The 241,970-nt window shown below is 41.4% G+C and overlaps 4 protein-coding genes and 1 long non-coding RNA gene across 13 annotated transcripts; 3 read left to right on the forward strand and 2 right to left on the reverse strand.

Annotated features, from left to right (window-relative positions):
• The first annotated feature begins 1,681 nt into the window (after nt 1-1,681).
• LAYN (layilin) lies at nt 1,682-26,086 on the forward strand. 3 transcript variants are annotated; one of them, XM_008020803.3, is made up of 8 exons: nt 1,739-1,961; nt 2,605-2,628; nt 4,965-5,262; nt 10,700-10,857; nt 15,947-15,979; nt 16,580-16,663; nt 18,960-19,062; nt 21,496-26,086. In XM_008020803.3, the coding sequence occupies exons 1-8, from the start codon at nt 1,877-1,879 to the stop codon at nt 21,857-21,859; spliced, it is 1,149 nt and encodes a 382-aa protein (XP_008018994.3). In that variant the 5' UTR covers nt 1,739-1,876; the 3' UTR covers nt 21,860-26,086. The 3 variants fall into 3 exon arrangements, with proteins under 3 accessions (XP_008018993.3, XP_008018994.3, XP_008018995.3); XM_008020804.3 differs by lacking the exon at nt 2,605-2,628; XM_008020802.3 differs by lacking the exons at nt 2,605-2,628; nt 4,965-5,262 and having other exon boundaries at nt 1,682-1,961; nt 21,496-22,931.
• An 11,697-nt stretch (nt 26,087-37,783) lies between these two features.
• On the reverse strand, nt 37,784-63,311 carry LOC119626580 (uncharacterized). 2 transcript variants are annotated; one of them, XR_005242734.2, is made up of 3 exons: nt 62,642-63,311; nt 60,612-60,694; nt 37,784-41,784 (listed from the first exon to the last, which is right to left on the reverse strand). It is a non-coding gene; the product is annotated as an uncharacterized lncRNA (long non-coding RNA). The 2 variants fall into 2 exon arrangements; XR_012094539.1 differs by having other exon boundaries at nt 37,784-41,951.
• A 149-nt stretch (nt 63,312-63,460) lies between these two features.
• On the forward strand, nt 63,461-193,176 carry SIK2 (salt inducible kinase 2). Of its 2 annotated transcripts, XM_008020819.3 has the most exons (16): nt 63,461-63,743; nt 67,748-67,798; nt 77,570-77,686; nt 82,203-82,266; nt 149,791-149,952; nt 162,535-162,659; nt 163,097-163,220; nt 164,861-165,081; nt 166,964-167,116; nt 174,225-174,389; nt 182,190-182,418; nt 182,897-183,181; nt 183,318-183,481; nt 184,252-184,362; nt 185,058-185,149; nt 185,894-193,176. In XM_008020819.3, exons 1-16 carry the CDS (start codon nt 63,609-63,611, stop codon nt 186,525-186,527), a joined length of 2,832 nt encoding a protein of 943 aa, XP_008019010.3. In that variant the 5' UTR covers nt 63,461-63,608; the 3' UTR covers nt 186,528-193,176. The 2 variants fall into 2 exon arrangements, with proteins under 2 accessions (XP_008019010.3, XP_008019011.3); XM_008020820.3 differs by lacking the exon at nt 67,748-67,798 and having other exon boundaries at nt 63,462-63,743.
• LOC119626579 (large ribosomal subunit protein eL39-like) lies at nt 179,096-180,044 on the forward strand. Its single transcript, XM_038005234.2, has one exon. The coding sequence runs from the start codon at nt 179,556-179,558 to the stop codon at nt 179,802-179,804; it is 249 nt and encodes an 82-aa protein (XP_037861162.1). The 5' UTR covers nt 179,096-179,555; the 3' UTR covers nt 179,805-180,044.
• Nucleotides 189,292-228,226, reverse strand: PPP2R1B (protein phosphatase 2 scaffold subunit Abeta). Of its 5 annotated transcripts, XM_008020813.3 has the most exons (16): nt 228,080-228,226; nt 227,135-227,225; nt 226,635-226,735; nt 222,655-222,887; nt 221,630-221,777; nt 217,922-218,077; nt 217,611-217,725; nt 217,133-217,203; nt 216,074-216,208; nt 215,080-215,253; nt 210,913-210,973; nt 205,994-206,148; nt 205,147-205,289; nt 204,359-204,450; nt 199,774-199,895; nt 189,292-189,437 (listed from the first exon to the last, which is right to left on the reverse strand). In XM_008020813.3, exons 1-16 carry the CDS (start codon nt 228,191-228,193, stop codon nt 189,345-189,347), a joined length of 2,004 nt encoding a protein of 667 aa, XP_008019004.3. In that variant the 5' UTR covers nt 228,194-228,226; the 3' UTR covers nt 189,292-189,344. The 5 variants fall into 5 exon arrangements, with proteins under 5 accessions (XP_008019004.3, XP_008019007.2, XP_072877063.1 ...); XM_008020816.3 differs by lacking the exon at nt 199,774-199,895 and having other exon boundaries at nt 228,080-228,225; XM_008020817.3 differs by lacking the exons at nt 189,292-189,437; nt 199,774-199,895 and adding an exon at nt 201,462-203,918 and having other exon boundaries at nt 228,080-228,225.
• Between the last annotated feature and the right edge of the window lie 13,744 nt (nt 228,227-241,970).

The raw sequence follows: 241,970 nt of genomic DNA on the forward strand, positions 1-241,970 counted from the left end.
AACTTAGGCAAAGGGACTCGCCAAAGGCCACAGAGACATTAAATGAAGAAGAGCAGGATCTGAAACAGAACCTCAAATGCCAACTCAAGTGCTTCTTTTCACTTTAACAGTTCTTTCTGGTTGTTTTGATAACCAAGAATTTCTAAGAAGAATGTGTGTTGGATGTGACATTGACATATTCTAACTGGGACATAAGGAAGGACTATAAATGATCTTGCCATAAAGGTCAGGCCTCATCCTGCCACAATAGCTGTTAACGTGCCACAGCAGAGCTCCCCCATATTCTCAGGTGATACTGAAATTTATCCCACTCCCCTCTCACCGCCAGCCTGTATTCAGGTGGTTTGTCCAGACTTGCAGTGGCTAGAGGCCTTAGAAGCATCACTGCTTTCTTGGCTGTTTGAAAAGCAGAAAGAGTACCTAAGAAACAGCAAGCTGGAACCAAAATCCAGAGGTCGCGGCCCAGATGGGGCTTCTGCTATGCTTCACAGCAGCATCGTGTGGCAGACAAGGCAGAAAGTCAGATTCACCGTGTGCTACTGAGTGCCTTCATCTTTGGACAGACGGCTCATTCTATTACTTGACTCCATATATATATATATATATTATTGTTGTTGTTGTTGTTGTTGTTGTTTTTTGAGACGGAGTCTCGCTCTGTCGCCCAGGCTGGATTGCAGTGGCCGGATCTCAGCTCACTGCAAGCTCCGCCTCCCGGGTTTACGCCATTCTCCTGCCTCAGCCTCCCGAGTAGCTGGGACTACAGGCGCCCGCCACCTCGCCCGGCTAGTTTTTGTATTTTTAGTAGAGACGGGGTTTCACCGTGTTCGCCAGGATGGTCTCGATCTCCTGACCTCGTGATCCGCCCGTCTTGGCCTCCCAAAGTGCTGGGATTACAGGCTTGAGCCACCGCGCCCGGCCTTGACTATATTTAAAAGCATTACGTTTACGAAACCGAAGTGAAACACACCTACTTTGGGAGTTTACAAGAGGAAGCACACATTGAGGGCTAGGTTAGGAAAGCTTTTCCTGAGATTGTAGTTTTATTCTTTCCTGGGGGGCGAGGGGCCAAAGCTGAACTCCCTAACTATGACCCCCACCTCCCAACCCGTTCCCTACCAAAACAAAACAAAACAAAACAGAATCATTTCCTTTCTGGGATCTGGGACATCTTTTGGCTTCTGGTAGAAGCCGCTCTCCTTTCAGCCGGGAAGTCTCCAACTCAGCCACGTTCTTTGGACGCCATCGGCGCGGTGTCCCGTAACTTTCCTGGCCGGTGGGCACACTGCCTGCGTGAGTGTTTGTTCTCTGCATCGACCTTTCCTTGCTCAGATGTCGCCCTTCGTGCCGGGACTGCGGCCTGCTGAGCCCCAGGTAGGAATCCACGCCTCGCCTCTCCCTCCGGCTGCACCCGCACAACTGGCGAACTTGGCTAAGGTCCGGCGGAGAGGGGTGAGATGTGGTGCTAGTTTTAGGCACACTGTGCTCGTCATCAGATTGCAGAGGGGCCCGACTGCAGTATTCCTCCGCCCAGCATCTCGGGCAAACGCGGGATCTCCCAAGGAAGCTCGGAGTGGGGCGGGGAGCTGGCCCCGCTCTGCGACGCGCTCTCCTCTGGCTGGCCGAGTGTCTGGCGCCATCCTCGCTGGAGGAGGTTGTCGGGGGCGGGCCGGCCAGCGGGGCTGCCCTCCCCGCAGTGACGTCCCAGTGGGCGGAGGGGCGACCAACTGTCTCCGCGCCCTCCCCCCTCCTCCCGTGCGGTCCGTCGGTCCCCAGGAGATGCTGCTGCCGCGGTTGCAGTGGTCGCGCACGCCGCCGCCCGCCAGCCCGCTCCACCGCCGTAGCGCCCGGGTGTCGGAAGGCGCACCTGAGTCGGGCCATGAGGCCGGGAACCGCGCTGCAGGCCGTGGTGCTGGCCGTGCTGCTGGTGGGGCTGCGGGCCGCGACGGGTCGCCTGCTGAGCGGTGAGTGCGCGCGCTGGGGCGGAGGCTGGTGCTGGGGTGGGCTCGGCAGAGGTACTCACTGCACCCCAGCTGCTGACCCTTTTCTGGGCCGCCACGCATGGGACTAGGGGGGCGTTCCATGCCCCACTCCCAGACGCGGCCCTTCGGAGTCTCCTGCTTCCAGGGAGCAGTCGCACGGCGTCTGAGACCCGCGCCAGTTCCCGGAGCCGTGCACTTCCCTGTGCGTCCTGGAACGCTCGAAGCCCGTTGCCAGTCCAGAGTTATGGGGGTGGGTTGGAGGATTTAGGAGAGGTGGGGCAGTGGACAAACCTGCCCCAGTGGGTGCCCCTTCGGCCAGCTCCTTTACACACATCGAGTCAGTCCTTGGGACCACCCCCGCGGGTCAGGCTTGCCAGCTGGCCCCCGCCTACCGCCCGCTCGGGGAGGTGACTGCAGAGACAGCGGGGTAGGGATGCTGGATCCGCGGTGCCGTGGGAATCCTCCCTGTTACTCCTCGTCTTTTCTGGAGGGTTGCATGGCTGGGTCCAGCGCCTGGAATGAGAGCGCTTAGAGAGCGGGAAAGAACTCCAGTTAGTGTGGGACGAGCCCCGCCTGACTCCGGGGAATGACTGTCTGCTTCCTTCCTCCTGTTGTGTCACTGCAGCCTCGGATTTGGACCTCAGAGGAGGTACAGTGCTCTGGCTTCTGGCCTCTTTCAGCTGTTCTGCATGTCGGGGGGAGAACATCCGTGCCCTTTTCTCAGATCCCCTTTGCGGGTGCCAACAGCTTGACCAAATGGGACAGAGGAGACTGGAAACCTTCTCCACTCCGGCATCCCGGCTTGCGAAACTAATTTAAAGAATGTAAAGTTGGTTTCAGGATGGGGGCGGGGCGCGGGGCGGCAAAAGAGGTGGGAAGCTGAATTGAGCTGCTTGAGTTAGGGCTGCGTGGGCTCGGTTCTTGGTCGCGGGGAACAGAAGGCCCTCCCACCCTTCCCCTTCCTGCAAATGAGAAGAGGAGGACACTTCCTGAAGGCAGGAGAACCAGACAGGTCAGCAGGCCTCCTTCCAGGTCTGACTGTCTCTGGCAGTCACCCGCAGACTTGGGATGTGTGGCCAGGCTAGACCATACAGAAACTCGCTTAAGGTGTTCTGTTTCCCTTGACAAGCCAACGTGGAAAGTGGGGGTTGTCAGGAAATTCAACTCCAGCTTATGTTATGCCGGTGGCCAGGTTAGATAAGTTCTTGGGGGTTCATTTGCCCTCCCTCTGCTGCCCAATTTGCAGCCAGCTTTGAGGAATCGCAAAAGCGTGGCTGGCCCAGCCTCCTTCCTGGGGGCATCCCTGCCTCAGCCTCTCTGAATGCCTTCTTGTAAGCAGGTCTGACTTTTGAGCCCTCCTAATGTGCTGCTGGACCAGTCTAGTTAGAGTTTCTCTATTATCAGCAATAGCCAAATAATGACAGGAAAAGGGAGAAGATGTGGAACTCTTATAACTTGTTGCTTATTGAGAATTCCTTTATGAAAGTGGTGAGAGAAGAAATAGAAAATGAAGACTCACCGGAGCTTTCTGGATAATCTGTATGTGCTCTTTCTCATTTAGCACTAATAATAGAGTTATGTGTCTGTGACCCCTTGCCCTATATGCTGGCCAGTGTTGGGAATAATGAATGCTCTCTGGCTCCCTACGCAGCTGCAAAACAAGTTGGGAAAATGAGAACATGCCAGAAGTTCTGGGAGGAGGTTCCCAAACCAAAATCTTTTACCCCCCAGCACTGTAGCAGCAGTTCGCACCCACAGCCCAGTTTGGCTTTCTCTTTGCAGGGTGACTACTCCCCGCGTTGATACATGGTTTTCACTTTGAACATTTGAATCCGGAAACATATGCTGTGTGCTCCTGTGAGCTAGGAAGTAGCTTTTGTTCCTGTATTCCCAGCACCTCACACAGTGCCAGGCACAGAGTGTACACTCAATAAATGGTGATTGAATAAAAGGAGTGATGAGGCTAGTGTCTCCGTTACAGCAAGGCTTCAGTCACACAGACACAAGCTAGAGCAGTGTGTACTGTGAGCGATTTGTTATTGACTCCTCGTAAAATCCCATCTGTTTGTCTGAGATGATCTTCAGCCCTTCGGGGGACAGTCTGATAAGATACATTACATGGGCTCCCAGTAAAACACGAGCTTGGAGTGCAGCGGGGAGCTAGCGTTTTAGTTCACTGGTACCAGCATGATTTTGTAATTAGATCTGGGCTCTAACTCCAGTGATGCTGCTGATCACTGTGTGATCTTGGCCAAATTACTTAGCTTCTCTGAGCCCCAGTTTTCTCATTTGTAAAATGAGCCATAAACAGTATCTGCATCATGGGACTATTATGAAGGTTACATGAGATAAAGTATGTAAGTAAATGTTAAGCCCTTACCATAGTTTGTGGCACATAATAAGAGTTCAGTAAACCTTAACTGTTGTCTTTAGGTTAGGGGGCTGATTGTCAGTAGCAGAAAACCCTGTGGATCTGATGCTCTTAGCTTCTGCTTACACCAGAGACTGGGCAAATTCTCAGTCCTGCTGCACAGGCAGAGGGTTCCAGAATAGAGGAGCCCAGCCTGACTTCAGGAGGCCTCTCTTACCTTAAAGAACCACCAGAGACACCCTCTTTAAGCCACATTATCCCCTGAGACTCCCTAATGAAAGTGTTATTTGTGTGCCTTTCAGTGAAACCATAAATCTTCATCTACTTCTCTTCTAAAGGATAGTCAAAATAAAACATTTGCTTTTTAATATTCTGTAATGGAACAAACAAACACGATGTCCCTACACAATATAGGCATCAGAGTTTAAATCACTACATCTCCATGCTGGAAGGAGTATTAATTTGCTCTGAGAACACCAGCTGACATGATAACAGTCTACTGATGAGTAACCAAAATTCCTACCCAGGGATACCTTCCTTCAGATGCCTCCACACATCCCTGCCCCAGTATACTTTTTGAGACACTGAAATAGGTTGGCTTTTTTTTTCTCTAGGGCAGCCAGTCTGCCGGGGAGGGACACAGAGGCCTTGTTATAAAGTCATTTACTTCCATGATACTTCTCGAAGACTAAACTTTGAGGAAGCCAAAGAAGCCTGCAGGAGGGATGGAGGCCAGCTAGTCAGCATCGAGTCTGAAGATGAACAGAACCTAATAGAAAAGTTCATTGAAAACCTCTTGCCATCTGATGGTGACTTCTGGATTGGGCTCAGGAGGCGTGAGGAGAAACAAAGCAATAGCACAGCCTGCCAGGACCTTTATGCTTGGACTGATGGCAGCATATCACAATTTAGGTAAGTGTGTGGAACCCACAGCAGCTGACTCACTTGTCACAACTCAAAAAAGAGGCAGGCTGGATCCACAGTGTCAGATCAGTGGGGAAGAGAAGACCAACCAGACAGATCTCTGAAGGGGAAGTAGCACCAGAATAGCTGCTGACCTAAGCAGTGCAGTTGGTGAACTCAGCCTTGATTTAGGTCCAGCCGATGTCCAAGGAGCTCTGTTCAGGTGACTGCAGCCCAGCAGCCTTGTTTCAACAGCATACAATGCTTGAAGCCAGTTGTTCTGGCTCTCTGGCCTTTTGGACCAGAACCTCATTGAGAGACTGAAGATCCATAGGGCTATGACTCAGGATAGGACTCCGGTCCACAGGGAATTGTAATAATTGGCAAGAAATCAGAGCCAAGATCTAACTCTGTGGATTGGCCAAGACCTCAGGAAGCCTGCAGTGTATAGGGCCCTGCTAAACCCACGGCATCAAGACTCACTCATCCCCCCACCCTGGCAGCATGACATCGCCATCATCCCTCCCTGAGAAATGTGAGAAATGCAGTGACATAGACAAACATTTAAAAAATATCAAAATTAAGAGACAGACATGAGACTAGGAGAATGCGTGTCACAAATCCAACAAAGAGTTAATATCTTTTTATGATAAAGAGTTTATGTCAATAAAATACTAAGACCCCAAAATATAAAGAGACAAAATACCGAGCAGGCAGTTTATAAAATAAAAAATCTAATCATGAACAATCATAGGGGAAAGGTCTAAACTCATCAAAAGAATGAAGATTTTAAAATATATTCTTTAATATATACCTACTATGTACCCCCCAAAAAATTTAACAACTAAGTGTGTGTGTGTGTGTGTGTGTGTGTGTGTGTGTGTGTGTGTATTTACCATTACATTTAAGGCAGCACATCAGCATCTATCTTAGTCCACCCATTAGACTGATCAGGTGCACATCTTCTTATAAGTTCTGGGAGTAGCTCCTCCAGGATTCTCATGAGCCTGCCTTCCTGGGAGAAACTTTAGAAAGGAGGGTTAGTAGGATGAACTACACTTCCCATCACTGCAGCTGGTCCCAGGGCCACAGATGGTACTTATTGACCTCCTTCCTCTAGTAGCCAGTCCAGATTCCCTCTCCCTTTGCTGGTCTCAATGGTTGACCTTGTGGCATGATCCACATCCTCATGTCTGAAGAATCTGAGGCACTAGTCACCTTGCCCTTATCATGCTGGAGTTTGTGCACTTTTCCACTGACCATCAAAATTGGGCAAGCGAATTCCAAGAGGTACCCAAATAGATAACTTCTTGCCCATAATACGTAACAGCAGGCCTATCTCCTCCTGATGGTTAGGGTCACTTACCTCCTACCAAAATAATGTCTTCTCTTTTTCCCTGCTGGTCCCTGGACACAAGGATCCCAGAGTGTCCAAATGACAGTGATAACTCATAGTTTAATAAGATTCTTGTATCTTCTGACAGTCTCCTGTGGGAACCAGGACCTCTAAGCTTCCGGATCTCAGTGTTGCAGAGACAAGAAGCACAGATTCCTAAGTGGGTCACTGCCAGTGATGCTAAAGCGAGGCTACTCCTGCTTCCACCCCTCGGCTCCCAAACCCATGTATTCTTATTCTTGGGAACATAGGACTGTATAAAAGGCACGTGAATTATTGCCCCTTTTGGAAGTCCCATGTAGTCAACTTGCCACAAGTGCCACGTTGGTGTCCTCAAGTGTTGGTGCTGTGTCAGACACTTAGCATTGGTTTCTGTTGCTGGAAGTTGAACATTCGGCAGTAGCAATAGCTAGATTAGCCCTAGTGAATGAGAGTCAATCTGTTGAGCCCATCTATAGATTTCATCTCTCCCACTATCTATTAGTATCTATTGTACTAGCACTGGGGTGGCTAATAACAGGCTGGCTGGCATTACCTAGTTTTGTCTCCCTTGTTCAGTGCCTCTTCTATAGTAGATGTACCCTGGTGGTCTTTAATATCTGATGGAAAGAGTTGCATATTTTATGTTCACTCCTCTGTGTATAGTCACATCCCTCTATCCAAAACTTCCTAGTCCCCAGTCTTCCAGTCTATTTCCATTTAGACTCTTGATCAGCTGGGCATGCTATTGACCTTACCCCTAGTTCTTATATATTCTAATCTCCAATACTTTCCCTTTCCTTACAAAGTGGTTAACTAGATGTACCAACTAAAGCTCTGGCCATTGGGAAGATGTTCCCTTACTGGTGTCTTTCAAGGCCACCTCAGTGGGACTGCAGTGCAGCTGCTGTCCATTTCACTCTGTACTCCCATACTTAGCTGACCTACCCTTGAACCAGGCTCAGGCTGCCAGTATCAGCTAGTCACAAGGGATTCCTCAATGCAGTCGCAGGTGTGAGCTAAGGAAGAGGCTCTGGTACAACAGTGGCAGATGTCATGGAAGTCTGCTTTACCTGCTCATGCAGTGCTCTTTGGTCCTGGATATACCTCTTCCATCTTACAATGGATTGATTCCAGGCCTGCCTAATCTCTGATTAGGTGTGTCTGACAGTTCCTCGCTCATGATGGGCAGGTTGTACTACATGGTCTCTGGTGCTCCTTGCCTAGTAGCCAGCCAGGAACTGTTTCTCAAAAGGTGAGTAATTTTCAGCTACAGATGGTATGGCCTTGCTTCAAAATCCTAAGGGTCTGCATTGTGATTCTCTCATTGAGGCTTGTCACAAGCTTTATATGGCATTATTTTTCCTGCCACTGACATCTCTAATAATAGGAGCTGCTGCATCATATGGCCCAAGTGGCAAATCTGCTTGCACACAGCCTAGATCTACTTCAGAGTTCTTTTCTGCTATGAATACTACTCAGAATGGCTGGATTTCATGTCACCTGGTTTATGGGCCAGAGCAGTATTTCCAGGTGTGAAATATGCTGCCTCTAGAGCCCAAGAGACCTACCATGTGCTATGCTTCTCTCTTCAAATTACTGCAAGATGCAATAGTTTGTTTTTTAATTTGAAAGGGATGTTCTGGTATTCCCTAGATCACTAGACACTCACATATTTTATTGAAGTGGTAGGCTCCTGAATCTTCATAAGATTTATCTCCAACCCTCTGGAGTACATAAGTCTTACCAAGGCATCCAGTATACTAACCACTTCTTGCTCATCTGTTCCAATTAGCATGATGTCAGCAATATAGTAGGCCAGTGTGATTTTCTGCAAAATGTCTAGGAAATCCAGATCTCTTTACACCGTATTATGACAGAGGACGGGAAAAATTAATGTAGCCTTGAGTCAAGACCATAAGTATATACTATTGTCCATCCCAACGAACTGTTTCAGATTATCTTTCTGATACAGAAGGAAAAGAATGTATTCCCCAGATCTGCATACTAGATACCCAAGGGCATGTTAACCTGCTTTAGCAAAGACACCACCTATGGCACAGGCAGCCACGATTGGGCTTCCACTTGGTTGAGTTTGTGCTACTCTATTACGACCTTCAGGATCTGCCTGGTGTTTTCAGGAGTCAGACTAGTGAATTAAGTAGAGATACGATGGGGAACACCACTCTTAGATTCTCTTGGCCTTTAAGGGTGACACATGGTCTTTAAGGGTGACATTGCTTCCTGCCATCTTTCCCTGGATAAGATATTGTTGTTGATTTATTATCATGGCAGGGGTGGGGAGGAGTGCAGTTTCAAAGGCTTCCCCACTTGACATTCTCCACCGTGATAGCTCCTGCCGCACAGGTAAGTAGACCAAGAGACGACGCAGCTCATCCTGCCCATCATAGGCCAAGGAACCAATGTGGAACTGTACCAACTAACAAATACGTCTATTCAATTCATATATTTGGGGACTGGGGAATGATGACTATTTGGGTGCCACTCTGAGCTGATCCTGGGCCAGACCTCTATTTAATACCTGTCCCCAGTATGCTCCCACTCTAATGGGTAGCTTTGATGACACTTTAAGTCTGAGTATTAATGTGAACTTGCAGCCTGTGTCCAACAGCCCTTGTAATATTTGGATATTCCTTCTTTTCCCCAGTGTATGGTTACTGGAGGAAATAGCCATGGGTCCCTTTAAGGGAAAAACGGGAAGTTATTACCATGTGCACCTGCCATGGTGTTGCAAGGTCCTTCTTACTGGAAACCTGGCCTCTCTATCAGTGAGTTCTGGGTCTGAAAATTGGCTCAAGTACAGAAATTATATGCCAGACATAATATTCAACCTATAAGACAAAATTATGTAAAGCCATAAGGCCAGTGGAGAGGGGAACAAGGCAAGTCAGGGTAGGGGGCCCAACAGGCTGGAATCTGGACTGAAGATAACTAATGAGGTGCCCCCAGCTGTCCAGACATAGTATCCAAGGAGTGTTTATTGTAAGCTAAGCTATTTTCCAGGAAATTCAATCCAGTGAGTGCAGCAAAGGATTTTCCTTTTAGTAGACAGCAACACAGGACTCAAGCCGAGCCTTACTGTGGTGCTACAGGGACGAGAGCTGTCTCTTAGCTGTCTCTTTCCTGGAGAGGGCTCTGACAAGAGCTAAGCAGAGCAGCATTGCCTGCTCTGAGCATCAGGGCAAGATCTGAGCCCTAGAAGGAAACAGCTCAGGCGACTAACCAGGCAGGTTACAAAGCCCAGCCCTGAGTCAGCATATGGGGTGGGTAATCACAGATGTAAACGCTCCATAAGATCCAAGCACATTCCCTGGCACCCACATATCCAACTGGGTGGCAGCACCATTTAATTTCAGGTGCCACTGGATAGTAGTGTAAGGTTGCTAATGCACCCCTCTAGGGGGCTAAGGAGACAAAGACAAGACATCTGGAGGTGGAGGCTGAGGGGCATCAGCCTTATCAAGTGGAAACAACTTAAAAACTGAAAAAGACCAAATGGTCCTCCTGCTTTTGTCCCCACCCCTTCACCTGTTTTGACAGCCTCTGTGTTTTGGAATGTCTTGCTCATGTGCTTGAATTTCTTACCTACTTCCCAGGGCTGAAAAGGCAGTTGGTGGCTGTTGAAAAGCATGGAGAGATGAGAGCAGGGCAAGCTCTGGATGAGATAAGCCATGTCTCTTCTCAGTGCATCTGAGATCTAAAAAAAGACAAATAAACCCAATAAGCAAAAAGCAAGAAAGAAATAAGATCGTCCAGACTAGCCCTGCTAGCTGCTTTTTCTCATAATTACTTTGCAGACATCATATGGTGGCATGTTCCTCCCTGCAAAGAGATTGTGGCAAATGTCAGATGATTGATTGTGATGTCCATAGGAGAATGCGTGTGGTTCTGCTTACTGGCAGTACTTCAATTCCTCCCTCTCTCTCTGTATCATGTTCTGAGGCAGAATCTTATGTTTATGGTTCAGTGGGACTTGATGGGAAAACAAAGGCTTTGAAGTCTCAGGGGATCCTTCTCCAGTTGCTCCACTGCTGATCCCTTTTCCTACAGGAACTGGTATGTGGATGAGCCGTCCTGCGGCAGCGAGGTCTGCGTGGTCATGTACCATCAGCCATCGGCACCCGCCGGCATCGGAGGCCCCTACATGTTCCAGTGGAATGATGACCGGTGCAACGTGAAGAACAATTTCATTTGCAAATATTCTGATGGTAATGAATCCTCTCCCAAGCTATGCGGCTGAATTCTCAACCTCCCTTATTTCATGAGCAGCTGCTAGTACCAAGAATGTGTCATGTGGTCTCTGAGAAAGCTTGTTGCAAATGCCAGCAACATAAAACCTTAGGAATTCTTGTAAAGGGCAATGTAATGACAGTTCTCACTGAGGAGTAATCCTAGCAAAGGAAAGGTTATCTGATGTTAAAAGAAGGGATGATGGAAAGGTTTAATTTATGTGTGATAAAGCAAGTCTTACAAGAACATCAGGAAATTTAAAAAGCCCTTTAAGTGGACAGCCACAAATTATTACTCTTTCCACATGTGAGGTTGGCTGTAGGGGCTTAGAATAAGCTGGCCATTGATCTTACAAGTCTTCTAACAGCTCAGTGAGATGATTTTCTGGGGCTTTAAGGAAGCATGATACATACGTAAATGAGAAGTACACCAACTGCACTTTCACTGGGGAGAGAGAGCAGGTACTTTGATGAGCAGATTTAAACTCTCAACTCTCAGTTGCAAATTCAACTTACATTTGCTTCCAGATCTGTTAGGGTTTTAAACTGGCTACAAGCCTGTAGTTTCACTGTACTTGGGTCTCCCAGACTTCTCCATTACAACTGACATATTTGAACTTGAACTGATTCTTAATCTGCCTTTGAAGTTTCTCACCTCCCTAAAGCCAACTGCTTAGCCCTAATTCTGCATTCTTTCTTGATAGGAGTAGAGTGACTTGTTAATTCTATCTAGTTTGGGACTAAGTAATCCTGTCATTTCAAAACTGTTTGAACTGGACTATGGTTTGGTGGCAATTTTTGCTGCTAAAAGATGTTTTCCTCTCTTTATCCTCTCTGATGAATTCTTCTGTCCAGTGACCTGGCCCTCCCCACCGTACAGTGTTGTCTCAGGTAGAGATTGCAAAGACCTAGACTGACTTAGCAAGTCACCTTTATAAAGCAGTGAAAGCAAGGCACTTGTTACAAACTGGCTTTTCATCACTTTTGTGAATTATATTGTATTATTAATAGCTCCATGGTTTAAATTTTTGCACTTCCTTTAACAGTTTTTGAAATGTGAGATTTTTTTTTTTTTTTTTTTTTTTTTTTTTTTTTTTTTTTTTTGAGACGGAGTCTCGCTCTGTTGCCCAGGCTGGAGTGCAGTGGCCGGATCTCTGCTCACTGCAAGCTCCGCCTCCCGGGTTTACGCCATTCTCCTGCCTCAGCCTCCCGAGTAGCTGGGACTACAGGCGCCCGCCACCTCGCCCGGCTAGTTTTTTGTATTTTTTTAGTAGAGACGGGGTTTCACCGGGTTAGCCAGGATGGTCTCGATCTCCTGACCTCGTGATCCACCCGTCTCGGCCTCCCAAAGTGCTGGGATTACAGGCTTGAGCCACCGCGCCCGGCCGAAATGTGAGATTTTGAAATTTGCTTTAATATCCTTTTATTTTTGGACTTGGTACTTTTTTAAAAAATCATATTCTTCATTACTTTTGTTATTGCCTATATTAGTTACACTAAGTCCTGGCAGGAAAAAGATGGCACACACAAAGGATTTAATGAGGAAAGTGTAATAAAAAGGACATTTGCTGAGGTGTAGGCAAAGAGCAAGAGATGGTAAAATATCCAGGGACTAGCTACAATGGGAAACTGTTACTCCCAGGACGGAAGGAGTAAAAGAAGGGAGTGATTTTAGTAGAACCAAGGAAAAGCTTGGGGTCATGAAAGAGGACCCGCCCAACAGGAGCTATTACCACGAAATGCAGCTACTATCAAACCATGCTGATGTGGGATGGGGGCATGGGGAATAAATACCGAGACCTCTCTTTCCGCCTATCCTCTGACCTTCTGCCTTTGCCTCTCATTGGCTAAGTCCAATCAGAGACCAAAGAACAAGGGAACAAGGAAGCCCCATTGAAACAGTTTATAGGCCTCAACCTCCCAAGGCACAAAGAAGGACAGAGAATGGATCCAACAGAGGGAGGTGGGCACATGAAGAAAAACTAACACACTGTCTGTTTTTGGCCACGCATGCCCAGAATAGTTTACACACCTTAGCATGCCAGAAGAGATCAGCACGACCAGACCCTTGCTGACCTGTCTAGCTGAATTCTCACCGCTCTAACTCCTCTCCCCGTCCTATTCCAACACCTTTGTACCAAATGGAATTCCCCAAGAGCTCTTAATTGCTGTTTCCTGTGCTTGAAACACCCCTTTCCCAGCCAACTCATTCTCACCCTTTGGCTTCAGATTAGACAACACCTTCTTTCCTAACAGCTAAGTGCAACCGGTGATCCTGGGTTGGATCCTGGACCATGATGTGATGATTTCCTATAAATGGCATTAGTAGGAAAATTGGTAGACTCTGAATGAGATCAGTAGATTTGAAAATAGTATTACATCAATGTTAATTTCTTGGTTTTGATCATTGTACTGTGGTTATATATGAAAAGGCCCCTTTCCCTTTGTAAATATGAACAAAAGTCTTTAGGAGTAAAGGGGCACCATGTTGGCAACTTGTTTGCAGGAACAAAGTTATGTATGTGTATGTATGTGTGTGCATATATATATATGCATGTATGCACACACACATAAACATGTGTATGTGATACAAAAACAGAGAGAAAGAGGAGAGATAAGAGAGAGGGAGAATAATTAAGTAAATGAAATGTGATAAAATGATAAGGTGAAGAATATGGGATAATTCTTTGTACCATTCTTGCAAATTTTTGTAAATCTGAAAATATTTTGAAATAAGAAGTTAAAAAAAATAACTTCCTTTGGAAAGCCTTCCAGAGCCCCTCAAAGCTAGGTTTGGTGTCCCTCCTATAAGGATTGTAGCACCTCACACATACAGTACTTTAACTGCCTATTTATAAGGCTGTCCTCTCCACTAATGATTGGCATGAAGTCTGGAAACTTACCTGTTTAACCACTTGATGGGCTGGGGAAGCTCACTCCTGTGGTTCCGGCAGGGGAGGACATCATCCCATTATGCCAGAGTGGCAAGGAACTGGGTGAATGATAATATATAAAACTAGATTTGAGAATGTAATCATGTAGAGTAGGTGGCATGCTAGCCATAGCTGAACACTTGCTTACTTCTGGGGTGTGCTAAAGGCACAGGCATATTCAGCGAATATCAGAAACAAATTATGAGGCAACACAGATGCAGGTGCAGGGATTGATGGGAATGCTGCATTGATGTGCCATGTTTAACTTTGCACCGTGGATTGAAGTATGAAGGGACAACAATATGAATAGATCATGTATTGAATAAATCATGTTATTACATATTCCAGTGTAATATCCCAAAATCAATGTTCATTAATATTTTCCTGTATTTCCAGATTTTATGGCCATCCTGTAGAATATAAGCTCCTTAGAGGGCTGAGATTCTTTCTTATTTGCTGTTTTATCTCTGCTACCTAGCACAATTATGTCTCCTGACTATTTTAATTTTCATTAGAATGTATTTGGTTGAAATCCCTTTAAAGCTACTTATCAGCTGTGAGATTTGGGCAAGTTACTTAATCTCCCTGAATCTCAGTTTCCTCATGTACAAAACCAGAATAATAATAAGGCCACCTCCCATCCTGGCTAACACGGTGAAACACCGTCTCTACTAAAAAATACCAAAAATTAGGTGGGCATGGTAGTGGGCGCCTGTAGTCCCAGCTACTCAGGGGGCTGAGGCAGGAGAATGGCGTAAACCCAGTAGGCAGAGCTTGCAGTGAGCAGAGATCGCGCCACTGCACTCCAGCCCGGGTGACAGAACTAGACTCCATCTCAATAAATAAATAAATAAATAATAAGGCCACCTCACAAGGCTGTTATCAGGATTAATTGAGTTTGATTTTATAAAACACTTAGAACAGGCCAGGCACGGTGGCTCACGCCTGTAATCCAACATTTTGGTTAGCTGAGGCAGGATCACTTGAGGTCAGGAGTTTGAGACCAGCATGACCAACATGGTGAAACCCCATCTCTACTAAAAAAAAAAAAAATGTACAAAATTAGCCAGGCATGGTGGCACACGCCTGTAATCCCAGCTACTTCGGAGGCTGAGGCAGGAGAATCACTTGAACCTGGGAGGCGGAGGTTGCAGTGAGCCAAGATTATGCCAGTGCACTCCAGCCTGGGTGACAGAGCAAGACTCTGTCGCCAAAAAAAAAAAACTTAGAACAGTTTCTCTCATATAGTAGGCATTGTGTAAGCGGGTTTTTAAAAATAAATGGATTTACATCACCTATACACACACACACACACACACACACACTTAAGGGAAGATGACTAAAAGTTTGTGTCCTTTCTGAGTGAAACTTCAGAATGGGCTTGACATCCTGGCCTTAGGACTGTGATTTTTAAGGTCTTTGCCTTAAAGACCCTGTCCCTACGAACACCAGAGCATCTGATTGGCATAAGAAACTCACTGCCAATACAACAGGTGGACACACTCCCAGTCAAAAGCAAACACATTTGATGTCAATTGTCTGTACAACCTGATATTCTCGAGACACTTTGAAATATGTGCAATAGCTCAGAGCTCTAGATCACCAACCTCTGCCTTGGTGCTGGCCAGTGGTCTACTCAGCCCCTAAACCACTTTCACAACTTGGAGATCAGTGTTTGTTGCCCTCTAAAACATCCCCATTATGAACTGATAAAATGTCTTAGATGGCTTTAAAATAATCCAGGCCAGAAGTGCAGGGGAGAGGAGTAGGGATTATGGTTGAAACTAGATGAGCTATACAATGATAGGAGTTGAAGCTGCATGACGGTACACAGGGTACATTATACCAGTCTTTCTACTTTTTTGTATATTTGGAAATGATCATATTTAAAGGTTTTTAAATATTTTTTTAAAAAATAAAAAAAGCACTGAAATAAAGCTGGGGTAGGTTAGTCTTTGTGCAAAAGCAATTCTTTGGATTTACTAGCCCAGTTCCTGATATCTGATAACAACAAATAAAGTTTATCGGAGGGCTGAATCAGCAAATAAATGGATGCCATGAGGCTGTGGCTGATTTCATTCAGATGCCATGAAAATTTACTTATTATTTTTGTTTTTTGTTTCTTTCTACTACAGAGAAACCAGCAGTTCCTTCTAGAGAACCTGAAGGTAAGCCTGTCACTTGAGATTTGGGTTAACTGGGACTGTTTCATAGCCCCTGTTCACAGTTTTAAAGCCCTGTGCCCTTTGGACCAGATTATTCAACAGAAAAACTACTGGTATTAGCTCAGGCATTTGGGACAGGTATATGCCACACCCAGCCATGACAGCTAGTTTAGTCATGTCATTTTTTAGTGTTGTCTGTTTCTCTCACGGCTGAAAAGCAACAGTTAAAAATTCTGTTTGGTGTGTTACTTGTCATCATTAACAATATGAAAGGAATAATTTAAAGAGACAAAAAAAAATGAGCCAAACTGATAGTTTATGGCCCTAGAAGTGAGTCCTTGACCCTTCCGCTTGACACCTTGGTATTTTATGTACCTTGATGTCAGCTGCTTGTTGATTGTTTTGGTACTGGATTCTTGACAGCAAGGGTCTCGCCAAAAAGACAAAGACAATGTAAACACTCTAGGGAAGCAAATTCAACCCTTTACTTTTCTATGTTTATAGATGGTGCTGGCCAAATTGCTACAGCTTTTTTGCATCCCAATTTGAACATGGTAGGACCTCAAAGAATTATCATGCCTTTCTCCATGTGTCTCTCTCCAGGTGAGGAAACAGAGCCAACAACACCTGTACTTCTAGAAGAAACACAGGAGGAAGATGCCAGAAAAATATTTAAAGAAAGTAGAGGTATGTACAAAACTCCCCTAGGAAAGATGAATAATGAGGCTCCCTTGATCACAAATTACCCAAGGTTGAATTCCCTACTTTGTTCTTTCCCATAGCTACCTAAAAATAGAACTAGACAGGGCATGTGTGGCTTTGCAGAAGCTGAACTAAATGCTAGGTTTCATCAATGAAATATGCAAATGGAACTATCCTAAGATGACTGGGGAAATCAGACAGCAGGTGGAAAATTTGCATGAAGACGGAGCTTTGGGAGCCACTGAGAGGTCATGCGGGGTAAGGTGGAGTGAGGACTGAGAGAGAAAATGTAGAGAAATAAGAGCAGAAAGACCCAAGCTGTGATGCATAACATGTATGGTTAATATTCATCTGCAAAACAAAGAGACGAAATAGACAAAAACATTTAAAAGGTTAAATCATAAAAGGTAAAAGAAAATGGGATAATACATTGGAGTGCTAATGGATTTCAAACTCACTCTCACCCTGAAATTCAATAAGGACATCTGAGTTTTTGTCACTGGGCAACTTTTAAAAACCACTTTACTTATCTGTGCTTCAGTTTAATGATTTGCATCATGGAAGTAATAATATTTTTCTTACCTACCTGAGAGCACAACTGTGTCCATAAAATGAAATAGGATGTTGCAATAGCGCAGTTCAGTTCTGAAACTAAATTCCAGAGTTAGCGCAGACACTCCAGCTCATGAGCACAGCTCATAACAAGACTGCCCTCACTGCAGACATCGACTGTGAGTTTGGGGGTCCCCAGGCCACCTGCATTTCTGACCAACTGGCTACAAACCCAGGAGTGTCCATGACCCCCACCTCTTAGGTTTGATAATTCACTAGAACAACCTACAGAACTCAGGAAAATACTATACTTATGACTAGATTGATTGTATGTGATACAAATCAGGGTCAGCCTAATGAAGAGACACACAGCAGGACGTCTGGGAGGAGTTTCCATGTCACCCCCGACCCCATGGAATCAGGATGCGTTAGCATCCTGGCACATCAGTGCATTCACCAACCAGGAAGCTCCACAGAGCTTTCATGTCCAGAGGTTTTATTGGGGTTTCACTACATAGGCATGATTGATTTTATCATTGGTCATGTGGTGGAGCTCAGTCTCCAAAAGAGGTCAGGCTGATATCACTAGGCTCAAAGCCCCAACCCTATCATCACATGGTTGATCTTTCTGGCATGGCCAGCCCCCATCCTGAGTCATCTCCTTATAAACTCTCTTATGGTTCTAGGGGCTCATGAATAACAAATTCACTCCTGTTACTTGGGAGAGTCCAAGGATTTAGAGCCTCTCTCCCAGGAACCAGGGACAAAGGCCCATCAAATTCTTTATTATATGACAGATATGTGAGAAAGGTACAAAGTGCTCTGCAAAGGTGGGTGGCATCTCTATTGCTCATTGTTATTATGGTGGTATTTAAAGTGAGTTTTGAGGGTTTGGGGTTTTTAGTGGTTGTCAGGTTTGCAGTCTCACAGAGAAAAAGAGCCAACAGCCTCTGGATAGTCAGGAAGCTTGGGTCAGTGGGAGTAGGAAGAGGGTTAGCCTCCAATCCTTGCTTCCTCCCAAAGCCACTTGAGGGGAACATCTTTGGTTCTAAATCTTAAAAGACTAGAAAGTTCAGAAAAGCAAGCCTCTAAGTGCTCTTCACAGTCATGGCTCATGGACCCAACTGAATCCAATTGGTCTTAGAAATATTGGAAAGGTTTTACACTGTAATTTACTTGCTTTCTGTGACCTCTTTCCTGGTAATGACACTGAGACTTCTGGCTCGCCCCTTTTTCCCTCTTTCCCCCATCCCATCTTGGGAACTTGGTGACTGTCCTTAGAGGCAAAGGCATCAACACTGCCCCAACAGCCCCTGCTTTACTAAGGGAAGACAAGAAAAGAGGGACTCTCTTTTCTCTGGAAAAAAAAAAAAAAAAAAAAAGCTTAATTAACCAAAGTGCCCTTCTGATATTTGGAAGACCCACAAATTTAAACCGATTTTCATCATCACTTAGGGTACTAGGACAGGTAGAAAATGCTCATTCATCAAAACCAGAAGACTCTTTGCTAACTGGCTAGATGTGTCTCAGTCACCTAGGAATGAGCTCTTTGGAATACTCTGTGTTTATTAGGCTTTTTTGTTTGTTTTGTTTTTTAATTTCTTAATTTCAATAGATTTGGGAGTACAAGTGGTTTTTGATGATTATGCGTTTTTTAAGCCTGGTTTGAAGCACAGAAAAACAAAACAAAAAACAGCCAACGCTGATCATGTGCTTTCTTTCTTTTCAGAAGCTGCCTTGAATCTTGCCTACATCCTAATCCCCGGCATTCCCCTTCTCCTCCTCTTTGTAGTCTCCACAGTTGTATGTTGGGTTTGGATCTGTAGAAGAAGGCAAGTAAAACCTTCATTGTACAAACCTTTGCATCTTCTGCTCTCTTTGAGATTTGGATATTGCCCCGTTTACTTCACTAAAACCCATGGCAGCACCAAGAGTATCACCATTGCAGATTGGAGAGCAGCTTCTCTGACAGGCCAGGGCATTCAGAAGCACTAGGCATTTGTGCTTAGTTGTGATTAACAGAATGATCTTACATGCTTTACTGTGTGTGTGTGGAAGATTTTTAAACAACTTGAAGGGTGAAATTGCATTATTCACCTCCCGTGCACTCACACGTCACCCAGCAAAAATGCTCTCATGCATGTGTGCCCTCACTCTGAAAATGTTTGTGGACTGAGTGAAGGAATGGATAGTGAGCCGTATGAAAAATGACTGTTGCAAAGCATTCTGGTACACATCTGAAACTAAACCACCTAATTCAAAATGAAAGAGCCAAATTCCTTTTAATTGACTTTTCTTTTAATTCAATACACAAGTATAGAGTGCTATAAAATAGCTACACTAGGTAGCATCAACAATTTCTGCATATGGTCAGGATCATGTGCCACCATTTTTTTTTTTTTTTTTTAGTACTGAAAGCTCTTCTCAGTTACCTTTTTATTCTCCATCATCATGGTGTACAGAGAAGATGTCTAGTATTCCCATTTTACAATGGGGAAACTAAGGCCCAATTTAAGATTTGACTCCCTTTAAAGACCAATTTGAGATGAATTAGTAAGATTCCAATGTAAAAATCTATTTCAGTTAATTGTAACTTCCTTATAGGATTACTATAAGGATTCAGGCAGTTAATACTTGCAGAATAGGTATATACTAAGCACTTAAAAATGTTACCTCTTATTAGGATTATTTTATTAGTTTTTTCCTTTGAATCTGAAAGTAGAATTTAGCTCAAAAAATTACAAGCATATTTTCCAGCTGCCTACTCTGCAGTTGGTTCTTGATTTCCTTTCCTGACTACCAGGATTTGGGAATTGTGACTCTAAAGCTGGGGTGTCTGTCTATCCCAAGGGTTTTTAATCTTTTTTGTGCCCTGCAGCAGTCTGGTGAAGCCTATGGACTCCTTCCAGAACAATATTTTATTTTGTTTTGTTTTATTAATTTATTAATTTATTTATTTATGTTATTTATTTATTTTATATATATATATTTGAGACAGAGTCTTGCTCTGTCACCCAGGCTGGAGTGCAATGGCACAGTCTCGGCTCACTGCAACCTCTGCCTCCCTGGTTCAAGTGATTCTTGTGACTCAGCCTCCCGAGCAGCCGCGATTACAGGCACATGCCACCACGCCTGGCTAATTTTGTATTTGTAGTAGAGATGGGTTTCACCATGTTGGCCAGGCTGGTCTCACACTTCTGACCTCAGGTGATCTGCCCACCTCAGCTGCCCTAAACCCTAGGATTACAGGCATGAGCCACCACACCCGGCCCAGAGCAATATTTTAAATGCATAAAATAAAATACATTGGGTTGCAAAGGAAGCAATCATACTGTTATATAGTTTAGCAAAATGTTTCCAAAAATGAATATGTGATTACTAATACATGTACTCCTTTATTAATGCTTCTTTATTTGGTGCTGAGTATAATTATTATAATTTTGAAGTAGAGATGAGGGTAAAATATTTCAAGGCATCTATAACTGTGATATGAAAACATCTATAACTTCTAGTAATGATCAAATCAAAGATATTATTAATCCTGCTCTCTTTAATTGCTTACACTCATAATGGAAGGACATGCTAAATTTCACTTATGGATGAGTTGTATTTTTTGTTGTTTTGGTTTTGTTTTTTGTTTTGTTTTTTGAGACAGGGTCTCACTCTGTCGCCCAAGCTGGAGTACAGTGGTACCATCACAGCTAACTGCAGCCTTGACCTCCCAGGTTATCCTCCCACCTCAGCCTCCCAAGTAGCTGGGACTACAGGTGTGCGCCACCATGGCTGGTTAATTTTTATATCTTTTATAGGAACAGGGTTTTACCATGTTGCCCAGGCTGGTCTCAAACTCCTGGGCTCAAGTGATCCGCCTGCCTCAGTCTCCCAAAGTGTTAGGATTACAGGCATGGGCCACTGTGCCCAGCTGAGTTGTTGTTTTTGTTTTGTTTTGTTTTGTTGTTTGTAATGTGGTATTTTTTTTCCCTATTCAGTTCTATCCCTGGACCCTCCAGGGACTCTGGGGACCCCAGGATAATAACCCTGCCCACACTTGGGCAGCCGTGAATGACAGATACACAGTCACTTTGAACATAACATCTCCCTGTTTGGTTCCCTCCCACCCCGAAGCCCTGGCCTGTAAGTTACGTAGATGAGACATGCAGCTGGGTGACCGCCCAGGGCTGCTTCCTCTGGTCTCAACAGGAAGCACAAGGATATTCTCAATCACCTGGTCTGAAACACCCAGCCCTGGTTTTCTTTCTCTCTAGAAAACGGGAGCAACCAGACCCTAGCACAAAGCAGCAGCACACCATCTGGCCCTCTCCTCACCGAGGAAACAGCCCGGAACTAGAGGTCTACAATGTCATAAGAAAACAAAGCGAGGCTGACTTAGCTGAGACCCGGCCAGACCTGAAGAATATTTCATTCCGAGTGTGTTCGGGAGAAGCCACTCCCGATGACGTGTCTTGTGACTATGACAACATGGCTGTGAACCCATCAGAAAGTGGGTTTGTGACTCTGGTGAGCGTGGAGAGTGGATTTGTGACCAATGACATTTATGAGTTCTCCCCAGACCAAATAGGGAGGAGCAAGGAGTCTGGATGGGTGGAAAATGAAATATATGGTTATTAGGACATGTAAAAAACTGAAACTGACAATAATGGAAAAGAAATGATGAGCAAAATTCTCTTATTTTCTATAAGGAAAATATGCAGAAGGTCTATGAACAAGCTTAGATCAGGTTCTGTGGATGAGCATGTGGTCCCCACGACCTCCTGTTGGACCCCCACGTTTTGGCTGTATCCTTTATCCCAGCCAGTCATCCAGCTCGACCTCATGAGAAGGTAACTTGCCCAGGTCTGGCACATAGTAGAGTCTCAATTAATGTCACTTGGTTGGTTGTATCTAACTTTTAAGGGACAGTGCTTTACCTGGCCATGATAAAGATGGGCTGTGGAGCTTGGAAAACCACCTCTAAGTTCTGTTTTCCTTGCTCTATACAGCAGCACATATCATCACACAGACAGACAATCCAGAATCTTTTCAAAGCCCACGTATGGTAGCACAGGCTGGCCTGTGCATCGGCAATTCTCATATCTGTTTTTTTCAAAGAATAAAATCAAATAAAGAGCAGGAAATGGAGTATTAGTCTGTGTCTACAGCCCTTCCTCTGCATGTGGACACAGGGGACCTTTTTTTCTTTCTCCTGACATCCAAACTTGGAAATATCTAACTACTTTGAAAACTAAAAATGAGGCCAGGCGCAGTGGCTGACGCCTGTAATCCCAAAACTCTGGGAGACCAAGGTTGGAGGACAGCTTGAGTTCAGGAGTTCGAGACCTTCTTGGGCAACATAGTGAGACTCTGAGTCTACAAAAAATTTAAAAATTAGCAGAGCATGGTGGGATGCACCTGCAGTCCCAGCTACTCAGGAAGCCGAGGTGGGGGGATTGCTTGAGCCCAGGAGGTTGAGGCTGCAGTGAGCTAGGATCACGCCACTGCTCTCCTGCGTGGGCAACAGAATGAGATCCTGTCTCTAAACAAAAAGATTTTTTAAAGAAACTAAAAATGAAATTTGAGTCTCAGCTTCTAGGTTTATTTGTACTCCCATCCCTGTTACTACAGGTTGTTCTGTTTGCGTGTTTCTTACTGCAGCATCAACATAACATGACTAATAATGATGACAGTTCTACCTTTTGTTGACGGACTTTGTCGTTTCAATTGTTTGGCCTCAAATTCAGAGAAAAGTTTCTCAGCCCAGCATCAATCATATACACATTGGAGGTCTGAAAGCCATTATTTAAATCACCAGCAACTTCCCTCAATCAGCTTCATAATCTCATATTTTAACCTTTCCTCATATGTCTTATTTTTTAATAGCTCAGCAACTTTGCTTCACCTATGGAGCCCCAGCCTCTGGAGTTAACAGTCTGGGTCAAAGCAGTATCGAATGTAGTGGATTGGAATCCCTGCCAAATTATCTGCCCTACTGGGGAAGTGAATATACCAGGAAACAAAACTCCCTGCTTCGGGAAGTGTGTTTTGTGGTTGCATTTCAAGCAAAAACTGAGCACATGGTCCTGAAGGACTGATTCGCTGCTCTAAAATGCCCAAGGTTCCATTCTTGCTTTAGATAGCCTCGCTCTATCGTCTGCCCTGTGTCCTGCACTGGGCCCCACAACTCTGGCCCTCATGACGCTGCAAGCTGCGCGTGTAAGAATCCTATCTGCCGGTCAGCATCGCACCTCCTGCAACCATGGCAGCACCTTGCAGGGTAGGCAATCAATGTCTATTGAATGGATGAACAATGCATCTTTTCAGACTGATGTCAAACAGTTTGAGTATTTCAGCTTAAAAGTTTGTTTTTCACAGTCCCCCTGAGTGGAGGAGGTAACTGAGTCATTGTAATTGGAATGCCTCCCAAGAAGGAAGCATAGTAACAAGTAAACAGATGCTGGTGAATTGTGCTAACAACTTACTTTAATTATGTCACTCATGCTTGAACTGAGGACCCACTGTGAATCTGTAAAGGGAGTAAGGTTGTAATCAGAGCAGACCCTCAGCCTCTTCCTTTCCCTTTTTTCATTAATGTGTTGTCTCTTCTGGGACCTCCGGATCTCTTCTGTGTTTGTACACAGCCAGTCTTACCCCTCATTTTAGTTATTCACTTTCTTTTTTCCTCCTCAGGTTTACTAGCCTGAGTTTACCCAACTCCACTTCTATCTCTAATAATTGCACTTCACTTATGTAACAAACATTTGCTAAATGTTAAGGGTTTGCTATGTTCCCATTGAGCTTGATTCATTAAGCTAGTATCATATGGAAATGTAGTAAGTTTGTTTCATCGTTGCTATGATTTGAATGTTTTCCCCCTTCAAAACTCAGGTTGGCCAGGCATAGTGGCTCATGCCTGTAATCCCAGCACTTTGGGAGACTGAGGTAGGAGAATTGCTTGAGCCCAAGAGTTTGAGACCAGGCTGGGCAACATAGTGAGACCCTGTCTCTACAAAAAATAAGAAAATTAGCTGGGCGTGGTAGTGCATGCCTATAGTCCCAGCTATGCAGGAGCTGAGGTGAAAGGATGACTTGCGCCCAGAGGTCAAGGTTACAGTGAGCTCTGATCATGCCACTGTGCTCCAGCCGGAGTGACAAGTGAGATCCTGTTTCAAAAACAAACCGACCAAGAAAAAAAGACAATAAAACCTCATGTAGAAACTTACTCCCCAGTGTGGCAGTATTGAGAGGTGGGGTCTTTAAGAGATGATTGGGTCATGAGGGCTTTGCCCTCATGAATTCATCGAGCCATTCCTGGATTAATGAGTTTTCACAGGAGTAGGCCTTGCGGCTTGATGATAAGAGGAACACAGATCTGAGCTAGCACCCCCAGGCCCCTCACCATGTTTTGCCCTGCACTGCCTCAGGACTCTAGAGAGTCCCTACCAGCAAGAAGACACTCCCACATGCAGCCCCTCAACCTCGGACTTCTCAGTCTCCAGAACTATGAGAAATACATTTTGTTTCTTTATAAATTACCCAGTTTTAGGTATTCTGTTATAAGAAACAGGAAATGGACCAAGACAACCATTTAAAACCATGTTTCCCAACCTTTTTTTCTACTGTGACACACATGACAGATAAAATGTATGTATCAGACAACCACTTGAGTCTCTTCACTTGACAGACATTTCTGTTTGTTTGTTTGTTTGTTTTTTGAGACAGAGTCTCGCTCTGTTCCCCAAGCTGGAGTGCAGGGTCATGCGATCTCGGCTCACTGCAGCCTCCACCTCCTGTATATGCTGCCTGAGCTCCGCTTCCTGTGAGATCAGCGGCGACATTAGATTCTCATAGGAGTGGGAACCCTATTGTGAACTGTGCATGCGAGGGATCTAGGTTGTGTGCTCCTTATGAGAATCTGACTAATGCCTGATGATCTGAGGTGGAACAGTTTCACCCTGAAATCCTCCACCCCCATGGAAAAACTGTACGGAACCTGTCCCTGGTGCCAAAAAGCTTAGGGACTGCTGATGTATACGGTTTTAGCAACATTTATATCCCTTCAGGGGATCAAAGTTTGTGCTGCTCTCTTCTCTTTTCATCTGCCCTGTGTTTGGCTTAAAGGAGGATCAAGGCCAGACACGGTGGCTCACGCCTGTAATTCCAGCACTTTGGGAGGCCAAGGCAGGCAGATCGCCTGAGGTCAGGAGTTCGAGACCAGCCTGGTCAACATGGTGAAACCCCGTCTCTACCAAAAATACAAAAATCATCTGGGCACAGTGGCTCATGCCTGTAATCCCAGCTACTTGGGAGGCTGAGGCAGGAGAATCGCTTGAACCAGGGAGGCGGAGGTTGCAGTGAGCCAAGATCGCGCCACTACATTCCAGCCTGGGGGACAGAGCGAGACTCCATCTCAAAAAAATAAAAATAAAAATAAAGTAGGATCAAGCAGAATTCACCATTGCTTGACAGCATTGGTGTATTAGGGAAAAGGTCTGTCAGCATTTTTGCGTGATGCAATTTTACCAGGAAGTTTGAGGCTGCTTTATTTTCACCACCAGGTGGCAGTATTAGGCTGTCATAGAAACTTTACCTAATGACCAATTTCTGGCAAGCAACTGCAAAGAGAAGGGGAGATAAGGATATATAGAGAAATAAGAAAATACAATGCAGGTTAAAAATCCTGGGTTCTAGAATCAGGTTGTTGAGTTTCTAAGACCTATTACTGCTACTTACTGGCTGTGCAATCTTGAACAAACTACTTCATTATTTAACCTCGGTTTCCTCATCTCTAACATGAGGATAACATTACCTACCTGGAAATGTTGCTATAATAAAAGTCACAAAATATGCATAAGGCACCTGATGCATTTTGTGGGTTGAGTTTTGTCCATCACCACCATCCCCCTCAGAAAAAGTATTGAACTCCTAACCCCAAATCCCTCAAAATGTGACCTTTTTGGATATACTTACTTAAGATGAAGTCATTAGCACGGAACCCTGTTCCAATGACTGCTGTCCTCAAAAAAAGAGGAAATTTGGACACAAACATATACGGGGGAGCGCCACATGAAGACGAAGGCAGAGATCATGGTGATGCTTCTACAAGCCAAAGAATGCCAAAGATTGTTGGCAAACCACCAGAAACTAGGCAAGAGGTGCACAATGCATTTTCTCTTATCACCCTCAGAAGGAACCGACCCTGCTGACATCTTGATCTTGGACTTGTAGCCTCTAGAATGATGAGAAAACATTTCTGTTGTTTAAGCCACCCAGTTTCTGGTACTTTGTTATGGCAGCCCAAGCTAACTAATAAAGCAGGTAAGCCCTCATTAAATATTAGCTAGTATTAGTCCTGTACTCTTTTAATCTAATTGTACTGAGACAACAATACTGTTTTTACTGTAAATTCAAGCTCACTTTCCAGCTATCATGGGTTTATATATTATTTGCCCTCCGCCATATAAATCATGCCTTTCTGTGGAGTGACAGAGAGCAAAACTAGGGCAGACATGAAAGTCACAGGGAGGGGGACTTCCATGACACACAGGAGGATGCCTGCTTACAACAAACACTGTAAGGCCTTCACCCCTCCAGAGGCTCATGGACAGACCACATGAGCCCTTGGGAGAGGGGAGGAGTCCAAGCCCCAGTTTTCGCTGATCAGTGTGCTATACGGAGTGATATAGGTGTCGGCTGTTATTGCCAGAGGGCTCTTATTCCACCTACTGGTGGAAAACAGGTTGGATGTCATAATCTTTAAGACCCCTTCATCTCATTTCAACGCACACATTTCAGCCACTTTCCTTTGAACATATAGAAGCTGGGAAAAGTAAGTGGGCAGAACAGGTTGGTGGTAGTTTGTTTCTTTTTCTTTGGTGGGATCTGGAATCCTTTACAGCTAGTTTTACTAAAGACTGAGATCGGCTAGGTAGGATTAAGGCTGAGGAACTGCCCCTAACCCCCCACCCCATGCCACACACCTCCTCACTATTTCATCACCCCCCCTCCAGCCCCCAAGGCAATGAATAAGAGTGTTGAATAAATTGAGCTGGAATAGGCAGCTCTGAAAGTTACCACATTTGGCAGACAATTCATCCCAAATCTTCCCTTCCTCAGGCTCAAAAAGAGACTCAACCTTGCTGGGTAGGTTGGGTGCTGTCCACAGTTAGGGGGATTTGGAGCTGATTCTATTGTGTGTATGATAGAGAAGACAGGAGGGAACACAGTTGGCCCTTCGCATTCCCAGGTTCTGCATCCAAGGATTCAACCAACCATGGATGGAAAATATTCGAAAAATACAAAGCAAAATGAACTCTAAGAAAAAGAAAAAATTTTAAAAAGAAAGATAGAAAATATTTGAAAAAAATACCAGAAAAGGTTATGTTGTTGCTGGAGTTCAGCCTAGATGGTTACATTTGTACTGAACATATACAGGCTGTTTTTTTTCTTGTCATTATTCCCTAAGCAATACAGTATAACAATTGTTTATACGGCATTTACATCGTATAGGGTATTTTAAGTAATCTGAAGATGATTTAAAGTATACTGCATGTAGTGGCTCAGCCTGTAATCTTAGCACTTTGGGAGGCCCAAGCAGGAGGATCACTTGGGCCCAGGAGTTCCAGACCAGCCTGGGCAACATAGGGAGACACCGTCTCTACAAAAAATAATAATAATAATTAAAAAAAAGCCAGGAGTTGTGGTGCACACCTGTGGTCCCAGTTACTAGAGAGGCTGAGGTGGGAGGATAAGTTGAGCCCGGGAGGTCGAGACCACAGTAAGCTACGATTGCACCACTGCACTCCAGACTGGGTGACAGAGCAAGACCTTAGCTTGAAAAATAAATAAATAAAATAAAATATACAGCAAGATGTGCTTAGGTTGTAGGCAAATATTACACCATTTTATAACAAGGATGTGAGCATCTGTGGATTTGCTATCCACCAGGGCCCTGGAACCAATATCCTGCAGATACTCACGGACAATTGTATTGCCTGCCAACGTGTCCCCAAAAGTCCCACACCCAGGTTGATGCCACAAATTGCCTCTAGGGCAGACCCCCACTCTCAGGATGGATTGGAATTTTAACTAAAAGGAATTCTAGATATGGTGCTCTTATTTGGATCCTGATTTGAACACGCTAATCAGAAAGAAACAGCTTGAGATAATTGGAAAAATTTGAACATAAACTGAGTATTAGAGAAAATTAAAGATTTATTTTTGTTTTCATTAGGAGTGATGATGGCATAGTGGTTTTATAAAAGATAAAAGGCCTTATTGGTTAAATATGACAGTAAAATGATCCCATTTCAGCTGGGCATGGTGGCTCACACTTGTAATCCTAGCACTTTGGGAGGCCGAGGCAGGCGGATCACGAGGTCAGTAGTTCAAGACCAGCCTGGCCAACATGGTAAAACCTCATCTGTACTAAAAATACAAAAATTAGCTGGGCATGGTGGTGTGCACCTGTGATCCAGCTACTCTGGAGGCTGAGGCAGGAGAATTGCTTGAACCTGGGAGGCAGAGGTTGCAGTTAGCAGAGATTGCACCACTTCACTCTAGCCTGAGCAACAGAGCAAGACTCCATCTTGGGAAAAAAAATGACCCACTTTCTTGGGCCTGTTTTAAAATATGCTATTAGGTTGGTGCAAAAGTAACTGTGGTCTCTGCCATTACTTTCTCTTTTTTTGAAATGAAGTCTCACCCTGTTGCACAGGCTGGAGTACAGTGGTTCAATCTGGGCTCACTGCAGCCTCCACCTCCCGGGTTCAAGTGATTCTCCTGCCTCAGCCCCACAAGTAGCTGGGATTACAGGTGCATGGCACCACGCCTGGCTAATTTTTTTTGTGTATGTTTACTAGAGACAGAGTTTCACCATGTTGGCCAGGCTGGTCTTGAACTCTTAACCTCAGGTGATCTGCCCACCTTGGCTTCCCAAAGTGCTGGGTTTTCAGGGGTGGGCCACCGGGCCCAGCCTGTCATTACTTTCAGTGGCAAAAAGTGTGATTACTTATAGCAAGAAAAAAGGTAGAGAGAAATCAATGAAACAAGATGAGCAAACTCATCTTGTTTTTTAGATAAGTGAGAGGCGCATGGTGGTTCATTATATTATTTTCTCTCAACATACATTTTTATGTATGTGTGAAAGTTTCCATTAGAAATGTTTTAAAATAAAAAGAATGGGAAAGGGGAAAGAATCACAGATCTTTCTCCTGCTGAGGGAAGTTCTTCTATTGGGGTGTGAAGGAGAAATTCCACTGAGTTTCGGGCTGGGCACAGTGGCTCACGCCTGTAATCCCAGCACTTTGGGAGGCTGAGGCGGGCAGATCATGAGGTCAGGAGATCGAGACCATCCTGGCTAACGTGGTGAAGCCCCATCTCTACTAAAAATACAAAAATTAGCCAGGTGTGGTGGCACGCACCTGTAGTCCCAGCTACTTGGGAGGCTGAGGCAGGAGAATCACTTGAACCCAGGAAGCAGAGGTTGCAATGAGCTGAGATCATGCCATTGCACTCCAGCCTGGGCGACAGAGCAAGACTCTGTCTTAAAAAAAAAAAAAAAAAAAGAAAGAAAAAAAGAAATTCCACTAAGTTTCTCCTCACAGAAAACAATAAAGTGGCATGGAGAGAACACTACTAGAACTAGTTTATCATACATGTATCCAACTTCTACTGTCTCCCAGGGCCTGAGATATGATAAACAAGAAGAAATATTAATTCACTGAACACCCATTCTGTGCCAAGTACTTTCACAAACATCATCTTTGTTAATCCTCGTAACAATATTGCTCAGGTAGATGTGATTTGTATGAATGAGACAGAAAGACCACCCAACCAGTAAGGGGCAGGGTAAAGAGGCCTTTGGGTTTTGTTGCACATTCCACAAATCATTCCACAAATAGCCAAGCTCTGTATCCCACGGTGGAGGCAAACAGGGATGTAATTGTTTTTTTAATTTGTATTATTTTTTCTATTTATAAAAGCACATGTGGAAATTACTTGTGTTTTTTCACATAAGCCCTCCATTTTCCCACTGACATACGTGTCTTAAGTACCTTCTGTGTTTCCAACACTGTGGACACAAAGATAAATAAGGCCCTCCCCTCAAGCTATTTACAATTCAACTGGGGAAGCAGAGCTGGACATTAATGTCACTGTGCGTTACTTGACATCACAGAGGCAACTAGCGCGCACAAGGAGGAACCTGATGTCCAACCTCCTCCACTTTGCCTGGCCAAGAGCTTTTTGAAAGTCCAGCAGCCCATGGAAGGTTCCCCAAGCCCCTGGACAAAACTTGCCCACTCTTGTTTTCTCCCACAGCCTGCAGCATACACTTTACCATGGGATCCTTCACAGTCGAACGTACCTTAGAATTCACTTCTTTTCTCTGGGCCACCCAATTTCAGGGACCACCTCCTATTCGTTGTTGTGACCCCCAGCTCCTAGGGCAGTGGCTTGCACTTAACTGGCAATCAATAATTGCATTAAATTGAGACAAAAACCTTTCCTGGCAAGGGCCACCAGCGTTAATTTTCCACCCTCCTAACCGCGTTATGATGTGTCTTTTCCTTATTTTACTACTAGAAATATTCAGTCTAGAATCTCTTCACAGAAATCAGTGCTTTTTAAAAGTGTCTACAAAATAATCAGACATAAAGGAAAATGCAAAGATTGAGTCACTTTCTATCAAATATTGTTTATTTCATGAAATCTAATACAGAGAGATCCAACATAAATATTTACATTCTACGAAGTTGCTCTGCTGTAGGAAACAACTAGCCAGCCCATGTTTTTGAAAGACTGTTCTGTTCTGTTTTGTTTTCAAGAAAGAAACTGGTCTCCCTTTTGGAAGAGATCACGTTTTCCTACCCCTTTATTTCAAGAAAGGAGCTGGCTCCACATGGCTTTTTCAGGGTCAGTGAGCCGTTGAACAACCAATAAGTTCTCAGAATCTTGGGATCAGCACTTTTTTACTGCCAATCTGTCCTTTCTGTGTCCCTCCGAAGCTAACTTCATACTTTCCTGCTTTTCTACTAAACATAATGGTGAATGTTTCCTATGTTGATAGATGCCCACAAAAACAACAAGTCCTTATCACTTCATGAGTTTTAAGAATCTGCTCTTGGATACAAAGATGTGTTATCTGTTATGTGCTGCCAAGGGAATGAGCAGGGAAATCAGGCGAAGGAGACAGCATGAGACATGAAGCCAGCCCCACCTGCCCTGTGGATTCATAGCAATCACTTTAGTAATAGGCACAAGGTGGCCATTTGTAAGACTATAATGCATCTCCTAAATGGACAGATGTCCCAGCATCTTCCTGCTAATCTGAAACCATCAATGACTCCTTGCTGTCTACAGAATCCAGTTCAAACTCCTTAATTCAGCATCCAGTGGCCTCGATGATCTGGTCCAACTACCTAACCTTACTACCACTCCTGTAATGCCAGTCAAGACTCGTTGCTTTCCCACAAACTCAGCATGCATTTTCCCATTGCTGTCTCTGCTTGTCCTCTTTCCTCAACCTGGAGAATCCTTTCCTCACTTCTTTATGTGACACATCCTACCCATCTGTGAAGACTCAATGAAGTGCCACATCCTCCTTAAAGCCTCTTTCCTCTTCCAAAGTCCTTTAGCTCTTGGCCTGTTTTGCCTTTCTCGTGGTTCTCAGTATGTTTTGTGTATAGGAAGGGCATGAAACAACAGCAGAAAATACCCTAGGGCCTAGAAATAAAGGGGCCACATGAGAATTTAACCATGGAAGTCAATTTGTACATGGACAATGACTTGCAACTGAAAGAGTGTCTCCAAGACATCTGAGCATGACCCTCAGGTGAAGCCTGGCTTAGGTCTGTAGTTGCTGCAGAGTAAATGGTATTCATGTGTCTATTCAGTGAATCAACAAATATGTACTGAGTACCTGCTAAATGACAGTTACTGTGCTTGACCGTGGGGATGTACAATGGTGAATAAGATACAACTTCTACCCTCTTGGCAGTTATATAGTAAAAAGCCAGATTAACATCAATGACTTACATGATGATAGGGCTGTCATAGGGATATGGGCAAGCCCAGGATGCAGACACTTCCTAGAGGAGGGGATACCCAAGGTGAGAACATGGCACACATGCAGAATTTCAAACAGTTCAGCATGATTAAGCTGGGAGTGTTTGGTGGGTGAGTGGCAAAGGGTGAGTGGGGATAAGACTGAAGGGGCTACAAGGAGCTTCACAGTAAATGGATTCATAAGCCTTGCTGAGGAATTTGGACTTCAGCCCCAGGCTGATTATTCATCATTTGCTATCTCTCACCAAATCCCTGCCCACATCCATTTTCTACCCTACTCTGACCTGCTCTGTGCCCTAGCAGGATGACCCCTGCAGACTGCATCACCCAGCTCCCTTGCCAGATAGTTTCCTGTATGATTTGGGCAAGAGAGGCACCAGCAGGTCCGCTGTGGGCAGGAGTAGTGAAAGAAAGGTTATGGTATTGCTTCCGCTTTCCCTTCATATCAATAGCAGTAGTTCCACCCTCTGCAGTTCAATCTCCACCAGTTGGCCCTTTCTCCAGCTCTCACTATAATCCAGTAACTCCACTTTTTCTCCTTGTCCCCTTCTAGGGTGGTAACAGCTTCCTACTGCTGCTAACAAACTCATCCATAGTTTGCTTCCTTAACCCTATCCATATATCTGCAAGTGGTACTTTCATTAAAGTCTCTTCTAGGAACACTTTTACACTGTTGGTGGGACTGTACACTAGTTCAACCATTGTGGAAAACAGTGTGGCGATTCCTCAAGGATCTAGAACTAGAAATATCATTTGACCCAGCCATCCCATTACTGGGTATATACCCAAAGGATTATAAATCATGCTGCTGTAAAGACACATGCACACGTATGTTTATTGCAGCACTATTCACAATGGCAAAGACTTGGAATCAACCCAAATGTCCATCAGTGACAGCCTGGATTAAGAAAATGTGGCACATATACACCATGGAATACTATGCAGCCATAAAAAAGGATGAGTTCGTGTCCTTTGTAGGGACATGGATGCAGCTGGAAACCATCATTCTCAGCAAACTATCACAAGAACAGAAAACCAAACACCGCATGTTCTCACTCATAGGTGGGAATTGAACGATGAGATCACTTGGACACAAGAAGGGAAACATCACACACTGGGGCCTATTGTGAGGAGTGGGGAGGGGGGAGGGATAGCATTAGGAGATATACCTAATGTAAATGACGAGTTAATGGGTGCAGCACACCAACATGGCATATGTATACATATGTAACAAACCTGCACGTTGTGCACATGTACCCTAGAACTTAAAGTATAATAATAATAAAAAAAGAAAAAAAAAGAAAAAAAAAGTCTCTTCCTCTGAACCATCCAAGATGAATTCCGTTTTCTGACAAGAACCTAACTGATACAATCCTGAAAGTTATAAGGAGACATTCAAGTGCAGGGGGTCCAAAAAAACAAAACATATGGCAATCAATGTGTACCTCCAACACTACGTAAGGGACAAGGCCCTCAAATTTTAGCCAATCTATTCCCAGTGGTAGCACCCTGTGTATTGCAGAGATGCATGCATCAGCAATCACAGACCAGGAACCTCTGAATCACGCATCTAGCCCCCAATTCTGATGCAAGATTGCAAAGGCAATCTTATAAATAAGCTTCTTGCATAGATCTAACAACACAAAAGGAAATAGGACATAGGTGCTTTGGTCTGCATGATATTTATTTCATTATAGACACCACTGTGAGACCAAGCGCAGTGACTCACATCTGTAATCCCAGCACTTTCAGAGGCCAAGGCAGGTGGATCACCTGAGGTCAGGAGTTAGAGACCAGCCTGGCCAACATGGTGAAACCTGTCTCTACTAAAACACAAAAATTAGCTTGGCTTGGTAGTGGGCACCTGTAATCCCAGCTACTTGGGAGGCTGAGGCAGAAGAATCACTTGAACCCAGAGGTAGTGAGCCGAGATCGCACTGCTGCACTCCAGCCTGGGCAACAAGAGCGAAACTCCATCTCAAAAAAAAACAAAAAAAAAACAAAACAAAAAACACCATGAGTTTGGTTCCTATAACTTTATCTCCAAAGTCCAGTCCATTCTAAGACTCTGCAAAGAAACTGGATCTTCAAATAAACTGGATACAGGTTATTTTCCATCCCAGGATCCCTGTGTGTATCTGCTGCTCCCTGTCTTACAGTATACCTTCTGCCCCGTTCTGCTTTGTCTGAACTCGAATTCGTCCTTTACAACTCGACTTCAAGGTTATTTTCTCCATTAGGCCTTCTCTAACCCCTGTATTTATCTGTCTTAATTTCAAGGAGCAACACGAAGTCTGGAACTTTGTTCACCTCTGCATCCCCAGCACCTAATTCAATGCCTGGCCCACAATTTGTCTTCCTTATTGGGTTGAAAGTAAGTTGAAATCGCCATATTTGCCTGATTCATTTTTGTATCTTTCCAGAATGCCTAGAATAGTGCCTTGCACACAATAGGAGATCAATAAATATTTGTTAAATATGTAAATGACAAAATGTAACAAGTGTGTTCTTTCTTCCCTATACTTCAAGGGAACATACAGTAAATAATCATGATACCAGAGCTAAACAAATCCACGGGAACCTCCCAGGAAACCAAAACGTGCAAATGTGCCAGGAGGTTTTACAGAGTAAGTCCATATGGGATTTAAAAAAAAACAACACAAGTGCTGTAGGACTTTATTGTGAATTGGATCTGCCAATATCCATGCTGAAGAAGCCAACCCTGAAGCCAAATACCAGCATTTGTTTCCCAAACACTGATTAAAACAAATATTTTTCAGTTGCCATAGCTTTTGGATCTATTTTTGACATGCACACTGAATGCAGCAAGTAACATGGAAACTCTGGCTCCCTTCATTGCTGCTTGACATTGAGGACTCTAACCTCACTAGTGAGGTCAGAAAATATCAGCTACACAACCACAAAAGATACCTTTCCTTGCTCCTAGGCTGCCAACTGCAGTACTATCTTTGGGATGGTTCGTCATATCTACTAGTTGCACGTGCTTTAAAACTGAATACAGCCTCAATGCAGGCTTTAAGTTTGGAAACTAGTTAAAATTAGACTAAGTCTTGTGTCTTTATAGGAAAGCACTGACAATATCTCTTTGATACATAGTGTAGCCCCAATATACAACTTTAATTTTTTATTGTGGAAATTTAAGAACATATACAAAATTATAGAGAAGATTAAAAGGATCTGAAGTACCTTTCACCCAGCTTTGATAACTATCACTTGTGAAAGGATAACTCAGACACAAAACTATTAAGAAAATAATTTTACTTTCACTATTCTGTAAGGCAGATCTTACTTCAGAACAACTGAGCTATCTAAACAAAGAACACAGCAGGTGTTTAGAGAAAAACACAAGAGGTTACCAAGTGTACAGTTGGTCTGTTCCTCACATGACTATCCTACCTGCAAGGGTTATCGCCTATGTTGATATTAATATTGCAAAATCAGGAATTAAATTGGTTGTTTTTTGTTTGTTTGTTTGTTTTTGAGATGGAGTCTTGCACTGTCGCTCAGGCTGGAGTGCACTGGCGTGATCTTGGCTCACTGCAACCTCTGCCTCCTGGGTTCATGCCATTCAATCAGGAATCAAATTGTTTGCATTAGGGTAGCAGCTTACAAAAAGGGCATGGTCTTCATTTAGAGAAAAGTGTTAGGGTGTTTCTGCCCGTTTTAGTATTTTTAAGAATGTCAAGTGTTTGGGGTTTTGTGGGGGCAGGGATGGGTTTTTTGTTTTGTGTGACTGTGCTATATAATGTGCTAAGTCAAGATGGCAACAAGGCAGGATGTCATTTCTGCTTCCCTAGCCCCTCCTTCTGGGGCTGCCAGAAGTATAGTTCTGACTACACGGGTTTGTTCAGAAATTTTCTGATCCATATTATTAATTTGATGGGTTTTTCTCTTTATTTTATACAGTTGCCACAAAAGGTGTTGATTAATACTAGGAGATTTTTTTGCTGTATGGTTTTAAAAAGTAAAGCCTTAAAATACCAAGGCTTGGAGAATTAACTTCTGCCCAGAGGCTTCATAAAGCCCCTAGTCAGATTTTGATCACATCAGTTTTGCAGATGATTTTGAATTGCTGTTCTCAATCAGTTTGCCATTTCTAGGTCTAGGAGAAAAAAGGCATCCCGTTTGCCTGGACCATGCTTTTCCTCAGGAACTACATAACTAGGACGTCCTTCCTTCTCTGAGGTCCCCAAGTCTGTCAATGTTCCTGCTGTGTCAGCAAGTGGCGTTCTTTACTAACTGTAAGGCTGAGATTTCACTAGCCAGAGAGCAGGTACAAGGTAAGTTTCCTGGGAGGATGTTGTGGGCATCATTTCCACATATCAAGTACAGTCCCTGTTTCTTTTTTTTGGGGGGGGGTTTGGGGGAGGGATGGAGTTTTGCTCTTGTCGCCCAGGCTGAAGTGCAATGGCACAATTTTGGCTCACTGCAACCTCTGCCTCCTGGGTTCAAGCCATTCTCCTGCCTCAGCATCCCAAGTAGCTGAAATTACAGGCATGTGCCACTACACCCGGCTAATTTTTGTATTTTTAGTAGAGATGGGGTTGGTCTCAAACTCCTGACTTCAAGTGATCCACCCGTCTCAGTCTCCCAAAGTGCTGAGATTACAGGCATGAGCCACCGCACCCGGCCCAGACCTTATTTCTTAAAGTGAGCTTATCATGCCTAATTAAGTCAGACTTGTTTTAAAATATGACATTTCTTGCATGGCAACTGTGACAAATTTTCTTTATCTAACCATATCCCAAGACAGAGGTGTACTGACCCTATGTAAATAATGACATGGTCATAAAAAATAAAGTGAAGCAATGAATGGCACTTTAACAATAACCACTGTTACATGCAGTTTTACAGAAGCCAATCAATGTGTGTCACTCTTTTTCTCAAAATCATTTTTCTTAGATGTTTCTCTTGATTTATTCACTTATAATCTATACCCTAAGATGTTTTCTAGATTTTTTTCTGAATTCTGAGACATCAGTTGTAATGAGATACCATTTAAAGAATGTTTTGTTCCACTTCGTACAGGGTTTGCTTATTAAATTGGGAATTAGTGATAGATCAGGAAGAAAGAAAAGGAGTGTTGTTCTCATTTGCCAAACAGAATATAGGTTAGCCCCAAGTGAATTTTCATCTTAATTTCTTTCCATCCTGCATCATTAATTCTTGTTTCCTGATCTTGGTTTAAGTAACCCTACTATCACAAAGTCATCTGCTTTTAGACTAAATAAAAGGTCCTAGACATGCTCAGTCACACAGTCCAACCAGGGGCTTCTGGTGACAGTGTCAGCTTATACTGGAAAGCTTGTGTCCATGAATCTGCTCCAGTTAGTGTCAATAGTTAAAAGAACCTATTTGAGGCCACTGCTGGGATGTTATGATCCCTTTGATGTTTCTTCCAGAGACTCCATTATTGATTTATTGATTAATAGCAAGGGTGTTTAGATAAGTGCAAAGGAAAAGAAGAAACTACCTATTGACGACAAGACTTGGTCAATGGCTTGGGTTAATTTACTATAATAATTAACAGTATCTACAATAAGAAAAATGAGACATAATGTACAAGTATTTTTAAAAGATTTAATCAACAATTGCTCTGAAAGTAGTAGCATCCTATAGACAACAACGGCCTTGACAGATCTCCAGGACTTTTTAATTTATCCCAATGTGTATTTTTTGGTAACCAATTGATACAGGTATTTTAAAACAAAAAACGTTGAATAAATCTTGCCGACAGTTATTATGCCAGTCTTCACACATTACCTTGAGTATGCTCTATCCATCCTGAAAGATTGCAATTGCTGAAACTTGTTCATTTTAATATTAATAACATGCTTTGTATATAATTGACCTAATATTAATAACATGCTTTGTATATTTTTGTATATAATTGACCTAGGGAGGTTGGTTTGCCAGCTGTTTCCATACTATGGGCTTGGCAAATGCTCTCACAAATACAGAGAATTCCAAGTATTTTCAATGACTTCCAGCACCCCTCCTTTTACAAAATGAGAAAATAAATCTTTGGTGTTGTCTAAGAAAGAAACCTCAAAGACAGTTTGGTTGTAAAAGATATCTTAACAGTTCTGTTATTCAGAATATGAGAAAAGCCAATTTAAAAAGCTGTCGGCCAGGCGCAGTGGCTCATGCCTGTAATCCCAACACTTTGGGAGGCTGAGGCGGGCAGATCATGAGGTCAGGAGTTCGAGACCAGCCTGGCCAACATGGCAAAACTCCGTCTCTACTAAAAATACAAAAATTAGCTGGGCATGGTGGCGGGCACCTGTAATCCCAGCTACTCAGGAGGCTGAAGCAGGAGACTCTCTTGAACATGGCAGGCAGAGGTGCAGTGAGCTGAAATCACGCCACTGCACTTCAGCCTGGGCAACAGGGCGAGACTCAATCTCAGGGACAAAAAAAAAAGTTGTCAAGGGAGACAAGATGGGAGTATAAATCATAAGTGCCCAAACATGGGAAATGGTTACAATCTTTGTTATGGTGAAAATACACACTAGTGCATAACAATATTAGGAATTGTAGTCTTTTCAGAAGTAGATTTTGTTTAAAAATTATTTCAGCGAATGATTTAAAAATCAGACAAAATGTTATCAGGCTCCAAATAAGTGTATTTTAGTGACACCTGGAATCTCTGCTAGTTGCACACAGAATAACTTTTTGCTGTTTCTAGTGGTATGGTTTGGCTCTATGTCTCCACCCAAATCTCATCTCAAATTGTAATCCTCATGTGTTGAGGGAGGGAGCTGCTGGGAGGTGATTGGATCACAGGGGCGGTTCCCCCATGCTGTTCTTGTGTTAGTGAGAGAGTTCTCACGAGAGCCGATAGTTTTATAAGTGTTTGGAAGTTCCCCCTTTGCAGCACTTCTCTCCCTCCTACCATGTTGTGAAGAAGGTGCCTGCTTCCCCTTCACCTTCCGCCATGATTGTGAATTTCCTGAGGCCTCTACAGCCATGTGCAACTGTTAGTCAATTAAACCTCTTTCCTTTATAAATTACCCAGTTTCAGGCATTTCCATTTCTTTTTCTTTCTTTTGTTTTTGTTTTGTTTTGTTTTGCTTTGTTTGGTTTTGCAAGACAGCTCTGTCACCCAGGCTGGAGTACAGTGGCACAATCTCGGCTCACTGCAACCTCCACCTCCCGGGTTCAAGTGATTCTCCTGCTCAGCCTCCTGAGTAGCTGGGACTTCAGACGCATGCTACCATGCCTGGCTAATTTATGTATTTTTTGTAGAGATGGGGTTTCGCCGTGTTGCCCAGGCTGGTCTTGAACTCCTGAGCTCAGGTGATCCACCTGCCTTGGCCTCCCAAAGTGCCGGGATTACCGGTGTGAGCCACCATGCCCGGCCTCATAGGCATTTCTTTATAGCAGTGTGAAAATGGACGAATAGGCTTGTTAGTATTAACAAGTTGAGATCGTATCCTCAAAGCTCAATGTTCTTCAGAAATACCTGGCTTTCTCCTCCTTATCACTTAAAGTTCCCTTTGCTCAATAAATTTAATATTCCACTATTTAGGCATACAAAATGCATTTAAACATACAAAAATAAATATATATCCTTAAATGGCAAACATGAGGCTTTAAATTTTAACTTCAAAATATATTGATCTTACCAGAATATTACAAGGTAATGTTTATCTACATTAAGTTTACCATCTTACTAAAACTATAATGCTTCTCTTGAAAAATAAATGGGGCCAGGTGCAGTGGCTCACACCGGTAATCCCAGCACTTTGGGTAGGCCAAGATAAGCGGATGGCCTGAGTCCATGAGTTCGAGACTTGCCTGGGCAACATTGGCCCCATTTCTATAAAAAAAAAAAAAAAATTAAGAAAAATCAATAGACAAAGCATATCCATTATCTTGTGTATGCATCTATATCTCTTCGCAACAACTGTATAGCCTCAACCACTATGCATACTAGTTCCAGCTTTCAACTGAAATAATCAACATCTGCTCCCTCAAAGGCCCAGAGAAAATGAAGAGGTGAACAAATAAGAACAGTCTATTGTACACAAGTACCTTAGCAGAAAAGCAAGGCTCAGTGAAGGCCTCCTGAGTCCCACAGGCTCTATCACATATACATGTTACATTTTTCAAAATGGAAAGCATGAACATGTGAACTAACATACAACTCAATTTTTTTTGTTTTCTTACAGCACATGGCCAGTCTCATTCCATCCAAAACCCCACCTACTACCAACTCATCCCCAGGTTATTTTGAAGCAAATCCCACACATTATGTCATTTCATCTGTAAATATTTCAGTATGAATCTCTAAAAGATAGAGATTCTTTTTGTGATCTTTAAACATGATCATAACAATTATCTAATGCAAAAATTAATGCCTTAACATCATAAAATATTCAACCAGAGTTCACATTACCCTAATTCTGAGAACTTTCAACTTCATTATTTAAATCAGGATCCAAATATGGTACAATACATTGCAACTAAGCAATATGTATTTTAATTCTATTTTAATTTATAGGTTTCTCTGCCGTCCCCTTTTTCCTCTTGCAACTTTTTGTTAAAGATATCAGGTCAATTGGCCTGAATTTGCTATGGTATCACTTAAAAGGTTCTTTATCCCTGTGTTTCCTGTAAATTGTTAGTTGAATCTAAAGGCTTAATCAGATTCAGGCTCAATCTTTTTTGTTTGTTTGTTTTGCAAGATGTGTAGAAAAGACTATAATCTTGTCCAAAAAGGGGTCTGGCCTTTTCCCTCTATTTGGGGGTGTAATTTCTAAACCCTTGGAGTTTCATGATAGGAGTGGTTTTGTTTGTGTGCAGGCCTTGGTTAAAATGGATAGTGTAATGATGTGATACAGAGTGGGAGGTTTGGGTCACACATACTCAGCAATCAGTTCTGGAGGGGCTGGAGATGGAGAAGTCATGTGGGCAGCCAACCAAATAAATATCTGGACAGGAAGGCTCAGGTGCTTGGCAATAATCTGTGCATATGGTCATACACTGATAATGGGAAAGTAATGGTGCATACAACTCCACAGGGAGAAGATAACTGGAACATCCATATATGGAACTTTTCTAGACTTTGTCTTACATGATTTTTTTCCTGGACTACCTTTAATCTGTATCCTTTAGTTGTGATAAACCATAACCATTAGGATAACAACTTTTAGTGATTTCAAGTCCTTCTAGCAAATTATCAAAATTGTGTGGTTTTGAGAATCCCCAAACTTGCAGCTGATGCCAGAAGTAAGAGCAGTCTTGTGAACTGCTCCCAACACCCCACAAGACCACTGCACTGTGGTGGTGTCTAGCAGGAGGTCCATGATATCCAATTGTTTCTTTTTCCGCTGTTCTTAGTCACTGATGATCATTGCTTCTTTGAAAGAGGTCATTATCTCTTTGAAGACTGCAAAATGGTGATATTCTACTTCTAGCCTTTCTTTTTTATTAACTTGAGTCTTCCCCTTCATCTGTTGTTTGGTTATCTGATATAGGCAATATAGGAAAGACAGGAAAAAATGCTTATTTTATTTACCAGTTTATAAAATTAAGAGGTAGTTCCTTGCATTCTTCAAAGTGACCAATGACTTCTTAAAAATCTTTATGTCATGAATTTAAGCATCAATCATTATAGATGTTTGTCTTTGAACACCTGTGGCCAAGGAGAGAGTATGTAAATTAACTCCTGTCCTTCTGACATGATCCTAGTAATCTTTCATAGCTTGCTTCCTTGCTTTCTGGTATCACAAGATGTTCCAAGTTTATCTGGCATATCTTCCGTTTAAAACCTGGAATCAGCCATTTCTCTAAGAAGACCTGTCTCAAGTTGGGTTCTTCCAGGAAATTGACTCTGAGTTGAATATTTACAAGCAATTAAGGGACTGCACTTAGAATTAACACCTATGGGGGAGGGGCAAAAGTAGGACTGGGCAGAGAAAGCAGTGGAACCACAGTAGAGTCACAGCCAAATCCACAGAGAACACTGGAGATGGTCTAGTCCTGTAAGATGTCCTCCCTTCAGGCAAGAGAGCCTGACCTTTATAATCCACATTAACCAGTCATTAGATATGGGCTGCCTCTGGGCAGGATGTTATAACCTTGGGTGAGGTGACTCTCTTCATGTTAGGGCAGTGGTTCTCAGTCAAGGTAATTTGTCCCCCAGAGACATTTGGCAATGCCTGGAGACATTTTTGGTTGTCACAGCCATGGGTAGGGTGCTACTGGTATCTAGCGGGTAGAAGCCAGGGATTCTACTAAACATCTTCTAACGCACAGAACAGTCCCCAACAGCAAAGAATTATCCAGTCCAAAATGTCAATAGTGCTGAGACTAAGAAACCTTGGTTTAAGACAATGCCCAGAGAGTGATTCAGGGACAACCAACGTCACCACTGTTCCAGCATCCCAGGCCTCAGTTCTGAATGGAGAATCTGGGTGGCAAACCACAGTATCCACTATATGTCTTGATTACTTTTAGAGAAAACTAGTAAATAGAGATCTCTGTCTGGGAGCTAGGAGTGCTTGTTGCCTCCAGTTTGATCTCGATTTCTAGGCCTATTCAGGGGAGAGAACTAGGAAATTATCTTTTCAATATACATCATTCATTATATCACTATTTCTAATTCAAAATCAGGACTCTGATATAATCCTATTTAGAAGGTATAATCCTTCTATTTTGAGAAGCTTGGAACTTGTTGACCCTAAGAAGTTTCCTGAGAGCCATCTCAGTAAACCATTTTTGAATGTCATTAAGTTTGCATATTAGGGGGTTACAAAAGTAAAGGAAAACTTTGCAGGAAAATGTTCAAAATAATCCAGAATATTGGATTTAGGAGGAACCTAAGAGATCATCTAAACCAAAACTCTGATTTTACAAATGAGGAAAAGGAGGCCTAGAAAAGTTCAGCAGACTTAATCTAAGGTCCATAGCTATTTAGTGCCCTAACCAGGACCAGCATCAGGACACTAACCCCTCATATTTGTTTCTTTTTTCCTGCCCCAGCACTCTGACTCTTCTCTCTAGTATTACCTCTCCCATGTTGCAGAAGAAAATAGAACAAAGAGGGACAGAAAAGGAGATGAAACTCATTCCTTTTTCACAGTATACCTTAGTGGAACTGAGAACTCAGATCTGTATGCAGAGAACTGAGCACAGATCTGTAGGAAGGAAGTGCTTCTCATCCACTGTTAGTGGAAACATCTGTTTAGTTGTTTTTCCAAAGCACTGTTAGATTGTGCCGTGCCTTCCACATTCTCTCCTGCACTCTTGCTAATGACGAAGCAGTTACACACCAGCAAGGCTGGCCGAGGTTAGGACATCTTAGCAAAGAAAAAAAGCTCAATTAACCAGTCCACGCAGGGACAGAATGATTGATTTGGTCTCATTAGTAGCATACACAAAAATAATCAATTAAGCTGGCAACATGGTGTAATGCCTTTTCAAATGAAGGTAATCCTCTTTTTTTTGAGTCAGGCTCTTGCTCTGTCACTCAGGCTGGAGTGCAGTGAGTGGTGTGATCACACCTCACGGCAGCCTCAACCTCAACCTCCTGGGTTCAAGAGATCCTCCTCTCTCAGTCTCCCAAGTAGCTAGGACTACAGGCATGCATCACCACACCCTGCTAATTTTTGTATTTTTTTTGTAGAGATGGGGTTTTGCTATGTTGCACAGGCTGGTTTCAAACTCTTGGAATCAAGCCCAACTCAACCTCCCAAAGTGCTGGTATTCAGGTGTGAGCCATTGCATCCGGCCATTAGGAACTGTCTTCTTTCAATCCTTTCCTAGGCATACTAATCTGAGCTCTTCTTGTCCTAGTAAGTTGTTTATTATTTCTTCCAGTGCTTCCTAAACTTTTCCACTGAAGTACTGACAGAGAAGAATGAAAGCTACACAACACACACACACACACACACACACACACACACACCCCGGTGTGCACTCAAAGCCCTGGGAAAGTGACCCAAAGCAAAATTATTGGGAAATGCAAAATTTTTCCAAAGTCCTGTGTTTATCTTAAATATTCGTTCAAGTCCACAACCTACTCTGTTTTTCTTAAAGAAACAGAAGTTTAAAAGGGCAATTGATATTCCAGAACATGCAGTATGCTTAACAAGGGCTTTGAGAAATCCCTTCCCCTCCCAAATCATGACATACCTCTTGTAACCCCATTTAAGAAACCCAGATTGAGAAATCATTTATATAATAGATTTCTATTGCTCTGAGGTAGAATTCATACTCTTAAAAGTGGTTTGCCTTTTAAAAAAAAAAATCTGCATTCTATCTACTTATGAAGTATCTATTTTTTGTTTGTTTGTTTTTATTTTAGCAAAATCACTAGTTGTTTGGGTTTTGTTTTGTTTTGTTTTGTTTTTTAAGAGATAGGTTCTTACTTTGTCACCCATGCTGGAGTGCAGTGGTATAATCACAGCTCACTATAGCCTTGAACTCCTGGGCTCAAGTAATCCTCTCACCTCAGCCTCCCGAGTAGCTAGGACCACAGGTTCGTGCCACCACACCCAGCTAGTTTGTAAATTTTTTTGTAGAAACAGGGTCTTGCTATGTTGCCCAGGCTGGTCTTGAACTCCTGGCCTCAAGCAATCCTCCCACCTTGGCCTCCCAAAGAGCTGGGATTACAGGTGCGAGCCACCATGCCTGGCCCAGTTAAGCTGTAATAATCAAGATTTTCAAATAATTTGTGTTTTATCAACAGTAGTTACAAAAAAAGATTAAAATTAAAATATAAGTATATTCAAGCTGTATAAAATTTTATATTTTTATCAAAAGTATAATCTAAATATAAAAATTTTAATGTGAAATTGTTTTTCATATATTGTCAAAAGTTATCTTTTCTAAAATATTCAAAAGCATCTATTAAAATTAAAAGGCAAAATATAAATTAAAATTTGTAATTTTAAAATGAGGATACCACAGACTGCAAGTCTTTATTTTTATTTATTTATTTATTTATTTTGAGACAGAATGTCGCTCTGCCATCCAGGCTGGAGTACAGTGGCACGATCTCGGCTCACTGCAGCCTCCGCCTCTTGGGTTCAAGCAATTCTCCTGCCTCAGCCTCCCGAGTAGCTAGGATTACAGGCACATGCTGCCATGCCTGGCTAATTTTTGTGGTTTTGGTAGAGATGGGGTTTCACCATGTTGGCCAGGCAGGTCTTGAACTCCTGACCTCAGGTGATCTGACTTCCTCAGCCTTCCAAAGTGCTGGGATTACAGGCATGAGCCACCACACCAGATCCAACCTGCAAGCCTTTATGGCATTCAGATGCAGCCACCTGCTGTTTTGAGGACATAAGGCAAGAGATGTGGAGAATGTTTCCTGGGGCCTAATCAATGTTAGTGGTAAGAGTAGACATTTAGGCTTATGGCCATGCTGTGTCAGTGCTGAATGCCAAACTGAGAGAGGGGTCATGTGCTCTTCAATAATGTGTATGTGGATTGGGGGCTTGTGGGTGGTTTGTGATATGCAGGGCCTTCTAGGCCCGGGCAGTTTTCACCTGTCCCAGTCTGAGGACAGTCTGGAGTCTTCAGAATATGAATGTATAATGGAAAAGGGAAAGTGGGTTGACATCCCAGCCCCACCCCTCACCGCTCCAGAGAGCATTCAGAGTTACAACACCTACCTACTTACCCAGTGAAGTTAGTATATAAAGCAGATATGATTATTACTACTTTACAAATAAGGAAACTGTATTAGTCCATTTCATACTGCTATTAAGAACTGCCCGAAACTAATTTATACCAAGCGAGGGGGGAAGAGCCCCTTATAAAACCATCAGATCTCAGTCAGGTGCAGTGGCTCATGCCTCTAATCCCCGCACTTTGGGAGGCCGAGGTGGGCGGATCATCCGAGGTCAGGAGTTCGAGACCAGCATGATCAACATAGTGAAATGCAGTCCCAGCTACTCGGGAGGCTGACACAGGAGAATCACTTTAACCTGGGAGGTGGAGGTTGCAGTGAGCCAAGATCATACCACTGCACTCCAGCCCGGGGTGACAGAGCGAGACTCCATCTCATAAAACAAAACAAAACAAAACAAACAAATAAACAAAAACCATCAGATCTCATGAGAACTCACTATCACAAGAACAGCAAGGGGGAAACTGCCCCCATCATTCAATTATCTCCACTTGTTCTCTCCCTTGACACATGGGGATGATGGAGATTATAATTCAAGATGAGTTTTGGGTGGGGACACAAAGCCTGACCATATCAGAAACTGAGACACAAACTAAAATGAAGTGACTCTCCCCTGGTTAGCTAGCTACAACATGGTGAATCCAAGAGCAGAACTCAAGGCTCCTGGCTCCTTGCCCATATAAGCTGACTGCCTCGTGTCTCACTTCCTGATGCTCAAAGTTGCTTCTATATTACTGTCAGGGTTTTGTGGTCAAGTATTATGTGAGTTAAAAAGAATAAAAGAACCATACTGTTTAGCCCTCTTCAGTGTTTAGGGATTTGGAGGTTCAGAGGTGGAGGAAAAGGGAAGTCATTTTAATAGATGTTTTCTGAACCTGATCATTGAACTCCAACATTTTAGAATCAACATATCCTGAAATGTTTCTGGTCAAATAGTGATTATGGGCACAACAATAAAATTACTGTATTTAGTCTTCTGGTGCGTGGTCAGCATCTTCTTTTATCCTTTTGATTTGGATTTCCTTGGGCTACTGAATGGGGATGTTTTCTGTTCTTACGTGGCAATTTGAGAGGGGTAGCTAAGTAGCATAATTGTTATTTACCATGTGGTATGCACTATTTGGGAGTTGGGGGCTGAACCTGACAGAAAATTAAATGTGATTTCTGCCCTCAAAAGTCCTCATTTTACTCTGATGAATAGATCTGACATGTAAACACAGGAAGGAGAGGAGAGCACCACTTTTAGGGGAAGTGGATAGAGATATACACAATAAGACAGACCTCTGTGAGAGTACCTAATAAATTTAATTGGATGATGAATTGAAGAAAATTAACAGATTATTTTTAATTTTTACTTTTGGGTATAAAGCAAAGGCTACAGATGCTGCCTCTAAAACTGATCTCCACACCTCCAATCTTATTCCTCCAAAGTTATGGTATAAGTTCGGTTATATGGCATCTGCCCACAAGCCAGATTCCTGGTGACATTTTATCTTCTTCACACACACAAAAATATATATACTCTTCTCTCTTTCCCACTGCCAACTCTCCTCTCCAGAAAGACTCAGGGCACTAGAAATAAGCATCTTTGTTCACAGGGATGGATGGATGGATGGATGGATGCTTATTTAGAAAAACATTTATGACAAAATGAGGCTGACCAGTAGAGGGGGCATGGGACTTACATTTGATGTTCTTTAAAGAACTAAGAAACAAAGGTGCTTTAGTGAGGTCACAAAGCAGAATTCATTAGGTGTGTAGCAAATTCACAACCGCTAGAAAAGTTTGTGAACGTTCTCTTTATATCTTTACATTCCTGCGTGGGCATATGGAAGAGGAACATTGTGCAGACTCCAGGAGTGAATCACTCTTGATCCAACAGTGCATGACATTTCTTACTTGAGCTCTCTTGCATTCAGATTCTTATTACTCAATGGTATATGTGTGACTTCATTTTAACACAGCTTTTCCATTATGACACACATGTAAATTCCTCAAGTTGCTAAGGCACACTTTGTGTGGCAAAACATTCAAATGTTAGGTCAACTTTTACCTCACATATTTAGAGATTGTTATCCTCAGCAACAATTGCTCTTAGTGGGTACCTTCATGAACAAAATGGTCTTAAGTGACTAGGGGTCTACACCTAATTGTTGAGACCTAGGCCCTAGAGTCAAACAGATGTGACTTCAAATTCTTGATTCTGTCATATGCTAGCTTCATGGACTTGAGCAAGTTACATTAACTCACTAAGCTTTGATTCATCTGTAAAAAGGGGATTATAGTAGTAATCAAAAATAGGATTATTGTATAGATTAATGATAACTAATAGTAAAAACAAAATACGGTTGGGATAGTTGATGTTTTTCTTCTCAAGTGCACAGATTATCTTTGATTCGTGACACACTGTTTTTCACTGGTACAAGCTTAGCACCCTTTTGTTTTTATTTATATATACTTTTGTACTTATTTATATATTTGCTTATTATGAATAAAAATATGAATACTTGTAAGCCAACCACCCAATACAAGAATTAGAATATTAACAATCATACAACCACCTGTGAGCTTCTCCTCAGTTCATTTATCTACCTTCCCTTCCTTGAGTCTCACATTTATGGATCTCATATTTGATTTTCAGAAGTTATTAATTTTAATATAATCAGATTCATTAATATTCTCTCTTATGGTTGGAGGGTTTTTTGTGTCCTTAATATATTCTTCCCTAGCCCAAAGTCAGAAAGACATATATTTTCTAATAAAATTTATAAAATTTTACTTTTAACATTTAAGTACTTAATTTATGTGTTTATTTTTATATATGGTATGAGGTAGGGATCAATGTCATTTTTTCCATACAGATTTTTTTTTTTTTTGAGACTGGATCTTGCTTTGTTGCTCAGGCTGGAGAGCAGTGGTGCAATCGCAGCTCACTGCAGCCTTGACTTCTCAAGCTCAAGCAATCCTCCCACCTCAGCCTTCCGAGTAGCTGGGACCACAGGCCATATGCCACCATGTCCAGCTAATTTTTTTGTAGAGGTGGGGTTTCACTATGTTGCCCAGGCTGGTCTGGAACTCCTAGGCTCAAGTGATCCACCCATCTTAGCCTCCCAAACCGCTGGGGTTCCAGGTGTGAGCCACTGCACCTGGCCTAGATAACTATTTTTTACAAGTCCATTTATTGAATAGTCCCTCCTTTCCCCATTGATCTGCCATACCGCTTCTAGGTGGCTCATGTCTGTAATCCCAGCACTTTGGGAAGCCAAGGCTGGTATATCACCTGAGGTCAGGAGTTTGAGACCAGCCTGGCCAACATGGTGAAACCCCATCTCTACTAAAAATACAAAAATTAGCTGGGCATGGTGGCACACACCTGTAATCCTAGCTACTTGGGAAGCTGAGGCAGGAGGATCACTTGAACCTGGGAGGAGGAGGTTGCAGTAAGCCAAGATCATGCTTCTGCACTCCAGCCTGGATAACAGAGTGAGACTCTATCTCAAAAAAGAAAAAAGAAAAGAAAAGAAAAGAAGAAAGGAAAGAAACGGAAAGAAAGAACAAACATATATACATGGGTCTGGTTTCTGAATGTTCTACTTATCCAAAGTTTTGTATATTTATTTTAGAACAAATCCCACACTATTTTTATACACTATAGCACTATTTTCATATACGATTTTCAAAGTAAATCCTGTTATTAGTAAAACAAAATTAGATTAATAAACATTGTTTATTATGCTCGTTTTATATTTGTTAATTTTGTTAACCATGTGATCTAAAATATTTGCTTCTGGTGGCATCTATAATCCAAGTTGTTGCTTTATTTTGAAGTAACTGTACTCCTGAGATGTCTCATTACTTTGGCTTGTGAGTATATATTTCTCTGATGGTATCAGCTATTCTGTCTGAGCATTCGTAATGGAAAAAAACAGTCTGTGTCAACATCCAGTGAGCTCAAGGAGAGGGGAAGGGACAAGCACTAGGGTGGAGAGATCCAAGCACCAAGCACCAGACTATTATAATAAATTGCTTAGGCTGGATATCATGCCACCAAGTAACTCTTCAGGTCAGGACCCTACCTTTAGACTCACACTATCCTCCATCCCTCAAGGAGAAGCAGTCAGAAGAGATGGCATTTCTGGATTGTAATTCACCAGCCCTAGGGGATGGAGGGTGTGGTGTAGTGGGAGGATAAATGCTCAAGGTCATCAATCCCCACCAGTTTTCTATTTCTAAACTCTGGCTTCTGTTCTGTCCTGATCGTTATCCTTGTGGACACTTATATCAGCAGTCTGAGCCTCTGCTTTTAATTTCCACAGAAGTCTCCTGCCCCAGGCAACAGATATACATCCAGATATACATACACATCCACACGTATACACAGTACACACATGGAAATCCACATACCAATTCAAAACAGGTCCTCCAAGATTGATCTTGAGGCATGTAGCTAATTCTTTATCTTGGCAAAAATAATTGGGGGTTTAGAGTTTACATACAGGACAAAATTGTGAAACAAGTATCCCCTGGGACCTGAGCTTTACTAAGACAACCCAATATTTAAAATCTCCTTCACAATACTTACCTATCTGAGCCTCCCATCCCTATCATCCCCCAAAAGTTACTGCTCTGTTCTTTGCTTTCTTCGTATTCCATTCATTGAAGCTTATCTATCCCCTATGCAAATACCTAATTAACCCAATTGCTATGGTCTGAATGTATGTGTCCTCTCAAAATTCATGTGTTGAAACCTAACTCCCAAGGTGATGATATTAAGAGATGGGACCTTTGGGAGGTGATGAGGTGGTGAGGGTGGAGCTCTCATGAATGAGATTAGTGCCCTTATTAAAGAAGCTGTAGAGAGACCCCTCCCCGTCTTCCATCCCATGAGGATGCAGCAAGAGGCATATCTATGAGGCAAACAGCGAGCCCTCACCAGACACTGAATCTGCTAACTCCTGGACCTTGAACCTAGCCTCCACAGCTGTGAGAAATAAATTTCTATTACTTATAAATTACTCAGTCTAAGGTATTGTGTTATAGCAGCCAGAACAAAGTAAGACACCAATCATGAAGCTAATGGAAAAAAATCAGAATAGCAGAGAGGAAGGAGAGGCTTTTTCTCCAGGTGAACTAAGTACATTTTAGTAGTGGCTTCTGGAAGACTGCCACACTTGCTTTGTTTAATCCAAACGAATAAGGCTATGTAGAAGGGAAGTAGCAGTGTACTGGAGGAGATATTTTACATAAATATAATCTTTCAGCTTTCCAATCTCACTGTGTATAATTACATCTCCATAATATTAATTCCTAGTAATGCTTATAAGCTAACAACAATTATAAGTCAATTTTTCCCATTGCAAGTCTCATGGGTCACAACATGCATCATGAATGAGCCCATACTGGACCTCACATAATATGGTCCCCCTCCCCTTCAGCCCCATCTCTCTCCTCCCCCATCACTACCCAGCTGGAACACTTGCAGCTTTTTCTCATCTCAAGATACTCAGACATTTTGTCCCTGGTAAGGCTCCCTCCACGTCTCATCTCCTCACTCTCTCCTGCTGATTCTTCTCATGTTCCCTTAAATTTTGTTTCCTGAGGAAAACTTATTGACCCCCAACCCCAGACCAGATCAGGACTCCTAGGAAGTTATTTTCTTTTAGAGCATTTACTACAGTTATGAATATGTAAAAGAGTGAAATTGGAGTAATACACTGGAAAGCAGAAAATAATGAATTTTTATTCAGTCTTTGAACAAATACATATTGAGGACTTACTATGTACCAGGTATTGTATTAGATACTAGGAATATTGTGGAGAAAGAGGCAGACCGCTTTATCTCACTTTAATCACCCTTTCTTGAGGATATTTCTTGGGTCTTATTACTATCTAGAACAATATCTAATTCAAATATGCCAGCATAGTAGATCCCTTCTCAAGATCTTTCATGTCCCCTCACTCTCATCTAATTTAAGCTCCAGACTCTTTTTTTTTCGTTTAGAGACAGGGTCTCACTCTATTATCTAGGCTGTAGTACAGTGGCATAATCCTAGCTTACTATAGCCTCGAACTCCTGGACTCAAGTGATCCTCCTGCCTCAGCTTCTTGAGCAGCTAGGACTACAGGCACGAACCACCATGCTTAGGTCGCTCCAGACCCACCTTCCCTCTACCCTCATCTAAAGCCTCCTATTCCTTCATCCTCACACTGCCTGCAGATATCTGCTTCCTACCTCACAGAGGAAATAGATGCCAAGGTTAAACTTCCGGCACTGTGCACTACCCACTTACCAGCAGGCAAAGCTACCCTTGCTTCCTTCTCCCATCCATATCAGAGTAAAAGAGGGGTCTCCCTCCTGACTAAAAAGTCTCTTCTGTTGTATTCTCTTGCCTTCTATAGGTTATCTCTAATCACCTTTATTTCAACCTTTCTCTTTTCTGGCTCTTTCCAGAAATGCTTAACTCTACCAGTTAAAACACACACACACACACATTTTCATACACTCACACACACACACACATACACACTCACCACCAAACTTCTGACTCTACATCCTCTTCTATCTTCATTCCTTCACAGACAAATTTTTTGAAAGAACGATCTACACTCATTTTTCTTCATCACTTCCCACTCTAGCTTGGCTTCCGCCCCCAGGACTCTGAAACCCTCTGCAAAGATCATCAATTATCTCTTTGTCACTAAATCCAGTGAATTCCTTTCAATCTTCATCTTGCTTGACATCTTTTCAGAGACTGAAAGTACTCCTTCCACTTTGAAATTCTCATTTAAGGTCTCTTTTCCCTAGATTTTAAGGTATTTTTCCCTATTTATCCATTCTCCTTGTTTCTCTGGTCTCTACACTTCGGTGGGGAGGGGATGCTTCTCTTTATTTGCCCATTCTTGTGGTGCTGAATAAATACTGTAGGATTTTGCCGTCTCTTTCTTTTTAAATTTTCTTTAAGAGGTGAGGTCTCGCTACGTCACCCAGGCTGGAGTGCAGTAGCATGATTATAGAGCATTGCTGTCTTGAACTCCTCATCTCAAGTGATCCTCCCACCTCAGCCTCCCGAGTAGCTGGAACTACAGGTGTGTGCCACCGAGCCCAGACTCCTTCACTCTTGATACTCCCATTGAATGATACCACTCACATCCTTGACTTCAACTATCAGTACTACCAATCTCTATATTTTCACCCTAGATTTCTCCTCTGAGCCCCAGAATTATGTATCCAGAGCCCATAAATGGCAATGCAAAACATTTGACTCCTACCACAACTCATTTGGCTCCAGCATACAGACATAATATGTATTGATCTCTGCAAGTTATTTAACAGTCTTTTATTACATCCTTATATATATTAGGCTCTAATAATCAGAGGAATAAGGGCTAAATGTCTAAATGAAATAGATTATATGCTCCCTGAGGGCTGGGACCATATTTCATCTACCTTTGTATGGTCAGTGCCCAGCAGAGTGAATGGCATGTGGTAAACTCTCAGTAACTGATTGCATCTGTTCACTCCAATCTTCAACATCTCTCTCCCTTCCATTCCTCACATCTTATCATGGGCACAATTGGAATTTATCACTTCAGCAGTTTCCTACCCAGTTGCAACTTCAGAATTTCTCTATAGAGGGGTTTAGGAGCAGCCATCTGGCTGAAGGGACAGAGAAGGCCTCACACGACCTGGTCCTAGCTGTCTTCCAGTTTTATCTATGGACACTGTCATCACTGACTCTAGATGTTCACAACTGATGACAGTTACCTGAGCATATCATGTCACTTCCTACCTTTGGGACCATTGCTCATTCTGTTTCTTCCTCTTCAAATGCTCATCCAATCTTTTTTCATCTGGTTCTTACTAGGCCTTTATAATTCTTTTTAGCTTTCATCTTTTGGAAGCCTCCCCTGAAGACCCTTAAATTGAGCTGAGTGCCTCTCCTTTGAGCTCCCCGTCCAAATCTCTCATCTTAGCTCTCACCACATTACATTAAAATTGTTTGTGTGTCTACCCTCTTCACAACAATCTTCTGAGGTAGGCACTATTATTTAGCACTATTTAACAGCAATTCAAGCAGAGAGAGGTTAAGTAATTTCCCCAAGGTCACCAGCTAGTAAGTAGTAGAGCCAAAGTTCACACTTAAGCAGTTGGATTTTACAACTCCCTCTCTAAACCATAAAATTCTCAAGGGCAAGGACTGTGTCTGACTTATGTTTGTATGTATCTACCACGGTGGCTAGCACATGAATGCAATAAATGTCAAAATAAACAGTACTTGCTGAATTCTGCTAAAAAGTTTTGGAATTTCAAAAATTACTAAGATATGATCCTTACCTTAAAAGAAGTTCATGACCTAGTAGAGGTGGGAAGATTAGTAAAATACTCCAATAATAGACAGGAATGAACTAAAAGGAAAGTAGCTGAGAGTTAAGTAGCTTACACATTGAAATATTGGTATTAGAATGTCAAGGTGCCTCTTTAAAATCTTTTTTTTTTTTTTTAGACAGGGTCTTGCTCGGTCGCCCAGACTGGATTGCAGTGGTGCGATCTCAGCTCACCCCAACTTCTGCCTCCCAGGCTCAGGTGATCCTCCTGCCTCAGCCTCCAAAGTAGCTGGGGCAACAGGTGCGCACAACGACACCCAGCTAATTTTTGTATTTTTAGTAGAGACAGGGTTTCACCATGTTAGTCAGGCTGGTCTCGAACTCCTGACCTCAAGTGAACTACCTGCCTCAGCCTCCCAAGGTCCTGGGATTACAGGCATGAGCCACCACACCTGACCCCTGTTTAAAATCTTTTCCCAGAAGCATGAATATAGAATCTTCCTATAACTCAGTTATATGAAAAACCTCATCAGGCACACTGGCTCATGCCTGTAGTCCCAACTAGTCAGGAGGCTAAGACAGGTGAACTACTCGAGCCCAAGAGTTTGAGACCAGCCTGGACAACACAGCAAGACCTTGTCTCAAAAAAAATAAAGGTAAAAACAACAACAACAAAAAGGAAAAAAAAATCAAATGAAGGTGGACCAATAAATTATGGAAGTTAAACTGGAAGATGTTTAGTGACCACGTCTAGGACTGTGGCCCAGGTTTTGCCCTATTTACCAGTTTACCAGTCCACAGTCTTGAACCTACTATGAGCAATACACTCGTACTAGGAGTGATAATACAAAGAAGACTCCAATAAAGATATAGAAAACATGTTGGTGGAATCTGTGGATAGCTTACAAAACTAACAATTAGCTAATATGATAGGTGGCAAGCAAAGAATCAAAATGATTATTTTATCTGGAACAAGGAGCAAAATCAACAAGATGACATTTTAACTACCAGAATTTCCATTTATACATTTAAAAAATCGATTGCCTAAGAAAATTATAAGAGTGATGTAATACAATAATAATTGTTATTTTTAAAGACCCAAAGGTTTTAGTTAGCTTTGGTCTTAACTGTGGGATGTGACTGCTAAAACGACAGCTAGCCCAATTTTTGGCTGAATTAATATGAACATGGAGTCCAGATCAAAGGAGTGACTGGTCAATGGCCAGTATTCTGTACTGCTTAGACTACACCTGGGCTACTATGTTCTGTTTTTTGAACAGTATTTTAAGAGAGACATTGACAAACTATTATCTGGAGAAGCACAAAGATAAGGGTAAAAATAGTCAGCTAGACAGCGAAGTTGGGAATGTTTTGCCTGGAAAACTAAAGAAAGAATATGAGAATATGTGTGTGTGTGTGTGTGTATGTAATGTCTTGCTCTAGAGAAAAGAACTAAAATCTATAGGCAGAAGTTAGAAGCAAATATGAAACCAATAATAAGGAGTGCTTTCCATTGACGCCAACTGTCTGACAATAGATTGGGTTCCTGCATGAAGCAGTAAACCAAGGCTTAATGTCACCCATCAAATATTTAGAAATTTATGTTTCAGATAGGAAGATGGACTCATATGATACTCTTTAAGATCCCTTTCAAACTTACGGTCCTAAGAAAAGCTGTCATCTGGGAGAAGATACATACATTTGAAATTATTTTAAAAAATTAGAGAGTCATACATTCTTCATTGAGAGAAGATCCATCACAGCTAAAGCCAAACTAGGGCATGATTAGCTAAAGACCTCCCTCTTAGTCCTGCTTTTGCTGCATTCCATAAGTTTTGGCATGTTGTATTTTCATTTTCATTTGTCTCAGGATATTTTTTACTCCCCTTCTCACCTGCCTTTTTTGAGATGAGGTCTCACTATGTTGCCCAGACTGAACTTGAATTCCTAAGCTCAAGCAATCTTTCCTCCTTGGCCTCCCAAGTAGCCGGGATTACAGGCATGTACCACACCTGCCTCTGGTTTCCCTTTTGATTTCTTCTTTGACCCATTGGTTGTTCAGAAGTGTGTTATTTAATTTCCACGTATTTGTGAATTTTAAAATTTTTCTTCTGCTGATTTCTAGTTGCATTCCTTTGTGGTCAGAAAAGATACTTGGTATGATTTCAGTCATCCTAAAATTTTTAAGACTCATTTTGTTACCTAACACATGATCTATCCTAGAGAATCCTCCATGTGTGGTTGGAAAAAATGCGTATTTATATGTAACCATAAAAGACTCTGAATAGCCAAACCAATCTTGAGCAAGAAGAAAAAAGCTGGGGGCCTCACACTTCCTAATTTCAAAATATATTACAAAGCTACAGTAATTAAAACAGTATAGTACTGGCATAAAGACAGAAATACAGACCAATGAAACGAAATAGAAAGACCAGAAATAAACCTCCACATATATAGTCAACTGATCTTCAATAAGAGTGCCAACCATACAAAATGAGGAAAGGATAGTCTCTTCAATGAATAGTGCTGTGAAAACTGGATATTCACATGCAAAAGAATGAAACTAGACCCTTATACTATATAGAAAATCAACTCAAAATGGATTAAAGACTTAAATGAATATAAGACTTTAAATTATAAAACTCCTAGGAAAAAATGTAGGGGAAAATCTTGATATTGGTCTTGGCAATGATTTCTTGAATATGGCATCAAAAGTACAGGCAACAAAAGCAAAAATAGACAAGTGGGACTGCATTAAACTAAAAAGCTTCTGCACAGCAAAGGAAACAATCAACAGAGTGAAAAAGCAACTATGGAATTAGAGAAAAAGAATTGCAAGCCATATATGTGATAAGAGCTTAATATCCAAAATATATAAGGAACTCCTACAACTCAGTTGAAAAAAAAAAAACAACAAATAACCTGATTTTAAAATGAGCAAAGGACTTGAATAGATATTTCTTCAAAAAAAGATACACAATTGGCCACTAGGTATATGAAAAAGTGCTCAACATCACTAATCACCAGGGAAATGCAAATCAAAACCAAAATGAGATAGCATCTCACACCTGTTAGTGTGGCTATTATACAAAAAAAAAAAGATAATGAGTGTTGGCAAGGATATAGAGAAATCAGAACTCTTGTATACTGTTAGTAGGAATGTAAATCAGTACAGCATTATGGAAATCAGTATGGAGGTTCCTCAAAAAATTATAAATAGAACTACCATATGATCCATCAATCCCACTTCTGGGTATTTATCCAAAGGAGTTGAAATCAGGATCTTGAAGAGATATCTGCACTCCCATGTTCATTACAGCATTTTTCACAATAACCAAGATAAAGAAACAACCTAAATGTCTATCAATAGAGGAATGGAAAGAAATACACACACACACACACACACACACGCACACAACAGAATATTATTCAGCCTTAAAAAAGAAGGGAATCCTGCCATATGCAACAACATGGATGGACCTGAAAGACATTATGCTAAGTAAAATAAGCCAGTCACGGAAGGATAAATACTGCATGATCCCACTCATATGAGCTATCTAAAATAGTCAAACTAATAGAAACAGAATAGAATGGTGTTGCCTGGGGCTGGGGAGTAGGGAGAAATAGCAAGTTGTTCAATGGGTGTAAAGCTTCAGTAATTCAAGATGAACAAGTTCTAGAGATCTGAACAACATAGTGCCTATAGTTAATAATATTGTATTGTACACTAAAAAATTTAAGAGAGTAGATCTCAAGTGTTCTTACCAACCCCCGCCCAGTCCCCCACCCCTGGCACACACACGGGAGCAGGGGAGAGCTTTTGGAGGTGACGGATATATTTATTACTTTGATACGGGTGTATGCATATGTCCAAACTCATCAAATTGTATACATTAAATATGTGCATCTCATTATATATTAAGTATACCTCAATAAAGCTATTTTAAAAATAAAAGTACTAAAGAAAGTTTTCTAAACTTCAGTCCTCTAGTTTATTTCCATAATAGTACCTTACATGTAGTGGCATCCACATGTTCATTAATGTGGCTGATTGATATTTGTTTCATGAATAGCTGTACTTTATACTAATAAGAAGCCCTTGGAATGAGCACAGGTCAGTGATTTGGATTTTCTTGTGTACTTTCTGTATTTGTTAATATAAGAGGCAAAGTATTCATTCTAGCTTTGTAATCTATTTTTTCTAAGCAAAGTTGTCTAATAAAGATTTCATTAGTTTTTTATTTGAACTAAATCAAAATCCAGGCCTAAGCCAATTTTTTTTTTGTTTTTTTTTTTGTTTTTGTTTTTAGATGGAGTCTCACTCTGTTGCCCAGGCTGGAGTGAAGTGGTGCAATCTCAGCTCACTGCAAGCTCCACCTCGTGGGTTCACGCCATTCTCCCACCTCAGCCTCCCCAGCAGCTGGGATTACAGGCGCCTGCCACCACACCCGGCTAATTTCGTTTTTGTATTTTTAGTAGAGACGGGGTTTCACCATGTTAGCCAGGATGGTCTCGATCTCCTGACCTTGTGATCCGCCCGCCTGGGCCTCCCAAAGTGCTAGGATTACAGGCATGAGCCACCATACCCAGCTAAGCCTATTATTATATTGACTTTCCTTCAGTCCTGAAATGATAAAACAGTAAAAATGCAGATATTGTTCACGATCAAGGAGACAAATGGTACATATCTTTTTTCAAGTTCACAGGCTGTCTGCTTCAGCAAAATAATACACAGCATTGTGAGCCATGAAGTCTTCTTTCCTCACATTTCAGATCACTTTTTCATTACCTCTTTGCTAACTCCTCTCCTCATTTCACATTTTTATTTATAATCCACTTTATTCTAAGTATGTTATATAATTAATTCTTAGTCTCTCACTGTCTTCTTTCTCGGTGTACACCTTTTTTACCTTTTGAAGTGTTATGTTAACATTTTTTAACCAACTCAATGCTAAATATCATAGACTCACAGCATCAGCCGGGAATGCTGCATCTGAAAGCTCAATCAAAAAGGAATTTGGTGACTAGAATGCTTTACCTCACTGATACTAAAACCAGAGATGGAAAAGAAAGATGGGGATTGTATGAAGCTCTCTTTCTTCTCCTTCTCCCTCTTATCTTTTATTCTTATTTCCTGCGGATGGTATGTGTGTGTGTGTCTCTCTGTGTGTGTGTGTGTATGTGTAGGGAAAGAGAAAGAGGAGGAGAAAGAGGGAGAGAGGAAAAGGAAAGCAGGAGTTGAATAATATTAATAATTGCTAAAATGTATACAGCTATCATTTAATCGGAAACAAAAGTACATAAGAGACATACAGGGTTGAAATAGGACAGGGATGAGTAGGTCTTTTGGATTAAGGAAACAGAGTTGAATCACAGAATCCAAGATTGCAGTATTCTAAATTAGTCCACATATATGTGTTTCTTCAGGGTTTCATTTACAGCCTACCAGTAACGCTGAGTAGCACACCCACTACATTTCCACATGAGTAAGGCTGATTTTTGGCACAGCCCCTTCTGTCTCTTCCCTCTTTCTGGTCTCCTGTTCTCTAACTTGTAGACACCCAGTATGCTCACACTGAACTCTGGCTTTCCAAAACCTTTTGGTACTCTCTGTCTTTCCTTTTTCTTCTTTCCAGCCCCAAATCAATTCTTATTCCAACTGTGCAAGGAGGTGTTTGGCCTGGTTATCTAATTTAAATACTCAAATGATCCATTTCCGTTCAACAGGTATACTTTAAAGGATGAGGTTGTTCACTGAGCAGGCCTCCATGAGTATTTTCTGGTTCTTGGGTAAGTGACTTTTCATCAGATTCCCAAAGGAACCCACCCCCAGAACAATTAAAATACAATCATCTGACTGGGCGCAGTGGCTCACGCCTGTAATCCCACCACTTTGGGAGGCCAAGACGGGCAGATCACAAGGTCAGGAGATCGAGACCATCTTGGCCAAGATGATGTAACCCCGTCTCTAGTAAAATACAAAAAATTAGCTGGGCGTGGTGATGCGTGCCTGTAATCCCAGCTACTTGGGAGGCTGAGGCAGGGGAATTGCTTGAACCTGGGAGGCAGAGCTTGCAGTGAGCTGAGATCATGCCACTGCACTCCAGCCTGCTGACAGAGCAAGACTCCACCTCAAAAAAAAGAAATCATCTAAGTGGCAAAATGCACATGGTTACTATTTTTGAACTGGTATACATATGTAGGTTCCTAGCCTAATTAGAATACCTCTCACCTAGTTAGAGGACCACTCATATCCCACACCTATCAATCCAGAAATCTGATCAGTCTTACAGCTTTCTCCCATTTCTCCCCTCACATTTGCAAACAACATACCTCATGGTAGAATAAGGTATTGCTTGGGGAGAGTGAAAAGCAGAAGCACAGTGAGCAGTGGAGGGCCCAAAAGCCATCTTGCACTAAAAAAAAAATAAATAAATAAATAAAATATATATATAAATTTTAAAATAAAATACACAATATATTAATTTTCATTAAAAAATTAAAACTACAGAAAAGTTGCAAGAATGGTACAACAATCTACCATATACTCTTTTACCTATTTTATCAATTTAACATTTTGCCACATTTGCCTTATCTATCTGTGCTAAACTACTTGAGAGTAAGTTGCATATATCAGAAGTTTTTTGCTTTTTTTTTTGTTACAGTCTCACTCTGTCATCCAGACTGGAGCGCAGTGGTATGATCTCAGCTCACTGCAACCTCCGCCTCCCGGGTTCAAGCGATTCTCCCACCTCAGCCTCCAGAATAGCTAGGATTACAAGCGAGTGCCACCACACTCGGGTAATTTTTGTATTTTTAGTAGAGACAGGGTTTTGCCATGTTGGCCAGGCTGATCTTGAACTCCTGACCTCAAGTGATAGGCCCACCTCGGCCTGCCAAAGTGTTGGGATTACAGGTGTGAGCCACTACGCCTGGCCAAAAATTTCATACCTAACTAGTTTAGTGTGTATCTCTTAACAAGGAATACTCTCTCTTATAATCACAGTACAATTATAAAATTCAAGAAGTTTAACACTGAAAGAGTATCTTATCTAATATGTAATCCATATTCAAATTTCAGTAGTTGTTTTGATATATTCCTTTATAGCATGGTTTTCCAAGATCACATGTTGCCTTTAGTGCCATGCCTTTCTAAATCCCTTAAATCTAGAATGGTTCCTCAGTCTTTCTTTGACTGTCATGACACTGATGTTTTTTAAGGATACAGGTCAGTTGTTGGGTAGAATGTTTCTTAGTTTGCATCTTTCTGATTGTTTCTAGATCATAATATGCATTTTTGACAGGAATACTGTATAAGAGATACTGTAACCTCAGTGGCTCACATCAGGAGGCTCATCATGTCATTTTATCACATAATTGGTGACATTAACTTTGATCATTTGGTTAGGGTAATGTCTGTCAGATTTCTCCATTGTAGAGGTACCTCTGTTAACCCTTTATCATGAATAAGAAATCCAAAGACTGTGCAAATATCTTGTTCCCCAGCCAAATTTTACTCAGTGATTCAAACATCTATTCATAATTCTTGTCTGAATCCATTATTACTGTAACGGCTGCCAAATGATTTGCTAATTGTCATTTCTTCTAACATATATTAGTTGGCATTCCACTGTCATTTCACTTCTCCCCCCTTTATTTTTCTATTTAAAAGTTTAAAAGTAAGCATGCTCTACGATTCTTTTACAAAATTCAGTGTGTTAGAATCAATTTCTGTCATTATTTATTTATTCATTTATTGAGACAGAGTCTCGCTCTGTCACCCAGGCTGGAGGGCAGTGGCACGATCTTGGCTTACCGCAACTCTACTTCCCGGGTTCAAACAATTCTCCCTGCCTCAGCCTCCCGAGTAGCTGGGATTATAGGCGCCCACTACCACGCCCGGCTATTTTTGCATTTTTAGTAGAGATGGGGTTTCACCGTGTTGGCCAGGCTAGTCTTAAACTCCTGACCTCAGGTGATCCGCCCACCTCGGCCTCCCAAAGTGCTGGGATTACAGGCGTGAGCCACTAAGCCCGGCCCATTATTTATTCTTGATACCCAAATTGTCTCAGATTTGGTAAGGCGGGAGCACCTTGGAGCGATCTTTCGTTTGACATATCTTCCTTGACCTAGCCAAGAAATCTCCTTGCTTTAAGGCACGGGATCTTTCAAGGGCATTTTATACTTTCCCTGTCTCTGCCCTCGAATGAGCCATCTCGCCACGGAGTCTGGCTCCTTTAGGTGGAGAATGGTATTTAGAAACCAAGATATGAAGGCACATGATACATTTCAGAATATTTAAGTGTCACTGTCCCTATTTCCTTGAGTCACATTTGGAAGCGTGGTGTGATTTATAATCCTACCTCTACCATTGCCTGTGTGACCTTGGCAATTCCCTTTATTCCTTGCGGTCTGCTTCGTCCTTTGGGGGAAAAAATTGGATTAGAGAAATATTTTTAACCGTTTTCAGGGTCACCAACACGTTTGGGAATCTGACAGAAGCTACGGGTCCATCTCTCCAGAGACATGCTCACATAAGCAAAAACTGGCCTGTGTTTTAGGGGGTTCCGGACTCCGAAGTTCACATGAGGCTCCAAATCTCTGGATTAAATGATCTCCAAGATCTCTTCAGCGCTGACATTGACATTCTGTGAGTCTATCAGCGACCGCACTGCTGTCAGAATGACTCCTCGGAGACTTCAAAACGTGGAGGGTTTTGTTATATATAGCAACGAGAAGAGAAAAAAACACAAAGAAAGGAGCCTGTGAGCAACGCATTGCTCAGCCACAGTTCTTTGCCGGTGCCAAATTTAGGGCGCGCTGTACTTGTAGGTGAGAGGTTTTGGCGGGAAGGACCCCGGGTGGGCGGAGAACGCCGGGGCGGGGAAGGAGATCGCAGGCCGCGTCCAGGTCTCTGCACCCCTACGCACGGTCCGCCAGGGCTCGCTCTTGCCCTTCGCCTGGAAGGCCGAGGACTATAGCGGGCCGAGCGGCGACCCCGCCCCTGGCAGCGGCGAGGCGGAGGGGCGAGGGGAGGGCGTCTGAGCCCGGAAGGAGCGCGCCGTCCCCCACTCTCCAGCAGCCGACGTCGGCGGTGCTTCGGTCGCCATGGTGACCAATCCAGGCCCGGGCCCGCCCCCGCCCCCCTGCCCCGGCCCCCTGACGTCGGCGCACGTCAGCGGCGGCGCGCGCCTGGCTGGGCCCTGCGGAGCGGGAGGGAAGGAGCAAAGGAGCAAGCTGAGCGGCCGTCGCCCAAGGCAAGCCGCGCTGCCAGCGCTCCCGCTCGCCCGCCCGCGCTCCTGTCCGCCGTGTCTAGCAGCGGGGCCCAGCATGGTCATGGCGGATGGCCCGAGGCACTTGCAGCGCGGGCCGGTCCGGGTGGGGTTCTACGACATCGAGGGCACGCTGGGCAAGGGCAACTTCGCCGTGGTGAAGCTGGGGCGGCACCGGATCACCAAGACGGAGGTGCGGCCCGGGGCTCGGCGGGAGCGTCCGAGGCGAGGGTTCGGGAGACGAGCTGCTTACCGAGAGGGGCGGCCCCAGTGGTGGGACTGGGGAGACCCGAGAGGCCGCCTCACTGCCGGAGGCGAGCGGGCCTGGGACTGTAAGGACCCAGGAGGTGCAGGGGGTCGGTGAGCAGCGAAGGGATCGGGCCCGGGCGCCCGGAGCGGAGTGTCGTCCGACTGGAAACGCAACCAGCCGGGGCTTAGCTTTCCCCTACGCCACCCGCGGTGGCCACCCGGAATTTCGCCCAGAGCCCCCTACCCGAGCCGTGACCTGGTCTGTGGCCTCCGCTCCGGAGCCCAAGTTCCGCGTCTTCCCTGCTTTCGGCTGGGGGTGGGGTGGGAGGGGAAGTCTCGGTGTTCCCAGGCTGCGCCGTGAGAGACGTCGCTGGCCCGAGGAGGGGACTGCCTGCGCTTGGGCTCCGCGGATGGGGGATCGTGCGGCCCCCGTGACCCCGGTGCCCCTCCCCTGCCCGACGAGGAGGGGCCCGGTGGCTGGGAATGCCCCCACGGCCACTGACCATCTCTTCTTCCTTTTGGCCCACGGTGTCTCTGATTTGGTGTCTGGCTAGCTTGATCCCTTGCCTGGGGCATTTCCATTTAATGCTCCAGACAATAGAACTGGTTAAAATGGTCATCTCTGCACTTGCACAGTGGGTGGGTTGGACAGAAGTCTAGGGTTGTCCCTGTACCAGGTGTGTATTCTGGCTGTAATACGCATTCTTTAAACCATATTAGATTCTGCCTCTACTCATAAAGCCCTCAATTGCTTCCTGACGGTGAATCCTGCACCCTCTTCATTGCACATTCTAATGCACCGCACATATTCTCTCACAAGTCTCTGTTCTTACCTAACCCGCCCCCCTTCCTTCCACTGCCTCAAGCTGCTCTCCTCAGGGTCTCTATTTTAAGACGTGCAAATTAAATACCTTAGAAGAACGGTAGAAACAAAACCATTCTTTAGAATAAAACCTAGTGGTTTTGACGTACTCTACTCTGCCTTATTGTAGTTCCTCCTGGAGTTTCATCCTTTTCCTGTTTGTTTGCCCTCCAGTTTTGGTCCTATTCTGCTTTTTCCCTTGTTAGTACGAATGTACTAGAGTTTGAATGTAGAATAAAGTAGGACTTCTTTTCAGAATGACTTATGTAAGGCGAAGGGCACTGGCAAACCTGAGTGATTTTTGGAGTTGCAGTTGTACTTAGAAGTTTTGCTTAATCCCATTTCCAAAAGGAAGGGGTATATGTCATTTTGTCGTCTTTACTTTTTGCCTTCCCTTGCTGGTCCTGAAGCAGTCCAAATCTTTTAGAATCAGGACCAAGGTCAGATATTTTATTCTCACAGATTTACCAGTTAGCAATTTAAATTGTAATGATAATGGTAACTTGACTATAGTGATATTGCTAAATCTTTGCATAGTTTAATCTGATCCCAGCATTTTTTAAAATAAAGAAATTGGTTCCATTCCTCTGAAGAGCCATGGCCTAATGCCATGCCATTTCCCTTAAAGTTACATAAAAGAAGGCATTTTAAATGCATGTTTTATGAGTCCTTGCTTAATGACTTTCTAAAAACAAACACATTGTGAGTTATAGAGAGGTTCTACAAAACTTTTGAACTATAGTATATCGTGTGGTTGAATTCCAAATCCATCAGTTCATAATATTTTTTTCTCAGCTCTTACTGGGATTAGTAGCAAGATTTAATTAAGTCATCTATTATTTATCAGGTCAGATTTAGTTAATACAGTAAGAGCTGCTTAAGTGGAGTGACTGACACTTTCTCTTGAGGTTGACAATTCAAATGGTGTCCGTTTTATACTGATATATCTTAAAGAGCTAGGGGGCACTATGGAGTAATATCGTGGTTTGGCTATCAGAGTGAGATCAATGCATTCATTTGTAATTGAAGCAAGCACTGGTCAGATCGTGAAAGAGGATCGATCCTAAATCGTGTGTGTAGTATATATATGTAGAATTATTTACGTTAAATGCTAAATGTGTAGTCCACAGAACCCATTTCCCTGTGCTTTTCTAAAGAAGCTGTTATTAACATATAAAAAGAAATAGTGTGAATGTGAATTTGAGATGGGTGAGTGTGAGTATCTGTGGAGATTTGGTGGGTGTGATTGGAGATATTAAGGTAGAGAGGGATACGTGAAATGTCAAAGCAATTGTTGAACCGAAGCGTTCTCTAGATCTCTAGCTTGTAAAGTTGCTCTGAATTTTTTTTTTTTTTTTTTTTTTTTTTTTTTTTTTTTGAGACAGAGTCTTGCTCTTGTTACCCAGGCTGGCTGGAGTGCAATGGTGCGATCTCGGCTCACTGCAACCTCTGCCTCCCGGGTTCAAGCAGTTCTCCTGCCTCAGCCTCCCAAGTAGCTGGGATTACAGGCGCTCACCGCCATGCCCGGCTAATTTGTGTCTTTTTAGTAGAGACGGGGTTTCACAGTGTTGGCCAGGCTGGTTTCAAACTCCTGACAAGTGATCCACGGCCTCGGCCTCCCAAAGTGCTGGGATTACAGGCAGGAGCCACCGTGCCTGGCCCAATTGTTTCTTAAAGTATTCCATGGGAGTAACAATTCCATTGTTAATGAAGTTTTTTTACAGCAGTTATTTATCCTTATTCGAATTCACTGGAGAAATGTTTGTGTGTTTTTGATAAATACAACTACCTTAAAAACTTTAAGATGTTTAGTAAAAACTTTTGTTTTAAATTGAGTTTTCATTGCAGAATATACTACGGTAGTTATAGTGGAACAATGAATATGGTATAAAAATAATATCAGCAAAATATCCCAATTATTGACGATAAAAGTTTCTTCATATACTATGCTTTAACATAGATACAAGTTTGTGTGTTTTAAAACTTAGAGGTTTTTTTTCCCAAGTTTGACCCTGAGGCAAATTTTAGGACTTAATGAGCTATGTAATGAGCAATTGGACCCTTTTATTTTTAACTGGTTCTTCTCTGTTTCTTGTTCTGTATCACTCACAAATGATGTATTTCTACAGAACTTGGGAGATTCAAGTCTGTTTCCCTTTTAGGAAAAAAAATAGTAGACAAAAGAGATCTTCATTTTGGTCGAATCTATCAAACAGTTTAATATTGTTTATGAAATATAATTACATCATCATCTGAAGTGGTATTGTGTTTGATCTCTATGTGAATTTTGCACCCAAAGGGGAAGACAGGTGGGGGTAGAATCCAGCTTCCTAATACACTTTGTAAAGGCTTTGTAGTATTCGTTTGTGGTTTATGAATTAGAGATGCTAATTTTATAAAATTAGCATAATGGGAAAAGAATAATAGCATGTAAGCTGTTAAACTTTGAAGCAGTAGTGGTTGCTTGTTTGCTGTTCACTGAGTATCCTTAAGTAGTTTATTTTATCAATACTGTACAGTACTAGGAAATAAATTTTTCCTTCTAGTTAATGGTGTAGCTAGTTTTTTGTCTCTTAAGTAAAATTCTAGAAAAGCCAATTGTATCCTTAAATGTTTTTGTATTCTGTTTAAGAAATAGTTTCTTTCTTGTTGCTCCCAGGACAAAAGAAAGAAAAATAAAGAAGTAGTGTCTTACTGTGATATAAAAAATAAAGAAGAGTATAGTGAACAAAAAAGTATACATATAATTCCTCCACCAATGGGAATAACCCATTCTTAACATTATGGCACTAGTCTTTTTATTTAAATGCATTTTTTCCATAGATGAGAGCACAGGGTACATGTGTATAAATTATGTTCTTTTTTCTACTTAATATTATAACCTAGGCATTTTGCTTAATATATATAACTTTATAAAAACATTTTTGTTAGCTGCATGGTGTTCTACCTTGTGGATGAATATCATTTTACCTAACAATTCCCTTATTAATGAATATTATGTAATTTTCAGTTTTTGTTTATAGTAAATAATTTGCAGTGAATATTTTTGTGTCTATAACTGAGTGTGCATTTTACATTTTTTTTAGGGAGGAGGCATTGCTGGTAAAGTCCTAAAAGGAAATTTCCTAAGTAACAAGGTATTATTTTTACATTAAAGAGTAGTGTATTTTTATTACCAAATCTGTCATGTTTATTATTGAAAAATTTAAAAGTATAAATAGGAGGCCAGGCTAGATGGCTGACACCTGTAATCCCAGCACAGTGGGAGTCCAACGCAGATGGGTTGCTTGAGGCCAGGAGTTCGAGACCAGCCTGGTCAATATAGCAAGACTCTGTCTCATTAAAAAAAAACAAAAACAAAAACACTATAAATAAATGAAAAGAATTCCCCACAAAATCACAACCCTGGAGATAACCATAACTTGTTATTTTCAGACCTTTTCTATAATAGATAACTTGAGTTTTCAACACCATATGTCTCATATTGCTTCGCTAAAGAGCGTGTAAATGTATAGTCTATGGAATCATAAAGATATTTCAAAGAGGTTCTAAAAATGACCTTATTAAAATGGCATGTGGGTGTCAGGCTGCTTACTTACCCTTAAGAGAATTTGGAATGCAAAACTGATAACAAGGACATTCTGAAAACTGTATTTGTTTACTAAAAAGCCTTCCATGTGCATTTTGGGGATTTTATAGTTAGGTCTAATTCTTTACTACTTTAAAATATAAGATTTTTAAAAGGTTTTCAAAATTGTTAAGGTATTAAAATTGCATTTTTATAGCAAAGTTAGAAACAAGAAAAAGGCATATTACACCCTGATTATGATGTTTCTTGAAGAGAACTCATTTTAAAAATACATTTGAATTTTCTGTTTTGCTTTAAAATTTTAAGACTCCTTTCAGTAGTCTTGGTATTAATCTTGTACTGTGAAATATTCCAAAATTTCAAGAACTGTACTATGTGCAACAGAAGGACTTGTTACCAAATGACTCAATCACTAATATTTGTATCTAGTCTTATGTATGATCTTTAATTATGTATTGAAATAAAAATTATATGTGTCTTGGAATATATATGCTTTCATAGAATTTTTCTCTAGTCTTTTTGCACCCCGGACAAATAGGATTTGTCAAATTATTCTGCTAACTGTTGTTCAAAATGATCTGCTCTTTTTTGGGAGTGGGAACAAACATGCAAAATAAGAGTTGTGTAAATGTTTATATTCTGTAGAAATTTTAACTTTAACAGAGTTTAATGTGTTCTGATTTTAAACCCTCTGGGAAATACTATCTCAGTACCAGTCAATTAAGAAAACAATTATTTGGAAATAACTGAAACTAGCCTATCTTCTTGGATTCACATGATGACATTTGATTTATGACCCACTGCTGATAGCAGATTCATTTCCTTGGAGGCAAATGCATTCCAGAATTCATTAGAATATCATTCTTTCCACTTTCGTGTACCTAGTACCTCTTCTACCTTCCACCTCCATCTTTTCAAAATAAATTATATAAAACTTCCTTTATTCAGAACATTGGTGTAGAATACTTTCCCATCCTTCACAGAGAAATAGCCTATATATCCATTTTGAGATATTAGAAGATCAAAAGATAAATTTGGAAATTCCATCAGAAACTTCATTTAAAATTTTTTTAAATACTTTAAACAGATTAAGAGATGAATATTGGATGAATTAAACTGAGAAACAATACTAAAATTTATTTTAAGTTCTCCTTGAAAGTAAACATAGTATTTATATGGTTTCCCCCAGTTATAGAAGTCAATGCATCTTCATTGTAAACATTGTTGAAAAGCCCAAAGAAGAAAATTAACATCCTTACTTCTACTCTCCAGACCCAGAGATAATGCCTGTTAATATTTGGTTCATCTTCTTCTAGTTATTCACATATATTTTATATGTATGTAATAAAATTGATGTCATGTACACATATAATCTGTGTTTTTTACTTAACGTGTTGTTAACATTTCCCTAAGTTTGAAAACTATGTAAAGCATGGTTAAATAGTATTTGTGTATTTTTGACTATCCATATTTTATTTAATCAATTTCCTATTACTGAACATTTAGTCTATTTCTCTCTTGCTGTCTCTCTTTCTAAAATAATTTTTCAGAAAGCATCCCTCTACATACATCTTTGTGCATGTATCTGATTATTTCCTCAGTGTAATTGCATAGCAATGGAATTCTTGGGTCAAGGAGTATGTACATTACCTATCTTATGACGTAGGATGCCAAATTACCCTCCAGAAAAGGAGTGCCCGTTAATTTTCACCGGCAAGAACTCATATTTTGCAGGAACATTATTTTCTAAATCTCTGCCAGCTTGATAGCAGAAAGTAATATTCTTTGCTTCTTTTAAATTTTTTCTATTTTTATTTTGTAATTGACAAATAAATGTTTATATTTTCTGTTACTTCAATTGGCATTTCTTTGATTACTTTGTACAGTTTTATATGATGATTGCATTCCTTTTATGAATTTTTTTTGTCCTTTGACCCATTTAATTGCATTGTCTTTTTTGTTGATTTGTTTAAATACTTTTTAAGATAGGGGATTATTTTTAATCACTTCTTTTATCATCTTAAAAATTCTCAGTTTAATTTTTGCAGGTATATAACTATCAGACCATTTACCTTTCTCCCAATCTGTTTTTCTTACCCACTATTGCAAAAGTCAAATCAATTTTTTTGGGGGGGTGGGGACAGGGTCTCATTCTGTCGCCCAGGCTGGAGTACAGTGGCAAGATTACAGCTCACTGCAGCCTCCACGTCCCAGGCACAAGTGATCCTCCCATGCTCAAGTGATCCTCCCACCTCAGCCTTCCAAGTAGCTGGGACTGTGGGTGCACACCCCCACGCCTGGCTAATTTTTAAATTTTTTTGTAAAGACAGGGTTTTGTCATGTTGCCCAAGCTGGTCTTGAACTCCTTGGCTCAAACAGCCCTCCCACCTTGGCCTCCCAAAGTGCTGGGATTACAGACATAAGCCACCATACCCAGCTGTCAAATTAAATCCTAATGAGAATGTATTATTTGAATAATTTTAAAAGCCAAATTTACATTGGAAAAAAAGTCTGCTTTTTATTCATTCTGAGAGGGTAGCTAGATAATTCTCTGTTTTACTACTCACTTTTACTGCTTTCAGAAATTCTTTCATTATAGACCACTCAATCATACTTGCTTTTCAATCAGATGATAGGCTAGTAGGTTGTAATTCTACCAATGATTTGTTATATAAGCTGAAAGGTGTATTTATTTTTTAATTTCAGAGGTCTAATGTATGGTATGATAGAGCTAATGCTACTTGGTACTTCAGAAGGACAGTGTAGAATTAGTATATTAGTAATAGGACTGGAGTAAATATCTAAGACAAGAAACACATGTTAATCCCTTCTTATTTGTTATTAGAAGAATAGCTCTTATTGTGTAACTTCTTTATAAAATCTCCAGAAGCTACTTTTTTTGGCTTTCATCTGTGGATTTATAGAATCAAAAAGCAACTTTTGTATGTGTGGTTTCTTTAAATGAGATTAATATTTCTTTTATGAGAAGTTGTTTTTCTAAAATCAAAAAGACAGGATAGGCCAGGCATGGTAGCTCACGCCTGTAATCCCAGCACTTTGGGGGGCCAAGGCAGGTGGATCGCTTGAGACCAGCGTGGCCAACATGGTGAAACCCCATCTCTACTAAAAATACAAAAATTATCCTGGCATGGTGGTGCACGCCTGTAATCCCAGCTACTCGGGAGGCTGAGGCAGGAGAATCACTTGAACCTGGGAGGCAGAGGTTGCACTGAACTGAGATCGCACCACTGCACTCCAGCAGTGACAGAGAGAGACTCTGTCTAAAAAAAAAGAAAAATACCAAAAACAGGGATAACAGTTTGAAAAATGAAAAAATTCCATTTATTCATCAGTTTAACATTTTTTACATTTCTGCTCTTACATTTAATTCCTTGTCCTATATAAAATTTGTATTTGACATAGTTGTTACTTTCATATGTATTTTTAAAAATTTCACAGAAACATTTCTGTATATGTCTTAATATTTAAATCACAAAATAATATAGCCATTTTCTAAAGAATTTTGAAAATGAGAAAATGAAAACTAATATTTCTCAGATGGAAAATTAGTATATGTGATAAATAACTATGTCATTGTTCTGGGTTTTTTCTTATTAGAAAAATAATACATGTTCACTGAAGAAAAATTGCACAGAAGAGTATAAAGCAGTTTATCGCCATCTTTTTCTACTCATATTTTATGCTGAGACTGCACTGATATCTCAGTTTTCTAATACTCTATTGATTATATGTACACATAAGGCTGGGTGAGGTGGCTCACACCAGTAATCCCACACTTTTGGGAGGCCAAGGCAGGAGGATTACTTGAGCCTAGGAATTTAAGACCGGTCTGGGCAACATGGTGAAACCCACTCTTTCTTGACCAAATGTGTATATTTATATATATGTATACACACACACGCACACACACACACACAAATTAGCACAGTGTGGTGGTGCACACCTGTAGTCCCAGCTTTTTGGGAGGCTGAGGTGGCAGGATCATTTGAGCCTGGGAGGCAGAGGTTGCAGTGAGCTGAGATCACACCACTGCATTCCAGCCCAGGCAACAGAGTGAGACCCTGTCTCAAAAAAAAAAAAAAAAAAAAAAAGTGAACATAAATCTTTGTCATCATTTCAGATTATTTCCCTCAAATAATTTCTCAGAAGAAGAGTCCTTAAGCTACATGGAATGGATGATTTTTAAGGTTAATAATAAAGACTACTAAATTCCTCCCCAGAAAAATTATAATCTATTTTATATTCCTACTAACAATATCTAAAACAAACATCTCATTGAACCTTAGCTGACCAGGTTATTTATTTTTTAATCTTTATAAACATAATAAGTAAAAATGGTATTTTGTTTTTAATTCATATTTCCCTGAGTATTTTGAAGTTGAATATTCAGTGTTGCTACTTTGTGTGGGATTTAGTTTGATAATAATCATTCTAGTTTGTCCTAATGTTCTTCAGTTTATAGAGGAGACCTTTCTTCAGTCCTTTAGTAGAAGGAATATTCATTTTTCTGTCATATAAATTTATTGAAGGTTTTTTTAAGATGATGTATATGTAATAATTAGAGAGTTGAATAGATGAACACCACCAAAAAAGGGGATCTTTCCATTCATAGAGTTCCTTTCTTGACTTACTTTCTTGTTACCATGCAGATTTTGTCCCTTATACTATGTTCAGAACTAAATAAGAGAAGGGATATAGAGAGGAAGTTCCCACAAATCTAAGTTCATTCTAATCCTTAAAAGGAACTATTGGGACACAACCCTTTTGCAAATTAAGGACTTTCAGTGCACCTTTGGGGAAGTCCCCAGATACAAATTTCTTGTTGATAAAATGTGTTCATCTTCTTCTTACAGACCTATTAAATTCCTTGAGGGTAGGAATGAAACCCCATTCATTTTTATATCCCAGGCATAATTCCTGGCACACAACAGACGCTGTGTAATGTATTACTACTAGACCCTTTGAAATAGTGGAAAGATTAAAGTTGGAGTTAGAAGGCCTAGGGTTTTTCTTCCTTAATTCATTAGAGCTTTAAGACCTTTGTTGATTATGTGACATTATTTGAACCTCAGTTTCATCAACTCATGAGTATACCTCTTGTTTCATTTACTTCACAGAATTGGGAAATAAATGAGATAGAATATGCTACAAGTATCTTAAAAAGTGCTATGCAGTTGTGAAAGTCATCACCAGTGTTAGTATTATACATATTTCTGGGAAGTACTTGATAGAGAGCTCCATTGTTAAGAAATTACTTTGATGAGTTTGGCAGACTGCTAGCTGATCTCTGAAAACTCTACTGTTTCCTCTTCTTTCTGGGCCTACAGCTGGACTGTTTCTATGCTGCCCTTGCATTTAGGTGTGGTCATATGCCGAGTTCTAACTAATAGAATGAACAGAAATAATAGGCACCACTTCCAGGCCCAGCCCATAAAATCACCTGTGAGGATCCCTCAAAGTTCTTTTTTTTCCTTCTGTCTAGCTGGAATGGAGACCACCTTCAGGTTAACCTTGGAAACCACACATTAAAGATATTAAAGCCTCTTTGAATCTCAAATGCCTGCCAACTTCATTCGTCTAGTTCTGCTATATGAGCAATAAATAAACTTCTGTTGAGTTTGAATCATATGTTTTGGGTTGTATTTGGTAAAGCAATTAGACTTCCCGTGTTACAAGGAACATGTTAACTCATGCTCTGCTTTTTCTTTAGAGAAGCATAATCCTCTTATAATAGCTCTAATAACCTTAGAAACAAGGGATAGCAATGGGATAAGTGTATATATATATATTTATGATCATAGATGGATAAAGTCTGTGACCCAAGATAAAATTGAAGTGAGAATTATATCATTTGAGTAATTTTGTTAAGAAAAGTTAAATGAGATTTATAATTTTTTATTGAAGTTTAATTAGATAACATTTTTAACTTTTTAATATATGTCATATATTTTTCACTTTTTCATTGTTGAGGCCAAGGTTCCAAAAGGGTATAAAAAAGGAGATTTCTCTGGGTAATACATTGCTTTAATTGATATTTAGTATCTAAACTTTTTCATCCCATTAAATATACTTAAGATACTTACAGTATAAAATTGTCTCATGGTAGGAATCATGCTGAGGTTTTAAAAACCATAATCCCTTCTCTCCATCTTTTTCTATTAGATGATTGTGACCCATCTCATTATAAAAGCTTTTTGTTGGGGGCAGGGGGTGCTGATATCTAGACTCACTCCTGAAATTGTAGGATAAGACATTTTCTTCGAAATATGCATGTCTGTGAAACTTGATGTGATCTTCCTAAGGAATATTGAGGATATTCAGTTATACACTTATCTTTTTATCTGGCAACTGTTACCCAAAGTTACCCAAAATATAATGGATTGTATCATACTCTTCATTGAGGAGAGTTTCTTTAAATGTATTTAGGTTTGAGGTGGTCCAATAATATTTCTAATAGCAAGTATATAATATTAATCATTCTACTTGCCTAGCAAAGTTTTACTATCTAGAATATTTTCATTATGGTAATAATTAAAACACCACCAAACATAATGAAAACAGCTGTCACAGAACCTATGTACTTTACTCCCTAGAGAAGAAGCTTTCATTCTTAGGCAATAAATTTAATTTTATACGTTATGTTTAGTAATCGGATTTCCCCTGGGAAGCTTGGAGCGTTCTACAATTAATTTAAATCAGGAAACAACCTGTGGACAGCAAGTTAGAAGTAGAGAAAGGTGAGAAATAAAACTTACAGTAGAGCTTTAGGACATAACAGCAAAGGATAGAGCAGCCACAAAGAAAGAAGAAAAAAACTGACTCTCCCCCGTAATTTATTTTTTTTTCCGAGATGGAGTCTCACTTTGTCACCCAGACTGGAGTGCAATGGCACCATCTTGGCTCACTGCAATCTCCACCTCCTGGGTTCAAGTGATTTCCTGCCTCAGCTTCCCAGGTTGCTGGGATTACAGGCGCCCGCCACCAGGCCTGGCTAATTTTTATGTTTTTAGTAGAGACAGGGTTTTACCATGTTGGCCAGGCTGGTCTGAAACTCCTGACCTCAAATGATCAGCCTGCCTCAGCCTCCCAAGTGCTGGGATTATAGACATGAACCATAGCGCCCAGCCTGATTTCCCCAAAATTTAACTACTAATAGCGTACTGTTGACTGGAAGCCTTACCTATAACAGAAACAGTCCATTAACACATATTTTGTATGTTGCATGTGTTATATACTTTATTCTTACAATAAAGTAAACTAGGGAAAAGAAAATGTTAAGAAAATCACAAGGAAAATACATTTATTACTCATTAAGTGAAGTGGATCATCATAAAGGTCTCCATCCTCATTATCTTCACGTTGAGTAGGCTGAGGAGGAGGAGGACGAAGAGAAGTTAGTGGTGGAAGAAAATTTGTGTATCAGTGAACCCACACAGTTTAAACCCATGTTGTTCAGAGTTAACTAATTGTATGAACAGGAGACTGCGGGAATTATGTGAAATGGCAAGCTGAATCCTATTTTATTGGATACGTTTTGGAAGCATTGAGCTATCATAGCATGTGCAATTGCTGATATTAAAAGTTATCCTCAGCTGGGCACAGTGGCTCATGCCTGAAATCCCAGCACTTTTAAGGTGGGCAGATCACCTGAAGTGAGGAGTTCGAGACCAACCTGGCCAAACATGGTGAAACCCCATCTCTACTAAAAATATAAAAATTAGCCAGGCATGGTGGCACACACCTGTAATCCCAGCTACTCGGGAGGTTGAGGCAGGAGAATCACTTGAACCCAGGAGGCAGAGGTTGCAGTTAGCCAAGATCATGCCACTGCACTCTAGCCTGGGCCACAGAACGAAACTCCGTATCAATAAATAAATAAATAAATAAAAGTTTTCCTGAGGCCAGGCATGGTGGCTCACGCCTGTAATCCCAGCACTTTGGGAGGCCGAGAAGGGAGGATTGCTTGAGGCCAGGAGTTCAAGACCAGCCTGGTCAACATACAGATGGTCAACCAACCATCTGTATTAAAAAAAAGAAGAAGAAGCAGGAAAGTTACCCCAAAACAATAACATAAGGCTAAATTATGTTTAGAACACCCTTTGATATAATTTGAAGTACATTTTAGAGTTTTTTCAAAACTTATAATTAAATTTGGATGATTCTCAATTATCTGAAAAATTTATTTAAATCAGAATGCTTTATTTTCCAACCAAATATCTACTAATTTTAAAAAATTAGTTCTTTTTAATTGCGTGAAAAAAATGTGTGTAATCACCGGGTGTGGTGGCTCACGCCTGTAATCCCAGCACTTTGGGAGGCTGAGGTGGGTGGATCACGAGGTCAGGAGATTGAGACCACTCTGGCTAACACGATGAAACCCCATCTCTACTGAAAATACAAAAATTAGCCGGGCATGGTGGTGGGCGCCTGTAGTCCCAGCTACTCGGGAGGCTGAGGCAGGAGAATGGCGTGAACCTGGGAGGCAGAGTTTGCAGTGAGCTGAGATCGTGCCACTGCACTCCAGCCTGGGTGACAAAGCGAGACTCCGTCTCAAAAAAAAAAAAAAAAAAAAAAAGTGTGTAATCGTTGATTTCTGCCTACCTAGTCATTCACCTTCAAATGAAATCCCTTCAAATTATTAACCTTGGAATTGTCTGGGCTCCTCTCTAGTTATAACAGAATGAGGTCACAGTTTCTGAAATAAAATTCCTTTTACAAAGTTAAATTTTAGTGCAGTTACTAACATTTTAGTTTTTGCCCTTCAAATTTTAAAAGAAAATCCAATTGGTATTTTTTCATGGAATGAGTTTTAATATTTTATATTTAGCTTTTTGTCTGTATTCTTTGAAACTGATCACTTGCTTTTCCAGGAAAATGGTATTTCAGTGCAACAGAAACTGTCTTCTGAACTGTCTTCTACTTTGCTGATCATTTGTTTATAGTTACTTTACAGTGCGATGGTAACTAGTTGATATAGCTACTAATTTAATCAAATAAAGATTTTATTTTTTCAGTTTGTAGAGGAGTAAAAAGACATTACCATTGTACTGAAAGAGAAACATGTTTTCGAGTTATTCTTCATAGCACACTAAAGACACAGCCAAACAACATCTACTGCCTTACACATGGTGTTAGTTTAAGAAATATTTGTTGAATGAATGAACGTTGAATTTAAACTAGCTGTCATCAGTGTCACGAACCTACAGGTGAAGTCTCATGTCATTTATTGACAGGATTCTTAACTAGAAAATATTAACTATTGTATACTAATTGCATTTATTTGTGTTCTGGGATGCAGGTGGCAATAAAAATAATCGATAAGTCTCAGCTGGATGCAGTGAACCTTGAGAAAATCTACCGAGAAGTACAAATAATGAAAATGTTAGACCACCCTCACATAATCAAACTTTATCAGGTATGACTCAGCCTGACACTATCTCCATTCATTCGACAAAATAGTTCTGTACTTCGTATCATGATTTTTCTTCTTATATTTGTGTTTCTAATCAATGAAAGAAAATAAATGTATGCTTTTCGTAACTAAGTACATCCATTTTTTTATATTGTCTTTAAACTTAAAAATCAGAAATCTTAAGTCATCTCTCAGACTATAGGTTGTTTTAAAAGTTTGCAGTGTGGGCTCACACTTGTAATCCCAGTAGTTTGGGAGGCTGAGCAGGGAAGATTACTTGAGACCAGCCTGGGCAACATGGTAAAACCCCATCTCTACCAAAAAATATATATATACAAATATTAGCCTGGTGTGGTGGTGCACACCTGTAGTCCCAGCTACTTGGGAGGTTGAGGTGGGAGGATTGCTTGAGGTTGTAGTGAGCTATATCATACCACTACACTTTAGCCTGGGTGACAAAGTGAGACACTGGCTCTTAAGAAAAAAAAAAAGAAGTAGTAGTTTGCAGTTGTATGATACCCTGCTTTTTAACTGCAGGGTTTTGGTGCTACTGCCTAATGAGGATATGGCAGTTTTGCTCATTTAAAAAGGATACTGTATGTTTTATGAAAATACAACCACTAAATTAGTATATTATTCAGTGGCATACTGTGTAATACATAGGACTATATTTAGTTATTTGGCTTATTTTAGTAGATAAAATAAATTTGCTTTTTTTAAAAAAAACGACTTTGTTATAATACTTTTTGTAAAATAAATTGCACCCATTTTATGTAAAATAAACCCCACCCATGGGGTGTTTTGTCACCATTTCTCGTTGTTGTTTTTTATAGCTTTTGGGGGTAGAGGTGCAGTTTCGTTACCTGGCTGTATTGTATAGTGGTGAAGTCTGGGCTTTTAGTGCACCCACCAACCAGCCATGGTTTTTAAAAGGAGCATTTTTCTCAGATTTTTAAAGAGTAATTCATGTTTAACAAGGATAATATAGTACAGAATATTGAAAAAAATTTATTTCTGGGGGGAGGGGGGAGGGATTGCATTGGGAGTTATACCTGATGTAAATGACGAGTTGATGGGTGCAGCACACCAACATGGCACAAGTATACATATGTAGCAAACCTGCACGTTGTGCACATGTACCCCACAACTTGAAGTTTAATAATAATAAATAAATAAATAAATAAATAAATAAATAAATAAATTTATTTCTTAACATGTAGAATTTTTCTGTTGAAAAGCTCTTTTTAAACTGAAATGTTCCAGTATCCTGGCCCATTACTTTGATCTCCAGAGTGTGATGTGTACGCCCATGGTATGCTGGACTCACCCTGTACCGGCTCGTTGAGAGCTGATTGTTAAACTTGCAGAAGCTTTGCAAGCCAATTAACATGATGTTAGTAGCTCAAAATCTGCATTGGTGGGAAGATTTACATCACAGAAATTGGCTTACAAATCAGGGCCTTTTTATTTTTTGTCAGAAAGCTGGCTTACTGGCACACCAGTATGTGCATTCAAATAGATTAGCACAAATGTCCTTGGGAGTGTAAGAAGAAAATGCCAGAACCTCTAGTTATGTTTATTTTTTGTATTTGTTTTGTCGTGTATATTTTATAACGTACATAATATTTATACAGTGGCACATGTATGTAATATGTGTGTGTGTATATATATATATACACGTCACCATATGTGTCATGTGAGAGTATATATATAATATATATATACATATATACATATATATTTGGCAACTTTATTTTTAATGGATTCCCATAGGAATCATGTTTATTGTATTCTATTTTTTTTTAGAGAGGGGGTCTCACAGTTGTTGCCCAGACTGGCCTTGAACTGCTGGGCTCAAAGGATCCTCCCGCTTCAGCTAGGACTACAAGTGCATGACAGTGTGTTTGGCTCTAAACCAGTGGTCCCCAACTTTTTTGGCACCAGGGACCAGTTTCGTGGAAGACAGTTTTTCTACCTCAGCATTAGATTCTCATAAGGAGTGTGAATCCTTGATCCCTCACATGCACAGTTCACAATAGGGTTCCCACTGCTATGAAAATCTAATGCCACTGCTGATCTGATGGGAGGCGGAGCTCAGATGGTAATGCTAGCAATGGGGAGCCGCTGTAAATACAGATGAAGCTTCACTGTGTGGCCCGTTTCCTAACAGGCCATGGACTGTACCAGTCTGTGGCCTGGGGGTTAGGAACCCCTGCTGTAAACAACTTTTATTGATAGAGATTTTCAGTTTAAAAAATGTGAAGACCATTGGCTTATGATATGCCTCCTAAGAATGAGAGACTATGATGTGCCACTCAAAGCATTTCCTAAAAATTCTAAAACTACAGAGGTCTCTTAGGGCAAATTTATATGAGATTAGCCCAGTGCAGTGACATGTAGCCCCAGCTATTGGGGAGGCTGAAGCAGGAGAATCTCTTGAGCCGAGGAGTTCCAAGCTGGAGTACACCACAATTGCACCTGTGAATAGCCACTGTCCTTCAGCCCAGATAACACAGAGATGCCATCTCTAGAAATAAATAAATAAATAAATAAATAAACAAATAAATAATTCAGATTACTTCTCCCTTTAAACTTAAAAAAATTATTAATTTTTTTTTTTTTAAAGAAAACGTCTTGCTCTGTCACCCAGCGTGGGATGCAGTGACACAATCATAGCTCACTGCAGCTTCGAACTTGTGGACTCAAGTGATCTTCCTGCCTCAGCCCCTCCCCAAGTAGCTGGGGCTACAGGCACATGCCACTATACCTGGCTAATTTTTAAATATTTTTTGCAGAGACAGGATCTCACTCTGTTGCCCAGGCTGTTCTCAAATTCCTGGGCTCAGATGAGCCACATTGACCTCCCAAAGTGCTGGGATTACAAGAATGAGCCACCCGTGCCTAGCCATTTTTTTTTAAATTCCTAAAGAAGATATTTCTAAGAAACTAATTATATTCTTCAAAGTCTCTGATTAACCATAAACTAAACTGAGGATAAAATTAACATAATTCGTATAATGATACTATCTATTTGAGGTGAATCATTGGTTACAGTTGATTTACGGATTTATTTAGGCCCAAATTGTAGGTAGCTCTTAGTTTTCTGGCCTCATGGAGAATAGTCTTAAACCTACATCTTAAAACAAAATTAATTTTCTAGCCGGGCGTGGTGGCTCAAGCCTGTAATCCCAGCACTTTGAGAGGCCGAGACGGGCGGATCACGAGGTCAGGAGATCGAGACCATCCTGGCTAATACGGTGAAACCCCATCTCTACTAAAAAATACAAAAAAAAAAAAGAAAACTAGCCAGGCGAGGTGGCGGGCGCCTGTAGTCCCAGCTACTCGGGAGACTGAGGCAGGAGAATGGCGTAAACCCGGGAGGCGGAGCTTGCAGTGAGCTGAGATCCGGCCACTGCACTCCAGCCTGGAAAACAGAGCGAGACTCCATCTCAAAAAAAAAAAAAAAAAAAATTAATTTTCTTCCTTTCAGTAGATAGCAGTTAGAGTATTACAGAGAAACACTCTAAAAATTTTTCATCTTGAATCTAAACACTCATTTTCTTTTTATTCTATTTTTATTTATTTTTATACAGATATTTTTTCAGACATAGTTTTCCTCCGTCGCCCAGGTTCAAGCAGCTCTCCCACTTCAGCGTCCTAAGTAGCTGGGATCACAGGTGCACACCACCACATCTGGCTAATTTTTGTATTTTTTAGTAGAGATGGGGTTTTGCCATGTTGGCCAGGCTGATGTCAAACTCCTGACCTCAAGTGATCTGCCCACCTTGACCTCCTAAAGTGCTGGGATTAGAGGCGTGAGCCACCATGCCCAGCCTCATTTTTTTTTTAAATAGACATCTACTTAGCGTAGTCAGATTTATGATGATGATGACATACTTCGTTCTGAATCTAGAAGGATGAATTTAAATAAAAGTATTTCACAGTAGAGCTATGAATATGAAACTTTTGAACAATTAGAGTACTTTGTAACAATATTAAAGTATAGTACGAGGAATATCACATTGTGCCAGATTAGCTAGGCTACAGACCAGGTAAATTAAACTACTCTATTTTTTTATTCGTTTAATCAGAATCTACCATGAAAACATAGGACTAGAAATGTCAGTGAGATGTTGAAAAGTTGATCTTCAAAACTTACATTATCTATATTAGTACTTCTCAAACTTTAATGTACATAAAAATCACTCGGCAGTTTTGTTAAAATGTAAATTCCAGTTCAGTATGTCTGGGACGGGGCTTGGAATTCTGCATTTCTTACAGGTGGTTGAATAGTGCTACTACTGCTGGTCCAAGGACCACACTTAGAAGAGCAAGAATCTCAATTTTTCACAGACAAATTAATCAGAAGGACATTGTCAGGCTTATAAACTCAGCCATCTTCTGAATTGTTCTTAACTGTGATTCTTTTACTAGTAGTTTCGATTTAGGTAACTCCATAGAATATTGTGGAAAATTCTAGTACATTTCTGTCAGACTAATATGAATTATTTATCAATAGGTAATGGAGACCAAAAGTATGTTGTACCTTGTGACAGAATATGCCAAAAATGGAGAAATATTTGGTAAGCTTTTTCCTTTAAATTTTCTGTTAATTTGAAAAATTCACTAATCTGCATGAATGGAGTATTTTCTATTAAGTTTCTGCTTATTTAAGTGTTGTTAATATAAGTGAAAAAAATTTAAGTGTTAGAAAATATTCAGTAACCTAAAATATGAAATATAACTTATTTCCTTGTATTTATTATATTAAAGGTACTACGTCTGTCATCTCTGTTAGAGATAGAGAGGAACTTTTAGTCATACTGCAAAGGATATTTTCTTTCTTTTTATCTTCTTTTTTACCTTTCTTTTGTATGGAAAGATTAGTCAGCAAATATTTATTAAGCTTCTACTATGTCCCAGGCATTGTGCTAGGTATTGGGGATACTGTAGTGACCTAAATAGCACAATCTCTGTTATTGTGGATCTTACAGTTTAGTGACGTATTCACGATAGGTGTAAGACCTCAGGCAAGTCACTAAACCTCTCTGGGACTTGATTCCTTTATCTCTAATAAGAAAGTATTTGATTGGTGTTTATGATTCATTCTAACTTTAAAAAAATTTAGATATTCTATTCTAGCTTTCACCTAAAATATCTATTTATTTTTACTGTGTGGAACCAGAGCACTGTAGCTATCTAAATCTTTTTTTGTTCTTAACTTAAATTTTAGTCCATAATTGTTTTTTAAGCAACTTTATTGGAGAATAATTCATATGTAATAAATTACATGTATTTAATGCATACAGTTTCATAAGTTTTGATACACATTTGTGAAGCAGTTACCACAGTCAAAATATCCATCACTTCCAGAAGTTTCTTTGTGCCCCCTTTGTAACTCTTTTGCCCCATCTGACACCCAAAAAACCACTGACATGTTTTTTGTCATTATGGATCAGTTTGTATCTTTTGGAGTTTTATATAAATGGAATTATACAGGATAAACTCAAATGTAACCATACAGGATATATTCTTTTTTCTGTCTAACTTCTTTCCTTTAGTATAATTATTTTGGGATTCATTCCATTTTATTGTATATATCAACATATAATTTCTTTTTATTGCAAGTAGTATTATATTGTATGAATATACCCCAGTGCTTATTCATTCATCTATCTATTGATAGACATTTGGGTTGGTTTCAGTTTTTGGCTGTTATACATAAGTTACTATAAACATTCATATACAAGTCTACACAGTCTACCTTCAGATAATACCACTTCACATATAATATAAGAATCTTGGCTGGGTGTGGTGGTTCACGCCTGTAATCCCAGCACTTTTAGGAGGCCAAGGTGGGCAGATCACCTGAAGTCAGGAGTTCAAGACCAGCCTGGCCAACATGGTGGAACCCATCTCTACTAAAAATACAAAAATTAGCCAGGTGTGCTGATGCATCCCTGTAATCCCAGCTACTAGGGAGGCTGAGGCAGGAGAATCACTTGAACTTGGAGGCAGAGGCTGCAGTGAGCCAAGATCACGCCACTGCACTTCAGCCTGGGTGACAGAGTGAGAATTCATCTCAATTAAAAAGCGGGCACCTGTAGTCCCAGCTACTCGGGAGGCTGAGGCAGGAGAATGGTGTTAACCTGGGAGGTGGAACTTGCAGTGAGTTGAAATTGTGCCACTGTACTCCAGCCTGCGGGACAGAGCAAGACTCCGTCTCAAAAAAAGAATCTTATATCAGTGTATTTATCTTTTGCCCCACCTGGCCTTTATGTTCTTGTTGTCATATTTTACTGATACCTATTTTATAAAACACAATACAGTGCTATTTTTCTTTAAGCAATTATCTTTTAAAGAGATTTCCACATTTTTTGAAAATTATCTCTTTATCAGTGTAGCTACCTTTTTCTTTAAACAATTATCTTTTAAAGAGATTTCCATATTTTTTGAAAGTTGCATCTATTTATCAGTGTAGCTACCATTTCTGCATTCCTATGTATGTATATATTTTTATCTAATGTCATTTTTCTTTTGTCTAAAGGATTTTCTTTAGTGTTTCTTGTAGCACAGATCTACTGGGGATGAAATATTTCAGCTTTTATATGTCTAAAGTAGTCTTTATTTTTGTCTTTGTTTTTGAAAGATATTTATACTAGGTATAGAATTCTAAACGGACTTTTTTCTTTCAGTACTTTAAAGATGTTGCTTTACTGTCTTCCCATTTGCACTGTTTCTGACAAAAAGCTACTGTCATCTTTTTCTGTATTCCTGTGTATATAATGTGCCTTTTTTCTCTGGCTGCTTTTAAGGCTTTCTATTTATCACTGGTTTCAACAATTTGATTATGATGTGCCTTTGTGTGGTTTTCTTTATGATTCTTATGTTTGGTTTCATTGAGCTTTTTGGATCTGTGACTATACTGTTTTCATCAAATTTGGATATTTTTCAGCCATCATTTTCTAACTAATTTTTCTCTTCCACCCCTCTCTTCTCCTTCAGATATTCCAGTCAAGTGTATATTAAACTGTTTGAAATTGCCCCACAGCTCACTGATGTTCTTTTTCATTGTTAAAAAAATCATTTTTCTCTATTTCATGTTGAGTAGTTGCTATTTCTGTCTTTAAATTCATGAATCTTTTCTTCTGCCATTAATTCCAGCCAGTGAATTTGTCATCTCAAACATTGTAGTATTTTTTTCTATAAACTTGACTAGGACTTTTTTTTTTTTTTTTTCCTTCCATGTCTTTCCTTAGCTTTCTGAACATCTAGAATCCAGTGATGGTAATTTTTAATGTCCATGTCTGCTGATTTCCAGCATCTGTGTCAGTTCTGGGTTGGTTTTGATTGGTTGATGTTTCTCCTCAGTTTTGGTTACATTTTCCTATTTCATTACATATCTGGTAGTCTTTCATTGGATGCTAGACATTGCCAATTTTACCTTGAGCACCACATATTCTTGTGTTACTTTAGGTTTTCTTGCGCTTTGTTCTAGGATGCAGTTAAGTTACTTAGAAACAGTTTGATCCATTTGGACAGGATTGAAACAGTGCTCAGTCTGGGTCTAGTTACTTCCCACTTTTGAGTATTCTACTCAATGCCCCATGAATTCTGAGGTTTTTTGGCCTGACCAGTAGGAACAGGCACCATTCCTGGCTTTGTATAAGCACCAGGCAGTGTTCTCTCTCAGCCTCTCAGATGGTTCTTTCTCTGGCCTCTGGTGGTTTTCCCTCACACGTGAGCTGATCAGCACTCTCCTGAGTGCTCAAGGGACAGATCCCTCTGCAGACCTTTGGAGTTCTGTGTGTAGCTCACTCTTCTTTGGGACTCTTGGCATTGTCTACTCAACTCAAAGACATTGCTGGACCACGCCTGGGTTTCCCCTCCCTGTGCTGTGGCGTAGAGATTCTCTCAAGGCATTAGTTGGAACATTCACAGATCTCGCCTCATTTGTCACCTGTCGCTCAGGGATCACTTTCCTTTGCCTGATGTCCAGTGTCTTATAAACCACTCTTATGTATTTCGTATGTTTGTTGTTGGGGATGGGAAGGTTGTTTCAGGCAGGAGGATAAATCCATCTTAGCCAAAAGCAGAATTATTTAGTCCTTTCAAATTTGTTGTTAATCTAAGGTATTTTAAAGGGAAAGAACCATATGCACTTCTATAGTTTTGAAAAATACACTGTTTGCAGTTGGATTATAAATAAATAGTTCTGACTAAACTCGTTGTATTTCAGAAATGATGTCTGCTTCCTTCTTTTGCTTTTTTTTTTTTTTTCCGTTTTTATGCTACTACTCAATGAGCTTATTTTAATTCTTAAAATATTTGTTTCAGCTAGCAGCATCTTGACTGATGCTATAATGGACTGTTACGGGCTTTGAAGTCAGGCAAATCTGATTTACAATGCCGGCTATACCATATTAATTGCTAACATTACTTTGGGCAGGATTCTTTCCTTTTCTTCTCTTTTTCCCCTTTATTCATTTTGTTATTTTTATTGACTTTCTTTCCTATTTCTTACATTCATTTATTCATTCATTTATTCAGTCTTTCAAGAAATCTTTATTGAAAACCACCTACTTGTCACACACTGTAATATGGTAAGAAAACTGCAATGAAGAAAATAGACAAAAATCTCTACCCTTTTACGTTCCAATTTAGGAGACAGAAACACAATAGCTGAATTATGTAGCAGATTAGATAGTGATGAGTGCTATGTAAATAATAAAGCAAGGCTGGTGGGTTGGGAGGCATGGGAGTTGATTGCAACATTAAATAGAGCGGTCAGAGAAGGCCTCACTGGCATTTGAGCACAGACTTGAAAGCACAGTCTTGTCGATATAGTAGAACAGGGATTACCCAGGGAGAGGGAATAATAAATGCAAATCCCTGAGGCAGCAGTGTGCTTGGTGTGTCCAAGGGATAACAGGGAGGCCAGTATGACTCAAGAGGAGCAAGCAAGAGAGAAGAGCAAGGAGGAAGAACAGTAAAGAGGAGGTCAGAGGGTAAATGGGAGGCAGGAGTGGGGCAGATTTGGGGGCTTTGTGTAGGCCTTTAGAAGGATTTTGGCTCTTACCTTCAATAAAATTAGGGAACCATTTTCGGCCAGGTTTCAGCAGAGAAGTGACTGCATCTAATGTAACATTTTAAGAGCATCGCTCTGGCTGCTGTGTTGAGAATGGAAAAGGGTGGAGACAGGGAGACCAGGTAGGAAGCTGTTGGAGCAGTTCCAGTGAGGGATGATGGCAGCCCAGACCAGGGGAGCAGCAGTACAGGCAGTCCTAAGTGGTCAAACTCAGAATATATTTTGAAGTACAATCAGTAGGACTTCTCGACAGATGGAGACTACCTAAGTAGTAGGTATAATTGTGGAAGAGGCCAAGGTCTGATCCCTGAGCATTTAAACAATAAAAGATTTGGAAAAGAGGAGAAATTGGAGAAGAGACAGAGGAGGAAGAAAACTAAGAAATGTGATGTCCTAGAAACCAAGTGAACAAAGCATTCTCAGAAGGATCAAGTGAATATCTGTGACAAACGATGCCGATAGATCGAGAATGATGAGGAATGACAGTTAACCATAGTATTCTGCAATTTGGTAAGAGCAGTTTTGGTGGAGTGACTAGGCTAAAAGATAGATTGAAGGGGCTTAGAGCAAGTGAGAGAAGAAAAATGGAGAGAGCAAAATAGACAACTCTTTCAAGGAGTTCTGCTGCAAAAAGGGAAAAAAGAAATGAGGAGGTAGTAGATAGAGGCAATGAGTTGAGAGAAGGATTTTTAAGTCTTTGCCCATTGGAACATTTTTAAAGCTTTGGACTGTAGTTTTACAAGTAAAGTAGAAATAGCTGTTACATGTTAGGCGTCATTTCTATGAAAATAGGATAGTCTAAATTGTTCTTTCTTGCTAAGATCTTTGAAACAAGTTTGAATTCCATTGTTTTATATACACTGAGACATAATTTGGGGATTTTTAAATGTATAAGGTTTATATTTAAAGTAAAACCTCTAGGGTAGATGGTCAGTTTGAGTTCTGGAAGGAAGAATCTGGTGTCAATAGAAAAGTTGGACAGTGAATGCTAGTTATCTTATTTTCCACTCTTGGGTACAATTAATTTCTTGACCATTGAAGATAATGAGTAATATAATTAATTTTCAAAGATCATGAAATCTTTGGATAGTCTTCACTAGTTTGGAAGGGAAGAATCTGAATTTAAAGAAGATGTGGAAATCATTTAGTTCAATTTGTTTTTATTTGCCTTGACTTTGTCATACAACTTGAAGCCCAGCAGAACTCATGATCTTTTTTTTTTTTTTTTTACAAAACTATTTCCCTCTTTTCCCTTACTTGGCTTAAACTGGAAACCGTGATGTCAGTATTGATTCCTTTTCCTTCCTACCTGGATGAGGTTTTGAATCCTGCCTCTTCTACTTCCTAAATATTTCTATAAGAAGTCCCCATCTCTCTATAACCACTGTTAATGCCTCAGGTTAAGGTCCTCACTCTTCCTTCTCTATATATTATGTCATTATCCCTAACTGTTCTATTCTACATTTTCTTCAGAATTGTCTTTCTAAATCACAAACGTAATCATGTTGCTTATGTTTATTTTCTGAGTTTTCTAGTAATGACCGTTAATTACAAAAAAAAAAAAAAAGTAATTTTGAAAACAAGGTAATGGCCTGCAAACAATTTTCAGTAGAAGGATTAATGCTCAGTGTACTGTGCTTTATTACTTTATTACCATGGGCCCTTAAATGTCTCTTGTTCTTAATTTCTCTTTATAAGGAAGATTCCTTATACTGCTCCATGCTTCAGAGCTGTTTTAATGTTACACAGCAACAACCCTGTTTTAATTTTTCATGTGGTCAATTGGAAGAGTTGGGCATTATGCCAAGAGTTGAAGGTAGAAGAAAAAGAGATTGGTGCCTAAGAAGGGTAAGGATAAGGAATCCAGCTAAGAAGGCGGGAGGCACAGGGAGCCTAGGAGAAAACTAAGATGTAAATGGGCAAAACATTGTTTCCTATATGTGGAATATATAGGGAAGAAAAGACATAGTAAACTGTAGATTCAGGTAGATACAAGCACAGAACGGTGTGGTAGCCAGCCCGTTTCTGACATGGAGCCCATAAAGATATTAAAATAGAAATGAGAAGATTCAGTCCAAATAACATTAATCAAGTAGTGAAAAATATGTACATTAGTCCCCCCCATCAGAGGGGACTTTCAGTGGTTTCACTTACCTGAGGTCAACTGTGACCTGAAAATATTAAGATATTTTGTGAGAGAGAGACCACATTCATATACCTTTTATTACAGTATATTGTTATAATTGTTCTATTTTAGTATTGTTGTTGTCAACCTCTTACTGTGCCTAATTTATAAATTAACTTTATCATAGGTATGTTTATGTAGGAGAAAACATAGCACATATAAGGTTTGATTCCGTCTGCAGTTTCAGGCATCCACTGGAGGTCTTAGAACACAGCGCCTGCAGACAAGGGGGGACTGCTGCATAAGATTTTAAGTGAATTGAGCCCAAAATGTTTTAAACCAGTTGGAGACTTAGATGGAAAAAAAAAACATAGATAAACAGTAGTTAACTTTGTACTTTGAACTATGTATTAAGATTTGTCTTTCAGGTTTGTAACTTCAGAGTCAGTCTTTATTTAACTTTACAAGTATTCCTTTATTGCTTACTCTGTGCTGGAAGGGTGTTATGTTCCCAATGTTTTTTTCATTCTTAGTTTTGTATTTAGTTGGCCAGCAGATCATACTCTGTTCTTGCAAAATGACTTGAAATTAAATCCTTCTGTTTCCCCAGTCATCACCCTGCTCTAGGCTTTCATCACTTCATGTCTTAATTAGCAAATCCTTCATGTTTTACCATTCTCTCTTTCTTCTCTAGTCAAGTATATTTTATGTAATTCCTGTTTAATCTTCCTAAAGTATTATTTTTATTATATTACAACTGTGTTCAGTAACCTTCACTCACCTTCCTATTGCTCAGTGGATAAAATCCAAACTCTTCAGTTTGCAAATAGGGTGGCTGCACTAAGTGAATGGATGTGCCCAACTATTCCTTGCGTAGGTCTATTTATTTAATATTATCCTTAGGTATGGACAACCAAATTGCAGAGTATAGTATCTGCTTCATTATAAACCAACCTTCCTTTCTTTCTGTTTGTGTCTCTTTGGCTTATCTATCTTCCAAGTTTTTATTTTTGCAAAAGTTAAACATTTACTAGTATTAGTTTAAGGAATCAAATAATTGTGCAAAATTTGTTACAGAAGATACAGTCCCCATTCTCCTGCCCCTCCTCCCCCATTTTCTCTTCTTTAGAGGCAACCACTTTCATATCTTTCTTTCTTTCTTTTTTTGAGACAGGATCTCACTCTGTCACCCATTCTGGAGTGCAGTGGCACAATCACAGCTCACTGCAGCCTTGACCTCCTGGGCTCAAGCAATCTTCCTGCCTCAGCCCCCTAAGTAGCTGGGACTACAAGTGTGTGCCACCATGCCAGGCTAATTTTAAAATTTTTTTGTAGAGATGGGGTCTTGCCATGTTGCCCAAGCTGGTCTCCAACTCTTGAGCTCAAGCAATCCTCATGCCTCAGCCTCCCAAAGCACTGGGATTACAGGTGTGAGCCACTGCACCTGACCTACTTTCATTTATTTTAGCTGATTAATTTAAACTTACCTTCATTTCCCTAAATAATATGCTTGTATTGGTGTTTCCGAATTTTTTTTTCTATTTTAGACACAATCTTTTGAATCTCTTTTGGATTCTTCCCCTATCCCTATATGTAAGAGGCTTTTTTCAAAGAGTCATGTAAGGACCAATTGTGGGAAACCTTAATTAAGTATTAGGAGTAGGAGAAAGGGTTAGGATCTTTATTAGAATGGACATCTGTGAGCCAGGAAGTGATGATGTCTATAAGGGAGTTTTTTAGGAAGATAAATCCAGCCGTGGTGTGTCAGCTGAATTAGAGGAGCAGAAAAGAAGCCATTTAGGAGACTACTTCAATTGTTTAGATGTGAGAGGTCGAATGTTTGAGTTAAGATGTTAGTTGTCAGAATCATGAGAAAAGGTTTTAAACAAGAGGCGTTTCTAATTCTAAAAATAACTACTGTTATTTATTGAGCACTCTCTTTTTGTTGGGTACTGCGTAAAGTACTTGATTTATTTTTTAAAACCTTACAAAAAACTTATAAGGTAGGTACTGAAAGATTCAGTAATTTCTCCAAAGTCACACAGCAAATAAGTAACAGAGTCTGGATTTGAACCAGGCAATCCCAGAGCCTGTACTGTTAGTAATTATACTTTAGTACCTGTCAAGAATTCCTGTTGAGTGTCAAGAAGCGAACACCAAGAGTTAGAATTTAAAGCCAACATGATTGAAGAATATGGTGGTGTGGTTGACAGTAATGCCTAAGTCTGTTTTCAGAGTAAAAAATGACAAATTAGATTTTAAATATGGTTTGGAGGTAATATCAGGAGAATTAGTTTGCTACGGACAATTGATATTTGAAAATATGGAAGCAAATGAAATTCAACAGAGATTTAAATTCAACAATAAAAAAACAACCCAATATAATAATGGACAAAAGACTGGAACCAGACAAAAGATATACAAATGACCAATAAGCACATGAAAAATTACTCAACATTTTTAGTCATCAGAGAAATGCAAATTAAAAACCACAGGGAGATATCATTTCACATCAATTAGACTGAGTAAAATAGAAGAAAACTGACAATAATAAATGTTAGACTGTGAAGCAACTAGAACTCTCATACATTGCTGGTAGGAATGTAAAATGGTACAACCACTTGGGAGAACTGTTTGGCAGTTTCTTATGAAGTTAAACATGCATATACCCCATCACACAACAATTCAGTTCCTAGGTATTTACCCAAGAAAAATGAAAACAAGTGTCCATGAAACGATTTTGATAAGAATGCAAATTTTTATAGCAGCCTTTTATCACAGTCACCCAAAGTAGGATCAACCCAAATGTCCATCAATGGGAAAATGTATCCAGAACAAATCATAGTATAGTAATACAATGGAAGATGATTCAAAAAGGAAATGAACTATTTATGCATGTAACAACATGCCTATATCTTACAGACATTGTGCTAAGTAAAAGAAGCTGGACACAAAAGAGTACAGACTATATATGGTTCTATTTACATGAAGTTCTATAACAGGCAACACTAATGGATGGTAATAAAAGCTGGAGAGTTGCCTCTAGGGAGAGGGGAGAATTGACTGGAAAGGGACGAGAGAGAACTATCTTGGGTGATGGAAATGGAAATGTTTTGTTTTTGTTTTGAATGGTGGTTATACAGAATATGCAATTACCTCATATAGTTAACCATCTAAGAGTTTGCATCTTATTGTATATATAAATCATACTTCAATAAATCCTTGTCTCTCTCAAAAAAAAGGAGAGTTTAGTAATAGAAGTATAGATTTGAGGATTACCTGAATAGAAGTGATGAATGAAGCTGTAATAATGAGATTTCAGAATTAAGAAGGCTAAGAAGTGAGCTGGTTATGCCTTTTATTAGAAGCAGGTGGAAGAAAGGAATTGATGGAGTAGAAGAGCGGCTTGGGAAATATGGACAGTTTCTTTCCTGATTAGCCAAAGGAGCTTGGAGTGAAGTGGGAGTATTTGGTCATTAAGAGATCACCAGTCACTTCAAAGAAAGTACTTTTCAGTAAACTGGAAGCTACAACCACATTTCAAGAGGTTAAGGATGCATGGGTGATAAAGGGAGAAAGATAATATAAAACTACCATTTGAAGTTTTCAAGGTGGAAAGAATTGAGGGGTAATAGGGTCTACATAGGATTCAGTATTATGTAATGGTTTTGGTTGTGGTCTTGGTGTTTGAAGCAGCTAGAAAAGAAAAGAATGTAAGCAGGAAAAAAAGAGATGGTAAAATAAGGTCCCAGAGTAGACAAGAGACAATGGGATTAAGGGCACAGAGGGAATGGTTAGTTTAGAAGAAAGGAATTCCTCCTTCTCTGAAAAGGTGTGCATTGGTGCAGTTACAATGATAATTAGAGATCATGCCAAGGATTTGGCTTACAAAGGCTCTTTGTGGTAGAATAGAAGGAAGATGAGTTTGTTGATGCAGGATAGAGGTATTTCATTCTATAGTGTAGCTGACGAGACATCAGAGAAACAGCAGTACATTAGACACTGTAGTGAGAGAAAGGTTTAGAACAGCTGGCAGTGCTCATCTGATTGTCAAGGGATGAGTAAAAGGATCAATAATTAGCAGTGAGGGAGTTTATGGTAGACTCATAGTCAGCAGTGCTTTTCAATCCAAGAGGAGAAAAAGTAGACAATATGAATGAATGGCCCAGGTTGAGGATTAGAATGGGGGAAGATGAAATGCATGTAAGAGTTGCTGTGGTCAGAGAGGTCATTGTTGAAAAGGCTGATTGTGAGATCCAAGTTCAGGAGAAAGGTAAGTGAAGCAACAAAAGGACCTTATGAGCTGGAATAATAGAACAGTGGAGAGACTGAAGATGTTGAAGTACTTTAAGGGAACAACATTTATATATTTAAAAAAAAATAAAAACTCTAGCCTTGAGTTTGTGCATAACTCCCAGCAGCTTACCACTTTGAATTTCTCTTCTACTCTTAGCAAAATTGCCTTAATCGTGCCCTGCTAATTCTGGGAAGGCCTTAGGTCTTTGCACTTTCCTCTTCTACTTCTTGCATAGAGAGGTTTCCTGTGCCGTCTGGTTTTCTTGCTCCATCTGACTAGGCTTACGCCAAAAGAGCAATTATGGTGGCATGCTGGGAATGCATCTACAGTGTGTGATTCATGCATTATGAGGCTCTGATGGTTATGCTTTATTTTTGTTTGGTTAATTATATTGTACCTCATTCCACAAAGAGTTGAAGTAGTTTCAAAGGAGAATAATACCCCCAAAATTCTAGAATATAAATAAGAAGAAAGAGTTGAATCAGAAAATCTATATAAAAGTAGAAAACAATTGTCAGGAGGAAAAAGGAACACAAATATGCAGGACATAAGGGCCTAAGAACTTCACATTTGGCTTCAAGCTTTGTGGCTGTCAAAGTGAATAGAAGATGCAGGCGTTTAGAGAATTTTATCTAAGAGAAAGAAAGGTACCTCTTCCTTGAAGATAACAAACTTTTCTTAGTAGTAAATTCTAGAATAAAAATTTCCTTTGGCATTTCTAATAAGAGGTACTAAATATGTCATCTTGTTAAAATAAAAATCTGATCCTGTTAAAAATTTTCAGGGACTTCCCTTGCTTTTGAGGTAAAGTCCAGGATCCTTAACAAGGTCATCAAGGATCATTGCACTCTATACGCCTTACCCTTAAAATTAATAACAATAAAGATTATCATTTCTTGAACTCTTACCATGTATCAGGTGTTGTGTTAAGTCCTGTACATAAAACTATGTCATTTCATCCTCTCAGAAACCTTATAAGATGGATTTTACAGTTGAAGAAACTGAGGGAAAGAGAGCTTACACAATTTGCCCAGGGTCACAGAGCAAGTAAGCAAGTAGGTGGCATAACCAAGAATGGAAGCCATATTCTGACTTCATGTACTAACTGATTATATGCTGCCTTAGAGTTCTTTGAACTTAACAAGCTTCCGTCTGCTGATTTTGCACATTTCTGTTTCTTCTGCCCCGCCCCTCATCTTCTTAAGCATGTCATTTAATTGAATTGAATCTTGATGGATATAATTAATTTAATATATTAACAGTAAAGAATAGAAACAGGGAAAGCATTTAACGGTTTTGTCAACTACAGTGAATGTAAGTGTTCCTCTTGATTTAATATGTGGCTTTGGTCCTGTATTCCCCCCTTATCTATAATGGAAGTAGGAAGCATTTGGGCTGCTGTCTTTGTACTTTTGGAAACTGGCCAATGAACTGCTTACCAGATCTAATGACCAAATCTAATTAACTCCCACAAAACCCATAGCTAAGCTAATCTGCATATTCTCAAAATAGAACATGTAAATCTCTGATTCGAAGTCTGTGCTCATGTTGATATGGAGCCCTAAAGCCCTTTGCTCTCTGCCTATTGAAATACTGCCTGTTTAAAAGTTCTAACTGAAGTTCCAGCTCTTCAACCAAGTTTTTCTCAATTCTATCCACATTGATTTCTTATTAGGAAAACACTGTAGTTCTCTTTCCTGCACAACTCATTTTAGAATTTATCTACACACTGCCTTTCACTGTTATTTAAAGTCTGCATGTGTATCTTTTATCTCTTAATAGATTGTAAGCTTCTGTTGAGGACTTTAGCACAATACAAAGCGTTTTACAAATACCTGTTGAATGAATGGTGTAATAGTCTGCTTTGGCCTTGTAGGCCTTATTTACTGAGTGAAGCCAACAGAACACTGCCAGGTTAAGTAGTCTGAGGTACTTCTTTGTTCAGTTTTTGAAAGGAGTTTTCTGTTGGTTTACTCTTCACGAGATAAACATGAATGAGGAAATACTAACTGAATCAAGGGAGAAAATTGGCTTCCTCTAGTATACTGAGCAGTTTTTGAGTACTTACCGGTAGTTACCACCATACAATTACTTTTTCTTCTAACTCCCACACCTGTCTTCACATAACCTTTTCAGAATATAATGGTAAATAAGAGCATATGCATTTAACCTGGGTAACTTTTGTTCTCCAGGACTTATATGGCAGTTGGTGGTCATCTCTGAAGGATAATATTTTCTTGGTCTGTCAGCATGGAATATGGAATGGCAAATAAATTTGCTTAAGAGTCCTCAGGTTATTTATGAATACAATAAGGCTTTAACTTACATTTTTCCTCTGGAATCACAGGTGTGATTAATGAAAATTATTCATTATTCCTACATTTTTTAGAACTATGTCTTATATTCATCCATGTGGTCATGTGCAATAAATGGCACAAAGATCTTAGGGTGGTCACCTCCTCAGACAATTTGGGCACTGTTCAAACAATTAAACCGGCAGTCAGCAGATTCCGGCCTGGTAATTAAATTACCTAGGGCCTTTGTTTGCAGATTTCTGCTCCTTGATATGCTGTGTCTTTCTAGGCTGAGCATATGCCTGGGGTTTATTGATTCATTTCCTGTCTTTCCCTTTCAGTGGTAACATACTAGGATGCCAGCTGTGGTCATTGAAAAGGGCTTTGTTTTAGTCAAAATGCCTTTGGACACTGGTTACTTAGAGAACCTGAGGGACAGTTTTTGTGGTCTTTGGTTAATATCTTAACAGCCTGAAGGTAGTACTAGGAAAGTAGTTCGTTTGCTTTCTATTACAAGTTTAAATACATTTTGAAGGTTTTTCTCACTTTATTTTGCCAGTATGAACCTAAGTTAAGTTTTAATTCTTTTTTTTCCCACTTATTATTAACCAGGGTCCCAGGTCAGTATTGCTTAAATCTGTCCTCACTTCTTCAACATCTTCTATCATTGCTTTAATTCAGATTGTCATCATTTCTCACTTGAATTACTTCAACACCTAAGTCCTTTTTGCCTCCAGACTTGTCCCTCTTTTAATCCATCCTCCGTGTTACTATCAGTTGATCTTTCTGTAATACAGATCTGATCCTTGTCATTTTTCTGCTTAAAATATTTCTGTGTCTTCCCATTGCCCTCATTATAAAATCAAAAGTTAGTGTGGAATTGGTATAATGATCTGCCCCTGTCTTCCTTTCCAGTCATATCCCAGGCGCATGTTGTATGGGTTTTATTGACTGAACATGACCTGCTATGCAGATTTACAGACAAACTTTGCTTCACATATGTGAGGATGGTAGATGTTAACATAGAAAGATATTAAATTGGTGTGTACTTCAGAAGGGTCATGCACATGTTGAATGCATGCAGATTAAATTAGACTATCCTTGGCTGTAAAATTTAGGATCTTTCATTTTGAATTTTTATTAGATGTGTATAATAGTTATCTTTGAAGAGGTCAGATCTAATTGCATTATTTATAAAAGTTTCTAGTTAACTTGTAGAGAGACTAGTAACCACATGAAAGAGCCAGCATGATTCATGATTCAGAAAATTGTTATTGCTCTCCCTCCCACCTTTGTTTAAATTGGGTCAGACATTAAAAGAAAAGTCAGGAGTAAGCTGTGTGTGGTAGTCCTAGTTTCACCATTGACTTCTACTATAAACATCCTTGAGTAAGCCACATAATGTTTCTGAACCTCAGTGTATTCTAAAAATGAAAGGTAGTATGAGTTTAGTAAGAGATTTATGTGCTGGGGAAAAAAAGAGAAGAGAGGAGAGGAGAAGAGAGAAGAGGGGAGGGGAGGGAGGGGAGGGAGGGAAGGGAGAGAGAAAGAGGGAGGGAGGGAGGGAAGGAAGGAAGGAAGGAAGGAAGGAAGGAAGGAAGGAAGGAAGGAAATGAGGAGGGAGGGAGGGAGGGAGGGGAAGGGAAGGAAGAAGGGAGGGAAATGAGAAACTTGACCACTGCTCTGGAGGAGTTCATAGTCAACTTTCTAAGCCTAAATAGTTGTCTGTAAATCTAAGGAAATAAAGTTAAGTTTTTCAACACAGATTTGAAGAATGGAATGGATCTGTCAGAGATGATTAAATAAATTGTTTTTAAACTTCATATGTTTGGAAGTAGAAGCATAAGAAGCCTTAATAAAATAGACAAGTTTCTGAAATGCAGTCCAGTTTTCCTGTTAACCTCCATTTTAGCTTTCAGCTATCTCCTGCTGATTATTGGCAGCCTGCCGTTAGTTATGGTTCAAAGCTGACATTCTGTACTGTGAGCAGTGAGCTGCTCCCATGTCTGGCAGCCGCAGTTGTAGCTAGGCTACAGTGAAGGGAGAGAGAGAAGCATCAGCTATTCTGATCTTGGCCATAACCATACCCAACTGAATTCTATTAATGTGAGGATTTTGGCAGTCTGTGTTTCATTTGTTCCCTAGTTTTCTGTTTCTTTCAGGATGAATTTCTATTAAGTGAATCATTGTGTTAAGGAATTTCAGTAAGATTAAATTAATTCAGAAAAAGCTAATTCTTTGTTTGTGAAAGGGGATAACCAGAGGTAGATTTTATCTGCTAATTACGGTGATAAAAGGGGTAGATTTCCTACTTAAAATAAAATGGGAAAAACCATAGTCCACATTGGGAGGATCTTTTCTTCCCGCTTTGGTGAATGTCTTTCTGCTTTCAGAAAGAGGTCTCCAAGTGAGATAGCTGAAGACCTTATGTTTCCGTTGTATTTATTTCCTTGTATTTCTGAAAATGCCTTTGTTTTATTCTCATATGTGAATAGTCTAATTATTGCTACTGCTCCATTACCCACTTTTGCAAAATTATTTTTTATTTCTATCACAGCAATACATTATTTATTGAGGGCCTGTTATGTGTCAGACACGGTTCTAGGTGCTAAGAAATCATCAGTTAACAAAGTCTCTGCCTTCTTTGAGTTTATACTTTAATAAGAGTGTTTTAAGTTGTGAGATTAAAAGAAAATGTGTTATGTCAGTGTTTCAGAGACAAATAAGGAAGGTAGGATGGATAGGGAGGCCAGGGGAGGGTAAAGATTTGTTCTTTTATCAAAGATGATCAGGGAAATCCTCTCTTAAACATACTTCAGCAAAAACCTGAAGAAAGGATATATAAAGTAAATATTTTGAGATCTTACATGTCTTAAGGTATTGTATCTCTACCATAATACATAATAATTTGTCTGGGAATAGAATTTTAGCTTGGAAATAATTTTCTTTCAGAATAATGAGGATATTAATATGTTCCATTGTCTTGGAATTTCCAGGGTTGCTTTTGAAACACTTAAAGTGATTCAATTCCTGATCCTTTGTTGTGAGTTATTATTTTCTGTCTGTAAGCTTGTTAAGATCTTCTTTTTATCCTCAGTGTTCTGTAATTTTCCAATGATGTGCCTTGGTGTGGGTCTATTTCAATTTGTGGTGCTGGGCTATCTGGAAAATTGCCTTGAATTACTTAGTAGATGGTTTCTTACCCTACTTTTCTCTGTATTCTCTTTCACAATACCTTTTATTCAGATATTGGGCTTTCTGAACTGGCTTTCTAATTTTCTTTTTTTTTTTTCTTTTTTCTCTTTTTGTTCTATTTACCATGTCTTTGTCTTGTTGTTCTGCTTCCTGAGGGATTTCATGAACTTTGTCTTTTAACCTTTGTTTTGCTATCACATTTTAATATCTATGAGTTTATTTTGTTCCCTAGTTATTTCTTTTAAAATAATACTCTTATCTTTTTTTTCAACTTCTTAAGCATTTTACTTTTTTTTAAATTTTTTTCGTCTAAAATTTATTGCCTGAAGGCTTTAAGCTCTTGGGTACATGTGCGGATGTGCAGATTTGTTACATAAGTAAACGTGTGCCATGGAATATCACCCTTACCTTATTTGATCATTTTGTAATATCTTTTTTTTTTTTTTTTTTTTTTGAGAAGGAATCTCCCTCGGTCACCCAGGTTGGAGTGCGGTGGCGCAATCTTGTTCACTGCAACCTCCGCCTCCCAGGTTCAAGTGATTCTCCTGCCTCAGTCTCCCCTGTAGCTGGGTTTACAGGCACCCACCACCATGCCTGGATAATTTTTTTGCACATTCAGTAAAGACAGGGCTTCACCACGTTGGCCAGGCTGGTCTCAAACTCCTAACCTCAAGCAATCCATCCACCTTGGCCTCTCAAAGTGCTGGGATTACAGGTGTAAGCCACTGCACCCGACCTATAATATCTTTAATAAATCTCTCTCAGAACAACAATAATGTTGTTAAATTTTCATTTCTTTGTATACTCTTTTTCCTTCATTTGTATTTCGTTTCTTCATGTAGTTTTTCTTTCTCCTCTATGATTTGTTTTTTCCTGTTGGTGTGTTTGTTTTGGTGTATATATTTTGTGTTAGAGTTTTATTTAGGTGATTATTACATATATTTGTTTGTCAATTCCTGTTTAAGAGCAGGGAACCAACAAGCTAACTGGAAACTGAGCCAGTGGAAGGGATTTTTCACTGCTAGGGTGATCTGACTGTGTTCTTATATTGGGGATTTCCAATGTTTGTATCTTTACACTTGAGTTGATGGATTACCAGGAGAAGATTCTTTGTCTTCTACCCATAAGGTAAAAGCCTATTTGCCATAGTTTTGGCCTTATGGATGAGGAAGGCTAAGGCATGTCAGTATCCGGTATGCATGTTTACTTAAGCTTTCTGTTTTCAATATGGTATCCCTCTCCTCAACTGTACCTAAGATTCTTCGGTCTGGAGACCCTTCATTTTAGTCTCTCCTCAAGAGGATAAGCCTCTAGATTTCTACTGGAGTAGAAGGCAGGGCACTCACCCATTGCATAAAATGCAGAGGAGGTCTGGGGCCTGAATTATTTCTCAAACCATCTTCACCTGATCATCGTTATTTTAGCTTCATTTTACAGCAACTTCCTGTTTCTTGTACCATCAGTTCCCGAGTCTTTGGGGCGTTTTACTGTGTAAATTATATTGATTCAAGGCATTTTCCATTGCTGAGGCTTCAAGTTTCTCAAGTCAGTTGAGTTGGTATTTCAACAGTGAGATTTTTTTTTGTTTCCAAGGTCTTTAGTTGGTTCTTTTTCCTGTTTCCTATTCTATTCTGTAAAATATATGTGATATAGTCTCTTATCTCTGGGAAGATATTAAACATACATATTTATCTCTATATGTTCCTTTTTCTTATAATACTCTTCTTTAAATACTTGAACATAGTTGTAATAACTATTTTAACATCATCTTATAATTCCATAATCTCTATAAATTCTAGGTCTGTTTCTGTTGTCTTTCTCCTGCTTATAGGTAATAGTTTCCTGCTTCTTGGTATGTTTAATTTTTTTGTTGTTGTTGCTTTTGTTTTGTTTTGTTTTGGATGCTAGTCATTGTGAGCTTTACATTGCCAAGTTTCTAGATTTTGTTATCTTCCTGAAACAGTGTTGAGCTTTGGTGGACAGTTAAGTTACTTATAGTTTGGTTTGATCTTTTCAAGTTTTGTTAGTGTTGGGGTTGCAGTAGCCCTATGCTAGTTGTGGTCCTTCTAAGGTTTCTATGGAATGCCTTGAATGATTAGTAAACAGTCTCCACTTTGGCTGACAGAAGTTTAAATGGTCCTCAGACCTGTATGAGCTCTGGGAACCATTCAGCTCACAACACCTTGTCATTCTTTGCCAAACCTTATAGAACTTCATCCTAGGCACATATTTCTTAGTATCTAGCAAAGACTTAATGGCACCTCTGTGCAGATTTCTGAGCCTTTATTATTATTATTATTTTTTCTGCATAGTCCCTCTTCTCCAGAAATTTACCCCACATCTTCTGGAAACCTTAGACTTCTGGAATTCTAATTTCTGTCTCCTTTACTCAGCAAAGCAGCCATGGTATGCTTGGGATCCCTGTGCCTGCTCAGAAATCCAGAATTTGCCTTCAGGCAGAAAATCAGGAGATCATGAGCCTCACCTGATTTTGTTTTTGCCAGTTTTCTGACTGTTTTAAAAGAAGGTTAAATCTGATTCATGTTACAACATCATGGCTAGAAATATAAGTCAAACATGCTTATTTTAAAAATCCTATTCCAATTACATGTTAACCCTGTTTCTTTGGATGTGTACCTCATTTGCTGAACTCGTTTTCTGCCTTAAATGAGATTTACATTCCTCAGGAGTTTTCCCATCCTTTTATTGTATATATATCTTTCTCATTGAAATTCCTTGTTATACTGTCTCCTGCTTCTGTTTAGGCGGCCTGCTTGGGAAGGGGGCTAAGACTCACCGTGGGAGTTTTCACTCAGAATTTTCAGCAAAAGTAGAGAAGTGTGTAGAAAGTATTTCTGGGCTGGATATCCTGGAGACTGATCTACTAGGAATGAATGCTTCCTTTTTTTCCCCAGCCACTTTGGACGCTGCCCTGTCTCTAAGATTTAAGATTAAATCTCTAATATTTAATACTCTCTTCAGGAGTTGTATACCTTCTGTTACTGCCTAGGGTGTGTGGTACAGGATGTGAACATGGATTGATCTGATTTGACTGCACCCCTTGTGGTATTCCAACTAATAAGACTATTGACTGCCCCTCAGCCCTTTCCTGCTCCAGTACTCCACCGTTGGGCATGGAACACTTTGGGCATACAACTACTATTGCTGTTTTTTGTGTCTGTATATCTTAGCTTGTGATTTTCCTCTTTAGTTTGATTTAGTCTGTTGTAAATCACAAAATATTCCCAGTTGCTAGTCCATCAGTTCCTTTTGATCTTGTGTGACTGTTAATTAATTTTTTCTTTCATTTCCAGGAATTGATGTAGGAGAGAAAACTAGCTGGTTCCCAGTCTGCTATCTTGAAACAGGCAGAATAATCTATTTTGCCCTGCCTATGCACAACCATTTTAAGATAGATTTGCTTTTCATTAAATATTAGGGTTCTTAAAATATAAACATCCAGCTTTGCTGTTGGAAAACTAAACATTAAATAGTATAACGTTTTCTCTTTGTTTCTTTATCCCATTGTGAACCATTTATTTGGCCCTTCATTCAAGAAATAATTACTGTGTTTCCTGTCTTGGTATTGAGGAGGAGGGTACTATCTAAGGGAGAATTAAAAACACTTAGAAGTATGCTATACTATGCTTTGTTATAAGTGCTACTGGAAACTATGAGAAAAGTTCTTTAGAAAGTCAGAAGAAACAGGCAATTTTTTTTTTTTGAAATGGAGTCTCACTTTGTAGCCCAGGCTGGAGTGCAGTGGCGCGATCTGGGCTCACTGCAAGCTCTGCCTCCCGGGTTCATGCCATTCTCCTGCCTCAGCCTTCCAAGTAACTGAGACTACAGGCGCCTGCCACCACGCCCGGCTAATTTTTTGTATTTTTAGTAGAGACGGGGTTTCACCATGTTAGCCAGGATGGTCTGCAAATATAGTATTTGTAGGCATAGAGTTACAAACTCGGTGGCAGTATAGCGTCTGGTAAAGGCCTCAGTGAACTATTGGTGAAATTTACCTCCTTCTTTTTAGTCCTCATCCTCTTTAACTTCACTGCAGCAACTTGACTCTTAGTATGAACTCTCTTTTTTTCTTGGAAATTGCCTTTTGTGACTGTTTCTTTTCCTACCTTTAAGACCATTGTCTGTCTCATTTTCCTGTCCTGTAAGAGAAGGAGTTCTATGCATTCCCTCACTGAGCTCTGTATTCCCAAGGCTTCAGGCCTCTAGGCAGATGAACCTCAAATCCGTAACCTGCGCCTCTATGGTTCCCTAAATTCCAGGTCCCTGCTTTCTGACTTGTTGAAAAGAAAATTACAAACTGAGCACATTACCTTCTTCTCCTCCTAAATAAGCTCTTCTCGTGTTCAAAATTCTGTTAGCAGTTTGACCATTCATTCTTCTTCTACCCCTGAATTACCCTTGGACTCATTCTTCTTTTTATTTAATTAGTTGCTTAGTCTTACAAATTTTTTTGAAATATCTTATTTTCTGCTTTTGTTTACTTTATATTTTCATTGCCCTAACCCTAATTTAGTCCCTCATTAATTCACTTTCAGCTCATGATTAGGATCCCGAGTGGTTTCTTGCCTCTTTATTTCCCTTATCAGTCTTTCCTGTGCACAGATTTTCACTTCATTTCTTAAAAATCTTCTGCAGTTCCTCCTTGCCTACCAACTTCTTTGGCACTTAAGACTTTTATAGTGTAGACCTAGCTCTTTTTTCCGATTTCATTTCCTGTTATTCCCTATGTGTACTGTATGAGAGACAATGGGCTTTAGAATCTCAGACTGGGATTCTTGTCCCAGCTCAGCCATTATTTAACTGTGTGCATAAGTAACTTTGGAAAAGTTGCTTAACTTTTCTGAGTCTCAGATTCTCATTTATAAAATAGTTGGTGTATGAATAAGGTAAACTAAAATTTCTGGTACCACAGTACCAGACTTAGTAAACGTTAATCTCTTCTTTCACTTTCCTCAGGTCAGTTTGGTTGGACCCCTGTTCTTGGAATGCTCCATGTTTTCCTACATTTTTGCCATCACCCTTCTGAATGGTTTTTCACTCCTAGCACTTCTGACACCAAATGCAGAGGGTGGAGGGGTACCCTCCACACCAACCAATTTTCCAGTACCAACTGAGTGTCCTAGAATTCATTTCAATTCTGATACTAACTATGCAGAGCTAGCCTCAGATGTGACAGGTTTAAGGGCTCAATCCCACAAGACTACCCTAACATCAGAGGCCAGTTGCAAGTAGCAGGCTTCCAGGTTACCCACACCTTCCGTCCCACTTGGCTACAAAGTTGGAAATTCCTGTGACTCTCTACTCAGGTTCTATAATTTGCTAGAATGGCTCACAGAACCTAGGAAAACAGTTTACTTACATGTACTGGTTTATTATAAAGAATACAACTCAGAAACAGCCAAACAGAAGAAATATATAGTGCAAGGTATAGGGAGAGGGCAGAGCTTCCATGCCTCTGGGATGCCACCTTCCCAGCACCTCATTGTGTTCAACAACTTGGAACCTCTCCAAAACCTGTCCCTAGGGTATTTATGGAGGTCTCATTACATAGGCATGATTGAGTACATCATTGGCCATTGATGATTAACTCAATCTCCATCCCCCATTCCCTCTCTAGATGCCCAGAGGTGGAACTGAAAGTACCAACCCTCTAATCACATGGTTGGTTTCTCTAGCAACCAGTGTCCATCCTGAAGTATCTAGGGACTCACCACTAGTCACCTCATTAGCATAAACGCTAGTGTGGTTGAAAGGGGCTTGTTACAAGTAACAAAAGATATTCCTGTCACTTAGGAATACCATGGGTTTTAGAAGCTCTCTGTTTGGAAGTGGAGACAAAGACCGAATACATATTTCTTATTGTCACAACTCTACAATTCCCTCACCCTTATTTTCACCAGGCAAAATTTCATTGTTTTTTTATAGTTCAGTTCAGATTTCACTTTATTTGTGAAACCTTCTCATCTGTCCTCTAGTTAAAAGAGGCCTTTCTTTCATTCTCATGGTTTTGTCTCTTGTAAAGTACTATTATTATTGGTTTATGTATCTTTCTTCAACCCACTGTGATTTTCTTGAGAGCAGGATCTATTTCTTATTCATTTACTATATCCTTAACCACCAGTAAAGTGCTTTTGCACTTCCTAGGCATGAAGTAACTAAATGATGAGTAGGATTTGTTTTGCTTTAAAAATTTATTATATTTTAGGGAGGGGAACAACAGACACCAGGGCCTGTCGGTGGGTTGGGGGTGAGGGGAGGGAGAGTATCAGGACAAATAGCTAATGCATGCGGGGCTTAACACCTAGATGATGGGTTGATAGATGCAGCAAACCACCATGGCACATGTATACCTATGTAGCAAACCTGCACATTCTGCCATTGTATCCCAGAACTTAAAGTAAAAAAAAAAAAAAAAAAAAGTTATTGTATTTGAAAATGTACAGTACACAGGCAATCATAACAAATGTATAGGCTGGGCACAGTGGCTCACACCTGTAATCCCAACACTCTGGGAGGCTGAGACTGGTGGATCACTTGAGGTTAGGAGTTCAAGACCAGCCTGACCAACATGGTGAAACCCTGCCTCTACTAAAAATACAAAAATTAGCTGGGCATGGCGATGCACGCCTATAGTCCCAGCTACTCAGGAGGCTGAGAGGCAGGAGAATCCCTTGGACCTGGGAGGTGGAGGTTGCAATCAGCCAAGATCATGCCATTGCACTCAAGCCTGGGTGACAGAGTGAGACTCTGTCTCAAAAAAAAAAAAAAAGAAAGAAAGAAAGAAAAAAGAACTGTTCACTGGGAGTTTTAAAATTAGCCAGACATGGTGGTGTGCACCTGTAGCCCCAGCTACTCATGAGGCTGAGGTGGGAGGATCACTTGAGCCCAGAAGGTCGAGGCTACAGTGAGCTGTGATTGTGCCACTGCACTCCAGTTGGGGTGACAGAGTGAGGCCCTGTCTCAAAAAAAGAAAGAAAGAAAAGATGCTGGGCGTAGTGGCTCATGCCTGTAATCCCAGCACTGGGAGGCCAAGGTGAGTGGATCATGAGGTCAGGAGTTAAAGACCAGCCTGGCCAACATAGTGAAACCCCGTCTCTACTAAAAATACAAAAAAATTAGCCGGGCATGGTGGCGCGCACCTATAGTCCCAGTTACTCGGGAGGCTGAGGCAGGAGAATCGCTTGAACCCAGGAGGTGGAGGTTGTGGTGAGCCAAGATTACACCACTGCACTCCAGCCTGGCGACAGAGCGAGACTCCATCTCAAAAAAAAAAAAAAAAAAAAAAAAAAAGAAAAGAAAAGAAAGAGAAATCTGAAATCCTTATTTTCCTGAAAGGAGTAAAGCCAAAGGGAACTTTTTTTTCAAATGTGTCGGCCACAAGGCACATACCTCGTTTTCTGAGTGACTGCACCCAGCTTTTCAACTGCTTAAGCTTTACTATCATTACTAGTTTTGGAAAACTCATATTTGCTTGTAATGAAAAAAGCTCTGCTACAGTTACCTGTTAGTTTATTTCTCATTTTATATTCTAAACATACAATATGTCTCATATTGTAAAACAAAGGAATCTGAAGAAGAGGAGAACTAAAAAGCTCAGAAACTGTTACAAAGTTTTGGTACCACGTTGTATGAGGAATTTGATTTGCAAGTTTTTAACACACTTAAAAGCTTTTTTATTCTTCACATATATATGTAGGTTTCCATAGTTGGAATCTGATATATAAGTTATTATGTACCCATTTTTTATTACATAACATGTAAGCATTTTTTGAGTCACTGAGTATGGCCAGTTATCCTTCTGCTACACTCCTGGCTGAAGTTACTAATGGGCTGGGATTTTCATTTATTCATTTAGTAATTCAACAAATACTTGTTCAGAGCCTGTTGAGTGTCAAGCATTGTTTCAGTCACTGTTCCATGTGCAAAGAGTAGAGCAGGGGACAATCAGGCCAGCTCCCAGCTCTCATGGAGGTATAATCGAGACTGAGGGAAGATGTTAAGTAAACATAAGCAAGAAAATTTCAGGTAGCAACAAGTGCTGTGAAAATAATACATGGATATGGAGCAACAGGAACTCTTATATACTATGTTGGCATATAAATTATTAAGTAAAATGAAAAGCAAATATATCCTATGACCTTGCAGTTTTACCCTTTCATGTACATATAAGCCAGATGCACCTAAAAGAACATTCATAGCAGTATTGTTTTTAATAGTTCAAAACTGGAAACAACAAAACATTCACCAACAGTAGAATAGATCAATACATTGTAGCATAGCCATACAATACAGCAACAAAAGCCAGTGTACTACACTCAGTGTGAATGACTCCTAAAAACATATTGCTGAGGGAAAGAAAGCAGACACAGAAGAATACCTTCAATGTATGTAAAATCCAAAACTAAGGTATGTTGTTTAGGACTATGTACATAGTAAAATTACTTTTAAAAAACAATAAACAGGCCGGGCATGATGGCTTATGCCGGTAATCCCAGCACTTTGGGAGGCCAAGGTGGGCAGATCACCTGAGGTTGAGAGTTCGAGAGCAGCCTGATCAACATGGAGAAACCCCGTCTCTACTAAAAAAATTAGCCAGGCTTGGTGGCACATGCCTGTAATCCCAGCTACTTGGGAGACTGAGGCAGAAGAATCACTTGAACCCGGGAGGCGGAGGTTGCGGTGAGCCGAGGTGACGCCATTGCACTCCAGCCTGGGCAACGAGTGAGACTCCGTCTCAAAAAAAAAGACAAAGAAGCAACTAGCATAAAATCAGAATAGGGCTCCCTGTGGGGAAGATAGGGAGGAAGTTGTGATTAGAAAGGGAAGTATGGAGGAGGTGCTTCTGGAGTTCTGGTAATTTTTTATTTCTTGACCTTCATGGTGGTTATGTAGGTATATATAATAATTCACTAATTGCACATTGATGTTTTAGACACTTTCGTTTGTGGGGTTTTTTTTTTGCAAACAAAAGCAGTGAAATGGTAGCATTAAGTATAGTTTTTGTGCATGTGCGCACACATGAGTGTATGTGTGTATTTTACAGCTTTATTGAGGTATGATTGACATACAATAAACTATACATTTGAAGTATTCAACTTGGCCAGGCACAGTGGCTCATGGCTGTAATCCCAGCATTCTGGGAGGCTAAGGTGGGTGGATCTGCTGAGGTCAGGAGTTTGAGACCAGCCTGACCAATATGGTGAAACCCCATCTCTACACAAAATTAGCTAGGTGTGGTGACGCATGCCTGTAATCCCAGCTACTTGGGAGGCTGAGGCAGGAGAACCGCTTGAACCCAGGAGGCAGAGGTTGCAGTGAGCTGAGATTGCACTATGCACTCCAGCCTGGGCAACAAGAGTGAAACTCATTTCTAGATAGATAGATAGATAGATAGATAGATAGATAGATAGATAGAGCATTCAACTTGAACAGTTTTGGCATATGTATTAACCCATGAAGCCATCACCACAATCAAGACAATGAATGTGCCCACCACTCCTGTTTCATCATGTCCCTTTTTAATCTTTCCCTCCTGCCTGCTCCTTCTTATCCCCTCACCCCCAGGCAATCACTCATCTGCTCTCTGTCACTAGAGCTGTACACAGATTAGCTTGTATATTCTAGAACTTAATAGAAATAGAATCACATAGTGTATATTCTTAATTTTGTCTGGTTTCTTTCACTCAGCGTAACTTTTTGAGTTTCATTCATGATGTTGCTTGTGTCTGTGGTTCATTCATTTTTATTACTGAGTTGTTGTCTCTTGTGTACATTTGCCACAATTTGTTTATCCATTCAACTGTTGATGAATATTTTGGTCATTTCCAGTTTCTAGCTATTGCAAATAAAGTTGCTGTAAATATTCATATACAAATCCATTTATAAGTGTATGATTTCTTTTCTCTTGGTTCAATACTTGGGAATAAAATGGCTGGATCATATGATAGATACATGTTTAACTAATTTAAAAATATAAGTATGATTTTGTAACCCTGTATCTTCACTTAATATGAAGATATTTTCAAGTCAATAAATATATTCCTATAAATTTTTTTAACTGTGTAGTAGTCCATCAATTAAACATGCCATAATGTATTTAACCAATTCTCTGTTGGTGGGCATTTAGATTACTTCCAGTTTTTTCACTGTAATAAACAGCATTACCATGAATATCCTTGAAACTAAATCCTTGAACACGTTCTTCATTATTTCTTTCAGATAAATGACTAGAAATGAGATTGCTTGGCTAAAGTTTTGTTACAGATTTCCCTCCAAACATGTGACAAATTAAATCATCAATCAACTTTTTTTATTTGAGTACTAGATTTAGATACAGTTAGTCAAAATATTCCTTTTTTCCAGACTGGGCAACATGGCGAAATCCCGTATCTATAAGAAATACAAAAAATAAGCCAGGCATGTTGGCATTGAGACTGCAGTGGCCATGATCACAGCACTGCACTCTAGTCTGGGTGGCAGAGGGAGACCCCATCTCAAAAAGAAAAAGAAAAAAAGACCAGAAAACTGTAATCCAGCACTTTGGGAGGCTGAAGCGGATGGATCACGAGGTCAGGAGATCGAGATCATCCAGGCTAACATGGTGAAACTCCATCTCTACTAAGAATACAAAAACTTATTAGCCGGGTGTGGTGGCGGGCACCTGTAGTCCCAGCTACTCTGGAGGCTGAGGCAGGAGAATGGCATGAACCCGGGAGGCGGAGCTTGCAGTGAACCGAGATTGCGCCACTGCACTGCAGCCTGGGCGACAAAGCGAGACTCCGTCTCAAAAAAAAAAAAAAAAAAAAAAAAAACCTCCTTTTTTGTCATGAAGATGGTTTTTTTACCTTTTTTGTATTTATAGATGAAAATAAGTCTAGAGTCTCAAAAATGGAGTATTTGTATCATATAGTAAATGAAATTTCTCTTTCTAAATCAAATGCAGCTGGGAAAAGAATTACCTTTGGAATTACGGAATCCGTAATGTTAAAAAATAAGTTGTTTAAGGATGAGCTTGCAGTCAATAAAAAGAAAAAAGAAAGAAAAAATAAAAATAAATAATTGGCCGGGCACGTTGGCTCACGCCTGTAATCCCAGCACTTTGGGAGGCCGAGACGGGCGGATCACGAGGTCAGGAGATCGAGACCATCCTGGCTAACACGGTGAAACCCTGTCTCTACTAAAAATACAAAAAATTAGCCGGGCGTGGTGGCGGCGCCTGTAGTCCCAGCTACTCGGGAAGCTGAGGCAGGAGAATGGCGTGAACCTGGGAGGCAGAGGTTGCAGTGAGCTGAGATCACGCCACTGCACTCTAGCCTGGGCGACTGAGCAAGACTCCGTCTCAAAAAATAAAATTAAGTTACTTTAAAATAAACAAATAATTAAGAGATTTTAAAACATATAAGTTGTAGAATACTATGCATGGTATGATTTCATTTGGGTTTTTTAATATGTTATTACTATTTACTATTTAAAGCAGTTTATTTTAATGCCTTAGTTCTCTTGAGCTGCTATAACAAAGTACCTTAGACTGGGTAACTTATAAACAACAGAAATTTGTTTCTCACAGTTCTGGAGGCTAGGAAGTCCTAGATCAAGGTGCCAGTGGTGTCTGGTAAGGACCCACTGTCTCAGATGGCACTTTCTCACTGCATCCTCACACAGTGAAGGGACAAGTTAGCTCTCTTGGGTCTGTTTTATATGGACACTAATCCTGAACAGTGCCCTCATGACCCAGTCACCTCCCAAAGGCCCCACCTCCTAATATATCACATCAGGGATTAGATTTCAACGTATTAATTTTGGGGAAACCCAAACAAGAGTAGCAGATAATATGGGCTCCTATTGATATATTTATGTACTGTAAATATATTTATACATGAAACATATATATTTCATTATACATATATATTTTCACAGACAGGTGAAAAAGTTTAGAAAATATGAATCAAGCTGTGCAGTGGTTGTATCTATGGAGTGGGATTATGGGGAACTTTCATTTGTACGTTGTATTTTGTTCCTGTGTTTTAAATTTTTTCACAATGAGTATACACTGCTTTTCCTGCTGGAAAAAATAGGTACTATATTTACATCTGGAACAAAAATGAGACAACTCTACAGTTCAACTTAGAGACATGTTAGTACGTAGATCTTTTGGAGAAGCTCCGACGAGACAGGAAACTAAGGCAAGTGTGTCTTATTGCTGCAGTATGTCTCCCTACCAGTTATGGTCTCCTGCTCAGTGTGTTCTTCAATTGTTAGTCAGCAAAATGAATACTTTTTACTCTTTTCTAAATTCTGTCAGGCTACACATATTTTATAATTGATATGTAGCTTGTAATTCCAGTGTTCTAGTGCCCCTTATATTTCAGCATACTGTAGCTGGTTAAGATAGTGTCACATAGTTTCATTCTTTTTTCTGTGCGTTTGTCTCTCCATCTGTGAGTACAGCATTGTGTTGATCTTGCACATATTCCATGTATCTCTCTATACTCTGACTTTGAATCTGCTAATCAAACACTATACACTTTAGCTGGTGACCACTGGGTCCTAAAATAATATTTTGTTACATAAGTACATGATAAATTATTTTCTCCAAATCAGGTAACATCTTATTACAAATGAAGGTAACCACATGAAGGTATTTGAATATAGTACTTATAGTACTTGAATATAGTATAAAGTTTATACTACTATAGTGGAAAAGTCACTTATTAGGTACCAGAAGACTTGTGTAATTATCCAGCTCTATTATATACTTGGGTAGTTACATTATCTACTTGGGGCTAATAATGCTTGCTGTGGTAACCTAACAAGGAATGAACATTCATTCGTTCGTTCATTCATGAGGATTAAGCAAGATAATGTATGTGAGAGTATTCTATAAATGGTAACATACAGTGCAGATGTAAATCTGTACTTTTGTTATTGTTCTAATACAGAGTCTTTGTAATGGCATAGGTGGCAGTGATGTCATGGTGGTGGTGGGAGTCCAGAAGGAAGATACTTGAAATACTTTTTTCAACATCGCTTTCTCATAACTAACAAGATCTTTTCTCCAGAATAACTTTATTTTTTAAAAAAAATTTAATTGTGCTAGGAGCTCTCATAAGTATTTGCATATCCAGAAGTTGACCTAGGGAACAAAAAGAGGCAGAAAAATAGTTTAGTGGCTTACTAATTAACACAAATTTAAGTTCTATCCAAACTCAGTAGTGTCTTCTCAGCATTAACTGCAAACAGTTCATTTGTCCTGAAAGCTTTATTGTTTGATTGTGATTGTGTAGATCTCTCTTCCATAAAACATTGGATTAGTAGGTGTACATATATGCTAAACAACTAAAATACAGCTTAATATCCTTAATTTAGATACATTTTAAATCTTAGCAATTATCTTTTTCTTTGACTTTTCTGAGCAACTAGATTTCAACTCATGACTTGGTTAAGTCATCTCCATTTTGAACTTTCTGAAAAAATGGAAGAAAATCTCTGATTTTTATAGGAAAACATAAATTTACTGGTAGGTATATATTCTACTTGCTGTTTTTTGAAAGCTTTAGAGAAAATTTCAACCTCTACACTAAAAGTCAGTAAGAAAAAGCTCTTATGACAATAACTTTCCCCTAAAAAGCACAAATGCTGCTTTGCCTGTCATTTAAAAAATATTTATTGTGCATTCAATGCAGAAATTGTAATTATATGATGCCCTAGTAGAGTTATAAAATATTTGACATAATTATTAGTCTGGAGAAAGTAAAGGCTAGGTATCAATATCTAAAAATATTGTAAACATTTTTTTAATCTTCTTAAACAGTCATTCTCAACCTCTTCCATTTTTTTCTATTCATAACTTTCATAATTCAAACAGCAAAATATAAATCCTTGAATTGATTATGTTGCTTGTTTTTTCCAAGTTACTCTATGTTTAAAATAGGAAAAATGGTTTTCATAAAGTTATATAAGGTAGATGAAAGTAATAGGCTTGTGAAGCAAGGTTGTATTCAATAGAGCTGAAACCAAAGTGAGCTCTACTTTAATGTTTAATCCAAGTCCTAAAAATACGGTTAGTCTTAGTAGGCATGAATTTTCTAGAAAGAGTACTATTTTGTTGAATTTCAGCATAGAGGAAAAGTAATGTTTTATATCTTTTGATTTTATACATGAAAATAAAAATGATTTTTACTACTTTTAATGGAGCTCTTTGTCTTTTAGGAGCACATCTGACTTCAAGTTAGAGTTACATATTAAGTTTTCTCAAGCTACATATTCTTTACTGAAATGCTGAATATTTTGCATATCATATAAAAGGAAGATTGTTCTTTAATTTACTAAGGTAAAATTAACAAAAAGTAATTTAAATTTCAGCTATCAGTGTAGCAATCTGTAGGAATTAGGTAGGCTCTGAGTTTTCATTGGAAACTTGCTTGTATTTAGTTGTGTTTTTTTTAAGATAAAATAATGTGCTTGTAAAGACATGGAATCAACCCAAATGCCCATCTATGATAGACTGGATGAAGAAAATATGGTACATGGAATACTTTGCGGCCATAACAAGAATGAGATCATGTCCTTTGCAGGGACATGGATGGAGCTGGAAGCCATTATCCTCAGCAAACTAATGCCGGAACAGAAAACCAAACACCACATGTTCTCATTTATAAGTGGGAGCTGAACAATGAGAACACATAGACACAGGGAGGGGAACCACACACACAGGTGCCTGTCAGGGGAGTTGATGGGAGGGAGAACATCAGGATAAATAGCTAATGCATGCAGGGCTTAATACCTAGGTGATGAGTTGGTAGGTGCAGCAAACCATCATGGCACACGTTTACCTGTGTAACAAACCTGCACATCCTGCACATGTATCCCAGAATTTAATAATATGCTTACATTTGATGTGTATATAGGTAGCCATTGTTTGTACATTCATTCATTCATTTAACAGATATGCATTTAACACCTACACTATGGCAAGAACTCCATTTTAATTTTGCTGCAGCATAAGTTGCTCTTTTGGCTTTGTTGGTGGCAAATACATTATCCTGGCCAGGAGGACTTTGCAGGCTCTATAGCTTTTTTCTTGGTGAGCTGATAATTTTAATGAAAGTCATTTGCTACTCCAAAAGCTTTACATGAATGCTGCATAGGAGTAATTAGAAGGTGTAACAAGGAGCCAATTCTTTGTACAAATATTTATCTCACATAACTTTGTATGATTGAAGATGATACATAGGTGCTTCTAAGATACCACCTAAACACAATTCCTTTAAAAATCTATCAAAATTATTGAGTATCCACTGTGTAAAAATACAGAAATAAAAAAGATAAATATTACATATATACATACATATATATACATATACATGTATGAAACAATGTAATCAATCCTGAGATAACAAAAAACACATAGAACTTTAAGTCTTGTCATTAGATACACTAAATCTGTGGGAAATTGGCAATGAAAGAGTTATGAGCAAAATTAATTACTTCTGCATTTTTAGCCATTTTTTTCAGTCAGTTGGGACATTCATATGTGGGGATTATGAAATGTAAGGAATGACAGAAATTGGTAGAGCAGCAAAATCTAATCTCCCAGTTTGCAGTTTTGCCAAGAATTCTGGTGAGAGACCATATATCATTAATTTCATCTTGGGGCTTCCTTTTGATATACCACTCCAATTTTGAGCAAGTTATGAAAAACATGGATCACTTAAGACATGAATGAGAGTAACTTGAATTCATGTAACTGGGCATCTAATTAATATAAGTTCTTGAAGAAACAAAACCAACTAGATTCAGAAGGCCTTGATTAGAAAAGGTGCTTTTGAAAATATTGTTAATAATGCTAAATACAATGACTTGACTAAAACATTTATTGAATAATTACCATGTGGCAAATACTCTGCCAATCACCTTGTTATGTCTTTTTTCATTAACCCTCACATAGGTGGATGTGTTATCATATATCTTCATGTAGATGAGGAAAGGGAGACTCAAATTGGCAAAATTTGCTCATAGAGACACAGTTAATAAGTAGAAGTAGTCGTCTCGATTAAATCAGAGGCAGGTGATTCTTCGTTTTAAAAACCCGTGTTCTTAACCATTATAATGGTGTTTCTCAAAGTATGTTTTGTAGACCACAAACATTGAAATTATATTAGGTAACTAAATTAAAAGGTTCCTAGGTCCCATACCAGACCTTCTGAATCAGATTCCTTGGGTATGGGATCCAGGGCTCTGAATTTTTAACAAGCTTTTCAAGGTGATTATTGTGTATGCTAAAGTGTGAGAACCACCGAACTACCAGGGCTGAGGGTCAAGTTAGGCCAAATACCCTTCCCCTCAACCAGAAGGACCACCCCAAGAGCAGGACTGAGAAGAAGCCATCCAACAGTAGAGGTAATGGGAAAAGACGTTATTACTTTGATTATGAAAAGACAGTTTAATTGGAGATTCTTTAGTCATAGTATACATTATAGAAATAACTTCAGACTTGAATTTGATTGCTGTCATTTATGGAACTGTTCTGGGAACCATAGATTGAGAAAAACAACCTTTTATCCTTTCTCCTGAGCTCAGAAATGCTCAGTGACTTGACCTTCAGCTTTGGCACCAACTTCCCTTTCCTTGCACCAGAAGAATTCTTCCAACAGAAGGCAAGAAAATAGAAGATCCAACAAGATGGACAGTGAGAAAGGGAATTGGCAAATAGGAAAGAGGACTACTTCAGAGAGAGGTTCCTAAAATTGAGGTTTAATGAAGGCTTGTCTTCCTCACAGGAGGGAGATCAGATTGGATGCAGATATGAAGGTGCATATTGCCTTGCAGAGAAGCTTTCTAAGAACATTAAACAGTGAGAAATGGTCAGTTGTGGCACCAGGACAGAGATTTATGCCCAAGAATCTTATTGGAAGTAGATTCCATCCATTTTCAGTGCCAGTGTCAAAATGTTCCACCCATAATTTTAGAATTGCCCTGGGGCAAGCTGGGAGGTTTCTGTGGTGTAAATTAGCTTTTTCCCTTCTCAGATCTGTCTTCCTTTCCCTTCCTGGTTATCTACATTTTATAAGTTATCTATACAGTTTAAACACCTCTTTTGTTTTACTTTGCTCTATTTTATTGACCATTTTTTGACACTTGCCATTTGTGTTTTAGAATTCTAAAGTCAATTTCAAGATGGTTTCCATTGTTAAGAATTTGAAGCAAAAGGCTGTGAGGAAAGCATATATAGAAATTTCTTAGGGAAAACATGATTATAATAAAGTATATTTTAGTAAATATTGTTCTGCTCTATGGCAGTGGTCTTATTATGCCTTCCTAAGGGAATTTCTCTTATTTTTTTTTTCAAAATAAGTGCATCTGAAGGGGAGGAAGAACTCTTAAAAGCTCCAATGATTGGGTGAATCTTTATGGAAAAATCATAAAAAGAAAAAACCCAGATGACGAAGTTAGAGTATCTGATTTCCTTTTCTCTGCCAGATACTTTATTTGCCTGTTGAAATCTCTGATTGTTATATTATCTCCTATGCTGTAGGTTTTTAATCTTTGGAATGTAGACTACTTCAAGATCTGAGTTATTATTATTCAGTAATAACAACAGTACTTGGCTATTGTCAGATCATTTGGCCAAAAGAGATCCTGTTTGCCTCTTTTTCTTATTTCTTGACTCAGTTGTGTGATATTGTCACTTGTACCCTGTTTATAGTTCTGTCTGTGTAAAAAACAAATTATGAGTTACTTAAAATAAAGGTAAGTTCTTTAGTATTATGCTTTGTTTAATCAGTATAAAACAACTTTTCAAAGTGTTGTTCTACAATTCTGAGATAAGCATCTCAAGTAGCTTTTAAATTAGTTCCCCACACCTAAATACAAGTGAGAATTGTACATTTTTCTGCTTGTCATCAACTGCCTCTTCTCCTCAGTCTTAACCATGTTTCACTAACCATTCCCATCTGTTGTGTCTTATTAAGAATCTGTACACCATCAGCTTCACACTTTTGGAGTATTGTACAAAAGCTTCACGGAGAATATGACTATGTTTTACATGAGGTGAAATTTTCCTCCCCTGGTAGGGACTAGTTTTGTTTCTCACCTGAAATGGAGACACTTCAGAAGATTATTATGAGTATGAAATCTGATTTCAGAATACATTACAGTCATTCCCTTGACAGAAAATTTAATCAGAATATTTAAAGCATCATTCTACAATGCAGCAATTTGTCAGATTTATCAGTAGATTCTTCAAATAAACATAAATTTTAAAATTTTCAAAAAACTGTTTTTCTCTGTCTGGACACAGAGGCTCACGCCTATAATCCCAGCACTTTGGGAGGCCAAGGTGGACGGATCACTTGAGGTCAGGAGTTCAAGACCAGCCTGGCCAACATGGTGAAACCTCTTCTCTACTAAAAATACAAAAATTAGCCAGGCATGGTGGTGCGCATCTGTAATCACAGCTACTCAAGAGGCTGAGGCGGGAGAATTGCTTGAAACCAGGAGGCAGAGGTTGTAGTGAGCCAAGATTGTGCCACTGCACTCCAGCCTAGGCAATGGAGCGAGACTCTGTCTCAAAAAAAAAAAAGTAAGAAAAGAAAAATTTTTTTTTCCTTTGTTTACCTTATGTACCAATAAAATCTGAAATCCCAAACTACTTTACATAGGTCAGGCAATATCAATAATTTTTGTTTTAGTGTTTTACATTAACTGTCACTTAAAATCCGTGTGGAGAATCTGCTGCATTTTGGGGTGTTTATACCGAGGCTTTGACAATGGTAATGATGGCAGTGATAGATTTTGTTGAAAGACAGTGGCCTGAGAAACCTCTCTTGGCTTTATAGCTACCTAGGTGGAGGCCTTTTCTCTGTGGTCCTTCCTAAAATGGCCTGTACATATCTCCCAATGCTTTCTTGCTAATTTACAGTTCTATAAACTGTAGGTCTGTGTCATGTACTAGACTGAACTCTGTGGGGGCAAAGAATATTTCTTATTTATATTTCTATCTTTAGTACATGGCAGAATGCATACCCCACAGCATATTGTAAATACTCCATAAATGTTTATTAAGAGATTGAGAAGACCAGGTGCAGTGGCTGACACCTGTAATCCCAGCACTTTGGGAGGCCAAGGTGCGCGGATTGCTTAAGCTCAGGAGTTCGAGACCAGCCTGGGCAACACAGCAAGAGCTTGTCTATACTAAAAATAAAAAAATAAATTAAAAAAAAGTAGCCTAGTGTGGTGGTGTGTACCTGTGGTCCCAGCAACTCAGGAGGCTGAGGTGAGAGAATCACTTGAGCCTTGCAGGCAGAGGTTGCTGTGAGCCAAGATTGCGCCACTGCACTCCAGCCTGGGTGACTGAGTGATATTGTATCCAAAAAAAAGAGAGAGATGGAGAGAATTAACACTCTGACATTGACAATTACTGTTTTGAATTATCAAAGCAGATAGAGTTGGCCAAGAACATATTTATATTACTTTTAAGTATTTCTCTCTTAATAATGGCTCTGGTTATTCATTTATAGGGAATGTGTTGTTTTTCAATTTACCAAGAAGGTTCAACATTCTAAGTGTATTTATATGCAGATAATTTTGTTCAGGAATGCTTATATTTTGGTTATTATGTGAATTCAAGCTACTTTTTTTTTTACCTATTCTTCATCTGTACAACTCACCAGTTTTAACATTCCATGAGGATAACTAACATAGTAGTTGTCACCATGTTTTAAATGTCTTTAGAGAAACTCATTGAGGTTGATGGAAAGAAACAGGCACAAGTCATTCATAATGCAAAATTCAGTTTGTTTCTGAAATGCATTTCTTAATGTTTCTGAAATGTCCTATCTGAAATTTTGTTTCACAATGTGCCTTATTTACTGCTGGTGATTTTGGCATTTCAAATGAAATTTTAAAATTATGCTATGGAATTCTGACCTAGTTACTAGTAAGCTAGTTGCCCAATTCTCATTTAATTTTCTGACTTAATCTTTTCTCAGAAACTTCTATTTCTCCCTTAATGTAATATCATCACCCATTGTGTATTCTTATACTCTAGATGTTTAGCTAACTTAAATTTCCCTTGAGAGATAAATAGAAACTTTTTAAAAGAACTTTTCTATTATTTTAATCTATAGAAATGGAAAGAAACCTCAGTGTGCTCTTTGTTTTCCAATAGCCTAATAATAAATTTATGCAAATGTTTATTGAGCATCTATTACTTATAAGTCATTATTCTTAGTGCCATGGACTACAACTTATACAAGATGTGTTTTTTTACTTTCAATTATTTTGAATAAATGAGACATATTTATATAACAGAGCTTAAAGAGCAAGGCAGAATTTTTAAAAATGAGATGGCATTTGAATTGGAACTTGAAGGACTATTGAAAGTATGTAGTCTGCCTGACTGGTATTTTCGGATAGGTCTTCGATTAGCACCGCCCTTGCTGATAAACTCTCATTTTGAGTGCATGTTTTTTCTGTTTTGGTAAATATTGCTGACTCTGTAGTCCTTGAAGTGATTTTGCATTTGTTTACTCTGATTCATTCATATGCTGATTTTATTAATTAGAATATACTGGGGGTCTTTTGGGGTTTTGTTTTGTTTTGTTTTTGGGACAGGGTCTCACTCTGTTGCCCAGGCCGAAGTGCAGTGGTGCAGCCATGACTCACTGCAGCCTCAACCTCCCAGGCTCAAGCGATCCTCCCACCCCAGCCTCCAGAGTAGCTGGGACTACAGGCACATGCCACCATGCCTGGCTAGTGTTTTTATTTTTTGTAGAGCTGGGTCTCGTTATGTTGCCCAGGCTGGTCTTAAGCTCCTGGCCTCAAGCGATCCGCCTGCCCTGACCTCCCAAAGTGCTGGGATTGCAGGCATGAGCCACCATAGAAGAAGTAATAGATTTTTATTTCTACAAGGATGGAAGAGAATTGTTGCAGGGAGGAGGGAGTAAGTGTCAGATGAAAGTAACAGCATGAGCTCCAGAGTACAGAAAGTTATGAGGTGTATATGAAAACAAAGCAGTTCAGGTTGGCTAGAGCAAATGGGAGAGGAAAGATAGATAGGAGGAGGAGATGTAGTAGGAAGAGAGAGTAAGGGAATAAAATGGGCTGAAACTATACGTCACGCAGGTTCAGTATTGTAACTAGGCTAAGGAGTAACATGGGCTTAATTCCATAGGCATGGAAGAGCTATTAAGAATATTTAAATTAAAAAATGACCTATTTGGAGTTCTGCTTTAGAAAGATTATTTTTATTTATTTTTTAATATTTATTTATTTATTTATTTTGAGACAGAGTCTTGCTCTGTCACCCAGGCTGGAGTGCAGTGGCATGATCTCGGCTCACTGCAACCTGTGCCTCCCGGGTTCAAGTGATTCTTCTGCCTCAGCCTCCCGAGTAGCTGGGACTACAGGTGTGCGCCACCACACCCAGCTAACTTGTGTATTTTTAGTAGAGACAGGGTTTCACCATATTGGCCAGGCTGTTCTCAAACTCCTGACCTCGTGATCCACCCGCCTTGGCCTTCCACCAAAGTGCTGGGATTACAGGCGTGAGCCCCTGCGCCGGGACTGGAAAGATTAATTTGTATTAGAATTGAGAGATATGGCTGAGTACAGTGGCTCACACCTGTAATCCCAGGACGTTGGGAAGCCGAGGCAGGCAAATCACTTGAGCCTAGGAGTTCGAGACCAGTCTGGGCAACATGGCAAAACCCCATCTCTAGAAAAAAACACAAAAATTAGCCAGGCACAATGGCGTATGCCTGTAGTCCTAGTTACTCAGAGGCTGAAGTAGGAGAATCAGCTGAGCCTGGTGATCAAGGATGCAGTGAACCATGACCAAATCACTGAACTCCAGCTTGTGGTGACAGAGTGAGACCTTGTTGCAAAAAAAAAAAAAAAAAAAAGAAGAAGAAGAAGAATTAGGAGATACTAGAGCCATAGTGATTATTTTAAGAAGTACTACAGTAACCCAAGTGAAATGTAATCAGTACTAATATGAGGTAATAGAACTCAATTGGGGAGGAGGTGGTAGAGGAATGAGGCACCAGATGGGAGAGAGGTTCCAGAAAGAAAATGCAGAACCCAGCATTCTTTTCCAAAAACATAAGAAGAAATGAAAGGTTAACAAATGTCAGGAAAGAATTTGAAAATCAAATGCTTGATTGATATTATCTATAGAACATCTTTGCCAGTTACATGATTTGTTGTCTTTTAATGGCCAGTTTGTGTGATACTGACTACATGATCATTTTTTTCACTTTTATTTACTTTCATAATCTTCTTTATTAAGTTTTACTATCATTGGAGCCATTCTTTAGTCTCTTGTCTGTTATTGTCAGTGCCTTTTAATTTTGCAATTTGCCTGTCATTGGAGACAGTTTTTAGTCTGTCATCTGTTATTGTTGGCCCCTTTTAATTTGCAATATTTGCCTGATTTGACTTTTGCCTTTCATCTACCTCCCATGTTCTAGATATGGCTTGTTAAGTAGGAGAACACACACGCAACCCAACTCTTGTGAAGGGAAATGCAGTGTAAGGTTACAGAGATGTCTCATGGTAATTCAAGGATAAGAAGTGCAGCTTAGCCAGGCATTGTGGGAACTAGAAAGCCAAAAGATACCTTTTTCCTTAAAGGAGCAGTGTTGTTCTTTCTATTGGCCTCTCTGCTTCTTGAGACACATCTCTCTATGCCTCCTCACTGTCCCAGCTGGCTTTCTCCATCTGCTTATTCCTTTTACAATGGCTCAAATGCATTCTCCAGTTTTATATGCTCTTTCAGCTCAGTGCCACACAGCTCACTGGCAGCTTCTCTCTTTGTCTCTCATTTTAATGAGAGAGGGAATCTGATTCACTCACCTCACTTTTCAGTCCAAGTCACAGTATCCTTCCTGAGCCATTAGCCTTTCAGCTAAATGTAATAAAAACCTGATTCAAATTGGCTAAGAAATGAGGAAATGTATTATCTCCTGTAACACGAAATCCAAAGGAGGGGCAAACTTTAGAGTTGATTGGAGACTCAACAGTGTCAAGGAGACACAGGTTCTTTGCAACTCCTCACTCTGCCAGCTTCAGCTTTATCTTTAGTAAAACGGCTACAGCAATTTCAGGTGTCACATCCAGATATTCAGAAAACCAAATGGCCATATCTTCCTGTGGCTTTTTCTTAGGCGTGAGAAAAAATTTTCCTAAAATCTGCCCTGAAAATGAGCCTCATATTTCATTGGCTGGATTTACAGTTAGATACCTGTTTGGGTTAATAAGCTCTGTTGGTGAGAAAGAGAAACCACCAAAATATACCATTTCTATAGCCATCACTGGCAAGGGGAAAAGGATTGCCCTGAGACTAAATCAGGCCCATATGTGAAGTTGGGATTTAGATCATTTTCCTCGGTGGTTAATGAAGCCTGGTATCTGGAGGGTCGAAGGGAATGGCAGTCTACTGATGAGGTCCCAGAAGAGCCCATAGGTCCACATACACCGTGTGTAAGCTCTTCTTCTAAAATGAAAATTACTGTGAGAATTTTACCTGAAGAAAATTGAGTTTACTGCAACTATCTTTGGGTCAGGTGTGTACCTATGTAGAATATGTTACATACTTAGTGTATATACTATATGCGTGGTGTAAAACCAGGCCATTTTGTGCTGTAAGTGAGGACTCCCCAAAAGGGCATGGCAGATGGGTACCCTGAAATATATCTGGTATATACCTCTTTGGGATCAGTCTTCTGAAATCCTATAAACACTGTCCTTCCTCAGATTTTCCATAATGAATTATATTGATTTCAGTTAAACACTGCTTCAATTTTGTCATAAAAAAATACCTACTAGTCAGTCACATGAAATTTTTACGAAGTTTGGAATATCTTTTAGGGAAAAGTTGCTTGGCCACAATGAATATACCATGTGAGATTATAGTATCAATAAAGACATACTTTCCAAAACTTGAACCTATTGGATTTAATATCTAAGCTGTGAGGTTGGCTTTTTTTTTTTTTTTTTTTTTTTGGTTCTTTTTTTGTTTAAGAGATGAGGTCACACTATAGTTTCCCAGGCTGGATTTGAACTCCTGGCCTCAAGTGATCCTCCTGCCTCAACGTCTTGAGTAGCTAGGATTAAGGCACACACCACTGCACCCAGCTGAGCTGTGTTATCTAATATGACTTTCAGGATTCCTAGTAAGGAGTGTCACACTTTGCATGGTCTGTATCTTGCTGAGTTTGTGCATACCAGTTGAAATACTGAGTATCTACTCTTTCTTTTTGCTCAGTACAGCATGCAAGCAGAAGATTCAAAATACATCATTGAAGAATAAGACTATTTATGCATGACAAGGAATATACTGAACTAAGTTAGAAGACCAGAAAGGTTATTCCTTTTAAAGTGTATGTCAGTACCCATACCTGCAGTTTGAGATTGATTGATTGATTTTTTTATAAGCCTTATTGGTAACAGAGGGAAGCCACAGAATGGGGAAGAGGGAAAAGAAAAGGAAGCAGGAAGGGCACTAAAGACAGCTGTCTTCTTTTCAGTTTTCCCAAGAGCCCTGATGCCTACTTTTGAAAATGGTTTTAGATACTTCTATAGGCCAGTATTTCCTACATGTTCTACAGAAGCCGGTCCCTGACCAGCTCCTTTAAAAAGGATTCTGTAGTCACAAATGCCATAGTGGAAAATGTTAAATTCTTCTCCTAAGTATTTACACTGAATATTAGTAAATTAAAAGACTGAGACTGTCTGTGTATTAGTTGATTCTCATACTGCTACTAGGAAATACCTGAGACTGGGTAATTTATAAAGAAAAAGAGGTTTAATGGATTTACAGTTCCACATGACCAGAGAGGCCTCACAATCATGGTAGAAGGCAAAGGAGGAGCAAAGGCACATCTTACATGGCAGCAGGCAAGAGTGCACGTTGTACGGGGGAACTGCCCTTTATAAAACCATCAGATCTCATGAAATTTACTATCATGAGAACAGCACAGGAAAACCCTGCCCACATGATTCATTACCTCCAACCAGGTCCCTCCCACAACATGTTGGGATTATGGGAGCCATAATTCAAGATGAGACCTGGGTGGGGACACAGCCAACCCAGATCAGTCTGTAATAGATAACTCAAATTCTTTAATCCTATATTTTCCAAACTTTCTTAGTCACCAAGTGTCTCTTTTCACATACATCTTTTAACATCTTGCAGGGCATACTGGGAACTGCTAAGGTCAGAGAGCAGTGTTCTTGAGCAGAGGAATGACATTATGAAAGCAGTGTTTTAGTCAAAGTAATGTAGTGTATAGGATGATTGGAGACAGAAGAGGTTGAAAACGTAAGATTCTATTTGGAAGCTACTGGAATATTTTGGGATAAAGAAGATGTCACAGATAGATAATAATAGCAAATATTCATTGATCAATTCAGCAAATATTTATTAAGCACTAACTATATGACAAGCATTGTTCCAGATCCAGGGGATACAGGGAGGAAACAGTTCAAAATCCTTTTCCTCATTCATATCCTGAGAGGGAGAAATACAGTAAAACAGACACATATATAAAATGGCAAGTGGTGAAGAGTACCACAGAGAGAAACAGAGCAGGGTAAAGGAGCCAGGTGCAATGGCTCACACCTATAATCCCAGCACGTTGGAAGGCTGAGGCGGGTGGATTGCTTGAGCCGATGAGTTTGAGACCAGCCTGGGCAACATGGCAAAACCTCATCTCTACAAAAAAGTTAAGCCCAGCACAGTGGCTCACGCCTGTAATCCCAGCACTTTGGGAGGCCAAAGCAGGCAGATCACTTGAGTTTGGGAGTTTGAGACCAGCCTGGGCAACGTGGCAATGCCCTGTCTCTACAAAAGATACAAAATAGTGGCTGGGCATGGTGGTATGTGCATGTAGTCCCAGTTACCTGGGGGGCTGAGACAGGCAGATTGCTTGAGCCCAAGAGATCAAGGCTGCAGTGAGCCATGATTATGCCATTGCACTCCAGCCTGGGAGATGGAGTGAAACCTTATCTCAAAAGTAAAATAAAACAAAACAATTTTTTAAATGGCAAGTGGTGAAGAGTACTAAAAAGAGAAATAAGGTAAAGGGGCCAGGCACAGTGGCTCATGCCTATAGTCCCAGCACTTTGGGAGGCTGAGGCAGATGGATTTCTTGAGCCCAGGAGTTTAAGACCAGCCTGGACAACATGGCAAAACCCCATCTCTACAAAAAAATACAAAAAATTAGCCAGGTGTGGTGGTACGCATCTATAGTCTCAGCTACCCAGGAGGCTGACTGAGGTGGGAGGATCACCTGAGCCCGATAGTCTAGGCTGCAGTGAGTCGTGATCACACCACTGCACTCCAGCCTGGGCAACAGAGTGAGGCCCTATTTCAAAAAAAAAAAAAAAATAGCAGGGTAAAGGTAGAGTCTCTGGGATGGTGGTTAGAGGGAGACCTTTCTGATAAGTGGTCATTTAAGCAGAAAAGTTAGGAAGAAAGTTAAGAATTAAGTTCGGAAGAAAGCAATGTGAATATCTAAACACAGAGAATAGCCAGACGAAGGCCTTGAGGTCAGAACCCAGGGCTAGAGGGTGGTAGAGGGTGGTGGGAGATGCAGGGAGGCGTGGTGAGGCATGGGAAGGGACAGGATATGGTTGAGATCACGTGGGGTCTAATAGACCATGGTAGAGACTTGAAATTTTGTACTGAGTGAGACTAGAAGCCAATGGAGCATTTTGAGCAGAGCTGTGACGTGGAAATACTCAGTTTTTCAGTAGTTACTCTGACTTTTATGTGGAGAACAGACTGGAGTGAAGCTGGAGTGGAGACTGGTTAGGAGCATTGCCACAGTCCAGGCATGAGACGATGGTGTCTTGACCTCAGGGGGTCATGGTGCAGGTGGTAGGAAGCAAGAGCTTCGGGGTACATTCTCAAGGTAGGAGTTGACAGAAATGGATGATACCATGCTCCAGATTTTAAGTGTTTAAGCCTAATTATTTGATCCTTATAAAAACCTTTGGGAGTGGATAGAGTTATTATCTCTGTTTTACAGTTGAGGAGACTAAAGCACAGAAAATCATACAGCCAGTAAGTGGTGGCACTGGATTCGAAGCTCCAGAGCCTGTGCTCTAATCATTATGCTCCACCCTCCCCCACTCCCCACCCTCCAGGGAGGAAATAGAAGGAAACCCTGGGCCAGGGCCAAATAGCACATAATACCTATGCCTTCTACCTTCCAGCCAGTAAGTGCAAAATTCCTAAGAAATGAAATTAAAATTTCTCCTCTTTAATCAGTTTTTAAAGTGTTGACCTAGTTCTGCATAACCTTGTCCTTTTCTGTATTTTTCTATGAAACAATTTTTGAAAGACTTTCAGAGTTTTGGGGGGCAAATCATGTCTTCTATTTTTCACCACAGGGAAAGGTTGGGGCAGGGTAAACTGGTAGTGGAGGGTAGTGGAGTGTGGGAGAGCATGAACTAAGAACCAGGTATTCGGCCAGGCACGGTGGCTCATGCCTGTAATCCCAGAACTTTGGGGGGCCAAGACGGGCGGACCACTTGAGGTCAGGAGTTCGTGACTAGCCTGGCCTACATGGTGAAACCCTGTCACTACTCAAAATACAAAAATTAGCTGGGCATGGTGGCACATGCCTATAGTCCCAGCTTCTAGGGAGGCTGAGGCAGGAGAATAGCTTGAACCTGGGAGGCAGAGGTTGCAGTGAGCCGAGATCGTGCCACTGCACTGCAGTGTGGGTGACAGAGCGAGACTCCATCTCAAAGAAAAAGAAACCAGGTATTCTTTTGGGGTTAACTCTGACAGTTTTTTGAAACATTCTTCCCCCTTATCATCCATAACCCCCCCCCCCCCCCCACCACCACACACACACACATCCCTCTACACTCCTCCCATTAGAGAAATGGGATAGCAGTCAGGGCATTGTACACTGCCTTTTGTTTCTCTGCCTAAGATGGCCTAACTACTTTGATTCTGATGGGTTTAGTTGGAACAGCAGAACTCTTAGTACTGCTGATCGTATCACCCTTTCTTTTCCTTTTCCCCTGTTACTTTGGGAGCTTGGGGACTTTAGAGCACTTTCAGGAAGGGAGAAGACAATTCTAAGAATTTACACATTTGAAATATTTTTTTCCAGTTACAGTGGCTCTAATCTAACCAAGTAAATCAAGGTTAAAGTAAATATCTCCCACAATCCTACAGTCTACTGAACTCTGCTTCTAAAATAGTGGACTTGGAGAATGGTTGAAATAAGAAAGGAATGGATCCAGATGCTGTAGGAATTTGGTAGGATTTGGTGATGTACCAGGGATACCATGGGGCAAGTGTAGACCAGGGATGGGATAGAATGATCACAGTAAGGTCAGAGTGGGTGGGAGATATTAGAATCAACATTTAGAAATGTCAGAAGTTCAAGACCAGCCTGGGCAACATGGCGAAACCCCATGTTTACAAAAAAAAACACACACACACACACACTAGCTGGCTGTGGTGGTGTGTGCCTGCTGCAGTCCCAGTTACAGGGGTGGGGAAACCCTGTCTCTACTAAACCTTGAGCCCAGGAGATCAAGGCTGTGGTGACTGTGATTACGCCACTGCACTCCAGCCAGGGCGACAGAGCAAGACCCTGTCTCAAAAAAAGAAAAAAAAAAGGAAAAGAAATATCGGGGCCGGGTGTGGTGGCTCATGCCTGTAATCTCATCACTTTGGGATGCCGAGGCGGACACATTGCCTAAGGTGGGGAGTTTGAGAGCAGCCTGACCAACGTGGAGAAATCCCATCTATACTAAAAACAAAACAAAACAAAACAAATTAGCAGGACGTGGTGGCGCATGCCTGTAATCCCAGCTACTCGGGAAGCTGAGGCAGAAGAATCGCTTGAACCCAGGAGGCGGAGGTTATGGTGAACCGAGATAGTGCCATTGCACTCCAGCCTGGGCAACAAAAGCAAAACTCCATCTTAAAAAAAAAAGAAAGAAAGAAATATTGGAAAACCACTAAACCTATGGTTCTGTTTTCCATGGACTTTTGTTCTCCATGCATTGCTCTCTTAAGTTAACTAGACCACCGTTAAGGGTCAGAACCTTGGAGAGTTCCAGGCAGTAGACGCTTTACAATGTGTGTGACTACTGCACTAGCATGAAATGGACAGGATGAAGCTAGTATAAATGATGCAGAAGCAGACCTCTCGTGTGCTTTCTATTGAAATCTCCAGGTTTAACAGGCTGCCACCTCTACTTTCCCACAATCTCAAGGAGATGTTGGTGCAGCGAAAGATTTCAGTCCATCTTCTGAAAGGGGCATAAAGTCAGCATGGTTACCGTAGGGTTTCTGTTAAATTTTGATGTTGTCTAGAGGTGTTGGAGTTCCTTTCAGGTTCTGTGCTTTCTCCTGAGGTCTTTTCTGAGGGTATGGTATTGCTTCTGTATGTTATTTCCTGACCTGTTATAAAATTAATTGGAATCTTTGATAGGGTTGGAAGAGTGAGTTTGCCTATATCTACTCTTGTTGTTTTCTGGTAAGTGCTTATATTTGTAACAGAAAGATAAAAAAAGATACTGTGTGTTATGCAGATAGTTTGTAAAAGCTGAAGGTAAGTTTAGGCTGTTGCTAGCCACAACAGACTTTTGCAGTATAATTAAGGTAAGGCTATCTCTGCTTTTTACCACCTCTAATTTCAGTAATCTTGTTTTGTTTTGTGGCACTAAAATAAATCCAGACACTTAAATTTTCATTGTTATAGTCTCTTTTTCTTCGGTTTTAGGAAAAGTCATGGTTTTCACATCAGATTACTAAATTTCTGATGCTTCGATTAAAATTTCATCATATTGTTTTTAAAAATGTTTAACCATCTGCATTTATGATATCATATCAGGCTAAAAATAGGAACTTGAGTGTAAATATTAGGACACACCTAAATAGCAAATCATGGAGGTAATAGTAGCAGAGAGCAGAAAATTATATGAAAATAGAATTTTTTGCAGAGAAATAGTCATGACATATTTAAACTCTGTGTTACAGTTCCAAGATGTAGTCATTATCTTTTTTTATTTAATTTAATTAATTTATTTTTTTTTTTGAGACAGAGTCTTTTTCTGTCGCCCAGGCTGGAGTACAGTGATATGATCTTGGCTCATCACAACTTCTGCCTCCCAGCTTCAAGCAATATTCATGCCTCAGCCTCCCGAGTAGCTGGGATTACTGACTGATTTTTATATTTTTAGTAGAAATGGAGTTTCAACATGTTGGCCAGGCTGGTCTCAAACTGCTGACCTCAGGTGATCCACCTGCCCCGACCTCCCAAAGTGCTGGGAGACCATGCCCAACTATAGTCCTTATCTTTTTATACCAATTGAGAGAACAGGAGCATTACAGTAAAATTCCTAAATAGCCAACTGATTTGCAGTGCCAGAAATGAATACCGATCCTAAAAGGTGTGTGATGACAAGGGAGTCTCCAGCATTACATTAGCATTTCAATTAGATTTTGGAGATGATTTAGCTATGGATAACAGTAATAGGGATTAGTGAGAAATATGTAAGATTTTTAAATGATATTGATCAATAGTTACTGTTGGTTATAATAGAGATGGGGTTTCACCATGTTGACCAGGCTAGTGTCGAACTCGTAACCTCAAGTGATCTGCCTATCTTGGCCTCCCAAAGTGCTGAGATTACAGGTGTGAGCCAGCACACCGGGCCACTGCAACACATTTCTGTGTAATGTTTAAGATCACTGGGGAAAAGCCATAGTTGTATGTCAGTGGTAGATCTTGTGTCATATAAATAAATTACATTGAATTTGAGGGAAGGAGAATAGATAACAATTTATTTTGAGAATTAAGTTTCAAGCTAATTTTTAGAATATAGAAAATGTAGATTTTTTTTCCTTATTCTATTCAGCAAACATTAAGTAGATGTCCTACCCAGACAGAGGAGTCAAGAAAGGCTTTCTTAGTGAGATGATACTCTGAAATGAGTCTTGAAGGATGAACAGGAATTAGTACAGTGAGGAGGGTGGAGATATTCAGAGGGAACAGCAAGGGCTGTATGTAGGAAGCTCCTGTCAGTATGGAATAACTAAAGTAAGGGGTGTGTGTGTGTGTGCACACACACATGCGCGTGTATCCACATGCACAAGGGAAAGAGAGATCCTTCCATTTAAATGCTTAGGGATTCATCACATTTTTGAAGCTTCATAGTATTCCATGTAGTATGATTATATGCCATAATTTATTTAACCATTCATCTATTGATAGACATTTGTTTTCTGGTTTGGACTATTTCAAATAATGTTGCACTGAACAAACTTGCGTGTGTGTTCTTGCAAGCTTGTGAATGTAATTCTGTGTCAAAGGTTAAGGTTTGGTGTTGGTAATCACCATTGATAAATTTGAGTATATACCTTAGGTCTGAGCTATGACCAGTCACATTTCATCATATTTTATAATTTTTGAGTCTTCAACTATTTTGATTAAATTAAAGATGTCTTCAGTTTCTGGTCATATGGGAGTTTATTGTGCCATGATAACAACTTTGGTTTTTACTCCAAGTGATGTGGGAAGCCATTGGAGGATTATTGGCAGAGGACTGATATAACTGTTTCTAAAGATTGCTCTGGCTACTGTGTCAAGAATGGAAGACAGAGATGCAAAGATAAAAGGAAAACCAGTTAAGAAACTATCCTAATAGTTCAGGCAAGGGATAATAGTGACTTGCACTAGAGGAGGATTGATGCAGTTCAAGAAAAATGGTGGGATTCTGGACAGTTGAAAGGATTTGTTAATGGATTGGATGTGGAGAGAGGAAAGGGTGTGGAGATTAGCTCTAAGATTAGAGTGGCATTATAGATATCCATGTGGAGTTGAGAAGACAGCTGATAGTTGAGGCTACACATCCGGGTGCCCAATATTTTATTAATGAATGAATAGCTGATAGATAATTCAAGAAGGAAATATATAAAATGAAAGTTTTAAAGAGAACAAGAATTACAGTTAACTCCTTTACTATGACTCACATGGTCCTTTTCTCTATGCTTCCAAGCAGATCTCATTTTGACTAGAATACAACTAAACTGGTTAAGAGTTTGGACAGGGTGAGAGAGAGAGTGAGAGTGCTAGAGGAAATACATTTGTATGTATATATTTATTTCTCTCAGAATCTAAGTATCTGTCTCTCAGAATCTAAGATGATGTCAGAAAAATTATTGCTACTAATCTGTGTAGAGATATTACAACTTTATGGAATTGTGTTTAAATAAAATTATTATTTTAAAAACTTTTTCATTTTAACTTCCATATAAAATTAGAAATGTTTTCCCAGAAATCAGGCATGATGGTGCATGCCTGTAGTCCCAGCTACTCTGGAGGCTAAGGCAGGAGAATCGCTTGAGCCCAGGAGTTCTAATCCAGCCTGGGCAACATAATGAGACCCCCCCCAATCTCTTTTTTTTTAAAAAAAAGAGAGAAAAGTTTCCCTACAGCAAAAAAGTACTAATAGACTGAGGTGGAAAAACTTGGTAAACAAGCAATTAGGTTGTTAATCCTTAGCTGTCTTCTGACTATGGCAATTTACCCAGTATTTAGACTTCTTGGCCTTTAGACCCTGACTTGGTTTGCCTTTTGAATGCATCATTTCCTTAACCCCCTCCCATCCTCTCTGATCTTGGCTCCCGTTCTCACTGGCTGTAGTCTATTTTTCCAAACACTGCTCCATATTTTCAGCTCCTAAAGTATCTTTTCTACCTTTTTCAAAACTTTTCTTATTGATACATAAGAGATGTACATACTTTCAGGGTACCTGTAATAATATATTCATATAATTTGTAAAGATCACATTTGTGTAATTGGGATATCTGTCTTTATGCTGAAAACATCCTATTATAATTATTTTCCTCCAACTGTTTTGAACTATACATTAGATTATTGTAAATTATAGTCACCCCACTAATCTATCCAACACTAGTCTCATTTCATCTCTCAAACGGTAGGTTTGTACTCATTAATCAGCCTTTCTTCATCCCTCCTCCCTGCTACCACTTTTGCGCCTTTAATCTATGTGTTATGGGGATGCCTATATTTCATAAAACTCTGTCCCATTCATGGCACAAGCTGCAACCAAATTATAGTAGTTTAAAATACTGTGAATGAAATATTTGTCATACATCTGCATGATTAAATTTTCTTCATGAAGCATAAAGCCAGAAACTCACTGCATGTGAATTACAAATCTGTGGTGGCACTGACAGCTTAATCCTGTATAGTTCAAAGAATCAAATCCAAAGGGATTGACAGATTTCACTGCTTTTTCCCGCTTGTCTGGTTAATAGACACCCTTATTTATATAAAAGTTTAATGGTCCACAAAGTATTTGAATAGCACATAAGGTAGTCTATTTGAACTGTTGGGAATATTAGTGCATGATGAACTTTAAATGTAAAATAGAGAAAGTTCAGAATTTCTGCAAGGCTTGAGCTCCTCTTGGATTTATGCAGTTCTGACAGGACTAAGTGTACAATCAAAATTATAAAAGAATCATAATTTTTTCTTTTTTGATGGTTGGCAGAGCTAGCTGGGGCTTTATTTTGGAAAAAAAATAATTGAACTGGTTTTTAGTTGGGAGCATGGGCAAGAGTGGGTACCCCAGGCAATAAACTCCTCCAAGGGGGCTGAAGGCTAGGGCTGAGCCTCAGGTGGGTCTTCTGTTCCTTATTCTCCGCTGCACAGATGCCTCCCCGACAGATTCTGGGACAGCCACAGGAAGGGGTAGGCAGGGAGGGGCTGCCATGGCTGTTCACTTGGATAGGATATCAGAGGACTCGGACACCAGCTTCCCATCATGGATCTTGATCTTCACAATCAGGCCCCTGGAAGATCTGGGTCAGCTGAAGGAGCCAAAACCCCCACCAGAACCAAAGCTAGGGCCCAGGCCATAGTTGAGCCCAGAGCTTGTGAGGCCCCTATAGGCCCAGCTCAGCCCACCTGAGTAGTCACTGGTGGTCTTCCTATAGATACTCATATTCTGCATCCCAGACTCCAGCCAGCTCTCCTTGCCCTGCAGCAGCTTGCAGTAGGTAGTGATCTCGATGTCCAGGGCTAAATTGATGTTCATGAGCTCCTGGTACTCATGCAGCTCCCACACCATGTCCTGATTGGCCCATTGCAGGGCGGCCTCCAGCTCCACCAGCTTGGCGTTGGCGTGCTTAACGGCCAGCTCCCCACACACTGCTCAGCATCTGATGGCAGCCTCCAGGGAAGCCCTCTGGTCTGTGAGGCCCTTAGCTGATGTTCCGGGTCATCTCTGAGATCTCTCTCTTTGTGCAATGGAAGTCATCCCAGTGCTTCCCAGACAGCTTCTGAAGCTCCTCATACTTGATCTGGTACGTGCTCTCAGCCTTGGCCTGGCTGTAGTTGGATATGTCCTCATACTGGGCACAGACCTTGGTGATGATGCTGTCTATGTCCAGGGAGCAGCTGTTGTCCGTGGACAGAACCATAGATGTGTCCGAGATCTGGGACAGCAGCTCCGGATCTCCTTCATACAGCTGCTTGAGGAAGTTGATCTCATCAGTCAACCCTTCCAGGCGAGACTCCAGCTCTGCTTTGTTCATGGAAGCTTCATCCACATCCTTCTTGATGAAGACAAATTCATTTTCCATCTCTGTATGCTTGTTGATCTCATCCTCCTACTTATTCTTGAAGTCCTCAAGCCGCCCCTGCATATCGCCAAGCTCCACCTCCAGCTTCAGCTTCTCTGACCCAGAGTGTCCAGCTGCCACCAAAGGGTGTTGATGTGGCTCTTGAATGTTTCATCCGTGTTGTTCCCAACCGTCTTCTGCTGCTGCGGGAGGCTCCACTTGGTGTCAAGCACCTTGTTCTGCTGCTCCAGGAACCACAACTTGTTGATGAAGGAGACAAACTTCTTGTCAAGGGTCTTGATCTGCTCCTTCTCCTGGGTGCACACGGCCTGGATGTTGGGATTCACTTCCAGCTTAAAGGAGCTTAGCAGGCTCTGGTTCACCATGATGGCTGTCATGCCCCCCATACCACTGGCCCCAGCATAGCCTCCATTCAGACCTGTGCTGGCACTTAGGCCACCCTGGAAGCTGCTGCTGCTGCCCACCAGGAGAAGCTCAAGGAGCTGATGCAGGCACTAGGCCTGCTTATGGAGGAGCAGCTGCTGAAGGCCCAGGAGCCAGAGGTTATACCTTATAGGACTTGTGGGTCACCCTGATGCACACAGTGGAGGCAGGAGTGGCCAAACCAGACAGAGATTTGAGAAGGAGCAGAGAAGCTGCTTCTAGATTATAATTTACTTTTGATTAACAACCTTATAATAATTGGATAGTTAAATAGTGATTAGATTGAGCATGTCTTAATTCCTAGAAGACAAAATGAATTAACCATTAAATTATTATTTTTTCCTTCCGCTAGAAGAGGAAGGAAGATGGTGTAAAAGATTGATTAGAAAGGTAGGTCAGAGACTGTCAAGAAACTGCTGACTAAACACCTACAAGGTAGTCAGAAAACTCTTGCTTTGAAATCTCACCTTCAAGAGGATACAAGGACTTTTAATGTCTTTCAAGTCCTAGAACAATGTTTTAACTTTAGTAGGTCCAGAGCTTTGAGCAAAGGACGCAGAGTAAGACACTTTCTAAACTCTCTTGATTTGACCACTATTCGTTTAAAATCTGGCTTTAACAAAACCTAAGGGTTAGTGAGAAAGATACCAAACTGTATTTTTGAATACTATATTTTCAACTTGCCTTTGTTTTAAACTTTGTGCATCAGCATTACATGGTGTGTTTGGTTTCTCTAAGAGTAATGATTGGAAACCCATGCTAATCTCTTAACTGGTTAACTACACCTGTGGTTCAAGACTAACCACTTGAACCACCTGGAGACATCATTAAATGTAAATATTGAATCTGCAAACCCAACTCTGAAGTCATGTCTTTTTGCTGAATATGAATCTTTTAAAGGCCGCAGAAGGAAACTTTGCTCAAGACTGCCTGTTTGTCTGTTAGTCAGGGTCATTATCACTAAGTCCTTAGAACCAACAAGTTTTAGAAGCACTGTCAGTTTCTTTTGCTGTTGTTGAAAGAAACATTTATTAAATAGCTACATGGTCATAAGGTTTGATATCCGTTCTGTCATTTGATTGTATTTCTGCAACTCTGAGTACTCCTGTTTTGGCACGTTACTGCTGGCTTTGTGAAATGTCAGGTCTTGTTTTCTGAAACTACCGTAGGTGGAGATCCAGGCTCTCCTGCCTGTGTTAGATCCCTGAATACTGCCCAAACTGGAGCCGTTTACCTTTGACTTTCCTGTGGGCCTCTTGGATTTGTTCTGTTCTGGCTTCTAGCAATCAGATACTTTCTACTTAGGATGTTGTTCTTTCAGCCTCACTGCTGGATAAGAAGCAATTTCAGAGCTGCCATTCCATACATCTAACTTCTCTCCAGTCCTAAAACAAGTGCCCTCAGAATTTTTGTGCTAGAAATTATAGGGTAAGAGATGGGATAATAAAAATAATAAGCCAAAGAATTTAGTCACATTTTTATATAAAACTGATAACCACTGAAGTATTAATTTGAATTAAAAAGCATCCTTAGAGAGACTGGGCGCGGTGGTTCACGCCTGTAATCCCAGCGTTTGGGAGGCCAAGGCGGGTGGATCACCTGAGGTCAGGAGTTCGAGACCAGCCTGGCCAACATGGTGGAACCCCATGTCTACTAAAACTACAAAAATTAGCCAGGCATGGTGGCACATGCCTGTAATCCCAGGTACTCAGGAGGCTGAGGCAGGAGAATCACTTGAACCCACGAGACAGAGGTTGCAGTGAGCTGAGATCACACCACTGCACTCCAGCCTGGGTGACAGAGCGAGACTCCATTTAAAAAAAAAAAAAAAAAAAAAAAAGGAACCCTTAGAGGTTATGTAATTGTATTTAGAAACAAGCCTACAAAGACTAAGTGATGGTCCAGGAGCTGAGAACAGAGCCCAGTGTTTTTAACATTAGTCCGTGTTGTTCTGGAACTATCATCTTTCTTGTATTGCTTCCTTGATTTAGGAGTTAGCCATAACTAACCCCTCTGTCTCTTTTATCTCCCTATATTTCTGTCCCCCTTTCCCAGTATTGAACTTGAAGGGAGGAGGCAGTGGGTAAGTCTAGTGGGTGAACTGGCTTGGAAAAAGTGCTCAAGTGACTTCTTTCTGAGAGGAAACTTGAGACTAGTCTTTTCTACATCATTGTACTTATGTATAGTCTGCATGAATAGTTCCCAACCAAATGTTTTTCGAGGCCAATCAGGTTGGTCTTAATATCTAAAGATGTCATCCAGATGGATAAAAATAATGCATGTACAATAGTTAAGGAACACAAAATACCACAATCATAAATTGTATAGTGAAAATGTTCAAAAGATGTCTTTGTACAATTGTGAGTTTTATAGCTGAGTAAACTTGTTTCCAATATTGGAAATTGTATACCAGTCATATTTCTACTGTGATGATTTTTTTTTTTTTTTTTTTTTTTTGAGACGGAATCTCATTCTGTCACCCAGGCTGGAATGTAGTGGTGCAGTCTCGGCTCACTGCAACCTCCACCTCCCAGGTTCAAGCAATTCTCCTGCCTCCGTCTCTCAAGTAGCTGTGATCACAGGCGCGTGCCACCTCACCCAGCTAGTTTTTGTATTTTTAGTAGAGATGGGTTTTCACCATGTTAGCCAGGCTGATTTTGAACTCCTGACCTCAGGTGATCCACACACCTCAACCTCCCAAAGTACTGGGACTACAGGTGTGAGCCACCACACCTGGCCTCTACTGTGATAATGTTACATAACAAACAGCCTCTAAAATTTAGTGGCTTACATCAACAGATATTCTTTGTCCATGAGTCATTTAGGGTGACTCCATTTCAGGGTATATAATTGGGTTCAGATCTACTCCTCCTGTCCCTCATTCTATATATGCTTTTCTCATGGTAGATGATAGAAACATTGGAGATGAAATCAAAGCACACACATTCTCCATGACCAAGACCAGAAGCAACAAGGCAGGGATATGCACCACCTCTTCTACTGGGAGGCATTGCAAAGTCATGTGACAAAGGGTATGGATACATCTCTTATGGGCAGGGAGTGAAGAAATGGGAACAGTAATGTACTACAGCAGTATTTCAGCCCTATCAGTTCATCACTGAATTCACCGTCCTCTTTGATTTATAAATAGGTGAGCAGATAGTTCTGGTTTTTGCAGCTGGCCCTTCCCTTTCACTGTTTTCTTTCTTTTCTCTGACAAGTGACTTCACGATGTCATTGTTACTTACTGTGTGGGACCTCAGTAAACGCATCATAGTCAAGCCACTACCTAATAAACTAGGGCTTGACTTTTCATGAACTTGTTTTCCCAAGAACTTTGATTTACTAGTTAGCCAACTGTATTGAAAATGCTTCATTGAAAAATTGTTCCTGCTCAGCACAGCTTAATCTATATTCTTGGGTTCCCAGTGCCAATTTTTTTCTTTCTTCCAATTTTTATATTAGGTCCAAGCGAGTACATGTGCAGGTTTGTTACATGGGTAAATTATATGTTGCTGGGGTTTGGTGTATGAATTATTTTGTCAGTCAGCTAGTAAGCATGTACCTGATAGGCCATCTTTCAACCCTCACCCTTGTCCCACCCTCCACCCTCAAGTAGGCCCCGCTGTCTTTCTTCCCTTCTTTGTGTCCCTGTGTACTCAATGTTTAGCTCCTACTTAAAAGTGAGAACATGCAGTTTTTGGTTTTGTTTCTGCTTTAATTCACTTAATGGCTTCCAGCTGCATCCATGTTGCTGCAAAGGACAGTATTTCCTCTTTTTATGGCTGTGTAGTATTCCATCGTGTATGTGTATTATGCTGTCTTTATCTAGACCACCATTGATGGGCATCTAGGTTGATTCCACGCTTCTGCTATTGTGATTAGTGTGTAATGAACCTACACATGCATATGTCTTTCTGGTAGAATGATTTACGTTCCTTTGAGTATATACCCAGTCATGGGATTGCTGGGCTGAACAGTAATTCTGTTTTACCTCCTTTGAGAAATATCCAAACTGCTTCCCACCGCAGCTGAACTAGTTTAATTCCCACCAGCAGTATATAAGCATTTCCATTTCTTCACAACCTTGCCAGCATCTCTTCTTTATGGACTTTCTAATAACAACCACTCTGACTGTTGTGAGATGGGTCTCTCATTGTGGTTTTGATTTGCATTTCTCTAAGGATTAGTGATGTTGAGCACATTTCCGAATGAACCATCCAGTTTGGCTTCATTGTTTTTTATTCTTTCATCTGAAGAACTCAAGGAAAGAAGTAAAAGAGATATATTTGCCCTTTGATTTATGAATGAATGATGATGTCTTAGATCTCAAATATTTGCTAAAAATTTAGATATCTTTAGAGTACTTCTATACAGAAACCAAAATGTTAAAATTCACAAATCTGCTTCCTTCATCAGTATCTTATTCTCTAAGGTTGACATTTGAATCCTAATTCCTAAAAATTGAATGTTTTGGTAAATCATAGTCTGTTCTTAGACTACATTTCTTTCCTTCTTAAGAAATAATTGCGTATCAAAATAGCTATCTGGATGTATTTATCTGTGTAAAGAATGTGTTAGAAGTGTGACCAGATTGCATTTATAAATATTATTATAACACTACCATAAATTGAGTAGCACACAATATCAGTAGTTCAGCTTAGAGTGACTCATTTGTCAGTCCAGTGATAGTCATCACTTAGAAATAATTCACAGCAGACTTTGAGGTCCTGGAGAGATGATTAAAAATAGGTGAGATGAAAGTACCTATTTGGGGAATTGTCTGGAATGTTTAATACCATCCAGATGACATCATCATAATCTGGTAGTATTAAATGTGACTCTGGCACTTTCCCAGACTATTCAGTTATTTTTTTTTTTTTAATTATTGCCTAAAAAAAACAGCTCTGGGACAGTTAATGAAATGTTACTACATATATTGAAATCAGTAAGAAAACCCAGCTATTGTTCTAGAATTATATTAAGAGTTCTGATGTTTGAGACAGTATCTCATCTTGTCTGTAAGCCAGTATTGCCTCATGACATCTATTCTATTTTTGTCTTGAAGTACTGATTAAAGTTGTTTTTTGTTTTTTGGTTTTTTTGAGATGGAGTCTTACTCTGCCACCCAGGCTGGAGTGCAATAGTGTGGTCTCAGCTCACTGTAGCCTCTGCCTCCCGAGTTCATACGATTCTCCTACTTCTACCTCCTGAGTAGCTGAGATTATAGGCGTGTGCCACTATGTCCGGCTAATTTCTTCTCTTTTTTTTTTTTTTTTTTTTTTTGTTGGTATTTTTAGTAGAGACAGGGTTTCACCAGGCTAGTCTCGAACTCCTGACCTCCTGACCTCAGGTGATCTGCCCGCCTTGGCCTCCCAAAGTGCTGGGATTATAGGCTTGAGCTACCACGCCCAGCCTAAAGTTTTTATTACTTCATCTTCTTTTCTTATGTGTACTTTTTTCCACTGGGGACTGAACTTTATTTCCTTATGGTTCCCACATTAGCATTTAGGACCATTTTCATAGAGGTGCTTAAATTTTTTGTTTTAATTTTTGCTTAATGGTACTGTACAGTTCACAGTTTCATGTTATTTTTCAGTGCTTTTTAAAAATGTAAATTAGATCAGGTCTTTCATCTACTTAAAGCCCTTAAGTGACTATCAATATTTTAAGATACAGACCCCCGTGTTAGGCCTAGAAGTCCTTGCTAGTTTGACTTTCACTTCTTCAGTTTCATCGTACGCCTTCCTCCTTCCCTGATCTTTATGCATTAGCCTCATTGGACTCCTTTCAGTTTTGTGAATGTGCTGCACTTTTTAGGGTGCTTTTTTCCCAGTTGAAATAGTACCTTCAAAAAGAAGCCTTTCATGATTGCCCTGTCTACAGTGGCCTCACCTAGATACTTTCCAGTTGATCATCCCTGTACCTCTAGCATTTATTGCCCCCTGAAATTGTAATGTTTATTTGTCTGCTTATTCATTGTCTTTTTCTCCACTCATATAGAAGTTTCATGAGGCCAAAGTGCCAAGCATCGTGAGAGACACAAATATGTCACTCAAGTATTTGTCAAATGGAGTTTATTCTTCAGACTCAAGTAGTGTAACTTTCTTTATTTGATTCCATGAGGGAGAAAGCACTGTGTTTTGAGATTGACCTGAAAAAAAGTCAGGACAGTTGAGGGCCCTGAGCCCTGTGCTACTGTGCTCATCACTCTTATGTAATTGATTTTATTCTCATTGACTGAGATATTTAGGGTGCTTTTTAAGAGCTATACATATATATGGAAACTGGCAAAAAAAATTATGGTTTTCTGTACATGTTTATCAGCCTTGATTTGCCCTATTAAATATTTCAAAATTAGAGTTATAAATTTCTTACTAATGTACATTTTATGTTGTAAGTACTAGTCTCTTATTTAATGCCGCAGACAGCATGATACTCTCACGTGACAGGATAAAGAAATTGCTATGTGTGGGCAGAAGCCAGTAGGATAGATGTGGAATAAAACCCCCTTTAAGGGTTCTTTGCCATCAAGTGACAGTTGATGTGCGGAGCAATTTAAGGTATGACTCTCCCACCAAAAACAAAACTTGGAGTTTTTTACTGAGAAATCAGAGTAATCCAAGGCCTGAATAACTTGCCCAACATGATACAGCAGTGAAGAATAGAGCCTTGGTTCGAATTTATTTCTACTACATTTTTAAATCTTCTTAAGTAGAAAGAAATCTGGAAATGTATTTTACTTATATGTTTTATTAAAGATGTGGAAAATGTTTGAAGTCATCTGTTTGATATCTGTTACTGTCATCATATTTTATAATCTAGTAGCTTCTATGTGGGGATTATAAATAATGTTAGAAAAGTTTGACTATATTTGCTTTTAATTATTGCCAGAAACTTGGACATATAGTCTTGAAAGTCAAGTGTAAATAACCTTGAAAACTTTCAACTATGTAACTAAAAATTCTCAGAAGACCATGGTTTGCTTCGGTAGTTGCACATAGCTTGAAGAACTGATTCAGAATCTAACAGATGCGAACAGCCTAATGTAGGGAAATTGCTGAAAGCACAATTAAATTGCCAGAGTATACCAGAAGCAACAATTTCCTTAATTTTTGTTGAACACACAATTTGAAATGATTATGTGCTTACAAAAACAAACAGAGAAAAGCAAAGTGTTTTACAATCTGTAGTTTTATATTCATAAATATGTCTCAAGGGTAAAAGTTTAATATTATAAATAGTATTATAACCTAATATTTAAAATTAAGGTAACCCATGTTATCCTAATTAATACAGAATCAGATACCTAATCCTTAATCCATTTTCTACTAGTGTTCACATGTCAGGTGGTACATATATCAGTGTGCTAAAAACAGTTCAGATTATTTCATCTAATGGGCCTTCCTTTCTTAGTAATATTCCAAGAGTGATTGGCAAGAACCAGCACAAGCTGAGCTGTCAAGCTTGAAGTCTTGATCTACCCATAAGAAGGGTATTTTGGCCTGGTATAGTGACTTACGCCTGTAATCCCAACACTTTGGGAGGCCGAGGCGGGCGGATCATAAGGTCAGGAGTTTGAGACCAACCTGGCCAACATGGTGAAACCCTGTCTCTACTAAAAATACAAAAATTAGCTGGGCATGGTGGCAGGCCCCTGTTATCCCAGCTAATCAGGAGGCTGAGGCAGGAGAATCATTTGAACCTGGGAGGCGGAGGTTGCAGTGAGCCAAGATCGCACCATTGCACTCCAGCCTGGGTGACAGGGTGAGACTCCATCTCAAAAAAAGAAAAAGCGGGGGGGTTTCATAGTATCATTTTTGTACTGATTAGAAAAAAGAATTGTTAGAGGAAAAGATGAGTGTAGATTTAGATTTGAGGATTGAAAATAATAGCTCTTCAAAATATTTTGAAGAGAGCAGATGAGCCAGTTTTGATTACCTTATTAGAGCTTCATCGTTCATAGTGGTCATATTCCTGAAAACACTGTTTCTCTTCAAATTTAGTAACTAGAATTGTGAAGTCTGCAGATTTGTGGGTTAGGAACCTCTTACCAGGATTTAGTTGAGATTTTTAAAGAAAAAAAAAGATTCTTTAAGCATAAAATATTAAATTGGCATCAACCTTTCTACTTTACTCCCAAAATTATAAATTAAATCCTTTTAACATAACATTAAATATTTAATTTCATAAATTATTAATCTTTTGTGCTATTCAGCTCCATCTTTGAGGAATGCTAGTAATTTCTGACTGAAGAACATGAGGCTTAAAGATAGTCATGCAGAGATTCTCACACCCCTGAGACTTGAGGGAACTCAGCTGTCTGGGTTTCCTCCACTTCTTTAATAAGATGCTGGGAAGGCTGCCTCTTATCCCTGGAGGAAGAGAAGGGATACCACTAAGCAGCGACAACGATGATGATAGCAACTAACATTTATTGAGCATTTATTATGTGTCAGGCACTATGCTATGAAATGTACTTATCTATAAGTGCAGACTGAAAGCATTGATTAATTATACTATATATAACTTTAATCTGTATAACTTGAAATCTGCTTGTTGGGGCATCAGCCTTCAGGGTTGATAGAAGATGACTCTTAAATTTTTGAGGTTGACTGACTGTAAGATGGTAGTTATAGTGACTTAGAAGGAGGTAATGAAGTTTATAAAAAGAAAGATGAGCTCTGTCTTGATAATATTGCAGTGGCAGAAAGAAAATCTATATAAATATATAATTAGGTAACTGTTGAAATGTCAAATATCATTGGCAAATTTGGAGATTATTCTTATAAAAATTCTAAGGAATGAATGAAATCTCCCAGGGCAGAGTTTCTTAACCTGGTATTAAACCTAAGATTTTATAGACCTCCTTGAAATTATATACTAAACTGGGGACCAGACACGGTGGCTCGCGCCTGTAATCCCAGCACTTTGGGAGGCCGAGGCAGGCGGATCATGAGGTCAGGAGATTGAGACCATCCTGGCTAACATGGTGAAACCTCGTCTCCACTAAAAATACAAAAAATTAGCTGGGCGTGGCGGCGGGTGCCTGTGGTCCCAGCTACTCGGGGGGCTGAGGCAGGAGAATGGTGTGAACCTGGGAGGCAGAGCTTGCAGTGAGCCGAGATCGCACCACTGCACCCCAGCCTGGGTGACAGAGCAAGACTCTGTCTCAAAAAAAAAAAAAAAAGAAAATAAAAGAAAATAAATTATATGCCAAATTGTATATGTGCATGTGTATGTATGTATCATTTTTATTAGACTTTCAGTAGGGTCTGTGAGCAGAAGGCCCAAGGCCAGAGTGTTAAGATATCTTTTGACCTGAGTGATGAAAGGCACCCTGAGACAGGCACTAAATGAGAAGAATGTGAAAAAGAACCAACATCATTCAGCTAAGAATAAAGCAGATCAAAAGTTAGCCACATGAAGGTGATGGTTTATGTTTTTTAGAAATAATATTTCACTGTGTCGCCTAGGCTGGTCTCAGACTCCTTTGTAGTTATTTATTATGGTGCTTGAATCATGAAAGAAAGAGAAAAGAAAGCTGGGAAATAAACACATACATCTTAATGGTCATCATTGGAAGTGGCTAGCGTGCCAACTCCTTACTTTGAAAATTGGTACTTAAAGAGGAAGAATTAAGCATTCATTCTTCCAACCTGTTGAAGTTTTTTTCAGAATAATAACTCTAGTTGACAAGAAAAAATACTTCTCTACAGAAGAATTTCACCTAATAAATGTGGCAGGAATCAATTAAAAAATCACAATTTTGCAACCCCTAATGAAATCATTGATTCACGTAACAGCCACTAATGAATACTAAAACTGTTAATGCTGTGGTTCTCAAAGTCTGGCCCCTGTTCCTGCATCTTAAACATCACTTGGATACTTCTTTTAAAAATACGAAATCTCAGGCTCTTTCCAAAACCAGCTATGTCAGAAACCCTAAGGGTAAGTCCCAGTAAGCTATGTGTTAACAAGCCCTCTGAGGGTTCTGACAATCACTGGAGTTTGAGAACCATGATATTAGGAGAAAGATTGATAAGAATCTTTATTTGAAGGATCAGGCTTTCACTCACAGTACTTACTGACCAATCTTAGCACTCCTAAAAGAAGAACCAGATGTTATATTCCTCCTAGTAGATGCACCTGTGATGTATTCTTGCCACTCCCAAAAGATATTAAGCCTGAACCTGTTCAGTCCTTTATAGAAACTATAGGAGACGGAAGAATAAGTTAAACAGTAATGTGAGGAAGCAGAGGACAAATCTAGAATGTAGGATGACCGACCCATTTTCTTCAAATCAGTGGCATAGGAAAAGGGGAGGGTGAGAGTAAGGGCCCTGTTCCAGTGTAAAAGGGCTCCAGAAACAAAATAAACAAATATAAAATGTTCATCTTGATTTGTATCCTGATTCAAACAAGCCAACTATGGAGATTTGAATTCAGACTGGGTAGTAGATGATAATAAGGAATTGTTAATTATGTTAGGTTTGATAATGATATTGCACTTATGTAAGAAAATGTCATTTTTTAAGAGATACATAGAAAAGTATTTAGGGTGAAACAAATTGATGTCAAAATTTGCCTTATGTTAGATGAGGAAAAAATGGATAAATGAAGCAAGTATGACAAAATGTGGATAACTTGAATTTGGTTGATTTATTATACTATTTAGTATAATTTTATGTATGTACAAAACTTTCATAATTGAAAATTTTAAAAGATATCTGTAACATAATGTATTTATTAGAACATTTCTACCTATGCTAACCTTCATCACAGTGTATTGTAATTGCCTGTTTACCTTGCCTGTGCTAGTATTTCTCAAACTATCAAACTGTCAGTATTGAGTTTAAATTAGCCAGTCTGTTGCAGACCATGATTTTTGTAAAATGGCAATAAAAAATAATGACCAGAAAAGCAAAACTGGAGGGGTTATACAAAATATTACCTTAAAAGTTTTTGTTGTTAAAGTTAACAAACATAAAATTACATTTCACTTAACAATCAGAACCAACATAAACATAGGGAACAAGAATTTTCTAAAAACGGTGTTATATTCATCAAAAATACACACATAAGCAGATATGAGAGCAATGTGGCTGTAACATCTGTCACCCCATTGATCGCCAGCGTTGATTCAGCTGATCTGGCTGGCTAGACCAGTGTTCCCCTTCCTCCCTCACCCCTCCACGTGCGTCCCTCCCAAAGCTGCAGGTTTGGTCGAAGAGGACAAACATCTCCAATAGAGGAGGACCGGTCTTTGGTCAAGGGTATGTGAGTAGCTGCACTGCCCTGCCAGAACCTCCAAACAAGCTCTCAAGAATACACACATAAACAATTAGTATAGACAGTTGCTATTAAATTCATAAGTTTGTTCTATAATCATAAGGGGTTTTTTTTTATTATTTTTTTATTTTTTTGAGACAGAATCTTGATCTGTTGCCCAGGCTGGAATGTAGTGGCTCAATCTCGGCTCACTGCAGCCTCCCGGATTCAAGTGATTCTCCTGCCTCAGCCTCCCGAGTAGCTGGGATTACAAGTGCCTGCCACCATGCCTGACTAATTTTTGTATATTTAGTAGAGACAGAGTTTCGCCATGTTGGTCAGGCTGGTTTCGAACTCCTGACCTCAGGTGATCTGCCCACCTCAGCCTCCCAAAGTCCTGGGATTACAGGTGTGAGCCACCGTGCCAGGCCATAAATTAGGTTTTTAATGTGTGAAACATGAGTGTGCTTTTTGTATGTTAACTTCAAGACCGTGTACATTAACTTGAGCTTGGATTATGTTCCTCGAAGGGGGTGATACATGCCTAAACAAATTTTATTTGCAGCCACAGGTTTCTGGCTCACTTACTTCTATTACGGATTTCTCAGCACATGTTACAGTTTTCAGGGATACCTACACAGCAGAAATGATAAAGCATGGGGAAGATAATAGATACCCTGGAATGCCTGCCGAGATTTTTACCTGAAGAGTGAAAGTGCCACTTCTCTAAATAGTTTGTCTCTGGAATTTAGATCATTTTTCTCACACTGTGTGTTATACATTTACTGATATGTGATGATTCTGGCTTTACATGGTAACTTTAGATTCAGATATACCATGCCTTTGTTTTTCAGACACTGCCCTTCCTGATACCATGTTTCAAAGTTTTTCTTTCTCCTTGCCTGTGGTTCTCCCAATTTGGACTGATAGCTTCAAAAAACAATAACTATAGATTCCATTGTGCTTCGGGGGACTCATATTGTAATCAGTAGTTTGGGGTTTCTTTCTATATATGTAAACTTGTACTTTTTCACTTTAAATCTGTCAGATTTCTCTGTTGCCAAAATCTCAAAAATCTTTCCCACTAACCTCCATTGACTCAGCATTTTCATCAGGGAAAAAAAAAAAGTTTTCTATCTGTACAAGTCAATCATTTGTCTATGAAAAAATGGTCTCATTTAGAGGTACAGCTTAAATAGCATTTTGTGTGGAATCTTAGGAAAGATATTATTAACTACTCAAAAGTTATTTCTTACAGAAAGCATATTGCATTCCCCTCCATAGGTTATATTTGCCCAAAGGTCCATATTTATAAGGGACTTCCCAGCTCATCCAGTGTAGAAGTGAGCCTCTGGTTTGCCCTTATGCAGAGAAGGCACTTTGTCTACTTGCCAGTTCTTAAACATAATCTGTCTCTGTTGGCAGTTTGGACATTTTGACTAAAAATTATGCATACTTGTTCTTAAGTGATCTGTTCTCCTTTAGAATTATGGATAGCTACTATGCAGGTTCTGCAAAGGCAAGGGGAAGATGTAATGAGCTGACCATCTCAGTTTCTGATGCTAACCCATAAAAAAGAATAGATAAAATGTCCACTTAAATTTAAAGCCTGTAATATTTAGAATATGGCTAATCAGCTAAGTACTCAGAATTATACATAGGATGCTTTGTGCTTAGTGCTAAGCATTGCAGAGTACAAAAGAGAATAATACGGTTCCTGTCTTCAGGAGGCTTAAATGACATTGTCTTTAATACTTCAAAACAAAACACTATGTGTTAAAGCAGTAGTCCCCAACCTTTTAAATGGCACCAGGGACCAAATAAGTGGAGGACAATTTTTCCACAGACCCAGGATGGGGAGGATGATTTGGGGATGAAACTGTTCTACCTCAGATCATCAGGCATTAGATTCTCAAAAGGAGGGCGCAACCTAGATCCCTCACATGTGCAGTTCACAATAGGGTTTGCATTCCTATGGCAGGAGACCGCGTTCCTAACAGGCCATGGACCAGTACTGGTCCGTGACCCAGGGGTTAAGGACCCCTCTTTTAAAGTTAGGGCTGTGTGTGTACACATGTGTGTGTACCTTGGGATATTTATGATACATATGCGGATTATTACATACAGTGTGAGGCAGTGTATGATAAATGACAAGGTGTTGAGAGAACAGGTTATTTCTGTTTGAAGTGATCAGGGACTATTTAAGGGCAAGGTGTCATTTAATTACAGTTTTGAAAGGATGGTTAGGGTCTGGTGTGATGGCTCACACCTATAATCCCAGCACTTTGGGAGGCCAAGGCAGGAGGATTGCTTGAGTCCAGGAGTTTGAGACCAGCCTGAACAAGGTAGAGAGTGAGACCCCATCTCTACAAAAAATAAAATATTAATAATTAGCCAGATGTGCATGCATCTGTAGTCCCACCTACTCGGGAGGCTGAGGTAGAAGGATTAATTGAGTCCAGGAGGTTGAGGTTGAGATGAGCTATAATTGCACACCATACTCCACCCTGGGCAATAACAGAATGAGACCCTGACTAAAAAAGAAATAAACAGATAAAAGGATGGTTAGGATTTCAACAGGAGTCTAGTAAAGATGCTTAATATAATAAAAAATTAAGTCAAATATTACAGCCCCAGATTGACCAGTCACCAGTTGTACAAATTCAGCCAGATTACTTAATCCCTCTGATTGTCAGCTTTCTCATCTACAAAATGGAAATTGAGTAATAGTTATCATAGGTTTTAGAAAGATGAAATGAGACACTGTGATATGAACATGCTTTGTAAAGTATAAAAAGTAATAGTTATCATAGGTTTTAGAAAGATGAAATGAGACACTGTGATATGAACATGCTTTGTAAAGTATAAAGTATTGTGTAAATGTTAGTAAATTTTATAGCAAGTAGGCCAGGCATGGTGGCTCACATCTATAATCTTAGCACTTTGGGAGGCCAAGGTGGGCAGATCACCCAAGGTCAGAAGTTCAAAACCAGTCTGGGCAACATGGTGAAACCCCGTCTCTACTACAAATATAAAAATTAGCCAGGCATGGTGGCGTGCACCTTTAGTCCCAGTTACTCGGGAGACTGAGGCATGAGAATTGCTTCAACTTGGGGAAAAAGGTTGCAGTGAGCCAAGATTGCACCACTGCACTCCAGCCTAGGTGACAGACAAGACTCTATCTCAAAAAACTAAAGAAAAAAATATATAATAAATATTGAGAAGGACATGAGCCAAAGGCAGGGAATTTAAAAACCTGTAAGCTAGTAAACACTAGAGCAGAAAACATGTGCAGGTGACTGGGACTACTGAGTCACTAATATAGTTCCTTAGTTAGGACAATTATGTTAAGTTTAAAAGTCTTTCAAGATTTGTGTTGATCAAAAGATAATTTCAGAGGACTTTCAGATCTTTGGGTGAAATGTTAATGAGTGGTAATGTTTAGTTTTATTGAATTGATGTACATAGTTACATAGAATTAATTTTCAGGTAAGCTGCTTTAATAAAGATTATAACATTGCATAAAGATAGTGTATCTTGCAAAATGTATTTGTCTTATAGTTTAGAGAATATGGTTGTCATGACAGTGTTTGGTTTAGAGCACAAGTCTGCATGTTCTTGGGTAGATGAGAATTCCTTCCAACAGCACTGGGCGTGAATTATTTAAGCTTCTTCCAGGTGTCACCACATCTCATGTTACAAGTGGTTTGTGTAATAATTGCATGAAAACAGTGTTTCAGAAAAGATGTCTTCTGTGTGACGAGATGTCAGATACTTCATTTATTTCCTCTGTTTTACATAACTTTTAGTTTTTTAAAGTGTTAAATAATACGCTTTTCAACAAATAGAGTACCTAGACCTTAAAAAAATCATGTTGAATTGTACTGTGAATATTATGCTGCTTGCTGCTGACTGGTCTTGGGCTGTCACCATTTGTTTGGACTCCAGTGAAATATGATTAGAAATACTTCTCCGGGCTGGGCACAATGGCTCACACCTGTAGTCCCAGCACTTTGGGAGGCTGAAGCAGGAGGATCATGAGGTCAGGAGTTCGAGACCAGCCTGGCCAACATGGTGAAACTCCATCTATACTAAAAATACAAAAATTAGTTGGGCATGGTGACAGGTGCCTGTAATCCCAGCTACTCGGGAGGCTGAGGCAGAAGAATTATTTGAACCTGGGAGGAGGAGGTTGCAGTGAGCTCAGGTCATGTCACTGCACTCCAGCCTGGGAAACAGAGCAAGACTCCATCTCAAAAAAAAAAAGAAATACTTCTTCAAAGACAAGAAACTTGGAAAACACCATATTACTTTATCACTAATTTTTTTTTTTTTAAACTTGTTTGTTTGTTTGTTTTTTGAGACAAGAGTCTCGCTCTTTCACCCAGGCTGGAGTGCAGTGGTGCGATCTCAGCTCACTGCAAGCTCCGCCTCCTGGGTTCACGCCATTCTCCTGCCTCAGCCTCCTGCGTAGCTGGGACTACAGGCGCCTGCCACCACGCCGGGCAATTTTTTTGTATTTTTAGTAGAGCAGGTTTCACCGTGTTAGCCAGGATGGTCTCGATCTCCTGACCTTGTGATCTGCCCGCCTCGGCCACCCAAAGTGCTGGGATTACAGGCGTGAGCCACTGCACCCGGCCAAAAAAAAAAAAAGAAAAATGTTTTGAGGAAAAAAACTTCCTGACTACTAATAGTGGAGTTATTTTATTTTGGTGACTAATTCTTAATCCTCTTTTCATTTACAGATTATCTTGCTAATCATGGCCGGTTAAATGAGTCTGAAGCCAGGCGAAAATTCTGGCAAATCCTATCTGCTGTTGATTATTGTCATGGTCGGAAGATTGTGCACCGTGACCTCAAAGCTGAAAATCTCCTGCTGGATAACAACATGAATATCAAAATAGCAGGTAACTGGGACACAACTGGCTCTAACATGATCCGATGTGAGCCACTGCACTCAGTGTGTGGAAACAGACCTGCAGGCACAGATTCAGCAGCATTTCTACCTGATGACATCAGGCTTTCTCAAAGTCCATTTTATTCATTTCCTTAGTTCTGTGTGTAATTAAAAGTAAGGGAATGAGTTCATTATTAATATACACAGGTCAGAGCTACATCTGGCGTCTGATGTGTCCAGATTCCGTTGGCGGGTGGGCTCTGCTGGAAGAGGCACATTTGTCTGAATGTCAGAGTGATTAGAGAGAGGACAGGGCTGGAGGAGCAATGCTGGTTGCTGGTACTCTGGCCTGCTCTCCTAATTATGACTGATGGCTAAAGCCAGAAGCAGAGAAAAGGCAAAGGAAGTGGTGGAAGTAGAATGAGAAATACTTGAGACAGAAAAACACCTTGCCTTGCTCTGATACAACAGGGGTTTGGTTTATAACATGAAAACTAAGTTGGGTAGAGATTAGTTTGCCTGTTTTTCTCTTTGCCTTTTCACAATTGTAAAATATTTTCTTTTATATTCTCAGTTTCTATATTTACATAGTCAAAACTCTCACTCAATAAATATGTGTCAGATACTGTGCTATGTTAAGTACAATATGATATGTGGAAATCATTTCACAACATATCCATATATCAAAATAACATGTTGTACACCTTGAATATATACAATTTTTGTCAATTACACTTTAATAAAACTGAAAAAATACAGTATGATAGTTACAATTTTAAAAGTATATACAAACTGCTGTAGGAGTATAGGTGAGGGAACAGCAGGCTACCTGTAGAGTCAAGGAAGCTTCACAGAGAAGGAATTATTTGAACTTAGACTTGAGAGAGAAGTTAGAGAAGCTTGTCAGGAAGATAAACAGAAGCAAAATGTTGCAGGCAGGCAGGCAGAGATTGGAATGGTGGGGAACTGTAAATTCAAAATTGGTAACATGTAAAATCTGTAGGCATGCGGGATTGATACGGGGGTGCAGATAGGTAAAGACCAGAATATGAAACATCTTGAATGCCATGTCAAAGATTTCAGAGTTTATTCTGTAGGTAATGGGGAATCTAGCCTACTGAAAATTATAGGGCATGGATGGGAGTAAAGTGGAATTGGGATAACATGATTAGATTTGCATGTCAGAAATATGTCTCTGGCAGCAGAGTTAAGATAGGTGGGAGATGGCCGGGCGCGGTGGCTCACGCCTGTAATCCCAGCAGTTTGGGAGGCCGCGGCGGGTGGATCACGAGGTCAGGAGATCAAGACCATCCTGGCTAGTACAGTGAAACCCTGTCTCTACTAAAAATACAAAAAAATTAGCCAGGTATGGTGGTGGGTGCCTGTAGTCCCAGCTACTCAGGAGGCTGAGGCAGGAGAATGGCATGAACCCGGGAGGCAGAGCTTGCAGTGAGCCGAAATCGCGCCACTGCACTCCAGCCTGGACGACAGTGCGAGACTCCATCTCAAAAAAAAAAAAAAAAAAAAAAAAAGATAGGTGAGAGATGTGGGTGAGGTGGAAGACAGGAAGACTAATAAGGAATCTAGTGCAATAGTCCATTTAAGAAAACATGAGTCTGAACTACAGCAGCAGCAGTAGAGGTTGGTTGAGGTTGAAGGTATGTAAGGGAGATTTTGTTTGACTTGCGTTTTGAAGAAGAGAAAACACGGGTTAAAAGCTTAGCAAAGTTGCACATGGTGGTGTTCTGTCCTAAGATTGTTAAAGAAGAGCAGGGAAACATCCAGATGACAGGGGCTGACTAAGAAATTATTAATTGACCTGTTAGGTTGGATACTCATTGAACTCAGTAAGTTTAGGGACAAAGTAGCTTCCTCGGTTTGCTGTATTATGATATAAAATATAAGGTAAAACCCTCATGTTTGTACATCGAACTGATTTGTTTCTGTGCCGTTTCCCATTAGTTTTTGTCTTAGGCAATTAGGGGAAGGCAAATAACTTTTATTCATTTTAAATGTCAATATTGCATATGTTACAGGACATGTAATGGATTTTTCATTCTGTAGTCTGTGATTTTTTTTTCTAATGGGATTACCTGAATAAGACAAAGTGTTTTTAAGTTAATTTGTTATATTCATTTGTGTGTGTGTGTGTGTATATATATATAACACATATATATACATATATATAAAGATTTGTATCGATTTGTCATTTTTGTTGTGAAAATGTGATGCACAAAATTAGAATGCTTTCATAGTTTATGTGTGTTCACTTCCATTTGTTTTTTCCCCTTCCTCTGCTTTTGGACCTTCCATTTGGTGTCATTTATTTCACTCTTGTTTGCCAACCTTCTGTAATGAACTTCACTGGGATATTTTGGTTAATGCTCCTTGAAAGCACCAGCTGCCCTAAAATTGTCTTTTTCAGAGAAAGTCTTTCTTTTTTTTTTTTTTTTTTTAAGTCCTTTGCTCTGTAGAAGGAAGGGGGAAACTCCTGCTTCACCTTTACATTCCCTTATTATCAAAACAAAATATTTGCCAAAACAATAGCTCAAAGGAGTTCTAGGAGTTTTTTGTTTTGTTTTGTTTTTCCAAGGGAACCTTTTTTTTTTTTTACTTTAAGTTCTGGGATACATGTGCTGAACGTGCAGATTTGTTACATAGGTATACATGTGCCATGGTGATCTGCTGCACCTATCAACCCATCACCTAAGTTTTAAGCCCGGCATGTATTAAGTATTTATCCTAAGGCTCTCCCTCCCCTCCCTCCCCGCCTTCCCTCAACCCCCAACAGGCCCCTGTGTGTGATGTTCCCCTCCCTGTGTACATGTGTTCTCATTGTTCAGCTCTCACTTACGAGTGAGAACATGTGGTGTTTGGTTTTCTGTTCCATTAGTTTGCTGAGGATGATGGTTTCCAGCTTCATCCATGTCCCTGAAAAGACATGAACTCATTCTTTTTTATGGCTGCATAGTATTCCATGGTGTATATGTGCCACATTTGCTTTATCCAGTCTATCATTGACAGGCATTTGGGTTGGTTCCAAGTCTTTGCTATTGTAAATAGTGCTACAAGAAACATAAGTGTGCATGTGTTCTAGGAGTTTTTTTAGGCAGAGAAAGGTTATAGGTATGTAAATCATGTGCTGTAGGAATTACAAGGTGCTGTCACTAACATCTCAAAGAAAATATCAAAGTAAGACACCAAAGAAACTTGCAAACAAAAAACACAGAATATTCCTTTGACGTTATAACCAAGTTTTGCCTGGCTATAGTATGTCTAGTATAATTCTGGCATAAAATATAGGTGGGTCAAATCAGTGCTTCTGCTGTCATTGTGTGATATCTTAGGTTTTTGTTTTGTCTTTTTGGTTTTTATTTTCATTTTTTAGTATCTAATCTTCAAGTCCTTCCAATTTTATAGAAGTCAGGTAAAAATTCAGATTGGTGAAGTTGTTCTCTCTGGTGAAGACAGTGTGATGACTCACATTTAATTGAGCCCTCACTGTTTTCAGGTATTCAGCTAGATTCTTACTTCATCTTCACAGCAACCTTGGGAGCCACTTAGCTATTGCCAGTTACTAGATGAGAAAGCTGAGATGCAAAGAGATTAAACAATTGGCCAAGGTGACACAGATAATAAGTAGTAGACCTGGAATTCAAACCTAGGTCTGTCTGACCACAGTATCTGTCCTTCTCCCACTACACCATGTTGTCATTTCCAAGCATTCTGCCACTGCTTCCTGAAGGGGTACTCACTAATTGAATTTTGGGGTCCATCATTCTATGGTTGTATATTTAGTGTCCCTGCTTCCATTCCTTACAAGCAGACACACATACACACACGCGCGCACAGTATATCCAAGCACTCAAATTTTCTTGCCCACACAATTCTCTGTCGTCTCCACTATCCTCAAAAATTTTAGTAAATGTTTATTAAGCTTCTGTTCTGCTCTTGGACTAAGTCCTGGAGGTTCATACATTTCAAGACAAAAACAGCAGCAGTGACAAAAAGCTTAACTCTGCTCTTACCTCAAGGAGTTAATCAAATAAGAACCAGACCTTTAAGTTAATATAACACAAAAAGATCATTGTTTTCAGGGCCATGAGGCTAGGCGAAAGACTAACTCTGTCTGGAAGAATCAGGGAAATTATTAGCTAACACTTGATTAACAAGAAGGTATTTGTGGTGGGATTGGGATGGGGGAGACAGAGAAAGAGGGAGAGGTATGAGCGGTGGCTCATGCCTGTAATCCTAGCACTTTGGGAGGCCGAGGCGGGCAGATTGCCAGAGCTCAGGAGTTCAAGACCAGCCTGGGCAACCTGGTGAAACCCTGTCTCTACTAAAGTACAAAGAATTAGCCGGGTGTGGCAGCATGCACCTGTAGTTCCAGCTACTCAGGAGGCTAAGGCTGGAGAATTTCTTGAACCTGGGAGGCCGAATTGCAGTGAGCTGAGATCCCACCACTGCACTGCACTCCAGCCTAGGCAACAGAGCGAGAGTCAGTCTCAAAAAAAAAAAGGAGAGAGGAAGAGAGAGAGATAGAGATTGAGGCTGCGGTAGCTTCCTCAAGCAGGTGGATCCGCACATGCAAAGGCTGAGAGGCCAGAGCAAATTGGAGTGGTAAGGAAACTGCAGGTGTTAGCCAGTGAGAATGACAGGAAAAGAGCCAGGTAGGCATGGGCCAGATCATTCCACATGCCATAAAGTGTTTAGATGGATTCCAGTGTCTTTAAATAATTTCTCCAGGATATTTATTTTTATCTGTAGATTTTATAACTTCTTGATGGCCCAGATTTTCTTTAAGAATCATCTTCTTGTCTCTGAGAACTCTTAAATCATAATGGAATCTAACACGTGGGAAAAGTAGGGGTCCATGGGAAGAAATTACAAGAACCCTTACAAAGTTATTCCCTCAAATTATACTTTTTTTTGTTTTTTGTTTTTGTTTTGTTTTGTTTTTGTTTTTGTTTTTTTTTTTTTGGCTTATGAAAACCTCTTTAATTGCAAAATAAGCTGAATAAATGAACTGTTTTAGCCATCCTGTATATAGAAATTGAAGAGAAGCACAAGCCAAAACTAGGTTTAAATGAAAATATTTTTGTGTTTATAAAACAAAATGGAATAGAAGTATCAAACATGGTTCATTTTAATAAATAACAGAAACATGGCTTTGAGATCAGTTTCTAGGTTATGTTCTCCCCGTGAGTAAAAACTTGAGACAGGCCAGGCACGGTGGCTCACTCCTGTAATCCCAGAACTTTGGGAGGCCAAGGTAGACGGATCACGAGGTCAGGAGTTCGAGACCATCCTGGCCAACATGGGGACACCCCATCTCTACTAAAACTACAAAAATTAGCTTGGCATGGTGGCACATGCCTGTAATCCCAGCTACTCGGGAGGCTGAGGCAGGAGAATTGCTTGAACCAGGGAGTCGGGGGTTTCAGTGAACCGAGATCACACCACTGCCCTCCAGCCTGGTGACAGAGCAAGACTCCGTCTCAAACAAAAAAATAAAACAAAAATTGAGACACTAATGAGCCATGGATTCACCCACACCAGTGTGTACTCATTACTTCAACCATGAGACCTCCAACCTTTGTAAGAAGTGAGTGTGAGGACATTCACAGTAAGAGGCTGAATGCAAAGCAATATTGGCTTTCAGTAGTTTTAGTAATTGCAGTACTATTTCCACCTAGCTATCTTGGCTCTGGCTATTTAGGCATTAAGTTGAGAATAAATAGATGAAGAATATTTAGTTTTATTCTCCAACTTTCCCAATCTAAAATGTTTATAATAAATACTTAAATAAGGATAAAAATCTATGAATTAATCACACGTTAAACAGGGCTTCATGTAGAGTACTGAGTTGAGTAACAGTGCTGGTGCAAATTCTGGCTGTGCCACTTAGTAGCTATGACCTTGGGCCGATTATTTACACTCTCCAGGCCTGGGTTTCCATATCTATTAAATACAAATCTGTTTTTCAGGAACAGATTATAGAGATCGGTGACAATATTGGAGACAGGGAGGCGATGTAGGGTAATAGGTCAGAGTATGGGCTGTAAAGTGAGGATACCTGGGTTTGAATCCCGCCTCTGCCACTTACTAGCTTTGTGACCTTGACCACATCTCCTGACTTCACTCTTCTCAGTTTCCTTATCTGTAAAGGGAGAATGATGAAAGTTCATATCTCATAGTGATTATTACTTGAGTTAATGTTTGTAGGGTACTTAGAACAGTGCCCGGCACATAGTGCTAGTTAACTGTTTGTTAAATAAATTGTTAGATAAAGCTCCTGGCACCATGTAAACACTCAATACAAGGTAGCTATTATTAAATATTTATTGCAAGTCTTCCATTTGTTCTCCTCCTGCCACTAGCGTTATGTAAAAAGTAAAAAGAGCTTTACATCAAAAAGCACAATGAAACTTTGTATCCTTAAGTCCTACTTAGCATTACATAGTAAACTGGGAATATGGAAGATGGCTCAAAGGGTTCGGTTTGGTTTGATTTTTTTTTCCCTCTTCATTTCGTTTCCCCTTACTTCATTTAAGCTAAGGAAGATTATTTATTTGCTTCTTAGCTCATTGAACTCTCTGACTGGACAAATAGATGTCTTACATTGGTCAGCAGGATCACATTTCATCTCAACTGTGATGATTGTTCCCTTCCCTCCTGTCAGATGGGAGAGTGACTGATGTTTGGAAATGAACTGTGCAACTGACCTTTTCTTGCTGGTGGGCAACAAAGTATGCATTGACGTCAGTGTTGGCTGATCCACATTCAGTTTGTGCAATGGGTCAGCTTCATCTCTGTCACTCTCCACCTTTCATTTGTCAGCTTTCATTTCCTCATAATTGTCTTCTTCACTCCTATTATAATTACAAAGGATGTGTAACTCTTCATCAAGCCTGGCTAGCTGAATTCTACTGGTAATTTTAGAAACAAGGATAAATTTAACCCTAAAGCCATCTGCTGCTCTGTAGGAGGGTTTTTTAAATTATAAATTAGACATTATAACACACTGCTGGAGATTCAAAATTGCCTCAGTGGTGTTGATTCCTAGAAATCATTTACTTTTCCTTAGCTTGAAGATTGGTTTTCAATGTTTTGTTTGTTTTTTTCCTTTTTTAAAAACAAATGACTTAGTTTAACCTAACAATTTTCTTACATCTCATATTTAAATAAAAATCCTAAAAGAATTTAGCAAGTGTAATCTTTTGCAACAGTAAACATTGACAAACTGTTTAAATCTTCTGTATATTTTTCACCGCCTCTGTTTCATTCTGTTTTCTGGCTAGTCAAAGAGTGGTCTGGAGACCAGTAGCATGAGCATCACTTCAGAGCTTGTTACAAATGCAGAATCTGAGGCCCGTCCCTAAACATACTGAGTCAGAGTCTGCACTTTAGCAATTTCCCCAGGTGATTTATATGCATGTTAGTATTTGATTTATTTCAGTACTTCATTCCAACAAACAGAATTCTCCATTTTGTACTTGGTTCCCATTAGACAATAATCATCAGAATCAGCTTATTTACTCTATGCAAGACCCTCTTATTCCTAAAACATCATGCCTTTGCTAATGATAATTTTGGGCACTGATAATTTATATAATTTATACAATTTAGTGATGACAGTAATACTGGTTTTTGTTAGGACAATATAGGTCAGTCAGTCAACTTTCAAAATATAGAGCAAACAATAATAGCAGCTCTAGGGCTATGTTCAGATATATCCTTGGTCTGCTGTTGCTGGTTAATTAAGAGATAGAGGACTCAGCTTTTGAGGCCTAGTTGATTTTCATGAGAGTCAGTAACTGATCTGTAATTAAAGACTCTACTCCGAATCCTCTTCTATAAATATTTCAGACCATATAGAACCCAGGTGAGAGAATATGAATACAAATTGGAGAAGACTAAGGAGTCAGGAGGCTAAATGCAATGTGGAATTCCTGAACTGAAAAGGAACACGTGACTAAACTCATGAAATGTTAAGTCTGTAGTTTAATTAATAGTAGTGAATCAATGTTTTGATAATTGAAGCTTAGTTTTGGTGATTATACTGTAGGTATGTAAAATGCTAACATTAGAGGAAGCTGGGTGAAGGGTATGAGGAATTCTGAATTTACTGTTGCAACTCTTCTGTAAATCTAAAAATATTTCAAAATTAAGAGTTTAAAAAAGTCAAAATGAAGCCACATGGCGTGGCATAAATGTTTTGTTTATAATAGCAAGCAGAATGTCTGAGGAACATAGCCAAAGTTTTAGGTATTAACTTGCATATCAGAATTAGAGAAGATATTAAACTAGAAAGATGTTTGCTTTCTAGCAGGGCTAGGCTGGATCTGAGTCTGGTAGAGAGAGAGATGAATGCCCAAGTGATTGTTTTCATAATGCTTTCCAAAAGTCAGATAATGATGTGGAGTCTTATTATTTTGTGTTGTTGCAAGACTTCTGTGTTTGCACAGTGGTTGACATGTGTATGGAATGCTGATGTTTAATGAAGGAATGAATGAAATTGGTTAGTATGATGAAACATGAATATAGTCCATGTCATTTGAATAAATGGCAGTAAGAAATAAATCCTGCATTTTCATATTTCATCCCCCCCTACTCATCCCCCACTTCACAATGCACCTTATGCATTTAGGCAGAAAGCTGCAGACTGGGTGAAGCAAGTTATCCAGATTCCTGTGAAGAAATTAAAAGGCTCTTATTTTTAAGTGCCTTTTGCTGCCACTTCTTAACCCTGACAATTATTAACTTCTTCAAAAATAACTATTTTTGACGTGCCAGTGAAAGACATGAAGGTAGTGGTTAACAATGAAGCCTCGAAGTAGTTAAACTTGGTTTCTATTCCACTGGTGCAACTTAGTAGCTAGCTGTATAACCTCTGGCAAAATACTTAACTTTATATCCTCACTTTCTCCTAAAATAAGGATACTTCATAGAACTAAGAAGAAATTATCTTCAGAGAGCTTAAGTCAGCTCCTGTCACGTAGTAGAGCACTTTTAAAAGAAGTAGGAACAACATATTCATATAGCAAACCTTTATCGAGCAGCTCTTGTCTGCAGATGATATGCTGAGAGTTGGGAGTATTCTCTGCTCCCGAGGAACTTAGTCTGATGCAATAGACAGGTAAGTAAAATAATAAATAATAATAGCAACGGTAGCTTCTGTTTATTGGCTACCTACTGTGTTTCAATCGCAATATAATATCTATTTCTATTAATACAACTACTTTATGAAATATAAGTATTGTCCCTATTTTTCAGATGAGGAAATCAAGGCTCCAAGAAGTTAAGTAATTTGTCCAAGATTACATAGCTAATGGAAAACCCAAGATTTGATCCCCAATCTGCCTAACACCAAAGTCTTCCTTAACCCATTCTTCAGATGATTACAAATCCAGTGTTTGGCAGAGGGCAGTGGCTCACACCTGTAGTCCCAGCACTTTGGGGGCTGAGGCAGGAGGATCAGTTGAGCCAAGGAGTTTAAGACCAGCCTCCACAACATAGTGAGACCTTGTCTCTACCCAAAAAATAATAATAATAGTTTTAAAAAAATTAGCCAGGCATGGTGGTGTGAGTCTGTGATCCCAGCTCTTTGGAAGGCTGAGGCAAAAAGATCACTTGAGCCTGGGAGATGAAGGCTACAGTGAGCTGTGATTCACACCTCTGCCCTCCAGCCTGGGCAACAGAGCAAGACCAGTCTCAAAAACATATATAAGTATAACATTTGAAGTGCTTTGACAAGGTTATAGAAGACCTCAGCACATGTAATATTGTTACAGCTTAGTGAGCCTGTCTTTCAGTGTTTCTTTTAATATTCCTATAGACCCAAGTTTCTATATTCATATTACCTACAGAAAATAGAAATAATTACTAGTACCATTCCTCTTGTAAGTGAACAGGAAGCTTTCTTTGTGCTAGATTTGTAAAGCAGAGGTTGAAACTGGGCTACCACGGGTCCAGAGAAGCGTTCCTAGCTCTTGTTCTCTTGCCTGTGAAGTGTACCATGAGAGCCTAAGGCAATAAAGAGGCCAGGCCACCTTCTTTACAGGCCTCTGTCCCATTCACTCCTTTGAGTTTATTTCACCAGGTCTGGGGAATTTCAGAATGATATGACTCTATAAGGGCTTCTGGAGACATTAAAACTTACCAATGGGCCAGGTGGTGGCTCACACCTGTAATCCCAGCACTTTGGGAGGCCACAGCGGGTGGATTGCTTCAGCCCAGGATTTGGAGACCAGCCTGGGAAATATGGCGAATCCCTGTCTCTACAAAAAATTTTACAAAAATTAGCCGGGTATGGTGGAGCACACCTGTGCTACTCAGGAGGTTGAAGTGCGAGGACTGCAGTGAGCTGAGATCATGCCACTGCACTCCAGCCTGGGCAACAGAGCAAGACCCTGTCTCAAAAAAAAAAAAAAAAAAAAAAACTTTACCCGTGCTATTTGGAGAGTATCCTCAATTTACAGGCACTAAAACTCATCCTGTGATTATGGTTTAAAGTGCAGCAATTATTGTATGTATTTCAGGATCTCTGAACACACATCCAAGAGTTTCTTGTGCTGCTTTATCCTGTGAGTGAAATTAACATTTGAACATAGTCCTTGACTCATTTAACATCTAGTCCTTGACTCATGAGAACATCTAGTTTCTGACTCATGGGAACATCTAGTCCTTGACTCATCTGAGAGTGTAGTTTTTCTAGAAAATTAGAAATATATATATCTGTATGTGTCCATATGGGATACGATGTTCTAGGGGTGGTTAGTCATAGAGGTGGTATTGTGAAGATAAGGCCTTTCTGACAGTCATTTTGGAAAGTGGACTGTGGAGCTGAGCTGAGGTTACTTTGTAAAGAGAGAACTTCTCCCTGGCACCCCCGTTGCCTCACACTCCTGGATACCAAAGGCAGACCACAATGGTGTTCACTAGGTTTAGACTGTATCTGAAGCTCTTTCCCCAGATGTACCCTCTTTTCTCTCTTAAACCCTTAAGCTGCCTCTAACTTTTTCTACCACTCCTATCTACTTTTTTGGGACCTTTTTCTCTGAAAGGCAACAGTTGGTGGTAATGGTTTCACAGGAGGAGGAGAGCTGACCTTTCACGTCTAGTTTGCTCTGGCATTTTACATTCTTAATCTCATTTAATCCTCGCAGCATCCTATCTGGGTAGGTGGATTATCCCTACATTTATAGATGTGGAAAAAATAACTTTCCTAGAGGACTTGAAGCTTGAAAGTGATAAAACTGGAAATTAGCTCTAGTTCTTATAACTTCATAGATTGTACTCTTCCACGAAGCTGTAATGATGGGGATCATTACTGTTATTACTGTTACTACTACTTGCCACTAGTTTTTATGTCAGCAAGCTAAGAGAATGCTTTGCCTAAGGTGCACAAGTATGTATGGTCTCAAGGTATGAATGGAGTGAGCTGATTTTAACACATTGGGCCTTTATAGCAACCTGCTGACTAGGTATATTTATCATTTTAACTTTACAGATGGGGAAACTAAGGCTCACAAAGACTGATCCAAAGTCACAAAGCCAGTCAATCTGTCTGGCAGTGGAGACTCGATCCAGTCTTTCTTGAGCCATCTCTTAAAGCTCACTGTGCATGCAATGCTGCGCTCCTGCTGGGTAGAGAGCCAGTTCCTGTCACTGAGACAGGTTCTTCAGTTAGGAGTATGTAGCAACATAAGACAGCATGAGTATAACTTAACAAAATAATAGGAATTTGTTTCTTCGGTAAGAACATGAGACTATAAAGGCTTAGCAAAAGGGTATAAACTTGCATTTATAACAATACTTACTAAATTTTTTAATGCATATTGAAGGCATCTGAGTAGTGTTTCTAGAGTGCATTCCCTGTATCAAAACTATAGATTCAGTATGGCTAAGATCAAAAGAAGAAGGCCATTAACTGTTTTGAACTATAATGCCACTACGATCCATAAATTAGTAAATGAGTGATGGTGATAGGTGGCTTGTGGCTGGGCTATATGGCCATCAGATGTTAATGAGCTATTCAGATGGGTATCTGCCTAAAACAGGATATGTGGACCAACACTTACAGGGTTGTCACTTAGGAAACGCTGCACTCAGTTGCCTTCAAGGGTTGTGTATCTGGGGTAATGGAAGCCAGACAGTCGGTTATGTTCGGGTGAATATCTTAGAGTTTTGCTCATTTGTTTCTTGCCTTATAGACCATTTAAGATAAAGAGCTCTTTAGCAGTCATCGGGTAATTGAAATTCTAAGATTATCAAATACTAGTTGGGTAGTCCACTTTAAGGCTGATTTTCTTTCACATGATATAAAGTCTTTTACCAATCTCTCACTTACTCTCTTTGGGAAGAAAACTTGATTCATTTACACATACATTCAGCAACATGTATTGAGTAATTACTATTTGCTAGTCATTGTGCTAATGCCAGGGAAACATCACAAGATAAGATGCCATCCCAGTCCTCACAGTAAATAGTAGTGATATTGTTAATACAGCATATTATAAAATTTATTACAGAGAAATGCAGTATAGTTTGAGAGCATAGATGAAAGTAACATTTATTTCCATCCCAATAGATTTCGGTTTTGGAAATTTCTTTAAAAGTGGTGAACTGCTGGCAACATGGTGTGGCAGCCCCCCTTATGCAGCCCCAGAAGTCTTTGAAGGGCAGCAGTATGAAGGACCACAGCTGGACATCTGGGTACTGCTTTGCTTTGCTGTGTTGTTAAATGCATCTATAATGATACTTGGTGCTCTGGCCCATCGTAGAAGCTCCTGGTACTTAACATATAAGCAGTATTTCATATTTTCCCCATCCACTGGACTATACTTACTCAGAGCATCTTGAAATGGATCCCTCGGAAAGACTTTCTAAGGATAGGTGTTGTCATCCTAATATCAGCAGTAATTTAAAGTTAAGTAGTAATCAAAATGATCAGATTCAAATTCTTTGGTATTTATTATAAGATACTTATTATAGTAGTCAGGGTTTTGGATTTTTTCAAATTCTGAGAAAATAATAAATTGAGACAGGAATTTTTCAGTCCATATGATTTCAAGAGCCCTGGGGATGTTCAGGAAAACAAAGAGCATTTGATGTTCTTGGTAGAAAAGTCTCTGCATTCTTTTCTTCCCTAGAGTATGGGAGTTGTTCTTTACGTCCTTGTCTGTGGAGCTCTGCCCTTTGATGGACCGACTCTTCCAATTTTGAGGCAGAGGGTTCTGGAAGGAAGATTCCGGATTCCGTATTTCATGTCAGAAGGTAACAAGCTTTTCATCTTTCTTACGGTGTTTTACAGTGTTAATGCTCCAAGTGAAAGGCCTAGGTAAAAGCTTCTTTTTTTTTTTTCCAAGAGTTTGGGTGCCAAATGAAGTGACTGAGCTATAGGTTAAAAGCTATAGAAAGAAGCAAACTCCTTTATGTAGGTGAGACAGGTTCCAGCCTTCTACTTGTAACTGAACACACAGCATTTCCCAGATTAACAGCAGCATGTCTTCTCATTCATTCTGGCTCTATAAATGTCCCAGGTTTATTTTAGATTTAACGAAGCCCTTTGTAGATACAGACTCATAACCATTTTACTCCAATATGTAATGGATTTTATAAAATTAAAAATTTTTAATTAAAAGGCCAACTGGCAAAATTCTGCTAAATTCAGATGAGATGCCATAATCCCTGCCTGTCGTGTATTGAGCTGTTACCTAGACAGCAGTTAAGTTTACCCCTTAGTTTCATTTTGGTAAAATTATTCTTAACTTTTTTCTTTCTACTAACAGTAGAAATAATATTCTTTGTAGTTAAGAGCATGGACTATGAAGCCAGACTACCATACTGCCTGATTTTAATCCTGAGTCCACCGGTTACTGGCCATATGACTTTCACAAGTTTTATCTCCTCTCTCTCTGCTTCAATTTCCCCATCTATAAAATGGAAATAGCAATAGCTCCTACCCCATGGGTGTTGTAAGGTTTAATTAAATTAATCTGTCAATCAGGTATGGTGGTTTATACCTGTAATTCCAGTGGTTTGGGAGGCCAAGGCAGGAGGATCTGTTAAGGCCAGGAGTTGGAGACCAGCCTGGACAATATTGCAAGACCCTGTCTCTACAAAAAAAAAAAAAAAAATTTCAATTAGCCTGTTGTGGTGGCATGCACCTGTAGTCCTAGCTACTCAGGAAGCTGAGGCAGGAGGATTGCTTGCAGTGAGCTGTGATTGCATTACTGCACTCCATCCTGGGCACCCTGACCAAGAATGAGACCCTGTCTCCAATAATAATAATAATAGTTAATAAGCATAATCTATGTAAAGCACTTAGCACAGCGCCTGGCATATAGTGACAGGAGGTTAGCTTATGTGTGAGTGAAGAGCATCATGTCAGCTCAGAGAATATGCTAGTGCTCAAAGTTGCAGCAGTGCAGTTTTCTTGGTGTAGTCAGAAGTAAGTAATATTTTACATACACTTTTCTCGCTACAGTGATATGGAGGAGAGCAGCAGCCCATTGGAGAGCTCTTTGCCTCGCTTACATAGCCTTAGTATATCAGCATTAGATATGACTGAGAATCGATTTACTGTCTGCTTGTTCTAGGAATGAGGCTTATTTATTTTCTTTGGTGGAAGTCAAAGTCTGTTTCTAGATATTTTCAGTTGCGAAATTCAGTAGAAAGTTTCATTTAGCCCAGAATCTGATAGACCTACACCCTCCTGTTTTTCTTAGGTATTTGTTCACCGCGTTAGCTTGACAAATATAAGTAGCCTGCATGTATTCATTTATTCATTTGACCTTCCACTTTCCAGTAGAGGATACAAAGATTAACACCCTTGTACAAAGTCACGAGTCAAGCAAATAACCCTGAAGTGCAAGGTGATTTATGTGACTTTTGTAACATTGTGTTTTCTATAGATTGCGAGCACCTTATTCGAAGGATGTTGGTCCTAGACCCATCCAAACGGCTAACCATAGCTCAAATCAGGGAGCATAAATGGATGCTCATAGAAGTTCCTGTTCAGAGACCTGTTCTGTATCCACAAGAGCAAGAAAATGAGCCATCCATCGGGGAGTTTAATGAGCAGGTTCTGCGACTGATGCACAGCCTTGGAATAGATCAGCAGAAAACCATTGAGGTAAAGTGATCAGAGATTTGACTAAAGGTATTTCAGGGTTCTACTGCACTTAGCTACTTGAACTTTCATACTCACACCTGTCATCCTGGTCTTTTAGCACATGTATCCCCAGCGCCTAGGCATACTGTTCAGTGTTCCCTATTGATGACATCAGACTCTATTTATATTTACTTTTATTCAGCATCTTAAATTCCTTTCTTTGCCCCATCTGCCAAAACATTCGAGAGGAGGCATTTATAAAAGAGTCAGAAAAGGCAAAGATGGAAGCTTAACAAATACAAGGTAGAAAGTTGCTTCCAAGATGAAACATGAAGTTTTACATAGGTATTTAACTAGTTTGTATGGAACATAAATGTGCAGCTAGGCAAAGGGCCAAGCAGGAAACAAGAAGGGTAGGTATCAGGTTTAAGAAAGCCGGGGAATTTAGATTGTGAACTGGAGAAACTAAGAAGGCAAAAACAGGTGGGCTCCTGATTTGGAAGTATTTAGGGATCATAGAACTCTGAAGGGTCATGAACCTGGAAAATTCCTCTTGGCTTTTATTTCTGTCCTCAAATAGTTAGCATACTTATAGGATATACATATTTCTAATACTTCTACAATAGTAAAAAAGCAAACAGTGCTCTTGAGGAAGAAACATAACAAGAATATCAAATGCCGCCTTGTTTGCTGTGAAAGACCAAGGCTCCATGCTGTACTGCCTTTGCCCTGCCACGTAGCCATAAGTGAAACCAAACTGACTCTCCTGCTTTGCTCACTGTGCGCTCAGTGATGTTTTCCTGTACTTGTCCCTGAAGTGCATCCAGAGCGGTAGCTGGGCGTGCAATTCCACTGACCTGTGATTTTTGCTGAGACGGCTCTGCATCCTGGTGCCCTGCACAGCACCCATGCCGACTGTCAGGTGGAATTAGAAGCCAAAGGAGCAGTTGTTTCTCTGTTCCCTCAGTATCTGGGAAAGCTGGCAGGCTGGAGATGTGAACATTTGGGAAGCAACTTTATTTTCAAGGTTTTAAGAGGGTGGGACTGCAAAAACAAGAGGAAAAAATTACCTAAGAACAGAGACATAGTGTCTCTCAATTTAGCTTCCAGATGCCATTCTCCAGCCCAAAATAATCATCAGAAAGTTCTCCACATACTTTAACCATTCACTTCAGAGTTTTCAATGGTTCAGATTTGTGTTGGAGCCATGGAATTAGAGCCTCGAGCTCAGGTTGCTAACTGACCTTACACCGCCGTTACAGCTATGAGATGGGGCCATGTGGCAGCATTGGGGAATGTCTACATGAGATAATGATGGCATTTTCTCTGACTGGAGAAAAATAAATGGATCTTGTTCATGTAAAAGGGCTGGTCAACCCATTTAAAGGGATCATCATTTATATAATTAATACTAGGCCGGGCGCGGTGGCTCAAGCCTGTAATCCCAGCACTTTGGGAGGCCAAGACGGGCAGATCACGAGGTCAGGAGATCGAGACCATCCTGGCTAACACGGTGAAACCCCGTCTCTACTAAAAAAAAAATACAAAAAATTAGCCGGGCGTAGTGGTGGGCGCCTGTAGTCCCAGCTACTCAGGAGGCTGAGGCAGGAGAATGGCGAGAACCCAGGAGGCGGAGCCTGCAGTGAGCTGAGATCCGGCCACTGCACTCCAGCCTGGGCAACAGAGCAAGACTCCGTCTCAAAAAAAAAAAAAATTAATACTAGAGACTTGAAGTTTTCTGCCTTCCAGTCTTAATTTTGGAGCAGCTTTCATCTTGAGACACACTTTGTTTTTCACTCTGTTTTTAACAGCACACGTTTCTTTCCGCTTTTTTTTAGGCATGTATAGATCATTGCATTGGTCTTTACGGCTCTTTGCCTTTACCACTTGTTTTTTCTTTCAGTCTTTGCAGAACAAGAGCTATAACCACTTTGCTGCCATTTATTTCTTGTTGGTGGAGCGCCTGAAATCACATAGGAGCAGTTTCCCAGTGGAGCAGAGACTTGACGGCCGCCAGCGTCGGCCTAGTACCATTGCTGAGCAAACAGTTGCCAAGGTAATGCCCCCTTAGCTGAGAGTCTTATCTGTGCATGTGCCTGTTCACATGTTCGACAGATTTTTCATATTATACACAGGGTTAGGATTTCACCCTCTACACTCTGTTTTTCTGTAGAGTTTCTGCCTGCCATCCACTAGATTCTCAAATGTTTTAGCACTTTCTCATTTTTAAGGGTTAACTTTATTTCAAGCAGTTTTTTAAAAGAGGTGTTTCTCTTTTTCATCATTCACAATGTTGAGAATTACTTGTCACTAGCTTTCACATTCAATTCCATATAACAAATTTTTATTACAGATTTACCATGTGCGAGCTTCTATTCTTAGGCACTGTTGGGGGTAGGATATATAAACTACAGTCATTGCCCTCAGAGACATCACACTATAGAAGTGAAATAAGACAAGATTGTAAACAACCATCATTCACAATAGGGAAAGATGAGTGCTGTAGCAGAGCCAGGGACAGGGGAGAGAGGGGCACAACTGAACAGGGGAAACGGCTTGTAAGACACACCTTCACAGATGGGGAGGACTTGAGTGGTGAGCTGAGGCATTATTGTGAAGAGTTTTAAATGCCAAGGTAAAGAGTTTACTTACAATTCAGTAAGCAACAAGGACCTACTGAAGGCCGCTAAGCTGAAAAGTGATATAATTCTATCCATGCTTTAGGCTAATTAATCTGGTAGCATTATGAAGGATGTGTCAGGAAGAGAAAAGAAGAAATTTGGAGAGAGCAGTTAGGAGAGTGTTACAGTAGAGACGAGAAATACCGAAGGCTTAAATATGGCACTGTTGGAAGCAGAAAAGAAGGGGCAAGTATAAGAACCATTTCAGAGGTAGACTCTGTATGAAGTTAGCAATGGTTCAGAGATGCAGCTCAGCGTGGTGGTTAGAAGCACCTGGAGCAAATCCCAAATTCTACCACTTCCTGCTATGTGACATTTTAAGTTTCTTAAGGTCTTTTTGTGCCTTGGTTTCCCAAGTGTGTAATGGGGATAATAACAGAATGCTATGACAATTAAATCAGTTAATATCTGTGAAATAGCTAATGTTTGTGAAATACTATCTGCCTGGCACATAGTAAGTGCTATGTAAATGCTTGTTATATAAAGTAATAAATAAATATTGGGGAGGAAGGGACAACATGACTTAGAGATGACTCTGTTCTTGAGCCAGAGCCTGAGAAAATAGGGGTAGCATTAACTCAGTTGCTCATGAGGAAGATGTGGATCTTGATCCGAGGAGAGAGGCTGGGGCTAGAAATTTGGGAATCGTCCATGTAGAGATTGAGATGAATCGTTGGTTAGTATGCTCCACTGACTTTCCTGTCCACTTCTGTGAGTAACTGCCTTTATTCAAAATAAAAATAAAGGCAGAAGAGTTTTGACTTTGTATTTCTTTGGCAGTTTTACAAAATTTACAGGATTATAATAAAATTTTGCACTGGCATCTACAGAGTGTGTTTTAAAAAAGGAAATTAAATCTTCTTGATTTTAGTAGGTAAGTGGTATATTTTGTTATACATACTTTATATATAAAATAAGAGTATTGGCTGGGCGCGGTGGCTCACGCCTGTAATCCCAGCACTTTGGGAGGCCGAGGCGGGTGGATCACAAGGTCAGGAGATCAAGACCATCCTGGCCAACATGGTGAAACCCCGTCTCTACTAAAAATCTAAAAATTAGCCGGGCGTGGCAGCGCGCGCTTGTAGTCCCAGCTACTCAGGAGGCTGAGGCAGGAGAATCACTAGAACCTGGGAGGCAGAGGTTGCAGTGAGCCAAGATCCCGCCACTGCACTCCAGCCTGGGTGACAGAGTGAGACTCTGTCTCAAAAAAAAAAAAAAAAAAGTGAGTATTGATAACAGATGTGAGTAAAATAATGTATCAATATAGTTCCAGATACTTGAGTTAGAGTATCATTGAGCACTTGGAAATCTTCTAAGTTGAATGGTGTTGCTTTCAAGACAGAAAGAAGGAGATAAAATGAAAACCACTTAAGATGTAGTGGAACCCCTTCCTTCTTGCAAATGCCACTAGACAAAAGGATAGGAAGCTGGAAAGCCCCCAGGTCCAGCAGGCTTTCCCTGCCAAGTCTCTTTATTCTTCTTAAACATTACGCAAGTGAGGGAGTGGTGAGGGGTTATATAAACAGTTGTTCCTGAGCACGTGCATATGTTATTGTACACGATATCCTTTCATGTCTAGACTATGAGCAAATTCCCCGGCATATCTCAAATTATATTTAATTTGGCTTAGGGTTCAGATGCATAACATGGCTTCTTATGTTCAATAATTTTTTAATTACCAAGTACTCTGTGTCCTTTATGCATTGACCCAAGTCTCAATGGAACCTACTTAGTGTAACTAAAATGCTTCTACTTCAAATGGAGTCTTCAGTGCTTATTCACACGCTTGCCTGAGAGCCTTCTGGATGCTGAGCAACAGGCCCCTCCTCTCAGAGATTTCACATTTTGAGTTTTAGTGTTGAACTTGTTAAAAAATAGATTTCTGTTTTTATGGATATAAATGTGCCTAAAGTTTTAGTAAAGCCTTCTCACTTTAATTCCTTGATGTTCTAATTTTTTTTAAAGAAGTGGCAAATCACTTGTTTCTTGATATAGCAGCAAGAAATTGAGGAAACATGATCCAGTCAATACAAAGATAACGTGAGCCGTGGAATCATGCAGACCTCAGGTTCCGCACCAAGCTGAGTGACTTCAGGCGAGTCAGCGTCTCTGAGCTCCTGTGCCCTTATATACAGAATGGGAACAGCAATACATACTTCATTAGATTGCTACCAAGATACAATTGGTTAACCTGTACCAGAAGTTTAGTTCAACCAATAGAGCACTTATACGCCAGGCACAGTCCTAGCCACTGTGGCTTCAGAAGTACCCTGGAAACAGTCGCTCCCCTTAAGAAGTTCATAGCCTAGTTACAAAATACCCATTATGGCCTTGCACGGTTGCTCACGCCCGTAATCCTAGCACTTTGGGAGGCTAAGGCGGGCAGTTCGCTTGAGCCCAGGCATTTGAGACCAGCCTGGGCAACATGGTGAAACACCATCTCTACTAAAAATACAAAAATTAGCCAGTTATGGTGGTGCATGCCTATAATCCCAGCTATGCGGGAGGCTGAGGCAGGAAAATCGCTTGAACCCAAGAGACAGAGGTTGCAGTGAGCCGAGATCACACCACTGCATTCCAGTCTGGGCGACACAGTGAGGCTCTGTCCCAAAAAGTAAAACATAAAAAAAAAATAAAGTACCCATTATTATTATTTAGACAACAGTGGGATTCCCATCTTAGATTTGGAGTGCTTATGTCTGCTGTATAACATGCAGGAAGTATTAGATCTAACTGAGTTCAGACTATTTAGAAAAAATATGTCACGTCTTTGTCTCATACATTCTAACCACTAGTTTTGGTGGGATTTTAGGGGAGGTTTTGTTTTTGAGATGGGGTCTTGCTGTGTCATCAAGGCCAGAGCACAGTGGCAATCACAGCTCACTTTAGCCTCAACCTCCTGGGCTCAGGTGATCCTCCCACCTCAGCTTCCCAAGCAGCTGGAACCACAAGTGCATGCCACCACGCCCAGCTAACTATTTTTTTAATCTTTTGTAGAGATAGGGTCTTGCTATGTTGCCTAGGCTGGTCTCAAATTCCTGGGCTCAAGTAATCCTCCTACCGTGGCCTCCCAGAGTGTTGGGATTGCAGGACCTGATGAAGGTCACACAATTAGTGAGCCACCACACCTGGCCTAACCACTAGTTTTTAAGAGTCCTTCCACTGCAAGTTTCCATCAGCTGTAAACAAACAAGAGTAAAACAATCACCTTCAATTCTTTAATTACTGTTTAGAGGTTGCCCTTCACAACAGGTTGTGCCTGTTTACTAGGGCTGCCATAACAAAATACCGCAGACCTAGTGGCTTAAACAACGGAAATTATTGTCTCATAGTTCGGGAGGCTGGAAATCAGGATGAGGGTGCCATGAGGGGTGCTATCTGGTGAGGCCTGTCTTCTTAGCTTGTAGCTGGCTGTCTTTTCACTGACTTCTTTTCTCTGCGCAAGTGTGGAGAGAAAGATCTCTGGTGTCTCCCTCGTCTTACAAGGACACCTGCTGTGTGGGCTCAGGGCCCCACCCTTTGGACCTCATTTAACCATAGTTACCTTCTTCAAGGCCCTGTCTCCAGATATTAGTGGCTCAACTTGTGAATTTTGGCAGGACACAATTCAGGTCATAACAAATACTTGCCTATTGGAATAGTAATGAGTTTCCCATAGGAAAGAACATTATTTTCATTTTAATGGTTCTGGAAAGCACAAAGTCCAAAGAAGAGATTAAAAGCAATAAACGTGGTCTAAAGAGTGATCACAATTGGTTGGGCATAATCATTGAGTATTGACACTCTTAAAGAATATCTTGATAATATCTGCTTCTTGGGTTATTAATTGACCATCTATTTATTTAATATTTGCAAATCAACTGTGCAATGCTGCGCATGCTGTTTGTATATTTATACCCTCTGTTGTTCCAAAAAGACTCCTTTAGTCCCCTCAGTGATCATAAGACTCCTAAAACCCACCATATTTCCTAGGAAGTGATTGTCACAACAAAAAGCGTTATTCCTTGATGCTATCTGTTATTCCTCTAACCGAGTCCACAGTCAGTTGTAGTAGTCCAGGTCAGGTGTGAATGCTGTCAAAGTCGGGTGTGAATGCTGTCAAGGTCGGGTGTGAATGCTGTCAAGGACAGTGTGCTACGCTTGGTCTGGCACAGCACCGTCTGGCCATTTAAAGCGTCCAAGCTAGTGGGAGTCAGGGGCGGAGCAGCGTGTCATAGTTAGTGCATGGGCATCTCAATTCCATACGGCACCCTCGGTCATGCTTCGCCCTAATGATTTAGACTACCTTCATAAAGAAGGAGCAGTCTAATAAAGCTGGGAAGTAGAAATCAATTCTTCAGTTTTATCCTTTGATTGAAAAGCTAATGATGGGGGTAAGAAGAATGTAGCAAATATACTTTAGTGGGGAGTGTAAATTTTACATAGTGACTAGATAAAAATTTTACATAGTAGCTAGATAATTTAAATGCCTGATATTTGAAAGGAAAACGTTGTTTAACCTCAGAAGTAGCACAGAATATAAACTTGAGGAGTGACAATACAAGGAAAGCTATCTCATTATCACACTCTGAATAGTGTGCAGTTGTGTATTTGTTTGTTTTGGGGCATCCAGAACATTCTGACACTTTGCTAATGCTACTTTATTCTTTATCTTATACAGTATAGCCAATGATATTAATATTGGAATATACCAAAGATAAAGTATGTTGAAAATATATTCAGAGTATATTCAAATATAAAGTATATTTCTAACATACGCCCCCATCCTTGAAAAGCATCAATCCGAGATTCTAACTGGGAACCGTTAGTATTTGAGAACGAGACTGCATTCATTGTACAGTCTAATTCTTATATTCTTGTGATCATTCGGAGGCTTTAGGAAGAAGGGGAAAGGAGAAATTAATGTTACTGAGTTAAGGACATTGCATGTTACCTTTTACAGTCCTGACTTCACTGAGAAGTTGGCATTGTGCTCTCACAGTTGAAGAAGGTAAGTTTCAGAGAAGTAAGGAAACTTGATTAAGGTCATACAATTTGTAGGTGATGGAGCCAGGAATCAAACTCAGGTCTTGGGAGAGGAGAAGCTACAATCTCATACCATTTGTCCCTTTGATTTGTCTGAATTTAAAATTCACCATCCTATAGCCCTTGAAATAACTATAGCTGGAAAAATATAGGCCATCCTTCTGCCTTTCATAGTCTAGTATGATGATTGTTTTCTCAGATGTGGTGCAGTGCCTGTTATATTTAAAACACATCTAATAAATTATTCCGGTAGTTTTGAAGGGATGGTGATGAAAGGATCATTCAGCAGCTTCATCTTTAAAATCAGTCTTTGCCAATTGTCATAAGGAAAGATTCTCTTTTAAATGATTTTTTTTTCTTTTTTTTTTTTCTTTTTCTTTTTTTTTTTTGAGACAGAGTCTCGCTCTGTTGCCCAGGCTGGAGTGCACTGGCATGATCTCGGCTCACTGCAAGCTCCGCCTCCTGGTTTCACACCATTCTCCTGCCTCAGCCTCCTGAGTAGCTGAGACTACAGGCATCCACCACCACGCCAGGCTAATTTTTTTTTTTTTTTTGTATTTTTAGTAGAGATGGGGTTTCACCGTGTTAGCCAGGATGGTCTCAATCTCCTGACCTCATGATCCACCTGCCTCGGCCTCTCAAAGTGCTGGGATTACAGGCATGAGCCACTGCGCCTGGCCTTAAATGATTTTTTAAAAGAAGCATTTGTAATGCTTGTTTCCCTAGAGTAGTTAACAAAGGAGACATGAGAACAGACTTCAAACCATCAGGAGCTTTCTATAGTGGGTTGACTTCAAAAACATAGCTTGCAGTAAACGCCTCTCCTTCCACTGGGCCAGCAGGCTGAGTCCAGGCTGTGCATCTCCTTAAAGGAAGGAAGATGTTCCTGTCACCCCACGTGACTGCTGCTTCTCTTTCTTCCTCTTCGCATACACCCTTACCAATAAATACATACCATCTCACCTACACCAAAAAGGTGGGTAGGGCAGACAGAGACATAGCACTGACTCCAGCGTCCCTTGTGTTGTAGTTACTTGTGGGTGTGTATATATCTGTCCCTGGTTTAATTTTGAGCTCCTAGGATTTTTCTATTCTTTATCTGTCTGGTAAGTATTATATTTAAAGAAAGCGATAAATATGTTTGTTGAATTGAAACGAGGAGCATTCTTGATTCCTCACAAAAGCTAGCTTTCTTGTCACCTGTGTGAAAGTCAAGCATCCCCTCATGAGGCAGAACTGAAATTCTGTACAACCTCTTTCAGAGGAACTGATTGCTGAGTCTGCTTCAGACCGCTGCCTGCACCATACGCATATTTCACCAAGTCTTTCTGGAGTTTCCAATAAATAAATATTCAGTCTTTAATTGCCACAGGAAGAATTATTTTATTCTTAGAACTTTGTGTATTTATAGAGAAGGTATTCATGTTCCCAAACTGTCTGTTCTTGCCATATTTACAGGCACAGACTGTAGGGCTCCCAGTGACCATGCATTCACCGAACATGAGGCTGCTGCGATCTGCCCTCCTGCCCCAGGCATCCAACGTGGAGGCCTTTTCATTTCCGGCATCTGGCTGTCAGGCAGAAGCTGCATTCATGGAAGAAGAGTGTGTGGACACTCCAAAGGTACGGCTGTGTTTGAGAGTCTCGGAACTGGCAGTGTGGCGAGAGATTTCAGTTTGGTCCACAAGTGTTTTACTTTGGCTTTATTGAACGTTATCATTTCCTTAAGTCACTCAGGAGTGATGCTTTTGTGGAGAAAAACCTAAGAACAGTGTCCAGGTTCAACTCTTGTCAGTGTTTATCATTGTGACCATTATGACCATTACGTAATTTGTCAGACCTCGTGGACTTCTGAAAAGTCCTCCTCATCTTTCTCCCTCCTTCACTAATTCCTTCTCTCTTCAAGTTTCCAGATCTCTCACAAGTGTTTGGGAGTATTTTTGATTTGTTTTTTTTTTCCCTAACAAATTAATGCTGAAAACAAAAAAATTAACTTTCATGCCAAATTGGGCTTTATTTGATTGCTATTGCCGCTCTTCTGCATAGGGTACCTCAGGTACAGAACGATGGGCCATCTTTTGTGATCAGTTATACATGTTGTTTTGTCTAATTTGGAAGTGTTTAAAAGTTAGTGTGCTGGGCCAGGTGTGGTGGCTCAAGCCTATAATCCCAGCACTTTGAGAGGCTGAGGCGGGCAGATTGCCAGAGCTCCGGAGTTCCAGACCACCTTGGGCAACATGGTGAAACTCCATCTCTACTAAAATACAAAAAATTAGCCAGACATGGTGGCACACACCTGTAATCCAAGCTACTCAGGAGGCTGAGGCACTAGAATGGCTTGAGCCCAGGAGGCCGAGGTTGCAGTGAGTAAGCCGAGATCGCAGCACCACACTCCAGCCTGGGTGACAGAGTGAGACTCCATCTCAAAAACTTAATTAATTAATAAAAATAAAAGTTAGTGTGCAGAATGAAGTTGGCATTTAGGATACGGAAGATGACAGCTTTTCTCATTCATGGATGTTTCTTTAACTTCCAGTGTGTATTATATGTACTTAGCATAAGCAATGTACAGAAGATCATAATAATGGGTAGGAGAGTGTCATAGATAACATAGGTCTTGGAGCATGTTCAAAATAGACCTCCTCTTAGTGTGAACTTGGGCCACATAACAGAACTCTTTGAATCTCAGTTTTCTCTTGTATAAAATGAGAACACCAACTTTATGAGACTGTTATGATGATTAATTGAGATAATGTGTGTGAGGTTTGGGACAGATTATAGATACTCAATAAATATTGGTTTCCTGTATTTTTAGCCTCTTTAGGTAATAAAAAGATGAGTGAGACACGAACTCTGTCTCTCAGAGTTCACTATAGTCTAGCAGAAGAAACATTATACATACTAAAAGATGGCGTTGGCCGGGCGCGGTGGCTCACGCCTGTAATCCCAGCACTTTGGGAGGCCGAGGCGGGCGGATCACAAGGTCAGGAGATCGAGACCATGGTGAAACCCCGTCTCTACTAAAAAATAGAAAAAAATTAGCCGGGCGCAGTGGCGGGCGCCTGTAGTCCCAGCTACTCGGGAGGCTGAGGCAGGAGAATGGCGTGAACCCGGGAGGCGGAGCTTGCAGTGAGCCGAGATTGCGCCACTGCACTCCAGCCTGGGTGACAGAGCGAGACTCCGTCTCAAAAAAAAAAAAAAAAAAAAAAAAAAAAAAAGATGGCGTGGCAGGTACTGAGTAAATTGATAAAAGATAAAATATGGGCCAGGCGCGGTGGCTTACGCCTGTAACCTCAGCACTTTGGGAGGCTGAGGCGGACGGATCATGAGGTCAGGAATTCAAGACCAGGGTGGCCAACATGGCGAAACTCCGTCTCTACTAAAAATACAAAAATTAGCTGGGCGAGGTTGCGGGCACCTGTAATCCTAGCTACACAGGAGGCTGAGGCAAAATAATTGCTTGAACCCAGGAGGTGGAGGTTGCAGTGAGCCAAGATTATGCCATTGCATGCCAGTCCAGGTGACAGTGCTAGACTGTACCTCAAAAAAAATAATAAAATAAAAAGATAAAATATGATCGGTCCCTTAAGGAAGTATAAATCAAAACGAGACTAGAAAGAGGCAGGGGGAGTTGCTTTTAGCTGTTTGATCAGGAAGGTCCGGTTTAATGATCAGAACTGGGGATCGAGAGGCGGGTAGACCCCAGACAGGTGGCTGGAAACCGGGGGTGGGGGGTGATGTCTACAGTGGAGGCAAGACTGGAAAAAGCAAGTACTAGGGAAGCCTAAGTCCATCTCCGTAGAGAGGGGTTCAGATGGTCTGAGGAAAAGGGCACATGCAGGGAAGCTGTGTGAAATAAAGATGGAGGAGGTTAGCATTGAATGGCAAGCCAAGAAATTTAGATGTTTCCCCTAAGCAAGTGCTTTCAATATGGGGATAGGTTTTGGTATCAGTTGAAACAACTGAAGGCACAATTGTTCGGGGAGTAGGAAACCGCTGAAGATATTTGAGCGAGGAAGCTCTGGGATCCGTGTTGCACATCAGAAAGTTAGCCTGCATATCGCTGTGTGCTCCGGTGCAGGGGAGAAACGTGACCAGGAAGACAGGTTAGAGCCCGTGTCCAGGAGGGAGGCGATGATAGTGACCATGAACCTGGAGGGGAGGAGACGGTAGAAATGAGATGGTGCAGATAAAATTGATAGAATATTAAGGTCTAGGGAGAAGACCAAACCAATAACAAGATTTTGAGCCTAGATGGAGGGTGACAGCTGTTTTCAGAAATGGGGAACTAAAGGCAGGGCAGATTCAAGAAGGCCGACCATGAGTTCAGACAAGCGTAACCCACAGCAGGCAGCTCAGTGCAAGGCTGCCACAAGCCGGTGTTGAGCTGAGTTGCTGACCTAAAGGATTTAGTGTCTGGGCCCCTGAGGACGAGTCCACTGCCTGGGGGCAGTCTTTCTTCTCTGCCCGTGGTTGCTACTATAGACCCACTCAGAAATTTAGACATCAATTAAGGCAGCATCATTCATTTATTTTAAAGATGTAATTCCCTCAAAAGAATTAAAATGCAGTTGACTCAAGGCTTATGTGTGAGGGCATCAGGCCTAAAACACAGCTCGGGCACTGACTGCTGTATTATGTAGGGCAAGCTATTTTTAAAGCTTGTGATTGTTACTGTAACCAGGAAACAGGCAGGAAATGAATGATTTTGCAGAAGATACAGACAGGAGCTAGATGGTATATTCGCATTTGTAGGAAGAGCAGTGCCACGCTGGAGCTGGCCACCCACACTGACAATGCCACGGTGGCACTCAGCCAGGCCATAGACATGCTCCGGGCTTCTTTGTGGACCATTTTATTTATGTCAGTGAAAATGCTTGTCCCTCTTCCCTCCCTAGGACCTCTTTCTTGGGGCCCATAAGTAAGTGCACACATACACAGAAAAACTATCAGAGACATGGTTCCCTTTTTATTGAGACTGCCTTGTGTGAATTTACTGTAACACCCATTTGTTGTTTTCTGATTGATGCTTCATAGCTGCGTGTAGTGATACTTGCATTTCTCCTCTCAACTGGGGACAGGTATTGTGCATCTCAAAGAGACTTCAGCTCTCCTTCCCTCTCAGAAATCTTCAGTGCTTAAAACTGTCAGTAAAATCCCTTAGGGAGTCTGAATGGAAACTTTGATTTGCAGCTTCAAAAAAATACTGCCTTTCTGAGATGGTCGCCCAACTCTAGATAAGAATGGTTGAATCAGGTGCTCCAAACAGGAACTGAGATCCACAGGTGACATGGGGGCCATATGGGAGGGCAGATGCATAAACTCTGCAGAATAAATCTCCTTTTAATAAGGAATTTTTTATACACTTGAGTCATTTTTAGCTTTTTTTTTTTTTTTTTTTTGAGATGGAGTATCACTCTTGTCAACCAGGCTGGAGTGCAGTAGAGCGATCTCATCTTACTGCAACGTCCACCCGCCGGGTTCAAGCGATTCTCTTGCCTCAGACTCCCGAGTAACTGGGACTACAGGCACCCACCACCACGCCCAGCTAAGTTTTGTACTTTTAGTAGAGATGGGGTTTTGCCATGTTGGCCAACCTGGTCTCGAACTCCTGACCTCAGGTGACCCGCCCACTTGGCCTTCCAAAGTACTGGGATTACAGGCATGAGCCACCATGCCCGGTCCATTTTTAGCATTTTTATTTGAAATGTAATAAAAGGATTTTCCGAATTACCCCCTTCATAGCTGGATAGCAGAAGGAAACTGTGAGGGTAAACCCTGAAAATGCAGATATAGTGGAGGTGTTTCGTGTCTACTTACATTTTTAATAACTTTTTTCATGACAAAGGCAGTACATACAAGTTCTGAAAAGGATATACATCTGGCCAGGTGCAGTGGCTCACGCCTGTAATCCCAGCACTTTGGGAGGCTGGGTGGATCACCTGAGGTCAAGAGTTTAAGAAAAGCCTGGCCAACATGGCAAAACCCCAGCTCTACTAAAAATACAAAAATTAACCAGGCATGGTGGTGCATACCTGTAATCCCAGCTACTCAGGAGGCTGAGGCAGGAGAATCGCTTAAACCCGCGAGTTGGAGGTTGCAGTGAGCCGAGATTGCACCACTGCACTCCAGCCTCGGCGACAGAGTGAGACTGTCTCACCAGAAAAAGAGAAAAGAAAAAGAAAAATCAAATCAATGAAAAATCAAGTCATTGTTTTCTAGCTGTCCCAGGATAAAATTGAACTCAGCAAATATTTTGTAATAAAAGACATAATTCCTCTTGTAGTCTAGATGAGAAAATAAATGTATAAACTGACAATTTAAGTAAAACCATAAATTCAGGGGTACTGCCGGGTGTTTTGTGTGACTCAGTAAAAACATTAAGGATAAAAAAAGAACCTGCATGAAAAGAAACACTGAACAGACAACCCACAGAATGAGAGAACATTTTTGCAATCTATCCATCCGACAAAGGTCTAATATCCAGTCTATAAGGAACTTAAACAAATTTACAAGAAAAAAAACCATTAAAAAGTAGGCAAAGGACAAGAACAGACACTTCTGAAAAGAAGACACTCATGCAGCCAACAAACATATGAAAAAAAGCTCAGCATCACTGATCATTAGAGAAATGCAAATCAAACCCACAATGAGATACTATCTCATGCCAGTCAGAATGGCAATTATTAAAAAGTTAGGAACAACAGATATTGGCCTGGTTGTGGAGAGAAAGGAACACTTTTACACTGTTGGTGGGGGTGTAAATTAGTTCAGCCATTGTGGAAGACAATGTGGCGATTCCTCAAGGATCTAGAAGCAGAAATACCAGCCCTCTTTTCCTTTCTCCGCCATCGTGGTGTGTTCTTGCCTCCGCTTCTCACCATGTCTTCTCACAAGACTTTCCGGATTAAGCGATTCCTGGCCAAGAAACAGAAACAAAATCGTCCCATTCCCCAGTGGATTCGGATGAAAACTGGAAATAAAATAAGGTACAACTCCAAAAAGAGACACTGGAGAAGAACCAAGCTGGGTCTATAAGGAATTGCACATGAGATGGCACATATATTTGTGCTGTCTGAAGGTCATGATCACATTACCATATCAAACTGAAAATGTCACCACTCTCTGGAGAGTTCGACATATTTTCCTCTCTGAATCTATTATGAATGCGTTGGTTGGCTGGGTTCAGTAATAAATATGTGAGGCCTTTCATTTCAAAAAAAAAAAGAAATACCATTTGACCCAGCAATCCCATTACTGGGTATATACCTAAAGGAATATAAATCATTCTATTATAAAGATACATGCACGAGTCTGTTCGTTGCAGCACTGTTCACAACAGCAAAGACATGGAATCCACCCAAATACCCATCAGTGATAGACTGGATAAAGAAAATGTGGTACAGGTACACCAATACTATGCAGCCATAGAAAGGAATGAGAACATGTCCTTTGCAGGGACATGAATGGAGCTGGAAGCCATTATCCTCAGCTGAACAGAAAACCAAACACCACATGTTCTCACTTATAAGTAGGGGTAGAATGGACACATGAGGGGAACAGCACACACTGGGGCCTATTGGGGGTGAGGGGAGGGAGAGCATCAGGAAGAATAGCTGATGCATGCGGGGCGTAATACCTAGGTGATGGGTTGATAGGTGCAGCAAACCACCATGGCACACGTTTACCATGTAACAAACCTGCACATCCTGCACATGGACCCTGGAACTTAAAAATTGAAGGAAAAAAAAAAGAGCCTACTTGTATGGCTTATCCTATAAGAAATGTCTTTTGACGGAGGCCGTAAGTATAAGGATGCTCAATAGATAATTACTTAATGATCTTCTTTTCTCTGTTGCCTTATTCATTTCTAAACCATTCTTGGCTAGTTTTAGAAAATTGTATTAGTAGAGAGTTAAGGAGCTTAGAGGTATGAATATAAGTTCTCAAACAGCCATTCTTTCTTGTAAGGAAACTATTAAGTTTAGTCAGAAAGGAAAGTTTATCTGGGGAAGGACCAAGGAGAGAGTAAGAGTTGCTGGCCAGGTTTCAGAGTTTTGCTTTCTGTTGCCATGGGGAAGGTTGGCCAATGTGGAAAGGAAGCATTTGCCACTCTTCCTTTTAAATGACCACTCATCACTTTAAAACCCTGTAATGCATTAGCCACCTTACCCGAGTGAGGGCTATAGCCCAGAATGGATTTTATGGAATAACCTTCCCCTCCCTGCAGCAAACAAAGATCTGAGTCACCCGAGTCTCCTTCTCCAAATAAAGGGCCTCGCCGCGCCTTCAGATTGGCTGTCGTAAGAGGAAAGTTTCCTGTGTGTCTGGCAAAGGGAAACCCCACGCCACCTCTCACATACATGAGCTTCTCCTGCTTCCAAAGGAAACAGCAGCTCTAACCAGTGTTTTCCAGGTGAAAGTACTGCTCAGAATGAAGCGTCTTATTACTGGCTGTTCCTGAGCAGCTATTCATAGGAGAAAATAGATTGATTTCCACGGGGGAATAGTTAAGGTAATGAGGTAAATAATTACCTCCTCACAGGGGCCTTTCCAGCCAGAACTTGCAACCACAAACCCCCCCCACTCCCACCCTGCCGCCGGTGTGCTGTTCTGCCTGCCATTAGGCGGTTTGCGTGGCAACTGCATGGGAAGGGCCAGTGCTTGCAGGGAGCCGTGCCGCGCTCACCCCTGTGGGATAGGAACCATCGATAACGTATATGTTGCTGGAGGAGACAGAATTCAGTGCCCTGGGGCTTATTAGCCTTTGCTGGAATTTTGGGCCAGTGAGCCATTTGTTGTTCTACAATGGAAGGCTTTGGCCGTCTGCCATTTGAATTTTTTTTCAATCCTTTTTGTGGTATCAGTCTGTCTATATAGAATTCTTACTTTCCATTCCTCAGGCATATAGAACCAATTAAAGACTAGATCAAACAGGCAGGTACTTAAATTATGAACATAAAAGTCTTCCTAAAACCTTCCAGTATGTTTATGGTTGAAAAGGTGACTACCCCCCCCTTTTTTTTTTTAGCAGTGAGCCGTATAGTTTAAAAAAAAAAAAAAACTCATCTTCCCCCTCTTCATTTCCCTTATTTAAAAGAAAAATAACCGGTAGGCCTCAAACTAATATACCCCTGTTCTTCTGGAAACCACTAAAAAAGTTGTTTATTGTAATAATGATGACTCAGAGAAACCTGGGCAGCAGTGCCAGTTCAGGTCATCACGGGCTTCTGTCTCTCTCTGAGTCCTGCAGTTGACTTGCCTTCACTTCTAATCTATGTATTGTCATTCATAATAAATATGTGCATCTTTAAATATTTTACTTAATTTCTAGTTTGCCACAAGTCTTGACATGTTTTCCTTTGTGGATTTTTCTGTCTCAGCAGTGCAGAAACTGAGTTTCCTCTCTCCCCTGGCGTTTAGGTCAATGGCTGTCTGCTTGACCCTGTGCCTCCTGTCCTGGTGCGGAAGGGATGCCAGTCACTGCCCAGCAACATGATGGAGACCTCCATTGACGAAGGGCTGGAGACAGAAGGAGAGGCTGAGGAAGACCCCGCTCATGCCTTTGAGGCATTTCAGTCCACACGCAGCGGGCAGAGACGGCACACTCTGTCAGAAGTGACCAATCAACTGGTCGTGATGCCTGGAGCAGGTACGGTAGAGGAGCGACACTAGCTTAAGTCTTCATGGCATCATCTCATACTCCAATCGCCAGCCAGTGGTCATGATGCCAGCCAACTCCTAAAATTGAATCGATAGCTTATTCCTTTATGGAGCAGATTCAGCAGGCGTTGCAGATGCAGCCTGGCAGCAGCTATCAAAGGTGAATTGAAACGTCTCAGAGTTGGCTCCCATAGTCCCCAGGATTCATATGGGTGCCACATGATTCATCAGGGACTCTGGCTCTTTAGGACTGGCTGTGATCTTACAGATGCCACTTCTGGAGTGTTCTCCCCACTAACCTTGAAGATGACTAAATTGGCCAGTAAAAAGTAAACATCTGAAAAGATGTTTTGATTGGAGATTAAGGACATGGTAGCTGTCAAGTCTCAAGCTGGTTATGCTTTGTACCCTATGTTCCAAGAAGATGCTATTGCTGTTGGTTTTATCTGTTCTGTTTTCTCTTAAAGGGAAAGTTTTCTCCATGAATGACAGCCCCTCCCTTGACAGTGTGGACTCGGAGTATGATATGGGGTCTGTTCAGAGGGACCTGAACTTTCTGGAGGACAACCCTTCCCTTAAGGACATCATGTTAGCCAATCAGCCCTCACCCCGCATGACATCTCCCTTCATAAGCCTGAGACCCACCAACCCAGCCATGCAGGCTCTGAGCTCCCAGAAACGAGAGGTCCACAACAGGTCTCCAGTGAGCTTCAGAGAGGGCCGCAGAGCATCGGATACCTCCCTCACCCAGGGTGAGCACTTCCTCCTCTGCCTTTTGAAACTCGCGTCATAGGAGGGCAGTTTCTTGCCATGTTAGTGTGATCACCTGTGGTCACCGAAAGGCCTCGTATTTTAGTTAAACTGTTTGGTCTTGGGGCTTTCTTTCAGGAATTGTAGCATTTAGACAACATCTTCAGAATCTGGCTAGAACCAAAGGAATTCTAGAGTTGAACAAAGTGCAGTTGCTGTATGAACAAATAGGACCAGAGGCGGACCCTAACCTGGCACCGGCGGCTCCTCAGCTCCAGGACCTTACTAGCAGCTGTCCTCAGGTGGGTACCTTGGGCCCTTCCCTCAGTGACTGTGTGAGGATGAGGTGTGAGTTGGTCCTGAAGATGGTCATTTTCACTTAGAGGATTTCCTCCAGTCCTGGAGCAAACAGGTTCTTTGGGAAAAGCCACAGCTTCTTTGCCTTGTTGCTGCCACCTGCCACTGACGGGTTCAACCCATCCACACTGCTTCCAAGTGATCAATACCAGATGGAGGCCTGGAGACTCTTAAGCTGTTTTTGGCTCACAGGGCAGAGTATAGATGAGTGACCTCTTACAGTCACCCTTGAACTCCCCTTCCTCCACCACACATGCACAAATGAAGAATAATGAACTGCACCCAAATGAGAAGCTTCTCACCACTACTTTTGATGTGGTATCACTTTAGTAAATATTACAAGTAGATTATTCATACTAAAAATACAATAAATACTGCTACTTATCCGATTTTTTTTTTTTTTTGAGCGTATTTTCAGTGCACCCAAGAGGATTATAGTTCAAGGCCCACGTGAAGGCCATGGCCTCCTGGCGACACCCAGAGCCTTTGCTCTAGTACTGACTAGGTAGTTGTTAACTAGAGATAATACATGCATAAATGTTCGACAGAGTAAGGAGCCCTCAGCCTACTGGCTCCGTAAAAGCTTTGCGTATTAGTAAGTCTTAATGGAGTTGGAATTCCTTTTGGACATTTGCAAAGGTGCTTCAGCTAAGAACTGAGTTGTTTTTCCCCATGGGGAATTGGTGAAAATTGTTTCCACCCCCTTGCTCCTCAGGAGGAAGTTTCTCCACCGCAGGAAAGCGTCTCCACTCTCCCTGCCAGCGTGCATCCCCAGCTGTCCCCACGGCAGAGCCTGGAGACCCAGTACCTGCAGCACAGGCTCCAGGTGGGTTCTCCTTGCGAGTCCACCTCACTCTGCTCATCCGGAATGTGTCCTTCTGCAAAGCAGAAACGTGTTGTGCCTGGCATTTATTTAGGGTAGCCGCTTGATTCCTTATAAGCAAGTAGCTTTGGCTTTGTCCTTGCAGTTTCTAGAAAGGTGTTCAGTTTCAGCCTTATGCTCTGTGTTGGTGGTGGGAAAGGCTTTGTCCTCAGGCCCCACAAAAGGATATGTCACTGAGGGGTAGGAACGGGAGACCTGGCTTCTTTCTTTCTAACTATACTCCTCTTAATGAGTAATAAATAAAATGAAAATCTTAAGTCTGCAGAATGTCTACATGGACTTTATATGTTGGTGCATAAAAATCTTAAAAAGTGATGAAGCACCGATCCCATAAAGGACGACTCATTCATTCAGTGGTGGAGATCTAACTCCACCTTTCTCATTACTTCTTAACGTCCATGAGCTCACAGTCCTAGTGGACTTTGGGAAATGGAGTGGAAAACGGAAGTAGGTGAGGTCAGAGATGGACCAGGCCTGCTGGCCCGATGCTCTTTCAGGGTCTCCGGGAGCAAATGTCAGTCCCTTCAACCCATGTGGATTCTGTAGGATACAGTTGGATTCATCCTGCAGGCAGAAGCACATCTGCTGACTGCATCCTAGCACATTGTCATGCTCGTGTTGTTTTTCTGCTCTTCCAGAAGCCCAGCCTTCTGTCAAAGGCACAGAACACCTGTCAGCTTTATTGCAAAGAACCACCGCGGAGCCTTGAGCAGCAGCTGCAGGAACACAGGTGAGAAGGGGGCTTTGGCCAAAGAAGTTGCTTCCTTTCTGGAAGCCTTGAGAACACTGAATGTGTTATCCTTTCCCTCCCACGTTCGCCATTACTAGGAAAATAGGTTTTCTGCATGTGCCACAGGCCCTCTGAGCATGATTACTAAGAGGATATCTCAGTATCCATGGAGGATGGTCCTGTCAGGCACTGGCAGCCCTACGGCGTACTTTGTTTTCCTTTTCTTCTAGCGTTTCCTCTTTTGGGTATGACTAGCTCCAAGCTTTCACAGTCGGTTGCCCAAAGCATGGAGGTGGGGTAGGCGGCACAGGAGCCTTCCGTCCTCCCTTACTAGCATGTATGCCCACTGGCCTCACTAGTAAAAGCAGCTTGGCCAAGGTAGAGCTACCTTAATCAATCCATCAACTGCCGACATCTGCAGAGGCCGAGGTGTGACTCTCTCCTCTTCTAGCCTCTTCATAAGGGAAATATCCTCTCATTGTATAAAGAGGAAAACTCGGAGTTAGAGAAAATGCATTCCTGCTCACGTTAGCACTGAAGGATCATCAGAACTGGAGGGCAAAAAAACGAGATTAGGTTGAAGAGAACCCAACACAATCGGTCCCCAGTCCCACTTGTTTTTGCTGACATGAGAGAGAGAGACTCAAGTAGAGGACTGAAGCTACTGACTGGTATTGCATTTACATTAAAATTGCTATCACTTGAGAAGATTTAAAGTTCTTTCCTTTGATATTAACAATTTAGGCTCCAGCAGAAGCGACTCTTTCTCCAGAAGCAATCTCAACTGCAGGCATATTTTAATCAGATGCAGATAGCAGAGAGCTCCTACCCACAGCCAAGTCAGCAGCTGACCCTTCCCCGCCAGGAGACTGCACCGCCTTCTCAGCAGGCCCCACCGTTCAGCCTGACCCAGCCCCTGAGCCCGGTCCTGGAGCCTTCCTCTGAGCAGATGCAATACAGCCCTTTCCTCAGCCAGTACCAGGAGATGCAGCTTCAGCCCCTGCCCTCCACTTCCGGCCCCCGAGCTGCTCCTCCTCTGCCCACGCAGCTACAGCAGCAGCAGCCGCCACCACCACCACCACCTCCACCACCACGACAGCCAGGAGCTGCTGCAGCTCCCTTACAGTTCTCCTACCAGACTTGTGAGCTGCCGCGCGCTGCTTCCCCTGCGTCAGACTATCCCGCTCCCTGTCAGCATCCTGTGGATGGAGCCCAGCAAAGTGACCTGACGGGGCCAGACTGTCCCAGAAACCCAGGACTGCAAGAGGCCCCCTCCAGCTACGACCCACTAGCCCTCTCCGAGCTGCCTGGACTCTTTGATTGTGAAATGCTAGATGCTGTGGATCCACAACACAACGGGTATGTCCTGGTGAATTAGTCTCAGCACAGGAATTGGGTGGGTCAGGTGAAGGAAGAGTATATGTTCCTATTGTTATTCCAGCCTTTTAAATTTAAAGCTTATTTTCTTGCCCTCTCCCTGATGGGGAGAAATCGAGTCACCCAACTGGAATCAGAGGGCCTGGCTGGGGTGGATGTTGCTTCCTCCTGGTCCTGCCCCGCCACAGAGTTGCCTGTGGCAAGCGCTGGAACATAGTTGTAGCTGAGGCTTCTGCCCTTAGGTCGAGTGGAGCAAGCTCTCGAGGGCGGCACTGACAGATGTGTTCCTAAGAAGACATTCAGGCCCAGGTCTTATGCAGGATTACATCCTTTTATTATCAAGGGCAACCTTGGTGAAAGCAGAAAAGGTGTGTGCTATTGCATATATATGGGGGAAAAAAGGCTATCCATTTTTCACTGAAGCCGAGCCACCACATATGGCTACAAGGCAAATCAAGACGATATCAGGAAATCAGATGCACAGGAAATAAAGGAAAGCTGTGCTTTGTCATTGAATCCTAAGTTCTTAGCTGCTGATGCAAGTTGTCCCCCAAGGCCATCACAAAGCAGTGGGGCGTGAGCTCTGTTACAGGGGCCACTAAATAACGGCTGGTACTGACCCCAGAGACCACCTTCATCTCCATTTGGGAGCAGGTGACATACCCCTTCAGAAGGTGCCCTGGGTTGCCGAGTGTCAGAATATACTCAGGACTCCAAAGGTGTCACACGTGGAACTGACAGGAGACCCGCCACCGTGGAGACAGGGGGCAAGAAACTCAAGAACGCATCAAGAGCACCAGCCCTGGGCCAGGGAAGACAGGCTTTTCCTGCAGTCTCTCGTGGACACTGCTGGCTTGGGGGCAGTCGCTCTCCAGGGTACCTGTTGTCTCTTTTCCAATGTAATAACTACTTTGACCTTACACTATATGTTGCTAGTAGTTTATTGAGCTTTGTATATTTGGACAGTTTCATATAGGGCTTAGAGATTTTAAGGACACGAAAAATGAACTTTTACGTCCCATGTGAAGTGGTAGTGCTGTGCCTTTCCCCCAGATCATGCTTTAATTCTTTCTTTTCTGTAGAAACCAACAGTTTCCATTTATGTCAATGCTAAATCCAAAGTCACTTCAGAGTTTGTTTTCCACCATGTGGGAATCAGCATTCTTAATTTCCTTAAAGTTTTGACTTGTAATGAAATGTTCAAGTATTACAGCAATATTCAAAGAACCACAGATGTGTTAACCATTTAAGCAGATCATCTGCCAAACACATTATATTACTAATAAAACTTAACCAACACTTACAATCCAGTCATCAAAGTAAGTAAAAATTAGATGTTACAGCTAGCTAACTGTATCCCTAGAAATGATGAATAATTTGTCATTTGGACAGTTAACATCCAGGTGTTACAAATTCAGTGTTAATTCTAAAGATGACCATTTCTGCCCTTTAGAATGGCTTGTCCCATCAGCAGATGAATGTGTAAGCACAAAGCATCTTCCTTAAAGCACAAAGAGAGGGACTAACTGATGCTGCATCTAGAAAACACCTTTAAGTTGCCTTTTCTCTTTGTAGTTAGTGTCCAGGCAGGTGAAGTGTGGAAAGTCTAGGGGGTTCCATTCTGGCCGTGTGAGCCCAGCTCCTACCAACTTCAGTAACTTGAGCAGTCTCTGTTGCTGGCCAGAGACTGTCTGGTCGCCAGCTCACTATGGTGCCAGGACACTTCGCTGAGACACTGTGCTCGGGGTTGGACTCGGTGTCAGTGGGAAAGGGCAGTGTGGGGACTGTCATTTTTGTGATTTAATAACACAGTGAAAATCCAGGAAGAATGAATTAAGCTCCTTCTGGGAGTTGTTTATTCCCTCGTGCTTAAGATTGATGATTTCGTGAAATAAAGAACATCATTTCATTTAAGAGATCATTTCATTAAGATCTCTAATCTGTTTTGAGTCTTTGCAAAATAGCCAGTTATAAAATGGGGCTTGATTTGTTTAGACTGAAGGAAGACATTTTCCCAAAATATACTACAGAAGTGCTACAATATTTGTGATATTAAAATGCCTTCCAGATTGAAAATGGGGGCCGCTCATTTCAGAACTGCAGGAATGGTGTAGTTACAGATCGACATAAACTCCTGCCCCCCAAAAATGCCATGAGCTGCTTAGCCCAGGAGACCTGGGAGCTATGGCAGGATGGTCAGGCCAGCCGATGAGGGACTGCAGAGAGCTACTGGAAGGTTAAGGACCCAGAGAGAAATCAAGCTGTGCCCCGCGACAGCCAGGCCTATCAGGAGCCGTCAGACACGGCAGCGGCGTGGACACCGGCCTGACGCAGAGCGTGACCCCTCCTGCTGGGACCTGTGTTGTAAGCTCCTATTTGCTTATCTTGTTTATTTCCAGCAGAAATCAATAAATTCCATAACCCTCTGTATTGACTGCAATGTAAGCTGCTGAAGAGACTGGTTCTGTTGGTCAGTCAGGTGTTTGCTCAGCCCCGTCTGAGCTGCTCTGTCCCTAACTAGTGACCCATGGAAGCTTTCAGGCAGTTTTCTCTTCATCAACACTAATGTAACACTAAGAAGGCTTAGTATCGCTCTTTTTCTCCGGGGCTACTCTGAAGTACTGACTTGCTTTCCAGTCTGTTTCACATTAGCAGTGTGTACACTACTGTATCATCATCATCAGCTTCATCACCCTGTAAACCAGGCTCCTCTGAAGAGACTTTGGTGAGATAAACATGAGGTAAAAATTTCATTCAGCAAAAAGTGCAATATGTGTGGTACTTTATTTTTTATGTTCTTTTTTTTTAATCCGGGGTATTAGTCTCTGCTTTGGGAGAAATGCACTAGCTCTGCAATTTCCAGCTGGGCAAGTGTGTCTCTAGTATCTCCATGCAGCGGATACACTGGTCCCTGTAAGGCAAACAGCATGTTAGCCCGACGGGAAGAGGGGGCCCACTTTCACATTCCCAGTGACACCGACCATCCCAGCTGCCCCCTCACCACCTCTGCCTGCACTGCCCTCTGCCACCATGGGAACAGAAGGAGGCCGACAGTTCTCTACACCAACCCCCTGGAGGATCCCTGGGTGGGAGAGCATCAGGGCCCAGCAGGGGAGTGGGAATGGGGCTCAGGGACTGTTCGTGCCCATCTGAGCAAACCCCTTCTCTCCTCCATCCACTTTTGCCTCCTAGGAAAGAAAAAGTCAGTGGCCTTTCCTCCTCAGATATCAAGAACTCCCCGTGTTTAAACCATGTGCTGGAGTCAGGCTGGGACGGACAGGAGCCCAGGACTGAAGCCAGCCTTTGTCTCTTGTGCCCCTTCCCAACTCTGGCGCTGGAGTAATGGGGGGTTCTGTGTTTTGATGGGGAGCAAGGGGGGACCCCCTGTAGGAGTATCGGCCTCTCCCCTGCCCCCTACCCTTTCCCATGGACCGAAGGCTCCAGCAGAAGGGACTCATCGTGAAACTGACCAACTCCCCCACCTCCGCCCACACACTGAGTGTCATCATCAGTCCTAAAGGCACGGAAACGCTCGCAGAATTCTGCCCACGGGTTAGACGGCGGGGGGATATTCCCAGCCCCAGTGATCAGGTGATCAGCCAGAAACGAAGGCAAGGTGACAAGCAGCAACCTGGAGTCACAGTTGGTCAGGGTCCCAGGCGTGCAGGCACCAAACAGCCTCCGGAGACACGCAGGCGGGTGAGGATGCAAGGACAGGGTGAGTGAGCGGCGCTCCTTTTTGGGGTCCGCCAGCCTCTAATCAAGCCCCAGGTTCATAAATATGTTTATATTACATTTTAAAACCTGTATCAACAGTCACACTTAAGCTCCCTATTGGTTTAAAGAAAATTCACACTCCAGATAGCTTTTTCCCATTTGACCTCCTGTAGAGACAATATGCAGTGTGTCATTTCACAGAGTCGGTCCCTGTGAATCATGGCTGACCCCCGTGCTGGGGATGACCTGCTACACTTGAACTCCTAACCTGGCTTAGCCTCTGCTGCCTCCTGGGAAGCCACCGAGCCACTCGGTCTCTTTGTGCCTAAACATCAAAGGTGAAAACTGGAGAACAGGGAGGCTTGTAAGTTGGAGTCATTGTATGGGCAGGGATCTTTGATCATTTTGTTGCTTCTGGAATTTTTTTATTTTTATTTTTTTTTGAGACAGAGTCTTCCTCTGTCGCTCAGGCCAGAGTGCAGTAGTGCAATTTCTGCTCACCGCAACCTCCACCTCGTGGGTTCAAGCCATTCTCCTGCCTCAGCCTCCCAAGTAGCTGGGACTACAGGTGTGTGCCACCGCATCCAGCTAGTTTGTGTATTTTTAGTAGAGATGGGGTTTCACTATGTCCAGGCTGGTCTGGAACTCCTGACCTCAGGTGATCCACCCACCTTGACCTCCCGAAGTGATGGGATTACAAGCGTGAGTCACTGCACCCGACCTGGAATTTTTTTATGGAACTTATCTTCAGAGCGACGTACGAAAGACAAGAGCAGTATCGGCCGGGCACAGTAGTAGATGAAGTAGATTAGTAGTAGTAGGTGAAACTCTGTCTCTACTAAAATACGAAAAAATTTGCCGGGTGCAGTGGCGGGCGCCTGTAGTCCCAGCTACTCGGGAAGCTGCGGCAAGAGAATGGCGTGAACCTGGGAGGCGGAGCTTGCAGTGAGCCGAGATCGCGCCACTGCACCCCAGCCTGGGTGGCAGAGCGAGACTCCACCTCAAAAAAAAAAGACAAGAGCAGTATCATCTGCCTTTGTTTCTAAACTGGACAAAGAGATTTTCTTAAAGTTTCTGTCTCCCTTCTGACAGGTTCCACAGCATGGTCTGAAGCACCAGTAATGTCAGAGTCCTTGTCTGGCCCTTGGTGGCGAGTGAACGAAGGCAGTGGAGCCTCTCACCTCCCAGTAGCCTCTCACATTCTTATTTTACCATTTTTGTCCTAATTAAGGTAGCCTGGCTGATTCTAAAAGACTAGCAGCCATCCTAGGTGCACCCCCACCTTACGTCCACATCTTCTCCAGGCAGGTTTCAACCTATCAGCAGACTCGGGCACACACTGGGGCACAGCTAGAGCACCAGGCAGCACTGCCCACAGAGCCACCCAGGGAGAGCTTTGATGCGTTCTGCCCAGATACTGCGCTCGCCCGCCCACAAGGGAGCAATAGCTTATATTTGTACATTAGTTTTACCAAGCACTTTCGCAAGTACTCTCTTCTCATCCTCACAACAATTCTATGACATTAGCTGGGGAGATACTGTCCTTATTTTTCACAGCTGAAGAAACCAAAGCTCTCGGAAGTTTGTGACTTCTCTGAGATCACAGCTGGTGATAGGAGGAGCTGGGACAAGCGCTTGGGCTGACTGGCTTCTGGTTTTGGTTCTCGGGCTTCTTGCTCTGGAAGAAGCCCTCTCTTTCCCCTCTCTTTCTTCAGTAGCATCTGACTCTTTTCTTAAGCAAACAGCTGTATAAACAAAGCCCCCATTTTGGTCAAGCACAGGGTGAATGTGACATTGTTCCCACAGCCTTCTTCTCCACTGGACAGCCGCCTGGCTTTGGGGCAGAGGCTGCTTTCAGGTGACAGTGCAGCTGTCCAGGTGGCCGTGCACTGAACCAGGCTGAGGGAGACAAAGACCCCGCAGACCCACCTGCCTTTCAGCATCCAATTAACTGCAGAAGTTTAGGCTCACCTCAAAGACGCCTAGTTTTTCCAAGTTACAATACAGCAGTTTCCTACAGGACACCCCCCTACTCAATTGCCAGGAGGCCGCACTGCATGGCATCAGGCCACCACTGCAGGCCAGCAGATTCCACCCCAGGAACCGTCATGAACTCAGCCTTTGTCTCGAGGGGCGTGACATTTCCTTACAGTCAAGCCCCATCAAATAGAAGTGCTTATTACTTTTAGGATTAAAAAAGTAATAACAGACTTTGACTTAATACTCTGTCTTTTCAGAGGCAAAGTGGGTGGGCAGAGGGGAGCTTTAAAAATAGAAGTACAAAACAACATCCTGGAAACATATGACCCCAGACGGAATAATGTCACATTCCCCAGTGCAGATAACGGGCTGCTGCTGGCTCTGTGGTGTCTGTCTGCTGAAGATTTGCTCAGTCAAGGAAATTCAAGTGGTGAGACCTTTCCACCATGGGTGGTAAGAGAAACCTGCCTTCACCAAAATCTCTGAAGGGGAAAGCAGCGGAGAGAAAGGTTTGCTTCACTTCGGGGACTGCAGTTTGAGAAATAAAAGGGATACGGAGATATTTGCACTTTGTGGAAAGGGCAAGATTATTTGCTTATATCTGAAGGGAGGCGGGTGGTTTCGCTGGATGTTTGGTCTGAAAGAGTTACTTTTGATAAAGTTAATCTAACTGTAGTTATTTTTTTCTGTGTGCTTTTTTTTTAATTACTAAGAAAAAATTGGTGAGTTCAATAGCTTTGGTATTATGAGTGCAAATCATAATAGCTCCAATTTGAAAAAAAAATCAAAAGTATAACTTGTCACTCAATGTTAGAAAATTGCCTAAAATGCAGTGTAATAAATAATCTTTGTACCAAATGGTAATTTAAATGGGGTAATTTTCTGCAAGGAAAATGTACTGTTTTTGTTTCCAACCCTCTTGAATTAAAATAAAAACAACTTGTTTTCTAAGAGCCCGGGCGGTGTGAGTGTCAGGTTAATGCGATAGGGCTTTTGCCTCATCGGGCCTTGGGTGGAATTTTTAGAGTAGGGAAGGTGGCTGTGTTCTCTGAGTTCTGGTGCTCATTTCAGGCTGCAGAAAAGGACAGTGGATAATATGTTCTCATTGACGTCAGCAGGGTAAATAATACCTTGCTCTGAATCGCCTGAGTACACGTTAGCCGCTGCAGATCGCTGACGGAAGCACTGCTAACCGCAGCCTGCACAAGGACAGGGCCCCGCTGGGCACTGCTTAATTACTGCTCCTCGATTCGCAGAGTCCCAGGGCAAAGCCCATTGGCCCAGGTAGTCTGGGCAAGCACCTCGTGCCACGGTAGGAGAAGGGGAGGCAGATGCAGGGGGCTCTCCGAGGACAGGCAGCTGCAGGGCAAGGACTGGAAATGGGAGGGGAGGTGCTGTGAGCTGCCAGGCAAAAGACACTGCTATTTAGTCACGATGTCACATCTTCTCTGGGGTCTGCCAAAGGCCTCGACACTGCACGCGCGCTCACACAGTGCACTCCCTCACAGGGGCGGGTACCCTTTTGAGGCCCAGCTCCGCGCCCTCAGGGTGCTGGAGACACCATGTGCCAAGCTGCTCTCCGGCGTCCTGGACCTGTTTCAGTGCCAGGCCCTGAGTGAAAGGCCACTGTTAGATCCAGCTTGCTGGCAGCAGGATCTCGACTGAAATTTAGTTTCACTCAAACCATTCCAATTGAGCCCATGCTATAGAACCAAGACAGTTCCCTCCCTGTGGGGTGAGCCGCTGGCCTCTGGGTAGCATTGGGAAGGTGCAGTCGGCAGGGCCCACACTGGCAGAGGCTGGAAGGAGCAGAGCCCCCTCCACCGACGTCCACTGCTGTCCGACTGCTGACAATAGCTCAGTTCTGCCTTACACTGGCGGTTACCCCTTGGCTACCCAAAATTTCAGTATTGCTGAGTTTCATTTCTTTTTTAAGGAAAGCACTAAATTTCAGTAACAACGTTTTCCCTTTCCCACCAAATTTCTCCGTCATTCTTATTCTGTGTTGCCAAAAACAACTCCAGTGCCCCAGGACGCAGGCAAAATAACAGACCAGTGGCCAGCCAGGCCCCAACCCCGCACTCCCCAGGACACCCTTCAGTTCTGCGGCCTTTGTGAGTCGAAGGCTCCAGCAGGGTGGGGAAGGAGAGCGGCAGGGAGGCCTGCACCCCAAACCCAGGGTCTCTGCCCAGTAGATGGAACTGGCCAGCAGTGCTTGCATTTCCCAAGTCCTTCATCATGACGCAGGAGAGGTGGGAACAGGACCCAAGGTTGTGTTCCTGGCAAGCAGCTGCTTTCTCCCCCCACTAGATCTTAAATTGAGGGCTCACAGATCCCCTTGACATGCAAGCTATGGACTCTTCCCAAAGAGCATGTACACAGACCCAGAACTTCAGACAGAATTTCAGGACAGGAGTTGGTTCCTAGGCCCCCTGAAGCCCCCTCCCGACCAGGGACCAAAGTTAGGAACCCCTGGCCCGGCCTCTGCTCTCTCAGAGTTAAGTTCTTGGCCAGGCGCTGTGGCTCAGGCCTGTAATTCCAACACTTTGGGAGGCAGAGGCAGGTGGATCACCTGAAGTCAAGAGTTCAAGACCAGCCTGGCCAACATGGTGAAACCCCGTCTCCACTAAAAATACAAAAATGAGCCGGGCGTGGTGGTGCACACCTGTAATCCCAGCTACTCTGTAGACTGAGGCAGGAGAATCGCTTGAACCTGGGAGGCTGAGGTTGCAGTGAGCTGAGTTTGCACCACTGCACTCCAGCCTGAGCAAGAGGGCAAGACTTCGTCTCAACAAACAAAGATCACACGGACCCTCCCCGCTGAGGGGTTCTAATCCCTCCCTGGGTGGATCCAGGTGACAGGGAGCCTCCTGCTCGCTAGCAGCCCATGGGCACCATGGGAGGAAGTTCTGGGCTTTGTGCACTAAATCCTGAGCGCTACGTGGCTACAAAGGAAATGTCACCTGCACAGAACACGGCTGCTCTGCCCTGGGGGCTGAGGGCTCTGTGAGGCCTCATTTCAGCCCCACCAGTGGTTTCAAAAGCTGAGCAGCCCTTGAGCGATGGATTATTGCCAGGAATCATCCTGGACAACGTCCATTAGGAGGCAGATGTGGGTCCCGACTGAAGCGAAGGGAAGGGGCTGGGCCCTCCCTCAGACATAGGTGCCACTGGCACACCTGCCTCCCCCAAGGTATGAAGCTGTGCCCACAAATCACTCAGGCCAAACCAAGGGCAGGCAGGGCAGAGAGCTTGCCAGGCGCCTCTGCCACTGTTCTTTCCAGCAAGCCTTCCTGCTGCTGCCTCCCTTTGTCCGCGTTTCTGGGGGGATTTCCTAGGGTGGACTGACTCAGAGCTGCTCTGAAATTGGCAGAGAGAGATTCCAAGCCCAGGGAAAGCATGAGCTGGGCTGAGCCCCCGAGCCAGCAGCCAGCACGGTGTCTGGGAGGGAGGAGACAGGAGGGAGCAGCAGCACGGGAAGCGGACTTTCCCGGGAGCCAAGCCCCCAAAAGCTGGATGAGCAGCAAGTTCAGAAAATGTGGGCCCAGAGGAAAATGAGGCATTAAGGATTGCGCTTCTGAAAGGGAGAACTGAGTCACTCTCTCCTCAGGTCGGCTGGCACAGCTCTGGCTCCAGCTCCTCACCCCCCAAAAGTGAGATGCCCAAAGTGGGGCTGACTGACAACTTGGACCCTGAGGAGTCTGTTCACTGTCACCCCAGGGCCACCCACATAGTTGGGGGTGGGACACAATGGAATGGAGGAAAAGCCCACCAAGGCCTTTCCTCCAAGTGAGCCACACACAGCGCCCAGAGTGCATAGCCTTGCCTGTCTCTTCCGTCTGGGATCCGCCAGAACTGCCTTCCAGTCACTACAGAGCCCGAATGCTTAGCAGCTCCCCTGTGCCAGCAAAATGAGGGCCAAAGGGCAGGCAGGCAGTGGGAGGGAACCAGGGATGAGAGGGCCAGGCAAGGAGGGCTGGGCACGGAGCAAGCCTGGGAGAGCAGGGCCCAGCTCCCACCCAGCCCGGGAGCCGTCACCTGGCCACCCTCCAGGCAGGGACAGTCCGGGAGGCAGCAAAGAACCTCTGACAGAGGCCTCAGCCCCTGGCGCCCTCTCAGCCCTGCCACTAACCCAGGCACATTATTGTAAAGGCTGGTGTCTCCAGTGGTAACTTGGAGCACAGACTGGCTGGCTTCACCCCTGGGTTTACTGCGAGGGGCAAAGGCAGCCTGGCATGGTACTGCCTGGCAGACCCCCACTCCCCGGAGGGCTGTCACAGAGCTCCACTCTGCTTGTCTTTAACTCTTGCCTGGCCCAACACTAGGTACAGAAAATGGTTGTTTCTTGCCTGTGAGCTCTGTCTTCACCGACTTAAGTGTGGTTGCGCTGTTCTGAGCATCTGCTCCAGGCTAAGAACTGGGAACTCTGCCCCAGGATTTCTGAATTTTGGGAAATGAGTTCTAGGCAGCATCAGCTATGGGCACCACAAACATAAGAACATCCCTGAGAATCTCTGTCACAGGTAGGAAATTTTTATCTCCAACTTTCAGGTCAACCTCCAGTGTGGAGACTTGGAAGGCCTGGGGTCTTTTTGTGCAGATGGCTCAGTCCCCAGGCCCCACAGTGGAGAGGGCGCTGACAGGAGGTCAGCCTAAGGACCTGCTCCCGTGGGCCCTGTCACCGGCCTGTGTCTGACTTCCCCATGGACTTCAAGGTCCAACTCCCTTAGCTGGAGGCCACTGGGGATGGGATCCAGCATCCCTGGGCTTTGGGCTTTGTCATCAGTCCTCAGTTTGACTGGACTCACACCTCCTGTAGTCTTTCTGGGTTCAGGAGAACCAATCTGCTGGCCAAGAGGTTGGCCCTTAAGGAGCTCCTCCTCTTCAGGCACCCCCAGCGGAGCTCCTCAGAGCTGCCCATGAGACCCCCAGGGCAGCGCGAAGGCCCTGCCAGCCTAACTCTCTGGGAAGGACAGGGACACGCAGCCTCCCCCGATGCTAGAGGCTGGCTCTAGGACAAGAAAGGTTCCTGAGCTGCAGAATGGCTCCAGCCTCAGGCCCAGAACAGCCTGCTTCACCAGCAGGAGCTAATTCGATCCAGAGAAGAGACACAGGTCAAAAGGCCCAAGTCAGAGACCCTCAGGGCCCAAGGAACTCTCTGAGTTTGGGGAAAATAAGGAAGGCAGGAAAAACCAGAAACAAGAGTAGAAGGGGCATGGAAGGCAGGAGATGGTGTTAGCTGAGACGCGGTACAGGGGCTGGTCTCAGGTCAGTATGCGTACAGGACAGACTGTCTGCAGAGAAAAGGAAGAGGAGGAGGGTGGACGCAGTCAGGCAATGTCTGTAGCCATTATTTATGGATGCTTCACTTGATTTTAGTCTCCAAGCCTGGGCTCGGCATGGAGACTGAATGTCCCTCACAGCTGCTCCTTCCTGCAATAACAAGACTGACATCACTGTTGTCAGGGAAATGGTGTTTTGATTAAAATCATGTGACAGCTACTTCGTGATTCAATAAACAAATCCCCTGTTAACCCTCGCCTGACAAGGCCTGCCAGCAGCTTCATCGGGGAGCCCCCTGCGTCCTGTCCAGGAGCAAGCCACCGCGCGGACCCCGGGCAGCATGGTATGGGAGGTGACCCACGCTGCTCCCTGGCAGATCCTGCCTGGGAGACACACGTGACATCCAACACACAGGAACCTCCACAGACTTCAAGGGCGCCAAGGAGGCGCCCTTCACCAAGGGAGACTGGCTCTCGCCCCTTCCATTTTCTCTTCAAGTGATGGGCCCAGCCCCTGGAATGTCCAATGGCTCCCTGAGAGCCCTGAGGGTGGCTGAGAACGGACGGTTCCCGGGGCTCTCGACAGCAAGGCGCTCACTCTCACCCCGTTCGGACAGACTGGCAAGTCCACTACACACCCTAGACAGTGAGGGGTTAAGAACAATTTCTGGTTGCAATTGGATGACTTCCTGGATCACTCACTTGGCTGCTGGCCCCTGACACACAGGGTTCTGCCTGGCAACAGCCAATTCCCTTTCCATCTCCCCCTCGGGTCATTTTCCTTAAGTGAAACAAATGCATGGAAGGCTCCCTGAGTCATGGGGCGGGGGATTTTTCTGAGTTAAATGAACTGAAGCCTCAGAGGCCTAGCTCCAATGGGCCTCCTTTCCTGGAAAAAAAGATGATCAAATAGACATGACAGGGGTTGGGGGAGATTCATGAGGGACCGAAAAATGATGACAGCACTTAACCACCTAGGGTGGGTGAGGATGACATGAGATTTAAAGTGCCTGACAAGGGGCTGCAGTGACCAAGGCTCAAGTAACGACAGTTAATTCTCAATAACTCCTCAGCTAGCAGAGGCACAGCTCAGGCCGTCAGAGCTGAGCAGGTCAGCCATGGGAGGGCCACCTCAATGACCCACGCTCAGATCGGGTCTTAAAACGCATTTATGGCATGAGCAGTTGGCTCTGAATTTGTAGGAAGATGTAACCCCTTTCTTCCCAAAGAAGTCTGTGGTTTAGGCCTAAAAAATGTGTAACTGTCACCCCCCACTCCTTCAGCCAAGTTCTCCTTCCTGCGGCCCAGTTCTGTGAAGAGAACATGGACTCCAAGGACTGGCCACTCAGGAATCCATCCGGACAGTCGTCGCCCAGCCCTTCCTCCCACTGTGTGGCCACTGCAGGAACAACCGGTGCTGCCCACGGACAAGTGTGCAGTCACTCAGGAAGGCAAGAACGTTCTAAGATGAGGGAAGGCGATTCTGGACCTCAACAACAGGAAAAAACGTTTTCATGGTTTCGGTTCAAATAAAATGAAAAGCCATGTGACTTAAAAGGCAGCCTTTTTGATGTTACTTCATAGAATTTTCACCAAGTGAACCCACTAGAGTGGGTGTGAGAATGTCAGATTTTTCCCCATGAACTAAACGCAGTCTGGCATCAGCATGAGGCAGCCAAGCCCTGCTGCTCTCCTTTTCTGAATATATCTGTAAGTCACAAATCGCCCTCCTAATGAATGGCCCTGGGGCAGTGGCTGGCACCGACTGCTGAAATGCGGCTTTTCACACCATTTCCACACAGAGTGGCGTCCAGTGGGGCTTGCAGAACACGAGCTGTTACAGAGAAACTTGCAACTATTTTTATCTTGAATGGAAATAACTGAGGAATTGTGGCAAGTCACTTCTGTATTATGTGAGGAAAATGGGAACAGCCCCTTTTTACAAGCAATTCTTCACCAAACCCCACCAGTGTCCTCTGTATGGGCTTCGCTGTTGGACGGGGAGGTGATGAGAGATGGGCCTCAAGCTACAATAGTGACAGCTCTGGCCGGCGACCCATCCCTCAGAAAACACTCCCAGAACGAAGTAAGCTGGCAACAGGCTTTAAAAATCTACTCCTGGCCCTTAATATTGGACTCTTCCCCTGGGGACAAAGTGAGAGGAGCTGCTTCTCAGCCTACCCTGCGGCAGCTCCCTGCAGACCAGGCCACCCTGGCTGCCCGCAGCCCTGAGGGCAGGACTTGGCCCCAGGCTTCCGGGGCACTTACCTTCCCCGTGTCCTCTCCAGGCACTCTGGGTCTTGGGAAATGGTTCTTGTCAGCCCGAGGGACACTGGGTTCTCCACTGTCCTTCACAGGAAAATCTAGCTTCCTCAGCCTTTGTGCCACCACTAGAGACACAGACAGTGGCGCTGTAACTGTCCCTGACCAGGGCACATCCCTCCCAAGCCCACCTGCGCTTCCCAGCCAGGATGCCCTCAGTTGTGCCAGCAGAGCTGGGAAGTCCAGCAGCAGCTGACAGTCTCTGCCCATGGGGCACTGGGCAGAGAAGGCTGGGGCAGTCCAGGGTCGTGCTGAGGTGCCTTTCCCTCGGGGCCCTGGAAAGCGCCGCCCCATCAGGCCTTTCGGTGTCCACCTGGCTGTTCCCTACATCTTGGTCACTGATGGCCTCCAGAGCCCCAACCACAGGGAAGACCTGGCTCCTTTCAGAACTGCTATCAGTTTAAGAGAACAACTCTGGAGACAGAAATGACTTGGCTTTTCAGCGCAATGAGGAATTAAACTCTATTCGTCCTCCAGAAGATTTCCATCCCAACTGAACGTTATGTAATTTCCTGGAAACAGCAGGCTCGTGGAGGCAAACAGGGGACAGTGAGACTATTCTAGGTACAGAGGACTGGAGGGAGACGTGCGAGGGAAGAGGAAAGAGGGGAGTAAGGAACTGGATGGAAACAGGAATACTGGAGAATCAAAGGGAAACAATTACATCACATCAGACTGCAGTCACCTCAGCTGGTAAACCAGGAGAACACTGGGCAACAGGGCCTCTCCCTCTAGTTTCATATCCAAGCAGTGGAGAAAAATAGGAAGCTTTACAATAAGAGTGTCACCATTTTTAAGTCAGAGGAATTTAAGTAAAAGGCAAGAGGACAGGACAAGCACCTGACCTGTTTGGCCACCCTGCCCTGCCGTCACCACAGGGACAGAGCCAATGTGACATCTAAGGGCAAGCCCCAGCCTTTCAGTTTAGTGACAACACAACGGTTAACAAAGGAACAAAAGTGCACCAGGTTAACCGCCGGGCCAGGAAGGACAGGCTTGCTTCCCTAGAGGTCTACGCAAACAACCTGAACGCTTGGGCAAGCCAGCTCAAAGGTCAGGCTGCCGACTGTTGAGTCAGGACAAGCTGTCTGGCGAAGACCCCTGGGGCTCTGCATCACAGTGGCCAAGCTGTGGTATTTCTGTGAGCTGAGGGCAGCCCGTTATTTCAACAAGACCTCATTAGAAACCACATATTCACCTGTTTTCCTTCTTATGCAACAAGATGCATCCTCAGGTTCACATCTTCTTGGTAGCACAGAGAAAGAAACAAGACCTGGTCTCTTAAACCTGTGAGGAGTAAACCCCACACAAATTGTAGAGAAACACCAAGGTGAACTCCATTGCTGCTGAGACATTTGTATCGGCACAGGTAATATGTCTGTGTGTGTGTGTGCACGCGCGTCTGCTTCATTTTTCTAATCAAACAACTGATATAAGCTGCCAAGGATGAAAAACAATACATGTTTGAAGCAACCAGACAAATCCACACAGAACTGTAGTCTAAGCCAGGGGACCAGAGAAGGGCCACATAAAGCTTGTTTCCTGAGAGCAGGAAAATCTTTGTGTCAATGGGAGAATAAGACACAGTCTGGTTCTTTTGATGATTTGTTCCATGTACACAACACATCAGAGGATCTTTTAGAAATTCATCCACTGAACACATTTTTATTGAGCACCTATTATGTGCACCAGATACTGTTCCAGGCACTGGCAATACAGAATATAAAACAGACAAAAATACCAGCCTTACAGAGCTCCTAAAGCCTATATTCCAGTGAAATCAAGATAGGAGAAATTGTCCCTTAAGTTTAAGGTAGTTAAAAAAAAAAAAAAATAGGAGAACTAATTCATGGAGAACATGGCCAAGTTATGAGCCAAAGCACAATTCCTCCAAAGAGTGCCAAAGCAAATTATCTTTTGCTTCATTCAGAAGAAAACAATGAAACCCCTGAGGGTTCACCACAAAAGACAGAGGCCCCGCTGAACCCCCTGACCCATGCTTGAGAAAGCCAGGGCCCACTCTCCCTCTCAGTTTTAGGGTGGAGAAGTCAATGCTTAGGGCTACTCAGGGGGAGACACAAGGGCATTTTGAAAGTCTGTCCCCAAAACAATGGTATTTCCAACTAGAGTAAAGCAATGGTTCCAATGCAAATCTGTTTCATGAAGACAACTGTCTCTCAAGTATGAAATTCAATGAAGAAGAACTTGCAGGTAATAAAAAATAAAGGCCCATGAAACTAAAATTAAAATGTTTATAGAATAATAGCATAAGATAATAAAATGAGAATATAGAAAAAGATTTTTGCTTAGGAAAATACTTAATTCTTGGCCCAAAGTCATAAAATAGAAACTTATTGTAAGGTAATTTGGCAGTTTAAAATGCAGACAGATAACCTCTGATTTACAATTTCTGTTCTGTTTTTCAAATGTAGGACAAATTTGAAAGTATTTCGTAAAACTTGGCTTTATGTAACAAATGCACAAAGTCTTAGAGGAGTCTTTGGGCCTTCACTAAACAGAACAGGACTTGCTAGATTTAAAAGAGGTTGTGAACAAAATCAACAATTCAAAAACCAAAAGGGTAACAAGCAAACCGCATAGCAAGATGCACTGAGAGAAAAATAAACTATGGGAAAACCCCCTTAACCAAAAGTCATGAGACAAGGTGAGTCTGATTATGTGAAAAATTGTTTTTTTGTTTTGTTTTGTTTTTGACACGGAGTCTCGCTCTATGGCCCAGGCTAGAGTGCAGGGGTGCGATCTTCCCTCACTGCAACCTCTGCCTCCCAGGTTCAAGCAATTCTCCTGCCTCAGCCTCCTGAGTAGCTGGGACTATAGGTGTGTGCCACCACGCCCAGCTAACTTTTTTGTATTTTTAGTAGAGACGGGGTTTCACCATGTTAGTCAGGCTGATCTCAAACTCCTGACCTCAAATGATCCCAAATGGGTGCTTTTTAAAAAGGGCTTTAAAACTGTTTAGTAGTTCAGATAGGCTTCCTTACTATTGATTTGCTTCTTAGTAAACTCTTCGGCTTAACTCATTATCTTAAATTTCAGAATTAATGAGGTTTTACTGTAAAAGTAGAAAAGCAAACACTTCAAATAAGACTCCAGCATCACCTATACTAAAAATTTAGCAGTAAAACTGCAGTTTGAAAAGCTACTGCACAATGCAGCAAGGACCAGGTGTTAATACTGCTGGAAGCAGAGCCAGGTAAAGAGCAGGAAATCTCAGAACCCTGTGGTTCTCAGACTCATTCAAAATACAGAACTGCAATCTTACAATGAAACAGACATACTGCTTATTACGAGGCACTACAGATAAAGCTTTTCAGAAAAGAGAGAGAAGTATTTTTAAATGTAGGCACAGTGGTGAACTGTTCAAATTCAGTTAGGTGTCAACATCACACATTAGCAGCAAGATGCAGCCACACTTCAGGTTTCTGAATGACATGACTACAGACAAAATTGAGCAAATAAAAACCAAAATAACCACTACATTAACCCTGAGCTTCCACATTCCCCTTTCATGTGAGACTGATGCAGACCATCATAATTCAGGAAAATGTGGCTTTCACTACGGTCAAATCTCAATATGCCTCCCAAAGAGTTTATAAAATAAGTTATTCTAAACATGTACATTTAACTTTGGAATGATGGAGAGACACAGAGATATATGTAAACGTCAAGAGAATCACTCCACTCCACGCCTGGGTCCACACCCTTCCAGGGTTTGTCTGGAACACTATGTGGCTGGGGCCTGATTCCACAGTGAGGATGCAGGAGCCCAGGTGGTGATGGATAAAGCATTAGGAGAAAATCAAGTATCAAGTGTCAGGATTTGGTCAGTAAGAATGGCTTAAATAATGACTTAACAAAGAAGACAAGTAAAAAACAATCCCATTTCATCTTTAGAAAGAATCAAGTCACTAAAATTTGATTTCTTCTAAGTTGTTGCCATTTGCTTGGATGAGATCTTGAAGGTTTTCCATTCTTTCTCCACCCAGTTAAGAACACATTGACTAGAAATCTGTGATAAGAATTTAGCAAAGGTCTTTTCCCTCCTGCTCCTCATTATGCCAATGCAAGAACTGGAAAATTCCAAACAAAATCAGGTTAGTGGTACAGAAAGTTCATGAACGATCTATGTGAATATAAAGCACAATAACAATGATCCAAACGTATCAAACTAATGACTTCTCACTGTGGTTACTGTCTTTACTCGGCCAGGCTAATCAGAAGTGAAACTTTAAAAATTGGTTAAATTCCAAACGAAATACTGTTCTTACCAGTGAGAATCATATTTCCTACCCAGTCCTACATGTAACTAAGAAAAATAGCCTGCTCACTGATGAGAAAACAGTGGGCCAAGAGGGTTCTAATCAGAGAGACACCAGCATTCCAGGAACTTGCCACCCTCCCTGTTTCCCACAATACTTATCATCCTACCCTCTTAACACCTCTCACATAATAGAGATAAATCCCCATTAACCAAGGCATACGCTGCAAGGCAAAAGAAGGAAATACATACCACTTATAGCTTCCTGTGCAAAGTATTTGACATCCATGTCTTCATCTTGACCTAACTTCTGTAGTACTGGCTTAACTTCTCCCTGTAAAGCACTGACATTCAAAAGTATTATCTGTGAAAGACAGTCTAATAGGCGATAGAAATCCTTTCTGGTGTATATGGTTTATGGTAATTGGGAAAATTTAAAGTAAAAAAAATTTTTAAACATTTATAAACTTGACAAATACACAAAATAATGTCTAAAGAATTCTCAGCAAAATCAGTTTCAGACAATGATCTGACATATACAGAGCTTAAATATAAAAGTCATAGTGGACATCCTCAAAAACAGTTACTAAATTATTTTCTTTTTTTTTTTCTTTTTTTTTTTTGAGACGGAGTCTTGCTCTGTCGCCCAGGCTGGAGTGCAGTGGCCAGATCTCAGCTCACTGCAAGCTCCGCCTCCCAGGTTTACGCCATTCTCCTGCCTCAGCCTCCTGAGTAGCTGGGACTACAGGCACCTGCCACTATGCCCGGCTAGTTTTTTGTATTTTTAGTAGAGACGGGGTTTCACCGTGTTAGCCAGGATGGTCTCGATCTCCTGACCTCGTGATCCGCCCGTCTCGGCCTCCCAAAGTGCTGGGATTACAGGCTTGAGCCACCGCACCCAGCCTAAATTATTTTCTTTAAGCAAATCCAGATCGTAGGCAAAGTGAAAATCCCTGAAGTTAATTTTAGCTAATTACTCCCCATTATAAGGTAAAATTTAAAATACGCTTTTAAAACAAGACTAAACACTAAAATCTTACTTGGTATCTAGAATTGGTCCAATTTTTTGTAGAGATTTGGCCACATTGAAGCGAACATTTGCTACTTGGTCTCCTGCCATTTTTAATACGATGGGCAGCATTTGCTTAGTGGTTATTTCCTGACCACAGGCCTCAGACAGCGCCTAGAAAAATAAATAAGATGGCACATTTAAAATACTTTAAAAAAAATTCCAAAATCTAATGAAACAAACTAATATTTAATAAGAAAATAATTGACCAATAGGAAAATATTTCTAATTTGAGCAGCTGAGTGGGGGGCACAGGTATCATTCAAATGATCAGAGAATTAGACCAGAATTCACAAACAAGTTGTTGCACTTTTAAAATACTGTAGTTTGTTTTTTTTTTTTCAGACGGAGTTTTGCTCTGTTGCCCGAGCTGGAGTGTAGTGGCGCGATCTCAGCTCACTGCAACCTCTGCGCCCTCCGCCTCCCGCCCGAGGTTCAAGGGATTCTCCTGCCTCAGCCTCCCAAGTAGCTGGAACTACAGGCGCACACCACCACGCCCAGCTAATTTTTGTATTTTTAGCGGAGACAGGGTTTCGCCATGTTGACCAGGCTAGTCTCAAACTCCTGACCTCAGGTGATCTCCCTGCCTCAGCCTCCCAAAGTGCAGGGATTACAGGCGTGAGCCACTGTGCCCGGCCAATACTGTAGATTTTAACATGAATTTTAAAATTGACATTTTCTCTCATCTCCTGTATTCCAATTAATCAATACAAGACATATATTCCAAATAGAAGACAGTATATTGATAATTCAGAAATAGTCATGAATAATTTTGCTTTAATGCCTAAGCTTAGCAATAACAGTTATGTTATACTTACATTAATGCAGAATAAAGTGGTCATTCTATGCAAGTAATTAGGATCATTTGCCATTAATAACACTTTGGGAACAATGGTATTTTGGGCCCACTCTGTACCAAACTTCTGAACTAGTTTCATGAGGTTGTTGGTGGCAGCTTCTCGGATGGCGTATACTGCAGAAGAGGTCAAAAACATGTTCTCACACTGCTTATTGTTTTTTAAGCATAACCTAGTTTACTTATACGAACATCAAATGTGGACCAAAAGCAAAACCTCTCTGCAATCAGACTCCACATGTAATCATGCTGCAATGACAAGCATGCTCAGCTCCAACTCAGTTTCCAAGTGTTGCATATCCACAGAAAAGGGATGTGAGGAGCTCACTATATGCATCATCAATTATTTAACAAATACAAGTGCCTACTATGTGCTACAAAAAGAATACGGAAGACACTTTGCCTCACAGGTCATATGCTCTTATCAGAGAAATGAAAGCTAACATGCTCCATGAAGTCACATGGTGTAAGAGCAATTAGAATCAAGTGTGGCATTGTGTAGGAAAGGCTGTGAGGGTTGTAGCACTGCAGAGAAGAGTGAACAGGGAAGGTCTAGGAAGGCTTCAGCACAGAAAGAAGCCTTGCACTGGGCAGTGACGATTTGGGAGGATCTGTGTAAGTGGAGAGAAGCAGGGAGGAATTCATAGAAAGGGTAAAGGCATGTATCCAGGACACAAAGGGAAAAACCTGAAACCTGTGAGACTCTGAAGTTAGACAATTAGGGTGGACCCAGACCACAGAGCATTATGAAAGGCTTAGATTTGATTAGGAAAAACAGTGATGAGTTTTTAAAGCAAGCTTGTGACCTGATGACCAATGTGGAATTTTAGCAAGATTATTCCAGCAACATCATGGAGAACCGACGCTGACTGAGAATAAGAAAGACATCAAGGAAATGGTGTAGAGGCCACTGTGGTCATCTGTACAACAGCAAATACAAACATCAGACTGACTTGCTTCCTCTCCATGAAAATGCTTAGGTTGAAACAAGATGTCAAATGTCTTTGAATCAATGTGCCTGCCTTAACATCTAATAATGCCCTATATCCTTTGATCATGTATCAAAGACACAAAGCTAGATAATAAAGGTCTGAGCTACAATCCTCTCACAATTAGTTGCTACATATAGCACTGAACAAAAACAAGCCTGGTGTCACTTCACTCTACAAATCCAGTAAGACTCAAAATGTAGGCTCAGATTAACAAATCAAGGGTGGTAGGTACTGATTCCTTATTCTACTTCTCTCCCCAGGTGGGCTCAACCTTCCTGGGATGATAGAAGGGCAGGAATAGCTATCCAAGCCACAGTCCCAGTCCTAGGCAATTTATACAAGCCTCCAACCAAGAAATAGCCAACTTTTTCTATTCATAGATCCTTCTGGGCAATGATGTTGAGAACACGCAAGACACATAGACAAGTGACCATACAACTGATTATCAGCACTTACACTGACAGTCTACAGGAGAAGCAACCTGGCGGTAAGACTCAGACCCACTAAGGAACAAACTCAAGTTAACTGTTTTACTGTAATACAGATTCCTTTCCTTCATATCCATAGTCTTTGTCTTTGTCCCAAACCTTTCCCTGTCCTTCCCCCTAAAGTGGAGCTAGCTTGTGTCTTCTCCTCTCATTAATTTTTTTTTTTTTTTTGAGACAGAGTGTCACTCTGTCGCCCAGGCTGGAGTGCAGTGACTCGGTCTTGGCTCACTGCACACTCTGCCTTCCGGGTTCACGCCATTCTCCTGCCTCAGCCTCCCGAGTAGCTGGGACTACAGGCGCCCACCACCACGCCTGGCTAATTTTTTGTATTTTTTAGTAGAGACAGGGTTTCACCGTGTTAGCCAGGATGGTCTTGATCTCCTGACCTCATGATCCACCCGCCTCAGCCTCCCAAAGTGCTGGGATTACAGGCGTGAGCCACCGTGCCCAGCGTTTTTTTTTCTTTTTTTTTTTTTTGAGATAGAGTCTCACTCTGTCGCCCAGGCTGGAGTGCAATGGCGAGATCTCGGTTCACTGCAACCTCCAACTCCTGGTTCAAGCAATTCTCCTGCTTCATTACAGGTGCCCGCCAATACACCCGGTTAATTTTTGTGTTTTTAGTAGAGATGGGGTTTCACCGTGTTGGCCAGGCTGGTCTCGAACTCCTGACCTCAAGTCATCCCCCCGCCTCAGCCTCCCAAAGTGCTGGAATTACAGGCATGAGCCACCGTGCTCAGCAAATTACCTTTTTTTTTTTTAACTTGCTTTAGATTTTTATCATAATGCCATTACCATAGGAAGGGATCTCACTGCCAGAAGAACCAGAGACTGGGCACACACACACACAGCCTTGACCAAGACCTTAACTGCACGGAACTCTACTTGGCCAGATGCCTACTATGTTCTTGGCTCCTCTGAATTGTTTTCAGAAGAATGCAAACCATTCCACAGTTCTGCCTGCTTGCTTTTCCTGCTTGCTTTTCCTGCTTGCTTTTCCTGCTTTCTTTTCCTGCTTTCTTTTGTCTATTTCTTTCTCTTTCTCCCCACCTCCCCTCAAGGCCCGGCTGACCTGCAAGGTTTCTTTGAATGTCTATCTATGCTCAATAATTGATACCTTCTCCTTTCTCCTATAATAAATAAATAAATTTCCCTTCTACATTCCTCCCTCTGATCAAAACTGTCTACTCAACCACAGGAATATAGGTGTGTGATACTTTCTTCCTTATATTTCTCTGGAATTTTCACAATGTTCTTTTAGTAGTTTCATCACTAGGGAAAAAGTTTCAAAACCTCTGACTGATCCAGTGATCATTATATAACACTTATCTGAAATGCAAAAGCAAAAAAGCTCCTGTGATTAATTAAGTACAGAACAATTTCAGAGCTGTTATTTCATTGGTTCACGGAACTCTTGCAGTCCCCACTTCAGCATACTGCTGCAGTGAAATAAACACGGGTTTCTCCTGCTCCCAAACTGAAAGAGAAAATCAGAAAAGAGGAAGGAGTAATCAAGTTGCATAGAGAAGGCAATCTTACACAGAAAAGGTGTCAGGAATCTAATTCTTCGTGGAATATTAGAACTTTAAAAATTCCTCAAAATAAAACACCACCTTAATATAAAATGCCAGCTTTTAAAGAAAGCAGAGAATGACTTGGAGCCAACCCAAATGCCCATCAATGATGGACTGGATAAAGAAAACGTGGCACATATACATCATGGAATACTATGTAGCCATAAAAATGGAATGAGTTCATGTCCTTTGCAGGGACATGGATGAAGCTGGAAGCCATCTTCCTCAGCCAACTAACACAGAAACAGAAAACCAAATACTATATGTTCTCACTAATAAGTGGGAGTTGAACAATGAGAACACATGAATACAGGGAGGGGAACATCACACACTGAGGCCTATCAGGGGGGTGAGGGGTGAGGGGAGGGAGAGCATTAGAACAAACACCTAATGCATGTGGGGCTTAAAACCTAGATGACAGGTTGATAGATGCAGCAAACTACCATGGCACATGTATACCTATGTAACAAACCTGCACGTTCTGTGCATGTATCGTAGAACTTAAAGTAAAATAAAATGTAAAAAAGCACAGAATGATCTGCTAGGAAGCACCATTCCCAGTAACATTAAATATTTATCAGATATAACATAAACTTTTTTTAAAAAGCAATATTTCTTTCCTATGATTTGCCAAATTTAAGTTTTATTTAAAAAGAAATAAAGAGGCCACAACAAGGTAACTTTAGAGAAGAAAAAGAGAAATAAAGAAGTCTACAATCCAGTTTGAAAACACTGGAAATACCCACATGTATAAGCCCTTACACATTTTCACATATTTTTTCACATCCTTCCTCTTCACACTCTTAACCATATGATCCTCCATATGATGCAAATATGCCTTTAACAAAACCACCTACATGTATAAGCAGACACAAATATCCTCATTCCTCCCAAATTTCCAAGCATAAGCACCCACAGATGAACAAAGGGATGTATTAAATATGTATAGAAAGTATATAAAAGATACTGTGGAACTGACTCAGGATATCTATTATATCCACCAAACCAAAACATGGAATCAAAGCTCAAGGACAATGTCACATGACCCCATGGGGCACTCACACTCATTGGAACAGGTCTAAGACAACACTGAAGCTGTCAAGTCTGGACCTAGGGCCTGGTACAGAGGGTCCATCTGTCACCACTGCTGCCTGGCACACAAGGGGATACACACATATACCTCTACCTGAAGCCTCACCAGGAAGTCACCTGCTCATTCCTGCTGTCCTATCTGACCTGCCCTGAGCTCACCCTCTCCTAGCTTTGTAGCAGCAGCAGTGAGAATACAAGCTGTCTTAAGTCTTCCTTTCACCCAAACCAGAAATCCAGGCCCTCTCTATCCCTATGGCAAAGCTAATGTTTCCCACACCTAAGAATCCTCTACTGTCTCACTGCAGATCTCCTCTTCTATGTCACCTCAAAAAAGCCAAGTAGCTATTTCTCCCACCCAGTCCTTTCATCTGATTCCAATCTCCATCCAACCTAGTGTACAGCTGCTGAAGACACCAATTACAGGATGGTCAAAAAGAGGATCCTCAGATAAGGGAGGAGTAAGTAGATATATAAAAGAGATGGCCTGAAGATAATGTAATAGATTGAGTAAGAAATAATGCAAATAAATTGTTTAATGGAGAAAATAAAATATAAGATACAAAAAAATTGGTAGAAATATCAAATTTATATTCAGAAGACTAAACTTTAATTAGAGCCTTTCTTCATTCCTACAGTATTAAGGCAAAATATCTGGTCAGACTGAGATTCCTTTCTAAAAGGAAATGTATGAACATCATGGATATATGGGCTTTCAATAATTTGTTTTTATCTACTCACCATGGTCCACAAGCCAAGCCATACATAAAGAATTCAGCTTTTCATCAAAGAATTCCACACCCTACAGATACAGAAGATTCCATTAATATACTTTGCCAAAATTCAGAAATAAAGATGGTCTATTTACATTACACCAAGATTACCTGAAGGCTAAAAAAAGCTGTTTTCAAATAAACTGAATTCATGAAAGAGACAGAAAGGAAACACCATGGGAATTACAAACAAACCATAAATCTATTTTATTGGATGGAAATAATAAACAAACAAACAAAAAGCATACGTGAGCTGGCACAGGCCCTGCTAGGTGAAAGAGAACAGGGTGGCCAGAAGCAGTCACAAGACTGCAAAAGAGTAGGAAGAATGCACTATGGATGGTCTGCCAAGCAAATCTGGATTACCTGTAAAAATGAATTACCCAGGAAAACACCTGTCGGTAATATTACTAATTCTCAATTGTCTTCCCTTTTTGGTTACTATTATGACAAATCCTTAGCGATAAAGCAACTGACCTCAAGACACAGAGATATCCCCAATTAAAGACAGTATTTTTGAGACAACAGGAGAAAGCCCTGGAGGGAGAATAAAGCAGGCCCAGGACTACAGGGGATATAGCCCAGGCATGGCTTGCTCTCCCAGCCCTGTTCCTCCCAACGGTCAACAGGTTGGGGATGGGCTCCGGGAGCCAATTTACACAGTCCTCTCACCCTGGGGCTTCCACACCACATGGGAGAATGCTGTGACATATACGTTCCTAGTGCCTCCTTTCTGGGGTCTACACGTTTACAGTCTTGCTTCTTTGAACTCTAAGAAGTTCCTGACGGTGATTCAATATTTTAAATAAACAGAGGTAATATAAGGTTTCAGTGCTTTGAAAACAGTTATTAAGACAAAATAGTGTTTGTTTTGTTTTGTTTTGTTTGAGACACAGTCTCACTCTATTGCCCAGGCTGGAGAACAGTGACACTATCTCAGCTCACTGCAACCTCCACCTTCTGGGTTCAGGTGATTCTCCTGCCTCAGCCTTTCAAGTAGCCGGGATTACAGGCGTGCAGCACACGCCCAGCTAATTTTGCATTTTTAGTAGAGACGGGGTTGCACCATGTTGGCCAGGATGGTCTCTTAACTTCTGACTCAAGTGATCCATCCGCCTCAGCCTCCCAAAGTGCTGGGATTACAGGCATGAACCACTGCACCCGGCCCAAAATTGCTTTGTATTAAAAGATGTTAATGAACTAATTTTGGCATACACTTAGATTACGTCAGCCAAGATTTCTTTTTCATTTCAGGTTGAGAATTTTCCTTCAGTTTTAATTAATCTTTATTTTCCAGTTTGTTGTTGTTGTTGAGACAGAATCTCTCTCTGTCACCCAGGCTGGAGTGCGGCGGCGCAATGTCAGCTCACTGCAAGCTCCGCCTCCTGGGTTCAAGTGATTCTCCTGCCTCAGCCTCCCAAGTAGCCTCCCAAGTAACAGGCGCCCACTACCACATCTGGCTAATCTTTTATATAGTAAAGATGGGGTTTCACCATGTTGGTCAGGCCAGTCTCGAACTCCTGACCTCACGTGATCCACCCACCTCGGCCTCCCAAAGTGCTGGGATTACAAGCGCGAGCCACTATGCCTGGCCTACTTTCCAGTTTTTGCAGTTTAATTTTATACTTACTTACCATGGTCCACAAGCCAGGTCATACATAAAGTCTTGAGAGAATTTTATAAATTGACTATCTGATATAAAAACATTTAGAGATAAAGAAAAATTAAGGAGAATATATATACTAACAAGCAGTTAAAATTGTAAAGCAAAATGTTCATGACTGAGGCATGTTACCCCTGCCAGACAGGTGTAAGTCAGCCAAAGACACCATCTGCCTTGTTTTCACACTGCTCTCTATAGAGCTAGCAACCCTGGGAAACTTTCCAGGTCTAGAAGGAGCAGAGGTTAAAAGAAATGGTACTAAAATGCAGCCTGTCTTCCAGACAGTTTTGGTCTTCAGCAAATCAGTTAACCACTGCTCCTCTCCACTCTGAAGAGTAGATCCACGACAATCACCAGTGAAGAGAAGATGCTCATAGCACTTCAGAGTGACAGAGGAAAAGGATGACAAATTAACTTCACCTGATCCCATTCACTATGCACTAATATGTCTGGTATCCTTTTCAAAGAATCGGATACTTTCAATTTTATAAAACATATAATGCCACAGACATTCACATAATGCATGTTCATAAACTAAATGTACTAACATTAACAATACAAATTCAAGGGTTCAAGAAAAGAAAAAACAAATTCCATATGCCGTGACCTGAAAGGAATGGAAGTGGGAATGAGGAAGGGGAAACAAATTGTAGTGATATCAATAGTAAACTGACACACCTTTCTCAAAAAATACTCAACAATCAACAAATGTTGGCCATGCATAGTGGCTCATGCCTATTATCAGCTACTCAGGAGGCTGAGGCAGGAAGATCGTTTGAGGCCACGAGTTTGAGACCAGCCTGGGCAACAGCAAGACCCTGCCCCCCAGCCTGGGCAACAGCAAGACCCTGCCTCCCCAAAATAAAAAATGTTAAGTGCCTAATTAATTATGGGCACTATGTTAGGTTACCATTGAGAGATCACCCATCTCTCCAACTAGACTGTAAGAGACAATTACAATACTCTGTAATAAGTGCTACCAACAGGGATAAAGGTACATCAAACTTAGAAAAGTCAAGGTCACCTACTCAAAAAAAGGAAAGGATATGGCTATAAAACCCAGCTTTGAAATTTTATCTAACACAGGATTAGTTAGGGTAAAACTAATCATGACACTCAAACAGTAACAGATAATGTGATAATGTGGATTTTGACCAAAATACTAACTTTTTTTTTTTTGACACAAAGTTTCACTCTGTTGCCCAGGCTGGAGTGTAGTAGCATGATCTTGGCTCACTGCAGCCTTCGCCTCCTGGGTTCAAGTGATTCTCCTGCCTCAGCCTCCCAAGTAGCTGGGATTACAGGCATGTACCTCCGTGTTCAGCTAATTTTTATATTTTTAGTAGAGATGGGGTTTCACCATGTTGGCCAGGCTGGTCTGGAACTCCTGGCCTCAAGTGATTCACCTGCCTCTGCCTCCCAAAGTGCTGGGTTTACAGGTGTCAGCCACTGTGCCCGGCCTTTCAGTACTTCTTTTTTATATGGTGATTCCTCACCTCCCTTTAATCAGAATGTAGGGCAAGTGGTACCTAGGGACATTTTACTTAGAATACAAGGCAAACAGGGAAGTTTCCTTGAGCAAAAGTCACATCAGACTTATCCTAAAACCATAATCCCTTTTCTTCTCAGTTAAATATTTCTTAAGTCACAAAGGCATTAAATATTATAAAATTTACATTATATATGCCAAGAAACTGATCTTATTATTCTATGGCTTTGTTTTTCGGTGGTGATGAGGTGAAATATGTTTCTGTAATACAGACTGAGCATCCCAAATCCAAAAATTCAAAATGTGAAATGCTCCAAACTCCAAAACTTTTTGAGCACCAATATGATGCTCAAAGGAAATGCTCATTGGAGCATTCTGGACTTTGGATTTTTGAATTTGGGATGCTCAACCAGTAAGTATTTATAACACAAATACTCCAAAATCCACTTCTGGTCCCAAAAATGCTGGTCCCAAGCATATTTAGATGAGGGATACTCAACCTATAATTTATGCACTAATAGGCCGGGTACAGGGGCTCACACCTGTAATCCCAGCACTTTGGAATGCCAAGGTGGGTGAATCACCTGAGGTCAGGAATTCAAGACCAGCCTGACCAATGTGGTAAAACCCCATCTCTACTAAAAATACAAAATTAGCTGGGTGTGGTGGCACATTCCTGTAATCCCAGCTACTTGGGAGGCTGATGCAGGAGAATCGCTTAAATCCAGGAGGCAGAAGTTGCAGTGAGCTGAGATCGCACCATTGCACTCCAGCCTGGGGAACAAGAGTGAAACTCCATCTTAAAAAAAAAGAAATGTATGCACTAATAAACATAAAAACCATCCCATAGGTAACAAGAACAAGGCCATACTTTCATGCATCTAAACAAACGTAAACATACAGGCTACTAGGCCTCCTACTTGCCATGGTAAATTGTCACTATTTGACACTACCCTGCAGTTCATGGAGCAACACATACTCACCAGCTGGCCTGCCAGCAGTGGCATATACTCAATGATGGCCAGCCGGACCCTCCATTTGGCATCTTCAGCCAGCTCCACTATGGCAGGAAGGAGAGACTGAGAGAGCTGACGGATTCCAATCACTTCATTTACACAATCCAAATTGGAGATGATATTCAAACGAACTTCAGGACACTGCAAGCACACAAGCCCCAAAAGACCACATATAAAAATCAAGTACTGTGCCCAACAGTCTCCTGTCAGGATAAGATAAAAACTGCTAAGTAAGTTTTAAAATTACAAAGTACTGACTCAGGTGAAAAAAAAAAAAGGATAATCTTGAAGAAATAATAGAGAGTACATAAATAACTCAAGGAACATAAATGATCTTAATCAGAAATTTCAATGAAAAGTCTGTAAGACTAATGACTACAAGAAAAGTCTATAAGATGGTAAAGAGCATAATCTCTGGAATTAAATCAGATGCTCTCAAATTTCAGATCTGCCATTGTTGAAAGACTTTGCTCAAGTTACTTTAACATTCTGGGCCTCAGCTTTCTCATCTGTAAAATGGAATAATAAGACCTAACTCATAGGATTGTTGTGAGAATTACATGTAAAAATATATGCAAAGCACTAAGGCTCATGCCTGGCACGCAGTAATTACTCAGTAAATATTAGGTATCATTATAATTTTGGATACTATATTTAAACTCGAATAAAATAAACTTTTTAAACAAAGACACATTCGCTTTAAAGGAACCAGGAAGTATAAAACAAAAGTCAGGTGAAGGTGATAAACATTTCTAGATTTACTTTAATGGGTCCTTGTGCCCACTTTCTGAGGAACCTATAACCCTGTAACCAAAATCACAGGTGTTGTCATTGGTTTAAAATAAGTTATGATTTTTTTATCCATTTTCTTTTTGGGGGTTCTATTTTAGTGAAACCCCAAACCAAAATCAAATCAAATCAAATCACTACCAAAGGCAACAGAACATAAAGCAAGACCCACCTCATCCTTTAACTGAGCTAAAAAAAGAGGTAGAAGATGTTCAATGGTATTCTCTTTGCCCAAAATAGTAGACAATCCCATAATTACAGAAGCTAGAGCCGATTTGACATGTTGATTGGTATCGGATACTAATTCCTAAAATAAAATCAAAATTAAAAGCCTTTATTACAAGACAACAGAAACTTCCATACCATTGTTCTGGGAGACAGAGTCTTGCTCTGTTGCCCAGGCTGGAGTGCAGTGGTGTGACCTTGGCTCACTGCAGCCTCAACCTCCCAGCTCGAGCACTTCAGCCTCCAGAGTAGCTGGGTCTACAGACATGCACCACCAGGCTTGGCTAATTTTTTTTATTTTTTGTAGAGACAGGTTCTCAGTATATTGCCAGGGCTGGTCTTGAACTTCTGGGTTCATGCAATCCTCTTACCTTGGCCTCTCAAAGTGCTGGGACTACAGGTGTAAGCCACCAAGATGGCCTGAATTTTTTTTTTTTGAGACAGGGTCTCACCCTGTCACCTAGGCTAGAGAGCAGTGGCATGATCATAGCTCACTGCCATCTCAACCTCCTGGGCTCAAGCAGTCCTCCCACCTCAGACTCCCAAGTAGCTGGTACTACAGGTGCATGCCACCAGGCTCAACTCATTTTTGTATTTTTTGTAGCAATGGGGTCTCACTATGTTGCCCAGGCTGGTCTCAAACTCCTGGGCTCAAGAAATCCTCCCACCTCAGCCTCCCAAAGTGCTTGGATTACAGGCATGCACCACCATGCCCGACCCCAAGGAATTTAAAGACAGCACTATTTCAATATTGATTAGTTGATAATGTTTCCTCAGACTACTAGTTAGGTAACATAAACCTACGCACCAAAGAGCATTTTACAACTACAATAGGCTAATAAGTGATAAATAACAATGTTGCACATTAACACATCTTCCCCATTCATTCCCTATCAACCTTTAAACTCAAAAAGCTTTAAGGTAAACAAACAAACAAAAAAAATGAGATTAAGGTTTACCTTTATGCAAATCAGAGTGAAACAAAATAAACTAAAGTCAGGTTTACCTTTATATAGGGCAGAATCTGATTCATAATTATGGTCTCTCTATCTTCAATGGGCAAGTTCTCACCAAGTTCTAAAAGATAAATAGAAAAAAAGAATGCTTTCACAGGGCCATTTACAAAGAGCCAAATGAGGACATTTAACCAGTTTATCAACAATTTCAATTACATTATATGTTTAAGCAAATAAGGAAAATAGCTCTTGTTCTAAATAAACTTTTTTCATGAAATCCTTATCCCATTGCATATCACACCAATCCAATCTGAAAAGCATTTTCTTTTACAAAAACAAGACAAAATGATTTATTGGTTTTAAACATAAAGGGATTATCTTTATGTGACAATGTGACATTTCCACACACTGAAAACATCCCTATGTATTTTAAAAACATATTCTAGAACAAACAACATGCAAAATTCACTAAAAAGAAATGCACCAAAATGAACAACACATGTTCCAACATAAATTGAACTCCTTAACCTTTTACTTTGTGGGCAGCAGCCGCCCGGACTTCAGCTTCACAGTCTTTAAGTAGGTTCTGAAAGGCGGGGATGAGGTCATTTAAGGTGATTTTAGGACCCATGGCTTTCTGGAGCTATAAAAGAATTTGAACGGGTTTTAATGTATAATAACAAAAGAATTAACAAGAACAAAACAAAACTGTGCAATCTGTAAGTACATATTTTTGCCACAACACTTCCCATTGAAAAGAATTCAGAAACTTTGGGTACGACAGCAAATCTGTGGGTGTTCAGGTTTATTTCCTTAGTACCTAAAAATGATCATTTTACCTCTGAAAATTTGTCAGCCACCATATAGCGAACTCGCCAAGATTTATCTTCTGCTGCTTGTCGAAGTGTAGGCATCACCAAAGTCTCAAGGTCATCCTGAGACAATAACTGGGCAATACTGACACAAGCTTCCACAGCTAGGAGGCGCACTGAATCCTAAAGGAACAAAATTTCTGTAATTCAGACATTTACCGAGACCCATGGGGAACTGCTGTGGGGTGGTGAGGGTGTTTAAAAAAATAAACACCACCACGACTGCCGCACCTTATATAGTTTCTTGTCTTGACATCTTTTTTTTTTTTTGAGACAGGGTCTCACTCTGTCACCCAGATTGGAGTGCAGTGGCACAATCTCGGCTCATTGCAACCTCTGCCTCCCAGGCTGAAGCAATTCTCCTGCCTCAGTCTCCTGAGTAGCTGGGATTACAGGCATGCACCACCATGCCCAGTTAATTTTTGTATTTTTAGTAGAGACAGAGTTTCACCATGTTGGCCAGGCTGGTCTCAAACTCCTGACCTCAAATGATCCACCCACCTTGGCCTCCCATAGTGCTAGGATTACAAGCACAAGCCACCACGCCTGGCCATGTATTTACATCTTGAAAGAGCTGCTCCTGGCGGGGCGCAATGGCTCACGCCTGTAATGCCAGCATTTTGGGAGGCTGAGGCAGGCAGATCACGAGATGAGGAGATCAAGACCATCCTGGCTAACACGGTGAAACCCCGTCTCTACTAAAAATACAGAAAATTAGCTGAGCATGGTGGCGGGCGCCTGTAGTCCCAGCTACTCGGGAGGCTAAGGCAAGAGAATGATGTGAACCTGGGAGGCGGAGCTTGCAGTGAGCCGAGATTGCGCCACTGCACTCCAGCCTGGGCGACAGAGTGAGACTCTGTCTCAAAAAAAAAAAAGAAAGAGCTGCTCCCTTTGCCTGAAATGGCATGTTGAAGTCATAAAGATAGAAATGACTTTGTACTATGAGTAAACAGCAAAGTAATTACCTTGGCTAGAATGCCGAGTTTCTATGAAGGAAAAGGAAATGAAAATTTTTAAATTTGGAAAAAAAAAAAAACAAAACATTTTAATGATGCCTTGAAAGCCTTACTATAATAGAAAGTTGAGGGATAAAAATGAAAAGAATACTTGTACAAGTTATTTATAACAGATTAGGACAAAGGTAGAGAATAAGAGTAAAGGAAATCACTTAGGAAGCTCAGTTTTCAAAAAACTCAGATCAGGGTGGCAGTAACAGGAGTGTAGGCAGCATAACATGATGACTTGGAAAGAAATACACAGAACAATTAAAAGTTAGAAATCAAAAACAAAAATCAGTTGGATTTAAATGTTGAAGATCAAGGACAGAATAAACTTTGAGGAAGCTGTGGCTAGAAAAACAGAGAAATTAGAAAAGTATGGGATTAATGAACTCAACTTTCCAAATGTAAACAACCAAGGTCAGCGTGACACCTATGTCCTTTGATCAAGTGGAAAATACACAATTAAGACAAATCAATGAGGGGCCAGGCGTGGTGGCTCATGCCTGTAATCCCAGCACTTTGGGAGGCCAAGGCAGGTGGATCACCTGAGGTCAGGAGTTCAACACCAGCCTGGCCAACATGGTGAAACCCCATCTCTACTAAAAATACAAAAATTAGCCAGGCATGGTGGCATGTGCCTGTAATCCCTGATACTCAGGAGGCTGAGGCAGCAGAATTGCTTGAACCCAGGAGGCAGAGGCTGCAGTGAGCCGAGATCACGCCACTGCACTCCAGCCTGGGTGACACAGCAAGACTACAACTCAAAAAAAAAAAACCCGAAAAAAAAAGAAAAATCAATGAGAAAGTAGAAACTGAGACTGTAGACTTGTATATTATACATATATAGGTAGAATCTTAATACATGTAAACATTAGCACCCAGGAGAAATAGGTAAAATATTTTAAGTATGTACAGTAACAGTTATGTATATACACATACATACACTTGAGAGACATTAACAGTGACTCCAACTTCCAAAATATTACATATCTTAAAAACTGTATATCAACAATAACTGACTAAATGCCAAAGACACACACACTCCTCTGTATGCAAGTGCACAGGCTAAAAAAGGCAGGGCTAAGTTCTTGGTAGCGACTACACAGATATTTTTGGATTTCAAAAATGATGCTAAATCATGGGGCTGCTAATCAACTACTGAAATATAAGCTAATACATATGTGTTAAAAAATTACTTCTCTGGTCAGGTGTGGTGGCTCACACCTGTAATCCCAGCACTTTGGGAGGCCAAGGTGGGCAGATCACGAGGTCAAGAGATCGAGACCATCCTGGCCAACATGGTGAAACCCCGTCTCTACTAAAAATACAAAAGTTAGCTGGGCGTGGTGGCATGCACCTGTACTCCCAGATACTCAGGAGGCTGAGGCAGGAGAATCGCTTGAACCCGGGAGGTAGAGGTTGCAGAGAGCCAAGATTGCGCCACTGCACTCCAGCCTGATGACAGAGTGAGACTCTGTCCAAAAAAAAAAAAAAAAAAAAAAAAGCAAATAAAACTAAGGCTGTACTTATCATAAAAGTTAGGATAATGTACTCTTAAAGAAACAGAGTGGCAAGTGGAGGAGGAAGGAAGAGATTGTGTTTGAAAGGGAATCCATGGAGGGATTCTGGGATAGTGGCTGTCAAAGTGGTGTCTCCTATCATAGGTGATAGTTAACAAGCTGGTATTACCTTATAATAGTTCATTAAGTTATACATTTATTTTTGTACACTTAGAATAAAAATTCAAATAAATTTTTAAAATTATTTTGAAAATAGGATTTGGATCTTTAGATTTAGGATCTGAAAATGAGACTCATTAGTATGTGTCCTGGGGCTTGTGGTCCTATACACATGAAGCGATCTTAAGGCAGGTAACAAGCAAATTAAAAGCCCAAAAGGACCCTTCTGGAGTCCAGGAACTCTGGGAGCTTATCCTCCTAAGCACCATTACAGAGCAGCAGTACAGTCTAGCTGTGAAGGGCACAAATTCTGGAGCCAAACCACCTAGATTCATTCTGACTGCACTATGCAAACTTGAGCAAGTTACTTAAACTTTCTGTGCCTTTGTTTTCTAATGTGTAAAATGGGCTATCTCATGGGGCTGTTGTAAGGACTGAATTACTTAATACAAATAACTACTTAAAGGCAGAGAAAAATTAAGTACTTCATTTACATGTTTGCTAGTTTTATTGTTATTTCTACACCAAAGAGACCTAGATCTTCGGAATTAAATACGATCATGTGAAGTAATCCCATACACTACTATAGAGGAAGCAGAGGGTCAAATAGCTTTCCTAACACATTCTAAGCTTATTTATCTGAAAAGTCAAAAATTCCAGGAAACACTACTCCCTCATATTACAATACAGCCAGCAATTCCCAAAGGTATGTTACCCTCCAAGCAGCTTTGGTCTTCCTTTCTAATTATGGCTCCCATTTCCTCTCTGACTCCCCACTCTTTTAACAGCTGCTAATATAAGAGAGAAATCATGGTCTGGTTAAGAAAGAACCATAAGAACACTGAGGTGAGCATGTTACACTTTAACCAGGCCAGAATCAGCACTAATTGTGCAAAAAGAATCCTAACAAGAAAACTAAAACTCCTCAAAGAAATTCTGAAAATTTAGAGGAAAGGAGCATATCTGTGTCCCTTAAATACTAAGAGTTAGTTTACCTGTTCATCTGAAGCTAGATTAGTGAAGAGTGGAACAATTTCACTTTTCACACTGTCTAATTCCAAAACTTTTGCAAATTCACCCAATTTGGAAGCAGCAGCACGTCGCACCATTGGTGTGTCATCTGAGCACAAGGAACGGAACTGCCTGCAACATAAAACAATGAAGGTATTTCCCATCAAATAACACTGACTAAACCTGCCCCCATACACAGGGACAGACTATTAGAGGTTTTATCTTACAATAATCAGTGACTAGGCTTCTAGTCATAGAAGTAACAAAAATAAAACATATTCAACTGAATAATAAAAAATGACATCACAGGCCAGACATGGTCCCTCACACCTGTAATCAAAGCACACTGGGAGGCCCAGGTAGGAGGATTGCTTGAGGCCAGGAATTGAAAGCAGACTGGGCAACATAGCAAGAACCTATCTATACCCAAAAAATATTTTTTTTTGTTGTGGGGAGCTCAACTGAACCTCCCACCTCAGCCTTCTGAGTAGCAGGAATACAGGCGGGTCCCACCATGCCCAGCTAATTTCTTTTTTCTTTTTAGTCGAGACAAGGTCTCACTATGTTGCTCAAGGTAGTCTTGAACTCCTGAGCTCAGGCAATCCTCCCACCTCAACCTCTCAAAGTGCTGGGATTACAAGCATCAGCCACTACACCCAGCCAGAAAAAATTTTTAAAAATTAGCCAGACGCAGTGGTGTTATGTCAGCAGTCCTAGCTACCTGGAGGCTGAGGCTGGAGGATCACTTAAGCACAAGAGTTCAAGGTTGCAGTGAGCTATGATTATGCCACCGCACTCCAGCCTGCGCAACAGAGCAAGACCTTCTCTCTTAAAAAAAAAAAAAAAAAAAAAAAAAAGATGTCGTAAAACCTACTATCCTAGTATCAGCCACTCATTGGTTACAATGTACTATGTAAACTGTCAGCTACAAGTCCCCAGTAATCCCAAATAACTAATAGCTTACTGTCTGATTTCTGCTTGAACAAAGCAAAAAAACACCAGAGCTTACTGTCTGATTTCTGCTTTAACAGCATTTGATGCCCGGGGATAGCAAACGCTGAACAAACCACATGCAGATGTGCGAGAGGTGAACCAATCCCCACTTGCTAGGCGTTTCACCAGAGGTACAAAATAAGCTTCCAGAGCAACAGGAGTATGCTCCTGGGAGATCTGTCTCAGGGACTCTACAGCCTTGTCACGAACAACAGTCTCTTCCACAGTTGCCAGATTTTCCAAAGGAGGCTGAATGGATTAAAAAGGAAAACCAGAGAAGAAAACTTATTGAATCAGATTAGAAACAGATAATCACCTTTTAAAGTGACTGAAGGGAGGTGGTACACGTAACCAGAATGTTAGCTGCATCATACCAAATGGTTACTTTCAGCTCACACAGTGATAACATATGGTGCGGCCAACCTGAAGACACGACTTCTGTAGAAAAGCCAAGCTCTCGTGTCCCAGATGGCAATTCCCAGATGGTGTCTACAAATGACACAGTATAAGAGACTTGACACAATATTAATATTACTGTGAGCTGAATCACTAGGTTTAAAAGATATACAGCCAAATTCAGACAGGATCCTGTATATTTCCTCAAGAGTAAGTACAAAAATATGACCAACATTAGGCACCACAAATACAGGATAACAGCTTGTCAGGTCACTGAGTCCACCGCCTTTTCAGTATCATTCTACCACTCCCAGAGGTGCAAGCAATGTTTATCCACCATCTCCATTCCATCCTTTTATCCAACCTACAAAATGCTGAGTACAAAATTGCTTTTTTCAGAACACATTCAGCAACTTTCCATTAGCCATAGGGCAGGAAGAACACATTCAGCAACTTTCCATTAGCCATAGGGCAGGAAGGAGTTTCTGACAGAACAATCAAGTGAAAACTACAGAGACAGGCCAGGCAAGGTGGCTCACGCTTGTAATCCCAGGCTTCGGGAGGCCAAGGTGGGCAGATCACTGAGGTCAGGAGTTCGAGACCAGCCTGGCCAACATGATGGAACCCTGTCTCTACCAAAAAATACAAAAATTACCCAGACATGGTGGCACATGCCTGTAATCTCAGCTACTCAGGAGGCTGAGGCATGAGAATCGCTTGAACCCGGGAGGCGGAGGTTGCAGTGAGCTGAGATTGTGCCACTGCACTTGAGCCTGGGTGACAGAGTCTCAAAAAAAAAAAAAAAGAAAAGAAAAGAAAAGTACAGAGATGGTAGGACACTTTGCTTACAGCTTTAGAAATAGAAGAGGCCAAACAGGGTGGATGATCCGGATTAGGAGCAGTAACTGAATATGGCATGGCCTAGTAAAAAGTGTAAACAGGCTGGCTCTCTGAACCTCTGCCTTACTGAGTTTGCATGTAGTCCAGGCAGATTCTACACATGCCATGAGCTACAGATTTTTAAAGCATAAAACCCACATATAGAACTAACCAAGAATGAAACAGAAGCATAATGAGTTAAAGAAGTGTGTCTAATAATATATTTTAAAAATTGTTTGATACACACAGGTACACAGTATTCAGCTTTCCTAGAAGGTATTTCAGAAACCCATTAAAAAGATACTGTTTCTCACTTGCCAAGGCATTTCATGATCTGTCCCCTGCCTACTGTAACCCCCTCTCCTGCAGTAACACTGGATAATAGCTATCATTACTACAGGATGAGGCCATGCTCCTGAGAATTGCTTATGAGTGGTCTCTTGATTTGAACTCTGCCTGGCCCTTGATGACCACTCTGCCTACCCAACCTCAACACTTCACATTCCAGCAGTTCTTTTTTTTTTTTTTAAGAGACAGGGTCTTGCTCTGTTGCCCAGGCTAAGTGCAGTGGCACAATCATGGTTCAGTGCGGCCTCAGACTCTGTCCTTCTGCCTCAACCTCCCGAGTAGCTAGGACTACAGACACATGCCACCATGCCCAGCTATTTTTTTTTTTTAAGAGTTGAGGTCTCACTATGTTGCCCAGGCTGGTCTTGAACTCCTGGCCTCAAGCAATCCTCCTGCTGCTTGCCCTCCCAAGGCAAGGATTACAGGTGTGAGCCACCACACCCAGCCACACTCCAGCAGTTTTGAACCCAGTCTGTTTCATGCTTCCAAGCCTCTGAAATTCATTTTCTCAATACATGATTATTGTTGTATCTAGCATTGCGGACACAGAAGAAACAAAGCAGACAAGCTTCCTCACTCTAGTGGTATTTACATTCTAATGGAGTAAGACAACAATCAATCAAGAAAACAGGTAAACGGTGATGAATACTCTATAGAAAAAAGGAGTAGGATGATGTGGTAAGGGATGACTGGGAGGCTATTTCAAGTTGAGTGGTTGGGGAAAACCTCCCTGAGGAGATGCATTGAAGTAGATCCGTGAATGACAAGGAGCCAGGCACAGAAAGCTTGAAAGAGCTTTTCATTAGAGGGAAGACCTAGGGCAAAGGTCTTAAGGGAATAATAAGCTAGGTTAGTTCAAAGAACAGAAAGATGACCAATGTGAATGTAAGAGATTATCAAGGCCTTTTGCACTCTGTCCCTGGCTACTGTGACCTCTTCTCATGCAGTACCACTGCGCATATGATAATCCTACAGAGGCAGGTCATAAAAAGCCTTATAAGCTAAGGTACAGAATTTGGATTTTCTAAGAGCTATGGCAGAGAGTGAGCCATCTGCTGGGTGATGTGAACTGTAAGGGTCGGGTGAGAGACGAGTGGAAAGCATTGTTAGGAAGCTACTACAGCAATCTAGAGGAAAGATGACGGTCTGGACTAGGCTGGTAATAGGAGGGATGGAAGAAAGTGGACTGATTTGAAATATACGTAGACTCTATAGGAATTACTAATGGATTAGATGTGGGAGAATTCAAGAATATATTCTAGGTTTTGGCTTGTCCAACTGGGAAGACAGTGATACCATTTACTTAAGTGGAACAACTAAATGAGAAGTGTATTTGGGGGATAAAGCTAAGTTTTGTTTTGTGTATGTTAAGTTTGAAATACCTGTTTGACATTCAAGTAGAAAAAAGCATAGGCCTGTATACATAGAAATATATGTATCTATATCTATATATTCATACTTATCTATTAATCAATCTACCTCAGGAGTTCCATGGAAAAACCAGAACTAGAGATAGAAATCACCAGAATCAGTATTACTACCCAGTATTGAAAGCCCTGACGCATACATTCCTACCTTGTCCATCTGTTGAATTCCTGGTCATCCTTTAAAACCTAGTTTAGACATCATCTCCCAAGGTCTTCCCTGGTCACCCTGAGTGAATCCCTTTCTCCCCTCTATTACGTGGGTAGGGTATTTTGTAGGTACTTACATCTTTCCATTTAAGACTGCACAGTAATTATTTGCTGACACATAAAGGCAAGGGACCTCATTCAATTCACTTTGGTGGTCATTTTCTTTTTTTTTAAGTGATGGGGATCTCACTATGTTGCCCAGGCTGAATTCAAACTCCTGGGCTCAAGTGATCCTCCCATCTCAGCCTCCTGAGTAGCTGGTACTACAGGCTTGTGCCACCAAGCCCCCTCACATTGGTCTTCTTCAACATTAACATTGTAAATTACGATATGTCTGATAAAGTAGACTCTTAACAAATGTCAATTAAATTGAACCAAATTCATCAAACTCAGAAAGTCAGAAGCAAAAGTTACAATTGACAAAGCAAAATGCTGCCAGGTGAGAATTAAGGTTTCCAACATCATGCGGGGGAACCATTAAAACAATCAAATCCTTTTTCTACCTCCATCTAAACTAGTAAGTCTACAGATGCAGAAAAGAAGGACGAAGTTCTCTTATTCACAGAAAAAAAAGGGGTTGAGTCCAAAGTACCTATAGTATTTCTTCTCTCAATGACTAACATGACTATCTGCCCATAAAAAGATCTGCATAAAAAATGCTGCAGTGTGTCTATCACCAAACTGTGTATCATTTATACTGCAAAAGTTCTAGGAGGGTAGGCAGCTTATAAATACTCACCAGCAGACAGTGGGCAAAGTCAGGACCTCCCACTAGGCCAGTGAAATTTCCCAGCTGCTCAGCAAGAGCTAATAGTACCTCATCTTCATCATAAATTGTATCTGGAAGGGACAACAACAGGGACTCATCAACATGGATAGCTCTCACATAGCTGGACACTGACACAAAACTAGGAACAGATTCACTATGCGACCGGTAAGGTGGCCCAGTCAAAATTCTAACAGCATTTTCTTCCTTCTCCTCAATCAACCATCTTCCTAGATCTGTTTTGCACAACGAATTAGAAATTCATACTCCCATATCAATTACTTTCCCAACAGCTAAATGGTTGATGTTTGAATATATCTAACTACAACTAATAATATCCTCTGTTCTGTTTCTTTTGCACAGAAAGCACCTGGCTCATTTTAATGTGGGTAACAAACTCTTAAAAAAGTCAGTGTCGAAAGTCCCTGGAAAATGGAATGTCCCTGCCTTTCTTTAAACAAAGATTCACATACCTGTAAGGAATGGCAACAATTCACTTCGCGTCCTTTCTACTCCAAGTGCTAGGGCAATTGTTGATAACTTCTTAATACTGTTGAGTCGGAGCTTCAGAAAAGAAAGTAGAAAGAAGAAAAATGTAAAGAAACGGTTGAATTTAGATCAAAAGACAAAAGGTGCTAACAGGTGAAATAATGACACAGGGGTAAGAACGAAGATAACCTTTTACTTAGATTTTACTGTTAAGGAACCTCCATAGGACGGAGTGTAACTCGGCCTCACTAGCCGGCGGAAGATTTCCTAGGAGAAACACTCAGAAGGGCCCGGAAGAGAAATGAATGAAAGACAATACAACACCCAGGAAGTAAGATAATCTTAAAAAGAGAGGACTTTGGCAGTGGTGAAGCAGGTGAAACGGTTGAATACAACGCCTGTGGTTTCAAAGAAAAGTTCCCGCAGAGCTGATACTACGACTCGTCCAGGTTAATCGGCCATCCCACCCCCTCTTTCTACCCAACAAGACGAGCCAGTTCCAAGCCCAGATGAAGGGATTCCGAGGCACTTCAAAGGGCTTCTGGGCATCCTGCGCCCCTCAGCCGCTCCAGCCCCGTCTCGGCCAGGCACTGCGCTTCTCCAGCTCCCTCGTCTACCAGGCGCGGCCACCTCGCGGTCCGGATAGGGCGCCCAGGCGGGAAGCGGGTTCCCCGACAACCGCCCTGGAAAGGCAAGGCTCCGGGCGGACCCCTTGGGGGTCCGAAGCAGGGGTACTAGAGAGGTCCCCGGGAGGGTCGAGGCGTGTCACCACAGCCCCTCGCAGAGCTTTCCCTGCCTCCCCTTCAAGTTTCTGCTACGAGTCCGGCTCATTCAGTACCCCGGCCACCCCCACCGCGGCGCAGGCCTTCCCCCTTCTCTACCACGCGACCAGTCGGTCTCGCCTCGGCTCCCCGGCCTCAGTCCAGTACCTGCACGTCTTCATTGCGGAGCTCGTCGATTAAAACCGCGATTGGGTATAGCGAATCATCTCCATCTCCCCCCGCTGCTCCTGGGCCGGTCCCGAGCCCCGATGCGCCCGCCATGTTCTTTCTCCTCCTGCTGCAGGTCACCACCTCCCGCCTCGCGCCCAGGCCCCGCCCCGCGCCCAGGCCCCGCCCCCTCCCCGCGCCCAAGCCCCGCCCCGCGCCCTGGCAGCAGGGAAGAAGGCCGCCACGCGGGCTTAGCAGAGGCTGGGGAGTTGAGTTTCTGTCCTGATGATTAAGACTCCCTTCCGACCCCCACTGCAGGAGTTGTAGGTCTGAACTCAAAAAGACGGGTGGGCTGAGAAAGCGAATGGAACCCCTGCGTCCTTTCCCCAGCCGAAAGAAACAGGGACAGGGATTCATCCGGCTCGTTGTAGTCTGAAGGGGTCAGGGACCTACCTGAGTGATCCGGGCTGTGCCCTCTTAAGACTCAGGCGGACCAAAGAGAGTGCCCGAGGCCAGGAGGAAAAAGACTTTAGCACCTCCCCTGACTTCATCCTGGCCCTGAGCCACTGGATCTCCAGCCCTAATTTCTCCGCTCAGCCTCAAGCTTCCACAGAACCCCTCCACCTCTTCCCTCGGCCTGTTCTCCAGAATGGTATCTGGCTCCTGCTCCGTAAGACAAATAACGCGGGCGGTGAGAGAAAATGAACAGTGCTGTCCAAACTCCCCAGTCAATATTTTTTCCACGCAAGCTGTTAAAAACATGCTGCTCTCTTGTTTTTGTGTTTCTTTTCAGTTTGGTACTGGAATGGTGCCTTCTGTTGTATTTTCTTCCTCCCATTTTTTAGCTCTTTAGCATGCTAGAAGTACAACAATGAAGCAAAACTAGGACAAGCTTTAATCCCTTGAGGAAGAAAACCCAAACTGGCCTCCCTAGACCTCCAAGAGTCCTCAGAGGCAGCAAGGGGAAGAGGTGGAGGTCTGGGAGCTGGTTCTTACAAACCTGAATGGAAAGTTTTCACTTACCCTTGTCAGGGTAGCACAGAATAATTAGAATGTTTTGTTTGTTTTAGACTGGAATTTAAGCAGCTTGGAGTGATAACTACATATGGTGATCACAAGCTCCGAAATGGTAATTCTATGTGCCTGATTAATGAAACTATTAATGCAGTGTAGGAGACAGACTTTTTTAAAACATGGGGTCTGAGGCCGAGGCGGATGGATCACTTGAGGCCAGGAGTTCGAGACCAGCCTGGCCAACTTGGTGAAACCCCATCTATACTAAAAATACAAAAATTAGCTGGGCTGGTGACCGGCACCTGTAGTCCCAGCTACTCAGGAGGCTGACATGAGAATCTCTTGAGCCCCAGAGGCAGAGGTTGCAGTGAGCCAGGATCGCACCACTGTACTCCAATATGGGCGGCAAAGTGAGACCCCGTGTCAAAAATAAATAAATAAATAAATAAATAGGGTTCTTGGAAGTAAGCACAATAGAGCCTGTGAATGAATGAATGAATGAATGAATGAATGAGGTGCTTGGAAGTAAGCACAATAGATAGAGCCTTTGATAGTAATGAAAGTTTGGGAACCAGCAGACCTGACCAGTTTTTCTCAAATTATGTTTGTGGATGTATTCTCTAGGGTTTTAATTTTATTTTCATTTTCATATTTTTTAGATTTGCATAAGCATATTCTGAATTATTTGGGTGGCCACCTTACAACTCAGTATTGCCACACAATTTCAGCACCTACATTTACATGTGTGTTTTAGTGCTGCTTTTATTGTTCTGGGATAATGAGAAAAGAACAGAGGTGGTTTTAAAATAAGAATGATACTTTCATGCACAAAATGAAAGCCAAATGACATCATGAGATTGCACTATTTGGTAGTTGTAACAGAAAAATAGTGAGAAAATTAAGATATCAGGAGTCATTTGGTGGCATAGGCATGTTGAACACAAAAGAAGCTGAGCTATAGCAGGCGACAATATGAGGGATGATAGTTTTAGCAAAATACATCATTTGTCATGTTAAATTACTGTAATATTTTTAATTGAATAGTATTCATTTTGTGGTTTCATTTGTATTTAATTTGTAAATTTGTTGTGGTTTTTGTAGCTGTATAAGAACAAGAAATAAAAGCACATTATTTCCTACTTTATATTTGTAAATTTAAATAACCACAGCATAATAAAAACAATTTAGCTAAACGTGGTAATGCATGCCTGTACTCCCAGTTACTTGGGAGGCTGAGGTGGGAGGATCACTTGAGCCCAGGGGTTCATGACCATCCTGGACAACATAGCAAGACCCCCATCTCTAAAATAATAATAATAATAACAATAATGATTTAACTGAGAGTTTTTAGGATTTTAAAAAATTATTGTTGTGTGTGTGTTTTTAAGAAACAGCATCTTGCTCTGTTTCTCAGGCTGGAGTGCAGTGGCACAATCATAACTTACTGTAACCTTAAACTCCTGGACTCAAACAATCCTCCATCCTCAGCCTCCTGAGTAGCTAGGAGTATAGGCATGTGCCACCACATCCAGCTTCGTGTGTGTGTGTGTGTGTGTGTGTGTGTGTGTGTGTATGGAGACAGAATCTCACCATATTGCCCAGGCTAAAAATGGATTCATATATTTAATACTACCCAACTTTGAGAGACAGAGGGCTAAGAGATTTTTTAACTTAGTAATTTACCAGTTAGAAGATCAGAGGGGATTCCTGTAGGCATTGAGAGGAGAAATCTGTTCCCTTATACTTTATGTAAAAAGTTCACCTGAGGCAGTGGTGCACGTGATGGATCACTTGAGCTTAGGGGTTCAAGACCAGCCATGGACAACATAGTAAAACCCCATCTCTACCAAAAAAAAAAAAAAAATTAGCAGGATGTGGTGGTGTGCACCTATAGTCCCAGCTACTCAGGAGGCTGAGGTGGGAGGATCACTTGAGCACAGGAGGTTAAGGCTGCAGTGAGCTGATGTCGCACCACTGCGCTCCACCCTGGGTGAGAAAGCAAGACCCTGTCTCAAAAAAAAAGAAAAAAAATTCTTGGCCAGGTGCAGTGGCTCACACCTGTAATCCCAGCACTTTGGGAGGCCGAGATAGGAGGATTGCTTAAGTCCAGGAGTTCAAGACCAGTCCTAGCAACATAGTGAGATCCCCATTCCTACAAATAAAACACAAAAATTAGCTGGGCTTGTAGTGCACGCCTAGTTTCAGCTACTCGGGAGGCTAAGGTGGGAGGATCACTTGAGCCTGGGAGGTTGGGGCTGCAGTGAGCTGTGACTGCCACTGCATTCCAGCCTGAGTGACAGAGTGAGACCCTGTCTCAAAAAAAAAAAAAAAAAAAGTCTTCAGAAATAATAAAGGAAGCATGCACAGAGAGAAGCAGATTAAGTCAGTTCCATAATACTTTTGTCAATATTAACTCAAGCTTAAGAGAGCCTTGATATACTAACAAAAACTGGCACCTTGATGCTAAATTACTTTGTTTAAAATACAAATATGCTTTGCTCACCCAAGTACAATGAACTGGAGATTCAGGGAATAACTATGATTAAATATAAAATCACAAGCTGAGAAAATAGGCCTCAGAAAATTGCCTGTTTTGAGAGTCATCAATTTTGGACATGAGTTCCCGTCTGTCTCTGACTCAGCATGACCTACCTCTCCCAGTGCCTCAATCCCACCTTCCACCCCCTTACACCCCGTAAAATGGAACTAACCACCTCTTATTCCTGCTTGAGTTGCTGTGATGCTATGAGAATGAAACAGGTAATAAACATGGAGATGCTAATAAACCCTTCAATGAAGGTGATTAAAACAGAGCAGCAGAAAAAATGTTAGTTCAAAACCTGGGCCAAATTCTAAGGTTGACCATCTGAATCACCTAAGATGCCTGTTAAAAATGCAGATTTCTGGCCTCCAACCCAGACTTACTGAATTAGAGTCCTTAAGAATGGGGCCAGGCTGGGCACGGTGGCTCACGCCTGTAATCCCAGCACTTTGGGAGGCCGAAACGGGTGGATCACCTGAGGTCAGGTGTTCAAGACCAGCTTGGCCAACATGGTGCAACCCCGTCTCTACTAAAAATGCAAAAATTAGTCGGGTGTAGTGGTAGGCACCTGTAATCCCAGCTACTTGGGAGGCTGAGGCAGGAGAATTGCTTGAACGTGGGAGGCGGAGGTTGCAGTGAGCCGAGATAGCGCCACTGCACTCCAGCCAGGGCGACAAAGCAAGACTCCATCTCAAAAAAAAACAAAAACAAAAGAATGGGGCCAGATAGTTTACAGTGTCCACTGGGTGATTCTAGTGTGCACTGATACTTGAAAACCATTGATTTTAAAAGTTCATCTGGAAAAATAATTTCCATGCCTATCAACAAGCATCTGCTCAGGTAGAGTCTGAAAGTCTTTGGAGGCCACCTGTGTCCAGAAGAAATCAAATGACTTATCAATAAGCAATTCTGAATCTATAGGCTGTGGGTTTTGCCAGATTCACAGCCTGAGCAACATAGCAAGACCCTGTCTCTATCAGAAAAGAAAGGAAGGAAGGAAGGAAGGAAGGAAGGAAGGAAGGAAGGAAGGAAGGAAGGAAGGAAGGAAGGAGAATAAAGAAGAAAGAAAGAGAGAAAGAGAAAGAGAAAGGAAGGAAGGAAGGAGAAGAAAGAAAGAGAGAGAGAGAGAGAAAGAAAGAAAGAAAGAAAGAAAGAAAGAAAGAAAGAAAGAAAGAAAGAAAGAAAGAAAGAAAGAAAGAAAGGAAGGAAGAGAGAAAGGAAGAAAGAAAGAAAGAGAAAGAGAGAAAGAAAAAGAAAATAAATAGCAGAGTGTGCTGGCACACCTGTAGTCCCAGCTGCTTAGGAGGCTGAGGTGGGAGGATCACTTGAACCCAAGAGTTCGAGGCTACAGTGAGCTATGATCACATCTGTACACTCCAGCCTGGCAATAGAGCCAGACCCTGTCTCTAAAAAATAAATAAATAAAATAAAAAAGATAGGCCCTCTTTCGCTGGACTTCTGGAATTTAGCCAAGCACTACCAATACAGTACTGTGGCACTGAGGTATTTCCGGGTATTTCCGTATTCTCTCTCTATTCCTCCCTCAGGTCTCCTCTCCACTTCCCACACACAACCCACAAGAAACTAATAACCAGGGAACGCCAGAGGCAACAGCTAAGATTAGGCTGAGGATTTAAGGCAGCCCTCAGGTAACAAGGTGACATCTTCAGTACAAAAGCACTGAGTTCTGACACCCACAGGCAGTTCACTCATCCAATGTGAATCAAAGGAAGACTGAGTTAGATTTGCCCGGTTCCTATAAGACAAAACATCAAGAATATAGGAAGTACAGACAGATGGGATCAATGACCATCAACTCTTATTCATGTTAACAGCTCTCAAAGTCACATCAGAAAAGCATCAGTCATCAGCTGGGCATGTGGCTCACCCCTGTAATCCCAGCACTGTGGGAGGCCGAGGTGGGTGGATCACCTGAGGTCAGGAGTTTGAGGCCAGCCTGGCCAACATGATGAAAACCAACCATCTCTACTAAAAATGCAAAAATTAGCCGGTCGTGGTGGCACATGCCTGTAATCCCAGCTACTCAAGAGGCTGAGGCAGGAGAATCGCTTGAACCCAAGAGGCAGAGGTTGTGGTGAGCCAAGATAGCACCACTGGGAAAAAGAAAAGCGTCAGTAATGAGGATCGAAGTGACATCACTGTTATCTTCTCTAGCCCCTTGCCTCATGTTTATTAAGCTTGTATGTCCCTCACAACCAAAGAGCTTTACAAATAGGTTCTCATTCAAAGGCTGATCTGCTCCACAGTCACCCCACTGTGCAAGAAGGCCAAGTGCAAGAGACCTTTAAGTGTCTCAGGGCAGATTCAGATGGTTGTCCCCCCAAAAAAGGGACATCAAGGGAGTGGTGGATGACAGGGGTGGGAGACCTGAGGCACACAGAGGCATTTTCCAACTGTCTTCATTTGGCAAGATGACCCTGGTAAACTGATTCTGAGGGCTGTACTTAATTCATTGCAAAGTAATGATTATCACCATAGCATTAAAGATGTTTTAAATTTGTATTTATGCAAAGTATGTCACCATTCTGTGCAACTCAAATATTTTCCCCTCAATTTCAGCTCAGTATTTTAGTCTTCTTTTTCTTCTGTGTTTTCTTCATGGCAAATTTTTAATCCCATTTTTATGGGTGGGAATACCCCAACAAAGAGAAAGGAACTTTACCTGAAGTCCCAATAAATCAGAAGCAGGTGCAGAACTCATAATCAGGGATTATTGCTACTCCCTCCTCCATCTCTTACCTCTGTTCCACAGCTCATCACCATATATAACAAATGTATTGGATTTCCAAGGCAAACTTTGCTTGAATTCTTGGGAAGAGCAAATCAAAGAAACAGGACAGCCAGGCGAGGTGTGAGGTGGCTCATGCCTGTAATCCCAGCACTTTGGGAAGTCCAGGTGGGCAGATGTCTGGAGCTCAGGAGTTTGAGACCAGCCTAGAGATGTAAAACCTCATCTCTACAAAAAATACAAAATTAGCCGGGCACAGTGGTGCCTGACTGTAGTACCAGCTATTTGGGAGGGTGAGGTGGGAGAATCGCTTGAGCCTGGGAGGCAGAGGCTGCAGTTAGCCATGATCGCACCACTGCACTCCAGCCTGGGCAATAGAGCAAGAAAGAAAGAAAGAAAGAGGACACTCAGTTACCTTTCACCATAGTACATACAATGGTTAGGAGAGTATACTCTGGAGTCAGGAAGATACAAATTGAAATCCCACCTCTACCAATTACTAGCTGTGTGACTTTGGGCAAACAACCTCCCTGAATCTTGGTTTCTACATTTATACAGTGGGGTGTCGAGCTTACCTCATGTGGTTGTTAAAAAGATTAAATAATTCATATAAAGTGCATAGGTAGTACCTGGCAAGAGAAAGCACTCAGATACTATCCATTAACAGTTTTTATCTTCTGAGGAAGTGGGAACAAATAGGAAAATATTCCAATCAATTGAACTTTGGCAACAGAAAGGACCCACATGAAAGAATGAAAGGGGTACATGATTTACAGAGTAGAATACCTGTTCTAGAAGATTTTTTTTCATCAGTAAAATAGAGCTTTTACCTCTCAGACTTGTGAGGAGTGACAGCCATGATGAAAGGTGCTTTGTTAGTGGAAAGCACCATGCAGATGTTAGAAGTTGTGTTATTTATTATCAAGGGCTCACTGAATCTGATGCCCATGCCAAACATAAGAGAGTACATCTGGAGACCTATGTTCAAGGTGTACAGGTCCTAGTTCTCTAAGAACAGCAGTCAGAGTTAGTATCTCCTTTAGCCACAAGGGGATAGATAGATAGATAGATAGATAGATAGATAGATTGATTGATTTTTTTTTTTTTTTTTCCCAGAGACTGAGTCTTGCTTGTCGCCCAGGCTGTGTAGTGCAATGGGGCGATAGCTCACCGCAACTTCCACCTCCCAGGTTCAAGCGATTCTCCTGCCTCAGCCTCCCGAGTAGCTGGGATTACAGGTATGTGCCACCATGCCCGGCTAATTTTTGTATTTTTAGTAGAGACGCGGTTTCACCATTTTCGCCAGGCTGCTCTCGAACTCCTGAACTCAGGTGATCCACCCGCCTCAGCCTCCCATAGTGCTGGGATTATGGGCGTCACAAGGGTAGATTTAAACTATGGAAAACCTGAAGAACAAACAGGCATGGTGACCTTTCTCAAAAGCCTTAGGCCTTTGCGTACTCTCAAAGGGCTCTAATGTTCTCAGGCTAGAACCCCCATTATCTTGCCAGAGGCTATATACCACTCGGAAAAAAATATTTTGTTACAGTGATAAGTGAAAAAGCATAGCTGCTAAATGGCTAATATGAAAATCATCTTTGTTGGGTTTTGTTTTTGTTTTTGTTTTTGAGACAGGGTCTCATTCTGTTACAGTCTGGAGTGTAGTAGCATGATCACAGCTTACTGCAGCCTTGATCTCCTGGACTTAGGTGATCCTCCCACCTCAGCCTCCCAGGTAGCTGGGATGACAGGTGTACGCCACCATACCTGGCTAATTTTTGTATTTTTTGTAGAGACAGGGTTTAGCCATGTTGCGCAGGCTGGTCTTGAACTCCTGGGCTTGTCAAGCAATCAGCCTATCTTGGCCTCCCAAAGTGCTGGGATTACAGGCATGAGCCACCATACCCAGCCATATCTTATTTAAAAACAAACAAACAAACAAACAGCAAGGAGGCTGGGTGCAGGTAGCTCATGCCTGTAATCCCAGCACGTTGGGAGGCCGAGGTGGGCAGATCACCTGAGGTCGGGAGTTCAAGACCAGCCTGACCAACATGGAGAAACCCCGTCTCAACTGAAAATACAAAATTAGCTGGGTGTGATGGTGCATGCCTGTAATTTCAGCTCCTTGGGAGGCTGAGGCAGGAGAATCGCTTGAACCCAGGAGGCTGAGGTTGCGGTGAGCTGAGATCGCACCATTGCACTCCAGCCTGGGCAACAAGAGTGAAACTCCGTCTCAAAAAAAAAAAAAAGGCAAGGGCCAGAATAGTGTACATTTTATCAATAGTATCTTACCATTTGTGTAAAATAGAATGCACACACCTGTGCTTGTATATGTACAAAAAACTCTAGAAGGACACACATGATGAATAACATTGTTTATGGCAAGGTAACGGTACCTGGGGAACAGAGATGGAAGGGAAATTTTTCAGTGTGCAGCATCTCCATTTGTACTTTGTCTAAACTCCAGATTTTACTCAAATTTCACCCATTTTCCCACTAATGTCCTTTTTCTATTGCAGGACTCACTCCAGAATACCACATTGCATTTAGGCTTTTTGAATTTTGAACCATGAAGATTATTACCTATTGAAATAAGCAAATTTTTTAGCTCTTGGTTTGCCATGCTACAGACTGTCCCCTCTGCCTGGCCCTGGCTGTCTTTCCTGTGGCATCCATAGATGTGTATGATGAGTAACTCCTGCCCTGCTATTCCCTGTCTAGCTCTGCTATATCCACAGGGTACAGTCCAGATTTCTTTCTTCTCTCTCATTTTTGTAGGCCTCTTATCACCATGTCTTTTTTTAAAAGAAAAAAAATAAAGACAGGGTCTCACCGTGTTGCCCAGGCTGGTCTCGAACTCCTGGGCTTAGGCAGTTCTCTCCACTCAGCCTCCCAAAGTGCTGGGATTACAGGCGTGAGCCACCATGCCCAGCCACTTATCACTATGTCTTGTACTAGACCCGGCCAACATACGTAGTAGCTTTCAGCAGCTGGGCACACTGCCCCCAGGATCCAACTAGACAGAGGTTTGATTTAGCGACAGCAGGGCCAACTTAAAGTATTCCTGTTCCCCTGAAAGCTTTTGCCCTTGGTCTCCCCTGAAGATGGTATTCTTTCCCACTTCCTTTTCTGATCGGCTCAGCAGAACTGGTAGGAGAAAAGTCACAGGAGTAAGAAAGGACCAGTGCCAAGATCCCCTGGACACAAAAGTCACATTTCGGCAGAAATCCAGCTGGGACTGTAATCAGAAACCGGAATTTCCACTAACTTCTAGGACTTCAGGAAATCAACTCCCTCTCTGATTTAGCTATGTGGTTAAAATTAGCTGGAGGCCCCCAGTGTTCTAGAAAAGCCCCTACAAACACTGCATGTACCAGCTGCACGCTGTTCTACTAGGACACTCTCCAGGCTGTGGTTACTGAAAGTGGACTAAGAAGGTGATACAAAACTGAAACAAGTGCCTGTAGCCCCAGCTACTCAGGAGGCTGAGGCAGGAGGATCATTTAAGCCCAGGAGTTTGAGGCCAGCTTCGGCAACATAGTGAGACCCCATCTCTAAATAAATAAATAACTTATTTTTTATAAAGTGAAACAACTTTGACTACATCCTGTTCTCATCTCTGCCTATTGACTCCTTCTAGGTTCCTCCAACATATCATCGAAAAAAGACTGTAGGCTTCAAAGAGGTTATGAAATAGGGACTATAAGGTCATGGTTAAAAGAGAGACTCAGGCGTCAGACTGCTTGGGTTTGAACTGCTGGTCTACCACTTTCTACCTAGGTGATCTTGGGTGAGACACTTAATAATATCTCCAAGCAGCAGTTTCCCCATCTATAAAAGGAGGTTAATAATAGTTATTGACTTCATAAGGCTGTTGTGACGACTATGTGAGAAAAAAGCAACTTAAAGCATTCCTGACATAAGTGGGGCGTGGTGGCACACGCCCGCATTTCCCAGTCACCCAGGAGCCTAGGTGGGAGGATCACTTGGCCCAGAAGTTTGAGGCTGCAGTGAGCTATGAGTGTCCCACTGCACTGCAGCCTGGGTGCTGCATACCCAGCCTGGGTGGAGTGCAGTGGCACACTCATAGTTCACTGCAAAATAAATCAATAAATAACAAAATAAAAATAAAAATATTGACATACAGTAAATGCTTAATATGTCTTAGCTATTATTCATGATTCCTCCACAGAGCAAATCTGACAATCTAGAGGGTGTATTAAAAAAAACAAAAACCAAGGCCGGACACAGTAGCTCACACCTGTAATCCCAGCACTTTGGGAGGCTGTGGCGGGAGGATCACCAGAGGTCAGGAGTTCGAGACCAGCCTGGCCAACATGGTGAAACACCATCTCTACTGAAAATACAAAAGTTAGCCAGGTGTGGTGGCGTGCCTGTAATCCCAGCTACTCAACTCAGGAGGCTGAGGCAGGAGAATTACTTGAACCCAGGAGGTGGAGGTTGCAGTGAGACGAGATCATGCCACCGCCCTCCAGCCTGGGCAACAGAGCGAGACTGCATCTCAAAAAACAAAAACGAAACAAAACAAAAACCAAACCAACAAACAAAATACCCTCCTAAACCCAAATATAACCCAGTATAGTCCCATATATTTCTAAGATTGAGCTCAAAGGAGGGTATCAGGCATTACACTCATGAAGAATAGAATCCCCTTCTATATCTAGCAGAGCTGACCTTGTTCGTTCCTCAAAACCCAAATCGGCTCTAGGTGGTTACCCTACGCTTTTAAAATGCAAATTCTACTTCCTTCTGTAAATGTGTGCTTTTCAACCCATAGCCTAGGCATGGGGAGCAAAGGTATTCTAAGGACTTTTAATTTACAGGGCTCAGGCCCTGCTAAATGCTACTACCTTCCCTTGAGTTACTGTGCCATGGATAACAAATTAGCATCTGAAGGAGAGAAACTTGGACTTTGATAAATCTTTCAAGTTGCTTTTGGCACTATCAATAAGTTACCAGAGGTAAAGTTAGGACTGTGTATGTGATGTGGTTTGCTCATATTTGGAACCCTGAAAATGGGCAAATGGCTGGTAATTGCCCCTAAGAGTAGCTGCTTTCTCCTCTCAACTAAACACATTTTATGTTACCTATGAACACCATCAAAGTCATGCCAAACAGAACTGAAATCAACTGAGAATTGACTTGAGAATCCTCGACCAGAGAGTCACTGTTGTGATGGACAATTCACCCCTTGGTTAGTTAAGGACATAATTTTCTCCAGGAAATTTTTGCAATTACAGCAATACAAGAGTGCAATGCAGAAATACAGATTCTAAAGAAATGCAATCAAGATATTTCAACTTACACTGGAATTTCAAAAACCGACATGAACTAAATTGCTGGAGGGAAAGGAGCGCTGAGATTTTAGTGAGAATAGGATGCCCTCTGCTGGACATTAGGGAAGCCTTATAACAGCATGGTAGACAAGGTTGCCTTAAGCTGTCAGAGACAGTGATACTTGGGACTAAAACAAAAACAAAACAAGAAAACGTGGCAATAAATTTACACTTTGGTGCTGTTTTCTAGAATATTTCCAGTAATCATGGACTATGAGAACACAAATATAAAAAAAAAAGATGCAAGGAAAGGGGTGAGTTTTAAAGAATTCATGACATTCTTTTATACATGTAGCACTGAAAAAACAGCCTTCTTTTCTACATACCTCCACAAATATTTCACTGGCAAGGAAAAAATGGGAGCACATTATAGGAAATACCAGGAAGGCTCAGGGACATAGTAACAGGGAGACAAGAAAGAGGTGAGACCAACTCCTGAATGGTACATGGTGTCTTGGTTGGTTGAGTGAACACATTTCAGGTCATTTCTCTCAAAATGAGATTAACCTTTGCTCTCATGTCTGAGGGCAGTGGCAGCTGCTCAAGAGAAGCTCTCTCTGCAAAGACCAGAAGCAGACTAACAAAGGTAAAATAGGGTCTTTACTGTGCTTCTGTCAAATAAACAGAGCTAATTATATTTTAAAGCCAAACAAAGCAGGCTCCTCCAGTGCGTTGAGTAGAAGGGCTTAATAGTCACACGCTTTTTTTTTTTTTTCTTCTTTCCCATTGTTCTACTCAAGGCAGCCATAAGTCCTTACCTGAGCAGGCCAATTAGTATCAAGCAATAAGGTTGAATTTGAAGACCAGGCAGTCTTCCTGAAGGGCAGGTCGGCTTGCTCGAGCCCTCTTCTACCACTTGATCAATCATTCAATCAAATGACGCTGAATAGGTCTGCAATTGCCAAAATTATAGTCATTCATTCTTTTTCCGGATGAGTTGTCATTCACTGTACTGAGGTGAGAGGATCAATGGGAAGAGAACTACAGTTAATTATTAACATCCATTAGCGTACTTCAGTATCATATTAGTTAATTGTTTCCCAGAAAGCAGGGTCCAGAGGGAATGGGAGAGAGGGCAGGTAAGGTTTGATGGGCTGCAGTAGACAGAGAAATGCGTCTGTGGTGGGAAAGAGGCCTAGATGAAGGCCTGGGTAATCAGAAGTCACAATTAGAAAAGGACACCAAACATTCTGTCTGCTTAATTACCTTTGATTTTTTGGCATGATTGTTGGTCTGTCAGACTTTACCCAGAGCAGTGGTATTCAACTCTAGCTACCGATTAGCTGAATCACCTGGAGAGTTAAAAAACAAACATAACGATGCCTGGGCCCACCCTCGACCACACACTCAGAATTCCTGGGTGGTCAACCAGATGCTGGCAATTTTCTTTTCTTTTCTGTTTTTTGAGACAGAGTTTCGTTCTTGTTGCCCAGGTTAGAGTGTAATGATGCTACCTTGGTTCACCGCAACCTCCGCCTCCCAGGTTCAAGAGATTCTCCTGCCTCAGCCTCCCGAGTATCTGAGATTACAGGCATGCGCCACCATGCCTAATTTTGTATTTTTAGTAGAGATTGGGTTTCTCCATGTTGGTCAGGCTAGTCTTGAACTCCCGACCTCAGGTGATCCGCCTGCCACGGCCTCCCAAAGTGCTGAGATTACAGGTGTGAGCCACCGTGCCCTGTCAATAGTGGCAAACTTTTAAATGATCCCAGGTTCCGTCTCGTGTAGCTCCATTGGAGAACTGCTGCTTTACAGGTCACAGCTTCTTCAGCATTGGATACTAGGCTGTTGAAGCAGCTAACCAACCAACCAAAAACGTACGCCCTTCTCATTTGGCAACTTGCAATTCCCAAGTTAAAATGATCAGTCAAAGGCCAAGGGCACCACTTGCCATATACAGTTTGTGCAAGAGTGAAGGTCAAAAGAGCTCTTGTAAGGTAAGTATGTCTGAAATCCATGGCTGAAGGTCTGCAAAACACCCTTGTCAGAGGAATTTTGTCATAGATCACCCAATCTTTTGGCTATTGGGACCACCAAGAAGTTGCCTCATTTATATACTTTTCTTTCTTTTAATTATATATGTATATTTTTAAAATATAGAGGTGGGGTGGGGTCAAACTTTATTGCCTAGGCTGATTTCAAACTCCTGGCCTCAAACGATCCTCCACCCTCCCAAAGTGCTGGGATTACAGGTGTGAGCCCCCTCATCCAGCCAACTTAAATACTTTC

Source organism: Chlorocebus sabaeus, chromosome 1 (genome assembly GCF_047675955.1).
Source record: "Chlorocebus sabaeus isolate Y175 chromosome 1, mChlSab1.0.hap1, whole genome shotgun sequence".
Classification (NCBI taxonomy): domain Eukaryota; kingdom Metazoa; phylum Chordata; class Mammalia; order Primates; family Cercopithecidae; genus Chlorocebus; species Chlorocebus sabaeus.

Excerpts from the sequence above, each read along its gene's own strand:
- PPP2R1B (XM_008020813.3), bottom strand. The coding sequence starts at position 228,193 with ATGGCGGGCGCATCGGGGCTCGGGACCGGCCCAGGAGCAGCGGGGGGA. Across the intron at positions 215,254-216,073 it reads TAGCTCAGTTAAAGGATGAG|TGTCCTGAAGTTCGTTTGAA; the intron begins GTGGGTCTTGCT and ends GTGTGCTTGCAG. Across the intron at positions 204,451-205,146 it reads GGACCAATTCTAGATACCAA|TGCTTTACAGGGAGAAGTTA; the intron begins GTAAGATTTTAG and ends TTTGAATGTCAG.
- SIK2 (XM_008020819.3), top strand. The coding sequence starts at position 63,609 with ATGGTCATGGCGGATGGCCCGAGGCACTTGCAGCGCGGGCCGGTCCGG. Across the intron at positions 162,660-163,096 it reads GACCACAGCTGGACATCTGG|AGTATGGGAGTTGTTCTTTA; the intron begins GTACTGCTTTGC and ends TTTCTTCCCTAG. Across the intron at positions 185,150-185,893 it reads CAGCAGCTGCAGGAACACAG|GCTCCAGCAGAAGCGACTCT; the intron begins GTGAGAAGGGGG and ends TTAACAATTTAG.
- LAYN (XM_008020803.3), top strand. The coding sequence starts at position 1,877 with ATGAGGCCGGGAACCGCGCTGCAGGCCGTGGTGCTGGCCGTGCTGCTG. Across the intron at positions 5,263-10,699 it reads GGCAGCATATCACAATTTAG|GAACTGGTATGTGGATGAGC; the intron begins GTAAGTGTGTGG and ends CTTTTCCTACAG. Across the intron at positions 10,858-15,946 it reads CATTTGCAAATATTCTGATG|AGAAACCAGCAGTTCCTTCT; the intron begins GTAATGAATCCT and ends TTTCTACTACAG.
- LOC119626579 (XM_038005234.2), top strand. The coding sequence starts at position 179,556 with ATGTGGCGATTCCTCAAGGATCTAGAAGCAGAAATACCAGCCCTCTTT.